Source organism: Pristis pectinata, chromosome 8 (assembly GCF_009764475.1).
Source record: "Pristis pectinata isolate sPriPec2 chromosome 8, sPriPec2.1.pri, whole genome shotgun sequence".
Taxonomy (NCBI): Eukaryota; Metazoa; Chordata; class Chondrichthyes; order Rhinopristiformes; family Pristidae; genus Pristis; species Pristis pectinata.
Window position 1 is genome coordinate 70137192 of NC_067412.1, and position 288358 is coordinate 70425549.

General features: G+C 40.0%; 1 protein-coding gene and 1 long non-coding RNA gene across 9 annotated transcripts; both read right to left on the bottom strand.

Moving 5' to 3' along the window:
• Positions 1-2150: 2150 nt before the first annotated feature.
• On the bottom strand, positions 2151-185294 carry bcorl1 (BCL6 corepressor-like 1). Of its 8 annotated transcripts, none has more exons than XM_052020780.1 (18): positions 185059-185294; positions 132675-132831; positions 92144-92219; positions 91870-92002; positions 85752-85843; positions 84867-84918; positions 74634-74721; positions 62327-65017; positions 50674-50836; positions 42726-42806; positions 41483-41896; positions 36869-37164; positions 35710-35985; positions 29477-29643; positions 22088-22233; positions 16715-16792; positions 12851-12998; positions 2151-9511 (listed from the first exon to the last, which is right to left on the bottom strand). In XM_052020780.1, exons 3-18 carry the CDS (start codon positions 92154-92156, stop codon positions 9217-9219), a joined length of 5133 nt encoding a protein of 1710 aa, XP_051876740.1. In that variant the 5' UTR covers positions 92157-92219; positions 132675-132831; positions 185059-185294; the 3' UTR covers positions 2151-9216. The 8 variants fall into 8 exon arrangements, with proteins under 8 accessions (XP_051876740.1, XP_051876739.1, XP_051876742.1 ...); XM_052020779.1 differs by lacking the exon at positions 92144-92219 and adding an exon at positions 130208-130337 and having other exon boundaries at positions 36869-37152; XM_052020782.1 differs by lacking the exon at positions 92144-92219.
• Positions 185295-253465: 68171 nt separating this feature from the next.
• On the bottom strand, positions 253466-255560 carry LOC127573602 (uncharacterized). Its single transcript, XR_007956788.1, has 2 exons — positions 254810-255560; positions 253466-254181 (listed from the first exon to the last, which is right to left on the bottom strand). It is a non-coding gene; the product is annotated as an uncharacterized LOC127573602 (long non-coding RNA).
• Positions 255561-288358: the final 32798 nt, after the last annotated feature.

Here is a 288358-nt window from a genome sequence, read left to right on the forward strand (position 1 = left end):
CCCTGTGACCACATGGGTTTCCTCTAGGTACTCCAGGTTCCTGCCACATTCCCAAAATATGCAGGCTGGTAGGTTAATTGGCCATTATAAATTGCCTCAAGTGTGTGGCTGAGTGGTAGAATCTGGGTAGAGTTGAGGAGAGAATATAAATGGGTGTAGGATTAGTGTAAGTGGGTGTTTGATGGTTAGCATGGACCCAGTGGGCCGAAGGGTCTGTTTCTGTGTTGTATGACTGGACGTGTGCACATAGTAATAAAGATGGGACTGTTGATCAATATAAAGGAGATGTACCAGTTATAATTCTACCCTGTTAATGAACGTATCTGTCAGGCTTTGTGTAGCCTTTGGTCATGAAATAGTTTGAACCATAACAGCCCCTTCACGCATGAGAACCCCATCCTCCAACCTGGTGAGACTATACATTTGAGATGGCCCCCTCCCAGCTGAATCTCTTCTTTCCTCACCATCTGCGACACTGTGCACCTATTGGGTGGATTTTTATTAGAAGAGTTACAGCCACAATGAATTGAATGGTTTTTTTGTATAGTATGATTCTATGTTTTTTTTTGTTACAAAGATCCCAAACTATTAAGGTTACAATCATAAAATTGTGTTTTCTGGGTACACTGGGAATGCATTGTCGTTGTGCTGACTGATAGCCATGTTTTAGTCACCTGTCCATTTTACCAACTAATATTTATATCACACAAAGCAGCGTGTGGGGATGAAAAAGGCAGAATGTGGGATCGATCAAGGGATGAGAGGAAGAAGGCAGGAAGTTTGAGATGGCTTGTGGACATCAACAAGATTGGGAAGAGTGTGATTTGATGTGGTTGCTAAGGTGAAAAAAGAACCTACCTGGTGGGTGATGGTAACCTGAGGCGCTCCAGCAATAGCCCAGGTAAGGTTGGCTGCATTTTAAGCTTCTGATAAAACCCGGTTCTGTGAGTGAGGCTTATGCACTTCACAGCCCTCCTCTATCTGTACAATTTTGGACAATGACCTGAAATGCAGAAATTCTCCAAGGATTTTATCTAAAAAAGATTATGTTTGACCACTCTATTGACACCAGATTGGAGTTGCCAGGAGAAAGGGAGTGCTGTGCGTCTTTTTGGTCTGCAAGGAAGACATGACAGCAGGCTGCTTCTGGATAAAGAAAGAAGGGTGAGGTTGACTACTCCACTGCTGGTACAGGACATTCTTCTTCTTCTGTATCTCCTCCACCAGGGCCTCCAGAACCACGACCAAGAACCAGCACAAATGCTCATGATTTCTGAGCCATTCTGAAACCTACTTGCATCAGCCCAATTCCACCATAATTTCACAGGAAGAATGCATAAAAACCACATATACACTGCACAAAAACTGCAGCTAATCAATACCTGAGTGTAAAATTTTTTAGTGTCTCCAAGTTCATATTTTAATACTCAGTTATTGGGAGCAAAGTTGCATAGTAAAATCAGACTTGCTAAAATTGGTGTATTTTATGAGCAAATGATGGATTACAAATTCAATTATATAAAAAAAAACTATTTTCCTCAGTGTAGTATGATTGAAAGTGTACTTTAACCAGATCTGGCAAGGTCCAGGCCATGATCTCTGATCCTCTGATGATTAAAGCCCCGCAGTCCACTGATCCCTATCCATCAACCATTCTCTCCCTCAAAAACCTGACTGTCCTGAACCAGCATTCCAAAGGGTCCTGATGGAGACACAGATCCCAGCTCCCCAAATCTTGATCTCAGTTCACCCAACTACACTGCACCACCCAGTTCTTCAGTAACACAAACACTGGTCTGAATCCTTACCTTCCAAATCACCCAGCCCTCACACTCTCTGATACCAAGCCTTGGTCGTGGATAGCACATTTTTCATTAAGAAACATGCAACAGCTGTTCTATTGTACAGGAATAAATTGAAAGTTGAGGGTTGGGGGAAGGAGGTGGGGATGTGGGTAGTGGTCCACAGCTGCTGCAACACCCAACCAGCACAATAAACTCTCTCTCATCATGTCTTAATGAAGTTAGTTGAAGACATGCCCATGTGTCTCGATTACTAAGCTCCAGATACTTGTAATCACTGATATATAGTTGCAAGATTATCAGTTAGTGCCACAGAAGAAAAACATCTGTTAAAACATAAAGCATCACTTTTTTTAATTAAAATTTATGTAAGGATGGGAGGACCAGGCTGGTGCTAAGAAGATACAGAATCAAAGGCAAAAACAGGTTTACATAGTTAAACAACAATTAAAAGTAACAGGAAAATAAATGTGATAACAACAATTCATCCCATTTGCTCAAAATGCAAAAGGAGCCTGTTAGTGAGGGATTCAGCACAAATAATTTTAATCTCGGCTGCCCAACAGGAAGAGCATAGTTATGGTTGGATGCCCATTTTATGGTCCTCCTGACTTTATGCTCTACTGAAATAAACCAGGCAATTTTGATTGAAATTAACCTGAACCTCTTAACTGAATTATCACTAAGGTCTAGATTTCTTACTAATTTCTCCTTATTGGGATTATTTTTTTAAGATAACTAAGTGATGAAGAGACATGCTGGTAGTCACATAGCAGGAAAATGAGGAAGATATAAAAAGTAGATCACCGCAATAAGAATTTGGATTCAACAGTTTGATCAACCTGAATACTGAACTCCAAACTGTAACATGTTGAGCGTCCTCAATCATCAGCACCCTTATAGTTATGACTGTCTGCTTAAGCACTATTGCATGTACTATATACTGAATTATCTATGATTTATGAAGGTTCAAATTAACTTTTCAAAAACCTTATTGATAATGAGGAACAGAGAGAACATGCAATCATAAACAAATCTATCCTTAAACAGAAGAGTGAAGAAGTTATTATACTTGCAGTAAATGCAGTTCTGAATCAAAAGGTATAATCCAAATAAGTTTAATAGTTGATTTCAGATAACTGTATAAATGTGATGTGTGATTCATTCCTGAATCCATCTTCGTTCTTGTAAACAAAACAGCCAGGTCTATTCTCTATGTGCTTCTTAGAAATAAATCTGAAAAAGTCCAGTCTACAGACTTTCATCTAAGTTCCTCATTGCTTATATTACCAACACAATACATTTGTTAAATTTTTAAAATGAAATATGCTGTCAACTAAATAATTTACTTCTTTAACAAAAACTCTGGTGTATATAAACAACAAACGTATAAACATGAAGAATTCAAAAAATCCATCAATGACTGCTTTAATTTTCCAGCAAGACAATGCAGACTTCTTTATATAAACTAAGAGTTAACCAACAGGGTTCCAACTCCTTTTAGCAATATCAAACACTGTACAAAATATACACAGAACAGTCTTATAAACTTCTAAGGATTTGTACATGAAGGTGTAGCCTCATCTGGTTTTAGAAGTTTATGAAAAGCAAAAAACTTCTGATGCTGGAAATCTGAAATTATAAACAAAGTATACTGGAAATACTCAACAGTCAGATAGCATTGGTAGCAAGAGAAACAGAATTAACATTTCACGTTGACTTTTCTTTAAGACTGGGGAAAAGCTGGAAATTAAACATGCTTTGTCAAGTGGGGGAGGATGGAGACAACAAAGAAAATAACATTCCTTGCAATTTAAAAATGTTTGATTTTTGAATCTTCATAGTTCTGATGAAAGATAAATGATCTGAAGTATTAACTCTGTTTCTATCTGCACAGATGCTGCCTGACCTGCTGAGTATTGCGGCATTTTCTGTTTTTATCTATAGTTATAAGTTTACTTTAGGTTACTGCAGCAGTTTCAACAGATAAATATTTCTATCTATACACTACAACAGATTCATCGCAGCGTTGCAGCACCAAAATTCAGCTATCTCACTGGAGATTTTGCAATTAAAAAATATGCCCAGTTAACTAGCAGAATTTGATTTCAACATGGTTAATTGTTTTACTGAACAGAAGTGCCATTTATTTTAAGGAATGCTGGGATATAAAATGAGATTGCAGCAAACCTTGAGCACCCAGATGGCAACAAACACTTAGTCAAATTACTATAAAACTGAGTTACCATGCAGATTTTTGAATTAGTTTTAATCACTGGTAGTGATGAGAGGTAATTCCCTTAATTCAGAATGATCACCTTTACTAGAAAAAAAAATGAAATGTCAATGCTGAATAAACACAGAAAAATGCTAGAGTTGAGCAGTAATGTAACAAGAAGCAGAGAGACAAAAAAAATCTATTGAAGGTCTAAGTTTAAGATGTATTCCTTCATGAGCATTAAGCTAGTGTTTTCCTTTGAGATGCTGATTAGCAGACTAAGCCTTTTCAACATTTTCTACTTGCCAACAATTATGTTTAGGAACAGTTTGTAATATGTGAAGAAGGCACCATCTTGGCTGCTGTATTGAGTTGACGTATGTAATGGTCTTCATTTAAATAAGCCTACTAATTTTGATTTATGAACTCTTAATAATTACCCTTGATATACAAATTTAAAATTCCGGTGGCCTAGAATAGTCTAGAAATATCAATTTCAGCACACAAGTTCTTATTTGGTGTAATAATAAAGCAAGGTGCATTTAGTTTTTTTGCATCATTTATGGGTGACTGAATTAATTCCAATGGAATGCAAGATAGGGATGGGAGAACAGGTGCTGAAAATAGTGGCAAATAAAACTTTGCAAAGATATCTGTGTTTATTACTCAATGATAGTATTGCTTAAAAGTTGATTTGCTGATTAACCCCACATTTTCTGATAGAAACATTTTGATCTGGTAAAGCAAAGATTTGCTTGGAGCTGGGAACACTATTTTTTAACCATTATTCTCATTGCAGATGAAGCTGAATATTAAAGGAATTGTATAAACACACAGATGTTCATTTAATGTCCCAAAAGATTTGTATTTGTAAAGACAAAGCAGAGTACCACAAACAGCAAGTGGTATAAAGGATGAGTTCATCTGATTTAATGATGTTGATTAAGGGTTAAGTACCAGACAGGATATTCACAAAACTTACCTACTCTGCTAAAATGTGGTATAATTATCTTATACCCCTACCTCAAATGTTAATTGTAGCCTCAACTTAAGCTCTCATTTCAAAGTGAGTAAATACAGTTTAGATTAAGTAGACTCATCTTACAGTGGGCATGAATCTAGAGTTTCCAAAGTGAGAGTGTTGCTAATTAGTCAGGCAGATATTTATATTGTTTTTACTGTTGGTAGCAAGCTAACAAACTGGGCAGTACACTTATTTACAAATGGAGCATACCAATACAGTTGAACAAGAAACAGTGCAAGGTTTTGAGATTATTGCCATTAGCTTTTAAGTTACTGTACCAATTTTATATCCTTTGAGTTTTCAATTGTACAATAGGAACCAGAAAATTGCCCGGATTGCACCTCAGGATTAAACAACAAGAATAGTAAGAATAAAACCAAGCTTAGATGCCTGCCATTCTTTAGGCATATCATCATCTGATTTAAAAGAAAACTGTGGTTTGAAGACTTGTTTACTTCTCTAACAGATTTTACTTAGTAATAATAAAAGGAAGGCAACCTGTTTTTGAGCGTTTACATGAATTCTGAAATACACAAATGAACTCAATTAAGCTGGACTCAAAACAAATGCACAAGAAACTTTAATTTTTCTTGTTCCTATATACTTTTATGGAATCACTGGCCTTGGTTCCTCCAAAACAAGTATGCTTTGTAACTAGATATTTATAGTAAACTCAGCTTTAATTCAAGACTAGTTTTAATGTCATATGGGTGAATAGTACCACCAAGTCAAGGGGGAGAAATTAACCATTAAGTCTTATGATCACATAGGTTTTAGGCAAGGAAAGTTCACTGGCAGCACAGCTGTGCTCTTACATAGCTTCACTGGAGGACACAAATCATAACAGCATCAAAGTACTATACAGGGGCATGGTACCAAAGGCATGTTGTAGCCACACAGCACTTGGGCACATAGTCACAAGCTCCAAGACAATTTTTACATATTATCCAGCAGCGAAGCTCATTAGGACTTGGCACTGCATATAAGGAATCAAGACCAACATCAAAAAGGTTTGGAAGGTAGGATGATAATTAGATGAACAGGGATGGAGAAGTTAAAGAGAAGGGAAGGGAGATTAATGTGGAAGCAAGAGAAGGGAAGGGAGGAGGCAAAGTGAAGGACAAGGGGAGAGCAAGAGAATGTAAAGCTGAAGGTGACAGACAAGGGGTGGAGAACCAAAGTCCGAATGAGTTAGGAGTATGAAAGAGGCCTGAATGCTCCTCACTGAGGAAGAGATTCTCTTTAGTATGCTACTCTGATGCAGATTAGGAATATTTCTACAGTATCAATGGACACTTAAGAGGTTATGTTTTGGGCTAGGGACTTCATGGCACACATGCCCCTCAGCACTGGAATTAAAAGCTGAACATTCAATGATTTTTCTCAGTTAGGGAGCAGTAAATGGAAAGAGGATGATTATGATGGTGCTGAATGGGTATGAAAACTTGGAAAGGTGTGATGGTCCACAGTTTGATTTAGGTAGGGCAAGGGCACACTTCTTAGCAATGTGCAAATAGGTAGAGGGTTGACCTTGCAAGGGGACTTGTGGGTGAGCCATCCTGGTTGAAGAGAAGGTATTTCTGCTTATAGTTAACAGAAGATAATGAGAGAATTGGATCTGGAGAGATCCCACACCTGCTAAGGATAATAAAGGCCTGCTGGTATTTCAATGGGAATGGAGGTGGGGTAAGGGTGGAAGACCTAATTTCATACTCTTATTATTTGGGACATGCTGATGATTGGATGGATGCATGTTCTGAGATGCAACAGTTGTGACTGGGGATCATGAGGGAAGAACTGTGGGTTGAATTGCTCTCCATTCATGGCTGAGCAGTTCATCACTTAGAAAGAGGCTGTACATAATGCTGATATTTTACTCATGAAGGAGATGGAGTGAAAAGGTTAAGCACATTGCCACTTATGGCTGAGCTTCAGGCAATGGAAGTTCATTACAACTACAGACGGACTATTCCATTGCATTAGTTGTGGATCACTGCACATAATGAGACAAACTCTCACATCATCACCTGCAGGCACAATGAATGCAATGTTGCAGTCACTTGACATTTTAATATATGACAGAGTACAGAAAAATAAATCAATTCTACCCAGGCATACCTCATCTGGACTGCAGTATTCAAACAGTGCTCTGAGCAGGCAACCAGTTTGATCTCATACCTGTTGAATGACTGAGGGAAGGTGAAGCTTGATGCATCTACATTCACACAAAAACTTCAAATAAAACAATACACCAGGTTCACACGGAGTTGAGTACCAACAATGCAAGGCCCTATCTTTTTAGGTCTGCTACCAACAGTAAAATCAGCAGCCTTACATTACACACTTGACATTTGTATGTCAAGTATCAACAACTGCTGCGGAATTGTCGGGATTATTAACAGCATCGAATCTGGTTTTGCTCTGAATTATAATTACACTGCAACTAATGCGAAATCCAAGCAGACTACCTCATTGGCTTTGTTATGTCTACTAATCAGATCACCAATCAGATTCCTGAGTTTTGCAACAATGCACATTGAATGTGCTTCACATTAACATAAAAACACATGACTCCTTTAAACCTAGATAATTTCTTTGATTTACAATGAAATCTAACCCAATTGAAATGTGATTTTATTGTTGATCTTATTCTAAAATAAACATTTCTTAGGTTCTAGCTCAGTATTTTGGTTTAAATGGCAAAAATGGAATGTTGATTCCCCTACTCGCAAATATAGCCAACGGAGTTTTGAATCAGCTTTGTAGTTCAAAGGAGACAAGCTTCCGTGTCTTTTTTTTAAAAACTTTCTTCTTTTTAAACAAACAGTTAACTTTAATTTGTGTAACTGCAGTAGTACAGAAAGCCAATGATTGGTGCAACTCAACAAGCAGTCAACATAAAGTGCATCGTCTCAGAGAATTGTATAGATTGTAACTTCGGCTGAAAATTATCAGTAACTAACAAAATTTCCAGTGGGCTTTTCAATTTTACCTCAGTGAACAACATGCACCTTGGCATACAATTTCAGTTTTGATCAATTTAACTTTGATTTAAAATTGCTTTAAACTGGAAAATAAAATCTGCTCAAGAAAATATAAACACCCACAAAACATAACTGTGGCAAAAAAAAGTCATAATCCCCACTACAGGGTACAAATATCCAATTTCAAGATACAGCCTGACTTAAAGAAACTATTGATTCCAGTAAGATACTCTCTTGTCATTGCTAAATGCTATATTTAGGAACAATTGTGTGCTCAGTTGCTAAGAACAGAACAATTTTAATTTAGAATGTTGAAAATGTGCCTTTCAGACACTGGTAATTTGGTTCCAATTATGATACAGTGAATTCTTGTTTCTTGATCCCAAAAAAAGCACCAAAGTCATACTTAAAACATCCATTTTGTTCTACTTGTGTACAGCGTTAGATACAAGTACACTAAAAAAAACACATAGTTGTGTTTCTTCAATGCAGAATGGTGCACCACAGTAAAACATTGAACACAAGTTGAAGCTATGTACTCTGCTGAATGCTTAATTTCAGTTTCACTGATCTGCACAGCTCTCAGCTTGAGTCAAGGCCTCTGCCTGAGAGGCATACAGAGCAGGAAGAGAAATTCGAGGTACACTTATTCAGCAGCCATTCTTACCATCTCCTTGCAGCTGGCTTAGAGAACAGTTTCGAAAATATGAATAGGCTACCCCTCCCCTGACCTCTTGGGGGAAAACAGATGTGTGGTACAGAACTGTAGTAGAATTGGGGAGAAAATAAAGCAGTTTTTTTTAATTATCTCTTAAAAGAGGAAATTGTGGGAGCAAGAATAAATAGAACAAGAATCAACTGTACCACTGGTATTACTGATTATTTTTCACGGTTAATGGATCACAAACTTAGGTGCACTTGAACATAATTAGATAGAAAATATTTTTAATGAACCTAGTTAAAATGTTCTAACACTTCCTTTAAACATCCCAGCAAACCTTATACTGTCGCACTTTAAGGTCAGAACTGATCTGTTATTTCTACTATTTGTCAGCATGGCTAGTCTATGCCGGATTTGAGATAACAGAAGTAATTGCTGGCATACTGTACACACCTGTTAGTACCCATTCAATTCATTTCCCATTTATTTGAGGTGGGAAAAGTTTGTCAATCAGTCATGATTTTAGTTCACCTTGTAAATTTAATGACTTTTTCACAGTCTTCAGTTAATAATTCCACCGTAGAACCAATAAGATCCAACAGCTCTGGCACGCACCGTACCAATTCCAGAGACATCCTGCCATCCAGGGAGCAGAACTGAAGATTCCCAAGTTGAAAATGTACCTGGCTTGTGGACACCTGCTTGTAAAATTCTACTTCAGTAATGGTAACAATTTCAAAGTGAGGGTAGCGGGATTGAAAAATCCTGACTGACATTTTCAATCTTCGGAGAACTTCAGATAATACCAACCAATTACAAGGGCTGCACAAACAAGAAAACAATGTTAAGTATAATTCTGCCACAATGCAGGATAACTATATTATATATAACATGAAACTTCACATCTCTTGTCCCCAGAATTATCACAACATTATACATAAAATGATGTACCAATTGCTGATCTTTTAAGTTAAAAAAACAGATCTTGTAGTCATTTTACATTGTATATAGCAACATAACAGATTAATGTAATGGAAGGGAAACTATGGGCTGAGGATATCTAATTTCCTGATACATCTGAAGAGTGGATCAGTGAAGGTTAATTTCATGATGATCACAGACTAATTTAAGAGGATCTTTCAGAAAACACAGAATAATACATTCCTGCGAGAAATAGATATTCCAACAGGAGACACACCACCTGTGGTTAACCAAAAAATTTAAAGACAGGATGAAACTTAAAGACAAAGCATATAATTGTGTAAAGACAGGTTAGGGTTGGAAAAATGGTTATAACATAAAAAATACAGCAAATAATAACTAAAAGATTAACAAGGAAGGAAAAGTTGCAGCATGAGATAAAGCTACCCAGAAATATTAAAAAGGTAGTAGGAGCTTCTATAGTTATTTATAAGGGAGTTAACAAGGTAAGCATCGTTAGTTTCGGAAAATTTTAGAAAAGTGAGTTTTGTGGAAATAATAATGGAAAACAAGAAGATGGCACATGAATAACACGGGAATTTTGCATCAGTATCCACAGTAGAGGATATGAGCAACATCCCAGAAATAGCTATAAGTAGGGGTAGAAGTCAGGAAAATTACAAATCACCAGGGAAGTGGTACAGAGCAACCCATTGGAGCTGCAGTTGACAAGCTTCTGGGCCCTGGTGAACCTCATCCTAGGGTGATAATGAAGTGGCTAGTGAGATAGTCGATGTTATGCTTTTAACTTTACAAAATTCCCTTGATTCAAGGAAGGTCCCTGATCAGAAAATAGCAAATGTAACTCCTTTAGTCAAAAGGGAGGGAGACTACTACTTTCCTTGCAAAAGTAACGTGCTGTGGAACAGGTGAATGTACTGTATTAATATTTCCAGAAGGCATTTGATAAGATGCCACATCAAAGATCATTGTGGAAAATAAAAACTTATGGTATTGGAGGTAAATATTAACATGGCTAGAAAATTAGTTTGTAATGGGAAAGAGAAAGTAGGCATGAATGGTCTTTTTCTGGTTGGCAAGATGTAACAAGCTGTGTGCCACAGGGATCAGCGCTGACCCTCAACTTCTCAGAATTTATATAACTGACTTGGATGAAGGGATTGAAGAAATTGTTGCTACATTCGCTGGGCAAAATGGCCTATTCCTGCACTGATTTTCTATGTTTCTATGTAAATGCACTGGAAGCAACTCAGTGAAGATTTACTATGCCGATAAGTAGGTGGGTTGTCCAAGGAGGAAAGATTGGACATGCTAGGCTTGTTTCCACTGCCATTTAAAAGAGTAAGAGGTGAATTGATTGAAACAAGATCTTAAGGGATCTTGACATGTCTGGTTCTGATAAGGTTATTTCCTCTTATTGGAGAATCTAGAACTCCGAGTCATTTGAAAATAAGAGGTCATCCATTTAAGACAGAAATATGATGTTTTTTTTCTCTCAAGAGGTTGTGAATCTTTAGAACTCTCTTCCTCATGAGGTGGCAGGTATTATTCATACAGCTATCTTTCTTATGCATATGAAAATATATCGATAAAAGAGATGAAAGATTATGAGGGCATGTGGAAAAAGGTAGAGGTATTTGGGTAATGCGCAGATTGAACTATTTGGGGAGGGTGATGAGTCCACGTAACAAGGGGAGAGAGAAGGGATGGAAGAAGTGAACGAAGGGAGAGGAGGACTGGTGGAAGTGGGAAAGGAACACGGGGGGGGGGGGGGGGTTACCCGAAATCGAAAAATTCATTGTTAATACCATAGGGCTGTAGGCTAGCTTAGCGGAATATGAGGTTGTGTTCTTCTGGTTTGTGTTTGGCCTCACTACTGCAGTGGAGAAGGCCAAGGATAGGCAGATCAACTGCCCATTGGGAATTAAAATGACATGCAACTGGAAGATCAAGATAGCAGTTGCAGTCAGAATGCAGGTGCTCTACAAAATGGTCACCTAGTTTATGTTTGGTGTTGCCAATGTACAGTAGGCCACATCGTAAGCACTGAATGTAACAGATTGAGTTTGGGGAGATGCACATGAATCTCTGCTTCACCTGGAAGGGCTGCTTAGGTCCCTGGATGGTGGTGAGGGAGGAGATGTAGGGAAAACTGTTGCACCTTCCATGGATGCAGGGGAAATTGCCAGGGACAGGGAGGTGCAGGTGAGAAGGGATGAGTGGACTAGGAAATCACAGAGAGTGCAGTCCCTGGGGCAATCAGAGGGTGGGGGGGGGGGGAAAACTTGGCTGGTGGTGAGATCCCATGGGAGTTGGCAGAAGTGGCAAAGTACGATATGCTGGATGCAGAGGCTAGAGAGGTGAAAGGAACTCTGTCCCTTTTCTGTCTGGGGAGAGGGGGTTGAGAGCAGTTACAGCTGGTCAACTGGAATGTGGAGTTGCTGTTACAATCAGATTAGCCATGATCTAATTAAATGGTGGATCAAGCTTGAGGGGCAGAGCTTCCTATTCTTGCTGCCAATTCAAATGCTCATATTTATGTTTCCAAATTAGTTTCAATTTCACAGCACAACCAACATATCCAGACTGAAAATGTTGTTTGTCTGATAAGCACATGATCCCTTGAAAGAAAATTAATCAGATGAATAAGAAGCAAAGGAACACTGCCGCTGTTGTGCAATTTTTGCTTGCCATTCACTATAAGCCACCAAGTTAACCAAATGTCTGTTCCACTAACACAAATAAAATGGCAATTTTCCCCCACCCCCTCAAAAGTTTTCAAGAATACTGTGTTATGGCGATAATCGGATTTCTCCCATTCTTGACGTGTTCTTGAGCTCTGATTTTTCCTTGCATGAGTTCATGCAAGTTTGGCCACCTGTCCTACAGACAGGAAGAGAGAGCTAACTTAATGGTGAAGTAGTACCCCAATTTATATCACGCATATCATTTTAACCCATGACCCTAATTAGGCACTTGTGTATGCTAATGCTAGCAGTATGCTAGATTCTGGCAACAACATGTCCAGAAAATTTGTTTTTTTTTTACCTTGAGCCACACGGAGTACAATGATTCCTTGGCCCTCACTTGTTTTATCTCCTTAATACCACTGATGAAATACCAGTGCTTGACCCAAACCACCATAAAATCAGACATTGCCAACAAAATTAAATTCTTCTTATATCCTCTCAATTTGCGGATTTAGAATCCAACTCTTACCCATGAGAAAGGGAAGCTTGTATATTGTAACATGCAAGAAGAGGCTTTTCAGAAAACTCAAATACAAAGTAATTGGTATCCTCATCTTCCTCTTCATCAAGGCCAGGGGGATTTGCCAAAATGTTACAAACGATCTCCTTATCCTGCTCTGAAAAGTTAAAATAGAATCATTACGTCCATCCAATTACATTGAACAATTTTTACATATTAGACTATATAAATATTTTGATTATCTAAGTAGCCTATAGTCATTTCTAACAATATCTAAAGCTAAAACTATGGTCACCTACAATGCTTTTTGACTTTAGCCGTGCCCATCGGTGTTGTCCTCATAGAGAAGTTCAACTGGTGTCAACTGAAGCAGCTGCTAACTCAATGGGCAAATATAAACAATAAATACAGCAAATCCTGGAGATCTGATTAATTAGAAAGGCATATGACTTGAATGTGATTTAAAAGTAAAATCAGAAGAAAATATTTTTCGGCCAGATTGGTCTATGATGTGTAAAATAGTTTGACAGATCCTTTTTGAAACAAAAATCAACAAAAAAGATTTCTAATTAAATTAAAAGCTATTGTGGAGGATAGGAAGTATTTCACTTAATTGAAGAAGGAAGGGACTCAAAAGATGATGTCAAAATGGGGACTGATGTTTTGAAGAAATCCTTGGGGATCAGTACAATGGGCCTCTGCTTTTAAATCCATCAATTACCTTCTATATATTAAAAAGATTAGAGAATAGCTAATTAATGCCACTGCAGCAATGCCAGGGACATTGAGTAGTTCTGTTAGGGTCAGTTCTGATTCAAATATAGACCTGGAAATCACAATCAATTTAACAGAATATATGCAGAAATATAAAAAGGTGCTGAAGTGACATAGGATAAAACAATCTTTATAAATGAACACAGGGTGCACCTCAGGGCTGTATGCTTAGACCCCTGCTCTACATTCTCTATACCTATGACTGTGTGGATAAGCATAGCTCTAACATCATCTACAAATTCGCCAATAACACCATTGTTGTTGTCAGAAGCACGAATGGTGACGAGAAAGTGTAGAGGAGTGAGATAGGTCAGCTGGTTGAGTGGTGTCATAACAACGACCAAGTGCTCAACGTCACCAAAACCAAGGAACTGATTGTGGACTTCAGGAAAGGCAAGTCAGGTGAACACACACCAGTCCTCATTGAAGGGTATGCGGGGAAAAGGGTGGGCAGCTTCAAGTTCTTGGGTGCCAACATCTCGTAGGATCTATCCTGGGCCCAGCACATAGATGCAACCAAGAAGAAGGCATGCCAATGTCTCTACTTTCTTAGAAATTTAAAGAAATTCGGCATGTCATTGAAGATTCTGACAAACTTCTACAGATGTACAGTGGAAAGCATTCTGACTGGTTGCATCATGGGAACTCCAATGCACAGGAATGCAAGAGGCTACAAAGAACGGTGGACTCAGCCAGTTCAATTAGAGGTACAGCTCTCCCCACCATTGAAAATATCTACAAGAGGCAATGTCTCAGGAAGGTAACATCCATCATTAAGGGCCGCCACCATCCTGGCCATGCCCTCTTCTCATTGCTGCCATCAGACAGGAGGTACAGACGCCGGAAGACCCACACCTCAAGGTTCAACAATAGCTTCTTGAACTGACTAGAAAAACCCTAATTCTACTTCAGACTATATTCCCCTCAACATGCACAATGTTGTGTTTATTTTCCTTTACTCTGTCGTGTAAGTTATGTATAATTTATGTTAATTTGTTTATGTAATTCAAGTTGTCATGTTTGTAATGTACTGTGCTGCTACAAAAAGTTAATTATCATGGCATTTATACCCCGGTTATGTATGCCCATGATAATAAACTTGAAACTTAAATGTATTTAGACTACAATTTAACTAAGTACTCTGTGTTCAGTTCTGTGATAATGACAAATCTTTCATTCTAAATATAAAATTTATAAAATATCATAGTAGTTTGCATTTTTCTGTGAAATTATCTTGTTACTGTAACTTAAGAACGTTGGGGAAAGTCAAACTGTAACATGGATGGCACAGGATACCTACAGGAAAAGTACAGACTCAAACCAGAAAAGTTAATTTAAGAAAAACTTGATTTCAGAAACAAAATTTGAAAAAAGATTTGTAAAATGTTTTTGTAAAACACACGAGTGTAACGAGTTAACATTAATGTGATTGAGGAAAAAAAACAGAAGCAGGAGAGACACTAGAATCTTGAGAAAAAACAGGATTAGAACAGCCAAAGGAAAATATATGCCTAGAAATTCTAATGCACAAATTGAGTCATACTTAAATAGCACAGTGGTGGGGAGCCAACAACCATATGGGTCATTGAAGCCCATCTCACCCACCACCTCCTGCAGAAAACTTCCAGTCTTTGCACATTTTCATTGTGTGTGGGATGGGGGAGTAGAGTAAAATCTGGGCAGACTGACCGATTGTGTCTGAAGGGCTGGAAGAATGGTCGGTGTGATGGGAAGAGTGGCATTTTGCCAATGTAGTAGGCCAGAAATCTCAAAGGTGAATGATACCTGCAAGTGCCCAGTCAATCAAGGTGAGCTGGAAATGGCTGCAATTGCAAACTACTCCAGGATAAAATAATTTTCAATCACACAGTACTTCAAAAAAAACATGCAGTCTAAATTCCAGGCTACAATGCCAACAATTCTTCCATTACTATAAAAGCAAAGAAAAAAGATTTCTAGGAAATTTGAGATGAATAAGATAATAAACAGATTCATAAATGACAATTTCCTGGGAGTTTTTGAACCATAGAGAGTACTAATAAAATATGGCTCAACATTAAACATGCTGCACATAGAATGGGACTCTTGGAATTGACAAAACAAAGATTCTAGATCCAATGTTTCCCATGTAAGCAGTTTAAAATCAGATTGCATAAATATATCATACCACCTGCAAAACTAAAAATACACTGGATTAACCCAGCCTAACAATTAACTTTAATTATCATGATCTGCTTATTGGGGAAGACTCAAGCCACCTACGTGACCTTATGTCCACTTTGAATAGCACAATGAATTTTAAATTTGATATTTGAACTTTAAACACCACTACTAGACTCTTATAAAACTACTGCTAAATATTTGAAAAATTACATATTAGAATGATAAATACAATATACCCTAGCATTCCAATCATAAAGAGTAATATTTTGTTTGCTAAAAAAATCAACACATTCCCAGAAAGGCAGTTACATCTAGGGCACTGCGCACATTTGACTAATTGCAGTGTTTCAAATGAAAGTTACTGTCTTCTCTGCCTGGTCTAACCTAGTGCAGGATCTGTGAGTCCAGTGGTGGAGTGCAGACAGGGAATTGCCGGTGGAGCTCAAACTTTGGCATCTCAAATCATGCAGAATTTATGCTTAGAAATGTTAGCAGTTCTGGGTGGAAATAATGCCAAAAAACAACAAAATCTGAACCTATAATCATGTTCAGGAACCACACATTAATATTGACATATCACATAGTGAGGATATACAGGAAGGGATCAGTTAATGTATAAATTTATCCATAAGGACAGGCAACTAGGGATAGAAATTTGACCCAAGTCACTTGTGGAAAACGTGTCATATGGTAGCTTCTGAAATGCCCTTCCACAATTTTTTAAAATAGAACTTCAGAGACAGAATGCAATATGCTGCCACTGCATTTAATTGTTTTTAATCTGGGATCAAATGGATTTTCATCAAACTAACCAATCTTGAAAATTAATTACTTAATTAGTTGAATCCACAAAAGAGCATACTATATGTGATCAACAAAGTAATTGAAATCCTCACCTTTCTTTGTAAGAATATGTAAAAATATTTTTGTACTCACCACATGCAGAACTGCCATAAAATTCCCAACGAAGGGCTGGATCATCCTCACTTCGTCCCCTCAAGTCAGTAAAATATTCTACAATTAATAAAAATATTTTATTGGAAAGCACTAATAAATTTTTGCATCACATTATGTCAATGTCATAATATTTATATGTAATTTACAAAATCCTGAACCTACTAGTATGACCACAATCAGGAATTTACTATTTATAATAGAAGATTCCAAAGGAATAAAGTTCCCATGAGGGTAAAATTCGATCAGAAGACAGTGAATGGCAGCAAATCACGTTTATTTGTGCAGCAGTGTTCATAGTCTTCTCATGTGTTTAACTTTAACTGTTTTTAAAATGCCACTACTAATTACTGTCAATTTGCTCACAGCAGAGTCCCACCAGCAATGATATAAACAAGAAAATAATCTTTGTATCCTTGATGAAGACTGAGGGTGAAACGATAACTAAGATATTGGGAAAACTCTTCCACACATAGCTATAAATCAATTATTGTCACCTAATGGCATCATAGAAACTGCAGAGAGTTGTGGACTCAGCTGAGCACATCACGAAACCAGCCTCCCCTCCATGGACTCTGTCTATACCTCTCGCTACCTTGGTGAAGCAGCCAACATAATCAAAGACCCCACCCACCCAGATCACTCTCTCTTCTCCCCTCTCCCATCAGGCAGAAGATACAGGAGCCTGAGGGCACATACTACCAGGCTCAAGGACAGCTTCTATCCCACTGTGATAAGACTATTGAACGGCATCGACCTTATACGATGAGATGGACTCTTGACCTTACAATCTACCTTGTTATGACTTTGCACCTTATTGTCTACCTGCAATGCACTTCCCTGTAGCTGTGACACTTTACTCTGTATTCTGTTATTGCTTTTACCTTGTACTACCTCAATGCACTGTGTAAAGAATTGATCTGTACAAGCGGTATACAAGGCAAGTTTTTCACTGTACCTCGGTACAAGTGACAATAATAAACCAATACCAATAACCAATTTATCATCTCATCTGAAAGGAAATAGAGACATTGTAGCAAGCTATCTAAGCAAGTTGGATCAGGATTTATTCACTCATGTATTACAATTAATGCAGGTAGTTGTGTATAGCAGAATGTGGGAAGGTATTATTCATCTTTTAGGCTCTCCCAGTTGATATCGGATATAGTGTTTATTGGGAACAATTGAAATTTGGACAGCACCACTTGCTTTGCATTGGGGATTATGATTTTGCGGAATCCTTAGCAGAAGCAATTCTCCATCTTGTTTTTTTAAATCGTCTGTGTGAGCAATGCTACCCACTGAACTGGATATGAGACTATTAATGCTGATGGCTCATCTCCTGATAGCCTTTATTGCCCTCATAATTCTTTTTATTCTAACTGGTCCTCAGGCATTGCCTAATGACCCTTAGGCTTTAGGTCTTTGAGCTGCTCTCACTTTAGCACTGGCTGCTTTCTATTGTTGATAAAGTTATGCAGCACACCATAATGAAGTTTCTGCACCAGGGTGGCATATACTGCAGGGAGGGCCCAGGCTGATGCAGACAATAGAATTTCATCATGAGACCAATAGCATTTCCATTACTATCCTGAAACTTTGATTCCTTTCATTATGACAGTGCTGAACTGATTAAGAGTCCAAACTGATGCAAGCACCCATAAGAGCAGAGGTCAGCTCTTATGCCCCTGGATATTGTTAATGTTGCCAGCAAACATGGATTGACCAGCAGGAGATTCTTCTCATGACCTATAACCAGCTGTTTACTTAGGAAGGGGAAGCACACTCTTGATGAAAAAGTCTGGGTTATTCATCAGAACCATTATGGGTACTGGAGTGGAATCAATTGTGGTCTGCATTCATAGGAAACCAGCAATGGTGGCAAATAGTGGTGTCCAAGACGTCACCTTCTTCTAATATAAATCATGCAAATAAAATCATTCCTTCACACAGAGAGAACCTCAGTAACTTCTCTTGCTGATGCGTGCAACAAGTTAAGAAACAAGGCATAGATTTGCTGCTGCTACTGCCTGGAATGAACCTGTAGCCTTTCACCACTACCTTACCTCCACAAAGAGAGCAGTCCAGGTATGAAACCTCAGAAGGAGGTCTCATAGCTGTGAGGGCAGGTTTTGAAAACCTGGACTTGCAAATACTTTGGTCATAAGGTAGACACAGTGTCTCTGAAGAATGTTTATAAATAGACTCTTCACAGAAGGAGCTTGTTTTTACCTCCTGCTTGAAGTCCCTGATACTTCCCATGTGCCTTGCCATATCTATCCTAAAGCCACCAGTAATGGAGTGCTGCTATTGGTGTCACCATTGAGGCATTCAGTGAATGAGTAGTTTAGCAGCTAAGTGGTGGAAAAAACTCCCTGCTAGTTGTAGCACTCTTCTTGGTCTTTGAAAAGTGTTCAAGCAATATGCAGTGTTTAGACTACATAGGTATGTTTCCTGATTCACCAAAACAAAGTTTTAAATCATGAGAAAAGCAAAAATATAGACGAAGTCCTCAGGGTGCTGCCAAAGGTGCTCACATGAGCAATATGGGCAGAAATGTAAAATGCCTAACATGTGATGTCATTTGGTCAGGCGCAGTAAAATGGATCACTGGTTAAATGTTACAATTATCAGAAATTTTAATCCAGAAATTTTCACTAGCATGATCTACACCAAGAAAAAAATGATTTTGGATTGCATCATGTTTTCATGCTTAAAAAGACAGTGCTACACAATCTAATTTCTACTCTTGAGATTTTTAAATTCTCATCCTTGCTTTCAAAGCTCTTTGTACCATTATACCTTCTTAGCTCTGTAATCTCCTCTAATCATCTGAGATATCTGCACTACTCCAGTGCTATGGTTCAACTTTTGGAATCCCCCAAGTAAAATTTTCTGCTTCTGCTTCCTTCTTCAAAACATTCCTTAAAATCTACTTAATTGGCCAAGCTGTTTGTCATCCATCCTAACATGTGGTTTGGGATCAAATATTATTTAATAGTGCTCTTCAGAATCTTTTGGGATGTTATTACTATGATGAAGGTTTTGTTTAAATATCACTTTTTGTTATTATTCTACAGCCAGACAGTTCCCGAATCTGGGAAAAAAATAAATGCCTAAAATATGGATAACGTAGTGCCACCTTTGTGCACTACACAATTCAATTTCAATATATATTAAAAAAAATTAATCATGAAGGAAAATAATGGATTTATTGTGAATTTCATGAAGTCTGTGATTTTCATTCCAAGTCCTTTGTGCATCTGATGGGCTATTGTACTTTGGAGCTTGGATGGAGATAAGGGTTTGTAAAGCCTGTTTGAACACTACTTTAATTACTCTGGACCAATGTGCACGACCCACAAATAATACAGGTCTTCAGAAAATGGTCTTCAGTACATACACAAGCCCACTTCATCGTTACTTAAGTATTGGCATCACTAGAGTTCACAGATTCGGGGGATTAAGTTGAAGAAAAATCTCTTCTCTCAGAGTGCTGTGAATTTTTGGAATTCTCTACTCCAAGGAATTGTGGATATTCAGTTATTGTGTACATTCAAAACCGACATTGGCAGAAGCTTGAGCATTAGTGAACTAAATAATATGGGGAAATTATGATGAACATGATATAGAAATTCAGCCATGATTTTACTGAATGTGAGAGTGGATTCAAGGGACCTCATACCATGCATGATCTTATGTTCTTATGTACAACTGACTGCATCCAATTAAAGTACATTGAAAGTATCTTTACTTTTAAAGTTTATGGATTTTTTGAAGTTTCCTTTTGTACTCTGTTAGTTCTGAATAAACCAGTTTCACAGAGTTTATCATAAACTAAATTAAACTTTATTTATACAGCATGGTAACAGGCCCTTCCGGCCCAACAAGCCCACGCCGCCAATTACATCCATGTTAACCTACTCACCCGTATGTCTTTCGAATGTGGGAGAAAACCAGAGCACCCGGAGGAAACCCATGCAGTCGTGGGGAGAACATACGAACTCCCCATGACGGGAATTGAACCCGATCACTGGCGCTGTAAGAGCATTACGCTAAATGCTACACTACCGTGCCGCCATTGTCTAGCAGAATTATTTTTTCCCCCAAGAGTTCATAGAGATCTGGGACACACAGATTGCAATAGTACTAAGGCATGTCCCAATATGAAAGGGGTGCCGTTTTCACCCTTTTACGGCCTTCATGCTTTCTAAATAAAAAGCTATTGATAATTTGATTGGAATTTGAATTAGTTTTGATAACCAACTGATACAATATATAAAAAGATTACCATGTAAATAGAGGTAAAGAATTACCATTCATTTTCATTAAACTCTGAGTATTGTAAAATGCTTCAGTCAAGCACTTTTGAAATGCAGTTATTCTTTTGCAGAAACTGTAGTAGCTAATTAATGAATAAGAAAGTCTTACAAGCAGTAGAACTAAGTGGGGAGTTAACTTATTTTGATAGTCTAATTTAGGGGATGGCATTCTTTCATCAAATCAGGCATTGTTTTGCAGTTTTTCTACATAGTGTCACACATTTGAACAGGCAAGACAGGGCCAAAGTTCAATGTCTTGTCTGACAGAGTTCAATGTTTTGTCTGACAGATAGCACCCTGAACAATGCAGTCAGTCCATATTTTTCACTGATTTGCTATCCTCAGATCTGCATACTCATGAGGTCATAAATCCCAGGTCCCATCTCAAATTTTTTTGAACAATTATACCTACATACATGCAGGCATGAGAAACCACTAATTGTCTGCAAAAGTATTGTGTCAAAGGATTCCCAGTTGTGCACTATTTGAAAAGAGAACAGACTTTTTTTTACACCTTGTGATTTTAAGACCAATCACTGTTTGTATCAACACATTCAAATGAAGGAGCTTGTTAGCGAATACCATTTCCTTTCAAGTACTTAAATGTTTTAATGGTTTTACTAATGTGATAATGCTTTAATACCAATACAGGACATACTTGTATTGACTTGGTGTATTGGGTACAAAGGAAAGCTCCTTTTGGTACCTGCTTCTTTTGTTATCCATGACAAGTGCGTGCCTCCTTGGATAATGAGGAATTGGTGTGTAGCACTGGAGAGTAATATGAACTGCCAAACTAGGTATTGGTTTAGGTGCTGGATGTGATTTAACTAAATTAATTGTATATGCGTGCAATCCACTTTTTCCATTTATAAGTACTTTTTTAAAACAATAGTACATTAATAAAAATTAATTTTAATCTGTTCTTTTGATCGCAAATTATCTTTGGATATAGAAAACCAAAGTGTTTTTATCTCTGAGCAAACTAAAGAATTATAATTGTAAGTATTAAATATGTAGTTTATCTACATACCTATAAGAAAATGTTCCATGGGCTCACTATGAGTCATCTTCAGAACTGTCTGACCTGAATAGGTAGCAAGGGTGGGATCTGCACCATATGATAGTAGAACATGGACAACATCCAAGTTATCATTCACAACAGCATCGTGAATAGGTCTAAAGAAGTAACAAAAAAAATGCAGTAAATTGCATTTGAAACCATATTTAATTGGCTACTTTAGCGAAATTAGATAACAGCTAGTTAAATAAAAATCAGAATTATAAAAATCACAATGATAACTGAAGGATTTCTTAAGCATATCAGTAGCACAGTAACAATTATATACCACATTCAGTTGTCTTTTTTGGACAGAAGGCATCCTGAATACACCTGGGTAAAGCCAGTCTGTTGTGAGGTACTGCACAAGAAACATGATTCAATGAGTACTATTCAATAAATGCTGAAATGAACAAATTCAATCTGGCTAATTACTGCCCAATGAGTCAACTAATCATCAGCAAAGTGTGGGAAGGTATTGTCTATGGTGCTATCAAGTGGTGCTGAACAATAATTTGCTCACCGATGTCCACTTTAGGTTTCAACAGGACCACTCACATATCTCATCACAACCTTAGTCCAAACATGGACCAAGGAACTGAATTCCAGATGTGAAGTGAGTATGCCTCAAGAAAGTAGCTGATTGACTGTGACATCAGGAGTTCCAGATCAACAAAAATCAATACACACAGGGGGAAGAAAACTCCAGTGATTGGAGTGATACCTCGTACAAAGGAAGATGATTGTGGATGTTGGAAGTTAAACATTCAGCCCCAGGGCAACACTGCAGAAGTTTCTCTGGGCAGTGCCTTAAGCGCAACCATCTAAAGCTGATCTTCCTCCCATCATAAAATCAGAAGTGGAGATCTTTGTTGATGATCACACAATGTTCAATTCTATTTGCAACTCTTCAGCAAATTTGAATAGCTGTATGTTTGGGCTGGTAAGTAAGTAATATTCACACCATAGAAATACCAGGCAATGACCATTTCGAACAAGAGAGACTAACTACCTACACTTCGCATTATATGCCATTACCATTGCTAAGTCCCCCACTGGAGGTCACCACTGAACAAAAACTCAACTGGACCAAAGGTTGGATATTCTGCACCATGACTCAGTACCTGATACCCCAAAGCCTTTCTATATCTGCAAAGAACACATCAGGAATGTGATGGAACACACCCCGTGCCTGGATGAATGCAGTTCCAACAAGAATCTCAACATCATCCAGGATAAAGCAACCCACTTAATTGGAATCTTATCCACTACCCTAATCATTCATTCTCTACACTACGTGTGCACAGTAGCTGCAATCTGTATCACAGAGCACAGAACAGGTCCTTCAGCCCACAATGCTGTGCCAACATACTAATCGTTCCTACCTACAGAATGCCCATATGCCTCCCATTTTCCTCTCATTCATGTGCCAATCCAAGCCCCTCTTAAAAACCCCACCATGAATTTTTGAATTTGCCTCCACCACCCTATCAGGCAACACATTCCAGACATCCACCACTCTCTGAGTACAAAACTTACCCCTCATGTCTCCTCTGAATTGCTCAATAATGGGAAAAAGATATTGCTTGTCCACCCTACCTATGCCCCTCATAATTTTATACACTTCCAACAGATCACCCCTCAGCCTCCGCCACTCCGGAGAAAAGAGCCCAAGTTGTCCTGCCTCTCCTGATACCACATGCTCTCTAATCCTGGCAGCATCCTAATAAACCTCCTCTGCACCCCCTCTAAAGCCTCGACATCCTTCCTATAGTGAGATGACCAGAATTGCATGCAATATTCTAAATGCGGCCTGAACAGAGTTCTATAGAGATTCGTTATAACTTCTTGACTCCTATACTCAATACCTAGTTAATGAATGCAAGCATTCCATAAGCCTTCTTAACCACCCTAATTACGTGTGTCGCCAATTTCAATGAGCCATGGACTTGCATCCCAAGGTCTTTCTGCTCTTCAACACTGTTAATGGTCTTGCCCTTAAGAGTGTACTGCCTCTTGACATTAGTCCTACCAAGGTGCAACACCTCACATTTATCCGGGTTAAGTGATGTGTAGTTACTTGCCTAGTAAAGTGAAGTATAGTTACTTGCGTAGGCTATTCCAATAGCAATTCCCAAACCTGCAATGTCTACCACAATGAAAGAGAAGAGCAGCCAGCATCTGTAAGTAACATTACCTGCATGTTCCCCTCCAAGTCACCCACCATCTTTAATTAGAAATATACTGCAGATCCTTCATTGTCACTGGATCTATACCCTAGGAGTTCCTAACCAAAAACACCATAGGAGTACCTTCACTAGAAGTAAAGGAGTAGTTCAAGGTGGCAACTTACAACCGCTTTGTCAATGGCGATTAGGTATGGGCAATCAGTGCTGGCCTTCCTAGCAAAATCCACAGATCTTGGAAACATAGATAAGTTTAAAAAAAATGAAAGCTTTCTCTGTGTAACTATGCATTCGCTAGGAAGTGAGCTAAACTTATGTAAACTCAATTACAAAAGATCCTTAAGAGTCATGAGATTGTCAGTACTGGCTGGATTCAAACCCAGGTCCAGCTTAAACCAACTTTGCATTCATCACCTACAGTAGGCTCCCATTGGCTCTACTCCAAGTAACTGATATAATCATAGTGAATTAGAAACATAGAACTTCTTATTTTCTTTTGATGTAGTGATTCTTGAATAAGAATTTTAAATAATTTCTGTACCCACAAAGAACACCATTTTTTTAAAAAAGCATCCCAATTCTCATTTAATAACAAAGTTAATAACCTAATACAGTGGTGCATAAATTGTTTTATGAAGCGAGCCAGATTGACAATCTGAAACATTTCAAGGGTCATTCAGGCAAACAAGTTTCAAACATCCCAACAGATCTTAACATTCAAAACTCTGCCTCTTGGGTAGCATATAAAATCTGGGACAGTTTCAGATAATTTACATTATTTTCATGTAATTGAATGTAATGAAAAACATCTAGTGGTTTAATGGTATTTTCTAATACTTAAAAAAGAATGTTTTATTTAACAGCTGGTAAGGCTGGGGGCATGGCTCAATTGGCTATAAAAGCTCTTCTGGGCGTTGCACCACTCATCGGGAATGGGCTATCTGAAACCATTCTGTGGGTCAGATGCCGTCTGCAGGCCATATGTTGTGCACCACGGATGTAATATTAAGTAGATAATATTGCGAATTGGTGATGAGGTAGAATAGACACTGGCCTTTAACTTATATGATCTGGGTTTAAATCCAATGAAGAATGTTTTCCCTCTCTTTGGGCTGTGGGGAACTTAACTTGAAATGTTTCCAAGTTGTCTGAATCCAGTTCCACCTACAGGGCAAAACAATATATAAATTGGTACAAAACTGGCAAACCCCTAGTATGACCAATGCCAGATACAAGAAGATATCACTATTGAGCCTCTAGAAGTCACAAATGAAATTTACTTTGGGATTTTTGGCCATTTGTCTTTAGAAAGAGTCTTGGTAAAATTTATATTAAGCACAGTGGTCTAGAAAATAAGCAGCATTGTTTCCTTTTTGACTTCAGTTCAGAGGGCAGGAAGCACATGGTCATGACAATCAGTAGTGTGCTGCCTACCACCTTGGTATAGGCAAAAAAAAGTGTCCAGAGGTGAAACGCCAATCGATTATTACTGCTACGCACCCTTCAACCCTCTCTTCTCCTCTCCCAGTGCTGGTCTCTTTAATTCCTAAACCTGGTCTCTCCCCTTGCAAAATGTCTATCACCATTTCTATCCCTTCCACTGTCCCAAACCCAGTTGTCCCACAAAACAGAAGCTTTCATTCCTTTTAGCTGGTAAGCTACTGGATTCTCCTATTTTCTGTCCTTGGTTTGTTGGGTTGATGAAAGTGAAGCCCACAGCTCAAAACTAGATACACACATTTGGCTGCACATTCAGTGCTAGTTTGGCCTCAATTAGTATAGACAAGGATATCAGCAGCACACGAGCTTATGGAGGGATGATGTTAGGCAATGCTGCAGAGGTGCAAATAATGCTGACATACTGTAGATATAAGGTTTGTGTCATGAACCAGCAACAAAAGAAACACACTGAGCATGATTCAGTGTTAAAAAACTATTTTATTAATCACTACTTATGATAATACGTAAAATAAAAGTAAAAATGTTAGTATGTTAGAATTCAAAAATGTTAAACCTTGAACGTTAACCCCAAAACTAAACTCTTCGTGTGTGTGTGAGACCAAGTCCCAAACTCCAAGTTCAGGAATGGTTCTTAAAGTTCAGTTCAGCAAGCCATAAGGTGAAACATGAGCAAGGGCTTCTTCAACAACCACCGTTGTCTGAAGATAAGACGTAGACGTAGAGAAATATAGAGAGAGTAAATACGAAATCCAAATGTTCCACGATGGAACCCAAACGACACTTCAGTGTTTACTCGGTAGTGACTTCCTCACCCTGAAAAGCATCCGAATCGTGGTCGTCCACACACAAATACCTGTTTCCTTCTACAGGTCAGCAACAAAGTGAACCCCACTGGATTACTTCCAACTTCCATACATGGATTTCAGTGGCAGACACAGTTATTGTTTCTCATCCATCGATAGAGAAAACTAGCAGGCTGGTGTCTCTCTCTCTCTCTCTTCTTCAACAACGTCATTACGTCCTTTATCTTCTATTGACGTAAGCACGCCACACACACACACACACATACACACAGACACACACACACACACACACTCTATCTAAAAGGGACATTCACTGAGTCCGTAACATTTGAAACTAATCTCAGGGTCAAGTATAATACCAAAATTGTGAATATTTAGCTCAACCTCAACACAATTCCCAGGGGGAGACATGAAGGTGATGCCCAGGGAACAAAGTCACCAAAGGCCTGTACTCATCCAACCACGTAGACGTCGTGGCCAAGAAAGCTCACCAGCACCTCTACTTCCTCAGGAAGCTAAAGAAATTTGGCATGTCCCCTTTGATACTCACCAATTTTTAGTCAATGCACCATAGAAAGCATCCTATCTGGATGCATCATGGCTTGGTATGGCAACTGCTCTGCCCAGGACCTCAAGAAACTGCAAAGAGTTGTGGACGCAGCCCAGAGCATCACGGAAACCAGCCTCCCCTCCATGGACACTGTCTATACCTCTTGCTGCCTTGGTGAAGCAGCCAGCATAATCAAAAGCCCCACCCACCCCAGTCATTCTCTCTTCTCTCCTCTCCCATCAGACAGGGGATACAGGAGCCTGAGGGAACATACCACCAGGCTCAAGGACAGCTTCTATCCCACGGCAATAAGACTATTGAACGGTTCCCTTATACGATGAGATGGACTCTTGACCTCATAATCTACCTTGTTTGACCTTGCACCTTATTGTCTACCTGCAATGCACTTCCCTGTATGTGTGACACTTTACTCTGTATTGTTATTTTTTTTACTCTGTACTACCTTAATGCATTCTGTACTAACTCAATGTATCTGCACTGTGTAATGAATTGATCTGTACGAACGGTATGCAAGACAAGTTTTTCACTGCACCTCAGTAGAAGTGATAATAATAAACCAATACCAATACCAAGTCTATAGTCTTCCCAACGCTTGGTTGGAGGAAATTTCTGCTCATTTCTACTGGATGTCAAATAAGCAGGTGTTACGGACTCGGTGAAAGTCCCTTTAAGATAGAGTGTGTGTGTGTGGCGTGCTTACGTCAACAGAAGATAAAGGACGTAATGACGTTGTTGAAGAAGTCAGTCGAAGTCGAAGAGAGAGAGAGAGAAAAAGGGAGACACCAGCCTGCTAGTTTCTCTATCGATGGATGAGAAACAATAACTGTGTCTGCCATTGAAATCCATGTATGGAAATTGGAAGTAATCCGGTGGAGTTCACTTTGTTGCTGACCTGTAGAAGGACGACCACGATTCAGATGCTTTTCAGGGTGAGGAAGTCACTACCAAGTCAACACTGAGGTGTCAATTGGGTTCCATCGTGGAACATTTGGACTTCGTAATTACTCTCTCTATGTTCTCTACATCTACGTCTTATCTTCAGACAACGGTGGTTGTTGAAGAAGCCTTTGTTCATGTTTCACCTTATGGCTTGCTGAACTGAACTTTAAGAACCATTCCTGGACTTGGAGTTTGGGACTTTGCCACACACACACGACGAGTTTAGTTTTGGGGTTAATGTTCAAGGTTTAACATTTTTAATTCTAACATACTAACATTTTTACTTTTATTTTACGTATTATCATAAGTAGTGATTAATAAAATAGTTTTTAACACTGAATCATGACTCAGTGTGTTTCTTTTGTTGCTGGTTCGTGACACAGGCTAATAAGTTTGAGACTCTGGAGGATAAAGAAAATTCTGATGAGGTGAAGCTGGATGTCATCAGTGTACATGTGGAAAATGACATGGTTTCTGATGATGTGGCAGATGAACAACATACAGATGAGAAACAGAAAGGGACCCTGGACAGATAATCAAAGAGCTCCAGGAATAACAATGCAGGTGCGAGAAGATAAGCTGTGCCTGGCAGGTCCTTGACTACTAGTGCACAAAAAGGAATGAAACCAGGTTAACAATATCTCATCCAGTTATGTGACAGGAATTGGAGAATGATAGTTGACCATATCAAAGGCTGCAAGCAGGTCAAGAAACACAATAAAAGATAGTTCACCTTTGTCACAATTGCATAGGATGTCATATGTGATTTTGATCAGAGTTCACTTGGTACAGTGGCAAGGGTAAAAACTTGGCGGGAGAGATTCAACCAAGGAGTTCTTGATAAGATGGGGACAAATTTGAAACAATACATTCAACAAGTTTGAATAGGAAAGAAGTTAGAGATAGAACAGAATTGCACAATAGAAAAGTCAATAGTTTTATTTTTAAGAGAGGAATGACTATGGAAGATTTTAAAGGAGACAGAGAAATTAACTGAGAAGGGAGAACAATTAACAACATCAGCTATCAAGGGTGCTGTTAAAGTGAAAAAACACATCTGCATTTACTTAAATTCTTCTATATCACCTATTTTAAGTGCATATGAAAGATAAGCTGTTAGTTCAGATCATAAAGGTATGTTAGTGCTACATCCTGCATTACCCTTTCATGCGATTGGATGCTAAGTAGCATCTGCATTGTCCTGAATACAAGATAAAGGTGGCAGTAATATGTAATAGATGGATTTATAGAAAAAACAAAAAGTGAGGTTTATTCTCTAATTGAATAAGCTATGTTTGAGCTGTGACTGCTTGATATCAATATTGAAAACTGTTTCATTCTCCAACTTGTACCTGTATTCAGCAAAAAATTCACAATGGTAAAACACATATGCCATTCTTACCTGGTACCATCCTGGGCACTGCAGTTTACATCTGCTCCATGCTCCAGGAGCCGTGTGACGATGTCAAGCCAGCCACGTGCAGAAGCTTCATGCAGTGCTGTATAGCCTGCATTATCCCGGTGATTGATATCACACACTTCATTCTCCAAACAGTAGATAACCACATCCTGTACAAAAAAAAGGGAATTTTGAAAAAAAAATCATTTGAATAAAATAGCAGAACAAAATTTGCTGCTGTCTTTACATTTGAATCATATTAGTTTTTAACTTACAACTTCTTCCTTTTTTAAGATGTTCAATTATGTTTATGAGGTAGTTACAGAAGTCCAGGCTGGTTTAAAGAGATATTAATAATTTTGGCTCAGTCATAGATCATGCGCAATGAATGGGAGAACCCTGGAGAGTGTAAGTCACCCCAAGTGTGTAGATGACTGGTTGAATCCAAGGAGAGTTGAGAGAGACCTTGGAGTAAAAGTACATAGTTCTGTGAAAGTGGCAACTTAGGTAGACAGGATGGTGAGGAAGGCATATGACATGCTTGCCTTCAGCGGCCGACATCCTGAGTTGTGATATCATGTTACAGTTGTACGTAATGTTGGTTAGGCTGCACTTGGAGCACTGTGTGCAGTTCTGGTCACCACACAAACGTGATTAAGCTAAAGAGGGTACAGACAAGATTCACAAGGATGTTGCCTGAATTGGAGGGCTCAAGTTATAAGGAGAGATTGGATAGGCTACGTCTATTTTCCCTGAAGCGAAGAAGGCCGAGAGGTGACATGATAAAGGTTTATAAAATTATGAGGGCATAAATGGAGTTGATGGCCAGTGTCTGTTTCCCATGGTAGGGTTGTCTAAAACCAGAGGACATGGGTTTAAGGTGAGAGGGGGGAGGTTTTAAGGGATCTGAATTTAAGAGGAATCTGGTCAGGTACTTGAATGAGCAGAGCATTGAGGGATGTGGAATTAATAAAGGCAAGTGGGATTAGTACAAATAGTCATGATTTGTCTACATCTATGCTGTTAGAAGTGCTGGTGTGCTTCTGAAAATGTACCAGTTTTTTTATATGACATTTTAAACTGGCCTAATCGATCCTCTCTAATGGACAGAACAATCAGAACACCCAACAGAAAGCAAAATATTGAAGTTCTCCTGCTATTCCATATAACATTTATCAAACAATCTTTCAATGGCCATTCAGTCTCCCCACTGAATGTGGGATCTTGCTTAGTAAAACGACATGGTGATGTATTTCATTGACTGTGTTTCAATTTGGGATGTTTTGAGAATTTGAGAGGTGATATGTAAATTATGTTTCTGGGCCTTTTATTTTATTATGATCCATGCCCTTCTCATCTGATACTCACAAACACATCTTGCACTGAAATGGTTTGATGTTGTCATCTCCAAATGGTTTACTTTCCCTGCATTCTAGGATGATAAAGCTACTACTACTCCTACTACTGCCTAAATCATCTACCTTGCATGGATAGCGTATCAAACCCAGATGTTCTGGCATGCAGACAGCCAATTTTATTCACAACAAAAATAAGTAATGGTTTAGTTTCCCCAAACTCTTATCCTCCATTCAGCAACATGGACTTGTCAACAGGTGGATGATGTTCTTCAGTAACATTCATTAAAGTGCAGCAAAAATTCATACAATGTTTCTCAGTAGTTCAAGTGACCAAAACCATCAGAATAATAATAATCATCTGTTCCAAAATGTTCTTATGTCCTTTTTTATTAAACATGCCCACCTTCTTGGGCAATGATCCATCAGCTTTTTCTCCAAAACATTTAGATATTTCTTGAGTTTATTTATGATGCCCAATCCAACACTGTTACCCAATTTCACAATTCTAATTGATTAATGAGAATTACTTTTACCTTCCATCTCAGAAATATTTATATTCTTGAGTAATATGGCCAGAGAAAGTAATTCCAGAAATTTATCTTAAATGGAATAGTTGCTTAATAGCAGGTATACTGCAGATAGCTTTAATAAATCCATTTATCTCTTTCCAATTAGTTAGTGATAACAATTTGTTTTATCAGAGAAAAGCTGATACCTTAAAACATGCAATTGAGAGGAAATCTACAAAGCCAATGATAATAATTCCATAAAGAAAACAATGTACTTAATTTGGATGTGTGAAAATATAAATTTACGTAAAAATTCTACATTACTGAAAGTGGATCAGTTTTAGATTATAAAATGTGTACTGCACATTTGGTTCAGCTTATGTGTTAAAAATCAATGGTCAAGAATGAAGACTTCAAGTAATAAATTCAGCTGTATACATTTAATCTTGCAAATTCAGAATGAACTTCAATTAACATTTGTGCTTCTACAGATTTGACAAAGTGAAAACAAAACACACTATCATTATTTACCTGGTCTGTGTTGATATCATGGTTTGCATTCTGGCAGCAAATGCTATAGAAGTTGCTTTGCGCTTACCACATATATGGGGTCCGACTTATTGAAACTCACTGTTGTTACCATTTTATTTATACCTTTGTTAATTGTACTAAATAAGGCTTTTCTGTCTAAAGATCTCAAGTCCTGGTTGCCTTCATTATTGTTATACTTAGATAGAATTTCATTGGCTCTAATCGGTGGAGCCTAAGGTGGTGAAAGTTGTAATATAAAATGGAAGATATGTTTGTGCTCTTTTTAATTCAATTTAAATGAAAAGTCACTTGGAAAGAAATATCATTCATTTATTGTAATCTCCATCAATTCCATGATTTTTTTGCTGGGTTTTCCATGTGTCTACATTACTAACACAATGAAGAACCCTGGACATACGCAGTGACATCAATGATATGCAACTCCTGCATGGCACATCCAAATTTTTAATAACACGTGGTCCCCCGACAGCATGGAAAACTCATGCAGAAGCAGTTGTTTATTATAGGTGCATTGCATCTTTCAGAATTATTAAAGACGTCCTGACACAGCATGTGAGTATCACTCTTGGGATAAAGTGGTTTCATTTTCCCTGCCATGCTCCAAACAGAACACTATATGGAGAACAAAACAATCTGATGTAGTTCTGACTTGATTACACAGGTGCAGGTCAGGTTAGGAGTTGTTCAGTCAAATTCTGGATCCATGCAAAATGACCCAGACACACCACTGATGCATAGTTTAAAATTATTCACTTTCTAGGAAAGAGGCATTGCTAATAAGGCCAGCATTATTGCCTATCCCTATCGTCTTTCAGAAGGTAGTGATGAATGAACAACTGCAGAACTTCCACGGAAAGCATTCCCACAATACTGTGTAGTGGAGAAGTCCAGGATTCATACCCAGTGACAAGGAAAGAGCAGCAATATATTTCCAAATCAGGATGGAGTGCAGATTGGACAGAACCTGCAGAGTGGAGGTATTTCAATGTGACCAGTGCCCTTGTCCTACTTAATAGTAGAGATTGCAGGTGTGGAGTCTAAGCAACCATTTAGAGTGCACTTTGTAGATGGTACAAACTGTAGCCACAGTGCAAAAGTCGTAAACAGGACAAATGTTGAGGGTAGTGGATGGGATACCAAACAAACTGGCTGCTTTATCCTGAATGGTGTTGAGTTTCTTGACTGTTGGTGGAACTGCAATCCAGGTAAGTGTATCATTCTCCTGACTTGTGCTTTGTAGATGGTTTCATCCCATGATAACTACATTTTCGATTGCATAGCATTGAAATAAACAATGATACATGATCTAATTTCTAGACAGGATAATCCAATGTTAAAAGAGGCAGCAGCATCAGCACTAATAAATAAAACTTTTCCAGTTTTACAGAAAACATGCTGTTGGCAATTGATAATTCAAGTGTTCATATTTGTTAATGAATTTCTCATTGAGTTTTGGAACATAGTTTAGTTTTATGAAAACTACATTCCAAAAGGCATTGCATTTAGTATCCACTCCCTAGTTTCATTCTTTTGTGCATCTTTACTAGAAAAAAATAAATCATAAACTAGCTTTTATTTTGTTTTGGAACACTAATCTGAAATTGCTGTATCCTGTGGCCTAGTTCCAGCTACTACAATTTTCATAAATGCAACAGTGATCCCATGTGGCAGTTCATATGTACTACAACAGTTAAAATGAGTTCACAAGATGCTATGGTGAGAAAGAATTTTAATTTAATCAGATAATCACTATTAATGTCTTCTAAATTATTTTCATTGGTTACTATTCTGCTTATGTGACGGGAACGGTGAAGAAAAAAAACTGCAAAAATTGTTTAGCTGATTAGCAAGAATTTGAATTAATTATTAGTTTCATTACTAAATCTTTACATCTATAAAAAATTAACCTATTCTACCAAACTAATGCTTTAATTTACCATTGTGCCCGATTATATCAAGGGCTCATTACCTAATAGGGTTAAAATATTCTTGGAGGTATCTCCTTCTTGGTTTTTTCCTCACTAGCATTTTAATGCAGTCAACAATTGTAAATAGAACCGGTGTATGCAGCAGTGCATCTTGCTTGCAATGGCAGCTGGTTACTGTCAGGAAATAAGACAGAGTTTCAGCATTTCAATTTTAAAAAGCCAGTGGAAGGAAAAACTGGATAGAGAAGCCTTCAGAATCATTAGGACTCAGCCAGTTGAGAAGGCTTCTCAGTCCTCAAAATTTTTCCATTTTGGAAACTCTGACATTGAGTACTGGTGTTCACTATGGTCAGTTGCAAAGCAAAGCTTCCCATACTGTGCTCAAATCTGCTGCACAATTGAAAATTCTCCAAGGTTATTCTGATTTGCTTTGTGATTCCTCAGAATGGGATTAGCATTTCTTTTTTGGCAAATGTTCCTGGCATAGCAACAGACTCATCTTGAGGATCCATGTTTGCTTGGAACTGGATTCAGACTTTCCTTGTGTAGCATGCTCATACATAGACATTAAACTGTCAACATAACAGTGTTATGTCGACTGATTTGAGTACGGAACGTAAAGCTGAAAAGCCAGTAATTTAATCACTGAAAATGCCAGATATTTAGGAATATACCACTTACTAGGTTGATTAACTTTTCAAACACTAAGGCCGAATTGGACTTCATCCATTTTTTTCTAGAGCATTAAATGCAACTACTTTTTGTTTTAATGCTAAATCAATATTGGCAAATAAAAACAAAATATCTGCTGTTTCAGTTACACATGGGCCGAAGTGAGTCAGTGCTTTTGAAGAGGTATCTCTGTGGCAGCGACACAGTGGAGGTGGCTGAGGGCTGGGGTGCAGGCAAGGGTTGGAAATGAAGAGAGAGAAGGAAATCAAGGTAGTAGGGAAAAAGTAGACCAGAGAAAGATTTAAGAGTTACAGTATGGGAACTGGCCTCCAACTCCACCCCACGCTGTGGCACAGTCTGATCAGACCTTGTGCCGTGATCAGGCTGCTTCAGCGAACATCAGGGCCACAGACTGCAGCATATAGTACACAGACGCTGCAATCTTTGTCAATGCTTCCTGCCTGCATAAGCACAGCACATAGGAAATCAATATAAAGGAGTCAGCAAAGAAACAAATGGAAGTCCCAGTAGGGACCCATTAATTCAAATGGTTACTGTCAGATGTACTACTTGTTCAACAGTGAGCAATGAAGGTTGGGGTTTGTGGCCTTTTGATTCCATTTGTGTCAGTAAGTGAGAAACATGTGCCACATGTGCAGAATACAATGTGGAAATTAGGCGAATTGTTAAGTTTCTGGTCCAATTTCCCAATAGGTGGGATTTCTGCCTGAAATAAGGACAGACACTTCAAAACATAAAAAAACAATTTTTTTGTGATTTTTGTTTTTCTCTCTCTAATCCACTTACTAGATTTTGCTACATGTTGCCGTGAGGCAAGCACTCTACTGGTGTCAGGCATATTTTTGAGACAATGCACATTATAGCAGACTTTATTACAAAGATATAAAAAGTTATTTCACACTCTCTGCCCAAGAGGAATGAGTCAGCAGTAAAATTAAAATTCATATGGTGGAATGGTTGGCTTGTTTCTGCTTTGTCATCATATTTTATTATCTCATTCATCTAGAAATTAGAACTCATCTGTAATTTAGGGAATCAACTTGGCAGAGCATGCACAATGCATTTTTCAATCTGTTAATAACAGAGGTATGTGAAAAGGTAATGCTGAGAGGCGAGGAGAAGTCTGGAAGGTAAAAAAAAAGATATTAACAAACCTAAACACGTCACTTATCAAATTATATTATTAAAGATTTTACCTCATAGCCTAATCGTGCTGCCTTCTGCAGCAGGGTTTCACCAGCATTCTTATTTACTATTAGTTTTCGCGTTTCAGATTGAGACTGCTGTCCTGTGGATGTCTCTGCTTGAGCAGATGGTGACCGTGACCCTGTTGCATGTTTAACAGGAGTAACTGAGGATGTCTTCTTTTTCCAGCGGACTGAATAATCAGGTTTCTTCTTTGGTGATGGGCTCCAATCAGAATCCAGCATTAATGCTAAGCGCTTCAGGGAGCGTTTTTGCTTTACTTTAATCTAATAGAAAACAAACATTTAATAGATCAATTAATGGAGCAAAGAAATGAATTATACTATATAACCTTACCAGTTAACTCAATGTACTCCTTTACATTGCCTTTTTAACTTGGAAATGATGCAGATGGTTATAACTGGGTCGATTGCTGAACCTACACACTGATGATTTTAAATTGGTTCATTTATAATAAACAATATCTCATTTACAATAAGAAAATTATGTGGATTATGATTTTATACAAACAGGCTTAATATTTGAACATCAACATTGCTCAATATCATTTCCATGCTTAAATCTCAAAAGTTTTTGTGCTGATCCGTTAACATATCAAGACTGATGTCCTATTTCATTTTGTTAAAATCAGATGGAGTAGGTAGCTTGAAATCTATGATTTTGCTACAGCCACTCCAGATTAAACTACTTCTAATGCTTTTCTTACTGCCCCTCGACCCTCTGAACTCCACAACTTGCCACTTGCAATTCTGGTGCTGTATCCCATTACACGTCAAATACACCTTTCCATCATCCTGCCCTCTTGAGGCACAGGGCTCCAATTTAAAATAATCATCCCTATTCTTGAATTAGATTGTGGCTTTACACTTCACCATCACTAACATTATGAGCCCTACAAGATTCCAGAATTCTCCATTCCTTTGGCTCTGACCTCTTGCATACTTCCCATTTTCTTCAACCCACCACTGTCTTGGCAGCACTCAATGAAATTCTAACCTTAAACCCCACCAACTCCCATAATTTTCAACAAGCTTTTGATGTACTTTCCTAATATCTCATTTAAAGCATTCTTTTCCTTTAACTAAGGCACAAAACAATGTGGCTACACAGTATTCTAAGTTGTAAATGTAGCGATTATAAATTATTTACCTTGTGCTTTCCTTGATTGTTTGCACCTTCTTCCGATGACAGGGGCCCACTAATATGCTTTGTCTTACATTTTCGTTTTCCTGATGGTTTTTCAGGCTGGTACTCACTTGGAGATTCTTGTATGTGGGACAAATTGAGAGCACCTGGGCTGCAAGGCTCTTTAAGTTTCCGTACACTTCCTGACACAGGAGTGCTGTGCCTGACACTCAGGTTCCAGTCAGTATTAGGCAATGTGGTTGAAGGAGCTAGCCTCTTTCGTGATGAAGTAGGTGGTGTCCATATGCCTAAAAAGAAAACTGCAATATGGTTAACTTGACCAGGCTCCATATCTGCTCTAGATTTTTAAGTTCTTATGAAACTGTATCTACGCTGGAAGTCAAAACACTTTTAGCTAAAATCCACTTTTGGCATCAGTGGAGTATAATCTTTTGTAATATCAGATTGTGCAGTATGATGTTATACTAAAATGCTTGAACAGATCACTTCAGCATTTTTACTTGAATCAGTCAGTGCTTGTAGTTGTTCTCCAACTGACAATTAATGTTGGCAAATATACACACGGCAAGGTATGAGCTGTCAGCACACCACACGATGGGCAACTAAATCATGAACAAATGTCTGAAATTAGTCAGGAGTCAGAGTGATACAGCACAGAAACAGACCATTTGGTCCACCAAGTCTGCACCAACCATCAACCACTCATTTACACTAATCCTACATTAATCCCCTTTTTTTATTCTCACATTCTTCTCCAAATGTCTTTTTCTTCCTTCTTTTAAGAATTAAGAAACAGAAGCAAGAATTGGCTATTTGGCCATTTGAGCCTGCTCTACCATTCAATAACACCACAGCTGATCAAATAATGGCCTCAACACACCTTTACTGCTCTCTCCCTATACCGTTTGGCTCCTTGTGGTTTAGATGTTTGTAAATCTCTGCCTTGAATATATGCAATGACTCCACTTCCACAGTGCTATAGGGTTGAGAACTACAAAAATTCTGATGCTCTGTGAAGAAATTTCTCCTTACTTAAATAGGTGTCCCCTTATTCTGAATCTCTGTCACTAAGGGAAATAACTTCTCAACATTTAACCTGTCAATCTTCTTCAGAATCCTTAGTGCTTCAATAGGATCTCCTCTCATTCTTCATGAGTATAGGCACAATCTGCTCAACCTTTCTTCACTTATCAACCCCTTCATCCCAAGATTCAACTCCCTGAATCTTCACTACACTATCTCCGATGCAAATATATCCTTGTGTAAATATGGAGATAAACATGGTATGCAGTACTATGGTTGCAGTGTCAACAAAGCCTTTAAACTTGCATCAAAACTTCTCTAACTGTATACTTCATGTTTACAATGCAGGGCAACATTCCTTAGCCATCCTAATTATTGCTATACCTGCATGCTATCTTTTAATGTTTCATGTACTGGATCCTCCAGATCCAGCAATATTTTGTACTCTTAATCCCTAAAATGTCTTTTTCATTCTTCTTTCCAACATAGATAACCTCACATTTTCCCACATTCTACTCCATCCGCCAAGTTCTTGCCCACACAATATCTACATCCCTTTGCAGGATCTGTGTGCCTTCCTCACAATTTGCAAACTGACCTACCTTTGTATCATCAGCAAATATGGCTGTAGGAAACTTGATCCAAGTTATTAATAGATTATAGGTAGCTAAAGCCCCAGATTAAAATTGCTGCAGCATCCCATGTTTGCCAAGCAGAAAATAACTTATTTCTCCATACTCTCTGCTTTCAGTTAGTTTGCCACTTCCCTTTCCATGCCAGACATTTTCCCCCAACCTCATGCACTCTTATCTTCTGAAGTAACCATTTATATGGCACCTTACTGAGTGCCTTTGGGATATCCAAATACACATCTATTGTTTTTTTTAATCCACCATATTTATTACATTCTCAAAAAACTCCAGCAAATTTGTCCCTTTCATAAAACTATGTTCACCTCTTCAGAAATGGGAAAGTTTATCAATTTCAGCGAAGAAACAACTTGTATGAGTCAACCCAGTCAAAGCCAACTTAGCATCTGACAGCACCTCGGGTAATTCTGAAGTTGAACCTATTAAAATTAGGGCAACGCAGTGGCAAAGCAGTAGTTTTGTTGACTCGCAGCTCTAGTGATCCAGGTTCAATTCTGAAATTGGGTGCTGCCTGTATGGAATTTGCATGTTCTCCTCAAAACAACATAGGTTTCTACAGGGTGGTTCGGTTTCCTCCCACATCCCAAAGGTGGGCTGGCAGATTAGTTGGTTATTGTAAAGTACCCCCTGATGTAGGTTAGTAGTATAACAATCAAAAGGAGAGTTGATGGTCATGTGAAGGAGATTAAGTTGCAAGGGTACAGGGAAACCAAGAGAGGCGACTGATGGGATTGCTCTGCCTACAGCTGGCATGGACATGATGGCCGAATGGCTCTTTCTGTATCGTGATAAGCAAGTTCCACTGCTCAGGTCAGTGCTGTGGCTAACGGGGAACAGCAGATACTTCTTTTAAAAAAAAGATTTTGTGCATGTTGGTTTGAAGGGTGGGGTGAGTCAAGACGTAATGCACCAAAAGTTCATGAAGATATCTTTCAAAGAGGTTTCCCAAATAAGACACAGCTTATCCTTGTAGCAATGCTTTAGTTTTAATCTTATATTGTTTTGTGCTAACTGTCAACCTTTGTAAGAGTTAGCTCTGGATCTGTGGAATTTGCTTTAGAGGCACCTGATACTTTGTCAGTGGCTGGAAGCCACTAAAATGACCAAATTCCACTGAGTTAAAAAAAACATGTGCCTAGGAAGTGGTTTATGCAGTTTCAAGCTTTTGTCAGCTTCGTGATTCAGGTTCAGCGTAAATAATGGAAAATGGAAGAAATACTGTGAGTTATGCAAAGTCTATCATTTTCCATCCAGGTCCTCCATGTGGTTTTTATGCTAGGACATGGAGGAGGCCAAACATGTGCATAGCCACCAAAGGAAAGAGCACATGCCAATATGCCACTTCTGGAATTTCATCCACTCATGCAGAAACACTTAAGGTTCCTTTCACCATTAAAGTAAGCCCATCTGATCACCTGCAAAGCCATGGATTGCAGTAAAAGGAGGAAGGTTCATAGAACATAGAACAGTACAGCATAGCAACAGGCCCTCTTACCCACGATGCCTGCGCCAAATATGATACCCAATTTATATTAAATCTCTTCTGCCTGCACATGATCCATATCCCTCCATTCCCTGCATGCTCATATGTCTAATAGCCTCTTAAACGCCACCATGGTACCTGCTTCCACCACTACGCCTAGCAGCCTGTTCCAAACACCTACCATTTACTGTGTAAAAAAAAACTTGCCTCGCACATCTCCTTTAAACTTCTTTGTTCTCACTTTAAATGCATGCCCTGGAGTATCTGACATCTATACTTTGAGAAACTTCTATCAGAGCTTTCCCCTGCCTACCACACTCCAGAGAAAACAACCCAAGTTTGTCCTACCTCTCTTTATAGTACATGCCCTCTAATCCAGGCAGCATCCTGGTAAACCTTTCTGTAACGGGGCAACCAGAATTGCACACAAAGCTCCAAATATGGCCTCACCAAAGTTTTATACAGCTGCAACATGACTTCCTTACTTTTATACTCAATGCCCGGACCAATGAAGGGAAGCTTGCCATATACCTTCTTTACCACCTTGTCTATTCGTGTGGCAATTTTCAGTGAGCTATGGACTTGGATCCCAAGATCTCTCTGTATGTCAATGCTGTTAACAGTCCTGCCATTAACTGTATACTTTCTCCTTACATTTGACCTCCCAAAATGCAACACCTCACACTTGCTCAGATGAAACTCCATCTGCCATTTCTCTGCCCATATCTGTAACTGATCTATATCCTGCTGTATCCTTTGATAGCCATTCCATTTACTTGGTTTTCTCTTCGATCCATGGCAATCCCCTTGGTTGCACCCACATTCTATCCCCAGTTTGTGAGCCCCACTGTCCTTCCTTCTCCCAATCTTCTGACCACCCACAATTCACCCTCCAGTGCCCTAACTACAGAGCCTCACACCTTCTGCTGCCATAATTGCCATTGGCCCATCTGTGCTCTGATCCCTCTGGCAACCTTCTGCCCAATCCCTTTCAGAGCCTAGCCCAAAAAAAGTTTTCCAATTGTCAACTTTTTCATGGCAGGCAAAATTGGTCCAAATGCTCATCATTTGTCTAACGGTCCCAAACAGACAAATTTCCAGTCAATAGTCTTTTATCCACTATCATACCATAGATACATATAACAAACCTAAAGTATGGGTCAGTGATGGAAATGGATCCACATTACTCAAACTCTCAAATGCCTGACAGCTTTTTGAGGTAACTTGTGCAATTAAATGAAGCATTTTGCGTGAATGGTATTGGAATGATCCCTGCCATAATCAATTCCCTACTGAGCCAAACAGCAGGATCAGTTGAACTTCAACAATTTTGTGGCTAGAACTATTTCGCAGCAAAGAAACAGCACTTCTTACGACGAGTTTTCGGGAGTCAATTATCAATAAAGAACAGTAAAAGTAAGGTGGCAATGCATACACTTTTTAAAAGACACTGAACTTTACCTGTAGTAACTGTCTTTCTTGTTTGTGAACCGATGCCATCTTGATTTTTCTCCCCTCTGTGTAAAGATACTTCAGAATCTACCTCATTCCGAAACTTTTTTCTATTGCCTCTTGCTTGTGTCTTAATGGTGGGATTTTGTTTATTATTAGCTTTATAATTCCCATCAGTGTCTACGAGGCAACTCAAGTCACGTGGTTCCAAACTATCCTGTTCACTCACTTCAGTAATCAAATTGGCAGTTCTTCCCACCTCACTTTCTTCTTTGGTCTCTTTACCCTCCGTTTTAAATAGCTCTTGACCCGTTGAATTCTTCTTTACATCATCTTCCACTACCTCTTGCATACGCTGACTTTCCCCCAATGAAATGTCTGCCTGATCACAGCTCACATGTACTGATGTACCGCAATGACTCTCTGCAACATAAACATTGAAAGAAATATATAGACATTTTAATTAGCTTGTGACTTGGGAATATCATATCACTGTGATCTGAAGCTGCAAGATTATGTCTAAATTACTTTGCAACTGAAGTAAAATATCCATCTAGTGTAATTTCACCGAACTGTTTTTCATTACCAGCTGCCTCTACAATCTTGCAATCAATTCACAGAGTATGGGGAAAAGCAGGGAAAGATCTAGTCATGTAGTTGGCCTGCGACATCTTAATGGAGATTCTCGAAGCCACCAGACAGCCCCAAATTCCAGATTCTTGGCACTCCTGTCAAAGTGCAAAAGGGCAGGACAGAGTTGCTCGAGTCTGGAATCAGACCTATTAATCAAGTTAAGACCAAGTATAATCTTTAAGGGAAGCAGGGTAACGTTATTTAATAATTTGACTCAGACCTGCAAATGAAATTTAAAAGTTGCACTGGGGGAAAATGCAATGAAGTGGAGGTGGGGACTATAAAATAAGCTTAAGTCTACGGACAGGAAAAAAAGGGAAAGATGACCAAGAAAATATTGGTTTGGGCACATTTAGAAATGAAGGTGACATAGCAACAGATGGGTTGCAGCAGGAATGGAGAAAACACATGACTTGAAAGATGTAGCTATTAATATAATCTAAAAGAAAACTTAAACATAACTTTGCCATCACTGCATAAAATTTTCTTTGTGCTGTAACTTTCAAAATGAAAACAAAGTTGCCTGTCTTATTGTGTTTGTTGAAGTATTCACACATCCATATAAAAATATCAGGAGCATTCTAGTTATTTTTCCTTGGTCGAAGAGAAGTTTACTCACCTGACTGACTACGGGTCCTAGTTTTCAACACCACTGGAATGAAGTCCTTAAAACTATTTTTGCCTTTTTTCAGAGTAAAATCTAGGAAAGTAAACAAAAGACAATAATTTTTACATTTTATGCCATAATTAACTACCTCTGCAGGATTTCTACATTTGAGCAATTTTACAAAGACATCAGCTACCTAAAATTTATTTTTGTCAAAAGAGTACAATTTGGAACAAAATTTCTTTTGATGAGTGGATTAGAATAGTGATTAAACTTTCAAGAGAAAAACATAAGATTAAGCAGTAAAATTATTCATTGGAATTAAAGAACGTAGCTTTTGGTATTTTAAAGATCTCCATGAGGTTCCACCTCAGCCTTCTCTATGCTACAGTAAAAAGCACCACCTGCTTATTATAGCTGATAGTTATAACTTGTGTTTTAATGTCACCTTTGAAAACCTTTTCTGCACCTCCTCTGTTATACCAGTTTTATAACAACACTTCTCATAATTTTGGAATCATTAAAAACTATAGCACAAGAGGAGTGCTCTTCAGAATACGTTTTCTGTGCTTGACAACATAAAGCAAGCAACTTTCACTTATGTCATCAAAGCCAGCTTAACTGAATTCTCAGAACAAGTTAACTGTCTACCTTTTTGGTTGGGCAATAGCAAGGTGTTCTTAACTTTTCAGAGAGCAAAGCAAAAACTGTTTGATCTTAATACAAGCAAGAAAAGGATTCAGCACAGAATGGTAATTTACAGTCAATTTTGTAAAATGCCAGTAAGTTCTGAAAATCTACCTACCTTTTCCTGAATATATTCTGACTGAATATCCACAAGCCTTCTTGGGTACAGAATTTGCAAAGATTTTCTACCTACTAAGCGAAGAATACGTCCTGAATAGCTTACTCCTTATCTTGAGACTGTGGCCCCCTAGTTCTATATATCCCAGCCAGGGGAAACATCATCTCCACATCTATTCTGGCAAACCACAAAACAATTTAGTATGTTTCAAAGAAATCATATTTCATTCTTCCAAAGTCAGACAACATATGACCAGTCTGCTAATCTCTCATAATATGACAAACCCACCATCCCAGAAATCAATTTCATGAACTTTCACTGCATTCTCCTAACCACAAGTACAGTTCCTCCTCAGCTTATGAACACCCGACTTATGTACAGCCCGTATACATGAGCGACCATTTGGGAGACCGGCGGCATGGATTTGCCAGCTGCTGGAAGGCTGCAGGCATCTTCTGCTGCCTGGGAACTTGGTTCATAGCCACATTTCCAACGTGCGAACTGTTTCACAAACAGTTCACAGGAATGGAACTCTGCTATAACCTAGGGATGACCTGTATATCCTTCCATAAGCAGGACAAGACCTGTACAAAATATTCCAGATGCGGTTTCAACAAAACCCTATGTAAGTGAAAAAAAAAGTCTCTATTCTTGTACTCAAATTTTCTTCTAACAAAGGCCATAATACCACCTACCTTTCCTGTTTGATGTATCTATTTGTTAACTTTCAGTGATTTATGATGCAAGAACACTCAGATCTCTCTGAACACCAATATCTTTCAATCTCTCACCATTTAAAAAATACTCTACTTATCTACTTTTTCTACCAAATTGGATGACCTCACATTTTCCCACATTATATTCCATCTACCATGTACTTACCCATTCACTTAATGTGTCTAAATCCCTCTGAAGCCTCTTGCATCCTCTTCACAGGCCATACTGCCACCCAGCTTTGTATCATCAACAAACTTGGATACATTACACAAACAATTTATCCAAATCGCTGATCAGATTGTGAATATTGGGGCCTTCAGCACTGATTCCTGTGGCACTCCATTAGTTACAGTCATCCCACCCGAAAATAACTCATTTCCCACTTTGTTTTCTGTTCCTTCACAAATCCTCAATCCACACCTGTATATCACCCAATACCACGTATTCTAAGTTTGTTTAATAAACTCGTCTGTTACCTTATCTAAAAGCTTCTGAAAGTTCAAGTAAACCACTATAATCATTTCTCATATTTCTATTATTTATTTCCTTAGGATCTGGAAGGAGCCATTCAGCCCATCAAGTTGCCCTTATCTATTCTATGAGCCACAACCAGTTTTGTCTAACACAATTTACCTTTCATAATCCATGATAACATTTTAGTAATTAAATTCATGTTGAAATTATTATTGACTCATTATAGTGTTGGCCCATTCTTGTGATAAGGCAACTCTCTAAACTTCAGCAGTGTAGTGAGTATATTTGTATTGCTCTATCATTTAGACCAAACAGCAAACAACAGACAGCACACTGCTGCCATGCAAAAAATAATTTTCACTGGTGTTATGGGTCTGGAGACTTCAAATGTAAACTTGGTCACAGCAGATTCACAGCCTGTTTATCCCCACTGGTATATTGGCATCAAACACAAAAGAAAAATCAATGAATCTCCTTCCACCCACTCTCAGTTAATGCCCTTGCACATGCTCCATAACCATGCTTTGATGGCTCAGTCTGAGATGCTCTTGTCACTGCTGGCTTATTTAGGGCCAGAGTTGAATGCAGGGATCTTGCAGTGCCATGTGTACTGGGTTACTGCCATGTCTACTGGTAAGTAGACTCACCAACTAAAACAGACTGGCTACAGCTACTTTGGGGAGCACTTGGAAGGCTTTCACAAAGGAAAAATCATTAGGGTAATTAGTTAATATCAAACTAAGTTTCATTTGTTGTTGCTGCTGTTACTTTTATGTTCCAGAAAATCTTCTGTATGATCATTCCAGTCTTAACACTTCATTGGAAAGTGCACATGAAGAGGAAGGCTTCCAAATGATGGTGCATGCATGCTGACCTTTGCCTGTGTAACTTTCATCACTTACTTACTTACTCAATGTGCTTGAAAGCAGACACATCGTGAAGGTAATTTTTTTTTTGCAACTTCCTCTACCACTTTAGGATTACACTTCAACAGAGTAAAGGAACGGATAAAGTGAGTTATCCAGCATTAATGCAAAATAAACTCGGTAGTAATTTGCCAAATACTAAAATTGTATGTTTTTCTATGTATATATCTGTTCTTACCATGCTACATTCTACTAATGGCAGATTCTTACATTACCCTAGGAGAAAGTACATGCTAATCCATTAGTGAATCTTTTTTTAAGGCAATATTTGTATGATGATCCACCAATGAAGGCATTCTGAAGAAATGTGATTAACCACAAATGGAACAGATGAATGGATAGATGCTGACATTATGCTCTGTGCAAATCTTAAGATTTTCAGCTCAGTTAAGGATTAATTCTTCATTTTGTATACTTATGAGGTGGTGAAGCTCTTCAACTGAATGAACAGCCTTCTATGTTGGTTTCACATTCAGACTTTCAATGTGTAATGATTCAGATTCCATCAACTTTTACATCCACTTGACTTAATGTTGCACCCCAATAGTTATTCAAATTGTATGGCCCTGTCAGTGATGTCCATGTCCCAAAAAAACCCCAAACGGATATATAAATAAATAAATAAAGGATTGCAATACAGATGCTGAGCCTATAGTAATTTATTAGAGTCACAGATTTGGTTTTCCAGGCTTGAACAGTTATGAGTTCAGCAATTATACATCTCTCAGTGGAGAATGTTTAATTACAACACCACTCTGTAAAGAGCCTTCCAGGAGCAATGAATGATTTCTCTATGTATACTGAGGAATGAGATAAGCTGCTGCTAATGAAACTCTACCTGGTGCCTCTCAGCAACTGAACCAACAGGACTGATTGGCTGCCTTATCTTTCGACGATTAAAAAAAAAGTTGTAATTCCCTATTTCTTTGCCACTGCATGTAAAGGAGAGTGCTTGAGAACTCAGTGGAAGTTGGTCAGCCATCATGGGCAGCTATATGCATGCCTCTTGGAAGTTTCATTGTAGAGCATGGTTAACTGACGCTGAGATGAAAGATCAACCATGATCTTATTGAATAGCGGAGCTGACATTAGGGGCCAAATGGCTTGATCCAGCTTCTATCATGTTCCTACATTTCAATGTGAGTGGCCGATAATTTTCTCAAAAATGAAAAACATGACCTAATTTCAGCTGCTGAAGCTCAAAATGAATAATACAGAATTGATAACATCGCTCAATAAGCATCATATACAGCAAAAATCTGAAGCATGGCTAGCACATATCACAACCAGAATATGCTGGGTTGAATTTCATGAATTACGTGATTCACACATTAAAGGCTATGCTTCTATGTTTTACAGAGATACAGTGGCATGCAAACATTTGGGAACCGCCTGGTCAAAATTTCTGTTACTGTGAATAGCTAAGTGAGTAAAAAATGACCTGATTTCCAAAAGGCATAAAGTTAAAGATGACACATTTCTTCAATATTTTAAGATTACTTTTTTATTTCCATCTTTTACAGTTTCAAAATAACAAAAAAAGAAAAGGGCCCGAAGCAAAAGTTTGGGCACCCTGCATGGTCAGTACTTAGTAACACCTCCTCTGGCAAGTATCACAGCTTGTAAATGCTTTCCGTAGCCAGCTAAGAGTCTTCCAATTCTTGTTTGGGGGATTTTTGTCCATTCTTCCTTGCAAAAGGCTTCTAGTTCTGTGAGATTCTTGAGCCACCTTGCATGCACTGCTCGTTTGAGGTCTATCCACAGATTTTCAATGATGTTTAGGTTGGGGGACTGTGAGGGCCATGGCAAAACCTTTAGTTTGTGCCTCTTGAGGTAGTCCATTGTGGATTTTGAGGTGTGTTTAGGATCAGTATCCTGTTGTAGAAGCCATCCTCGTTTCACCTTCGGCTTTTTTACAGACGGTGTTATGTTTGCTTCCAGAATTTGCTGGTATTTAATTGAATTCATTCTTCCTTCTACCAGTGAAATGTTCCCTGTGCCACTGGCTGCAACACAAGCCCAAGGCATGATCGATCCACCCCCGTGCTTAACAGTTGGAGAGGTGTTCTTTTCATGAAATTCTGCACCCTTTTTTCTCCAAACATACCTTTGCTCATTGCGGCCAAAGAGTTCTATTTTAACTTCATCAGTCCACAGGACTTGTTTCCAAAATGCATCAGGCTTGTTTAGATGTTCCTTTGCAAACTTCTGATTCTGAATTTTGTGGTGAGGACGCAGGAAAGGTTTTCTTCTGATGACTCTTCCATGAAGGTCATATTTGTGCAGGTGTCACTGCACAGTAGAACAGTGTACCAGCACTCCAAAGTCTGCTAAATCTTCCTGAAGGTCTGCTGCAGTCAAACGGGAGTTTTGATTTGCCTTTCTAGCAATCCAACGAGCAGTTCTCTCGGAAAGTTTTCTTGGTCTTCCAGATCCCAACTTGACCTCCACCATTCCTGTTAATTACATTACGAACTGAGGAAACGGCTACCTGAAAACGCTTTGCTATCTTCTCATAGCCTTCTCCTGCTTTGTGGGCATCATTTATTTTAATTTTCAGAGTGCTAGGCAGCTGCTTAGAGGAGCCCATGGCTGCTGATTGTTGGGACAATGTTTGAGGAGTCAGGGTATTTATAAAGCTTTGAAATTTGCATCACTGGCCTTTCCTAACGATGACTGTGAACAAGCCATAGCCCTAACAAGCTAATGAAGGTCTGAGACCTTGGTAAAAGTTATCTGAGAGCTCAAATTTCTTGGGGTGCCCAAACTTTTGCATGGAGCTCCTTTTCTTTTTCCACTCTAAAATTGTACAAAACAAAAATAATACCGTAATCTTACTTAAAATGTTGAAAAGAACGTTTCATCTTTAACTTTATGACTTTTGGAGATCAGTTCATCTTCTACTCACTTAACTATTCACAGTAACGGAGATTTTGACCAGGGGTGCCCAAACTTTTGCATGCCACTGTAAATATATACAGTTATAATCAAATAGTCCATGAAAATTATGGTCTCTATTCTGCTGAAGGCAAGGAAGCAACATTTAAAAATATTTCAAAGGTGTCCAACAGTTGCAAACTATCAAAAAGGCCATCAGTGCATTCTCAGGGCATGAGAACATAAGAAATAGGAGCTAGAGTAGGTCATCAGACCCCTCAATTTTGCTCTGCCATTGAATAAGATCAGGTCTGTTCCGATCCTGGCCTCTACTTTTCTGTCTGATCCCGTAACTCTGGATTTCACTCTCATCCAAAAAATATCTATTCCAACCTTGAATATATTTGTAACTCAACTTCCATAGCTCTCTTAAATAGAGAATTCCAAAGACTCACAATCGCTTGAAGGAGCAAATTCCTCCACACTCCATCTCAAATTGGTGAACCCTTATCTGAAACAAAGACCCCTAGTTCCAGATTTCCGCATGAGGAGAAATATCTTCACAGCATCTGTCCTGGAAAGGCTTCTCAGAATCAAGTATGTTTCAATAATATCAATTCTCATCCTTCTAATCTCCAATAAGCACAGGCACTGTGCTCAATTATTCTCCACAAGGTCCTTTCATTCCAGGAATCAATCTAGTAAACCTTTCCTGAATTACCTTCAATGGACATATACTGCTTACTAAGCAAATAGACACAAACAGTCTCACCAAATCTTTGTACAATTGTAGCAAGATTTCCCCAGCTTTGTACTCCATTGCCCTTCCAATACAAACAACAATTCCCACTTTCTCAATTAATTGCTGTGCCTGCATGCCAGCTTTCCAAGTTTCATGTACAAGGATACTTCCCTGAGACCCAATTGCCAAGAGCAGCCTGTTCTGCTTCACAAGGCATCTCAGGTATGGAGGGTTTGCTTGGCTGTGCCTCCATATCTGAAGCAGATTGATTGGGATAGGTAGCTACCAAATTCAGGTTCTGGGCTGTATTCAGGACTTCTGGTCCGCCCAAAATATTTTGCAGCTGAGGGTCACTGGTCATTGAAAAGATGCAATTGCACTGGAGAGGGTGCAGAGAAGATTCAACAGGATGTTGACTGGAATGGAGTGGTTCTATCATGAGGAGTCATTGGATAGGCTGGGTGTGCTTTCCTTGGAGCAGAAGAGGCTAAGGGGAAACCTGATAGTGGTTTACAAGATTATGAGAAGCATAGCGAGGATAATTAGTAGGAAACTTTTCTCCCATTGCAAAAGTGTTTGAAACCGAAGGCTATATGTTTAGGGTGAGGGGCAAGAGGTTTAGAGGGGATCAGAGGAAGACTTTTTCCACCTAGAGAGTTATAAACACACTGCCTGAGGGAATGGTGGAGGCAGATACTGTCACAACATTTAAAAGTTACCTAGACAAGCACTTGAATCATGAAGGCATAGAAAGCTATGGCCCAAGTGCTGCTAAAATAGAATTAGTATAGATGGACATTTGATGGTCAGCATGGACGTGATTGACCAATGGGCCTGTTTTGTGGTGTACGACTCAATGATTAGCTAGTAGGAGCAAAGATTTTGGCTGATACTTCTTAAATCTGAGCTATTAATGTCAACTGCAATGTCTTCATCATTGTCCTGAGATCACCTATAAAAGAATAGCTTAAATATATTTCGATCTTTTGGAAATCTTCGAGGAGTTTTCTATTTAGTACATTTTATTTCCATAATGGCTATACATTCCTAAGATAACCACGGTTTTCTTCATCAAAGTGTCTTCAAAATTTTGTAGCATTCTTTGAGAGAATTTTGATCCCAATCACATGACAGAAACTTAGATGATGGAGAACTTATTTACCCAATAAAAACTGCCTGAATCAGTAGTTGGCAATGGCACCCACCTCAACTTGATGGATCCTTTTCTAAATTCAGGTATTAAGTGAACCATGATGGTATTTTAACTGGAATCTGAATGGAAATGCTATTGTGGGCTTCCTGCCAGGCCATACAAATAAAAGAATAAGTAGGCCTCCCATGTTAAAACTAAGGCAATTTCCTATCCTAGGCTCACTTCACTGCTCAAAGGGACATGCAAGTAGTATGGCAATTACATACCAGTTCGACCTCTATCTTGCACTGCTGTCCTGGAAGGGGATTCAGTCTTTGGTGTCCTCAGCCGTCTGCTTCTTCTTTCCCCATCATGTCCTTCAGATGAACAGACATCTTCTTCACTTTCTCTCTGGCTCACTTCGAGACTGCTTGACCGTCTTTTGCTTCCCTGTAATTTACATTCAACTGATGTCATGAATACCTTTTGTCTAACATTCTTCTCAAGTTTGCATCAAGTACATCCATGATTCCAACTCATTTCACATAAAAGCAAAATAATCATTTAACAAATATGAACATATAAAACATGACTGAGGTAGCACTTTCCTCTCTTCTTATCAATGACTGCAGTTCTTGAAATGGATCATATGTCTACTGAAACAGTGACCCTCAGTAGCAGAGTGAATCAACTAAGAACCCTGCCACCTCTTCATCTCTGATTTCTCAACTTTTCTTTCATTTCACATAGTAACAATGGAAAATCATCTCAATCAAGAATTATGTTTTCTCACCTGGTTAGAAAAGCTAAGAATGGTTTAAAAGAATGAGAGTTAGAAATTCATTTGTCCCAAATTGGAGTACTAAGACCAAGTAGCATTTTGCCTTAACTCTAGTTTAGAAGTTCTCAAAGGATCACAATTTTCAATTTTTCCCCAAACATTTCCATTATTTGGAAAGTGGCATACCCTACAAAAGGCTCCCAATAGAAATGTGTGTAGCTGCTGACACTTTCCCTTCTGTTGTGGCTCATGGGCATCAACGCTGACATGGTTTTACACAGAATACAATGCAGAGAAAGGCAAGAGAGAAGGAGAGTCCAAATTTCATGGACTTCTCATGGAGATAATTCACGAAAGGGATGGGGGAAGGGTGCACAGGTTGTTTAGAACAGCCTAATGTGCCTACCAGGAAGTGGCAGTGTAGCCTACCTCCAACAGCAGCACCCCAAGAAATATGGAATAGTGCACCAGAGGGCATCATGACCTCTCCAGCAATGTGAAGGCAAGACCCAAAACTGGTTACTGACATTATTAGTTTGCACATTATGACCACTTGGACACCAGATCTTGGTCCTGTGCACTCCCCAGCACTCCTCCTATCTTGTCACACTTAACTGTCATCAAGCTCCATTCTCACACTCACTATGGCCAGACTGTGACACCCTTTCCTCCTTAACATTCACTGACAAGGGTCTGCAGATCAGGCTCCTAATCTCCGTGGAATACAAGTATCTTATGCTTTTTCCACATCAATTCCTCCTATTTGGAAGTGTCTGTATAAAAGATTTTATGTGTCTGCTCAATACATTCCAAAGGGAATACAAAGGAAGCATTGCCATGATATTTTTGAATCCTTATTACTGCAGAAATAACAGAGAAGAATCACCTTCCCTACCAACTCTCGAGGTCCATGCATAGCAGGAGGAAAAGCCTGAAAATAATCAGCCAGCAGCTGGTTTGGTGGTGAGTTTGGCATTGTAGCTAAATACCAGCACAATGTGAGCAAAACCTAGGATAGAGACATACTTTCATTAAGGCTGACACCTTGCACAAGTGGGCTGCAGTCAGACAGGAGGGAAAGTCATTCTGCTGTGCTGACTTGTCAGGTGACTTCACACAAAAGTACTGCTCCAAAGGACATCACATGCAGAATATAAGAGGGAAGCAATCAGGGGATGGCATGTGGGATGCACCATGAAATACTTGATCCATAGTCCAGTCTGTCAGATCAAATGTACATGACCAGAAGCATCAAGGAATCCATCTGTTATGTCTTGCAAGAGGTTGTGTGGACCCAAAGAAACTATATCTACAATGAAGGTGATATACACTTCTGTGCAAGCCATCAGTGATGGTTGGACAATGGATTAGATTTCTGCTTCCTTGGAAGTGCAGGCTGAAGCCATTCAAAGTCTTCATGTCACTGTGGAATCCCGGACTGATTAGTTCTGCTAACTGTAAGCTAGCTGCAAATAAATTTGTATCCAGGAGAATAGATCCCTGTTCTGCAGCAACAGAGACATCACACTGCAATCAACAGAGCATAGACTGCTGTTTTGCGGAAAGTGCTCATTGCTGAAGGCAGGGATTTGGGGGCTGTCTTAACTGGAATGCGATCTGGGGCTACAGCAAATCCATACCTGCTGTCTACTCAACCCTTATACACTCCCATAGTATTGAGCAGTTTAAAAATCCTAATCTTCCTCTGGATTTCTCCTGCCACCACAAGCTCTCAGGCAATACACTCTTTTTTACCCATAGCCACCTAATCCAGTTAATAGTCACTTCTGGTCAAAAACAGCAGTTGGCCATTTAGGACAAGAGCTCATCAGTGATGTACAGCACAGATGACTGTTTCCCATATCACAGAAAACAGACAGCTTGCCAATAGCAAGGTGACAACCACAGTAGGAGTGATGCAACATGATGACGTAACAGTAAAGGCTACATGGAAGGAAACCACTAGGGTTTAACTATGCAATAAGTTTTGTTTTATTATTTTGTTAAAGTTGCTCTAGAGCAAAGGGCATTTATGTTTAAATATTAATAAGTCATTTTATTTTTAAACATTTTGTTTAAGTTTGAAATTTCACATGCAACAAAGAAATTCTGCATAACAATGAGTGGCCATGCGTTATCCAAAGCATCAGATTCAGTCTTTGCAACTTGTGAAAAGATCACAGGTCCTTGAAACGAAGGTACTAGGGCATTTGCTTTCATCGTAGTAAAAATAAAGCCATTTGTTCTCTTTGAATGTTGCTCTGTGCAAACTGATGGGAAAGGCAATATTATAGAAGAGTGTAGACAATTAACTAAACTCACTGGAAATGCAAGCTTTTATTCACTGGTCCTGAACAAGGAGGCTTCCAATTGATACGGTCATGCATGGTTTGCACTTTAATAACTCAATGTATTAATGTCAAGGTAGACTCAGCCCTTATGGTGGCAGAAGTAAAGATTACTTGAATCTTGATCTTTTTATTTCATTCACAGAAACATACCATGGTGTCTCATATCCCATTGCAGAGTCTCTTACCATGGGAATGAGATCAATGGTCCACAAGTCATCACAATGGCTTCATTGGGAACACAGAACTTCATTAGCAACACATGTCAATGATGGCAATGCATCTACACTGGTAGGGCTCTTCAATGATCATTTTTAAATCGTGCCTTGATGAGTCTAATGTTCTACTTTAATTTCCCTTACCTGATATGATGCATAGAACTTGAGTGACTGGCTTTCAGGTGCAAGCATGAAATCACAATTCTGAAAAAGGAGGCCCATATTGATTGACTCTTCAAAAGTGTAGCGAGTAACCGCAACATGAAAAGGTTCAGCATCTGCCCATTATGCTTAGCATGGTATTTAACCTAACACTGTAAACATATCTTGCTGACTGTCATTTGCAAAGTTGAATCTGGCTACATGAATATTGAGCCAAATGACCGCAAGACTCTAGGTGTCACAGTTAATTGAAATATTTTAGACATGTAATAGAAGGAACCATTTGCCTTCAGGGGATTGATCCTGTTGGTATAGCAATTCCAGTAGGTGCAATGCACCCACCCTGACTTACTTTGAATAGCTACCACAGAGAAAACCATGGTGGAATAACATAACCTTAAGGCAAATCTTTCCATACATTCCCATTATTTCTGGATTTGTCATTGGATACTTGACACAGAGATTTCATGTCTGGCAACAGAGCCTCACATTAGGCAGAATAAATCTTTGTTCTAGCAATGAGCTCTTCATCAGTATTACATCTTTCAGTAGCTTCTGAAAGTGTGATTTGCAGGAGAAGAATGGAATAACGTGGATTCTTTGTTATTGCCAAGGTCTATTAGCAGCAAATAAAAAATATCCATTTTTGAATTTGAGGGGGAGAAAGCTTTGCTAGTTTTACTTCACCATCTATTTAACCAATTACCTCTTGAAGGAAAAATGAAGCACGTCTCCACATCTACAAGTTGTGCATTGCAGATTCCAACCACATGATGAACAAAAAAGATTTTCCTTGTGTCTCTATTAATTCTGTTTCCGTTTCATTTTTATCTGTGACCTCTAGTTCCAGACCTCTCCACCAAAGGGAACAACCTCCCTCTATCTACTGTTTAGACCCCTCATCGTACTTCTATCAAATGTCCCATCAGCTTTCTTTTTCTCTAAAGAAAACAGTCCCAGTGTCTCTAATCTATCCTTGTATCCCTAATCCCAGTAAACACATTCATAATTCTTTCCTGGACCATCTTTAAAGCTTTCACACACTTCCTACAATATGGCGACCAAAACTGAACACAGTATTCCACTGGTCAGACCAGTGTTTATTAAGAGCATGCTTTTGGCTCATGGTTCTACTAATAAAGCTTGGAAAGCATATACCTTTTTAATTGCTTTCCCATCCTGCCCTATTTCTTTCCATGATTTGTGCAAACATAGCCCTGGTCCCTCTGTTCCTACATCCTTTTCAGAACAGGAACCTTCATTCTATCTTGTCTCTCCTCATTCTTCCTATTAAAATGCCTCACCTCACATTTCACGGCATTAAACTTCATGTTATGCATCTGGCCATTCCACCAACCTGTTCATAACCGGCTGCAATTTATCACTACCCTCTTTGTAGTTTTGTTTCATCCACAAATTTAGATTAAACCATAGAACCATATATTGTGGCTTACACCCACAAATCTAGATTAGTAATATAAATCAAAAAATGCAATGACAGCAACATCAATCTCAAGAGAACATTCCTATTTATTCTCTGCCAGTCCAAAAACAGCCCTCTTTTGTCTGTTACTTAGCTACTTACTATCCATGCTTCTGGTCCCTTTTATGCCAAACACTTCATTTTGCTGGTAAGCCAGCATGTGATATCTTATCAAGAGCCTTCTGGAAGTGTACACATCGACTGCATTACTCTCAACTCCCTCTGTAACAAAAAAAACTATTAACAAATCAATCATAATTTGCCTGTAACAAATCTGTGCTGGTTTGCTTTAATTAATCCATTTTCCTCTATTACTCCTGTCTGGGATCCGTGTTTCTAAAAACTTTTTCACAACAAAGTTTAAAATGACTGGCTCATCATTGGCAAGCTTATTCTTACCCCCTTTCTTGAATAAGGGAATAGCATTTCCAATCTCATGTCCTTTGGCACCACTATATCCAAGGTTCACTGGAAAATTATACTCAATGCTACTATGATTTCCTCCCATACATCCCTCAAAATCCTAGGATGCATCTCATCTGGTCCTGGTGATTACCTATTTTAAGTTCTGCCAATTTTTCTAATATTTCCATGCAATCAATTTTTAACATACACAGCATCTCAACTTTCTCCTCTTTCACTATTACTTTGGAAGTAGCTTCTTCCCTGGTGAAGACAGATGTAAAATACTCATTTGGAACCTTAACAGTGCAAATTCCCATTTTTGTCCTTAATGGGCTCCACTCCTTTATGTACTACCATTTTACTATTTATGGTCCTATAGGATACTTCTGAATTCCCAATTATGTGTGCAGCTGATCTTTCTTATGTGCTCTTTTTCTATCCATTTTTAATTTTCACTTCCTCTCTGATTCTTCTGTAATCAGCCATGCTCTGACAGCATGATGGAGAAGGCTTGATGCGATGTCCAGCCTAATCCTACTTTGATTTCTCTTGTACTTTGTTGGAGATGGTCATTGCTTTGCACTGGAATCGTGTGAATGTTATCTGACTGAATGTTTTTATGTTTTATTGCATATAGGTATTGGCTTCTTTCTATGCTTGTGGCTTGCAAATGGAACTGGACACTGCAAACATCACTGGCAAACATTCCCATTCAAATCGTATGGGTCGGGGCACCGGTCCAGATGGCATACCTGGCTGAGTTCAAAAGACCATCTGTGCAGACCAACTGGCTGGGGTATTTATGGACATATCCAACCTCTCGCTTCTACAGTCTGAGGTTCCCACCTGCTTCAAAAGGGCATCTATTGTACCAGTGCCTAAGAAGAGCATGGTGACCAGCCTCAATGACCACCGTCCGGTAGCACTAACATCAACTGTGATTTAGTGCTTCAAAAGGTTGGTTATGTCACAAATCAAATCCTGCCTCAGAGGTGACCTGCATCCACTCCAATTTGAGTACTGTCACAACAGGTCAACAGCAAATGTGATTTCTCTGACTCTTCACTCTGCTCTGGACCATCTGGACAACAGGAACTCATAAGTCAGGCTTCTGTTCATTGTCTACAGCTGGCTTTCAACACAATCATCCCATCCAAACTCATTATCAAGCTTCAAGACCTGGGCCTCTGTACCTCCCTCTGCAACTGGATGCTCAACTTCCACATCAGCAAACCTCAGTGAGGATTGGTAACAACTCTTACCCCTCACTGATCATCAACACCTCAAGGCTGCGTGCTTAGCCCCCTGTTCTACTCTCTATTCACACATGACTGTGTGGCTAAGCACAGCCCCAATGCCATCTTCAAATTTTCCAACAAGACTACTGTTGTTGGACGAATGACAGGTGGCAATGACCCAGCTTACCAGAGCGAGATAGGACACCTGGTTGAGTGGTGCTGCAACAACAACCTCTCGCTCAATGTCAGCAAAACTAAAGAGCTGATTGTTGACTTCAGAAAGGGGAAGGAGGGTGAACATGCACCAGTCTACATTGGGGGTTTGGTGCTGGAGAGAATCAGCAGCTTTAAATTCCTGGGTGTTAACATATCAGATGTCCTGTCCTAGGCCCAGCACATAGATGCAATCATAAGGAAAGCACACCAGCATCTTTACTTTCTTAGGAGGTTAAGGAAGATTGGCTTGTCACCAAACACTAACAAACTTCTACAAATGTACTGTTGAAAGTATCCTGACGGGTTGCATCAAGCTCTGGTATGGCAATTCAAATGCACTGTAACACAAGGAGCTGCAGAAAGTAGTGGATTCTGCCCAATACATCACAGGCACATTCCTCCCTACCACTGGTAGTATCTACAGGAGGCGCTGCCTCAAGAAGTCAACATCTACTGTAGCTTCAAAGATCCCCACCATCCGGACCATGCCATCTTTTCGCAGCTACTATTGGGCAGGAGGTACAGAAGCCTTAAGTCCCACACCACCAGGTTCAAGAACAGCTACTTCCCTTCAACCATTCAGTTCTTGAACCAACCAGCAAAACCTTAAACACTTCAGTTTGGCAACACTATGACCACTTGGATCACTTTGCACTAAAATGGACTTTGTTTTTTTTGTTCTGATTGTGTTCTTTCTTGTAAATATTGTGTATAATTTATGTTTAAGCTATATTTTTCTTGTGAATGCTGCTTATATGATGCTATGCGCCTGTGATGCTGCTGCAAGTAAGTTTTTCATTACACCTGTGCATATATGTACTTGTGCATATGACAATAAACTGGACTTTGACTTTGATATGATGCAATTATGGTATGCTGAAGATAGTGAATCTAGGACACTACTCAATGAAACCCAAACAGAAATTAACTTCCAGTAACTGAATTGATTGACTGCCAACAACCAAAACCACCTTCTCTTTTGCAAACAAGAAATTAACTTGTGGATAGATTTCCCCTTGAATCCTGTTTTGCAACACTTGTTCAAATGCTACCTTTACATCTACAGTCAGTCTCACCTTACCTCAACCAAGGAATTCAATTCTTTTGTCCAAATTTGGACTAAGGTTGCAATGAGGTCAAGAGCCAATGTACCTGGTGAAACCCAGACTGAGCATTAGTGAGCTGGCTATTAGTGAGTGTATGTAATATTACTGAGTGAACGTTGCTAGAATAACACTGTTTATGGCATCCTTCTGCTGATGACAAATAAAATGATTGGGGGACAATTAACCAGATAGGATTTTACCAGCTTTTTAGAAACTGGAGACATTGATGATCTTCTACATCATCAGATGGCTACCACTGTTATAAATGCACTGGAACAGCTTGGCTAGAAGCACAGCCAGTTCAGCATTATGTTATCTAGTCCCGTAGCATCTACAATATGCAATGCTCTCAACTAATTTGCGATATTAAGTAAAGTGAATCAAATTTGGCTTATTCTAGCTTCTTTGATGACCATGACCTCAGGTGGATACAGAGACTATCTACTTTGCAGTTCTTGCTAAAACGTAGCCAGAAGTACAAGGTAGATAAAGTAATTCTGTTTTGTCTTTGGCACTCACACATTGGGCTCACCATTGTTGAGGATGAGATTTTCCTTAAAGCCTCGCACTCTAATTTACCATTTGACTGTCCACTACCATTCAAGACTGCACGTATCAGGACTGCCAAGTTATGCTCTGATCCATTGGTTGTAGGATCATAGCTTCCTATTACATGATGCTTTTGCCATTTAACACTCATATAATCCTGTACTGCAGCATCACCAATTTGGCACTAAGATACCACCATGCTCTTCCATACTCCTCACTGGTCCAGGGTTGAACTTTAACTTGATAGCAATAATAAAAAAGGGAAGAAAGTGTCAGGACATGAGGTTGCAGATTATGAAGAAATGCCCTTCTCCTGTTATTTATGACATCCATGAAGTGCCATGGGCCCTGTTTTGAGCTACATGAGCCAATCAGAATTTATCTCACAATTCTCAACAAAGGAAGTGGCACACAACAGATTCAAGGGTATCCTTAGGTTAACAATGGAACATTGTCTCTAGAAAGACTATATAATGGTCACTCCTGCCAATTGTATCATGCATAGACGCATTAGCAACCTTTCTGAGGGAGAGTTTCAACCCTACTGTTGGCTCACTCAACACCTGCTACAAATCCTGTCCGTCAGCTATGTCAGTAGTTGTGCTACTTTGAAGCCCCTTACTCAAAATAGATTCTGCACTCTTGTTACTCTCAGGGCTTCTAAGTGTTGTGAAGGAGTGCCGATTAGTCAGCAGAAGGAATAGTGATCAGTTAACTGAAGGAGAATGGTGATAGTGGCAGTCAGCAGGAGTTTACTTGCCCATGGTTAACCTGATGCCTTGAGACTTGATGAACTCCAGAATCCACCCAAAGAATGCACAGGGCCATTCCTTTCCTACATTCTACCACTGCACCTCCACTTCTGGTGGATCTGTCCTGCCAGTGGGAAAAGACATATCCAGGGATTGCGATTGAGCAGTATGGCAAATTGGCCAAAATATATGATTCTGTGAATATGAATATGTCAGGCTGTCGCTTGATTAGTCTGTGAAATGGCGAGGTCTTTGCAAAGTCCACACAAATTACTCAGTCTAGTGTTTCATTTAATCCAGATTATTTAATTATCCTAATTTAAATACCCAGCACCCATGTTAGTCTTTGAATTTGTATTACTGAATCATTAGTCCAACACTCTTAATCATCTGTCCAGTAAACTTAACTACTATGGCATTGCTCAATACAAGGATTCGTACCTCAGGTGCAACACTGTAAAGCTCCAAAAATTGTCCAACAAAATATCAGACACCATACCACTATTATATCCATTTCTTATAACAGCCATTATATGGTTTACAAAATTAATGTCATATCTTGAGCAGTTATGTACTGGAAGCCTGGATGAATAATTTCAAGAAGGATCTTTAAAACCAGAAGACAGTGAAGTTTGCCTGGTGTGGATCAGAATCAACTACACCATCAAGCCTCTTATTCCTTAGTTATGTACACAGTTTTAAGACAAACTTGATCAAGAACAGAAAAAGCACAAGTGTAACTATTTTTTCATCATAAAGACAAATGAGCATTTGCTGTTGACAAATGGCTGAGCTCCTACTTCAACTGTGCATTTTCATACACTGCACAAATTCCTTAGTGGAAAGATGCAAGTTCACCTCATCACATGTGACATTAATTAGTTAAAGGAACAATGTTCTTATGTACTTCCCACTCCAGAGTGGATAAAAAGTCTTTTTACAAAATGGGAATTACAAGATTGGGACAAATCTTCCAATGAATGGAGAACTAAGCATTGGTTGCACACCATATGGAGTAAATTCCTTCTTCTAGCAAGCTGCCAAACACAATCACCTGAGGTGAGATAGGCCCTCAGCTGTCTGATGAGGCCTGTGCAGTTCAGGACTTTTCCATTCACATGACCAGACATGCCCTGAAACAGCCTTAACAATCAAAAGTCCATGCCCCAAGTTTGCCAGCCATGCAGGAGTTTTGGAAGTAGGGAAGTTTCCATTATGATGGAAACCATAAGTTCATTTATGGCTGAGATCCTAGGTTACTGAAAGCAATCTTCAATTCAGAAGTTCTTTGGGTCACTGAACTAGAAGCCCCCCATCCTCCATCAGTTTGCAGAATCTCCCTTAGACAGAAACCATCATCTGTCCTAGGATCTTACCAAGAAAGAGAACCCCAACCATTCCCATACTTTTACCGAGGTGGAGACCTACCAGCATTCAGCAGTTCAGATATGCCGATTCATGCAGGCACTTCTGAATTGTCATTAGCATCCTGTCAATTGATGCATAGGCCTGGAGATTCCACCGAGAACTTGAGCTCTATGGAGAGCTCAGTGTCATGGTGGATGCCCTGGTAAATTGAGGTGAGGCTTGCAGAATATAAGCATACAGATATCTATATCCAATTGCCCACCTCCCAATATGAAAAGCAAATGACAGCAACTACAACTGTAACTGGCAGCAGCTTGTCAGTTGATCTGGCCCATAAAGTTTCCAAACTGAAAGAATATTACAATCTTGTCAATAGCAAATTCCCTGTCTGCAAGTTAGCTGTTATCCTAGTGGGTAGGAATGAAATAGAACAATCAAACAATTACTAATACCTTTTACGTGTACAGATGACATACCAAACCTTACCACCTGACCTTGATTATGACCACATTTTATAAAGTAAATTTGACTATCCTAAATGTGATAATGAACTAAGAATAAAATTACTATCAATGCTGTCAAAGGCTTATTTATCCCCTGATACACACTGTAGTTAATTCTTACCACCTGACCTTGATTAACAACTAACATTCTTTTATAACCATGTATTATGTATGATACAGAACTTTGATTTCATCATCTTAAATCACTACTATCACAATCACCACTACCTCGTATTTCTATTGTTCACCTCAAAATACTCTCTCACACAAAGCATGTTTCAATGCACGGACACCCTGTTCAATTTAAAAAGACACAATATGAAAGTTCTTTACAACTATAATCATGTTCATCTAAATCCCAGTGATTAAGCAGGGTCATATATTGTGCTACTGCAGCATTTCGCTTTCAAAACACAGGGTAAATGGATAAAGATTTTAACCATTGTTCAACTTTGGATTTATAGGCAAGATGTTTAACTTACTGAACACTAATATTGTCTGTTATTTAATTGATTTTAAATTCCCAAATCACTCTACACATCTGAAAATAACTTACTATCTAATAAATAGCTGTAGATACACATGTTACAAACGTACATTGCATAAAATTGTTTTATTGGCTAATATAAATTAAAATGAACCAATCATCTTGAAGAGTATTTATATACGTCACTGATCAGAAAAATTCTTCTGAGAAAACAGAGCTAGATCACACAGCTTTGATCGACATTGCTTACTGAACATTATAGTAGTTAAATTGAAAGAAAATTGAACCTAATGCAAGGGAAAAATGTTAAAATTCATAATTTACCTGAATGGTCTGCTCTTCTCGATTTAACCTGTTGGAACTCACAATATCTTCCTTCTTAGTGCATTTGAACTTCTCTCCCACACAGCTAGATGGGTTTGCATTGCACCTAACTGAATTAGGTCCTTTGCATTTAGAAACTGGATTCATCACTGAACCATCCTTTTCTTTGGTAACAGTACGTTTGACTGGTCCAGCAGTACAACGTTCTTTTTCATTACACATACCTTTAGTCATTGATTGATCTGCATCTGTAGATAATATGGAGGATGTTGTACTTCCACTCGCTAACTCCTGTATGGCCACTACCTCTAAATTCCTGTCACTTTGCAATTCTGCAACAGGAAGATCTTTATGATTATGGCTCTGATTAATGAAAGGCTGCTTGCTTAATGGCAAAGAAGTAATTACTCCTTGTATTTCTAGTTCTTTATTATGAACTTTTTCATCATCACCCACACCGCCTGTTGAATTTTTACAACTTTCATTGGCAACTCCTTTATTAGCTTTACCCATTTTGTCCATCTTGATTGTGGAAAGTGTATTCTGTTGATCTTTCTGACCACTTTTATTTTGGTTTTCAGAAGGTAAATGGCTTAAGTCAACTATATTTGCACAATTGGAGGCTGGCTGGTTCAAATCTTTGGAAGGAACTCCTTCCTTACTTATTGCATTTGGGCTGAATGATTTAGGGCTCTCCTTTTTATTTTCAACTGCAAACAGCTCCAAAGCCGTGTTCTGAACTATTGACTCCAAGTTGGACAATGGTGACCCCATTGTCTGCAGCTGGTCTTCCTTCATCTTTTCTGCATGGATTTTATGAGGGGTCCACACAGCCCCTAAATGATGTGGGCTTTGGAACAAAGTATATTCTCCTCTGGAAGATGATACACCATAAGGAATTCCTTGAGTTAGTGATAGTTGTGGTGCTGAACAGCTCCCATTAGTTAATAATGGTGAATGGTGAAACGGAGTTTTATCCTTACCAAGTGATAGATGGTTAACGGGAATGCTACCTCCAATGAGGAACGGAGGAGGGTATGATGCTACTTCACTAGAGGAAGATACAAAACAATTGTGTGAATGATTACTACTTTCCTTTACAATGTGATCTTCATGTGCATCATTTTTGGGCTCCCCATTTTTTTTGCCATTGGGAAGTGCCAACTGGCTGTCTCCTTGGTAAACAATAGAAATTGGTTCTTGCTTAGCAGCACCCTTGGGATCTCCATTAACAATCTGTAACATAGATGCAGGTATAGCGTTAGCCACGCCAACAAAAGTCCGCGGATTTCGGTTCACCGAACTACTGGAACTTTTTACCCATGACACAGTTGGATTCGATGGCTGAAATGTTAAAGGAGCAACTGGTTTCTTTTGCAGAGTAGCCCCATTTCTTATAGTATCAGGAAAAACCATAAACGGAGGTGTTAATCCGAAGCTTCCTTTAATACTGCTGGTATTGTAGCCACTTTGAGGTATTCGTGGGGAAACGCCATCACTTTTAGAGTGCAAAAGAGAAAATGACCTATCCCCTTTAACAGGAGTTAACACCGGCATAGGTGGTGTTTTCCTCAGCTCGGGTAAAGAATTCTGCTTAACCCCTATACCATAACAGCTTGATTTTGCTGACAAATCAAGAGGCAGATCATGGGATCCCTCTGGATATATCTGCTTCTCAAGTTGAGGTGGAGATCTGAATACCATGAATGGAGGTTGTGAGTTTTCTGACAGCCCAAGTGAAGGTTGATGAGTAGGGCTGCGGGCAGCAATTTTGGGTAACTGGCTGTTTGAATTCTTCCGTGACAAAGATAATTCACTGCCCAGGTTGAAAAAAATGTGAGGAGATGGTGATGAAGTATGAGATGGAGAAATTAAAAACTGCTGCTTCTGAGGTGGCTCCGAATGGGCTTTTGTTTTCACAAGAAGGGAGTGAGAATAATCAGCAGCATGTTTGGCTTTAGGTTCTGAAGTCAAGGGTCTGCTGAGAGTCAATGGATGAGAATATGAATGCTGATCAGGTGCGAGATTAGGGCTGCCAGCTTTACTTTGTGAAAATGATGATACAGTCTGCACCCCTGTAACACCTATAGTTGTTGAAAGGGAAAGTGCAATATGAGGATGGCTTAAGCTTGGCGCTGGTAAGTACATCAAACGTGGACCCTGATTAAACACTGGTGAAAAATAAGGTTGACCCACTTTGTGTAAATTCTGAGATGCTGATAAACAAGGTTTGTACAAGTTTAATGAACTCAGTGCATTAAAAGGGTGGTGACCCCCTGATGTAGCACTGTCTAATTGTGGATCAATCCAGGGAATCCCTTTATATGAAGCTTCACTCCCAGAAGTCAATTTTTCTTTTACGGTCTTTCCCGGTTCCCCAGCATTATCCTGAGTGCAAGTGGTTTTTGACTGAGGTTGTTGTGCTTTCCGATTCATACCCACAATCTCCAAATTTTTCATTTTGTTATCTCCATTTTCTGGCATTTCCCCATGCACCAATTTACTTTCCACATTGGCAATCCTGTCAGTCTTTAATTGGGCATCTGAAGTGGTCATGAGGGCGACCTCCTCTTCTTTTGGAACAGATCTTTCAGAGTCATTATCCTTGCAATTTTGAAGTCCCTCCTGCAACAAGTTACTTTCAAGCCCCTCGACTTGTTGGACACCATTGCTCATTCGTTCAGTCACCACCTAAAAGATATGGCAATCAACAGAAATTTCAATAAGACTATTTTTTCATTAAAAACTAGCACTACCTTATATTACTACTGGGTTTTTTAAAATCTATACTTTAATTCATGACTTAATTAAGAACAGTTTTGAAGTTTGAGAGGTAAAACAAAAAGCCTCATTGAGATTCATATATTACTTATACTTTGTGCTTAAGAAGGCTTATTTTCATCCTCCTAAAGGTACCGACTCTTCTGTGTGGTTTAAATATACTTCATCACCCATTGAGTACCTCTGAGGTGCCTATTTCTCATCTTTGAGCCTAGCTCGTAGGCCTTAAAATGAAATTCTTTGGAAACAAGTCTGCCATCACACCCACATTTACTGTCTTTCCATAAATATCTTTAAAACGCAACAGTGGTCTGAACGGAATTACTTTTGCTTGGCCAGTTACCTCAGAGGATATTAATGACTCTGTAATAACTCTCATGCAAGGCCAAGGAAGATTTTAACTCCAGACTGCACCAACATAAACTCTGCTTTCTGCTTGAACTTGGAAGGCTGTGCCAGCTGCCTAATAGGAAGATGCAAGATTTTAAAAAGTGTGAGCTACACTAAGGAAGTCTTCAAGAGTAAGGTACATCGAATGGAGCCTGAAACATCTCACAGTCAAGGATGGGGGCGGAAACTCTCTGCTTGAGGAGATCCGATGTTTCATAGGGTGCCCAGAGGAATATTTGAGCCGCTTGTTACCCTGGATCCATGTCTCCATAATGGAGTGATAGGAAAACCACAAAGACTTCTTCACACAAACCTCAGCTGAGAACTGCATCTCTATGTTATCACTGGAGCCCAATATAAAGGAGTAACCTGCCAGCTAATTGAGGCTTACCTATTTGTCTCCTCAACCCAATAGATTAAATTTCAACCCAGTTGCAGGAAAGATATAGCAGCCTTTTTACTGTCCTTCCAACCAGGCAGAGCTACAATAGTTCATGAAGCGAGAACAACAATATGGAACTGGGTTCTTGTGGAGGTCACTCCAAGCGGGGATACCGACTTCATTTCTCTGCAGAGAGACTGATAAACCATTTTGGTTTCTAGCAGTCGCCATGCTTATATTTTTCTGCTGATAGTTCACAAAATAACACATTTACTGAATCTAGTTTTACAACTTGCCATGATGTGGTTTGTACTCACCTTTTGGTTGCTAATCTAGTGCCATAATTACAAAATACTTCAATCCACTGGGTTAATAACTACATAGGGCAGCACACTTGAGCCAAATCCAATCCTCACTAGATGTCTACATAACTGCAGTTTATAGTGAGAACAAGACCTCCCAGTGTGTATGATTTATCACTGCACTGTTCATGCTAATACCCACTAGGCTATTAAAAGCTCAGGAAAAAGGTTTTCTACAATATACCTTTGAGGCAGAATATAGAACGTCATTGATCTCTATTAAGTAGACCACACATTTTTGAAATGGCACATTAATGGCATTTGTGTGCATGTGTGTTTGTGAAAGTGAGATATTCCCTAAAATCATATTTTGCAGCAAACAATATAAAATTAAAAGTAACATTTATATAAAAACATATTACAAAACAAAAACAGCTGTCTTAGGCATTCTTCAAAACAAAGGTAGACCTGCAATTTGCATATGAGATCCATTTTTTTTAAAAAATGCTTGACATTTAGCTGTAACTTTAATGGAGTAAATTGTCCCAGAGCAATTCATGCAAATGGGATCAATCAAAATTTGACACTGAATCACAAAGTAGTAAGAATAAAATGTATCATAGAGGAGGGAATACAAAAAGGAAATTCCATAATTTAGATCTAGGCTTGTGAAGGCACAGCTGTCAACAATGGAATGATGGAGAATGACAATGCACAAGAGGCCAGAATTGGTGGAAAACAAACAGCTGGTTAGGTTGTCAGGCCACATGAGATTAGGATGGCGTGAACCCATAGAGGTATTTGAACATGAGGGAATTGTAAATTAAAGGCATTTCCAGACGTAAGGACATAAAGTCAATGCGAACAAATGTGATGGGTCAGAGGTAATGGGTAAGTGAGTTCATTTGAGTAAGGATATAGCTGACTGATGAAATTACTGAGCTCAAGTTCCTGGGCAGTAATAGATAGGAAGGCGGCCAGGGGAACATTTGAATAGTCCAGTCCAAGGTTACAAAAGAATGGATAAGGCATAGTGCAGCAGATGAATGCCAATTAGTAACCAAGTTCCCTGGTTTTATTTCTAAAATTTCTCAAATTAGCATAAAAACACTGCAGCTTACCCATTGTTGCACTTCCCCATTCTCTTTTCCATTCTGGCTTTCTTGTATATGCAGAAAGTAGATCTCTATATTCCTTAACAGAACTCATTATTTAGACTGTCTTATTCTGTTACAACAAACTCTCTGTTCAACAACCCTCAGACTCCATCCCCTTCCTCGCTACCAACTTATGCTTAATTTAAATTTTCTCCAATTCAGCCACATAGCATCTTTACTGATATAGTGAAGCCAATATAAAAGTTAAGCCCATCTGCCTAGGGAGCTTTCTTCTGCTTTATAACTTCTCCTAATGGATTAGACAGCTGAAACTCCTAGCTCTGCACCATCTTTCAGGTTACACATTGATCCATCTGGTCTATACCTCACATCATTTCTGCTACTGGGCGTAATTATGGAAAGTATTACCTTTGAAATCTTGCATTTTAATCAAAATGCATTTTACTCCAATTCCATAAATAGTCTCCAAAGTCTCTGTTCTAATTGTTCCACTGTCAGTGAATTCTCTACAATGATTGCTAGTTTTCTTCAACTTTCAGGGTTTTCCATATTTATTATCCTTATTTTAGCAACCATCACATAACTTTCAAACATGTTATCTGACTTGTATGTCTCTTACAAACCAACCCCAACCCCTAACTCCCACCCATTAATCTCGTTACTCAAAGCAAAACCCTTGTTCCATGGCCCTGTGATACTGCTCACAGTTCCCTTCTTTTTGGTCTGCTTTTCAAATGAGATGCAGACTACTGAATTCCTATTAATTTTGTATTGTCACGCAAGTCAATGTCAAGTTGGGGAGACAAAGCCAAGGGCACTATTTAGCCTGTGGAAATAGCAAAATAATAACTGAACAAAGGCAGGGGATGGAAGAAAAGCACAATAACAGAGAGAGCAATGAGAAGCGGAGAAAAGAAATGGAAGCGGCTTGGAGTGGTGAAGCTGAATGAAAGGTGGAAAGATACATGGAAGGACAGAGAAAGAGCAAGAAGGGAAGAGGAGAAGAGAAGGACAGTGAAGGAACAAAGTTGAATACCAGGTAGAAGAGGTGGAAGAAATTTTTGGAGAGAGAAGTCACCATATTTACATATGGGCCACAATATGCTGATCCACACTGACCACCAAATCCATCAGTGCACTCCACCACCAAACTTCATGGGGGATTCAGTGGCAAAGTCCTGTCCTTTCTAAAGCTCCCTAGTATCATGTTGGGCTAGAATTCAAGACCCCCAACAAATTTGGGGGTTGTCAAATCAAAAGCAATGGGGAAGGTGAATTGCCTTTTTTCCCCAATTATTTTTCTTTATTTAATGTTTTAATTATTTATAGGTGTTTTCGGTTACTTTGTGCTTAACTTTTTTAATTACTTACTTCAATTTTAATAGTTTTTAAATGTCTTAGAATATCAGAGATGTTCACAAACTATTGAAAATCCATCTCAGCTTTTACAGCCAGCAAAGCTGGGAACAGAATTTCCAGCTGTCAAAGCTTTTGGGTGGTCTGTCCCCTCTGTAGCCACTCAAATCCTAGAGAACTTGATACTTAAAGCCAACAAAATTGACCTCCTAAATCTAAAAAAAAAGTATAGGTGAGGGTAAGTACAGGTGAGGGGGAATTGCAGGTGGCAATTCCAGGGAGGAACCAAGCCAACAAAATGTGCCAGTAAAACCATTACTGAACTGAAATGTCAACTGTTTCTCCCTTCACAAATGTTGCCTCGTGTACTGAGTATTTTTACTTTTTTGTTTCTGTATTTAAGATACTGAACTACATAGAGCAGTAAGATTATCTATTTGCATTTCTGGCAGAAGTCACACAAAGTTGAATGCTGTTAATCTACATTTATTAATTTTCTATAGATAAATGACTGGTTTAATTCCCGATTTTAAGACATTATTTGTACTGTACATGTAAATAATTGCTGTAATATCTCTCTCCTATTCGCTCTAGCAGATACAGTCCCATTTAGTTTTAACACCAAATTGCTATTCAGCCCAAATTTATGTTTATTACCTATCGGCAAAAGCTGACAGTGACAGCCTCTCACTGTAACATCATTTATTATAAAATACATGATGGGCTTTGGTTCAAATATGAATTGGTACAAAATGAAAATCATGTTATGGGGAAAGGATACTAATTAATACTGATCCAGCATTACTGTTGCAAGCATTACAGACAATAATGCAGCTAAAATGAGAAAACTTGGCACCAGATTAAGCCAAATGGAAATTTCAACATTTACTATAAATTATGCACAGAGGTTACAAGTCTAATTTGAAAAGCGAGTCTTGCCAAAAATTTACAACAAAAGTGGATAGCCTTGAACATAAAAAAAATACAAAAAATATACAACAAAACTCCAATAATCCAGTACCCTCAGGACTTTGGTGGTGCCGAACTAACAGATTTTTCAGACTATTAGATTTTACTTCTACTGATACCCAACACTTTTATTTCACTTTTTTTTACATGTTACATTGTAGTTTTCCAGTGAGTTGCAAGGGAGCATGGGAAACAGAACATCACCAAGTTTAAAGAGACGTCTTGCAGAAACGGCCCGGAGAGACAGAAGAGCAGCGGGTCCCTCACAGGTACGGGCTAACTGATTAAAGAGCTGTGTGTTTCGTGTGTTTTCACGGGCATTTTTTTCTTGCAGAATTAAGAAGGGCCAATAAAAAGGTTATGTAAAACGGAGAGGCCATTGTTGGAGTGGTCCAAGTCAGAGTGGTAAGGCTTTGGCTCAACAGGCTTCGGCGAGAACAGGCAAGAGGCGAGGTAAGTGGGTAAGTTGACTTCTTTTTCCTTGTTACATTCTTTGTAGAATTAGGTGGCATGTCTGCAGGGTTAATGCTTTGTTCAGGGTGTCAGATGTGGGAATCCTGGGAGACTTCCAGCCTCCCCGATGGCCACATCTGAGCCAGGTACGCCGAGGTGCAACTCCTTAGAGACCATGTTAGGGAACTAGGGCTGCAGCTTAATGACCTACGGCTTGTTAGGGAAAGTGAGGAGGTGATAGACAGGAGCTACAGGGAGATAGTCATCCCTAGGCTACAGGAGTCACATAACTGGGTGACTCTCAGGAGAGAGAAGGGAAATGCCCAGATAGTGAAGAGCACCCCTGTGGCCGTTTCCCCTTAGCAATCAGCATATTGTTTTGGATACTGTTGAGGGGGATGACCTGACAGAGGACGGCCACGGTGACCGGGTATCTGACGCTGAGCCTGGCTCTGTTGCGCAGAAGGGAAGGTGGGAGAAGAGGAATGCGGTAGTCATAGGGGATTCCGTAGTGAGGAGAACAGACAGGAGATTCTGTGAGCCTGATGGAGACACCCGTATGGTGTGTTGCCTCCCAGGTGCCACGGTACGGGATGTCTCGGATCGGGTCCAGAATATTCTGAAGGGAGAGGGCGAGCAGCCACAAGTCTTGGTACATATTGGTACTAATGACATAGGTAGAAATAGGGAGGAGGTCCTGAAGAGAGAATACAGGTAGCTAGGAAGGAAGCCGAGAAGCAGGACCTCCAGGGTAGTAATCTCAGGATTGCTGCCTGTACCACATGCTAGCGAGGGCAAGAATAGCAGGATCAGGCAGATGAATGTGTGGCTAAGAGACTGGTGCAGGGGGCAGGGCTTCAGATTCTAGGATCATTGGGATCTCTTCTAGGGGAAGTGTGACCCGTACAAAAAGGACGGGTTACACTTGAACCCTAAGGGAACCAATATCCTAGCAGCCAAGTTTAAAAGAGCTGTTAGGGAGGGTTTAAACTAACTTGGCAGGGGGATGGGAACCGGAGTGATAGGGCTGAGGAAGGGGAAAACAGGAATAAATGATAGTATGCAGTAAAGATGACAGGAAGGACAGGCAGGTGATGGGGCAAATTTGCAGCCAGTGGGATGAGTTGCAGTGCAATAGAGTTGCAGTGCAATCAAAGCAAAAGGTACCAAATACTGGACTTAAAGTATTATACTTAAATGCACGCAGCATAAGAAATAAGGTGGATGATCTTGAAATACAGCTACAGATTGGCAGGTATGATGTTGTGGCCATCACTGAGACATGGCTAAAGGATGGATGTCTTTGGAAGCTGAACGTCCAAGGATACACGGTGTATCGGAAGGATAAGCAGGTAGGCAGAGGAGGTGGGGTGGCTTTGCTGGTAAGAAATAATATTAAATCATTAGAAAGAGATGACATAGGATCAGAAGGTGTAGAATCTTTATGGGCTGAGTTAAGAAATCACGAAGGTAAAAGGACCCTGATGACAGTTATATAAAGGCCTCCAAACAGCTGCTGTGATGTGGACTACAAATTACAACAGGAAATACAAAAGGCTTGTCAGAAGGGCAATGTTATGATAGTCGTAGGGGATTTTAACATGCGAGTGGATTGGGAAAATCAGGTTGGTACTGGATCTCAAGAGAGAGAATTTGTACAATGTCTACGAGATGGCTTTTTAGAACAGCTTGTTGTTGAGCCCACTAGGGGATCAGCTGTACTGGATTGGGTATTGTGTAATGAATCAGAAGTGATTAGAGAGTTTAAGGTGAAGGAACCCTTAGGAGGCAGTGATTACATCATGATTGAGTTCACTTTGAAATCTGGGGAGAAGCTGAAATCCGATGTGTTGGTATTTCAGTGGAGTAAAGGAAATTACAGTGGCATGAGAGAAGAAATGGCCAAAGTTGACTGGAAAGGGACACTAGCGGGATGGACAGCAGAGCAGAAATGGCTGGAGTTTCTAGAAGAAGTGAGGAAAGTACAAGACAGATAAATTCCAAAAAAGAAGAAATTTTCAAATGGAAAAAGGACACAACTGTGGCTGACAAGAGAAGTCAAAGCCAAAGTAAAAGCAAAGGAGAGGGCATACAAGGAAGCAAAAATTAGTGGGAAGATAGAGGATTGAAAGGCTTTTAAAAACTTACAAAAGGCAACTAAGAAGGTCATTAGGAAGGAAAAGATTAACTATGAAAGGAAGCTGGCAAATAATATCAAAGAGGATACTAAAAGCTTTTAAGTATATAAAGAGTAAAAGACAGGCGAGAGTAGATATAGTACTGATAGAAAACGACGCTGGAGAAATTGTAATGGGAGACAAGGAGATGGCAGAGGAACTGAATGAGTATTTTGCATCAGTCTTTACTGAGGAAGACCTCAGCAGTATACCAGACACTCAAGGGTATCAGGGAAGAGAAGTGCGTGCAGTCACAATTACAACAGAGAAGGTACTCAGGAAGCTGAATGGTCTAAGGGTAGATAAATCTCCCGGACCAGATGGAATGCACCTTTGTGTTCTGAAGGAAGTAGCTGTAGAGATTGCAGAGACTTTATTAATGATCTTTCAAGAATCAACAGATTCCGGCATGGTTCCGGAGGACTGGAAAATTCCAAATGTCACTCAGCTATTTAAGAAGGGTGCGAGGCAGCAAAAAGGAAATTATAGACGTGTTAGCCTGACATCGGTGGTTGAGAAGTTGTTGGAGTCAATTGTCAAAGATGAGGTCACGGAGTACCTGGAGGCATAAGACAAGATAGGCTGAACTCAGCATGGTTTCCTTAAAGGAAAATTCTGCCTGACAAACCTATTGCAATTTTTTGAGGAAATTACAAGCAGGCTAGACAAAGGAGAGGCAGTGGATGTTGTGTATTTGGATTTTCAGAAGGCATTTGACAAGGTGCCACACATGAGGCTGCTAAACAAGATAAGAGCCCATGGAATTACAGGAAAGTTACGAGCATGGATAGAGCATTGGCTGATTGGCAGGAAAAGGAGAGTGGGAATAAAGGGATCCCATTCTGGTTGGCTGCCAGTTACCAGTGGTGTTCTGCAGAGGTCCATGTTGGGGCTGCTTTTTACATTGTGCATCAACGATTTGGATTATGGAATAAATTGCTTTGTGGCTAAGTTTGCCAATGATACAAAGATAGGTGGAAGGGCAGGTAGTGTTGAGGAAACGGAGATTCTACAGAGAGACTTGGATAGACTAGGAGAATGGGCAAAGAAGTGGCAAATGAAATACAATGTTGGAAAGTGTATGGTCATGCACTTTGATAGAAGAAATAAACGGACAGACTATTATTTAAATGGGGAGAAAATTCAAAATTCAGAGATGCAAAGGGACTTGGGAGTCCTCATGCAGGATACCCTAAAAGTTAACCAACAGGCGAAGTGGTGAAGAAGGCGAATGCAATGTTGGCATTCATTTCTAGAGGAATAGAATATAAGAGCAGGGATGAGATGTTGAGGCTCTATAAGGCACTGGTATGACCTCACTTGGAGTACTGTGTGCAGTTTTGGGCTCCTTATTTAAGAAAGGATGTGCTGATGTTGGAGAGGGTTCAGAGAAGACGCACTAGAATGATTCCAAGAATGAGAGGGTTAACATATGAGGAACGTTTGATGGCTCTTGGGCTGTACTCCTTGGAGTTCAGAAGAATGAGGGGGGACCTCATAGAAACATTTTGAATGTTAAAAGGCCTGGACAGAGTAGATGTGGCAAAGTTGTTTCCCATGGTAGGGGAGTCTAGTACAAGAGGGCACGACTTCAGGATTGAAGGGCGCCCATTCAGAACAGAGATGCGAAGAAATTTCTTTAGCCAGAGAGTGGTGAATCTGTGGAATTTGTTGCCACAGGCGGCTGTGATTTAAGGCAGAGATTGATAGGTATCTGAGTAGCCTGGGCATCAAAGGTTATGGTGAGAAGGTGGGGGAGTGGGGCTAAATGGGAGAAGGGATCAGCTCATGATAGAATGGCAGAGCAGACTCGATGGGCCGAATGGCTGACTTCTGCTCCTTTGTCTTATGGCCTTATAGACTACGGGAAAGGGTCCTGGTGAATTTAACAGGTGCACTGGAAACCAGGCCTTGGTGAGTTTAAAGGAACCAGGAAGCAGAACACATTGGGTTGAAAGGGAGCATGCAAAATAGAGCCCTGTGAGTTTTTCAGTGAAAACAAAGACATGGTGAAAAATGAACAATACTTGGAAATTAGCCTCACTTCTGGCAGCTCTGAAAATGGCAGACTGGACCAGATCAGACTTGTCCTATTACCGATACTAATAAATGAGTCAGATTGTGGACCAACAGGATTTCCAAATGATCAGATACCAGATTACTGGAGTTTTACTAAAGTAATATAAATATTTAATCAAATAAATAAAGAAAAATTGTAGCAATGTTAAATCCAGATTAGAGTATAAAGTTCAGCCCCATAGGCAATTCTCTCATACAATAATAAAAATACGCTCCCACCTCTCAGATTTAGAATCAAATCAAGGCCAAACAGAACAAAAGCCTTCCACTGTGTTTGGATCAGCTGATAATCTCGCTTACTTCAGTGTGGTTGTTAATACAAGTATCTTCCGTCCCTACAAGCTGTGGAGCACTTTTCCTGGATTCTGCATCTGTGAGTGAAGATCTCCTATTAAAAAGAATGATTAATTATTACTAGTGGATCCCCTGTGACTTTGCTCATAGGTAATCCAAGAGCAAAAGCACAATTTTTGATACTTATTAAGGACCTGCACCAAGGTTTGAGGTGAAGACACAACCTCTATTGTTGCTACCAAAAATGATGCAGTTTGCCTGCAAGTATTCACTGTTAAGTCAACATTATTGAACCCCTATATCTTTGTCACTTTCTAAAACAAAACAAAACTGGCTAGGCTGACAGTTTTGGTCCATGCAAAAGCAGGCACATATACAAATAAGCAATTTAAGACAGGGCTGGTTTTCTTCAAACATGTAGAAAGAACAAATCAGCCAAATCCCATTGACCTCACTCAAACATAAATAGAGGATCTCATTTTCTCAATCATTGCCCTGTCTGGTCTACTTTAATGAATAGGAAACACTAATTGTAGGTCAATTAGTTACCAATGCTCATGAACACTATAAGGAACCAACATCCTATCTGTAGATTCTTTTCCTCTCAAGACTGTTTTAAACTAACGAGCCTCATTGTAACAACCAAGTGTCTTTACTTATTCACGCTGGCAAAACCCCTTTAAAAACTTCCATTAAAATCTCCTCTTAGTATTCTCTTTCCTTCAGAGAATGCTCTAACATTTCAAGTCCTCACTCACAAATGTGGCTTCTTATTCCTACCATCCCAGTAAATCTAATTTGCATGTTCCTTTTATCTGTAACACCTTTGCAAAAACAGTTCCCAGAGCTCTAAACAGGGCACCAACTGTAAACTAACTGATGTTTTATACAAATTTATGATTTGCTCTTCCACTCTTCATTTTCATGTATAAACTCAAAATGCCATTGACCTTCTTTGTGGCCTTATTCAGCAACACTCACCCTGTCAGGAAACAAGTTATTTCACTTGCCTCATCTCTGTTTATTCACATCTTACATTATTTATCTATTTCAATTTTTATTCTTTTTATTCCTATTTTTCTTCCAAAATGTCTCACATCACACAATCATACTGAATTGCATCTTCTGTTTGTTTGTCCAGATCTCAATAGACTATGGGGGAGTGGTGGCAGATGCAACTGGGCAAGGGTCTAGTGGTGAGAAGCATAAAGGAGACAACAGCAAAGGGGAAGAATTGGGAAGCAAGTTAAAATCTTAAATGGGGGACCTACCTGCAAAAAGGATCCAGTCAAAGAACTCCATGGGGATGGACAAGATAAACTAGCTTCCTTTTAATTGCTGTTCAGAGGCCATGTATGTGTAAGATACTTTTAAGCATGTGACATTCAAAAAGGCCATGTCCAAGGGTCACTGTTCTTAAGTGCACTCTACACAAGGAAGACCTGGAAGCAATTTGGTGTTCTGCAAGAACTCCTTTGGAAGTACCTGACTGCATTTTGTTACAGGTTTATATCTTCCTGAAGTCTTTTATAACCTTCCTAGTTAAATGTGCTTCCTAAATAATCTAGATTATCCATGAACAAAAGTGAACCATGTATTGACTCCTATGACTAGTACTTCCAATCTTCCCCAGTCCAAAAAAAACTCACATTAACCATAACTCCTCATTTTCTAATTATCCACCAAATTTAATCAATAGTAATTAATTGAAAATATAATCTGGTAGAAATATTTAAAAAATTGATACTACTGGAAATAGCAGATGATATAATTGTGGTTTCCATTGCCTGGATGGTGGCCTAACTGAAAAAAGTCCACTGTAAAAGCTACTCAGCCCAATGAAACAAATGGACAATCCACTTCCCCAGGTTACTACCCAGACAATGAATTTGAAAATTGTCTCTGATGGCACAGGGGTTGGGTCTTCTTCAAAACTGATCTTTAAAAAGGAACTGATCAAAGGAAATAAGACAACTCATAAAAAGCATGCAAAACTGGCAAGGCAGAGGTGCTCCCACTGGCTGAGGAATTTGGGGGAAAGAAAAATATGCTCTCTCTCATTCCCTTCTCTCCAAAGCATTATTTTTTAATGCTGTTCAGTCATTATTCCTACCATGTAAAAGGGTTTGGACATGAAAGTCTTCAGTGTTGAAGGTCATTGGTTAGTAGTTTGACATGGGCAAATTGCAAAATTCAGTTACAATTTGAATCCAAGCCATGACCACCATTGAAATGGTCATTGTACTTTTCCCTTTGCATATGAACGAAAATAGAGCATATTTGTAAAGTGGACTGAAGCAAGTGGAGGTGCCCAGGGGATGCCGATGCAAGAGCAAGTGGAAGTTGGGACTGGAAAATAGGACCAGGTTAATCATGGAGGTCAGCAAATAAGTGGTGAGGATGTGGTAAATTTCCTTACAATATATTCTATTTGCCATTGCCCTTGCCCATTTACTTATCCTGCCTATAACTCCTTTCAAACATCAGGATTCCTTCATAGCTTATTTACCCATCTAGTTTTGCACTGTCAGAAAACTTGAAAACATAATAAATCAGTCCCATCCATTAGAAATAGCAGAAAGCTCAGATTGATCTTTGCAGTACTCTTAATATTATGTTTATAAAAGTCATCTTTATTACTATTCCAGGTTTTCTGGCTGTTCAGAATCCACTGTCTTTTCACTATCTGTATTAATATATTTTGAATTAACTGGATTGCTCTACAAAAAGCCAGCACTAATTTGAAGGGGTGAATGTCCTCTTTCTGGACTTTGTATGATTTTGCACAAAATTAGAATCATTTTGAAAATCCAAATAAATTTTAAATCTACTGGTTTTATATGACCAACTCCACTAATTATACCTTCTGAAAACTAACTCAGAAAATCACGTGTTTAGGATAAGTTTTAAAATAGTTACGGAAAAAGATAGGACTGACTTGCAAGTTAAAGTCCTAAATTGGGGCCAAGCTAATTTTGATGGCAGTAGAGTGAAGGGCAAGGCTGGCAGGATTAGGGAACCCTGGTTGACAAGATATATTGAGGTTCTGGTCAAGAAAAATGAAGTATACATCAAGTATAGGCAGCATGACCTTATGCCTGGGAGATCATACTTCACAAATTTGATTGCATTTTTTGAAGAGGTGACCAAGGGGGTTGATGAGAGCAGGGCAGTAGATGTTGTCTACATGGACTTTTAGCAAAGTTTTGACAAGGTCCCACATGATAGACTGGTCCAGAAGGTTAGATCACATGGGATCCAGGGTGAGCTAGCCAATTTGATACAAAATTAGCTTGCTGGTGGGGATCAGAGGGTGGTCGTGGAGGGTTGTTTTTCAGATTGAAGGCCTGTGACCAGCAGTGCACCGCAGAGATCGGTGCTGGCTCCACTGCTGTTCGTCATCTATATTAACAATTTGGACGAGAATGTAGTTGGCATGGTTAGTAGGTTTGTGGATGACACTAAAATTGATGGTATAGTGGACATTGAAGGAGGTTATCTAAGCTTACAACCATATCTAGATCAAATGGGGAAGTGGACCAAGGAATGGCAAATGGAATTTAACTCGGACAAGTGCACAAAGTGTCGCAATTTGGTAAGTTAAGCCAGAACAGGATTTAAATGGTAAATGGCAGGGCCCTGGAGAGCAATGTAGAACAGGGAGACTGAGGGGTACAAGTACATAGTTCCCTAAAAGTGGTGACAGAAGTAGATAGGGTGGTAAACAAGGCATGCCTTCGTTGGTCAGAGCATTTACAAGTGTTAGGATATCACATAACAACTGTACGAGGCATTGGTGAGACCACACTTGGAGTATTGCGTGCAGTTCTGTTCGCCTAGCTACAGAAAGGATGTCATTAAGCTGGAAGGGGTGTATTAAAAGATTCTCAAGGACGTTACCGGCACTGGAGACCTTGAGTTATAAGGAGAGACCAGACAAGCTGAGGCTTTATTCCCTGGAGCATAGGAGGCTGAGTGGTGACCTTATATAAGTATATAAACCGACGAGGAGCATGGATAAGGTGAATGGTCATAGTCTTTTTCCAAGGGTATGGGTGTCTAAAACTAGCAAGCATAGATTTAAGGTGAGAGGGGAAAATTGAAAGGCATCCTGAGGGGCAAGTTTTTCCACACAGAGGGTGGTGGACATATGGAACGAGCTGCCAGACGAAGTGGTGGAGGTGGGTACAAATGCAATGGTTAAGACATTTGGACAAAGATAGTAATAGTTTAGAGGCATACAGACCAAATGTAGGCAAATGGAACTAGCTCAGGTTGGCAAGTTGGTCAGCATAGATGGGTTGGGCCAAAGTGTCTGTTTCCATGCCGTATAACTCCATAAGTGCCCTTACTGCTAATAATAGACACAAGCATTTGTTGACATCAGGTCAGCTAGCTTCGAATCTCCAGTTTTTTCTCTCATTCCTTTCATGAATGTCAGGGTTACATTTGCTGTCTTCTAATCCACAAGGACCAAATAAAAGGTCTCATCAGTTCCGTAAGATCAAAACTAATGTATCCATTTTCAATGTATCCTTGGTGCATAGGATTTATCAGCTTTTATGTTGATCAATTTCTTCAGTACTATTTCTTTATTAATACTAATTTTCAGTTTCTCATTCCATTGTGCCCTTGATTCCCCACTAGCTCTAGAATTATTTTGTGTCTTCTAACATGATGGCATCTACAAAGTATTTAAAGTTTGATATTTCCTTATTCTCATTGTAATGTTTCCTTTCTCTGTCTGATTGGAACCTAGTTTATTTTTAGTGACCAATCCACTTTTTTCAATACAACATAGAAGCTTTTACAGTCTGTTTCTATCAATACTACTATTTTACTTATGAAATACTTGGGTTTTCTTCTTACACTTTTGTGAACATTGCAAATGCAGATTTATGCACAGACCTCCATTCCCCATAACTTTATGCCATTATCATACTATGACTAGGAGTTAATTTACCATAAAATTAATGATTACTACCCACTGAAATGTTTTATACTGAATCTCACTAGAACTGGTCCCCTATGCATTTTGAAAGATGTCACATTTGATTCCCACAGAAGCTATGACTTCATAATAAAAGTAAAAAGAACCACAATACATTCAAATTCTGCTTTTAAAAGATTTCAAAAACAAACCAATTAAGTCTTTACTATATTAAATCCTTTTTTAGAAGGTGTGTGTCTGAGGAAATAAGAGTACTGATACTCATTCCACTGCTCCAAACCACAAAACAACTAAAGCTAGTTACATTTTCACTTTGCAATTGGATCTTAAAGTATGTTGTTTGCCCATTCTGAATGACTATTTGCTTTAAATTTTCTATGCCGTACACAGCTTGTAGAGTTGTAATGAGACTATTGCCCATTTGTCACATGGGGAAGGGTATATGTCTTGAGTCTGTCAAGTGATTTGATCGTGGCTTTGAGCTTATGCAATAACCATTTGACATGAACAGTGGAAAAGCAGATCTCAGTAGTAGCCAATGTCATGTTTTCAAGTCATACATAAGTCATAGTATTTAGCACCAAAAATGACTCCAAACCCCTCGCCGCATGTAAAATTTAAAGGAACTATCAATTGCTTGCAGGTTTGTTGTTTACAGTGGGGTTAGACGAGGCGAAATGCTGATTCTCATTACTTTTTCTGAAGTCCAGACAGAGTCATAGCAGAAATAACATTTTTGTCCATTTTTCTAGGCTTCAGACTAATCCTGTTTCTGCCAGACAGGAGTGATGATTTGGTGATTGTTTCCCTCAGTCTTCAGTACTATCGAAAGATAGTAGAGCATAAAAAGTTGTGGGTGCGAGGTGGAAGAGCATTTTCGCAATAGTTATTCCAATTGTTCCTAAACAATTGGAACAATTGGGATGATGGAAGTTTGGTACAGTTACAGAGCAGGGTCAAAAATCACATCAGAAGCAGCAAAGCTCAAGGTAGCATTAATTTCTGTTCCTTATCATCTTCCCCGCTGGTCTAGGAGACATCATAATGCAACATACCACCCAAACATTCTCTACTCAGAGAAAGTTACTTTCATCTCCCCTGCTCTTGAAAGGGAGCAACAGAAAGATAGAGAGCAAGGATTACAAGTTTCAATCTGTAGGTTGCCGCTGATTGTCCAGAAGGGAGTTCACTCTCTGAATGTGCAACAGCACTATGATGATTAATGCCAAAAAGCTAATCAAAAAATGACTAACTGAAAATAAGGCTATCCTTTCACAACCTGGTTCTTGGTTATTATCTGAGGCTCACCCATAAGTGCAGAACATGCTTACATGAGAGCCTTGCCACCATCTGCAATATCATTGCTCAGTCCCCTTCAGTGATCCAAAACAGTGATTTTGCTGCCAAGACCATTCTGGAGGTGCCTTTTAGCAGTCAATGCAACAGTTCTTCAAATCCACAAATGTATGAGGTATGTCTTACAACCTGCTAATAATGTGGGATTAGCCTTTGTCAGTTGCTGTGGAGGAGCAAGAGGAAAAATAACCTAAATGCAGAACTAGATCAAATAGCCAAGGGTTAATTGTGCATGTGATCACAGCATGTTTTCTACCTCAGCTAAAATTTAGCCCCTTTACTAAATAAGTAGGTATTTGACATCCAGATCAAAGAAACCCTTCGTACTTTATAAATTTATTTGAAAAAGATCTATTTTAACTTTAATTTTCTGCCTTTTTAAAGATTTGTTTCTATCACTCTATTTGAATGATTCTGAACCCGATTAAGAAAGTGATAGGCAAAATACATAGACTTTCATAGTAAAAAGATGTACATGATTTAGCAACCTTAAAAAGGTACCAACCAAACAAATTGGTTCTTATTACAACCGATCTTAACAGATTTAAAGCATTTTATTCTAAAATCAACTTCCAACCCAAGAAGGGTATTTGTCTAATTGCTTCTATGTGCCTGACATCCCTGAATTGTACAAAGATAACAAAATTATCTTTATAAAGTAGCTAACAAGGTTGCATCTTCAATTCCTAATGTATTGAGCTGTTCAAAATTTTATATGACAGAATACACTTTGTGTCACAGGATGCTTCCAACATACTGTTCATTTGTCTACTCATAAATCCAAACTTCCAACTCAAATCACAGGATAATTAATCTTAATACAAGTGCTCCTTGATTTCAGAAAGGATTCCGTTTCATTAAGAAAAGTGGCATAATTTGAAAAGGCTGGCCAAAATGCATTGCGGGTTTTTTGGTACAGCATATTCCTATGGGTGGAGAGTGGTGTGCTGTACATTGTAGCTAAAAATAATATGTCAAGGACACGTATCCTAAAAAGTCAAGACTGTTAAAATGAAAATAAATCAAACATCCATAAATTGAGGAATACCTGGAGCTTTTCAATGACAATCACCAGAAGGTTAAGATTAGATGTAATTTTTGTATGAACTAAATGCAGGAATCTTGGAAATGAGGAATAGATGCCACTAACTTTGCACAATAAAGCAGCTGGATGAATACTAATGTAAGAGCAGAAACAGACTCAGAAACTACCGTAAAAATTCAACATGTCAATCAGCATCTGTAGACAGACAGATCTGATGAGACCTAAAATTAACTTGTTTTGTTTTGCTCTTAACATGTTGCCTGATACCTTGTGTTTTTATATCAGTCGATGCTTTATTTTAGACTTTTGGCATGAACAATATTTTGTTTTTATAAGATGACCTTGGGCTAAATATGTCTTCAAGGCAACATTAAACTGCCATTTTTTTATCCCCCAAGGCTAGCTGGTAGTAATATATTCTACTGCACGAGGCCCAAGGCTCATGGAACCAAACATTTGGGCAATGGATTGGGTTGGTCGGGGGGGGGCAAGAGAAGCTGGGTTGGCAAGGGGTAAAGGGACAATCACAATGGCGGGGTGAGTGGCTATGATATATTCCCAAAGGCAAGAATTAATCACAGTGGTAAGAAAGGAGATAATCGCAGCAAGAGAGGAAGAGGGAAAATATAGAAGTGGGGTGGAGGGGTTGAAAGGAATGGCCACCATGGACTCCCAGCAGGTGCCCTGGTAAGGTAATGCACTCTTATTTAAGGCCAAAGTAAACTTCAATCTTCCATTCACAAACCTTAGCTATCAGAACAATACTGTGGAAGTGACACACAAGGGCTAGCAGAGTTGCTCTGCTCTTAATGCACCTGTCTCACAACTCCATCAACCTGGATTTGATTTTGAACATGCAGTGCTGTCTTCTAAGAGTGACAGCATGGGTTTCCTCCAGGTGTTCCAGTTTCCTTCCACATCCCAAAGACATCTGGATACTATTATACCTGCTGTATGTAACTGATGGGAAAATCAGGAGTATGATATTGGGCATGTGAGAGGTATAGGTTGCAGGGAAATAAGAGAGGTGGTGGGATTACTCCAAGAGCCTGCATGGATAGCTATTCTCTATGCCATAAGGAAATATAACACTTGAAAATGGGTGTAAAATGCACATTCACATTGCATGCACAGATGGCCAGGAACAAAAATCTAGAAGTGTGTTTCTGGCTCATAAACACCTGATCACATTAAGCAATTATATTTTTTGATAAAAGTCTATTGCTCTCATATCTTTCTCATAAATAACAAATGCTAGTTGCATAATTAAAATGATAAATTAGGTACAGTTATATAGTAAAGTTACTGGACCACCAATCCAAATGCAGAATAGTGAAGTCTGGATTGAAGATCCAAGAACAAGGGTTAAAAATTCCACCACTGCAGCTGGACAGTTTAAATTCAGTCAATTGAATAATCTGGAATAAAAAGCTAGTACTAGGAAAAGTCGTTAAAAGCACATTTGGTTCTTTCACATTCTTTACGCAAAGAAAGCAGTCATTCTTACCTGGTCTGGCTTGACAAAACAGTTGATTCCTAAGTGCCTCTGAAACAGACCAGCAAGCCATCCAGTTCAAATGGCAGAAATGCCAACCTTGCCAGCTTCTCCCACATCCCATCAATGAATAAAAAATATCCATAAAATTTTCTGCTATTGAAAAGTGTTAATGGCAAGTGCACACTGAACTCAATGTCTGTGGAGGACCTTCTTTTAATACAAGGAATTAATATCTTTACCCTTAATGCAAAATCATTGAAAATGATTTTCCATGCTTATAGAAGAAAACTAATAGATGTACATATTAAATTTTTCTCTTCATTGTTATTTGGCAGGACAGTCAGAAAGATTGCGCATATTTGCCCAATTTTTGTCGGCTTTTTTAATCCTTTAAAACAAAGTATGCAATTGTTTTCCTAAAATAATTTACACAATGACACAGACTAAATATTGGAAATAAAGTATTATGATCAAAATGGCATTTACACAATACAGAAAACAACAGAGATGCTGTAAATTTCATACATCTCTGAAAACTCCAAATTTTACTGTTCTAAACATGCTAGGTAAAATATTTCAAATTTCACAAAATTAAATATTAGTTTAGAAAGAAGCATTTGCATGAGCAAAACTAATATTTCAAACAATTATGAAGGTACCTTGAGAATTTGAGAAAGCATTGTTTAAAAAGCATCACAGATTTTCACACAATGCTTGCTAAATATTCAAATTTATGCAATAAATAAAAGAAATGAGAAAAGAAATAAACATAATTAACTTGGACAATATAGATAGTTGTCCAATTTATATGTTTGAGTTTTTCCACTTCTTTTGAAGCTTAACTACAGATTAGAAGTATTATTATATTCTCTGGTACCTTTTTCTATTGATTACACACCCATGCACCTAAGCAGTCAGTGTCAGCATATTGTTTGAATATAGAAGGCATCCTTCTCCAGGTTCTAGAAGTGCATAGTTTCTATGCAGAACATGAATCAAAAACTGGATTATCCAGTGATTTTCTTTACTCCTTTCAGCCAGTGAGGCTGAAACCAATGATAGTGTCTCAATTACTTTTCTAGCTGTGATCACTTAAATCAGCATTTACTTAGTTTCAAATTTGCTTCTCTCTAATCTGTTTGACTTAGTGCTACGCTGAATATGGTTTCTACACACTAGTATAACCAGGGACCAAATTTCCCCTTTTAAAATTATGCACCCCCATAACCTAAATTGCTTAGCATTTAAAACAGTACACAAGTGCACATGCAGACAGACAAACATAACCGCACCCATCCTCTGGATTACCAAAAACTGTACATCAGAGAATCTATAATCATACTCTATACTATATTTAGCTTGTTATTCATAAAGAAAATTATGTTTCACCTTATGCTATGAGAAGTAACTATTAAGGTGTTTTCCATGCAAAATAGTTCTCCTGTGAAAAGAAAGAATATTTTCATGTAAGTTGCTTAAAATCCTCAGAAAACTTAAATAATATCAAATCCTCCAACATCAGAGAAAACAGCTATCTTCATACAGACCAGTCTTAATGCCTAATATATGCAGCAATACACATGCTGTAATATTATTGAATGCTATAAAAAAAAGTCAATTACTCCCTTCCTTCACTCCTACCATTTTCATGATCTTTGTTTTTGTAAAAAAAAACTAACTACAAATGCTTGTGCTTCTGAAGAATGCCTTCTGGTCTGACTCCATTCCCTAATGTCATCAATTATTACACCCCATTTGTCCAACCAACTTCGATCAAGTTATTTTTTTGTACTTGAACTTTTGAAAGCCAAACATAAAATATCAGTATTTTCATTAACTTGGGCTGATAATAAAGTTTTAACCAACAACTAATACACAAGGTAAATGTTCAACCAGCACTTAACCACCTTCTCTCAAATGACCCACTACTCATGAGTTGTGATGATTTTGTACAAAATCCCAATTTTACTACACAAAAAAATACTTCAGGAAAAAAGACAGCACAGACAGAATCAATGCAACTTACAACCTATAATGAAAAACAGAATGCCACTTAAGTACAGAATCTTTACTGGAACCATTTTTATGATCATCAAACCGGGGTCCAGAAAATAATATCAAAATCAGATTTATCAGAATCAGATTTATTATCACTGACTTATATGACGTGAAATTTGTTGTTTTGCGGCAGCAGTACAGTGCAAAGATATAAAATTACCATAAATTACAAAAATAAATAAACAGTGCAAAAAAAAAGAGGTAGTGTTCACGGACCGTTCAGAAATCTGATGGCGGACGGGAAGAAGCTGTTTCTCAATCTGTGTTGTGTGATTCCATCATCATTTTTATGGAAATGTGCCATTGACCTTGATGCACAAATGAATGTTACAGTCATAATATTATACAGCACGGAAATAGGCCCTTCGTCCCACTAAATCTGTGCCGACCATCGAGCACCCATTTATACTCATCTCATTTTATTCTGCCCACATCCCCATCATTTCCCCAGATTCTATTGCTCACCTACATGTGAGGGGCAATTTGCAGTAACCAATTAACCTACCAACCCCTATGTCTTTGGAATGTGGGTGAAAGTGGAGCAACCAGGGGAAACCCATGTGGTCACAGAGAGGATGTACAAACTCCACACAGACAGCACAGGAGGTCAGGATTGAAGCCGAGTCACTGAAACCATGAAGCAGTAGCTCTACTAGCAGTGCCACCATGGAACGCCTTGAATTTAAACCAGGAGGAAGAAAGGAACTCTCTCAAACATCCTTACCAGCTATTTTAGATATACAATGCAACCAAAATCCTTCAGTCTGCTGGTTGGATTATTTGCTTCCCCAGCAGGCCTGTAACCTTTGCATTCCCACCTGTTCTCCCATTCAAGTACTGACCAGGCCAAAATACACAGAGAGGGCAATAAGCACACTGATCCATGTCAATAATAAAATACAGGGCTGCAAGATCTATCTGCCTGATATATTCTTTACTGCAGTTGTATGGCAGTGCCCTGCTCATTCTCAATGGCCCTACATTTTCTCCTGCCTCTTATTTATCCAGTTTTTCTACCTCAATTCCGAATGGCAAAATATTCCTTGCTCCAATAATCCTCTACATTACAAAATTTCTTTACTGTTTCTCCAATTCCAGATCCAAACTCCAATATTCAAGTAAATGTGCCTGGAAATAGATGAAAACAGACCTGCTGCAGCCCATTCAGGAAGGATCAACCCAACATTGTCATTAAACCTCTACACACAGTCCACTAAACCATGATCTTTCCAACAATATTAGACCATTGTTTCCCAAACAAAGTCGTTGATTCACCCCCTTTGGAGATAATCCTCCCATCTTCCAACCTCAAAAATCCCTTAACCATACATAGTCTACCTCCACCCTCTCAAAGCTTCACAAGCATATCTAAGTTGATCTATTGTCTCAGCCTGTTATGGTCCAATGGAACTCATTTCTTCCCATCTTGACTATTTTCCCTCCCCTTGTACAGTTTGTTCACTCACATCCAGTTTCTATTTTCCTGGCCCGAGCATCTCATTGTCACCAGAGCAAGTCCATTCTCCAGGTGTTCTGGTTTCCTCTCACATACCAAGAACATGCGGGTTGGTAGGTGAATTACTGGATTACACCTCTGGCACATTGATGCAAGGTAGAATCTAGAGGGCTAATGGAAATGTAGGGAGAATTGGTTATAGAGAAAAGGGATTGCTTTGTGAGCCAACATGGTCTTGATGGGCTGAATAGCATCCTGTGTCAAAATATAGGAAGTTCCTCTGCATGAGACCCCACCAAGCAGTCTGAATACCTCCGTTTCTTCCTTGAACAGAAACCCAACCAGTCCCGAACCATCACCTCCCTCCCCTACTTGAACAACTCTTTCAAGTATACACACCTTCGCAACATAAAAGGTGCTCATACATCTGTTGCTTTGTGGATGTGAAACATTCTTTGTTTCAGTGTATTACACAGAACCCTTTCCCTCACCACTTACTCTGGTACATTGATGAACGCACTGCTACTTTCTGCTGTCATGTTAAACACGAAAATTTCACCAACTTTCCTGCCAATTTTCACGTCTCACTTTCACATGGTCTATTTTTTAACTATTCCATTCCCTTCAAGGAACAGGCTCATAATCTAGCTCCTGAATTGGATAGATTGAAATGATATTCCAATCTTCTCAAACCCATGACCTGCCACCAAGAAGAACATGGGTTGCAGGTGCACCATCACCTGCAAGTTCCCCTCCAAGTCAACTTGGAAGTATATCGCCAGTCCTTCATCAGCACCAGGAAAAAATCCTGGAATTACCTACCCAACAGCATTATGGGAGTAGCTTCACCAGAAGGATTGCAGCAATTCAAGAAGATAATGCACTATCCTCTCTTCAAGGCAATTAAAGATGGGCAATAAGTGCTGGGCTTGCCTGCAATGCAAGTTGCTCCTAAAAAAAAGTATCCATTAGAAGCCTACATCTATGGATACAGTCAATCAGGGCTTTCAAAAGGACAGGTACTTGAGAGAAAATAATTTGCAGAGGGGACGTAAGAGACTGACTGGATTGCTCAACAAAAATCTGCAAAGACACATTGAGTTCTTGGAACACAACTGCCCATTTCTTGGCAGTCCAATAACAACCATTTCGCACTATGATCTGTTCTCTAGCTCATGACTACCCACATATCCATGCGGCCACTGCCACTTCAGTCCCTGGTATTCAATTTTACTAACAAGTGCATTATTTCATTCTTTATCAAACATCTTTCAGAAGTTCATATGTGGAACATTAATGGCACAACCCTCATCAGCCCTCACTACCACTACAAAAAAGAACTCCAAAAAGGTTAGCCAAAGATAATGTGCCTTTAATAAATTACTTTTTGCCCTTGATATTGTCTCAAAAATTCACCATCATCAGGTTCATTTATCCCTCTTGTCTATTCTGTACAGAGATGTAACATTTGCATTCCTCTAATCTTCTGGCAACCCCTCCTGTATCTAAGCAGAATTATATGATTATTGGGAGAGTGCTATTTCAACCCTACATTTTAAAGCAACTTTTAGCAAATCTTATCTATACTGGGTATATTTTGAGGACTCCTGTCCTAGGAATGCATCCACTCCTTTATATTTAGAAGGAAATACTTGTAGTTATTAAGTGCCTTTCAAAACACTCAGAACAACCCAATGCACTTTAAGCCCGACTGAAGACTTTTGAAGTGTATCAGTAAAGTAATGCAAGACACATGGCAGCCAATATATGCATAGCAAGCTTACATAATCATGTGACAATAACCTAACAATATACTTTGGTGATGCTGATTAAAAGAGAAATACTAGCCAGAACACCAAAGAAAACTCCCCTACTCTTCAAAATAGTTCACTGGGATACTTTAGCTCTACTTGAAGGAATAACCCATGCAGCAGTAATATCTTCCAATTACAGCATCTCCAATAGTACAGCACTCCCTCAGTACCTTAAATCCATTTGTATTTATTGTAAAAAGGAAAAAAATATCAACAGGACATTTGCAATAATAAATTCAAGTCAATGAAAGATGCCATTGGTGATCCTTAGTTTGTTCACTTTATGTATCAGAATATTACTAAGTGTCAAAATTATCCCCAGCTCACTATTCCACAAAGATCTAAAGTGCAAAAATAACTACCAGATTTCTGCATTGTTTCCAATCCCTCTATGCAACAATCATAAATTTCTTCAGACAATAAAATAAACTATCTGCTCCCAGTGCTGCTTCCCCCATTACTTTTCATTCTAAGCCAAAACGTTCTTCTTATACGCTCTGGTCTTCGCTCTGAATGTGTCTTACTTTAATTTCACTTTCATCTACCCCCAGATCTTTTCCAAAGTGATGAGAACCACTCAAGACCTGCTGCTCTCTCAATTACCAAAATTCCCTTTTTGGTTGCTATTCAAAGGAATACCTCAGACAACGTGTTTCTTATTCAAAACACTGTCACGTCTTCTTCAAAACTCACTCTTTTCCACCTCTATCCAACTTCAAGGTCCTTGAATACATTTTAACTTTTAACTTCCTTGATTCATGTAGATTTTTCCTACTACTCTGAGTTTTCATCTCTCTAATCAGAATTTTACTCAAAACAATTCTAACCACCAACTTTCTCAGTGATTCTGATCCCTTCTCATTGGTCTTCAACATATTTGACTACAACAGCCTCTATCAACATTTCTCACTACCATCCAGTCAGGTGGAACTTCCCTCAATTGGTTTCTCCTCACCAATGTTCACCATAGGTTGATATTCCAAAAGCTCTTCTAGCATTACCTTTGAAGTCCGACAACTTTCCAAGTCATGCTTCTCCACGTCACACCTCCCCATAACATCTCTTTTTCACCTACATCTCACTTGGTGATATTTTCCAGACACTTTCACATGTCTGCCTGATGTCCAGCTCTACTTCCCCATTACCTGTGCATTCTAAAACCCTTGTCTGATATCAGGTTTGACACAAATGCTGCAGTAATGAGTTACACAAGTTCTTTGATGTCAAATTGCTGCTCAAAGCCTCGCAATACAAGATGGCAAGACATTGCACGGTGATATGTCATGTGGGTAGGTTAGAGCAAATCCCATCGACACAACCACTGAAAACAAAATCTAACAGCTGGCTGAGGCAGATACCTGGGCTTTGCCAGTTGTCAAATCTGTCAAACATATTCAGAAACAATCAAAAACTATTTTATCCACTCTCAAATTAATAAAAGTAAGTTGCTTAAAAACACTTAAACAATCAAAAGCATTAAGGAAAACTCAATTATTTCAAAACATGCAACTTACTTCATACTTACCTTTCACCCTTGCAGCACTTCCACTTAATTCAAATGAATGAATTTGTTGTTTCAGCACCAGATCTATTCTGACTCAGGTTTTTGAATATATTCCCCAGAGAAACTGCTGGAGAATTGTGGTACATTTGCACTACATCCTTAGACTCTCCGAGTTCAACTTCGGAGTTCTGTCTGGGAATCACTAGCAAAGCTCTTTGAGCAAGTTTGAATGGGGATCACAAACATGGTGGCACTTGCAAAGATAAATGCAAGCAGTTCTACATAGGAAATATAGGCAGTTCCCAGCAAGTTCCAACCCAAAAATTGCTTTCTGCTGAACCACAGTAAAAAGGAAAAGCCAGCTTCTTTGGCTACCATTGCAAGCTCTAAATATTTTCCACTATCTGCACCAGAATGTCTTAACCATTGTCTCATATGATTCACACCCTTCATTTCCTGTTTAACCTTGATCTGAGTGTTTAACCTCATCATAAGTCGCCACAGTCTACACCATCCTTCACGTGAAGCCATACAGCACAGAAACAGGCCCTTCGAGCAATCGAATCAACATCAGTCACCCATTTACACTAATCCTATTTCTTTTTGCTTTCCTCACATTCTCATCAATTCCCCCAGATTCTGCCATCCACTTGCACACCAGAGGCAATTTATCGTAGCCTATTTACCTACCAACCTGCATGTCTTTGGGATGAGGGAGGAAACCAGAGCACCCAGAGGAGATCCACACAATCAATGGCAATAGAATGTGCTAACTCCACAGAGACAACACCTGGTTCTCTGGTAGCAGCTCTTCTAGAGCATTGTCAGTCACCATTACATAACTCAGTTAACCTGATGCTGAAATCTCCAGTTATCCAGAATTGATTACCCCAGTGCTCTATGGCAAGTTTCCATCCTCTATTCTTCAAAGAGTTCAACCCATCTAAACCTCATTGGTTCATATCTTTTAATACAAGAACCACCCACGACCACCCCTGATTGATGAGACTTAAATTGGCCCTTTGATTCTGAATGTTCTATTTCAAGTTTTCATTCTCATATTTAAATCTATTCATGGATTCTCTGATCTCTATCTGATTGTTTCTAGCATTGTAGGCCATCTACCAGCCCTTCTACCCTCATCAGAACTCTTTCAGATTCTGATATATTGCAATGCATATCCCTTTAATGCACCATCAGCAGATCAAAAGCCTAGGTTTCATCATCTCCATCTTCCTCTCTGAAATCCACCTCTTTGACCTCATTTTGGACACTTCTGATTGCTCCACTAACAATTATTTCTTAGACCTCTGTGTAGTGCCTTGAACTATATCCATTTATAAAACGGTGCAAGTTATAGTGTCTGCTGAGAAAAAATGGATGATTAGTGACAAAAAGACAAATTGTTGGCAAAAGGATTGGGTATATTATGTTCTTTGGCCTTTTTTATGTTCATATATATTATATTTTCCTGCTGCAATTCAGTAGATTTGCACAAACTGTGGATAATTAGGTTCAACCAGATACTGCCTTTATTCATTTCTTTGCAGGATCACTCACCTATCTTCCTTAATGCCACACATCCGTATACAGTCAGTTTGTGTCCAGTCGTGAATGCCGTTGTACAGCGAGGCTGTGGCAAGCATGACAGGTGAAGACCAATTACAGTAGTTCACTCCTTCACTGCTCCAACCTGATTGATAAAAGATAACCATTAATAACCGCACAAGTACTTGTAAAATATTTTTGCTCCAAAAGGCCGATACAAAACACTGCACCACCACTATTCTAAAGTAATTTTTTTTGTTAAAGCAGATGCCAAAATTCTAAATACCTGAAATGACCATGACTTCAGATACTGTAAATCGAAAAATTAAGTGGACTGGACCAGCTATATTATATACAGTCTGCTGAAAAACAAAGAAACGGCAGATGTTGGAAATCTGAGAAAAAAATTTCCTACAAACACTTAGGTCAGGAAGCAGGTCCGATGAAGAGGCTTGGACCCAAAACGTTAACTCTGTTTCTTTTTCCACAGATACTACCTGACCTGTGGAGTATTTCCAGCATTTCTGTTTATATATGCAGTCTGTGATGATAAACACCAAGCTTTCTGGAAAGTTCACCACATGCAAAAATGCTAGGCATATTTAGAGAAAGGGAGAAATCAGTTACCACTCAATTATGAAGGCATTCTGAAGGTCGACACCTGAAAATTTATAATTAGAACTCATATTGGTCTGGAACTACTCTACAAACAAGTTCTCCATTATAATAGAAATAAGAATTTATAAAGATAACTGCCATCAGTACTAATAGATCTTCCTGGTGCTGATCATACTAAATCAAAGGATGTGCCGCTTTGGAGAATTTATAAAGATAACTGCCATCAGTACTAATAGATCTTCCTGGTGCTGATCATACTAAATCAAAGGATTTGATTAGTCTAGGGGATGAAGATAGAGGCTGATCTAGCAATGAAGCAGATGGAATTGAAGAGGATGGAGCTGGATAGTGAGGAGAAGGAGAAAAAGAGGCAGCATGAGTTACAAATGAAGCGTAGGAGTTCGGAATCTGATTCTGATGATGGTTTTTCAGCCAGCAGGGAGGTTCGATTGGTCCCTCCGTTTGAAAAGATCAGGTTGATCAGTATTTCCAACATTTTGAAAAGGTTGCTGAGAGTTCAAACTGGCCAAGGAAAGGATGGGCTCTTATGGTACATCATAATTTTGCATAGCTTCCTGATAAAAAGCATAAAAGGCAAACATTATACTGCCGTATATTCATAATGTACATAGCGCCCAATTAAAGTATAAAACACTGAACAGTGTCATATGCAAAACATTTGAAGACAGTTGGGGAGAAATTAGAGTTACCACGGCTAAACAAATGTAAGAGTGTCAACTGGCTGTTTGTTTTACTCATGTCTCAATCTTCCACCAGAACTGAATGTCAGAAAATTAGTACAGTTCATGGGCAAAGCAAATGATTAGCATGAGCAACCAAGGAAAATTTTCTCCCTAATTTCATGGTGACATATGTAAGTAATACCATAAAACTCTACCAACATTCTGTATTCAAATTGTTACAATAAATAGAAAATATTAGAAGATTCTTGAGTAGTAATTAAACAAATTGTTAACAACAGTAGTGCCAATAATTGTACTCTAAAATTCTGAAAGTTTTTCAAAATGTACTTCCCATAAGTTTGAATGGATTACAGGGCTTTTTATGAATAAAGAGCCAATCAAAACACACCTGTAACTTATGGAACAGTTGATTTGTTGCACTGCTGACCATGCACTCAAGTGTCGAAAAATGGTAAAAAAAAAGTTTCTGAATAGAAATTACTAAATGCTTATATGGAAAAATTGAAATGCAAGGAATATGATGAGAATAAAATGAATGGTGAGTACATAAAGTATACCAGTCAACATCTTCAAAACATAGGATAGCATTCTGTGCAAAGAACCTTCTTTGTTTCTCCTGTGTAATTTTTTAAATTTTTTTAAATTAACTTTTTTAAATTTTATTTACAGCGTGGTAACAGGCCCTTCCGGCCCAACGAGTCCGCGCCGCCCATTTTTTTAAACTCAAATTAACCTACCCGTACGTCTTTTAGAATGTGGGAGGAAACCCACGCAGACACGGGAGAATGTATAAACTCCTTACAGAAAGCGACGGGAATCGAACCCCGATCGCTGGCGCTGTAATAGCGCCGCGCTAACCGCTACGCTACCGTGCCCCAAAATGAAACACTCCTTTCCCCTTTGCTAACTAATCCACTGCACATTTCTTATAGGCTTTGTTTTTAATTCCAATGGAACAAAAGGTTTTCCATTAGGTTTGAATACATATACATTAGGTTTGTTTCCTCGTTATTACTTGCATTTTACTAACAAAAAGGTTAAAACAGATTCTCAAACTAGCAAATACTAGAGACACAAAAGACTACTGGAGCAAAATAACAAACTGCTGGAGGAACTCAACAGGTCAAGCAGCACCAGCATCTACGGCGGTGGGGTGCAGAGAAAAACGTTTCAGGTCAAAACCGTGCATCAGGACTAAGCAAATGCTGTGCTTGGTTAATGCCAGCAAGATATAAATATTTCCTGTCAAAAATAATTTTTAAAAATAAAGGTAAACGTAGCAGCATTCTGAAAATTAAGTCATAGAATTGTGGCTGGCAAAAACTAATATGACAGCTCAAATGCACAAAGGAAAGCAGCTCCTGAGTTTTCACCCGATGAACTTCAAGACCCTGTGAAAAAATTTATAATTATGGACCTTTCCTCTATCAAGTAAATTCTACAGCATCCATTACAGTGTGAATTATACACCTGATAAATCATTTCGATGAGCCAATTTTTCTTTCTCCTGTATCATACATACAATTAAACTGGAAATAGCTGTAAATTTTTAAAAATCACATTGTAAATACAATTTACTATTTTTTCTCTAATATATTCAAAATACAGTTTTCAAACAGGATTTTCCCTCTCTCAGATTATGCATGAGCAATTCAGAGCTCTAGTAATTTATTTCTGACTACCTGTATTTCAGCCATCACGCATGTGATCTAGATCTCAAAATCAGAAGGTATTTGCAACACATAATGGTGGATATTAAAAAAAATTTCACATGGTATACATTTCCACCATGGTAAACCATCAGTAAGATCAGTGATCCCTGAAACAGGACTGTACAGCAGAGTTTCTTATCCTGGGATAATGAAACAAGCATGTTTTTTTTATTCAGCCACTAGGGGGCGGACTTAGGAAAATTAAGTACTTAAAGTTGGAATGAGATGGGTAAATTAGAAAATACGTGAATGGTATTACTTATTGTTTGATAGTCAATGATTATTTCAATAAATGGCTTCAAAGTTGGCTCTGGAATTTGATGAGAAAGATCTACTCTCTCCTGTGACTAACAAGTTAATGAAAAGGAAGAGCAGCATGCATGGCTTCTTCCAAGTCTTTTTTTAAATTTTCTTTTATCAATGTAGTTATTTCACCTGAACTGCTGTGTGCTTTTGATTAAATTAATGCAAGGCCTCGAATGCTGTCTACATGGAGTTTATACATTCTCCCTGTGACCATACAGGTTTCTCGAGGTGCTTTGGTTTCCTCTCACATGCCAAAGACACTCTGGTGATAGATTGTTTAAATTGTCCCAAGCCTGAGTGGGTGACAGGAAAACTGGGGAGAGATTGATGAAGAATACCCGGGGGGAAAATGGGATTAGCATCAACAGGGGCTTCGTGGCCAGCACAAACGAACGGGCCGAAAGGTGTGTTTCTGAGCTGTATGACCGATTCTAACTCAATGATGGCCTACATTACAAAGTTTATTTCCAAACTGCTTCACTTGCTGCAATGTACTCAAGATACTCAGAGAATGTAAAAGATACATGCAGGTTTTTTTTAAAAATAGTTGATTTTGCATGGCACCTTTAATATATTCCAAAGACGTACAGGTTAGGAGGTTATGGACATGGTATGTTGGCGCCGGAAGCGTGGCGACACTTGCGGGCTGCCCCCCAAAAATCACTATGCAAAAGATGTATTTCACTGTCTGTTTCGATGTACATGTGACTAATAAAGATCTTATCTTATATAGAAATGGTGAAGCAGAGAAATTTATTCTATACCTCACCAAATTAGAAGATCACAGGTTCAAACCATTTCTAGACTTGCACATTCTCATAAAACTATGAAGCATGAAAACTTCCCCATCACCCCAAAGATTCTCTTTTCTAATATCCCAAGTGCCCTGATGTAAGCCATTAAACATAATAAGACAAAAATTATGTTAATACCATCCAACTCTAATTACCTCCTGGGCCAACAGCATTTTTTAAAACTATTTTTAAATTATTTCACTCCCCATATACTAAATTCACAGCAATTTAGGTCTGTGCATAGTTGTAAAATACAAAGCCAACAACTATACTTCAAAGACCAAATCAGTTGTGATCTCTTGAGAGCTTCCTAAAGATGCAAATATCATAAACACATTTTTCCCCTTTTAGGTTTGTAAAATTATAGCAGTAAGTTAAAGTTCCAATCCAGCTATTCAAAAAAAAGATTTTTTTGTTTGCATTGTGCTTCAAATATGTCAATTCGTTTGTCTAGTTTGCCAAACCTCCCTAACATCTCGACCGTAATCACTGCACATGCTTCGCTATTTCTAATCGCAGCTTCCTGGGCACCTCTGGGTCTGTTTAGTGAAATGGATCGATGTAAAGCATCTAAAACTAGAGGTGTGCGGAAGACATCGTGTGTTTAGTCGCTGAATAGACGGCCGAAATACTTGCCACCCACCCAGATTCACCGGGCCTCCCACAGGGTCGGTGACTTACTACAGAGTCCTTCTGCCTCGGACATGCCATCACACTGGGCACTCCCTCATGTTACAGAAGGGGAAACTGGGGTTACTCCAAACCTTCAAGTGCCAGCGTTCAGACAAGCCCTAGCCTCCGAGGTTTGCTGATGAACGACCGGTACCCACTGATCTACCCACCCACCATTTAACACTCCACTCCTGCAGCCCGCGACCAGCCCAGGCTGTTTAAATGGCCCTGGTCGCTCGTTATCCGGGGGGGGTGGGGGCTCAGCCAATCAGCGCCGCCCCCGTCCCCTCCCCCCACACCCCCACACCCCCCCCCCCCACCACCACCACCACCACCACCACCACCACCCCGCAGGCTCCGCCCAGCAGCGCGCGAGGGAGCCGCACGAGGCGCAGCCCTCGCGCCGCTAACGGACCGGAGGCGTCGCGACGGCCGAACCGAGGACAGTTCAATACTCGGCACTTGCTGCCCTCGGTGTCCGTGCATGTGGCGGGACGACGCGACAGCCGACGGGTCGCTTCCGTACGCAGGAGCCGCACGGAAAGCTGGCGGCTGACCGCGAACGCAAGGCGGCGAAGGGACAGCGGGCGCAGCGCACGGACAAGCTGGAATATAACGTGCCAAGTGCCGGTGGGCGAAAGGTATTCTGGGCTTTGTAGTTCGCAGTCCCCGCTCTCACCGGAGCGGTTAACGATCAGAAGGGCCAAATGAACTACAACACCCACAGACCAGTCACTGCTCACCAGATTCCCAACGTGTGATAACTGAATTGGTTCCAGCTTTCGGTTTCACTGGGATCGGTGGAAGTCATACGGCAGCTTCCAATCATGGATACAGTTTTGCTTTCATTGAAACTAAAACATGTCAGGCACTGCTCACTGAAAGCTTTTACAAGCAATATTGTTATCATGGCAACATTTTCCCCCAGTGCAGCAACAAGGAGCCCTATTAGATGTTGAAAGGTAGTGGGAATCAAGAGGAGAACTCTCCACTGGACTGGAGTTCCAACAATCAAAAAGAAATGCTTGGTAGCCAATCGGATCAGTCCCAGGGATATAACATGCAACAAAGCAACCTGCTTGACCGACCCCCTTAATCATCTCATTCAACATTCACATTATATCATTTCTTACCAAGACTTCTTCGACTACTTATGAAACTCATACTCTCTACCATGTAGAAGGGCAGAGGCAGTGACAAGTACATCTTCAAGAGAGACAACTTAGATACGAGAACCTATAGTCAATTGTGCATTGTTGCCTTGTCAAAATACAGGACATTCCTACTTATCAATTCGGAAAGTGTACTTCAATACACGAACTGCATCAGTTCAAAATATTCACTACTACCTCCTTTAGGATGATGTTGCATGACAAATAAATACGGGGTTTGGCAGAGATGGCCACTCCCCACAAAAGAATTAGTAAAAAAAAATCCCAATATTCTTGAAATACGATCTACAACATGTCCTACATTTCTTCCTTCAAATTGGCAAAAGATTAATTGAAGATGTATACATAAGACAATTCAGTCAGAAATAAAAACAAGAAACACTGGAAAATCTGAGCAAGTTAGGTCCAAGTCCCACACCTGAAACGTTAAATGTTTCTTTTTTTAAAATAGATGCTGCCTGATTGAGTTTTTCCAGCATCTGCAGTTTTTTTAATCTGATTTTCAGACAATTCAATCAGCTTTGTACAAAAGTATTAGTTAACCAATAAATCATGCTTAATTTACTACCTTGTGCTTAATTTTGCTTGATAAATTTTGCTTAATCTACTACCTTAGATTTCATTTACAATCCAATATATTTCATTATAAAGCAGATCAACGAACAATTGTATCATGCCATATCCTATAACTTTGATCAAATTGTTTTACATTTCTGTATTTACAAATGTTTAAACTAATCTTCTAAATGACAAACATTTCCTAAGGATACATTTCAGCTTACTACAACAGCATTTCCAAGTTCACCTAGTTTCAAAATAAAAACAAACTAACTTTTAAGATACAGACACTTCTAAAATAAATATACATAACATACATAGAGCTAGTGGGTTATCTTTACTAAAAATGTCAATGCTCTAAATAAATTCAATTATTGCACAGACACAATTATGTCAGTATTTAAAAAGACAAAGATGACACTTGGCACTGAAATTCAACATGACACCAACGGAAGGCTATGAGGAGAAACTGTTTAGATGGGATATGATAAGACAATAAATTTGCTAAAAATTTGTAGAACCTGAAAGCTTTTTGCATTTCAAAGTGAGTCATGCTTTGATTTACACTACTTATCCTATAGGAATTAATTTCAGGCAATAATTTTCCAATTCCAATGGATTGGAAAATATTTGTATTACTGTAACACACTTTTATTTCACTTTTTGTTTACATGTTACACAGTTGAATAATGGATTCTCCTGTGAACCCACTGAGTTTAAAGGGAGCTGGAAACAGCCCCAATGAGTTTAAAGGAAACACAGAAAACATACACTGGTGAGTTACAATTTGTAAGTTTCAGATCCAGCCCACATTCCAAACTCTGGTTCTGGCTGCAAACCTACCCACCTTCCCGAGCCAACTCTGACCTCCCACCTGGCCTATATTCCCAATAATAGACGACCTCGCAAGTATGCTGGTCTGCAAATAGGACTGAGTAAGTCAAATGCCGAACCATTAGGATTTTCAAACAATTAAATGCTAGATTTTCAGAGTTTTAAGTGGCACAGTTTCAGAATAGGTGCTTGCCCACTTAAGACAGAGATAAAGAGGAATTTCTTCTCTCAGGAGGTTGTGACACTTGGGAATTCTCCATCTCAAAGAGCTGAGGAGACAGAGTCATTGAATATATTCAAGGTGGAAATTGACAGGTAACATCTACAAGTGGTGTATATATAGAAAGCAGAAAAGTGATGTTTAGGCCAAGATTAGATCAGCCATGATCTTACTGAATGCCAGAAAAGGCTGGAGGGGCAGACTGGCCTACTCCGATTCCTGTTTCTCATGTTATTATGGTTTCATCCAGTTCGTCCTTATGAGCTCACCACTCTCATACTTCTCAACGGCCAGACTTACAGACTAAAGAAAATATTCTTCCAGAATTCCAAAAGTTCTGTTAAGCAATTTTTTTTGTTTCTCACATAGACCATTCCGATGGCCTGAGTTGTCAAGTTGCTATGGAGCAAATATGGTAGTTTAAGCCTCTCCACATCCATCCACCTGAGATTTCCCAGCAGACAGAGAGGAAACATTCATCCAGCTAGATTTGAACCTGGTTTTCAGAAGGGATCTGTTTGTTAAATCACTACTCTCAGCCAGATCTGTCATTGATTCTTTCATTGATTACAGGTTATGGAAGATCTAATCTCTTTTGTTCACACTTGGAAATCAGACTGATCTTAAGGGAAAAAGATAAATGGAATCTCTTTTTTTTGCTCTTTTTATCTATACATTTCTTCTATTCTTTTCTCCCCATCAGAAGATGTGCAGTGACAATTGGTCCACAAAGCATCTCATAATTGGTGCACCTCTGGATAGCTTTGAGAGGCGATTAAGGCACACCTCTGAAAGCTTACCAGTTGTCATAACTTCTGTAATTTTCACAAATCTACCTGGACTTCATTCTCAGCAATCTCTGTGTTGTGGATGCATCCATTCAAGAACAGCATCAGTAGGAGTAAGCACTGCACAGTCATTGTGAAGACAACATCCCACCTTCACACCAAAGGCACCCTCCATTTTCTATGGCACTACCATCATGTTTAATGGGATTAACTCAGAGTAGATCCATCACATAAAATTCCATTGGATGTCCATGTAATAATAGCTGTATGTTGTATGTCCCTTACAAAATTCAATTCCATTTACTTCAATGGAATTGATTTTGAGATAAAGGACTGTAATAGACTCTCATCTTTAGCAGTGGGGAAGTTATTGGAAACCATCATCACGGACAAAATAAATTTTCATTTGGTTTGTTGTGGCTTCGTGAAGTAGAGCCAGTACAGATGTTAAAGGCAAAAATGTCTGACTCCCTTGGTGGAATACATTGAATAACCATAACTATTATCTCAAAGTATTAGATGTTTTTATGGACTCTCACATAGGAGAATTTATAAATGGGTGGAATGGATACACCTCAGTGACAGGAAGCAAGAGTTAAAATAGACTGATGTTTTCCAGACTGGGAGGTAGTTTGCAATGATGTTCCCAAAGGATAAGATGCAGGTCTTTGCAGTTTATTATTAATAATCTCAACTTTGGTGTAAGTAGAAACATTATAGTCTGACTACTAAAGCAAGTTCTACGGTTACTTACAGTGGTAAAATAACACATGGTGCATGTGATGTGAACATTTTTGAGATTATCAATGACTGAAGTATGACTTCAAAACATGATTTTAATGCAAGACTGATTCTTACTTCAGATTCATAGCTCAGAATAATTGTATGCATTTTATGAATCTTCCTAATTATGTGATTATTATGGTTGAATAAATATAATGTTCTCTTTGGCTAAAAACCACTCTCTTCTCTGAAAATTTTTTAAAAATTATCTCAGGAACTGAAGGAAATATTATGAATGTATTGTTCACAAGATTGATAGAATAATGCTCTCACTGCATTGCACAAAGTATGACTATTTCCCAATCTTTGTTTCAGAAAGTACACTACTTGAGGCATTTTGTTAAATTCCCTTTTCTGCGATTTTTCTGTTGCTGCTTATTTTTCTTTATATTTTATTTGCCATTTTCTGACAAGTTCCCACATATAGAAATATGTTAAGATACCCTGAGTCAACAATCCAACCATGACATCACAAAATTCTGCTCAAATGACATCATGAAGGAAGATTGCTGCCCGTAATCCATTGAAGAATAAGACTAAATCCAAATTAAGAATTAAATTTTCACCCTGTTACCAGTATACTGGATATACATTTATTTTTAATTCTGAAGTATTTTTAAAGCACTGGATTGAAAAACCAATCAACTTAGTTTTTTTAGAAAGAGGACCACATTGTTTATCGTTATCAGTAGTAAATGTTCAGACATATGGAAAATTATCCTGTTTCAAATAAATCTGGGTAGGAGATTCATCTATTTAAACTGGAGACACACAAGTTGTTATTGCACTCTGCTTTGTACCCTGCTTCTGATATTCAGTTCCTTTGTCTTAATAGGGAAACACATTTTGAAACAGAGTGCAGTTTGCAACTGCTGCTATGTTGCACATTTAGGTCTAGCAATTAAAGAATGAGGAATTTTTACCACCTGATCTGGTTACAGAAACTGTTGACATGGCACCTAGAGTCCAAAGTTAAGTTTCTTCCTGACTTTGGCTTGAAAGACTAATTAAATTTTTCAAACACAAGTCTTAGCATCAACGGACATTTGATAATTTTGCCTTTACAAGGTTAATGATATGACAAAGCAACTAATAAATTTAACTTTACACTGGCCAAGTGACTACAAAGTAAAACCATAGGGATATGACAAATTGAAATAAAAACCTGGCCACCCAATAGAACCCAAATGTCCAATAGGTTCAATTGGGTCAGTTATTAAACAAAAAGACCTCAGGCTTGGGTCATATTGGCTCCTCATGCATTTATTTATAAAGGTTCCATGTTGTGGGATGCAATAAACCTTGCTGCCTGCAAATAGCCAGGCAAGTGCAGACAGCACTGCCAGCACAAAATCTGGCTGTCTGAACAGAGCCTTATAGAACCCATCCTGCATGTCAGGTTCAGGCCAGTTTTAGTTTTATACTTATCATTTGAAAGGTGAAACAGATTAAAATAGTATCCTGAAGCATTCTCTACTACACCATAATGTGTGCTTTTATTACTTTAATATTAATATTGATAATTTGAGCCATCAAAAGCTCCATCATCAGAAGGGTTTCTTCAGATCATGTGAGAATTTTATTCACTAATTTAAATAAGCACAAGACATTGTGCAACAAGGTTCAAAGGTACTTTTGACATTAACAACTTCGACCCTAAACCAGACAAATTATTTAGATCAGAAGCAATATAAAGAGGATGGTGCCATTTAAGATTACAACTCGGAAGTCTTATGCCGTGTAGCTTTTGTTTTGAACAATCACAAGTACAGGTAACCCCTGTGTAATGGCTATTTGGGTTACAGACATTCGCCCTTAGAGAAATTACAAATCACTGCCCAAAAATTTAAGATACAGAATAAAATTTGCTCCTACAGAATTTATGTGATGAAAAGTAAATAAATAAACAAAAGTTATTTTCCGCCCCCCCAACTCCCATTTCTTAACTTATGTGTAGATGACGTTCCCACCACTGATCCTCCAGTTATCTTTCCTTACCAATATTCAGTAGGGATGCAAATTTGCAGATTCCTTGTATATGAACAGAGTATGTAATCACCAGAAACTTAATAGATCAACATATCTATGCATTACTTCCTGTAGGCGATTCCTATCTTACGGAAAAGCATAATTTGGACTGTTTTTTCGGAATGCACCCCCCCCCCCCCGTCCTTAACATGGGGGTCACCTGTAGCAAGTAATGGATGGATCTTTCAATCTATGGAGTTACTCACATGAGATTACATGCCCTCTGTTCACGTACAAGGAATCTGCAAATCTGCATCCTTGTTAAATATTGGGCAGGAAAGATAACTTGAGGATCAGCGGTGGGAATGTTCTTGAACCATAGTGACTCAAATTGCAACCTATTTTTCCCATACCTGCACCATGGATACCAAATAAACAATGTCCAATTGTGGTTCAGTTTCTGAGTTAACAAGAACAACAGTCATACAACTTGACCAACAATTTTGGTTTGCATTATTGTATACTTCCACAACAGGAAAGGTGCATTATACAGACTGCATGCTTTGTGTAAATGCCAACAATTGCTAAATTCCAACAGAACAATAAAACAAGCCTTACACACTTAACCTAGACAATGGCCAATCTGCCAGAGTAAGCAATGTGAGGTAAGGAGTGGTTGGGGGTAATGGTAGAAGGAGGCTGGGTATGATGTATGGGTGTAGGAGTGCTCAGGATGATTACTAGCTAGTCGGAGAAGTGGTGGGGCAAGGGGAAGGACAGCATCAGGTTGAGCTTTGGTGGCTAAGGAAGGGCAGTGACAAAGTATGCCAGAGAGAGTGCAGTGGGAGATCTACAGCAAGGGATAAGAACATAACTTAAAGAGACCTACTTCTAGTGCCAATCTCCATAGCCTTGCCAAGTCTCCTTTAAGCCATGTTGAGGCAGGCCTCACATACATTGTGAACACTTACTTTTGCATGGGCTGCATACACAAAATTCGTTTAGAACATAGAACACAGAAGAGTACTGGACAGAAGAGTAATGGCCCATAGTCTTGTGCTGAACTAATTAAACTAGTAATTAAAATCCTATTAAATTAGTCCTTTCTGCCTACACAAGCCCATATCCCTTCATTCTCTGCATATTCATTAAGAACCTCTTAAACACCTATATTTGCCACCCCTGGCAGCGCATTCCAGGAACGCACTGCTTTCTCTGCAAAATACTTGCCTCGCACATCTCCTTTGAACTTACCTCCTCTCACCTTAAATGAATGCCCTCTAGTACTAGACAATTCGACCCTGGGAAAAAGATACTGGCTGTCTATTCTCCTTAGGCCCCTCATAATCTTATAAACTTCTATCAGGTCTCCCCTCAGCCTCCACTGCTCCAGAGAAAACAACTCAAGTTTTTCCAACCCCTCCTTATAGCACATTCCCTCTAATCCAGGCAAAGTCCTGGTAAAGCTCTCCTGAACTCTCTCCAAAGCCTCCACATCCTTCCTGTAATAGGGCAACCAGAATTGAATGAAATACTCCAGATGCGGCCTAACCAGAGTTTTATAAAGCTGCAACATAACTTTCTGACTCTTTAACTCAATGCCTTGACTATTAAAGGAAAGCATGCTATACGCCTTCTTTACTGACTTATCAACTTTAGCAGGCACTTTCTGGGGGCTATGGACTTAGGGCCCCAAGATCCCTCTGTACATCAACCCTGTTAAGGGTCCTGCCATTAACTATGTACTGTCCCATTACATTAGATCTCCCAATGTGCAACACCTCACACTTGGCTGGATTAAGCTCCAGCTGCCATTTCTCTACCCATATCTGCAACTAATCTGTATCTCACTGTATCCTTTGGCAATCTTCTACACTATCCACAATACCACTAATCTTTGTATCATCTGTTTTCATGTTTTCATCCAAGTCATTTCTGATATCACAAACAGCAGAGGTCCCAGTACGGATCCCTGTGGAACACCACTAGTGACAGACCTCCAGCCAGAATAAGTCTCATCTATCCATTATCCTATGGGAAAGCCAATTCTAAATCCAAATGCCCAAGTCATCACAGATCCCATGCATCTCAATCTTCTGGATAAGCCTACCATGTGGGACCTTGTCAAACACCTTACTAAAATCCATGTAGACAACATCCTCAACTCCACCCTCATCAAACACCTTAGTCACCTGCTCAAAAAACTCAATCAAGTTAGTAAGACATGACTTGCCCTGCATAAAGCCATGCTGACTGTCCCTAGTTAAGCCATGGCTCTCCAAATGCTCATAAATCCTATCCCTAAGAATCCTCTCCAATAGCTTCCCAACTACTGATGTGAGATTCAGTGGTCTATAGTTACCAGGATTAGCTACTTGCCAGTCCTCTGGGACCTCATTTGTAGCTAGAGAGGACACAAAAGATCTTGGTCAAGGCCCCAGCAATCTCATCCCGTGCCTCCCTCAATAACCTAGAGTATATCCCATCTGGCCTGGGGACATATCCACCTTATTGTTCTTCAAGAGACCCAACACAACCTCTTCCTTGACCTCAAAATGCTCTAGCATATTAGCATCCTCCACACTGATCTCACTATCCTCCACTTCCTGCTCTTTGGTACATACCGACACAAAGTACTCATTTAGAACCTCGCCCAGACCCTCCGTCTCCAAGCATGTTTCCTCCTTTATCCTCGAGTGGACCTACTCTCTCCCTAGTTATCCTCTTGCTCTTAATGTAGAATGCCTCAGGATTCCCTTTAATCCTACTTACCAAGAACTTTTCATGGCCCCTCCTGGCTCTCCCAATTCCCTTCTTGAGTTCTTTTCTAGCTTCTTTATAATCCTCAAGGGCCTCATTTTATTTTAGCTTCCTAAACCTTACATATGCCTCTGTTTTCTTCTTGACTAAATTCACCACCTCTCTTGTAATCCAGGGATCCCTTACCTTTCCATCCTTGTCCTTCCTTCTTACTGGAACATGCCTGTCCTGTACTCTGTACAGTTGGTCCTTAAACACCCTCCAAATGTTTAAATGTGTCATATGTACTTAAGACCCAAAACAATTTCGAATGCTTCTTTAAAGATGTATGATCAATCTGATCACTTTCAGCTCTAAGTTTACCAAATTAAATGTTACTATGCAGCACAAATATGTGCCGTGCTGCATGACAGAATTTCTGACCCACACAATGAAACCACATAAATTATAAGCAAACTTTGATCTTAGGAAGTTGTTTTTTAGAATCTAACAATACTCTCAACATAATAGAAAGAACAAGAGGTTCCATTTTTAGAAGCTAGATTTCTGTTTCAGAGGTTGCTGTATTCTCCTTTCTAATTATGGTACATAAAAAAAAGACTGCAATTGGCCAGCTCAATAGGGTGCTGACTGGGCAAGGGGGAAAAGGAGAGAATAAAGAGATACTGATCTTTTGTTTAATGCTCAAGCAAAAGAAAATATCCTGACATTGGAAATCCGAAAGAAAAACAGAAAATCTTGGAGATATACAGCAGGTCAGGTAGCCTCTAAAGACAGAGAAACAGTTTCAACCTTGTTGATCATCCATTGATATCTATGAGGTTCTATAGCCACTTCTTTAAATAAGTATAGCATTTCCATAACCTGTCTTTCGCGTAAAGGTTTTCTTCGTGTGAAGCTCTACTAGTTTATAGCATATCATAGTAAGGGGCCCATGACAACAGAGGCCTAGAAATACTTCTGGTGTTCTGTGTGTAATGCAATGACATTTTTCCTGGAAATTAGGTCTTGGTCATGATGCACAAATATACAAAGTTCAGAATCAGAATCAGGTTTATTACCACTGACTTACATGTCGTGAAATTTGTTGTTTTGCAGCAGCAGTACAATGTAAAGACATAAAATTACTATAAATTACAAAATAAATAAATAGTGCAAAGGAATAATGAAGTAGTGTTCATAGACTGTTCAGAAGTCTGATGGCCGAGGGGAAAAAGCTGTTCCTAAATCATTGAGTGCAGGTCTTCAGACTCCTGTACCTCCTTCCCGATGGTGGTAACAAGAAGAGGGCATGTCCCAGATGGTGAGGGTCCTTAGTGATGGATGCCACCCTCTTGAGGCACCGCCTCTTGAAGATATCCTGAAGTTTGTTGGCCTAGTACAATTATAACAAAATGCATGCGATGCCTTCATGCACGCAATGCCTTCATGAACATTTTTAAATATGGCACAATTTCTAGGCCAGGATGTACACAAAATAATTTTGTATCAGAATCATTAACAGTGGGCACTTGAAGTAAGAAAATATAATTTGCCAAGGATTAAATAAATGTCACTCACAAGAGTTTGAATAGCTTGGCCAGAGTGTTTCTGTTTCACTGCCTGCTGCACCAGTTCACTAAGGATGCTTGGTCTGCATTTATCTGGAAGTAACCAGCTTCTGCAGTTTCGCCAGATGATCACTTTGCAGGAGATCATTGTGCTTAGGTTTGCTGCAGGCATGATACACTCTGGGTCATCTTTGCTGAACTTCATAGCCATGGCTCATGCTAATGGAGAAACATGAAGGCGGGAATGGATGCCATTTTCATCCTTGTTTGCCCTCAGCTTCACTTCAATTCTTCTTTTATTTCTTAATTAAACGTGGATAAGCAGAAATTGCTCTCTCTTTTGCAGATATGGCAAGAATGCCTCTGTACCTAACAGTAACATGGATATTTCCTTATCCTCATCCTCAAGGACTTCAGCATCCTTCAGTAGTTATTCACTTTCTGAAATACTGGTGTACAAAGATCTCCTCTTGAACAATAAGCCGCACATCTCAAGCAACATTTTCCATGAAGGTATCTCACTGCCGAAATGCTACTGATCAGGTAGACTTTACAGACAAAAAAGGTGTTTTGTATGCCATGATCAGGTTGAAAAACTGTTGTTGCCATGGCAGATTAAGATTAGAATCTGCCTTGTGCCAGGTAAATTCCTCTGCTGTGCAGTCGCAATAGGTACCGTGAAACCCAGCAATGATGTGTGAAATATACAGAACATTAAAAACTTAAGAAAACATCTTGACATCAATGTCCCAGTGGGCACCCTTTCATTCACACCTCCTTGCTGCATGGTTCACTCCTTGTTTTACTAGAAGTTAAAGATTAAGGTCATTGGTTACACATTACTGCTCCAAATCCTTTTGGCGGAGATGAGTGTCACATAGAAAAATAGCAGCAGGAGTATGCCATTCAGCTGTTCAAGCCCACTCTGAAATTCAATACAATCAAGACTGATCCAATACCATATTCCCACTCTCTTCCTATAATCTTGACATCTTTTGTGTCTTGAAATCTATCCCCTGAAATTAAAAACATTCAGTGGCAGCAACTTCCACAGATTTACCACTCTGAATGAAGAAATTTCTCCATCTCAGTCCTAAATTTTGTACTCCATATCCTGAGACTGTGAGCCCTGCTTCCCCTATCCAACATCCCCTGCCCCTCCCCCAAGCCAGAGGAAACATTCACCCAGCATTCAGCCTGTCAATATGTTCTACATTTTAGTAAGATCTCTTCTTATTCTTCTAAACTCTGATGAATACAGGCCTAGTTGACCCAATCTCCCATCATGCAACAATCCCACCACGCCAGGAATCAATCTGGTGAGGCTTTGCTGCACTCCTTATGGCAAGCCTATCCTCTCTTAGATAAGGAGACCAAAACTGCACACAGTACTCCAAGTATGGTTTCACCAAGATATTGTATAATTGTGGTAAGACATCCTTTCGCCTGAACTCAAAACCCGTTGCAATGAAGACCAATATACCTTGACATTTGACATACAGGTAACTATTTGCTACACCTGTATGTTTGCTTTTAGTCACTTCTGAGATCCATTTATACATCAAAGTTTAGCAATCTATCATCACTGAAATAATATTATTCCTGTTTTTCCTACTAAGGTAGACAACTTTAATATTATCAACGCAATACTGCATATGCCAAGTATTTGACCACTCATTCAATGTGTCTAAATTACCTTGAAGCATCTTTGCACCCTCAAACCCACACACAATTTTATGTCATCAGCAAACTTTGAAATATTACATTCAGTTTCCTCATGTGACATATATTGTAAATAGCTAGGTCGCAAACACAGATCCCCGCAGTAACTTACCAGTCATTATCTGTCACTCCAAAAAAGACACATTTATTCGTACTCTGTTTCTTGACTGTCATCCAATTTTCAATCAATGCCAGTACATTACCTCCAATCCTATGTTGCATACATTAACAAAAATGTTAAGTTGACACCAGAGAAATATCAGATGCACCAAGGTGAATCCTGCCTTGATCCAATATTTTGATGAGCAGGATTGCATAGAAATAAAATTTGCTTAAAAGGGCTTTTGTACACAAAATAAAATAGACAAATGTGTCCAATTTCTATGTGAAAATAGAACTACTACACTTGTCGAAGTGCACTTTGTAAAATATTTGAAGAAATGTGGAAGCACAGAAGCATGAAATGAGCCAGTTTATCAAGAATCAAATTATGGCCTACAACAAGAAAACATGCACATCGATTTAAATGCTATTTTAACATTCAGTTCAGATCATCAGACATAAACAAAGATCATGTAACATGCTTCAGCAAGACTGAAGTCTAACAGTGCCACATGTCTCCCATTTGAGAGAAAGCAACAATATCTAGAACTAGTAAGTTCTCAAGGAAACTCCTGTAACCAGAGTAGAAGGGGTAAACAGATCCCTGGTTTAAGATTTTCCAAATTGTAGCAACATTTAAACAGTCCCTAACAATCAACAGTTGAGTTAATATGCAACCTGCTATCCCACCAAGTAGGTTAGATCATCTCCTGCCCTCTTAAGAAATGAGTGCACCCCCTTACATACCATCTATCTCCCTCCAAGCAGGTTTGCAAGGTAATTCCATCCTATTATAGTAAATGGGAAAGGGGAAAGTGGGGTTCAAATAAAAGGAAAACAAGTCAGTTTTGACTGACAGGCCATAATCACATGACACTGGCCTTTGTTCTGACCAAAGTGTTTCATGGATTGGCGGGAAATAGCTGCCCTGTCATAAAAATTAGCTGGGTGGCAGCCATCACCAACCATCAGCCCTTACACACTGTTTAGTTCTTTGTAAGTTTGACAGGGATCTTCTTCATGGAGGGAAGTTCTGGTGAGGGGAGGCCAAAGGTTTTGTAATCAGACCCAAGAGTGAACTAAATAAAAATTATACAGTGGCATGCAAAAGTTTGGGCACCCCTGGTCAAAATTTCTGCTACTGTGAATAGCTAAGCGAATAAAAGATGACCTGATTTCCAAAGGGCATAAAGTTAAAGATGACACATTACTTTAATATTTTAAGCAAGATTACTTTTTTATTTCCACCTTTTACAGTTTCAAAATAACAAAAAAGGAAAAGGTCCTGAAGCAAAGGTTTGGGCACCCTGCATGGTCAGTACTTAGTAACACCCCCTTTGGCAAGTATCACAGCTTGTAAACGCTTTCTGTAGCCAGCTAAGAGTCTTTCAATTCTTGTTTGGGGGATTTTCGCCCATTCTTCCTTGCAAAAGGCTTCTAGTTCTGTGAGATTCTTGGGCCGTCTTGCATGCACTGCTCTTTTGAGATCTATCCACAGATTTTTGATGATGTTTAGGTCGGGGGACTGTGAGGGCCATGGCAAAACTTCCATCTTGTGCCTCTTGAGGTAGTCCATTGTGGATTTTTAGGTGTGTTTAGGATAGTTATCCTGTTATAGAAGCCATCCCCTTTTCATCTTCAGCTTTTTTTTTCCACAGACGGTGTGATGTTTGCTTCCAAAATTTGCTGGTATTTAATTGAATTTATTCTTCCCTCTACCAGTGAAATGTTCCCCATGCCACTAGCTGCAACACAAGCCCAAAGCATGATCGATCCACCCCCATGCTTAACAGTTGGGGAGGTGTTCTTTTCATGAAATTCTGCACCCTTTTTCTTCAAACTTTCCTGCGTCCTCACCACAAAATTCAGCGTCAGAAGTTTGCAAAGGAACATCTTAAATAAGCCTGATGCATTTTGGAAACCTGTGGACTGATGAAGTTAAAATAGAACTTTTTGGCCGCAATGAGCAAAGGCAGTGCATGCAAGACGGCCCAAGAATTTCACAGAACTAGAAGCCTTTTGTAAGGAAAAATGGGCGAAAATCCCCCAAACAAGAATTGAAAGACTCTTAGCTGGCTGCAGAAAGCGTTTACAAACTGTGATACTTGCAAAAGGGTGTGTTAGTAAGTACTGACCATGCAGGGTGCCCAAACTTTTGCTTCGGGCCCTTTTCCTTTTTTGTTATTTTGAAACTGTAGAAGATGGAAATAAAAAAGTAATCTTGCTTAAAATATTAAAGAAATATGTCATCTTTAACTTTATGCCTTTTGGAAATCAGGTCATCTTCTACTCACTTAGCTATTCACAGTAACAGAAATTTTGACCAGGAGTGCCCAAACTTTTGCATGCCACTGTAACTTAATATTCTAGACCTTTTCTGGTCCTAAATCCACTTCCTTACATTTTTCATTTGGTGAGAGAACCATCATTGCCTTTGCTCTCAGTTCTTAGCTTCATACTACAATCAGGCTGCAAAGGCATAGTTTTCAATTGACAGATATTCTTATTACCCACAATTTTAAAAATAACAGTCCATTCCATTTTAACTGTTTTATGACTGGTTTCCACCAAGTAGGCAGCAGTTGAACACCAAGTAAGGTTTGCTTCACAAATTACCATTTGTTTAAACTATTGCCATTGATGTGGAAATAGGCATGAAAACGAGAAGAAAATAGAGGTCATCTGTAATTGTCAGTCCTGTCAGAATGCTCCTCAGTTTCCATCCCGGAAAGGGAATAAATTTGAAATTTGATTTTAAAAATTTGCTATCATTTCATTGAGCCTTTTTAAGCTTTCAAAGAAATAGGCTTCAGCTAATGACCAAATTGTTCAGCCACTGCACTGAAGCTATGGACAGAGATGATAAACTTCGGCAGAGCCCTTGATCCTATCTCAGCTATTTCGCACCCCTTTGCTCCAAAGCTCTCTCCCCCAGTTAGTAAGGATAGAGTTCCTCATTTTCCACAACATCAGCCTCCTCATTCAACAGGTCATCATTCTTTGTAATTTCCACTATCTTTAATGAGATTCCACCACCAGACCAATTTCCTTCCCTGCCTTTTCATCATTCCAAGGGAAGCATGTGCTTTGCGGCTCCCTGGTCGACTCTGCCACCTCTACCAACCACTGCCCTTCTCACAACACTTCCCCATGCAACTGCAGGCAATGCAATGCTGTCATTTTATCTTTTCCTTTCCCACCATCCAGGCACCAAATCAGTCCTTCCAGGTGAAGCACGGATTCACCTGCATTTCCTCCAACCCAACGTAATGCATGCAGCTTCAAGATGTGGTCTGCTCTTCATTGGAGAAACCAAACACAGACTAGATTACCAGTTTGAAGAACACATGCATTCTTTCTTCAGAGACAACCCCAAGTTTCCAATTGCCCATCACTATAATTCTCCACTCCACCCACTCGGAGGACCAGCACCTCATCTTCCACCTGTCCACACTGCAGCCTTCTGGTCTAGTTTTGAATTTAACAATTTCAGGTAACATGCTTTCTCTATTTGCATCAGAACTGAATAGTTCTGCTGGAGGTTATCCATGTTTAATATTGACTCATTTTTCTCCCTTCCAGCAACCATGGCTTGACATGATGGGCATTTCCTACAACTCTATATTTCACAGCTTTTACATGTACCTTTGAGATCTCTCTTTCTCTAACTTTCTTCATTAACTTATAACCAAACAGCTTCACCAACAGCTTATCACTATGGCAACCCTGACCTCATCCTTTGTCCTTTCCAATTCTCCCCAGGCTTTCCAATTTCAAAATCCCTTGGCCTTATGTTTTCCTGTGTACATTCATTTCAGCTCACTCCATTCTCTGTTCTAAGCACTCAGTGGCCAGATACCTGTGGATTTAATTTTGAATACCATCGTTTCAACACCCTCTTCAATTCACATCTTGAATGCAGAATTCAGCATTCAATTTGTTTACAGCTAAGCTTTATTTAGGTTTTAGGAATATAATCTTCTTTTCTCCTGGGGGACTTGACATCCTAGTGTGAATACTTAGCTGCTTCAGATCCCAACTATCTCCCTCTTATTCTTGAGGAAAGATGTTCCAGAGCTGCATGAAGAGTTTGCTAACATTTGAGAGGATAAGGAAATAAGAGATTATATCATGCACAGGTTTGGTAAAGTTGAAGTAAAGCCACACCCATAATACTTGCCTGGCCTGCCTCTTTTGGCTGTAGTTGTATCTGCTGTATGGTTCCAATGTTTTTTTTATTTCAAGTTTTCTGCCTTAACAGCTTTCATTCTTTTTTATCTGTACATTTTTCCCCAATCCTTTTCATCATAGCCACAGCATTTATTTTAAATTCGTGCACACCAACACCATTGTGGCTGTAGTGTTCAAGATCTACAAAATGCACTGCTACAATTCTCCAAAGCTTCTTCAACTGCACCAAACCATAACCTCTACCACTTAGAGAAACAGAAGTACAGGCAAATGATAGTGCCACCACCTGCAAATCTCCCTTCGAGTCACATGCCATCCTGATTTAAAATATATAGACATTCTTTTACCACCATTGGGTGGGGAGTTACACTATTTAGACCCATCAAAACAATGAGTGATTCACCATTGCACAGGTCACAGCAGTTCAAGATAGCTCACTACCAATTTCTCACGAGCTGATAGGTGCAGGCAATAAATTCCAGTCTTGCCAGCAACCCCTACATTTCCAATAATAAATAAATCAAAAATTTATCCATCACACAGCAGTTTTCCTCATTGACAATCATTCAAAGAACTTTATATTGACCATCTAATTCATTAATCTCACTGTGAATTACAAACTTCTACTTATGGTTTATTTACCTCTTCATATCCAACATATCAATCAAGTTTAGTTGCACTTCAGGTTCCAGTTCTGATGAAGACCCTACAGTCATATCTGTTTCCTTTCAATACAGATGCAGACAGATACTTAAAGCATTTGGAGTCTTAATTTTAATTCCATGCAGGAGCAGCAAATATACAAAAGTCGCCAATCTAGGTAGTTCCTGTACCTTGATAAAAAGAACCCATTCAGGACAAATATATGTGCTGAGTTAACTGGTGTGAGCTGGAGTAATTATTACAACACTGCAATTGCTCAACACCCTGAATTATCAATTTTTTTTTAAATCAAATATAGTAGTTATTTCAAAATATTCCACATCCTATTTTCTTAATCCTCTACCATGGTACTGGTAGGGAAGAACACCTCAAATAGAAAACCTTAGGTACCTACATTTCTTTATACAAACCATGAACATGGCCAGTGAGTTTAAGTGTGCAGTGCAGGCTCGTTGGGCCAGAAGGGCCTGTTACCATGCTGTATAATTGAAGTTTTTAGGCAGCACAGTAGCGTAGCGGCTAGTTTAATGCTATTACAGCGCCAGTGATCAGGGTTCAATTCCCACCGCTGTAAGGAGTTTGTACATTCTCCCCGTGACTACATGGGCTTCCTCCGGGTGCTCCTGTTTCCTCCCACATTCCAAAGGCGTACGGGTTAGTAGGTTAACATGGGTGTAATTGGGCGGAGCAGGCTCATTGGGCTGTATAAATACATTAAAAAACTGACTGAATCTAACAACAGAAACCAATATTGAAAACCAGCATGGCTGCAGTCCTACAGCTACATTCCTGACCAATAATAAGTGGTAACCAGAAGGACCCAAAGATCACTTGGAAGAGTTGAATAATAATTTTACCTGAAGCCCCTCTTCATTTCAATCTCAGACCCAACACCCTGAGAAGAGTCCTGTATTTTGAAGAGAGTCTCATCCTGGATCCTGAATGCTTGCTTTGTGTGCCATCAATCCAGGGCAAATGCACTGAGGTCAGCATACCAACCTTTCATTCCATACTAATCAGTCATCCAGCCATTCTTTCCTGATCCATGCCCACCCATCCATCACGCCCCAACAGAAGTATCAGGAAAATCATGAAGCCACAAGGAATGAGTTTCCAATCAAATGTCAATGTTATCACAGCCAAAGTGTTTTTTGTAAGGTATTCACTTGTTGTTATAAACAGTAATGATGTAAATCACCAAATAATCTGTTTTAGTTTTATGACAACCTGATAACTACATGTACAGTCTACAACATTCTGGACAAGGAAGAGGCCAGACACAAATACAATTCCCAAAGCTCACTCATATTTGTCTGATGAATTTTTAAACCACCTTTCTACAAGTGCTGCCCTTTAACAACACAGTGGCTATGTAGCCCAATTCTTTGGGCTATTGATGCTGCTGCTTCTCTTCATTCAATTGTTCTTCCATTCGAAGTACTGAGCCAAAAATGGCACCTTGATAAATGCCCAATTCATAGTGTCCCATTAATCCTGATGACTTGAGCAACATCACTGCAGTTTGTATTCATGTCAGTCGATTACTTTGTCCAATGCCGACAAGCTTTCTGCAGGTGTGGCAATTGGGCAAGACAGTCTCCTGTGCAACTAAAAGTTACTGAGATCAATATTAAGTCATTGTGTTCCTTAACTGAACATCATTCAAGAGGAACCTGCTTCATTCCAGTTAGTGTGTTTCTAACCACAATCAGCTGTGAAGTAGAAATACAAGTTGGCAAATTTCTGATGGCCACAAGGAGTTGTCATGTTTTCCTGCTCTTTAGGTTGGGTTAAAGTCAGGAACTAGCTTGTGAGCACAATATTTGAAAACAAAATTTCTGAACTTTTTTTTTAATATTAAGCTAAAATGTTCAACACCACACCATACCATACTTCTTGAATTTAAAGTAGTGTGATTTTTTTAAAACATCATTACTAAATAAACACATAACCAAAGCACAAATCATTATCACAATGCCAGTCAATTCACTGTTTAATGCAGTAAAACCCACAAAGTTCCTAAATACGTTTGTGGAAATAATGGGACTACACTGACAACTAGTGGCAGTTCCACACAGGAGTGCCAACTAGGTGCAGTGTACTAGTGAGCATGTTTCAGACTTTCATAGCCAAGCAGTACAGAAGGGAAGTACATAACATACTGCCAATCAGATGTAGGCACTCCACCCCAACATCATTAGGCACAGGGGCATTCCATAACATACTAAACCAAGGGGCTGGATACATTTCATATCTAGCCTCTCAGCTTTACCAGCTATAACTGGCAGATCTACCATGCCCTATTCATTTGGATGGAGTTGCTGACTTTCCCTGCTAGGGCACATGAATGGAAGTATTTCTTTTAAACTTTTTGTTTTGAATAATATTTTAATTTACACAATAAATGTAGTTTAAACTAATTGATTTCAACGCTGCTCAATGTTTCTGACATCAGCAACATTTAGAATGAGTGAAAAGGGCCTTCTGACCACACAAACTGTCAGGGCTGTCCACAAATGATGCCATAGCTTCCACTGCAATACAGCCTAGTCATTGTTCGTGGACCACTCCAACTTGCAGAATGACTGCAGCAGCGAGGTTGCTGTATGTTAGGAACCAGACACAAATACAAGTACTTGCATCCCACGAGAAAGGAATGCAAGGTGTGGGCTGGCAATGATTGAGTAATGTGGCAACTGCATCTCTCTCACATCACTGACAAGGACTACCCACTGATCCAATTAAGAATTATTCCACCTGTAATCCTATGGCTCTGTACTGAGTTAACCATGAGAATTTTCTTTGCCTTTTCCCCATTTTAAGAGCATATCTGATGAACTAACTACAATCGACACTGCCATCTATAGGCAAGGGACTGTGTTCGAATGTATATAAAAGCTTTTCCTGCACTTCAATTGCAACTATTTATGTTAACAGTCACACTAAAATCTTTTGTCCAGTCTCCCCTTACTCTTCCTACCAATGATATAAGGGGCTTTGTCATTCTCTCATGGATTTTCACCAGAAAAAAAACACTAGAACAGTTCTAAACTCGTATGTTGCATTGTGAAAAGAAAACCAAATTTTCCTTATTGTGCCTTCAGCCATTCATTGATTTACCAAAGGGGTACAATCCTGGAAAATGTTTCATTAAAGCAAAATTTTGTGCAGTAAAGGCCAGGCAAAGTGCATTTTGGACATTCCTGTACTATTCCCACATGCAGAGAATGATGCATTATTTGTCACAACAAAAAAATATTGTAAACCAAAGATGCACCTCAAAAAGTAAACGGGTTATAGCGAAAATTTGCAGTCGAATGTTTGCAAAATTGTGAAATTACCATATATATTTAGGGAGGCCCCATCCACCATTAGCTCCCTCTATAGGCAGCCGGCTTCTGACGCCAGGCAGGACAATGCATTGTTATTGCAACAGAAAGCATTATAGTTACAGACACAACATGCCACCACGTGGCTCATTACAATTTATGATACTGTTGCACCTTAAGACAAATGAACCTGCAATTATAAACTCCTGTCAACTTGGGCATTGCTGTGCATAGCTGGAAGAGGGCTTAACCTTTCGACCTAGAGGAAAGGAAGCACACAAAGGGCAGTATCAAAGTCAATAAAATATGCTAATCTTGGCAATAAGTATCATCTTATGCCTATTAAACATCGCCTTCAATCCCAGCTCAGAAGAAATTCTGCCACCTAGTAAGCAATTTTGCAGTCCTACTTCAATGTAAATATGTTGATTTGGGCTATTGACACCATCAATTATTCTGCATGGTTAAATAATACCCCCTTCCTGGAACATTGGCTAAGGAAGTTCTACAAACAAATGGGATCACTTTAAAAAGAAGAAACCTTGGAATGTTTGTACACATTTTTTAAATGTAGCATGACACATTGAAAAGGCTGCTAAAAAATTTATTAATAAAGCCAGAGATTTACAAATGCGAGTAAATAATGCTAAATCTTTGGAAGTAGTAAACACTGGTTAGGCCCCAGCCAGAAAATTATAAGTTAACATCCTACTCTAGGCTGACATTTAATGCATTACTGAGGGAGTATCTTTTGGATGAGACTTGTACTGAGCTCCCATCTCCCCTTTCAGGTGAAGATAAAAGATTCTAAGGTACTGATCGAAGAACAGGGAGTTATCCCCAGTGTCCTGGCCAATATTGATCCTGAATCATTTCCATGAAATACAGAATTCTGATGGTAACCAACTTTCCCTTCCCACAAATGCTTCCTAGCCTCCTAGGTACTTCTAGAATATTCTGCTTTTAATCACAAAACACAAAGAAGTTGGTCATTACATCACTACTTGTGGATGTTTCGTGTGCGCAAATTGTCTGCCTAGTTTCTTACACTACGTGGATAAATATATTTTTCAGATAACATGAAATTATACCAGTTTCTTTACCTTGTGTCAAATTTGGATACTGTAGTTTAGGTCAGATAACAAGTCTATAAAGTACAGAAATTTATGAGAATTGTACCAGAGTACCACAGTATCAAATAAAAGATTAGATCAAGATGTTTAAAATTATAAAGGTTTTTCTTGAAGTAAATAAGCTTCCAAAGACAGAAGTATCATTAACTAGAAATGGTAATGAAACAAAGTCCATGCAGGATTTACTTGCATTTGTAATCTCTGCCTTTATTATAAACCGTTTTTAGCAGCCTTTTCAGTGTGTCATGTAACCACTAAAAATGTGTACAAACATCCCCGGGTTTCTTCCTTTTAAAATTACACCATTTGTTTATAGAACTTCGTTAGCCAATATGTTACAGGATAGGGGTATCACCTGACAGTGTAAAATAGTATAATTGAGTTGAATTGAATTGAGAGGCTTACTGCGTACTTATGTACCCAACTTGTGTAACCAACCCATAAAGTACAAGCTGCAAGGTTCAGTGACTTAGTAGCTTCAACTTCTGTAAAATATTTAACATTTATTCCTGAACTGGCCCTGTCAGATTACAGTGAGGAAGATAAAACTCTGAGGAAAATCTTTAGAAATTACGCCAGATTTCCAAATAGAGTAAAATAACTAGTAGGATTTGAGACTTTTTTCCACCTAGATGATGATGAGCTCCAGACCTCCCTGTCTGAAAGCCTGGAAGGACCAAAATTCTCATTTTTTTTAAAAAAAAAGGTACCCTGAAGAGCACTTGATATTTCAAAGATCTATGGAAGGAGTGCTTTTTTAAAAAATTTTTTAAAGATTAATTTAAACAGCTCTTTTCTGGCTTGTACGGAAATAATGAGCTGAAAGGCCCCAATCTGTACCATCATTTTTTAAGATTCTAAAGAAAAAACAAGGTGTAGAAAAAAAAATGGTTGTAGTGTGATTACAAAATCTGTAATGGGGGTGGGGGGGGGGGTTAAATAATATGCAACAACTTTCAAAGGGGCACCAGGTAAAACAGTTGGAAAATTTTCCAATGTATATGAAAAAGGGCAGGTGAATGGGTTTAAATTGGGAAAATGAAAATCAAAGATCCTATGCAATTTCCACCAACTCCAACAAAATTCCAATACCATATTCCCCTCCCCTCCTTTTTTTTAAGCATATCAAAGGGATCACTTCCTTCACGGCTCCCTATCCACTCTTCTGTTCCCACCAACCACTCCCTGTCTTATGCAACACCTGTCCTTTCAGACTTGTGCCCATCCCACCATCCAGGAATCCAGTGTTTCACTTGCAGATTCACTTGAATTTCTTTGAATCTAGAGAAGTGTATTCAGTGTTCACCATATGGTCTCCTCAACACTAGATAAAGTGTAGACTGGGTGATTGTGACTGGGTGATCGCTTTGTGGAGCACCTACATTCAGTCCAAGGTTGTGACCCTGAGCTTCTGGTCATCTGCTACTTTAATTCCCCATCACTCCTACTCTAACCTATCCATCTATGGCCTCCTGTACTGTTACAATGTGGCCCAATGTAAGCTTGAGAAACAACACCTCATTTACTGTCTGGGATTAATGCAGCCTTCTGATTCAGTATTGAATTTTCCAACTTTTAAGTGACTCACTCTTTTTTTTTTGACCATTTCAGCCTGTCATCCATCTACGATTTTTTAAACATTAGTATAGTCTGGACTATTGGGCAGGCCCCACAGCCTTGCTTTAGCAACACAAAACAAACTCAAAGCAGCATTATCTGATTCTAAATGCCATATTAACGTGAGATACAAGAGACTGCAGATGCTGGCATCTAGAGCAAAAAACTGCTGGAGGAACTCAGCAGGTTGAGCAGCATCCATGAACGGAAAGGAACTGTCGATATTTCAGGTCAAGACCCTGAATCAGGATTGAGAGTGGAGAGGGAAGACAGCCGGTACAAAGTAGGATGGGTGAGGCAGGGGCTGGTAAATGATAGCTGAACCAGGGGTCATTTGGTCTCACCCTTACGAAGTTATTCCCTTTGTTCTACCCAACCCTCTCCCACCTTTTCTGCTACTGAAAACTAACTTGTTTTCTCTCTTTCCCAATTTTGACAAAGGGTCATTAGCGTGAAACATGAACTAAGTTTCTCTTTCCAGCTGCCTAACCTATTGAGTGTTTCCAGCATTTTCCGGTTTTATTTGTATTAATTGAGAGAGCTCTTCCGAAGAGCTGCTACAGATATGTTGAGCCAGCTGGCTTCTTTTTGCATTGTATCATTCTGTGATTCTAAGACAATCTCCAGAAGTTTGCTCTGTGTTTACTTCAAAAACTAAATCCTCTTACTTTGATTCTACTGATTTAGCTATGTAGTTCAACATTCTGCTTGTTGATTATTATCCCATAGTAACTGGATTTACCAAACAGTAAGTTCGCTAGCTCCTTGGATCTTTTTTAGCTTTACTATTAGCAATTTTATCTTCAAATGTGCAACATTCACACTTGTCTCGACTGAATTTCATCTAATGCAAGTGATCCTTCTTTAAATGTTAAATAAAAATTACTTTACTAAAAAGAATTTTAAAAACTAAAACCAGTTTGGTACAAAGACTTTCCTTTTACTCCCTGCACTGTCCTTTCAGCTCTAAACTGTTTTTTTTTGCAGCCCAGCCTATTACAATGAAAGACCCACTCTTCGACTTCTAAAGAATCATTCTCATTCAGTTTCTAATGGCCTCAAGACCAGGTACGAAACTATTGACAACCTTACTCAGAGCAAGCATGGATGGTTTGTGAAATGAAAAATATTATACTTGCCAGGTTTTTGTCATCTAGTTATATTTGCAGTTTGCTGCACTGATATGCAAGTATTTTAGAGTAACAATTAATTGGGTGCTATTAGACCTAATGTTAAATTGGAAACTACAGCTCCTGTTTAAGAAAATGGCACAATGTAAAAATAAGATGCTATATTGTGTGGTGTTGATAATGATTTTGCAAATTTAATTCCACTCAATAGGTGATTAGTTTCACCTCAATACCCAACATCTTATCTAATCTATATCTGTCTTAAACTACAACTTGAATTATTCTGGATGTAGACACAAGGTACAAAAGGAGAAGTGTTAAAATTACCAATGCCTTAGATTGAAGACCAAAGTAATTTAATGCATTACTAATTGCAAGAGTTCGATACAAAAAAAAACACTGCAAGTTTGCAATTTTGACATGTACACCAGCATCTATTCAACAAATGCAAATAAAGGCAACTAGTGCCATGATTCAATATATTTGTCTTTTGAAATTTAGGCTGTTAAATGTTTAGAACACAAGAAATAGAATATACTCTATGACTAAACACCCACAGCCTCTGGAGTGGGAAATATCATAGACTTACAATTCTTGGAATAGAGTATATTGTCTTTAGCTCCTCTATAAGCCTGGCTGCCTATCCCCTAGTTCTAGACTCTCCAGCGTCTATCTTACCAATGCAGCTCAAAATCTTATTGGAGGTTGGGTGCCCAACAGAATAAGTGTGAGGAAGAATAAAAATACTTTTAAAAAAGCAAATGAACTTCCCCAAATAGCAGTTAGGCATCAAGAAATGTGCACAAAATTGATCTACTCTCTAAATGTTCTAATGTAATTTTCAACAGTACAGAATCATTTTTTTGTAATTATACGGACAAATTTCCAGCCTTATGTTTCATCCCCTAAAATACAATGAAAAAAGGAAGCCCAACCTGAGCCAAAACAACAATGTTCATTTACTTCAGCAATTCAAAAACTTTCATATTACATGTTGTAGACAACTCAAACAGAGCCCTCTATTGTCAGATTTAAATTTGCAAGGCGATAAGGCAGTGTTAAGTCATACGCACATACTTAGCACACCAACTGTACCAGCAGTTTGTATGTTTATCTCCTGGACTCAGTGTTGTCAATCATCCGATCTCAAACTGTCTTAGTTCAATGAATTGTGAAAACCTTTAGCATTGCTGGCTGTATAGTACAGAAGTAAATCCTACTTTCAAAAGCCCCTTCAAAATTTACCCCTTAGTATTAATACTTTGTGGCTTTAATCACCACTTCAACTTCTCCTTTCCCAGTTTCAGTTGGTGTCTGTCCACAGTTTGCCACATAATCCATTCTGTCAAATGTTGTTATGTGAAAAGTTCAATATAAAAGCAAGTAGTGGCTGTTGATAACTATATTTCAGCATCGCTCATTCCTTGGGACTCATGCTTACTATCAGCCAATCACAGTACGGGTGTGGAAAGATCTGTAGGTCAGGTGCATCATGGTGTTCCAGTTACCCACTAATATGAATGGCCATGATGTAGAAAGTGCATAATTTAACAGTTTGCCAGAGGTGGGAGAGATAGTAAAAGAACAAGGTTTTGTATTTAATGTCTCCTTAAGCATTAGTATCTAACCACTCTCTCATATTCCCACTGAGAATAAATGAGCAAAATACACACACACATGCACGTACTGTTGTCCCACACAATTCAGGATCTAAACTGCCATAACAGTTTAGTTTCCATTCAGACAAATGTAAAGGGCAATCACAGAGATTTCTGTGGCCCAGACCTTCAGGTGATACATGAAATCGTGATAGTGGCATGCAACAATTGGCATTCCTAAAGAGGGACAGGGGTAAAAAAGCTTCTGTTTCCATTTAAAATGCAAATCAGTAGCAGTTGATTTTGAATTACCCAAGTATGAGCAAAGTTCTGCAAACACATTTCAATGCTTATTATTAACAAGGTCAGTATCATGGATATTGACTTTATTTTCCAAATGGAGAACAGTATTAACTATACAGGCAAATGTCATTGAAGTCCAGCTCCTACTTCATGTAAAGTCCAGCCATATCAATGTAACAACAAAATCTCCCAGTAAAGAGCTGCGCTCTTATGGACAACCTGCCCGAACTATGTATTGACTCGGCCTTATTGCTGGAGAGGGTGAAAAATAAATTCTCACTTTTTGATCTTTATCCATTTTTGCTGGGAAAAGTGCATATCTGCACCCTTTTCAGAAGAACAGAATGAAACCCCGATGGGACACAGCGAAGATCAGTCTTTTAACCTATTGATGGGTACATCATGATTTTAACCTGCCTTTAGTTTGTACTCTATTTACCTTTTAAAACTTCCAAAGACTGAAGTACACATTTTGATATTCCTGGTTAATGAAACAGTATTGCAGTGAAATGGGATGTGCTTGAAAAATAGTATGCTAAAACTCCAAGGTTTAAGGAAGACCAGGAGAGAAGGCAGGAGAATGGGGTTGAGGGGGAAAAATAAATCAGCCATGATCGAATGGTGGAGCAAACTCGAAGGGCCAAATGGCCTAATTCTGCTCCCATGTCTTACAGTCTTATGGTAATACCTAGCAAATTTGGCAAAGCATGGGAAAAAGTTATAGAACAAAAAGAACACAAAAATACTCTCTTAATGAAAATTACCATATTTAGCCAGCAAACAATATAAAATACTATTTTGAAGATCAGGAGAGAAACAGAGTTAATATTTCAGGTCAATGAAAGGTCATCAATCCAAAACATTAACTCTGTTACTCTCTCCACAGATGTTACCTGACATGCCGAGTATTTCCAGCACTTACTGTTTTTATTTCAGATGTCCATTGTATTCTGCTTTAGTATAAAAATGTATTTATTTTACCCATGGATAGAAATGAGATATCAGTTTCGGTAGGGCAGAAAATTATAGAACTGTTCAACTAAAGCACAGTTTTACACTGTTTCACCCACTGCTTACAAATCCGTTCTTAGAACATTTAGAAGGGGAAAAAAATGAATTCAGCTGTAAGCAGATTCATGGTGTGTGAAGGACAAAAACAAAAGTTCTTCCTAATAATCCTACTAAAACTGTGCTAGAGAGGTACAATTTAGAACATAGAACATAGAAAAACTACAGCACAATTCAGGCCCTTCGGCCCACAAAGCTGTGCCGAACGTGTCCCTACCCTAGAAATTACTAGGTTTACCCATAGCCCTCTATTTTTCTCAGCTCCATGTACCTATCTAACAGTCCCTTAAAAGACCCTATCGTATCCGCCTCCACCACCGTTGCCGGCAGCCCATTCCACGCACTCACCGCTCTCTGAGTAAAAAACTTATACCTGACATCTCCTCTATATCTACTCCCCAGCACCTTAAACCTATGTCCTCTTGTGGCCACCATTTCAGCCCTGGGGAAAAGCCTCTGACTATCTACCCAATCAATACCTCTCATAATCTTATATACCTCTATCAGGTCCCCCCTCATCCTCTGTCGCTCCAAGGAGAAAAGGCCGAGTTCCCTCAACCTACTTTCATAAGGCATGCTCCGCATTCCAGGCAGCATCCTTGTAAATCTCCTCTGCACCCTTTCGATGGCTTCCACATCCTTCCTGTAGTGAGGCGACCAGAACTGAGCACAATACTCCAAGTAGGGTCTGACCAGGGACCTATATAGCTGCAACAATACCTCTCGGCTCCTAAATTCAATTCCCCGATTGATGAAGGACAATACACCATATGCCTTCTTAACCACAGAGTCAATCTGCGCAGCCGCTTTGAGCGTCCTATGGACTCGGACCCCAAGATCCCTCTGATCCTCCACACTGCCAAGAGTCCTACCTTTAAGACAATATTCTGCCATCATATTTGACCTACCAAAATGAACCACTTCACACTTATCTGGGTTGAACTGCATCTGCCACTTCTCAGCCCAACTTTGCATCCTATCTATGTCCCTCTGTAACCTCTGACAGCCCTCCAAACTATCAACAACACCCCCAACCTTTGTGTCATCCACAAACTTACTAACCCACCCCTCCACTTCCTCATCCAGGTCGTTTATAAAAATCACGAAGAGCAAGGGTCCCAGTACAGATCCCTGAGATACACCACTGGTCACCGACCTCCACACAGAATATGACCTTTCAACAACCACTCTTTGCCTTCTGTGGGCCAGCCAGTTCTGAATCCACACTGCAATGCCCCCTTGGATCCCATGCCTCCTTACTTTCTCAATAAGCCTTGCATGGGGTACCATATCAAACGCTTTGCTGAAATTCATATACACTACATCTACTGCTCTCCCTTCATCGATGTGTTTAGTCACATCCTCAAAAAATTCAATCAGGCTCGTAAGGCAGGACCTGCCCTTGACAAAGCCATGCTGAGGCAAGTACATCTTTTTTAAGTTCCCTTATATTAGATTATGAACTAAAATCTTCCTAGACCAAACCATACATTTGTTGATCTCTGCAGGACTCCGATTGCAAACATCTCATTTTGTAAACTACGAAGTGTCCTTTGTAGTTTTCAGCTCACTTATATTTGGGTATTAAATTCAACCCCTGAAAAATGGTAGCTTAGGGTTAACCAAAGTAATTGCTTTATCAATGACCTTCATTCTGTCATAAAGTCAGAAGTGTGGACGTTTGCTGCTGATCACACAATGTTCAACTCCATTCACAACTCCACAGAAAATGAAGCAGCCCATGCCTGCATGCAACAAGATTTTCAACATCATTGCCATTGCTGAGTCCTCAATGATCCAGATCCTGGAGTGGGCCACCAAAGGCCAGAAACTTAACTACACTACCCATATAAATACTTTGGCTACAAAATCAAGTCAAAGGCTCAATATGCTTTAACAAGTGACTCACTATCTACAAGCACCTGGGTTAAGGGCTGTTGGTACATTGGAACACCACTAATCCCCAATCATGTCATATTTCATATGGAAATATATGAACAGTCATTCATTGCTGGGTGTAGATCCTGGAATTCCCTACCCAACAATGTGTTCATCAGGAGTTCAACAGTTCAAGAAAGCAGCTCAACACAACCTTCTCAACAGCAAATTGAGGTAGGCAATATATGCTGATCCCATCTGCAAAGCACATATGCCAGAAACAAATCAAAAAAAGGTGGTCTTAAAATTTAAAACCCAACCACAATCCAACCATTTACAGGTTCAACGGAGGTATGAAAAAAGATGACAAACACTAGCAGGAGATTATTTAAATATTATGGGGCTGACAGCATCAAATGTAATTTGATTTTTAGATTTAATGCTGGTCCCAAGAATCCCACTAACTGAAATGAAGACAGTTTCAGGGATGAGGATAGAAGAAGCAGGGTTGCTACTCAACACCTCCCCCCACCCCAACCTTGTCCTTTGTCTTCGTTTGTAATGCCCACAATCCAATACATAGAAACCCACCTCTCACCCCAGATCATGAACTTGAACACAATCTACAGACTTTGTACTGGGGCTGCAGCTCTCTCCAAGCAAAGTTGGTCTATCAGATGACTCTCGATTGGGATCGTATGGGGACCTTTGAGTTTCTTGTTTGAAACTCCACCACCCTTGCCTACACAAAATATCCCTTTCAAGGTCAGAACCTGTTTCCAGCACAGAATACCTGGAATCATAACTTCCACAGCAATATCAATAAAAATTTTAAAAAGTAGACTTTGAAAAGTTTCTACATGGAGATCTCAAAATCATATTACAATTCAAAATTTTTCTTTAGGTATAATCAATACCCTAACGCACCGAAGGTACCAAAGTTGATAATGCATCAAGCGGAGGAGGAATGGGAAGACATTAAAACATCTGTTTCATCAAACTGATTAACAACAGAGATCATTTCCATTCCTCCATCTCTTTGCCTGCTCCTATGGCTCTAGCAACAAATAACAACTCCCTAGTATCAGGTCCAGAAACACACAAAAATAGGAGCTAGAATTGGCCACCTGGCCCCTCAACCTGCCTTGACATTCACTATGATCATGGCCGAGTTGCCCCCAGATCTCAACACCTCCTCTATGCCAGTTCTACATAGCTCTCAATTACTCGATCTTTCAAAAATTTATCTATCCCTTTGAATAATTCCAGTGGTCTAGCCTCCACAACCTTTCAGGGTAGAGAATCCCAGAGACTCACCAACCCCTTTGAGAATAAGTTTCCACACACCTCAGTTTTAAATGACTATGTCCCTTGTTAGTAATTCTCCCACAAGTGGAAGCTTGTCGTTGTTACCCTCTCATGTCCCCTTAGGGATCTTATATGTTTCAATGAGATCAGCCCTCATTCTTCTAAACTCCAAAGAATACAGATCCAACTTCTCTAGCTGCTCACATTGGGCAACCCTCTCATCCCAAGAATCAGCCGAGTAAATCTCTTTTGGACTACTTCAAATGCAAGTATATCCCTTTTTTAAAAATAGAGGGAATAAAAATATGCCGAGTATGACACAAGTGGCTTCGCGAATGCCCCAACTGTAATGATACTTTCCTATTTCTAAACCCCAAAACCCTTGGAATAAAAGGACAATATGAATACTACTTGCTGCACCTGTCTGCTAATTTTTTTCTGATTCATGTACAAAAATGCCTGGATCCCTCTGTACTCCCAAAACCCTGCGGAAATGAAAATCTACACAAAATTCTCTTTCTCTTATTCTGTTCCTCCACTCAAATTCTCAGCATATGACACAAGAAATTTCAACTTAAATTTACAAAACAAAACCAAGTTCAGCTTGATTAATCCAACATTTTTGGTTCAAAGGGAAACAAGCATTCTGTATAACTTTTTGAATGAACAGGTTGCCTGGTGTAGTGATAAGTTATGCAGATGAGAGTCTCCAGGTTGATCCCAGTCTTGTTGAAATAGTTGGTCTCTTCCAGGTAGCACTGGAACCTCCAGCTAACTTATCTGACATTATCGATTTTTGTTTCCAATAGTATCATTTTTTCACGTCAGAAAGTGTGGCTTCAAGCACCACTCCGCTATGTACACTGTTAACTGGTGTGAGACTTCCTAGCAGTGCTAAGGGAATGCTTTATTGTCAAAGGAGTCCTCTCAAGCCTCCCAGTTGAAAGACACCATAGCACATTTTAAAGGTATGCAGGAGAGATTCCCCAGTATCCCAGGCAACAATTATCTCTCAACCAATACCACCAAGTACAGATTCTCTTGACATTTATCTCAATGGTGTTCGTGCAACTTTCCTCTGAGCACATTGGCTTCCAAATTGTCCTACATTATAAATGTGACTCCAAAATAAAAGCACATCATTATCTATGAGGCATGAACGGATGCTGTGACATGATGAGATGTGCTATATAAACATGAATCCTTTCTTTTCAAAACTTACTCCGTGCTCCTTTGATGTTCATTCCATACCGGTTCAAAAATTATGCGACATTGTTGCACTTCTTCAAATGGCCAGCGATGTCACTGTTGAGCACAACATTGCTAGCCACAAAATTCATTTTTGCAATCCAGGATCAAAATAGGCTTCACTTTTCAGATAATTGTAAAATTGGGATATCTGAATGTAGAAAAGAAAATCTCCTGAAATGTTGATCTGTCATTCTCCAACTATGAAATGACTGACTGACAACTTTATACGAAAAAGATGTTGTTTACAAAATTCCACCTGTATTCACTGTGTGAGTTCTCCATAAAAACACACAGTCACAGCAAATAGGCACATTCTATTAAGTCATTAGATTCTGATCTGCATCTCTCTTTTCAGGTCAATAATTGAAATCAGTGCACAATAAGTTTATGAGTGTAATTCCCAAAAGAGTCACAATATCATCATTACTACTCTAAACTTACTTATTTTGCTCTTCCCAAATTGCAATTATGCTATTCTACAAACTTTTCCTTCTACCTGCATCCTCACATTGCTGCAGATGAGTATTATTGCAAAAACTCCAACCTTAATACATTCTCTTCAATGAGCTATACACTGGAACAACTTTAACATTCCTTGGGTACCCTTACATCTATAATCCCCAGACTTTGATTTATTTTTTCTTCTCTTTGCACTACTTGTCTTGCTGCTCACTATGCTGTCTTAGTTTGAAAAAAGAATTCTAAACATTGTTGAAAGTATTAACTACATACAGTCTTCATGTGGGTTATTCAGTTATGGATGGGCTATTAAATATTGGAGAAGAGAAAATCTGTTGCAAAACAAGTAAGATGTGAAATATCCATCTTAACAAAGGAATGGGAACATTACGACCAACATATTTTTGCAAGATACGAAATCTAAGCCTCACCATTTCAACACACAGTTATTCAAATAAATATTCAAGTTTAAAAATGAAATCATAAATTTTTCCAGGTATTATCCAAACATAGCAAATTGCTTTAATCTTTCACCCCATGGTTTGAAAGCGTGGACTTAATTTTGCAGCTAATTCCCGAAAATAAGTTCACCTTTGATGATCACAGGTTCTGCTGTACTATAAGAAACCACCTGAAATTGAAGATATATTGCAGAAGTATTCATTATTTCCAAAGGCCGTAACCCAAGTGATAACCTGCTGATGTATCTATCATAAAACAAGCATTACATATAGCTTTCCTAAATACTATTTCCTTTTTTCTTACTGTTCTTTACTATTCCAATGTTGAAAGTGCATCTTAAATAGCATCCATGAAATTCCTTCCAACCAAAAACAACAGATAAATAGCTCAAACTCCTAGATTCTGAAGGCTCCAGAGACTAAATTTATTCTCTGAGCACAGGTAGTGCGCAAGGAAAGGGAGAAACAATTCTGGGCAATTAAGATGTAAAGATGCATTAAAAAGTTGAATACAATAGATCATGCCACTGTATCACACTTCCAGCATGAATAAAAAGTGAATTCCCTCTCTTATCCTGGTTCCACAACTCTTAAATTCACAGACAAATGAGCACCACCCATAAAGTCAAAAATGCTGCCAGTCTTCTCAGACTATTGGAAGTACCACTAGAAATTAACAAAATGTGAAATGATGTCACCTTCACCGACGTACAGCAGACTCGTCTCTGAAGCAAAATGTTTGAGGTTTACAGCCATCTTCAACCAAGCACTGACAAAAGTGTCATCTTTGCCACAACATATTAAACCAAGGTGCACCATGTTCAGGGCCTTGTGAAGGATAGAACAGCAAGAATATTAGCGAGCATAAGTGCTGAGAACATCTCTCTCTCAGCCAACACCGAAAACAAGATAACCATCTATTATCCGAACACGAATTACCTACATACTTTGGTCTGCGTGTCCAATTTATTTTTGATTACGAAACCTTTTTAATGTGTCCCCAGGGCATGGAAGTTGCTCTATGAATGCAAGCCCTTTCTCTATATTGAACTGCAACTATTTCAGATCAGTCACCACCCCACATCATCCTTCAGTTGGAATGCCAGGCTCATCAGCCTATGAACACCAATGTCACACTCCATCCTCTGGTAAGACAGTTGGGAACTAATGAAATACTACCTGTTTTATCCTACTAGATGGTGTATCATGAAGAAATTGCTAAAATATTAGGCTTTTTGAAAATGCTTTTTAAAACTTGCTAATTAAGATTAAACTTGTAAGCCTACAAAGTGAACAATATGTTAATTTATTTTCCAGAATTTTTTCTGAACTTACTGACATATACAAGAACATCCGGGATGTACAAAATTGGTTAATTTATAACACTGTGTTCATGGTCAAATCCAATCATCATAACTTTAATAGAATATAGCCCCAAACGTCTTTATCCAGGGTGTTTCTTGCGTCTAATGATCAGAAACCTGTATTTCTGCTTTAAGACATCAATCTCCCTTTACTGCATTTTGTGACATAGTGCCAGATTGATTTTTAAGAATCAGGGAATATGACAAGAATAACAAAAGAAGCATGCATTGTTTCTTGTTTTGGTTTGCAAACTTCAGCCCAAAAAACAAACTGAGGCTCACATTTATACTGAATGAAGACAAAATACTAGGATGGCTGCAAAAAAAGTCTGACAGCAAATGAAGGATGACAATAAAAAGTTTCAAGCGTGGATTCTTCATCAAAACTTTTTCTGGCAAAGGCTCTCTGTTCAGAATTGTTATCCACGTTTTCTTTTCCAGCTCCCGACTGAGATGCTTTATGTTTGCAACTTTTCTGACTTCTCTGCTGAAAAGACACTTGAAAAGCCCAATATGAGGTGGCGAATATTCAAGTCAGAAACTGCCAACAGCCTTCTTTTCATTTACGCCCTCTCCACTACATCGATTGAACTCGGAGGTGTAGGAAAAGTCCAAAGTAAAAGTGTGGTTACATTAAAAACAACCGAATATGTTCTACTTATGAGAAACAGCCAGGGATGAGTTTGCGGACCTTTTCAATACTTAGTGCCTGGTATTATCTGTCAATTGGCTCTCCCGGTATATGTCGTCATCGGGACCAGAGGACTCAATACAATCCGGTAATTTATTCCCAACTAGCTGATATTCTGTATACAATCCAATCCTTCACTATTTTACTACTCAATGTGCACTTCGCCATCCTGCCTTTGAGCTCACTCACACGCTTCAACCTGTGACCTTGGTGAGCCAGTACAGTAAAACAAAAATGGAAGGTTCCTCTTTGGGGTATGGCGATGTGGGCTGAACAGCCCTGCCCTTTGTACAGTACACTCCCCACAGAAGAGATAACATCGTTCCTGCACGTCAGATCTCATTTGTCCGATCCATTCATTAGACTCTCCCACTCATGCGATTCCGGCCCTCTTAACGCCAACTTTTTATTTAGATTGACAGTATTGATTCGGAGTTTATCTAATCGATGCCCGGGATCGCTGAGATATTCCCCTCCAAATATATTAAATGTAGTGTATGTGTGGGGCGGGGATGGGGGGAGGAAGAGGGGGCGGTTCGGGAGGAAGCAAACGACATTCTCACAACTTTGTATAATCTGAATTTTCCAGCACTGCCTCAAATTATTCTAAACTATGAAGTTGTATAGGTCGTATTTCAGGAAGAAAAAAACATCTGCAGTGTTTTTATTTTCAGGAGGCCGAAGTTGGTCCATGCATTGAAAAATGTGCCAAGTGCTCGGTTGGTATTGAGCAGTCAAACTTGGGATAGTTGCCCTTGTGGCTCCGTGGCTCTGCGGGCGAGCAGGGACATTGATCGCGATCGGGTGTTGCTGGCACAGGCAGGCGGAGTTCGCGATCTGTGTGTGTGTGTGTGTGTATGTGTGGGAGAGGAGGCTGCCTGCCCAGGGATCGCTCGCACTCGCACCCCTGTGCTGCGCTGAGCTCCCGGCCAACTGCGCTGCATGTATTTCCCAGTCTCTCTCTCTCCCTCTCTCCGTCTCCCTGCGATCCCCAAGCCATCAGCAGCAGCAGAAACAAAGCAAGCCCCGATCTCTCCCCCGCCACCACCAGCTCCCCCCCCCCCCCCCTCTTCCCCTCCCCTCCCCTCCTCCCTCCCGGTACAGTCTTACCTTCCGGGCCTATTAGTTACGGAACCTCTCACCGTCCCCTTTGCTCCCGGGCGATCTCGGGGACGGGGAGAAACAGCGGCCAGTTATATCTGTCGGGGGTGATTGGTGAAGAAATTGAGATTTCCCCGGAGTGTCTTTGCGCAGCCACGCCGCCGCCCTGTAACACAATTTCCGTCATCTGTATCAACAACCTCCTCCACCCTTAAAAGGGCTATGTCCCTTCCCTCCCAGACCCTCTATTTACTGTCAGGTCGGCGTTTTGTCATCACTTTTTTTTCCCACAAACCTTGCCCTCGCTACGAGGTAAAGTCCTGGCGACTTGCATTTTTTTTTGTTGCAAAATCTCACCTTGTGGGGTAATCTTTTTTTTAAACTGGAGTGCTTTGACCGAGTGGGGCCCATAAATTGTTAATATACCAAACAATTAATTTTTAAAGTAGCATTCATTAATAGCAGTATTTCAGTAACTAACAAAGAGGCAGACAGAAATCTTACATTTAATGGCCGGTCCGGATATTCTCTCAGCAATAAAATGGTAAACCGGGAGTGACGGTGGAGGGAGAGGTTTGTAGGGGCAGAGGATTCAGCACGGAGGGGCCAGGCAGACACTGTAGTGGCTTCGATCCCGTCCCCGGAGATCAGAAATAGCTCAGGGTGACCAATCTTTTTTAAAATCACACCTTAATCACGAACTTCGGCAGAGAGACTGATAAGTTTTTCAGAGACCCGCACATGGAAAAGAATTCGAAGCAGTGTTCCATGTTTAAGTCCTGAGATATACATCCTCCCCCCGTTAGGAACTTCACTCTTGCTCACTCGCATGCTCGCATTCACCATCTTGTGTCGCACCACACTTAGTTCTGCAGATACGTTACAGACTCTGAGCCACCAGGTGTTCACAGTTCGTGCACCATCCGTGCAACGTTAACATTTTCGTATCATGGGCAATCGGTCACCAATAAAATGCCGGTTCACAACTCACCCATCAAAGTTTGCAACCCGGTGCCGACTAGCAGGTTATCCTATCTTGTTTTGAAAATAATGGTCCAAGGTAGGGCTGAGGAAGGTAACGAGGACCTCGGGAACACTAAGAGTGGAAGACTGTAATGGATCCTCGTGAAATGATGCTATATACACTCTAAAATGTATCTTTTAACTTCTGAATATTTAAGATTAAGTAGAATACAATAATCATATTAGCCTTCTGGCAGAAGATTACCTAGAAATGAACCACAGCGTGTGATGGAACTCTTGCAGTTATGGAGCTGTTTAACTCTTGATGCAGAATAAATACACTCTTTCTGTACAAACCGTCACTGAAGCACAGTTCTTTCCATGCAAAGCACATTGAAGAAGATTTTTCAAATGAACGAGTTCTATAATGGTTTCTTCCATTTGCAAAGAGGTCCGTTTATGTAGTCTGGGTGCAACAGCAGTTTACATTGTACTTCTTGCAATTTAGTATTCACCACTCGACACGAGTTCCCTCTGGAGAGACCAAATGCAAATTTGATCCCCACGTCGAGGAACACCTTTGAATAGTCCGCCTGGCTGCTTTCAGCCTTCCAATCGCCTGTCACTTTAAGACTATACCACTCCCATTCCGACCTTTCTGGGCCTGGTCCTTTACAGTGTTGAAGTGAAATTCAAGGAATTCGCTTCTAATCTTTTGGATTCAACAATGAGTTGATTCATTTGACCTATATACTCCCATTTACACCTTTTCAGCACCACTCTACCTTCTATACCATTATCATTTCCTTTTCCTTGCACCATCATACTTTTTGTCAGTTAATCTCTCCCGCCTTGCACCTAATCACAGGCTACCCTTTGTTCTTTCCTTCCCCCCCCCCCCAAACTTCGTCTGCATCTTAAATTTATTACATCTTCAACTTCTTTCCCATTCTGATAAAAGGTCATCAACGTGAATCATCAACGTGAAACACCAACATTCTCTTCAGGTGCTGTCTGACCTACCGAGTATTTCCATCATTTTCTGATATTTATTTCATGGCAGTAACTGTCAGGTATGACAATTACCAGTTTAAAACCTGTGGACATCTTTGCTAAAACAGCTGCATTTGAACTGCCACTGCTGCTATTTTTCATTCTTCCAGTAAATGCCATTTCACAAGCCTTGTAAGTAAAATTACAGATCAACCTATATGATTTCAATGGCAGAAAATAATGAACAGCTCCCAATTAACACAAGAACAAGAAAATCGGAGCAGGAGTAGGCCACCAGGCTTTAGCCTGCCCTGCCATTCAATATGATCATGGCTGACTTATGCTGGCCCCAACTCTTCTTCTGTGCCAGTTCCCCATAACCCTCAATTCCTTGACCTTTCAAATATTTAGCTGTCTCCATCTTAAATGTATCTAATGATCAGGCCCACCACCCTTGGACACAGAGAATTCCAGAGGTTCAGTACCCTTTGAGGGAAGAAATTTCTACATACTTAGTTTTAAATGACAGGCCCCTTATTTTGCAGCTCTAGTCCCCTTACTTGTGACTCCACCTGCTACAATTCCCTGGTACAACATGATAGGAAGCTCCTTCCTGTCCCTCTAACATGGCTCATCTGTGAACCTTTGCAGATATCTGGCGCCTGCTTCACTCAACCTTCAGTTTTAGCCCGCAGTAGGAAATTTCAGGTTGATATGTGAAAGAAGACAAGAAATGAAATATTATTATTTACATCCATCCAAAGAAATGGATCATAGTGAGAAATAAATATGTTTCCTTCTACAAAAAGAACTCAAAAGCCCAGTCTTATCCTTGTCTGATGTTTTTACAAATATTCCAACAAAGGTTGCAATATTTTAGTTCGGAACTCAGCATTTTTCTTTTCTTAACCAACAAAACAGTGCAGCCACAAGAAAATGGGAGAAGTGGGATTGATGGGATTGCTCTGCTGGGGACCTGGCATAGATCCTTCTGTGTCATAACAAGTAAGTAAACACAGAGATAGTGCAGCATATTGTAATACCCTTACCAATATTACAGAAAATAGGAAACAAAGCACAGAGAGTGAATTAAATCTGAAACTTCCTTGGTCTGTACAGTGACCTTTTGACATTTGATCAGGTATTGGCAAGAGATTCCTGATGTTTTTAATAATCAATTATAGTTCTTCATTTTACTTAACTACTGTCTAAACTGATGAAGTAAGTACTAAAATGGGACAAGGAAAAGAGAGAAGCTGACCAACAATAAGGAAAACTGTATTGGAGAAAGATGGGTGGCATGAGAAAGAAGATGGATAATCAGCAACAACCAGAAAAGTACTGAAGATGAGGACAAATACATATAAAGCATTTTTCTAATATTTATCAATGGCACGTTGGTTTCATGGGTATGGCAGAGTTTATTGTCCATCCTAATTGAACCACTGGTGAAGGTAATTCCACAGTGCTGTGGGATGAAGAGTTTTGGGATGGCACAGTGGTATAGCAGTCACTGCTGCGCCCTCACAGTTCCAGAAATGCAAGTTCAATCCTGAGCCTTGAGGCTGTTTGTGTGGAGTCTGCAAGTTCCTTCCGTGATCACACTGGGTTTCCTCCAGGTGATCCCTACCTCCAGGTGCTCCAGTTTCCTCCCATATCCCAAAGTTGTGCTGGTAAAGTTAAGTGGCTATTGTATATTACCCCTTTGGCAAAAAGAATCAAAGCAAAGTGGATGAGAGATATCAAGTTGTAGATGTACAAGGAAATAAGAACGGGGGAATGGGACAAATGGGATTGCTCTGCTGGGAGTGGATATGCATTCAAAGGACTGAAGGGCCTCTGTCTGCATTGTTATTAGGTATAAGATGAAAGAATAGTGATATATTTCCATTTCCAAATATTGTGTGAATTGGAGGGAACTCCAAGTGACGGTGTTCCCAGGCACAAGCTACCCTTGTCCGTATTTGTGATAGAAAGTACAGGCTTGGGAAGTGCTGTCAAAGTAGCCTTGGTGAGGAACTCATATTTCTCATATGGAGTCTATACCAATCCCCATAACCTATTCTTTCTCATATGCCCCTATTCTCCTCCAATCATCTACATCAGGGGTAGCCTACTAACCAGCACGTCTTTGGGAGGAAATTGGTGCACCCAGAGGAAACCAATGCTGTCACAGGGAGAACATCAAGTTCCACAAAGACAGCACCGCAGGTCAGGGCTGAATCCGGGAGGACTGGGCCACCAGTGCAACCTACTGTGTCACAATGCTTCCAACTGTGGTGGATGGTATTAGCTTTGGAATTGTCTGGAGACACAGCTTACAGATGGGTGAGTAAGGAAAGATGAAAACCATTATGACACCTCACCGATGAAAACTATATGCACTGCAAATCATCCTGAACCACATACATATAAGCAAAGTAATTTGCTAAATTAAAGTAATAAAAGTAGTTGCATGTGTCTCAACCTTGCTCCACTACAGTTTCAGTATGACACCTTATAGGTGAAAACTATATGCATTGGAGGAAGAAAGAAAGTTGCTTCTTCTGTGAAGAGTGAGGGGAAATTAAAGCTAGACAGAAGGTTGGGGTTCACAAAGATAAAAATAGAAGAGATGTGAATGAAAATAGCATGGTCAATGAAAGCAAATCGCAATTCATCAAACAAAGACAAAAAGGCACAGAGAGAGAGATAGAAAAAGTGATTAGTGACACAAAATTGGAGTCATGAGAGATGAGGCAATCAATGAGAAAGAAAGAGGTAGAGAGAAAAACACACAAACAAACACAAAGTTAGAATGACAGGAGAAAAGCTATGAATAGGATGCAGAAAGTGAACTGAAAAGCACCAGAATCAAATTAAAAGAATGAGAAAATATGTTAAGTGGGAGAGCAAACCAAAGGCAGAGAGATGAAAACAAGGGGAATGTGAGAGTGAATGTAAAAAATAAACCAAGGGAGAGAGCAACAGATAGAAGAATCAAAGACAAATGAAAAGTCGAGGGAGGAAAGTAAACAAAGGGGGGAGGAGAGAAAGGAACGCACAACTGCAAATGGACAAAGGTAGAACTGAAGAGAGAAATGTGAGGAGTGTGCCCAGAGGAATGAGGGGTGCACACACCGAGAAGAGCAAAATAAAAGCAGCCGAAGTTGAAGTTAAAGTGAGAGTGAACCATCAGGCAGACAGAATGACAAACAGAAACTTGTATCCTTTTTGGCCCCCCAAGTGCCATCACTGTTCCACTTCTATGTTTCTAATACACTCAGACTTGTCACACTGTTGGTGCTAACATGTTGCGCAGGCATGTCTAATTGGGGTCAGAGGACCAAAGTAGGACGTCAGGAGCAGACCTGAGCTGAATAATTTATGGTACTCTGGAAAATGCACAAAATATTCATTCTAGTTTAAAACATAACATCCGATGTGCAATTAAGATAAATTCCACCAAATAAAAAATTCACATTTAGTACAGTTCAGTGGTGTGGTTAAAAACTTTGCAGAAGAGTAAATTCGAAGTAAAATCTATTTTACACTATTACTGCAAAAGAGTGGCATTGCCCTTTTAAATCCACGATCTGACCCCTTTAAACTTCATTTAAAATGGCCATATCCCTCTTCAAAAGGGAACTTGTCAACTTCACATCATGTCAAATAGCTCTGTTGTCGTTGCTGCTGTAGTGATAAAAAAAATGAATAGTGCAACTTGAATTGGTTGATACCCTTTACTTAATTATTATAAAATATATATTTTTGCATGCTTTAGAAACTTAAAGTTTATCATTAGAAGGCAAACATGCCTTCTATGTTTGGGAAATTTAATTACCATTTTAACTTCATTCAGATTAGTTCTGACATCAAAACACCCTGTAAGTTTGACTTAACAGAAATTATGTCATAAATATTTTTTAATATTTATTAGTGATACCAGTGTGACCCATATTTAATCTTTACATCATACTCAACCACATGCATATAAGCAAAGTGATTAGCCAAATTAAAGTGATAAAAGTAGTTGCATGTGTCTTGCCTTTGCTCCACCATAGTTTCAATATGACACCTTACAGATGAAAACTATATGGACTGGAGGAAGAAAGAAAGTTGCTTCTTTTTTCTACTTTTTGAACAAATGGACTCCTGTTTACTTCAAAAACTGGATCTCATATTGTAATATCAAAACTCATTTGAATGAAGTTAAATAGTTATTAAAGTCTTAGATTTATTGCTGTTTTTCCAATTAAATGAAAACTTGCCCCAAAAGAATTTATAAAATTTTAATGTGCTGTCTGTGCATAACAAAGGGGGCTCCAGTTTGTGCACTCTGTACAAAACATCTATGTTCAAAGTCAAAATCAATCATTAGGAACTAGTTTATTTGTACTGGCCTTCATCCTAGTCATTATTATATAACGTACATAGTTGAGGGCCCAGTACTGATCCCCTTGGCTCTCCATCAGTAACAACAGTGGAACTCTAAGAAATACTATTGCTGGTGATTCTCTGGCTATGATTGGATAGGTAAGTATGGCAACTGCAGTCCTGCTCAACAGAATGGTAGAGATAGTCCTTTGGAGGAGAATAATGTAATCAAATGCATTGAAGCCTGCAGAGAATTTCAGAAGGACATTGAAGGACAGATACCAATATCAAAGTCATCCTTTGAAATGGTAGAAGCTGTCATCCTTTGAAACGGTACTGTGGAATTGTGGGGGTAGTGCTGGGGTGCATGGAGAAGAGGAGGGTTAAGCTCGACAAAGGAATTCAAGCAAAGAGTTCTGAGAAAGATAGTCAGGAATTTGGGAGGTGACAGGACACTTTAAGGATTTTGCAAAAGAAAGGGTGGTTGGAAATGCAATGATAATTTGCAAGGACAGAGGAATCAAGGGCAGCTATTTATGTAGAGGGATGATGATGGTAGATCTGAAGTACCCAATGGCCAATAACTGAAGAGGGAAAACTATTAACAGTATTATCCAACAGGGCAAGGAAGGGAAATTGGGGATCAGCATTTTAATAGAAATAAAAATCAAAAAGCAGAAGATGGTTGTCAAGGAGAAGATAGGTTCAGAGAGTACCTGGGGAGGGATGGGAGAGAACGAGAGGAAAGACCTGAGTTCAGACTTAGGGCTGAAAGACATCATGAAGCAAACTTTGCTAGATGGGCTGGGGAGCAAGAAAGCAACAAAGCCTGCTGATTCGATGGTTTTGTGACACAATAGTCCATGACATCCTCATTCTGAATGCTGGGGAATTGAGGGCAAAGAAGGCAGAGGAGGAAGTTTTGCAATAAAGAAAAGAATTTGGAGGCTATCTTTATGTCCCAGAATGATCCTGGAAATAGTAACAATTTTGGGCAAAGAAAAGCAGGATCCAATTGCACCTCAGGTAGTTCAGCCAGATCTGGCAGTGAATGCCTGTATCTTGAATAACAAACAATTAGCTAAATCTGAATCCCATGGATTTAACGAAATCCAGAGGCAGGATGTGTAGGAATATTGACCAGATGAGAGAGAGTAATCACTTAATTGGGATCAAAGGCATCAACTTTGGTGATACTGTTTGAGCAGCTGGTAAACGCAGAAGGGAGTTTTGGTGAATGAACAGGTAAAAATCAACAGAGGAAATTTTGAAAGTGTGACTTTAACTGTGAGTTATTTTCAGTAAAAAGTAGTTGGGAGAGGGAGGACAGATATAGATGGATGGTGATACAAGAAAATGACCTTCCCTCAATCACCATGAGGGAGCATGATGAACAGAGATGAAAAGAGGACAGAGCAACAGATGATTTAATATTCAGAGTCAGACTGTCATTGTGAGTCTGTGTGGGAAAATACTAACCAGAACAGCAGTTTTATATTACTTGCATTTTTTCAAGTTATCTCTCCTATTTAAAAATAAATCAATTTGAAAGTGCTATTAATGTTTTGAACTCTACAGATGTATTCAAATAAAATGTGAATCAAGTACTGCATTTCAAGAATTACCAGTTATGATTCCATAAATTAGCATGGACTATTTCTTGTGGAAGCCATACTTTACAAGTTATGTTAACTCTTCTCTGCAACGTCATGTCTCAAGTTCTAGAACACACAACATATTCAATGCCGTCACATCACAACATGGTGTGGTGCAACATTCCATAAATAATCCCACAGTTTAGCTGCTCACCTTCTATGACCTTTTTGATGGTCTACAAACTCTGGTGCATCCAAAAGAACATACTAGATGTGTGTAGCAGAGGGTATCGAGAACATTTTCAGCCATTGGCTACCCTCTGCAAATTACAGTTACACCCATGATCCAAAGCTTTTGGTGCAAATGACCAAGTGTTGAACATTTTCCAGTCCAACATGAGCTGCCTCGTTCTCTGTTCGGAGGCTAAGTTGGATGGAGGGGATTGATGGCAAGGATGGGAGGGGAGGTCAGGATGGCAAGCAGTCACAGGTCCCATTAGGTGTCTGCAATGGCTTGGAGAGATGGTGCATCAGAGCCTGGCATTGATGCATGGTGAAGGAGCTTGGACCCTGGTACTAAAGGAATAGTCAGGGGGGCATCAGAGCCAGGCATATGGGAAGGAGGCACATGAAACTCTATATGTGGTTGGGAGCTATTTGCATTATAGCCTAGCACAGATGAATGGTTGGTTTGAGAGGGGGTGATCAAGGGGAGTCCAGCACTATTACATGGAAGAAGAAGTGGATGTGAGTGGGAAAGCAGAAGAATGAATCGAGAGCCTATGGTGTTCTTTTGGTGAAGTGAGGGTGGGCAACATGGAGAAAGGGTGTTTGAGCTGATTGTTAGTGTAATGCTCAATAGATGAAGGTAAGAAATTAACTTACCTAACCAGTGTCCCAAACCACCGCCACACTGAGAAAAGCACGCTGTCCAAAGACTGCCCAGTGATGGTCACCTAGAATAATAGTCATAGCACTGTGCAGTACAGATGTGGGCCCTTCGGCCCATCATGTCCATGATGATCTTTTTGCCCATTAATGTGTTGGGGCCATTGTGATCCAACTTTCCCCTCAATGCTCCAGAAGGAGCACTGCAAAGAGAATGACATCATTCTTAGCACCTGTGATGCAGAAATCACTTCAGAGGTGATAGGGTGACTCACGTCTAGCCTGGTCAAAATTCTGGAAATAGTTATTATGTTGCACTCTGTGATGAACTGATTAAAATAGTGTTATGTAATTGCATTTCCAAGTACAATCTCTTGACAATGAGAGATTAACCCATATCCTGGCACAAACTTGGAACAAGTTTTATCTCTTAATATACATTGATGTGAATTAGCCTGTATTTTATTCACCAATGGATTTCTCACTGATTTAGTGAAGTAACAGTTAAACTTATAGCTTTTCAAATGTGTTTTCTTTTGGAGCAAACTGAACAATTCAGAATTACACTTCTCACATCCACTGCTTTCCATGGAAAGAAAAAGGATGTATTTAAGCAGAAGTATAGAGGTCTGATCACCAGGTTCTGAATGTTGAGTCTTACATTTAAAGGTTACAAATAACTGCTACCAGTTCAATCGCAGCTTGAATGAAGCTGAACAGGCTCTCTTTGTGGTATGTTATAAGATGTAGAATGGCAATATTTTCAGCAGTAGTTATACTATAAATTCTGTATTATTGTGATCTAGTATGCATTTGAAAACCACCAGCATCATTTAATTTGAATAACATTCATGCAAGACAGCTCCAACATAACTACTCAAAATGTTTATACTTTTGGAACAGTAAAACGCCGTATCATATCTACCAGAAAAACATAATCCATTACATTCAATAAAATCTGCAACAAATTACACAATATCAAATCATTAAAATATTTTAGGAAACCCTGGTCTGGATCTCTACTCAGTTGTTACTTGGCTACATGTCAAGCATTGAGCAAAGCTGATACTATAATCTCCCTCAGTACCTCTGAGCTGATAAGGGGAGAAAATCAGTCAAGGTTCACATTGAAGTGTGAAGACAGGAACAGATTCTGTGCTGTTGGTCCTTCTGGTTAAATAGTCTGCCAACAATCATTCTGTAAACTCAGGCGTTAATGATAGTCACTTGCACAAGGTAACTGCCAGCACCTGTGAAGTGGTACCCTGGCAGGAGTCATCTTTCACGGGAAGAGAGAAGGGGAGATAGTTGGAGAATGAAACAATTGTCATTTGACATCTGCAAAGCATATTCAAAGTACTGTATATAGAAGAGTAACCAGATTTAGTCTTACAATGAGAGATACTGAAGCAACTCAGCTGGTTATTGAGAAGGTTCATGATCACCAGCAATACAAGGCTTGGCTGTACTTTGCTTTATACTTTTGATAAAGAAGGAAGCCATTTTGTCCATCAGATCCATCCCAGCTCCCAGGGAGGAAATTCCATTAGCCCCATCACCCCAAAGTATCGCTCTCTCAAATGCCCATCTAATCCCTTTTGATTCTATGTTGCCATCAACCTACACCAAAGGGTAATTTACAGTTGCCAATAAACCTTCCAGCGTGTCTTTGGGGTGTAGGAGGAATTCAGAGCAAACTCACATGGTTACAGAGAGACATGTAAACTCTGCACAAGCAGCACCCAAGATAAAGATCAAGCCCGGGTCCCTGGAGATGCGAGGCAGCAGCACTAACTAGTGTGCCACAGTGCCATGCCAATAATGACAGACATTTCATTCCTGTTATTTAATAACCAATGGGTTTGCCACAAATTTTGATCCTCTTATCTGCAACTCACAGTGAAATATTTAAAAGATTTGCCAAAGTGTAATTTGCTGCACATTTTGTTGAATGGAAATGTAATGGATGATATTCTTCTAGTACATGTGGTTTTATGCAGCAGATGCAATTTAAATGTTTCTTATTGTGGTGAAATATTGAAAAATGAACAACAGTTGCACAGAAGCTGGATTTAATTGAACTAATTTTCTCTAAAAACTACAAATCTATGCATAAAATGGCATTCTGTTTTACATAGATTCAATGGGTAGGAATATTTTTAGCTGACAATTCCATAAAATTTATTTTAGTTTTATTTTTATGCAGCTACACCTTCCAAAAATTATGTTTCTTTACTTATCTTTCAGATGCTATTTGCTTTGAAGATATTTTAGTATTTTTTGGCAATTTTCGTCAAACTTTGCTGAGTTTTAGCATCAAGCTTCATCCTCACCACCTGCCAATCACACAGCTGGTAACTAGGAATGGAGATCAGTTCCCTGTGCTTGGAAGACAACATATTTCACTTGGAATTCTACTCACAATCAAATGTCCTCAAAAACTTAAGAAAGATGTAATTGATAAGCAAAACAGTGTACACCAAGACCAGACACCAAGGCTTTGAATGATTTTAAGTTTATATTGGGTGAAGCATGGGAGGGTGCTCAAGGAAGTATTGGAATAATAGCATCTGGAGATAACAAAAGCATTGATGGGATTCTCATAGGCTGATTAAGGACAGTCAGCAGGACTTTGTGAGGGATAGTCGTGCCTCACGAGCCTGATTGAATTCTTTGAGGATGTGACAAAGCACATTCATGAAGGTAGAGCAGTGGATGTGGTGTATGTGGATTTTAGTAAGGCGTTTGATAAGGTTCCTCATGGAAGGCTTATTCAGAAAGTCAGGAGGCATGGGATCCAGGGAAACTTGACTGTGTGGATTTAGAATTGGCTCGCCCATAGAAGACAGAGATGGAGCGTATTCTGCCTGGAGGTCAGTGACCAGTAGTGTTCGCAGGGATCTGTTCTGGGGCCCCTGCTCTTTGTGATTTTTATAAATGACTTGGATCAGGATGTGGAAGGGTGGGTTAGTAAGTTTGCTGATGATACAAAGGTTGGTGGTGTTGTGGATAGTGTAGAAGATTGCTGTAGATTATAACAGGATATTGATAGAATGCAGACCTGGGCTGAGAAGTGGCAGACGGAGTTCAACCCGGATACGTGTGAAGTGATACACTTCGGGAGATCGAATTCGAAGGCAGAATACAAGGTTAATGGTAGGTCTCTTAGCAGTGTGGAGGAACAGAGGGATCTTGGGGTCCACGTCCATAGATCCCTCAAGGTTGCCACGCAGGTCGATAGGGTTGTTAAGAAGGCATATGGAGTGTTGGCCTTCATTAGTCAGGGTATTGAGTTCAAGAGCCGCAAGGTTAAGTTGCAGCTCTATAGAACTCTGGTCAGACCACACTAGGAGTATTGTGTTCAGGTCTCGTCGCCTCATTATAGAAAGGATGTGGAAGCCTTAGAGACGGTGCAGAGGAGATTTACCAGGATGTTGCCTGGATTGGAGAGCATGTCTTATGAGGATAGGTTGAGAAAACCAGTGCTTTTCTCTTTGGAGAGAAGGAGGATGAGAGGTGACTTGATAGAGGTGTACAAGATGATAAGGGGCATAGATTGAGCGGACAGAGACTTTTTCCCAGTGCGACAATGGCTAACACAAGGGGACATAATTTTAAGGTGACTGGAGGAAGGTATAAGGGGGATGTCAGGGGTAATTTTCTTATTTTACACAGAGAGTGGTGGGTGCATGGAACGCACTGCCGGCAGAGGTTGTGGGGGTAGATACATTAGGGACATTTAAGATAGACACATTAATGATAGAAAACTAGGGGGCTATGTGGGAGGGAAGGGTTTGATAGATCTTAGAGCAGGATAAAATGTCAGCACAACATTGTGGGCCGAAGGGCCTGTACTGTGCTGTAGTGTTCTATGTTCAGCACAGATGAGACGAGGCAGAAGCAGTGATGAACGTTACTGTGCAGATTAAGACAGGTGCTTTTTCTACTGAACAGTTTATGTGGTCAGTTCGGGATCAAATAGGACACCAACTTTACAAGTCTGGTTAAGCCTATGATACTAGGCAGGGAGATGGATGGAATCAGTGTGTAGGGAAATCGAGTTTATTGTGAAGTCTGATGTAAACTGTTCAGTATTCCCAGTATTCAACTGGGGAAAATTCTGGCTCATGTTGGACTCAACAACTGACAAGCAGTTTGATAACACAGAGGCAGTGGAAGTGTTGAGTTGATGGTGAGGTAAAGTTGGATGTTATCACATACACGTTGAACCTAACATTGTTTTTGGAAGATTCCGCTGAGTGGCAAGATTTAACTGCGAAATAGGACAGTGCCAATGATCCATCTTTGGGGTATCCATTGAAGATGATTCCTTGGATAGCAATGAATGCAGCCAAGGATAACTGGGAGCTTAGCAATATGTTGGAAGGTGAATGATATGGTCCATTATGTTAAAGGCTGCAAATAGTTCAGGAAAGATAAGTAGAGGTAATATACCTTGCTTGCAGCTGCACCTCATGTCTTTTTTTATTAGACTGATTCAATATGTGGAAATGGTGGAAATGTGAAGTTGCAGGAATGAAGGGCACATATTTGGGATGCAACAACACAACCAAACACTTCAGTGGGGCAAAGTAGGTTGAAATAGGTATTCAAATTTGCATGAACAGAAGGTCAGGGATTGGTTTATAAAGAATGAGATGATAAAAATAAATTTCAAAAAGGGAACAGTCCATTTGGAGAGGGAACCATTTATAACTTCAGCTTGCATGGGAACCAGGAAGGGAAGCTGGACAGTCAGCAGATCTGTGAGAGCTGGAGGTGAGTCTCATGGGCAGGTTAAAATTGGAGAGAACATTGAGCTGATACTAGAAAACAAACCTTTTGGCTGAGGCAGCTGTAAGGAACCAAGAGAAGTTTGGACATGAAAGTAGGAAGACAAGGGTGAGGCATAGGCAACCAAAAAATGGGGAGAAACAACCCCATGAGAACGTCACACTAGTTGCATGTGAGATTGGAGGATTCTGTGGTAAGTCGAGGGTTCAAGGAGATGGCTGGTTGTGGAGAAAAAATGTTGGGGTTGTCTTTGTATTCCAGAATGATCCTGGAGAAACATAAAAGCACTTAAGGTTTGGATGTAATACTACTAAAATTAAAATGAAAAAGAGATCCAGCAAATTAGGAAATAGTGATGTGATACTTTGCATTTTCTGAAAGCCTTAAAACTGAAAGACAAAGAAAAGTATGAACAAGGTAAAGTGTTCTTCAGTTTTGCTGGAAAAAAATTAGAATAGGAATCTGTGCAATTACTAACAACTGATTAAGTTGCTGTGGGAAGAGGGAGCAGTGTATCTCCACCGAAGAATCTAAAGAGGAAACACTGAGCAGGAATAAATACAGAAACATTGAGAGAACGGTAAAAAAGAATTGTGCAAGAAAAACAGAGGTTGAAAAAGACAGGAGTACAAGAAAGGCATTAAAGTACAAGAAAGAGGTTCCTTCAAAATGAAAGCAGCATTCATTTATAGTATGATGTTCAACGTTGTAAGGAGGGAAACTTGGTGAAATTTTGTACTTGCCTGCTTTAATGTAAAAGGTCATGAGAAGATATTGGTTAATGGCTCAAAAGTAAAGATAGAATGAAGATTTTCTACTGTTAACATAGCAATAACAAATTCTACAAGTTTCATGTCACACAATTCAGATGAATGCCAGCCAAGTGGAATTCCTGAGATCAACAAATACAATTTTATATTTTCTTCATGTGTGCTCCCAACCTATAGTTAATGGTCAAAATGTCACAATGGTGGACAGAATTTTTATGTACTTAATATTTTAAGGCAATATTTTAAATAGTGCATATGCAGCATTTTATTTTCTCACTGTCAACAATGATTTGCTGCTGCAGTGGATAGGAGAAGATTTTCCCTGTTTCCCACTCCAGGATGCAATGCTTAAAGGAGATGCCCCTCAAGTACAATGTAATCATCCAGAAGGACCATACCTGGGTCTTGTAGATGACTGCAATGTCATAATTCTCACAACACGAAAGGAGGTCCTTCAGCCAAATGAGTCTACATTGGCTTTCAGAATAATACTATCAATTCCATTCCCCTACTTATTTCCCTGCAACATATTGTCTCTCACAGCCAGCAACTCCACCTGGATTCCCCTACTACTCGTCTAGAGGACAGTTAATGAAGATTAAGCTTTTAAGATGTCCCAGCAGATGTCTGAAACTGATGTTTAGATATCTTATATATGGAAATTAGGCACCTAACACCCATGGAAGCACTTCATTAAGTAATTTGTTGCTGAGTTGGTTAAGATCGGGAGTTTCCAGTGGCCACCAACTACAAGTAAATCAAATATTATTTTCTTAAAGACATGTTCCTCTGGCATCAGGAGTTGCTGAAGCCTCTTCCAACCCAAATCCTTCCAGCTCACTTCAATCCAGCCCATCTCTCCTCTTAGAACATATCCAAGGCCTGACTAGTGGCCGGAAGGTGATTTATTCATTCCAGTGCATTCTGCCAAGACCTGATCATCAGCAACTTTCACTAAGTCTTATGCTGAGGCCTTAGGACCAATTTCCAATGATCCTCAGTTCAGCCATGCACTTGTTAGTTGTCTCATCTAGTTCTATCTCATGGTCACTGTTAGACAGGAGGAGACAGGACTAAGGTAGCAGGAAACTTGCATCTGAGATCAGCCCACAAACAGCAATGAGTTAAGTGGCTAATTAACATTTTTTCATAAAGTTGTTGGTGTAATCACCAGGAGGCCTCCCTGCACTTTTTCAAATAAGGTACTGAATCTTTTGCATCCATTTGAATAAACAATTCTGATATATCATCAAAAAGTGATTCAGAAAATAGTGCTCCCACTGAGCCAAGTGGACAATGCATAATTCATATTTTGGGCGTCAAACACACTGACAAACTGGATGAAAACTGTGAATCCCAATGCCAGAGGAAACTGGATATTTACCAGGGATTACTTTTTATATCAGATTTATAATACAGTAAAAACATAGAGAAGGGGCGGGAGCAAAATGGAGAACTTGTAGTAGAGGCAAAGGTATGGTTGAAGTACTCAGTGAGCATTTTGTAACCACATAATTTTTAAATTGCTATTTAACCTGGAGGAAAATTGAGGCAGAAGAGCTGAGTCACCAGTGACTTTAACCACCACTAGTAATGCAATCCAATGGCGTGGTTGGGTGCAGATCTCCTTCCAGTGGTGGCACTATTCTGCGGCTGGCTTCCTTCTGAACTTACATCCATGCAACCAACACCCTTGAGTCATTGTCTTTAATATCGATGTCACAGACTGATTGGTTAATGGCAGCAAGTTGGCTTGGTTAAACTAGATCCGAAGCCAGATAACCACACTATGGTGCCTCCTGTGCAACACTTAAAATGCTGCTTTTGGGAGGCATTCAAAGGACCTTCCAGCAATAAAACAATGGCAAGTTGAGGGGCACTGTTGTTGGGTACAAATATAGCATCTCACTCTGTAAAGTATAGAACAGAATCATTAAAACAACCTTACCACCTTGCAAGACTGTTGGAAAGAATGTCTGTGTTGTCATTTCTTCTGCATTATCTATAACAACTAATGTTGCTGCTGCATTCTTATTCTCTGTGATCTGATCTAGAACATATGTAGGAAAATATTCGAAGATTACCAGCTGAAAAGACTTTATAATTACATGGAAAAACAAAAACAAAGGATTAACTGAAATAGAACTTATAAAAATATATTAAAAATGCTTTTCTTTCTTTCCTTTAAATTATGTGTTTTACTAATTTTCGTTTAATGCCTTGTTCAATGGTCCAAAATACCAATGGATGGCACAATAGCACAGCTAGTAGAACTGCTGCCTCACAGCGCCAGACACCCAGGTTTAATCCTGACCTTGGGTGCAACCTGCATGAAGTTTGCACATTCTTCCTGTTGATCGTGTGTTTTCTCCAGGTGCTCTGGTTACCTCCCACATCCCAAAGACGTGTTGCTTGCTAGGTAAATTAGCCACTATAAATTGCCTCCAGTGGTAGAATCTGGGCAGAGTTAATGAGAATGTAAGGAAAATTTTTTAAAAAGGAGTAATATAGGATTAGTGTAAATGGGTGGTTTATTGTTGGTGCAGACTCGGTGTGCTGAAGGGCCTGTTTCTGTGCTGCATCTTTCTATTACTCTATGACCAGTGAGAAGCTCTTCTATCCAAACATTTGTTCCATCAACATTTGACATTTGTCTTGTCAAAACCGACGTGCATGAATTAAACATGTACTATCCAAGATGTAGGACACACACTTTTAGCAGTGGTTGAATGGAAGTGAGAACAGTCCAATTTTCCAGCCTCATTTGCGGAAATTCTTTCAGTGGTAAAAATCCACAGTATGGAAGATCAACCTCAGATCTTGCTTGCCTCCTTTTTGGTTGATTTTAGCAAGGACAACTGAATAAATTCTCAGGCCTAATTTTTTTTCCAGTACTCGGTTATGGAGGAAAAAAATTCCCCATGTTCTTATACAAGTTTGTTTTCAGCAACCTTCTCAAGATCCATAAATACATGATCAGGGTATCATGCAAGTATGGAGTATGGTCTTCACGTTACATACTTCAGTAGAAAAGTATAGAAATATTCAATGTCAAGCATCATATAAGACCAAGCTACCGAAAATTATGGAATCATATAAAAGCAAGGAATCATCAACTTGGTACAGTTCTATAATAATTGTTTCCCCCAAGGGCTCTGACTGACTTGAAGTAACAAGTATAAATCCAGTGTGAAGCTCTTGAGGAGAGTGAGTGCATTTTTGTAATATCAATGTCAAATATGTTTAGAGGGCAGAGGTTTGTTATATGGTCCACAGTTTGATCAGAGTTGCTACAGTCACATTCAGCAGAACTTCTAATAGGCCATTTGTTCATCAACTGACTACTCAGTTGGAAACTGAGTTAGGGTCCTCCATATTTGATAAGTCAAAACCACGCATCTTCATTATTGGATTGAAGATTATATGTTTATTTTGGATGGTAGTTTTATTTCATACTTTCCTCCGAACTGCTGCACTGTCAAGCTCTATAAGTCCTTGAGAACGTGTCCACAAAGCTTTCCAGGAGGCCAAGTGATATTTGTTAAATCTCTATGAATATGAACATCTGGCTAGCTGTTTATGTGTACAATCTCTCTGTGTGTAGTTCTGTCATTGTAACTATCTGCGCAAGCAATATTAACCAGCACTGGTAACCATTGAATGCATATAGATTTCAGATTTTTGGTGACAGCACACATTGAAGGATTTAACTGGACACCCACGCAACTGGCATGAGAACTAGCAGCCCAGACCGGTGGCCTTTGAAGAAGCCTATCCAGAGCCAAGGGGTGGAGTGCTTCCACATTAGCACCCAAGTTTTGCTGAGCTTTCATGTGATGTTCCCCAGACTCTTGATCTTCATAGCTGTTTCTTGCAGATGAATGTGAAAAGTCAAATGCCACACTTCTGAAGGTAAGGGGTGGATCATGTTGCACTATTTTTTCCCCAAAAAGTGACAATGAGATGAACATGTGCTCTGTAGCTCCTAGCAAAATGTTAAAACAAGGAATGTAGCTAGACTTGATCTTAAGACTGCACTGGAAACATGCCTTGATGTTCACGTTGATGACAAGCACTTGGTCAAGGCAGTTCAAAGTTGGCTTGTTCTTGTGATATGCATGCTTTGGTGATTGGACTAATCCTGAAAGTAGTCACTTCAGTAGTTTATAAGTTGTACACAGCAATGAAATTTGCCAGTAGTTTCTGGGATTGCTTCCTAACTTCTCTGGTTTCAGCAGAGCAATAAGCATTACTTCACTTCACTTCAAATTCAAGAAGCTTGGCTCTTCTCCATTGCATTTAAACATAGACTCAGAAGTCACTTTTGTTCAATCAGTCCAAGTCTGTGGAAGATGAGAACCTATTTATGGCTCATCACCACTGCACGGAAACCCATAACAGGAAAATTAACAGCTTACACCATCACAGCAGCGACCAAATGCCCAAGAGCCTCCTGGTCAACGTTAATAATTCCAGAACCACTTGACAACCTTGGGTTTGAAAAGTGTTGGTTATCTCTTCCAGAGAAAACTTGAGGTAGTTACTTGATAAAGTTACTTGATAAAGTTACAACTCTGAAGAGATGGGAGACAGTAAATAGGAACAGACTGTTTCATGTGGCTAAGGGGTATGGAAAATGATACAGGAAAAAGGATAGAAATCAGGAAAAACATTTTACAAAGAGGATTGTGAGACTGAGAAATGCACTTATAGGAGTACTGATTGAAACATAATGGAATTTTAAGAATAGATTAGATAGGGGTTGAAAGGAGAGAAAATAAATTGATATAGGAACAGAATGGGCACATGGGATGAAGAATTCTTCTCATGTGGAAGATAAAAAACAATACAGTCTGGCTGGGCTGAACGGGCTTAATTCTATGTTGTAATTTCCAAGTAATTTCCTTCTTGTTCGAACATTAAAGTGTTTAAAACTGAAACTTATTCTCACCTCACCATTATTTCCCAATTTACGCTTACTTCCTATACATTTCAATCTTGCTGATGTCCTGGACCAAGATGCAGCCCTTCAACAAGTTTCCTCATGAAGACAAGTATATATTTTATTATCTTGGTACAGTGCTTATAATATTAGCTATTAATTAATGGTAGTGTTCTTATTTTTGAGCCGGAAGATTCGAGTTCAAGCCCCCGTCCAAGAGATTGAACAGATTATCCTGGTTGACACTGAAGGAGTGCTACACTATAGGAGGTGCTGCCTTTAAGATGAATTAGCATAACAAGTCTCCGAGTTATAAACGAGTAAGAACACTGATGTTCTCCCAGGGTGCTGACCAATATTTATTTATCAAACAAGACAAGAAAATAGATTACTTGGTCATGACCAGCACTCTTGTGGGACTTTACTGAGCTCAAATTTGGCTGTCATGTATTTTGAAGTGGGCATGGTTCTGAAGAACCTCGTTGGTTTCATTGCAAAGGTTGTGACAAGCACTTTATTTCTTCATATAAACTTCAGTGATTTCATTATCTTCTACCTAAGACACCAAGAATGTACTTTTATAAACCAAACTCTTTGACATTTCAGATCTTTTTGGATTATCCATTCAAACACCAGACTGTCCTATCCAAAACTGATTGGGTGACATCTATAGCTGTGCAATATCCACTCTTTACGCAGCTGTTTATGATCTGATTATATTCCAGTAAATCACCCCTAGACTCCTGGCTTAAGGCTGAAACTACAGCTCACAGGCCTGAACTTTTATCAATTATGTAAAAAAATATAATCACAGAATTGAGGAATCTTCAGATTATACCAGTTCCAGTAAATTTAACTGCCATTTTGGGTTCTTCATAAAAACATTTGTGCAGAAACTCATTACAATTGTTTTAATTTTGTCATCAAATTGGAAGATTTGTAATGGGAGACAAAAACATCAAGGTAATAACATGATGTTCACCAGTCAGAGAAGCAACATAAACAGTGTGAGATGCTTTTAATGTTTCACAATTGATTTTTCCTCCTATTAATCTTTCTTTTGATTTACTTTTCCAAATTAAATGATTGTTAATGCTTTTAACAGTCTTGTAGAAATTTATTTTGGGATAAGTCTGTAACTGTCTTTCCAACAGAACAGATTTCAATCTGTCCACAAAACACACAACACATGTGAAAAACAAATGGCTATTACATGAGGAATACCATACTGCAGCATTGCAGTGAGGAATTTTAGGCTGCGGTGCTACAAAAGGATATTGGTCCACTCCTTGCAATTCTCGGGAGAAAGAAATCCTGACCACAGCCTCACCACCAGAGAGGAGTGAGGGAGTGGATACCAGGCACTCCTGTACACAAAAAGAGAGGAGTTGAAAAGAAAAATCTCCAACAACTAGTTCAACTTAGTGCTGGATGTAATAAAGACTGTCAGCAGTGTATGTATTTAATAGGAACTTAAAGATGAAACAATTGTTAAAAAACAAATCAAACCACCATTCCAAGTACCACACGCATCTGCAAATCTGCAGGTTTAGGCTTAAGCAATTTGTCTATGTTTTCAGCCAATTTTTTAACAAAACATTATCCTTAGTGGATAATATTTGAAAACATTGGTTTTAAGTTTGTATAAGAACAGCCTCAAATCATTTGTAGTCAATGACAAGTGTCAATGCACCGTGATGAAGTTTTGTAAAATATCAGTAGTATCTTCATATAGGATGTCCTGAGAAATGCTGCATTGTTGGAATGCTGTCTTTTGGATTAGATGATAATGCAAGGTCCTTAATTTAATAAACATAATTTAAAAACATTTTTTCTTCATTTTCACATTTATCCTTACAGAGTAACCTAGTTAAGAGTTAGAAGTCTTTTTATCTCTGCTCAATTCCTTCCTCCCCTGACACTTGCTGATCGTGGTGAGCTGCCCCACATTAAGAAAGAGTACTTCACACACCAGCTCACAGAAACAAACTCCACCAGTCTGGTAAATAATGAGCCACTGTCAGACTAACAAATGTTAAAAATATTTTATGCTAGAAAGTAAGCAACAGATGCCAGTAAATCTCAAACATCCCACATAATTCTCAAATGGGGAAATAGGAGGATGGGGAATGGTGTGTGAGGCACTCACAGTAATTTTAGAAAGATGGAAACATATTTACATAGCACCTTCCACAACCATAGGACATCCTTAAGCACTTTCAGCTGATTAAGTACTTTATGTAAAAGTGCAGTAACCAGATTGTGCACCTTAAAATCCCACCAATAGCAATAAGCAGGTAATTTGTTTGAGCAATATCATTTGAAGGATGAATATTGGCTTGGACCCTGGAGAAAACTCCTGTGTTCTTCTTCAATGTTTACATCCCCCTTAAAGGACATTAGAGAGCTTGGGTTATCACCTCATCCAAAACACAACATTCCAAAGAACGCAGCACTTCTCAAGACAACCTAGATTAACATACGACTGATCACTTAGGAGATAAAGCAGTTTATAATATATATATTTCCAGATGACTCAATTGATCAAGATTACAAATCATGAGAGTGGGAGAGGAATTCCTGCAATGGAAACTGTAATGAGCCTGCAATCTGAACACATACCCAATGATGTTGACAAAAGTCATAAAATTGGAGTGTTTTCTTCCTTTGATTATAAGTGATGAGCTACCAGCAATACTTGTGCTACTCATTGGCAGCCTGCTAATTTTAGATGAACTCCATTTAAAGACAGCTTGCACTTAAAGGTAAGTGCACTTTGGCTGCTGTCTTTGGAGTTTGACACAAGAAATAACTAGTCTGGAGGTGGAGAATCAGAAGGGAGCTGTTCTTTCCAGAGAATTCCAAGGCAATTTCCCCATCTCTATCAGACAGTGGTATTGCAACAAGCAAGTGTGAGGAATTACATCAATAATACAAGGGACAGCTGTAAGGAAAGGTGTCTATGTCAGGATTGTTTTCTTTGAAACAGATGAGGCTGAGAGCAACATTAATTGATGTATTTAATATTATGAGACCTAGATATAGTGGATAGGAAGGGAGAATTTCAGTCAGTGTATAGGTCAATCACTAGGAAACACAGAGGAAAGCTGAGGACACATTCTTCACGAGAAGGGTGGTAAGAGTTTGAAACTCAGTAGGTGAAAGGGTGGTGGAAGAATAAACCCTCAAGACGTCTGCAAAGTACTTTGTGCTATAACCTTATACAGTAAAGGTCCAATAATCCAGCACTCTCGAGATTTTGGCAGTGACAGACCAGTGGATTTTCCAGATTATTGGATATTATTCCTACTATTACCCCAACACAAATTTAATTCACTTTTTTCAGATGTTATACATTAGTATTCTAAACTTTCCAATGAATCTGGTGAGTTCAAAGGGAGCCTCAGTGAGATTAAAGAGAACATGGGAAACAGAGTCTCAGTGAGTTTAAAGCAAGTGCAGGAAACTGCATCTGCCAAACCATTGGGATTTCTGAACAATGATATATCAAATTATTGAAGTTTCACGGTGTAAAACTACAGATTAAGATTGGGAATCAGGATTATTCTGCTATTGTCGCTTTATTGAAAACTATTGTCCAAATGCTTTCCTCCTATACCATAAAGCTCTATAATTTTATAAGGCATGCCAGACCCCAGTCTGTCCCCATGGCCATTCAAGTTTTCTTCCCTCAAAAGCCCTTTAATTTTGTTTACAAATTAGTAATCAGCTCTGCTTTCACTGATCTCTTATCCAGCATGTTCCAGGTCATTATCATTTGCTGTGTAAAAAAGTTTTCCCTCACATTCTTGTGGTAACTCTTGCCCAAACCCTTAACTCTGTCCCCCATTTCTTGTTCCATCAGTTTCTGGGAACAGCATTGCTTTATCAACCTTATCTTCATCTGTCATAATCTTCTACACCTTTATCAAATCTCTCTTTGACGTTCAGTGCTCCAAGGACAGAAATTTCCACTTCTCCAACTTAACTTTTGTAGCTAATATCTGTCATCCCTGGAACAATTCTGGAAATCTCACAGGGTCCTTGCTAATTTCAATGTCTTTCAGTCATCGCAGAAGCTCTAGCTTTCAATACCATTCCTTCTCCCTTTCTGAGAATGTCAGTGGCCTGCACAAAAACTCTCTCTTCTTTTAAGGTTTCCCAATGCTCACTTTTTAATCTTTGCTTCCATTCCACCCGTACCAGTTCCCTTTTCAGATTAATAAAACTGGTTCTCTTCCTTTAGAATGTATTTGTCTTTTTCCACAACTATTTAAAATCTCATCATATTCCAATCACTGTTTCCCAAATGCTTTCCTTCTGAAACTTGCTACACTTGCCCCCCCTATTCTATTTCCTAAAATTGGAACCAGTAACACTTATTTTCCACATGGGGCTGGAAATATATTTATCAAGAATGTTCTAATGAAGACATTTCAAGAATTCTTCCACATCCGTCTTTCACATTGTTATTTTCCCACTCCACTGCTGATAATTTCTGTCCACTATTATCATTAAAGTTCTTCCACCTTCCTGCAAATTCCCTACCAATTTGTTATCGACTTCACACTATTTGGCGGACTATAGGTGACCGCCAGAAGCATATCTTCTGTTATATTTTACTTGTTAACAGATCATTTCTGTCTTTTAAACTTTGCCTCTTTCAACTCATTAGATTATTTGTTATGATAATATTGCAAGAATTGTGATGACTTCAGTTTTTCTTTACTTCCTTTCACATTACTGAACCTGCTTTGGCACTGGTGATTATACTGTACAGCTACTAGCTTAAGGCAGCACACATGCTATTAACTCTAGTACTTGGTCGCTGTACTTCTTCAGTCATGATGTCCCAGATTAAGAAAACCTCTCTCCTCTGGCTTCTGGTAGGCAGCAGGATAAATAAGCCACTGAGAGTGAAATTCCTTAACTCTAATTTTAATTAAAAATCATCACAAATAGAAATAGGATTTCCCACTTCATATTTCTGCCTGGAATAATTTTGCATGGTATAGAATAATTCAAATATTCTTTATCACCAGTGACCATGAGGTAGTTGGATTGTCGTAAAACCCAACTAGCTCATTACATTCTTGAGGGTAAGGAAGTATACCTTTCCGCCTGCTCTGGCCTTTATCTGCCTATAATCCCATAACGGGGCTTTTTCTTAACTTCCCTCTGAAATAGACTAGCAAACCAGTAGATTTTATTAAACTTAGCTCCCAGATAGCTGCCACTTTAATTCTCCATCCCATTCTCACTCTGACCTATCTGTGTGGCCTCCTGCACTGTTAGAACAAGGTCCAATACAAGCTTCAGGAACAACACTTCATCGTGTCATTGTCACAGAGAGATAGAGCACAGAAACAGACCCCTTGGTCCCCTGAGTCCACGCTGACCGTCAACCATCCATTTAAACTATTCGTAAAATAATCCTTTTTTTTATTCTCCCCACATTCTCAGCAACTCCCCCCAGATTCTACCACTCACCTGCACACTAGGGGCAATTTAGTGGCCAATTAATCTACCAATCCGCAAGTCTTTAGAATGTGGGAGGGAACCAGAGAACTCGGAGGAAACCCACAGGGAAAACATGCAAAATCTACACAGATAGCACCAGGATCGAACATGGGTGAATGGAGCTGTGATGCAGATGCTCTACCAGTTGTACCACTGTGCCACCCATCTTCTGTATGTGCATGTTACACCCTTCTGGATTCAGTATCAAATTCTCCAACTTTAATTAACTCACCCTTTCTTTCTATCTGTATCACAACTGGCTATTTCTGCTCATCATCCATCAGTGAGTTTCTCCATTTCTCTTTCTATTTGTATAGTCTGGCCTGCTAGGCATGTCCCACAGCCCTGCTATTAGCAATACATAACACACAAAGAAGCATAAATTAATTCTAGCTGCCACATTAACTCATTTGGACTCACCCTAGTAGAGATATTCCCTTTGTTCTATCCATACCTCCTCCACTTTCTCTACGACTGAAAGCTAACTTATTTTCTCTCTGTCAGTTCTAACGAAGAGTCTCAGACCTCAAATGCTGTTTCTCTTTCCACAGGTATTCTGTGACCTGAGTGTTTCCAGCGTTTTCTATTCATATTGTATTAAGTTGGTACTAATTATTCAATAGAAAGACCTATTGCTATCTTCTCGTGCCAACTAAACATGGGCAACAAATACTCACATAATGAGAATTTGTTTTTAAAATCAGGCCCGATTTGCAGAATACACCTGGCTTCAAAAATTTAAAAATATGCAATCCATTGTTTTAAACATGCTGTTGATATGCCCCTTTGTACATGTAGGTTATATCCTCAGTCCTGATGCAGGTTTTCAACCCTAAGTGCCGATAATTCCTTTCCACCTACAGATGCTGCTCGACCCCCTGAGTTCCTCCAGCAGGTTGTTTGTTGCTTGAGGTTATATTCTTATTTGAAGAGCAAATCAAATGCAGTGTTTTATTGTACTACTTTCACTACTTTATTATCCTGGCTGCTGCTGATATTAAAATTACAACTAGCTAAAGTAATTTCATTTCTAGAAGTACTAAGAATTGAAGCAAAATGAATTGAATCACTGAATGTTCTACCTGTAGAGAGTACAGGCCATCCTCAGGTTACCAACCCCTGACTTACAGACACCCATACATGGGTTCCCAAAATATTATTAAATTCAAAAATCTGATGTACATACATACATTCATTCCTATGAACAGCAGAACTAGTTTCCACTCTCTCTACACTTTTAATAATTTTTTTTAATCAATCTTACATGTTCTTGATGCCAATCATTGCAATACTGTGGAAGTATGGTTACCATATCAAGTAATTTTTGTGTATTTTCCAACTAATGGAGAAAATCAACTTAAGGACATCTGTTAAAATGGAATTCATTTGTTACCCGGGGGCAGCCTGTATGTTACACATTTTGACTGACATGCGTTTATTTTATTATTTTTGCTCCTCCCCTCCAATTTCCTTTTCTGCAAGTATTAACCTTTGCTGTGATACAGTTCTACAGGTGATGCCAGTCACCCAAGTGTTCAATCTTCATAAGACCATAAGGCATAGAGCGGAATTAAGCCATTTGGCCCATCGAGTTATATTTGAACACAGTTAGTGAAATAGGCAACACAATTCTGTTTTGATCCAATATCCACTCATAAATCCATAAACCTTCCAGACTGCTGTAAAACCAAATTAGGTCTTTAAAGTCTTAGAGGGAAAGAGATGCATCATGCTTCCCTGGTCTGGCCTATATGCAATTCTAATCCCTTAATGAGGTTGAGCCATGTATCAAATTTTTACTAGGGGTACAAAAGAAAGATCCATTATCACCTTCTTGGCAAACTAGCCATGGGAAATAAATGCCAACCTCAGCAGTAAATCCCACAAAAATGCATAGTTTATAAAATGTCACATCTCAATTTCAGAACACACCTGGCTTCAACAATGAAAGAATATGCAATTTTCTACTGTAAATGTGCTATTCATATGTTCCTCTTATAAACACGGATTATATTCTGTTTTTGAAGAGGAAATCCAGTCCTTTATGCTGTTACTTTCACTGCTTTATATTTATGGCTCATGAAAGTACTGGTTCTGGCTGGGGCAGCAGCCTTCCACCAGCACTTGATAGTAACAGCCTTGCCACTTTCTCAGCAACAGGGCTGATTTTGTGTTCCACTGTGTTTTTGTCAAGTGCTGATGCTTTAAATGTGAGCCCACATAATGAATTTTAGCTTGTTATTCCACTGCTGTTAATTTCAAACCGCTCTCAGAACGGACATCTCCCTAACCATGGAATTCACTTATATCACCCTCACCTTTGAGAAGCTTGGTGGGCTCATTATTTGGCAAATGAACCAAATATCCTTGATTTCTGAATGGCTTAGCACCATACCATTGGATGTAACTAAAAAATCTACTGTCTAAGGTCACATACCTCAAATCAGACGACAATTTTTGTCAGAGGGTCACTTGTTATGAGAAATACAACCATTCTGCCACCTTTTGTCAAAAGGGGAATTTGCCTGCAAGTGAATTGGGAATTTTAGTAGCAAAGAACAATCAATTACCAACCTCAAATCCAGGCAACCAATCCTACCCCCCACCAAACCCTGGCAACTGGACCATGACCCTCCCTCACTCCCCATCAATGCTCCAAATCTTCCTTCGATTCCTCACTGTCGCTTCCAACCCTGTGAAAGAAAAACCTTGAGTGTTTAAGGCATGCAAAGTTGTGAGGCTTGTGCACCACCAAATTTCCCTGGAGCAGGCCCTCGAAGAAAACAGAGACACAAGAGACTGCAGATGCTGGAATCTGAAGCAACACACGAGATGCTGGAGGAACTCAGCAGGTCAGACAGCATCTGTGGAGGGAAATGGACAGTCAACGTTTCAGGTCCCAAAAAGTCAACTGTCCATTTCCCTCCATAGGTGCTGCCTGACCCGCTAAGTTCCTCCAGCATCTTATGTGTTACCTCAAAGAAAATAGCTGGTTTGCTGTGATCCAACTGCTTAACGAGCCTTTGTTACAGTGTCTTCTTCCACCTATCACATGTTGAAATTCAATTTGATCCCATCTCTTTAGTTCACCTGCCTCACCATACATAAACCTCTACAACAGTCGATGATGATTAATATCCCAAAACTCTTTCTTTTTCTCTCTCTCTCCCTCCCTCCCTGCCAAAAAGTTGCTGTCATTCACTTGGAGGAAACGGAGAATGTACCATCTTTAAACAATTTGTTTTAAAATATTGTTCTTCAAGTGGTCATCTTGTTTTGTCACTGTCCCAAAACTAATTATCAATTCCACTTTTTGACATGTGCTTAACAAAGTTTTGGAAATAATTACTGTGAGAAGCAGCAGTTACCAAAAGGGATTCCTTATTCCGTCAGGCATTTTTCACATCACAACTAAACCTGTGCACCCGAGTGAAATTACAATTTTTTTTTCCACAACCTAAAGAATGATCCCATGAGCATATCAAAGAGAAAATATTCGAATTGTACCTTCTGTGGGCAACTATACATACAACTGGAATGCAGAGATCCAAGTCATCTATGACTGACAGCTTTAGAGACCTCCTCTCAATCATTTTGTTTTGAAAATTACTTATTTATCTAGCAGAGTTGATTTTTAGACATAAAATAATGGGGTAGGGCATAGTAAGAAGAGAAAGGAGGTGAAGAATTAAACCCAGCTCAGGAAAGATCAATACACATTCCCCTCTAATGCTGAGTCCACCATCAGAAATGGATGCCCAGAAGTTGGCTTGAGCAACTCCATAGATTTAAGTATTGAGCAGCTCCAAAGACTTATGTGCCATGCACCCCATCTTAAATGAAAAAATCAAATACACTTGGAAATCAGGGACTTCAGGCAAACTGCATCTAGCTGCAAGCAATGCACATCTGAACACCACTTGTATGATTTTCCCCTTTTCGGTGGGATTATGGAAATTTCCACGGATTTTATTTGTACTTGCGCAGATAGTCCATCGTCCTGAACCGGTGAAGCCGCCCTTTGCATGACTTAGAGAAGGTCTGCCTCAGCACGACCCAAGTCCATAGAACCATAGAACCACACAGCACAAAACAGGCCCTTCGGCCCACCGTGTCGTGCCGTCCATCAGACCACCCTCACACTACCTAACCCCTTCCTCCCGCATATCCCTCTATCTCACGTTCCTCCATATTCCTATCCAACAAGCTCTTGCACCTGTTCAATGTATCTGCCTCCACCACCACCCCAGGCAGTGCATTCCATGCACCAACCACTCTTTGGGTGAAAAACCTCCCTCTGACATCTCCCCTGAACCTCCCACCCATAACCTTAAAGCCATGACCTCTCGTCTTGAGCATTGGTGCCCTGGGAAGGAGGCGCTGACTGTCTACTCTATCTATTCCTCTCAATATTTTATATACCTCTATCATGTCTCCACTCATCCTCCTCCTTTCCAGCGAATAAAGCCCTAGCACCTTAAGCCTCTCCTCATATTCAATACCCTCCAATCCAGGCAGCATCCTGGTAAATCTCCTCTGCACCCTCTCCAATGCCTCCACATCCTTCCTATAATGAGGCGACCAGAACTGAACACAGCACTCTAAATGTGGCCTAACTAGAGTTTTGTAAAGCTGCATCATAACCTCGCGGCTCTTAAACTCAATCCCACGACTTTCATATTGGCCTTCTTAACTGCTCTTTCCACCTGTGAGGCAACTTTCAACGAACTGTGAATATGAACCCCCAGATCCCTCTGCTCCTCCACACTGCCAAGTACCTTGCCATTTACCTAGTACTCTGCCCTGGAGTTTGTCCTTCCAAAGTGTACCACCTCACACTTCTCCAGATTGAACTCCATCTGCCACTTGTCAGCCCAGCTCTGCATCCTATCAATATCCCTCTGTAAGCTCCGACAGCCCTCCACACTATCCACAACACCGCCTATCTTAGTGTCGTCCGCAAACTTACTAACCCAGCCCTCCACCCCCTCATCTAAGTCATCTATAAGTATCACAAAAAGTAGAGGTCCCAGAACCGATCCCTGCGGGACACCACTAGTCACTGCCTTCCAATCCGAGGGCACTCCTTCCACCACAACCCTCTGCTTTCTACATGCAAGCCAATTCCTAATCCACACAGCCAAGCTTCCTTGGATCCCTCGGCCTCTGACCTTCTGAAGAAGCCTACCATGAGGAACCTTATCAAATGCCTTACTAAAATCCATGTAAACCACATCCACCACACTGCCCTCATCAATCTTCCTGGTCACCTCCTCAAAGAACTCTATCAGGCTTGTGAGGCAAGATCTTCCCTTCACAAAGCCATGCTGGCTGTCCCTAATCAGTCCATTATTCTCTAGGTGTTCATAAATCCTATCCCTTAGAATCCTTTCTAACAGCTTACCCACCACAGACGTGAGACTCACCGGTCTATAATTCCCTGGCCTATCCCTCTTACCTTTTTTGAACAAGGGGACCACATTCGCAATCCTCCAATCCTCCAGCACCACCCCCGTAGACAACGAGGACTCAAAAGATCCTTACCAGCGGTTCAGCAATCTCCTCCCTAGCCTCTCGAAGCAGCCTGGGGAAAATCCCATCAGGCCCCGGAGATTTATCTGTCTTAATATTATTTAACAACTTCAACACATCCTCCCTCTTGATATCAACAACCTCAAGAACATTACCCCTACCAGCACTCCCTTCCGCATCATCAAGACCCCTCTCCCTGGTGAATACCGAAGAGAAGTACTCATTGAGAACTTCTCCCACTTCCGCCACCTCCAGGCAAATTCTCCCACCTTTGTCCTTAATCAGACCTACCTTCACCCTAGCCATCCTCCTACCCTTCACATACTTGAAAAAGGCCTTGGGATTTTCCTTAACCCTACTAGCCAAAGCCTTTTCATGTCCCCTTCCAGCTCTCCTCAGCCCTTTCTTAAGTTCCTTCCTCACTACCCTATATTCCTCACAGACCCTGTCTGAACCTTGCTGCTTATACCTCACGTATGTTACCTTCTTCTCCCTAACAAGTCGTTCCACCTCTCTCGTCACCCACGGTTCCTTCACCCCGCCATTCCTTCTCTGCCTCACCAGGACATATTTATCCCTAACATCCTGCATAAGATCCTTGAATATCGACCACATCCCCATGGTACATTTTCCTTCAAAAAGGACATCCCAATTTACACTCCCAAGTTCTCTCCTTATAGCCTCGTAGTTCGCCCTTCCCCAATTGAAAAACCTCTTGTCCTCTCTGCACCTGTCCCTGTCCATGACAATTTTAAAGGTTATGGAGCAATGGTCACTGTCCCCCAAATGCTCACCCACCAATAGATCCTTCACCTGTCCCGGTTCATTTCCTAAAACTAGATCTAACATGGCATTCCCTCTAGTCGGCCTGTCAACATACTGCGTCAGGAATCCCTCCTGGACACACTTAACAAATTCTGTCCCATCTAAACCTTTGGCACTAAGCAGGTTCCAGTCTATATTTGGGAAGTTGAAGTCTCCCATTATAACAACCCTGTTATTTCTGCTTCTCTCCAAACACTGCCTGCCAATCTGCTCCTCTATATCTCTACTGCTACCGGGATGCTGGGAATTCTGCAGGCAGCCACTCTTTAACGTATTTATTCAATTCTCCTTTGGAAAACACCCTGAGCCCACCCAGATCCAATCGCCCCTCAAAGCCCAAGTTATTCACACCTGCCCAACCCACGAATCAGGCAATTCAACGTGACACGCTCCCATCTACCAATCTGGTCCACACTATCATGACCACCCATCCACTCCTCCTGATCAATTACCAATATCAGTCCGAGCAACCAATCCTTACCCTGGCAGCTGAACCATGACTCTCCCCACCCACCACCAAATGCACTGAATCTTCTTCCAATTCTTCACCCTCCCCTGATCTTTCTCGTTCTATGAAGGAAAAACCTCAATTGTGCACTACCATATTTCCCAGTGGCAGGCCCTCAAACAAAACAGCTGGTCTGCTGTGATCTGATTGCTTAACATGCCTTTATAGGCATCATTGAATTTCTAGGCTCAATAATTTGTTGGACGCTGACTTAAAAAAGTCTAATCAAGAATATTATTGTTTTTGAAAGAATTAGCCAAATCAGTAAAAGAATCCCAAAACTGAAAAAAAAATGAAAGCAGACTAAGTGATGCAGTTAGTTAGACATTTCATGCCCATTACCTCTAGGACAGACTTAAATCCAGTAGAGACTCATAGGATGATGAAAGATCCCATGTTAACGTGTTTGTCCAGGCCATCTTTTAACATTCAACCAACATCACTAAAAACACACGACCTGGTCATTATCCCTTTGCCAATTGTGAAACCTTGTTGTGCACAAATTAGTGGCTGTGTTTCCCATGTTATAACACTTAAAAAGTACTTCACATACCGTTGAATATTTTCAGACTTTATGGACTTGTAAAAAGTTGTTATACAAATGCAAAATTTTGAATACTTATCAACATCCCGTGGGCCGTGGACATATTTTACTAAATTATCCATAGGTAGCTGACCTTAACTTGTTTTTTCAAACACTGACGGGCAATCTGTGTAAATATATAATTTTCCACTGGGGTACATTAAAGAGTGTTTTGCTCGGTATCTAACTGAGCCAAAGCTAGGCTGTGGGATTTGATGTTGACAAGGGGCCTGACATACAAGATGTGCACAAAATTAATTCTAAACAGATTAGAAATGCACAGCCATTAAGTACCTGAAAAGAAAGGTTATAATTCTGTTCAAAACTCTGGCAGAACTGAAATGTTAACTTACCTTTTCTCTTTCAGGTGCCAAATTGTTCGCTACATATCTTCCGACATTCCAGTGGCATGTGTACTTCAGCTGAAGCACAGGCCTTACAGTAATCAGTTCCTCTAAGTAAAAAATAATTTCAAATTTATTTTTAAAGCTCTGCTTAACTCTGTTACAAAGGTCAGTTTACCCTTATTTCAAAGTGCCATCTTTGATATTTCTTATTTTATTTTTAAGGCAAAAGAGAGTCAAATGACACCAAAGCTCAAGGTGTATTAGCATGACATAATGAATGTTCATGCTCAGAAAATGTTCAGGGAAAGGGGCTTGCTTTTGGCATTTATTAATTCTTTTTGGGAATCTAGAAGGACTAGCCACAAACCACCATTCCCACAATACCAGCCCACACCACCCTCTGCTCTTCCACCATCGCATCACGCTTTGCCTGGCTGGCAGATCCATGTATATGTCAAACCTTCCAGAACTGACAGGCTACAACTAATTATCAGTAAATTAAGGCCCAACCACTAAATAGTGGAGCCTCAAGATTGCGGCCTTCTGCAGGCTATTCAGAATTCAGAATCAGATTTACTGTCACTGACATATGATGTGAAATTTGTTGTTTTGCAGCAGCAGTGGAAAGACATAAAAATCTGTAAATTACAAAAATAAATAGATAGTGCAAAAATAAAGGAATAATGAGGTAGTATTCATGGGTTCAAAGACCATTCAGAAATCTGATGGCTGAGGGAAAGAAGCTGTTCCTGAATCATTGAGTTTGAGTCTTCAGGCTCCTGTACCTCCTCCCAGATGGTAATAACGAGAAGAGGGCATGTCCTGGATGGTGAGCATCCTTAATGATGGGTGCTGCCTTCTTGAGGCATCGCATCTTAAAGATTTCCTCAATGGTGGGGAGGGTTGTGCCCATGATGGAGTCGGCTGAACCGATAACCTTCTGCAGCCTCTTGCAATCCTGTGCATTGGAGGATCCATACCAAGCTGTGATACAATCAGTCAGAATGCTCTCCACCGTACATCTATAGAAATTTATGAGTCTTTGGTGACATACCAAATCTCCTCAAACTTCTAACAAAGTAGAACCGCTGGTGTGCCTTCTTCATGATTGCATCAACACGCTGGGCCCAGATAGATCCTCTGAGATGTTGACGTCCAGGAACTTGAAGCTGCTCACCCTTTCCACTGCTGACCCCTCAATGAGGATTGGTGTGTGTTCCCCCAACTTCCCCTTCCTGAAGTCCACAATCAGTTCCTTGGTCTTACTGACGTTGAGTGCAAGGTTATTGTTGCGACACCACTCAACCAACCGATCTATCTCACTATAAGCCTCCTCATCACCATTCTACCAACAACAGTGGTGTCATTGGTAAATTTATAGATGGTGTTTGAGCTGTGCTTAGCCACACAGTCAAGAGTGCACAAAGACTAGAGCAGTGGGCTAAGCACGCATCCTTGAGGTGCACCTGTGTTGATGTCAGTGAGGAGGAAATGTTACTACCAATCCGCACTGACTGTCATCTCCCTGTAAGGAAGTCAAGCGTCCAGTTGCAGAGAGAGGTACAGAGGCCCAAGTTTTGAAGCTTGGGCATTAGTACTAGGGAATGATGGTGATGAATGCCAAGCTGTAATCGATAAACAATAGTCTGACGTATGTCTTGCAATTGCCTAGGTGCTCCAAAGCAGAGTGGAGAGCCAGTGAGATTGCGTCTCCTGTATACCTGTTGTGGTGGTAGGCGAATTGCAGTGGGTCCAGGTCCTTGCTCAGGCAGGAGTTAATTCTAGCCAGAACCAACCTCTGGAAGCACTTTGTCACAGTGGATGTGAGTGCCACCAGGTGATAGTCATTGTAGCAGCTTACCCTGCTCTTCTTGGGCAGGCTATCAGCACAAACTGCTGGCCTAGCACTCATTTTGAATAATGGAGCAACTTATCAAGTAAGGAATAAAAGTATTTTGTAAACTTCCACCAAGCCAATAAAAAAGCAATTTCTCAGTTTTGATTGAACATGCAATATTTTATTTTAAAGAGGTCCAGTGGGAAAATCTAGAAGAACCAGACTGTCACAATATAAAATAGGATGAGGGATATTGATCTGTGTCATGCATTGTTTAGTTCCCTGTTACAACACCCTTTTTCCCTAACCAAAAACCCATTGACTTTTTTTCTTATTTAGCAAGTTCTTAATAACAGTCCTACGGTTTCCTGTCACTAGCTTGAATTTCCCTGCCTCCCTAGTTCTGCAACTACTGTTGAATTTGAAATTGCATCCAATATTTCATTTTCTAAGCAATTATTTATCATATATATTGCTGTAATATTATGTCTCAACTGCATCCTTTCAAGTTTATCCAAGTTTTTCTAAGTTCTCTAAATTAGGATTGATCTTGGTATAAGTTAGCCAAACACGTCAGATATTTGTACCTTTCACTGAAATAAGCGGAGTACTGCACTTGTCCCACTGTGTATTCTTTTGTTGTGTGTGATATCACAAGTAATAAACTGATTAAGAACTACTATAAATACTTCAGAAATTTCTTCCATTCTATAAATGACCCCCTGCCTGTACTTGGCAAAAATGTGAAACAAATAGATACTTAATCTGAAGTGGCCAACATATATCATAAATTATAGACCAAGTGAAATATGCCAGCATCTTACTTTAACTTAACTTTTTTAGGCAAGAGGCCCCTGGAATCAGATGTGGTTTTTGACCATGCACAATAGTCTCCACTACAGGCTTGACTAAAAAGTTGATATTAGTGTAAGAATAAGAAAAACACTATATATTTTTTAAATGTTATGAGATTGGGTAATGTTGATGTTCAAAGAGACCTAGATATGCTTGTTCACAAGTCACTGGTGGGCAACATGCAGGTGTAGCAAGCAATTATGAAGGCAAATGGTTTGTTAACCTTAATTATGAGAGGATATAAATACAAAAGTAAAGACATTTTACTGCAATTACATGGGGTCTGGGTGAGACTGTAACTGAAGTATTGTTTACACCTTTAGTCTCCTTAACCGAAAAAGAATATTCTTGCCAAAGTAAGAGTGCAACAAAGATTCACTAGATTGATTCCAGGGATGGAGAGTTGCTGTGTGAGGAGAGACTGAGTCGACTGAGACTGTGTTCTCTGTAGCTTAAAAGGAGGAGACCTCACTGAAACTTACAAAATTCTTATGGAACTTGATGTGCAGAGTTTTGCAGGGAGGATGTTTCTCCTGACCAAGGAGTCTAGAACAAGGGGACATATTCTCAGAATATGGAATAGACCAATTAGAAATGAAATAAGGGTAAATTGCTACGCAGAGGTGCTGAATCTTCAGAATTTTCTATCCAAAAGAGTTGTGGAGGCTGAGTCATTGATTCAAAACAGAGATCAATGTATTTCTGAATATTACGGGAACCAATAGATATGGGAATAATGCATGTAAACAGCATGGAGGTAGGAGACCAGCTGTAATCTTAGTGAATGGCAGAGGAGGCTTCAAGGCCAAATGGGCTACACCTCCTCCTATTTTTAATGTCCTTATGTTCCTATATTAAGGAAACCTCATCAAATTCAGATCTGAAATGGAGCAATGGTTCTCACTGTGAACCAGTACTTCAAGGACTCCCATTTGGCTGGACATCACACTGGGAAGTTGCCACTGCTCAAGTAACTCCTGAATATATGTACAGTTACTGTCCATTGCCACATTAAAGAACCGGACTTTGCATCACTTATATGCACAATGCTTGACTATAAGAAGATTTCTATTCCACTGTGCCACAGAAAACTGGTGTGAGTCCCCTGCACTTTGTCATGGTATATTGGTAAATTCGTTTACTATTGTCACATGTACCAAGGTACAGTGAAGAACTTGACTTGTATACCATCGATACAGATGGGCAGGATTCAATCAATGTGCTTCTAGAATGGTTCCCACAAACTAAACCTTGGCAGATAGATTTTGGAATGGTTCCCAAGAATTGGAAGGTGGCAAATGTAACTGCATTTTTTAACAGAAGTGGAAGAAAGAAAACTATAGGCCTAGTTAGCCTGGTATCAGTAGTAGGGAAAATACTAGAATCTATTACCAAGGAAATGGTAACAGAGCACTTGAAAAATATTAATTGGATTGTGCAGTATCAATATTGATTTATGAAAAGAAACCACGTCTGTAAATCTGTTAGAGTTTTTTGAGGTAGTAGATATCAGAAATGATATGGGGAAGCAGTAGATATGGTACATTTGGACTTTAAGAAGACATCTGCCACACAAGAGGCTTTGGGATTAATATATGGTTATGAATTGAGAATTGGTTAATATACAAGAAACTGAGAGCAGGAATAAATGGGTCATTATTGGGTTGGGGAGCTGTGACAAGTGGGTACCACATGGATCAGTACTGGGGCTCCAGATGTTCATATTCTGTAACAATGATTTGGAAGAGAGGACCAAGTGTCATATATCCAAGTTTGTTATCGTTAAGAAGTTGGGTGGCAGTGTGGATTGTGAGCAGGACTGAGGGAAGCTGCAGGGGGATGTAGAAAGGCAAATTGAATGGGTAAGGACAAGGCAGATGGAAGATAATATGGAGAAATCTGAGCTTATCAACTCTGGTCAACCAGAAAACTTAAGTTTTTGTTAAATGGCAAGAGACTGAAAGATGTTGGTGTTCAGAGCGAGTCCTTGTACACAAATCACAGAAGGTTAACATGAAGGTACAGCAAGCAATTCAGGGCAGCACAGTAGCACAGCAGTTAGCGTAACGCTATTACAGAGCCAGCGATTGAGATTCAACTCCCGCCACTGTCTGTAAAGAGTTTGTACATTCTCTCTGTGACTGCTTGGCTTTCCTCCGGGTGCTCCGGTTTCCTCCCACATTCCAAAGACGTACAGGTTAGTAGGTTAACATGGGTGTAATCGGGTGGCGCGGGGTCGTTGGGCCAGAAGGAGCTGTTACCACGCTGTATAAATAAAGTTTTAAAAAGTAGGAAGGCAAACAGTATGTTGTCTTTTTTGCAAGAGTATTTGTGTATAAATCTAAATGTCTTACTGTAATCATACAAGGTCCCAGTGATATCTTACCTGGAATACTGTGCACTTTGGTCTCCCTACCTCAGGAAAGGTATACTTGCAACAGAGAGCAATGAGGTTTCACCAGACAGATTTCTGGGATGGGGGAACAGTCTCACAAAAATTGATTAAGCAGAGTGGACCTACACTGTCTTGAAATTAGAAGTGTGAGTTTATCTCATTAAAACATGTAAAATTCTTAAAGGGGTTTATGTGATAGCTGCAAGAATAATATTTCCCCCCTAGCTGGGACATCATGATCTCAAAATAAGGGGCCAGCCATTCAGGACTGAAATGAGGAGAAATTTCTTCACCCAAAGATAATAGATCTTTGCAATTTGCAAGAGCGCTGTAGATGCCCAGTTACTGACTATAGTCAAGGCAAAGATTGAGTGATGTTTGGGTATTAAGGGGACCAAGGGATATGGCATTAATGCAGGAAAGTGGCTCAGAGGTATAAGGTCAGCCAAGATCTTACTGAATGGCGGATAAGGCATGAGGGGTCAAATGGCCTACCCCCGCTTCTGTGTATGTTCTTATAATCTTATAAGAATTACTAGCCAATTATTCTAAAATTGATCAATTACTTAAACAGATCAATATGTCAAAACATTAAACAGAACTTGTATTGATAATGTGGGTTTGTTTACTTATGAAAGGTTCAACAACTTTACGAGTAGCTCTATTATTTTAAGTGAACCAAAACATTTTTCTACTCTTAAACCTGAACAGAGAAATCTATGCTGACACTTCTCCACAGTACCGAAGGAGTCCAGCACTATTTGTGGCACTATCTTCATATGACATCAGCTGTCTCAGGTGGACATTAAGGACCAATAATACTATTCCAAAAGGTAGGAGAGTCATTCCAAGTGTCCTACCTAATATTTATCCCTCTAATACCACCTGAATAGTGAAATCTGGTCATTATCAAATTGCTGTTTGTGGGAGTTTACTGGGTACAAGGTAGCTGTCATGTTTCCTGCATTTTAACAGTGACTGTATTTCATGAACTACTTCATTATCTATAAAGCACTTTGTGATATCCTGCATTGATAAAAAGCACTAAATAAATGTAAGTCTTTCTTTCCTTCACCTGCCAATCATGCCAAGTCATGCACTCTGGCAAGCAGAACACCTGTGCTCTGACATGCACTAACAGCATTTTAATCCTTCTGTTTCTTTCTGTCAGCCTGTCAGTAAAAGGCAGCACTGGCCATTAAACTGTAGTTCTGCAGATCGGCAGCATCACAATTTGTTTCCAATGCACTGGTCCCTTTTAGCCAATAATGAGCAGGTCATTTAGAGTTCTCACAATAATCCGCAATGGTGCAAGGGAAATAAAGGTCCATTAATTATCATCATTGATGATTTGCTTCCACTCCAGATCCATATGATCTAAGGTGGCTGACATGACCAATGTAACACTCACAGAGTGTGCCACAGCTGGGGCAGAATGGGCTTGATGGGCCAGGTGGTTGAGTAGTTTTGAAGGGTGCTGTGCCCCTTCCCCTATCTGCTCTCAACTTCCAACTGCTACTGATGAAGGAATTTGAGGTTATCAGTGGCACCTTGAATACTTTTTCCACATGAGTGGTAATGTCCAAGGAACTCCCACGTGTTTGTGAAGATGTCACATTTTTTCGAGAAAGCTTCGAAAGCACCCTCAAATCGATTCTTCTGACCAATTGGCAATCTCTTACCGGTGTGGACCTCAGAGTGATATCTGTTTCTGGAGTTTGACATGGGTCTTGTGTATGACATTGCCTGCCCATTGGAGTTGATTGATTGCCAATTATTGCAATTTTACTGAAAACTAAAACATGAAAAATCAGATTTTTGGCAAACTGGGGCTCTTACTGGCCAAAGCTGATGATTCTTACTTGAGGTTATGGATTACTACTTAGGGCAGTATGAGCCTATTCACAAGCAATCTTTAGGCAATGAAACAGCCGTACTGATCTTCCAGATGAACTAAAAGGATGTAGGGACAGTTAAATTAGGGATCATTTCTCTAACAAATGTGTTCAAGTGTTCTTTAAAAAAATGAAGGTACAGCTTAACATCATTTAAAAATAAACAAAAATAATGAATGCTTGCATCTTTAAAGGAATTACTCCCAGTCTCTAATTCACACAAAGCAAAGGTAATGTTGTTCTCTGTGCTTTGGCCTAAATATGAGGCATATTACTGAAATAGTAAAATACAGCTGGTAGCTTGGCACATGGCATCTCAATCTGCGGCTGGTGGCTCTGTAATGAGTAACAGGAAATTTGTAAAATGGCAGATAATTGATATAACCTGACTTAATCCATCACTCCATGTCAGAAGTACCACCAGCCTCACCAATTATATTCATAGATCAGGTAAGTTAGTGGTAGGTTCATTGTGAGGTTTCCCCCCACAATGGAAAACCTGCTGATATTCTACTCAGTTAACATCCCATGCAGAAGTGCCAGACATTATAACTCACACTTACCCAATGTGAAAGAGAGATTTGACCACAGCTTCCAGAGTCCCCATCAAACAAATAATGTGAACTAATGCAGGAGCAATACCACTTATTGCTGGCTTTCTCTTTGCAGGACATGGAACCAGCATATCAGCACAAGACTTAAAGCCCTGGAGCTATTTAAAGGCGCAGTTAACCACCAAGCAGATTTGTATACATTGGGTCAACATTTCTTGTTCTGTAACTATGATGTGCAATCTGCAGGGAGGCAAATGAACCTTTAAGTTCTCCACAGCAGCAATGGTGATGCTAATGAACAACATCAGCAGAGAACAGAGGCTCTGTCTGGGGCGAGGCATCAACAGACCCCAGTAGAAACAGTTGAGCAGGTAGAAGAGACAATTGGTGCAAATAGGAAAATTCCAAACAAAGGCAACATAGTGAAGAAAAAAGTTTAATATTTTTACCAGGTTTGCTTAAGGATCAGACATGCAGTCCAAAAACTACAGTAACTTTCCTTCAACCTATTTACGTTTCTCTTCATTTGTGTCCCTTCCAGCTTTCCATTGACCATGTTTTCTTCACACAACTTTCGTCCTATTGGTGTATGCATTCGGATTACTAACTGACAGCTGTTATTTTTAAATCAGATTCATGACAACTAAAATCAATACCTTCTTCCTGCATTAAAAAAAAGTAAGCAGCCCATAACTACATCCAAATCTCCAATTTCTCACCTTCTCTTGAAAGAATGTTCAAGTCCCGAGCAGGAGGCCGTTGAATGTGACAGATATGACAGATATGGAAAGAAGGTTCAAGTCATTAACATTTTATTTCTCTTTCTTCTCAACTACTGCAGCAATATCACTCCAAGGTAAACATAATCTCAAAACCCCAGTGCATTCTTTCTTCTGAAAATAACATTAACTCTGCTTCTCAGAAACCCATTCTACTTTTTCTTCATATTTCTGTTCTCTGGATATGCCAGATAAAGCATGAATTAGACACTAGTCTCTACCTTACAAACTCCATGGTCATTGTGCTTGGGCAATGCAATTGAGGCAGCATAATTGAACACAAAAAACTAAGTATGAGGCAAAATGGACAACAGGTTGCTAATAGGAGGTTCAAAGTAAGAAGAATCTAAATTCCATATGTCCTGCTTTCAAGAATGTTTCAATTACATACATGCAGTACATAGGGGCTATGTGCTGCACAAATCCATTAGCTATTGAAGTATCTCTATACAAAGCCAAGCATGCACTTTCTAACAGTTCCCTCACCCCACCATAGGCGACAGTGATCCTATAACTAATCACTGTTTAGGCTGCGTCAGGTGGTCATACTTGTCTCTTTTTATGGGCAGTCTGAAAGGTGAATGCTACAGTTTTTGCCCTGTCCATTCTATTGTGCAAGGCTAGTTGGGCAACCATCAATGGGAATGCCAGTTTATAGTTTCAGAAACTGGTTGTTATGCCAGTTCTTTCGAATATCACACAGAAGTAAATGGTAAACATTAGCAATAGAGAGAAAAAAAACAAATGGCAGAGTAACATTTGATTTGGTAGCATCCACATATGTAGATTCCAGTAGCTTTATTTCTACTTAACATAGTTCCAAACAAAATGTATGGTAGTTTTATCGATGCACCATAGAAAGCATCCTATCTGCATGTATCACAGCTTGGTATGGCAACTGCTCTGCCCAGGACCGCAAGAAACTGCAGAGAGTTGTGGACACAGCCCAGCGCATCACGGACACCAGCCTCCCCTCCTTGGACTCTGTCTTTACCTCTCGCTGTCTTGGTGAAGCAGCCAGCATAATCTAGACCCCACCCAACTGGGTCATCCTCTCTTCTCTCCTCTTCCATCAGGTAGAAGATACAGGAGCCTGAGGGCTTGTACCACCAGACTTATGGACAGCTTCTACCCCACTGTGATAAGACTATCGAATGGTTCCCTTATGCGATGAGATGGACTATGACCTCATGAGCTACCTTGTTGTGACCTTACACCTTATTGCACTGCACTTTCTCCGCAGCTGTGAGACTTTACTCTGTACTATTATTGTTTTTACCTGTACTACATCAATGCACTGTACTAACCCAATGTAAATGCACTGTGTAATGAATTGACCTGTACGATCGGTAGGCAAGCCAAGTTTTTCACTGTACCTCATTATAAGTGACAATAATAAACCAATTTCAATCATAAGTGATTGCCAATGAGATCAAAATAATCAAAAATGGCTGGTCAGGTATCTTAACCAGTCACTAAATTTGTGCAAAATGCATCGCCTACAAAACTGAATGTAGATGCAAGGTTACCACTGCTGTCCTGTTAGTTAGCCTTACACAATAGAAAGGGCAGGGCAAAAACTGTAGCATTCAACCTTTCAGACTTGCACGTAAAAAGTGTCAAGTGTGAGCACCTGACACAGCCACCAAACAGTGAGTGGGTATCACTATACACCTGTCTTAACGAAAGGAGAATTGGGAGATGGAAGCTGATTTCTTTGTCAGTGTCAGTACCAGCCTGTTTCCTCTCAGTGTTACCTCAGTAATACACAATCCTGTGTCACTGTTGATGGGATCAAAGTTAAAAAGGGGTCATTTGTGCAAATTTACAATAATGAAACAGCAATGAAACGTGCACCAAATAATGACCTGACAATACCTAAACATTTACCTCATTGACTTGATTTATTCATGAAAGTATACTTTTCTATATCTAGCCAGAATAAAAATGATACTACAGTGCAAAATTTAATTATAAGTTACATCTTCAGATTTTTTTTAGCATTGTTAACCCCTCTAATCTATTAAATGCAATTAAATGTTTTTAACACATGCAATCCTGCTAAGAGACCTCAGTTAAATGTCCTATATTACTGACTTCAGGAAGGGGAAGGAGAGCAAACATGCACCAGTCTGCATTGGTGGATCAGCGGTGGAGAGTCAGCAGCTTTAAATTCCTGGGTGTGAACATATTGGATGACCTGTCTTGGGCCCAGCACATACATGCAATCACAAGGAAGGCGTGCCAGCATCTTTACTTTCTTAGAAGGTTAAGGAGGTTCAGCATGTCACCAAACACTCTAAAAACAAATCTATAGATGTACTGTTGAAAGTATCCTGACTGGTTGCATCATGGTCCAGGTATGGCAATTCCAATGTGCAGGACCATAAAAAGTGCAGAGAGTAGTGGACTTTCAGATATTGACACCAATTTCACTTGATGTGAAACGATTTTCCTGATACAAAGATATTGCCTGCTTTCCAAATGATTGACCACAGCTTTACAGCCAGCTTGTCATTCCAGAAATCTGCAACCCTTCCTCACTTATACATATCCTGATGGCTTATATCATTATTTCCTTTGGCAACAAATGGAGACAAAGATAATTTGAAAGCAAAAAAAAATGCAGATTCATGAAATCCAAAATAAAATTAGAAAACGCTGGAAATGTTCAGAAGGTTAGATAGCATCGCAGAGAAAGAAATAGCGTCAATGTTTCAGGTTGTTGACCCTCCATGAGAACTCCAAAAAAAGTCAGAAATCAAACATTCTTTGTTATGGAGATGGTGGGAGGGGGAATTGTGGAGAGGTCGAAGAGCAAGCCTGTGATCGGGATAAAGTCCAAGAAAGACTCAATGACACAAATAATGCTGAAAGCTTGTTAATTGTTTTATCATCTTTTCTCAGCAAGCAACACCACCACCAATTGGTGTTTGGGATTTGCCTAGCAACCATGTGACTGCACTATTCTCAAGAACAAAGTCACAATCTACCTCATTCTCAGAATGCTTGTCTTAGGATCCTTGCAGGCTGTCTCTGTTGAAATATGTCACAGATGATGCTTTGATGAGGATCCTGATGAAATAAGCCAGGAAGAGGGTGACTGGGATCCCAGTCTGGTTCAATTGGAGGTTTGTTTGGCATAGACCAGAAGGTTGATGTGCCTGACCCTTTAAATTATGTTCAATTTGAACCTTCACTGTAATTAAGAGCTAGTTTTTTCCGTGAGAGAATAGCACCAGCCATGTTTCAGAAACAACTTTTGGACTTTACATTATGATCGAGAAAAATTGGGTGAGCTGGACACAAGGAAAATAGAATTAAAGTACGCAAATTCCTTGCACCAGAAGTCCATTCTTACTCACAACTAGCTCTAACTCATTCAGGAATGTGTACAAGGTTGGTTAATGCTCTGATAAAGCATTAATCTATGCAATATTGCTTTTTTGGTGTTCTTGGGCAAACAGTTTAAAACAACCCGGCATACAAAAACATACTTTGTTTTGAATTCATGGCTAGTTGACTCTCACTTATTTTTTTAAATAATTGATGAAGGAAGTAAAATTCACTTTAGGACCAGTATTGCAGGTTGTCTGAAAATATGGAAATAATTTGAATTTTAACTATTGAAGAAAATGCTTAAATAATAAGTAATAATAATTAATTCCTTTAAAAAATAGCATTTGAAACAAACTCTGGAAACCTAGAATTGAGTATTAAATTGTGTCCTGTGTATTGTTTAAATTTTGGTGACCATTATTAAATGATTTTGCTTTCACTATTATACTTTACCCTTCAAAAAGTACCTGCAATCAATTGCGAGTTACCGAGCTGTTTCTAATGATGGTGTGATTTGTGTTTTCATGTTGCTATGGCGATATGATGGGACATTTTATTTTCCTCCTCCTTATTTTCCCACATTTCCTCCTCATTCTTATGAACATACCGACTCCCTGCTGTTTAGGATTCTACAGGCACTAAATGTCCTCCTGTATACTGTTGCTGTGACTGAACTATAGTAAGTGCCATCAGGCAATTCATTCCCGGGGAGCATCACAATCCATGTCCTGTTCACATTCAATAATTGCACATGTGCACTTCAATCAGCCATCATTGAAAAGAGTAATGTTTTAGGTGTATATTTTGCAAAAAGTGAATCTGTGCGAAACGTGAATTGTGGAATCCACTCACATACCCAGAGTTACCATTAGACATATTTAGCAAACTGGTATCAATATGCCATCGGAGGATAAAAATAATAATTATACTTAAACCAATGCACGTTAATGTTTGACTATGCTGCTTCAGTATTTCTATTACTTTATCATCTCAAATAGCCCCACTTCAATCATATAGTGACAGACATCCAGAATTTCACCCTAACATTACAAAGTGCTAAGTATTTTCTCTAGAAGGATAACATCAGTAAATCTATTGTTGGTTGTATTTCACTGTTCAAATTGACATGACACAGAATTTTCAAATGGATGATAGTACGTTTTTCTGTAGAATTGTGGTAAAAATTATACTGAAAAATGCATAAATGCATGTGTCTGCTGTTTCACAATACTGAAATGTTAATGATGATATTTATCTTTGAACAGGACATTACCAACTTAACATACAGTTGTGCATTTTGGAGAGTGACTCGTGATATGTAACACAACTGATTTTTCCTCAATATGGGACAGGGAGTTTGTATGCTGGTATCACTTATTTAATGAAGACAAAACACTGTTAAGTTATAACATGCATTTCTGCAATAAACTCTATAATGCAGCACCAGCAAAGCAATATCTTCTATATATCATTTATTCCTGCTGACAATATGCAAAAGGTAATTGGAAAACATGTAAGTTTTAAATAATGATGTTATGTTGAACTCTTTTAATAGTTGCTGGGAAGGTACAGGGTGTTAAAGAGCCAAGAAGGCAAGGAAATAACTAATGCTATTTTCCTTCCTATGTCAAAATTGAGGTGGCTGCTTACATTGGATGCCACAATTGGCTTGGACAAACCCGAATTGGGAGAAGTAAAGGTAACTATAAATAGAATGATACTCCTATTTGCTATTCAGTATCGCTCCTGAAAAGATACATTTGAGGGTCCACAATGAGGACTAGATTTTCAAATAACCTACAAATACCTACTTTGAAAGCTCACACTAAATGACTGGATACTTGATGGCATTTGAAACTATATTCAAACAGAAGTCAATACTTAACGTGGGACTGGGGAGATGGTTCACATGCAGAACAGTATTATCTCTCGATGGGAAGAACTTGGAAGGACTGAATGTTGGCAAGACCAAAAGGAGATCAGGAATTCATCCTCATCCATTTGGCAAATTCATCACCTGCAGTATGGTGTATGGTTAAAAATAACACAATTTTCATTTTGCATTGGTATGTAATACTTATTGTAAAATAAACAAATGCACCACATCTTAAGCAAGACCCTTTAACAATGGGTGAAAGAAATTCAGCACAAATCAGTTAGTTTCACAACCTCAATTACAAAAAAAAATACAAGATGTAGGTACATTGAGCAAGGGATGAGGGACTACTTGAAATGTAAAGGGAAGGCAGGAACGAAGTTATATTAGCTTAATTATTCTGCAGCTAGAGCTTATTCATAATAATAATACTCACGCTATATGTTGAGAAAATAATTATAATCTCCTTCACAAAAGGCAACCATCCTGCCAGAGGCACAGAAGCAGAGACCTGGATGTTTTTAAACATACTAGAAAAATACAAGAGCAACCAAAAATAAAATAGGGAGCACTGGCTTAACTTTAATTATGCATTTTATGGTAAAAAAAAACAAGACATCAATATAGTATAGTTGTAAACTGGCTTTATTGAAAGCTAACAGATTATACCTTAAACCACACAGAAGGCCAAAGTTAGCTGATGGAACAACGTATAGGAAGGCCTGAGTGCAATAATGGGCAGAATCTCATAAGAGATTGTATGGGGGAAGGCTGCAAAGGAAACCATTTCTGGTAGCAGACAAACATCCAACACTGATTAAAGTACAATGAAAGACAGGAGCAAAAGTGGACATGCAATGCACTGCTTACAATATTACCCTAATGGTGTTTTAAATATTTTCTATATAGAAAACCTATCATGAAGGCTGTACTTCTAAAGCTCAATAGAAATATCTTGAGCCATGTGACCTATTTTGTATTTCCATTACCATTTTACAGGATTGAAAAGCTGCATGACAAACTTTGCTCTAATGAAAGTCTTTCCTCAATGATGCAATATCTGCATGCCATGTTCTCAAGTATGAAGTTAAGGCTACCATACTGCTAGGGCACTCTGCATCCAACAATGAAGGCCCAAAGCTTAATTATCCCCAGAGGCTAGACACAAACTGATTGTGATCAAATACAGTCCTCCTTTCCATGCTCCAAATAAAGTCTTCTCAATTATAAATGCCAGATCCAGCTCATTCACAACATGCTGTCTTCTGCTCACAGTCAGAATACCACATACTACGTGCTCATACTGCTTTCAAATGATGTGGTAAAGTCACCTCAATGTGGCACGAGGGCAGGGGTATTGTGGTTAAGTGGATATATAATTAGACAGTAATCCAGTCAATGACAGTTATGGTCCTATCCAGGAAGCTTACAATTGAAAGTTTGAAGTGAAATTTAGCAATCTAGTTATAAAAATCATGTATCAGTAAAAATGACAATGAAACTGTCATAAAGATGCAGCGAGACCACTAATATCCTTTGCAAGCATGACGTCAAGATTGGTAACAGCATGAGACTGAACAAGACAAAGAGATGGTAGGAGCCAGTGGCATGAGAGTAGACCCTATGGTGGAGGTTGATATCTTACAGGAGGAAATTTTTGCTCATCCACTGCTTGATGTTGATCAAGCAGTGTAAAGCTTCAGAGACGGTGGAGGAGTCGAGAGAGATGATGATGGGGCAGAGTTGGATTTCTTTCACACGCTAATGGACAATGACACTACCTTTAAATTATGTCAACAATTGATAGCATGTAGAGCCCAAGATAACTCCTTGGAGCTCATCAGAAATAACAGTCCAAGGTGTAAAAATAAGCCAACAATCTGGCTACAATTGGAGAGATAAGAATGAAACAAGGAGAGTGCAGTCCCACCAATCTAGACAATGGAAAAAAAACACTGGAGGAGGTTGATGTGCTCAATTTTATCAAAGGCTGCACATGAGGTGAGAAGGACAAGGAGGGACTGGTTACTTCCATCCTGCCCAGTTAGGGTGTCATTCACATCTTGGATCAGAAAGATTTAGTCATTAGACAGGTAGGAAAGTGATTGGACAGGTTCAATGATGGAATTCTAGAAGAGGTTGACATAGGCTTGGGCTGCAACAGCATCTTCTCTTCAGGTCTGTTTTGTGACGAAACCACAAGAAGGTGGTGAACTCTTAACCAGGCTCCTAACTGAGCCAGTTCAAGGAAGGAGTTTAAAAAGACAGTGCCATGTAAGGCAAAGTGATTTTTGCCCACCAGCAGGCCTGGCATCAGGGAAAAGCATATAAAAGGGAGGCAAACTCTAGTGCAAGCAGGCATTTTGAAAAAGGCTGTTTTGAGGTCAAAGTGCTAAGTTTTAGGTTTAAGTGCAAAGGCTTCGATGAGGGAGGCTTCAGCGAGAAGGCTGAGTGATGTCAAGGTAAGCCAAGTTCCTTTTCTTTTAAACCCAGTAGTAACTTGAGGGGTAGAACTGTCAGTTGGTGGAGTTGTATGCTCCTCCTGTGAAATATGGGAGTATATCCAACTGTGGAGTGCGTCCAGCTACAGCTCCTCTCAGACTGCATGGATCGGTTGGAGCAGCAGTTGGACTCACTGAGGAGCAGGCAGGAGGCAGAAGGTGTTATAGATAAGAACTTCAAGGAAGAGGTCACACTGCAGGTTCAGCCAATGAGTAGGTAGATGACTGCCGGGGAGGCAGGTAGTGCAGGAGTCTGTTGTGGCAATTCCCTTCTTTAACAGGTAAATCACTCTAGATACTTTTGGGGTGGGGGGGGGGAGGGGGGTCTGTCTGAGGAAAGCAGTAGCAGGCAAATAAGTGGCACTACAACTGCCTCCATTGTATGGCAGGGAGGGATGATGTCTGGATGAGCAGTAGTGATAGGGTACTCAATAGTCAGGAGGGCAGAAAGGCATTTCTGTGGCTGCACGTGAGACTCCACGATGGTGTGTGCCTCCCTGGTGCCAGGGTCAAAGATGTCTCGGAGCAGCTACAGAACATTCTGCAAGGGGAGGGGGAGCACCCCACATCCATGCTAGTACCAACAACAAAGGTGAGAAGAGATGGTCTTGCAAAGGCAATTTAGGGTGTTAAGTAGAAAATTGAAAAGTAGGACCTCGAGGTTTGTCATCTCAGGATTACTCCCTGTACCACCTGCTAGTGGGTTTAGAAAAAGGAAGATAGGCCAGATGAAAGCGTGGCTGAACGGCTGGTGCAAGAGAGAAGGCTTCAAGTTTTTAGATCATTGGGATCTCTTCTAGGGGAGGGGTGATAGGTTTGCTAGTGCTACTTGGGAGGGTTTAAACTAATGGGGCAGAGGGTGGGACCCAGAAGGATCTTTGTTGTTTATAATGTATGTAAATGATTGAATGAGAATGTAAGCAGTATGATTGGTAAGTTTGTAGGTGATGCAAAAATTGGTGGAGTAGTAGATAACAAAGAATGTTGTGAAAAGATACAGAGGGACATACATCAGCTGGAAAGCTGGGCAGAGTGCTGGCAGACGGAATTTAATCAAGACAAGTGCAAGGTAAGTGTAATGCTATTACAACACCAGCGACCCGGGTTCAATTCCAGCCGCTGTCTGTAAGGAGTTTGTACGTTCTCCCCGTGACTGCGTGGGCTTCCTCCGGGCGCTCTGGTTTCTTCCCACATTCAAAAAAACGTACAGGTTAGGAAGTTGTGGGCATGCTATGTTGATGGCAGAAGCGTGGCGACACTTGCGGGCTGCCCCCAGAACACCCTACGCAAAAGATGCATTTCACTGTGTGTTTTGATGTACATGTGACTAATGAAGATATCTTATCTTATCTCGATGCACTTTGGGAGGTCAAATTATGTTAGGACCTATAGAGTAAATGGCAGGGACCTTCGGAGCATTGAAGTACACAGAGACCTTGGGGTCCAAGTCCATAGCTCCCTGAAGTGGCAACACAAGTAGATAGGATAGTGAAAAGGACATTTGGTATGCTTGCCTTCATAGGCTGAGGCATGGAGTACAAAGGTTGGGACGTCATGTCACAGTTGTACAAAATGTTAGTCACGCCACACTTGGAGTATTATGTACAGTTCTGGTCGCCACACTACAGAAAGGATATTATAGCATTAGAAAGTGTGTGGAAGAGATTCGCCAGGATGTTGCCTGCAATGGAGAGCTGTAGTTATAAGGAGAGATTGGATAGGCTGGGTTTATTCTCACTAGAATGTAAAAGGGTGAGGGGTGACCTTATGGAAGTTTATAAAATTGAGGGGCATAGCTAGGGTAGAGAGTCAGAATGTTTCCCAGGGCAGGGGAGTCTAGAACTAAAGGGCACAGGTTTATGGAATGAAGGGAGTAACTTAAAAGAGATCTGAGGGGTAAGTTTTCCCACACAGAGGGCGGTAAATATTTGGAATGAGCTACCAGAGGAGGGAGTGGAGACAGACACTATTACAATGTTTAAAAAGGCATTTGGACAGGTACTTGGATAGGAGTAGAGGAATATGGGCCTAATGAGGACAAATGGAATTAGCATAGATAGGCATCACAGTTGGCATGGAGGAGGTGGACCGCAAAGGCCTGTTTCTGTGCTGTACGTTTCTATGATTCATTGCATCCAGGGTAAATGGGATGGGCAATACACACTTGCTTGCCCACCTTGCACAACAACATTTCGTCTACCAGCACCTCACTGGCCAAACAAACTTACCCAGAATAACAGCTTGATATTTTCAATGCAATTATACACCCGGCCCAACAGGCCACGCAGTGTTAAGAGGGCACAGGGTGGGGTCTTCGCTGCGAGGCCGCGCCCTGTTCTCATGAACGAGCACCAGGGTGAATCACCCGAGCCCTGACCCAGCTTCCTCCCTCTCCCTCCCCCGGCGTCTTTAAGCTTCATTTTACTGGGATCGTTCGAGTCGGCGCTGAAACGGGACTTTAATCCAACTTGAAAACTTTCTCAAAATCGAACACAAGTTGCTTGTTGCAACAAGGCCCCGCAGCACACAACATTTAATTATCATTTTAAACGGCTTGTCGTCTGGACGCCGGGGGGGGGGGGGGGGAGTGGAAACGGGGAGGGGGTGGGAGGATGCCGGGTGGGGTGGGGTGGGGTGGACGGGGAGGTGAGGGGTGGGGATCGTTACTAATTTAACTACAATCCCCGGTGTTCAGCATTGAGATACCGCGAATATCGAAGGTAAATGAGTATAAAGGAGAGCCACTCCTTGCACATGTGTTTGTTTCGTGCACCCCTCGATGCGGAATAACAAGCACTCGATGGATATCGGAGTAGTCCGTCACATCCTCCTTCCACACACACTAACTGTGGGCCGAGGGTCATCGCGGATGGACTTTGTGCAAACGGCGCTCGGGGAATCCACAACACACACACAAAAAAAAACCTTTGCAAGCACTCAGATGTCTCATGGTCCTTCTACTCTCCACAATTCACAATATAAAATGCACACGTGAATTCCTGCTTGGGTCGGGGGTCATTTTGTTTGCATTGCCAAAATTCGGAGTGGATATCGGTTCCTGCTTCTCATTCCTCCGCTGGTGAAACATTTCTGCTGGCTTCGAGGTCCCTGGAAACATCCTCAAGGACGAGGGGGAGACTCGGAGTTCTCCAATTTCCCATCCCCAGCCTCGCAGGCAACAGCTCCCTGAACCTGACAGTTTTTATATAATGACTGAGTCCGATATTTCTCATCACTCAGCCCACAGGAGCCCGGTTCCTTCACAAGTGCAAACCCTAATTAAACCGAAATGAGGCACCATGGTGGCCTGAACTATAAACTAACTCGACCTCAACCCGTGACTGAAACCTTCATTGTTTGTTAAATAAATAAGAGCCGCGCACAATATGTGAATAAGTTGCCTTCCCGGAAGTTGGTTTTTTACCCTTTTAAATGTCTTGCTTTAAACTTGTGTTTCGAAATAAGCTAGCCCGATGCTTTCTGTTTATCGAAACCTTTGCATGGTTTTTCCTCGTCTGGGATTTGCAATTATCCTCTCTGTTAAACGCTTGTAAAATAAAAATTAAGAGAGAGCGAGATGCCAGTGAGACTGACATGAAATTGGCGAGATCGCCCCCAGAGCAGAAGCGGAGCGTCTCCTTTTGTTAAGGCTGAGAGGGCGAGGGGTACATGGTGGCACCTCGGCTTCTCGCCACACGCACTGCTCAGCCCCACCGAGCCCGGCCTCTTTATCGTAAAGAAAATACCTGAATTTAATTCGGAGCTGCCGCTTTCTCGTTCCAGCAAGATTCAGGTCCACGTCCGATCCGATCCGAGCCGTTCCGAAGCCGGGCCCCGGAGGTTGTGAAAGTGCGGGTCCCGACGGTGCAAAAGCACCGAGCAGAAGCTAATACAATCGATGTGTATTTTTTCAATGTATATACTGATATCTGAAACGAGGAATGAGTTTACTTTCGCTCCATATCGCTGTCTGCTGCGCACATTTCCACCACTCCTCACTGCAGTCGCGTCCCCAGGGTCCTAGCGCCGCCGCAGCTACTTATTTGCAGGGGCACAGCTAGAAAACTCGCAAGCCCGGTACAAACCACCTTCCCCGTTTCGTGTTCCACTCTAGATGCCCTTCAACAGATTTTTTTTCCCCGAATGGTTTCCTCCTGATAACATCCTGCTGTTGCATTTACGTGTAGTTGCAGCTTTATTTTAGTAGTTTATCCCCAGCTCTCCCTATTGACCCGTACCTGAGTTTTTAAGGCTTCTTCAAGGCATTAGAATAAAACAAAACAGCCTGTGCAGTGAGTTCCGCGTTCTCTGGGGTGCCGGTCAAAGGACATGGACGCAGCAGCTAATGGACATCAAAGAACAGATAACATTGTATGTACGTTACACCAAACTACATCGTACTTCTCAGAGCACATATATCCAGCCTCTGAAACACAACTCACAATGTTCAGTTATGGAGAGGTTGGCTTGCATATTAGCCGAAGGTAACTTGCCTTGCAATTATGCCGGAATCAAGTCTTAAAGAAAATTATTTTGTTTTAGATTCGACCTCCTAACGTCCAAATGACTCTTTAAACCACTGTCACGCCTTTATAACCAGAAAATGTTGCAAGGAAAAAGCGCTGAACCCTTACTAGGTGTAGCCACGTGCTCTCAGAGGTCAATCAAAAGTTTGTTGTCTTCTCCATCTCCATAGCTTCCCATCTTCATCGCCCCATTAGTGTCGTTACCTTTTCCTCAGTCCAAAATTGGACAACAGACAGAGTGGAATTATGGATGAAAAACAGAAAATATTGGAAATACTCAGCAGGTCAGGCAGCATCCCTGGAGAGAGAAAAACAGAGTTAACATTACAGGTCAATTCTGATACAAATTGGAAAGGCTGTTTTGTGTATCTGGATTCCTAACACAGATCTTTGAATATGCAGAGGTATCCTTGTCAGTTGAGATGTGCTCCCATTATAAATAGGTAATCTTACAGAGTCATTTGTCTGCATCAAAAATGTTGAAGCAAACTATGTAATTGTAACTATTGAAAACTGTATTTAAATACCTGCTGTTATCTTTGTGTGTAAAGGACATAAACCTCTGTGTATTTTGAGTTCAGGAACACTGTTCTGAGAAATTCTTCCAGAATACCTGCTTGTTGTGCCAAATAAAAGCCTTTTATATCTACAACTCTGGCCTCAATGTGGCTCATTCAAATTCACAACAATATGAAATAGCTGAATTCATTGTTGAGACCTGAAGGCTGTAACATGCCCTGTTAGAAGATCAGGTGCCCAAAGAGGACAATACGGTTGTTCCCAAACAGGAAACCATGGATGAACCGGGAGATCTACTCCCTAATGAAGCTGAGGACTGCTGCACACAAATCTGGTGATCCTGATCTGTACAAGAAATCTAGATATGACCTTCAGAAAGCTATCAGGGATGCCAAGAGCAATACCGACTCAAAATAGAGTCCCAGACCAGCCGTCAGTTATGGCAGGGCTTACATGTCATAACAGGCTACAAGATGAAGACGGGCTGCATAGTTAACAACAGCGCATCCCTTCCTGATGAACTTAATGCATTCTATGCGCGTCTTGAACAGAAGAGAAGTGGATTGCCACCACCCACCCTGACAGCCTCCAATGCAACTGAACCTGTGATCACCATTGAGGACGTAAGATCAGTCTTCCGGAGAGTGAACATGAGGAAAGCATCTGGCCTAGATGGTGTCCCTGGCCGTGTGCTCAGATCTTGTGCTGATCAGCTGGCAGAAGTATCTGCGGACATATTTAACCTCTCCCTGCTTCAATCTCAGGTTCCCAACTGTTTTAAGAAGACCACTATCATCCCGGTACTGAAGAAAAGTAAGGTAATATGCCTCAATGACTACCGACCAGTGGCTCTGACATCCACCATCATGAAGTGCTTTGAGAGGGTGGTCATGGCACACATCAACTCCAGTCTCCCAGACAATCTTGACCCACTGCAATTCGCCTATCGCCAAAACAGGTCCACAGCGGGTGCCATCTCCCTGGCCCTACATTCAGCTCTGGAGCATCTGGACAGTAAAGACACCTATGTTAGACTATTGTTTATTGACTACAGCTCTACCTTCAATACAATAATCCAGAGCAAACTTGTCACCAAACTCTGAGACCTAGGACTCAACACCTCCCTCTGTAACTGGATCCTTGACTTTCTAACCAACAGACCACAATCAGTGAGGATAGGCAGCAATACCTCCGGCACGATTATTCTCAACACTGGTGCCCCACAAGGCTGTGTCCTCAGCCCTCTACTCTACTCCCTATACACTCATGACTGTGTGGCCAGATTCTGCTCTAACTCCATCTACAAGTTTGCAGATGATACCACCATTGTAGGCCATATCTCAAACAGCAATGAGTCGGAGTACAGGAAGGAGATAAAGAGCTCAGTGGAATGGTGTCATGACAACAACCTTTCCCTCAATGTCAACAAAACAAAAGAGCTGGTCATTGACTTCAGGAAAGGGGGCGGTTCACATGCACCTGTCTACATCAACAGTACTGAGATCGAGAGGGTTGAGAGTTTCAAGTTCCTGGGAGTGAACATCACCAACAGCCTGTCCTGGTCAAATCACGTAGATGCCATGGCCAAGAAAGCTCACCAGCACCTCTACTTCCTCAGGATGCTAAAGAAATTTGGTTTGTCCCCTTTGACTGTCACCAACTTCTATCAATGCACCATAGAAAACATCCTATCTGCATGTATCACGGCTTGGTACTGCAAATGCTCTGCCCACGACCACAAGAAACTGCAGAGAGTTGTGGACACAGTCCAGTGCATCACGGACACCAGCCTCCCCTCCTTGGACTCTTTGGTCTTTACCTCTCGCTGTCTTGGTGAAGCAGCCAGCATAATCAAAGACCCCACCCACCCGGGTCATTCTCTCTTCTCTCGTCTTCCATCAGGTAGAAGATACAGGAGCCTGAGGGCACGTACCACCAGACTTAAGGACAGCTTCTGCCCCACTGTGATAAGACTATTGAACGGTTCCCTTATACAATGAGATGGACTCTGACCTCACAATCTACCTTGTTGTGACCTTACACCTTATTGCACTGCACTTTCTCTGTAGCTGTGACACTTTACTCTGTACTGTTATTGTTTTTACTTGTACTACATCAATGCACTCTGTACTACCTCAATGCCCTCTGTACTAACCTAACGTAACCGCACTGTGTAATGAATTGATCTGTACGATCAGTATGCAAGACAAGTTTTTCACTGTACCTCGGTACAAGTGACAATAGTAAACCAATACTAATACTTTGGCTTTGTTAGAACAAAGACGAAGAAGTGAGAGTGGGAGTGATATGGAGAATTAAAGTGAAGGACAACTGGAAGTTCAGGTTTACCTTAGCAGACTGAACACAGGTATTTTAAAGCAGCCACCAAAACCACACTTGGTTTCTCCAATGTAGAGAAGAGCATATTGTGAGCACCAAACGCAATGCACTAAATTCAAATAAGTATAAATGGATCGCTGCTTCACCGGGAAAAAATGTTGGGTCACTGGATGGTGGGAAGGAAAGAGGCCAAGGGGTGGGTGTTGCATTTCTTCCAGTTGCCTGCGAAGTACAGTGGGAAGACAAGCAGATATCAGTGGAGATGGAAGAGTGAACCAGACAGTTGGAGAGGGAATTTTCTCTGGAGTGTTGAAAGTGGAGGGGAGGGAAAGATGTGCCTGGAGGTGACAACATATTAAAAGTGATGGAAATTATTGAGGTTATTCCAGTGAATGTGGGGGTTGATGGGGTGGAAGGTGAACATAGGGGGACCCTGTCCTAGGTCTGGATGGGAGGAGAGTGGGTGAGAGCAGAACTGCACAACATAGCATGTTGTTGAATGCCCTGTCAACTACTGTGGAGGCAAAACTATGGTTAAGGTAAATGGAAAACATCTCAGAAGCACTGGTTTGGAAGGTGTCATCTTCAGAATATTGATGACAAAGCTGGAGAATCCAGAAGAATAGAATGAAATCCTTACAGGAAGTAGGATTGAGAGGGTGCAGTCAAGACAGTATCAGAAATTTGTGGGCTTGTAATGGACATTGGTCACTAAGCTATCCCCTGAAAAGGTGATTGAGAAAGGGAAAGAAAGACCACAGGACAGTGAGAACATGGTGGAATATAGCAGCAAAGGTGATTGATAACATTTTTGAGCTCTGAATGAAAGCAGCAAGTAACACCAAAATGGTCATTAATACACTGGAAATAAAGATGAGGAAAGGAAACTGAGAATGACTGAGACAAGGAATGTTCCAGGTATCCCACAAAGAGAAAAGGCATAGCTTGGACTCATGTGAGTCCCTAAAGGTATACCTTTTGGTAATGGAGGAAGTGGGTAAAATTATGAGAAGTTGTTCAATGTGAGAACAAGTTCAGCCAGGTGAAGGTGTGAAGTAATGGATGGGGACCAAATGGGCTTCTATTCAAGGAAGAGGCAAAGGGCCCCTGCTGTGGGATGGAGGTGCAGAGGAATTGGTTGTCCACGGTAACAAAGTGAGCCATTTGGGATCATGAAATTGGAAACTATCAAAGTGGCAGAGGGCATCAGAAGTCTTACAGATCTAAGTGGGAAGTGAATGGAGAAGGGCAGAAAGAAATAAGTTTTGTGGGACAAGAGTAGGACGAAATCCAGGTAAATTGAACAGTTTTGAGGGAGAGTGAGTTGGTGCTGTTAGAGAGAGAAGTCAAGAGCATGAGCTGACTTATGACATTAAGTATGGATCTCAGGGATTCAAGAAACATGTTCATGGTTGGAATCCACGTGGACTAAGTCAGAGCCAGACATACACACTATGGAAGGAAGTGTGGCTGTGGCAAGTTTTGGTCAACATCATATCAAAAACAATAAGGAAAGCAGAAGCTATTGACGGTGAACAAGGCATACATCCCTGGAAAAGTAGCAGTGAATTAAATGGTAATTGAAAAGCAAGGTTGGAATTATTATTTGCGTAATGATGTTTGGATGATTAATTAGCACTTATTGCAAACCTGAATGTATCTACATCATAAACTCACAGAAGTAAACATAAACAGTATATTTATTCCAAATATAAGAAAGTAATTTACAGAAGAGCCAATCAAAAGTCAGATTATTAAATCCTGCTCTAACATTTACAATAATAAAAAAGTGGCTATAAGTTGTTTTCAAATTTAAGAACTCTGTGCTTAATTGTAGTTTCCTTTCTCCAAAATAAGTCTGTGCTTTGGAAAAAATCTTGTTGTTCATTTCTCAAATGTGATTCTTCCTTTGTATATCACAACGTGTTAATTTTATGAAGTATAGTAACGGAATATTTGAATTTACTATGAAGGAGTACATAATGCAATTAACCAAAAAGGAGGGAGACATAAATCCTTTATGTATACATGGTGGTGGTCATACAAGTCTGCTGCAATAAAGTTTATGAACAGTTCCTAGGGTGTGAGAGATGATTAATGTTTTTTTCTCTCCCTTCCTCTTCTGAAACCACAAATTCTAGTTAAAATATATAATACAGTAGGTTCATATATCAACATTCCCCCCAGGACATACCATCCACTTGCTTACATGATTTACATTACATCAGTATGACATCAATTTTTCTTTCTCATGCATTCGATGAACAATGTCCAAGAAGTTTTTATTCAGGTCCCACCCTCAGCGTGAATTACACAGTGGCCTTTCCCTACAGAGCCTACAGCAAGCTTCAGTGCATCCCTCAGGACCTTAGAATGTCCCAGTTTGAAGCTTTTGGTCATGAACAGTTTCTTGCGCAGCAAGATCAGTGAGTTTCAGACTGACCAAAGTGCGTCTTTCACTGAGTTGTTAATCTTTGAATGGTAGCTGATGCTTGTCTTAAAATCTCTGCCTGGAAACAACCTGTAGTGCACAGCATCCTGTTTTGACCAGCTGTACAGGATGATACACAAAAAATACCACAACCGTCTTTCTAGATCTTCTTGCCAAACACACATTCCAGAAGGAAATAGATAAGGCCATTGCAGCCGCCACAAGGTGCATTGCTGTGTGTGAAGAATCTGACAGGGAGGATCCAGCTTCAGCAACATTCCCTGCTTGTTCAGTCCTGATGCAGGGTCTCAACCTGAAATGTTGACCTTCCCCCTCCTTCCACAGATGCTGCCTGATTTGCTCAGTTTGTTTTTTGCTCTAGATTACAGCATCTACAGTCTCTTGTATCTCTGATATTTGGATCCTATTTGGTGGTCTGAATTTTCAGTATCAAATACCTTGAGAATCACAAGACTACTTCATTGAACTCAACGCTAAGAGTGTCATTACATTTAAACCATTGTGTTAAAATTAACAAAGCATGTGCATTATCTAGCAAGCTGACAGCTGTCATGGCTTAACTAGCCTTGGACTCAACGCATGCCCAGCCAAACACAGATGTGCTGAACTGGAGCTCGGATGCCTATGTATGTGATCTTTCGTCCTCCTGCTGGACCTGCCATTTAGCCCAGTAGTGACTCACTGACATGCTATGGAGAGGGACAGAATTCACTTATCATCTGGTCTCTCAGCTTTATACTAAGGTTGGCGGGTGTATAACAGTGGCCCCATTCATTTAAATGGGGCTGCCAACCCTATGGAAAAAGGTAAATTCAAGTAAGTGTTGAATTATTTTAATTTAAATTAATTTTATATGAATGCTTTTTAAACTATTTGTAAGTAATATAAGGTATTATTAATTAATTTTTGAACATTATTATTTAAATCTATTCAAATATTTTTAAACATCTTTGACAAAGAACAACCAAAAACCTTTGACTACGCCTTAGTACTGCACCTGAGGCCTAGTTGTCTCTATGAGCTTACTCTGCCCTGTGAGACTCCTCTCAAGTGTGGAGGGTCAGTTATTTCAACCCTATGCATCTGGAAAAGGGAAATCTGGGTAGAGGGGCACCATGGGTAGCAAGTCTGGGCAACTAACTGGCCCAAGGTCCCTCGAGTAATACACATCCATTGCTACCTTCTACAAATAGCTTAAAAGAGAAGAGCCTCTCTGGCTTTTGCTGCCAACACATTTCCCATTTATCTTACGAATTGGAACAATAACAAGAACACCTTCTGGGATTCTCTGAGAATATATTTAATAAAACCACTGCCCAATGTGAAGTCAACCTAGGACAACCCCAAATATGTTTCCTGATCTGGACTGAAATGGTTGAACCCTGCCAAGATTTCAATGTGAGTAAATAATTTTGTGGGACCATAAATACTTACATCTGGATCTCCAATTCACAGCTCCTTTTTCTTATAATTAAGAAATACACAAAAAGATCTGACATATGTTTTGTATTACATGTGATGTTGATCTGTAAACTCATAACAGACTTAATTCATTGAGCTAACCAAATTATTCACCTGCCCTAATATTTTTCTTATTTGTTCCTGGGATGTGAGGAATAATGAGAGAAAAATGTATTGCCTGCTTAAAGTTGCCCTGAGGGTATTAACATTCAAACACAAAACATGGGCTTTAATTCATGTGGTCAGACGAGGCAGCGGTCAAGGTTCCTTTCCATCAAAACTATTAGTAAACCAATTAAGATTTTAAGACAATCCGACAGCTTTTATGCTCATTTTTCAAGATAGTGAATATCATTACTAAATAATAGAGCATTTCTTCCTTGAGAGATAGGGATCCTTCTGGTAAGGTATAGCATAGCCAGCTCCACAAAAACTCCCTCAAATCCACCCTAGAAGATGCAACAACTCTGCCTTGAGATGTGACATGATGTAGAACAGCACAGCACAGGAACAGGCCCTTCGGCACACAATGTCTGTGCTGACCATGGTGCCAATCCAAACTAGTCCAATCTGTCTGCACATGGTTTATATCACTCCATTCCTTGCCTGTTCATGTTTATGTCTAAATACCTCTTAAATGTTAATATTGTATCTATTTCCACACTTCCCCTGGCAGTGTGTTCCAGGCACCTACCACTCTCTCTATAAAAAACCTGCCTCGTAAATCTCCTTTAAACTTTTCCCCTCTTTCCTTAAATCTATGCCCTCTAGTATTTGACATTTACACTCTGGGAAAAAGACTCTGTGACTATCTACCCTACCTATGCCTCTCATAATTTTATACACTTCTATCAAATAGCCCCTCAACCATTGAGTAACAGGAGTGACAGGGTTAACAACATTAATGCATCTTATAAGAACCAGGATGGAAATATCTACAAATCAGTCTCTGAAAGATAAATATCTTCATTATATCTTACATTTTCCCAGAAACAACTGCAAGAAAATACAGAATTTGGTTTTTAATCAAAATTAATTTTAACTAGTTTTCCCCTCATTCTCTCCACTCTCCTTAACCCACAGAATTTTGCTGAGGTAAGGTTTCACAAGTACAGTTCTGGTACTTCACCCAAGAGGCCACTGATCATGTGTGAGCCTAGAGTGTTGGCAGGCTAATCAATCACAGAGGACATCCCAGGTAGGCCTGTTTCTGTCTGCAGCATTACAATTCAAACATCTTCCAGCAAGAGTCACGGGATAGCTGTCAAAAGTCAGAACCCTGGTTGATATTCATCCCTCTCTAACCCCTGACTTTTGAGAGCAATCCTTGTACCCCAGAACTTGCCCCCAGCAAGCTCAACCAACCCAGCACACGCAAGGGATCAAATCAGGGCCCTTTTAATGAGCCTGCTGCCTCCTCTGCCCATATATTGGATCAACAACTTTTTTTTTCTCTATTTCGTTGTCTATTCAGACCTCTTTTATTTGTTCAGAGTTGTTACAAATCTGAACAAATCAAGGTCAGGTTTACAGGAATTCCAGATACCGGTTGCAGCAGATCCCTGCAGTTAAAACCATCATGGTACAAACTCAATAATAATGAAGAAACACTTTAGTCAGGCCTGAGGCATTCTTTGTCTCATGAAAAGTGTAAAGCTACCAGATGAACCAGGAAGGGTAGTAAACCACTAAATTTACATCTGATTTTTACTCAAGGCTGAAGTCAGGTAAATGCAGGATTGGTATCCAATGTTATCATTCATTATTCTCATGTACTATAACCCCTTAGAAAGATCTTGGGATTGAGATAATACCCACAATCATTTGGATGCACTGAATAGCATTAAGGCAATACATTCAGTAGTTATTTTTGTCAAGCCCAAAACCTTGCAAAGTTTCTTATTTGAGTGTCACCGCCACGAATTGTACCATTATGCAATTGCATATATTTACTCCTAAGTAATTTTTCCTACTGTATTAATAATTCTTTTTTGCTTTCCCTGATTTCCAGCTTCAGCAACATCCCAGAACAAGTGGGCTGAAAGTTGAAACCTACAGACCCACCTGGATCAGCAGGTCTGCCAAATGCTATAGAAGAGGGCAAATAGATCAAGTAGCCTCAGGTTACCATTCTGATCATTGATGTAAGGGGATTAAAAGGTAAATGAGACTGCAGTGTATAATTACAAAACCAATTATTAGTGAACATTTTGATAAGAAAGATTATCAATATGTGGCTTTGCAATTAAACATTGAAGGAAAGGATTATAATCATATCCTAAATATTTCAGAAGAAATTTAATGAAATTTACATGAAAATGTTCAAAAATGACCCTTCCTCTTAATTGTGGTAATCAAAAATGCTGGTACACTGAGACAGCATTGGGAAATCCCCTTTGCTCAGTCAGTGAGAAACCATTAGAATGATTTAGGAATCTAGAAAAAATTGACTAAAACAACTGACTTCTATAAAATGGGAGAATTAGTAGATTAGAGGCAAGAGATTTGATGGGCTCAATTGCCTTTTCACAACCTGGACTTCTCTTTTGTTATTCCTTTTGTGCAATTTTTGTGTGGTTTCAGCTGATCTCACACATTTATAGATTCTGATATTGTTAGAGGGAAGCTCATACTGCACAATAGTTCATTCGATAGATGGATCCCAGTGCAGCAGACATTTCAACACAACACTGTTAGTCTTCCCAATTTTATTGCTAAACTCCTCTATTTTTCTCACAGTGGTGACACACACATCTTTAAGAATTGGGATTTTCCAACATTATATTTCTGCTAATTCTTGGGGCAAGTAATATCATCTAGTTCACCAATATGGCAATCAGGAAGCGCATGCTCATAACAAACTGGCAATGCTCTGTCTGCCATATTGGCAAAGACCAAAGAGAGGTCTGGACCCTCTTTGTAATGAAACGTCCACATGTGACCTATCAGCAGTCCTTAAAGGGACAACTGCAGGCCTAACCATAAAGGTATTTAATATACTTACATGAATAAGGAGCCAAGAGGAATAATTATGTTTTTCCCAACTCTGCATTCAAATAACAGGCTGTGCTGGTGGCACCACTCCCCAAAACAGCACTGACTCTATCACCAGTTCCAACCACCAATACCCCAATCACTGCTATCCTCCCTGCTCCAGGTCTCCACCCATCTAATTGCTACTGGCAATTACCATCTTTCCCAACAACGGTGGTTCCTACCCATCCTTCCAGTCACTTCTACCCTCCATTACAGCCATAGCCTCCTTTAGCATGGTGGGGGGCAGGTGGTGTAAAAATCCCAAAGTCTGGGCATTTGCTGCAGTAATGGGCCAAATTATTTTTGTGAGCAATTGCTATTGCCCAAAAAAAATTGATTCAACAGATACCTAGCAGTATCCTCATACCTAGCAGGATCCTCACACTCCCCCTCCAATACCTGTTCATCATAATCAACTGGGTGGTACTGTAGCTGCCGGGTTCCATTTTTCTACATCCAGTTATAACCAGAGAATGAGTTGCAGAGGTTTCTCTTCCCACTCCTGCACCATTACCTCTAATACCCCCCAACAGAAGTACTCTTGCCCCTTTCCCAATTCTTATTTACCTGCTGACCCTCATCAAAATAATTTGAAAATGCAGTTTCCAAATGCATTAAGCTGACAACCATCTGAACCTCACCACCATCTCCTACGGCTCCTCTATTGTCTCAAAATTGTTGTACTTGACCAACATACACATAGGTACATGTGAACAAGGCCTGACCAGTTCCAGTCCAAAATCATTTGTCGTCATTTCAGAATAGTACTTTTTGAAGGAATTCTGAAGACTCAGCGCACAGGGGCAGCACAATGGCACAGCTGGTAGAGCTGCTGTCTCACTGTTGCACTGACCCAGGTGCAATTCTGACTCCCGGTGTGGTCTGTGTAGGGTTTGCACATTCATTCTGTGGTCAGATGGGTTTTCTCTGGATTTACTCCCACATCCCAAAGACATGTAGGCTGATAGTTTAATTGTTTGCAGTAACTTGACCCTAGTTTATAGCTGTGGTAGAATCTGGGGGGAATTAAGAGGATGTAGAGAGAATGGCATTAGTATAAATTAGTGCTTGATGGTCAGTGCAGTCTTGGTGGGCTGAATATGAGTTCATGGTTTTAAATTGCAAGGGAGATGGAGGACAAAAATAAGGAAGTTTTACTGCATCTATATGCAAAACCACAACTGGAGTACTGTGTTCAAATTTAAGTCTCCTTACCAAGGGATAAACCTGCATTAGAGGAATCTCAAAGAAGTTTCATTATGCTGATTCCTGGGATGAAAGAGTTGTGTTATTTGTAAATGTTGAGAAGATCAAGTTATTAGCTTTAGAGTTTAGAAAAATGGGAAATAATATTATTGATATGCATAGATTCTGAGTGGGATTAACAAAGTAAATGCTAAGCGTAGGTTTCCATCATGGTGGAAATCCAGAACCAGGAATAGTTTCAGAATATGATGTCACCCATATAAAACGGAAGTAAGATGAATTTTTTTCTCTCAGAGGGTCATGAATTTTTGGGAATCTCTACCTCAGACAGCTGAGGAAGCTAGTTGTGTAATATATTCAAGGCTGAGATAGGATTTTGGAGTAAAGTGAAGCCCAGAGTTATGGGAACTATAGGGGAGTCTTCTAACTACGAAGTTAGAAGAGTTGAGACCAAGACCCATCAGCCATAACTTGTTCTTAAACAGAGTGGCTTAGTTTCAGGATCTGCCAGGAGAGAGGGATAGATGGAGCCAATAAGTATGGAACAGACTTTCTGAATGAAAAAAAAAACAATGAGCAGTCTCCCCTGCATTTAATTGGACAAAATTTATGCTCGTCTAATGCCAGGGACTTCAACAATAATTTACTTTTGATTGGTTTTAAACGAGCACATTAAACATACATATTTTACACAATACTGCTTAAACATGACTATTGAATCTCCTTAATGATTATTGGGGAGACCCATGGCACTGCCCATGTACCTGCCTACTGCTGCATGTTGGTCAATGTCAACAATTTTGAGACAATGGAGGAGCTGAGAGAGATAGAGGTGAGGTTCAGAAAATTGTTGTCATCATCCACTTGGAAACTCTGATTTCCAATTATTTTGGCAAAAGGTAGCACGTAAATGAGAATTGGGAAAGGGGCAAGAATACCTCTGTGGGGGTAGTAGAGAACACAAGAACAGCAGAAAGTAGGAGCAGGAGTAGGCAATCAGGCCATCAAGCCTGCCCCACCAATTAATGTGATGATTATGGCTGATCTATGCTAGCCTAAACTCCTTTTCTCCGCTATTTCTCCATACTTTTCTATTCCTTGATCTATCAAAAATGTGTCCATCCTCACTTTAATTATTTCTAATGATTCGGCTTCCACCACCCACCGGGTCTGAGAATGCGAGAGATTCACCACCCTCTGTGAGAAGAAAGTTCTACACACTTTAGTTTTAAATGACAGCCCCTTATCTTGTAGTTATGTCCCCTTATACGAAACCCTCCCACTAGTGAAAAAATTCCAACATCTACCCTGTCAAGCCTGCTAGGATTTTAAATGTTTAAATAACGTCACCCTTCATTCTTCTAATCTAAGGATACAGGCCCAAACTATTTCATCTCTTGTAAAAGGACAACCGTCTCATCCCAGGAGTTAGCCTGGTGAATCTCTTTTGTATTGCTTCCAATGTTACTATATCTTTATTTAGGTAAGGGGACCACAAATGTGCACAGTATTCCAGGTGAGGCCTCACCAACACCCTGTACAATTGCAACAAAATCTCCCTATTTTTAAACTTCAACCCCTCTGCAATGAAGGCCAAAATGCCATTTGCTTTCTCAACTATTTGTTGGACCCATCTGCTAACTTTTTGTGTATCATGCACATGAACACCAGCATCCCTCTGTACTTCACTCACTTTCAGTCTCTCTCTATTCAGATAGTAATCTGCCTTTTGATTCATCTTACCAAAATGCATGACCTCGCATTTCCCCACATTAAACTCCACTGGCCAGTCGTTTGCCCACTCACTCAATGTACCTATATCCTTTGCAGAATCACATTATTCATATCACAGCACCCCCCTTCCACCTACTTTTGTATCATCAGAAAATTTGGAAACCTTACATATTGTTCCTTCCTCCAGGTCATTAATGTAAACAGTGAACAACTGCAGGCCAAAAACTGATCCTTGCAGTACACCACTTGTTACCTCCTTCTGGTCTGAAAAGGATCCATTTTATCCAACTCTCTTTTCTGTGAGACAGTCAGTTTTCAATCCATTCCAACACATTTCCTCCAATACCATGGGCTTTTAACTTATGCATTTAACTTGTCAAATGCCTTTTGGAAATCTAAATGCACTACATCTACAGGTTCCCTTCTATCAACTCTCCCTGTCACTTCCTCTAAGAAATTGAGCACATTTGTTAAAGAGGATTTACCTTTCATAAAACCATGTTGACTAGGTTTAATTATGTTAAGATTTCATAAATGATTAGCTATTTCCTCTAGAAGTAACAATCCAGGAGTGGGAAGGAAAGTCACTGTAGCTGATTCTTTCACTATGACTGAATATATAAAAACATAAGAACATAAGAAATTGGAGCAGGAGTAGGCCATCTAGCCCGTTAAGCCTGCTCCGCCATTCAATAAGATCATGGCTGATCTGGCCGTGGACTCAGACCCACCTACCTGCCTTTTCCCCATACCCTTAATTTCCCTACTATGCAAAAATCTATCTAACTGTGTCTTAAATATATTTAATGACATAACCTCTACTGCTTCCCTGAGGAGAGAATTCCACAGCTTCACTACCCTCTGGGAAAAGCAGTTTCTCCTCATCTCCCTCCTAAATCTATTCCCCTGAATCTTGAGGCTATGTCCCCTAGTTCTAGGCTCACCTACCAGTGGAAACAGCTTTTCTGCCTCTATCTTATCTATCCCTTTCATAATTTTATATGTTTCTGTAAGATCCCCTCTCATTCTTCTGAATTCCAGCGAGTATAGTCCCAGTCAACTCAATCTCTCCTCATAGGCTAACCCCCTCATCTCCAGAATCAACCTGATGAACCTCCTCTGCACCGCCTCCAAAGCCAATATATCCTTCCTCAAGTAAGGAGACCAGAAATGCACGCAGTACTCTGTACAGTTGCAGCATAACCTCTCTGTTCTTAAATTCAATCCCTCTGGCAATAAAGGCCAACATTCCATTTGCCTTCTTGATAACCTGTTGCAACTACAAACCAACCTTTTGCGATTCATGCACAAGCACTCCCAAGTCCCTCTGCACACCAGAATGCTGCAATCTTTCACCATTTAAATAATAATCTGATCTTCTATTTTTCCTTCAAAAGTGGATGACCTCTCATTGTACTCCATCCAAAACAGAATCAAGCAACTGCAGTACCACCAAGCTGACAATGATAGACAGATATTGGAGGAAGATTATGAAGGCAACCATATCAAAAGCAGAAAAGGGGTCAAAAATATTTTTCTTATGATCATTGAGCCCATGCTGGTTCTTATAGCCTCTCCCCATGACCTATTGTCTGTCACATACCCATTAACTCTGCCCTGATTTTCTTGCTACTCACCTACACTAAAGGTACTTTATGGTGGCCATTTAACCTACTAACCAGAACATCTTTGGTATGTGGAAAGAAATTGGAGCACCAGGGAAAACCCATGTAGTCACAGGGAGTGCACGCCTTCAACAGAGATGTCACCCACGGTCAGAATCGAAACAGAAAATACTGGAAAATCTGTGGAAAGAGAAACAGTTAATGTTTCAGGTCTGGGACTCTTCTCTTTCTGCAGATGCTGTTTGACCTGCCGAATTCCTTTGGCATTTTCAGGTTTTTATTTTAGATTTCCAGCATCTGCAGTTTTTTTGATTTTCATTTTGAGGTCAGAATTGAACACAGACCACTGTAGCAGCACTAAATGCTAAACCACTATGCATCCCAAGGTAAGAGTGGAGAAGGCAGGGAAAAGGTGTTTAAGAAGACATTTTTCAGTGGAGGACAGGAGCCATGGATTATCTCTGCCAGCCAGGAATATCCTGCGTATTGATTGGTTTTGGAGGACCAGACCCGATTGTGCTTCTTGTAATTCAGCCTGATATGCAGTTCAATAACTAAAGCTGTTGACCAATTTTTCTGTTGGTGTACATGTCTTTTGAATGATAAGGGATGAGGGGAATCGTAGGAGTAACAGTGCTGGTGAGTTGAGCAACAGCTTGAACGGGACCTAGAGCATCACATGGTTATGAGACTGGGCTTGGGCTGATGCAGAAATGTTATGGTGAATGATGAAGCACAGGAATTGATATATTTGCATCTGTACAGACACTAAATTCCCAGCCATACTTCTGGTTGCTCAGGGTGGAGGACCTGGAGTATAAGAAGACAACATGTGAAAATGGCAGGGTAGAAGAATGAATGAAGCCATTTAGCACTTTAAGTGGCTCTCGTGTACTGTTCAGCACTTCATTAAACTGTTGTTGAGGATGGGTGAGAGTTAAAAAAAATGTTAAATACAGTTATTATTATTTCACTAAAATACCATTTTATCAAAATGAATACATCAGTGAAAATTACAATAACCAGCATTAGTGTATGAATACTAACTATATTTGCATGCTAGTATTTCACAAGGTGATTCCTGGACCATGATTACCTTGGAACTATTTCACAACTGATGCATTGCACAAAAACATCTTACATACTTGTATGCCATTGAACTGTTTTACAACAGCAGCATGTGTAGTATTGGCCAATGATAGCTTGGAGAATCTACACTAAGGACCCTGTGGCTCATGTAAAGTAGACCATCAGCTGTATGAGTCCCTTATTAGTGTAGTGTATCTGTAATTGGGGTGACTCATTTGGCTTAAATTAATAAGTCTAGTTTGTACTCTGTGATGTTTAACCTTTGATCTTGACTCTCCATCTTGGAGGGTTTATATCTTTTGTGGCTTTTCCCTCTATTTATTCATTGTGAATGTAGTGAGAACCTGTGGAGCCCCCAAATTAGCCAAATGTTCAAAGAATGATATTCGCTTACATTACCATCCAATACATCTCTCAAAGACGTCCTGAGGTGCTTTACATTTGGTGAAGAGGTGTGAGGTGAAACAACTCCTATTATATAATTAAATGTGGTAGTTAATTGATAATAGCAAGCGGTAATTATATCTCACTGCCATTAATATTTTAAAGAGAAAGAATAAACTGGATTTTGAAAAACTAAACCATTCCTGGAATTAAAGACCAGGGATTGGTTGGTGGTGGAAATAGAAAAACGTCTCTGGTTCAGTGCACAGTATTCTCTGAGATCAGACTGAGGGTCATCGCTAGGATAAGCAGAATCTTCTCTTGTGTTTAACTAATCAATCTGTAACCAATGTAAGAATCAGCTCAATGCCCACAATGCATGTGTTCCTTTCACCTTGACAGACATAAGATTTTCCAGTGTTTACCATGCTAAAGTATTCGTCAGCCACCGGTTACTGTCTTCTCTCCTTAGTCAACTTCCTCTCCATTATGATCACCATGGTTTCATTTCCTTAAACTTACTTTCTCAGCTTTCTCCAATTTTGTCTCTTTTCTTTTGAAGCAGCTGATCCCTGTGGGGATACAGTTTCACATGAGGCAATCTGAGTGGAAGGAGTTGAAGAGTTAATTAAATCCAGAATCTGCAGTTGGGTGACATTGCACATTGTAAAATAAATCTAAGAGCCCCCTCTGCGATTTCCCCATTATGGAATCACAGGATGAAACAGCACAGGAAGAAGCCATTCGGTAATTATAGTATCATACTACTAACTTATTCTCCTCATCAAGCCCCATTTTAACCTCACCTGGGAAACAACTCTGCCAGATATCAATAGTACAGCAGGTATTGCCAGGGATTTATGGACTTAGTGCCATGTGAGTAGCTGGATCAGACTTGGGCGTGATGATCTCCATAGTAAAATTTGAAGAATCATTGTTCAAGCTCAAACATGAAGGGTGGCTGCTTGAGCAAGGTTTTGGACGGTTGCCAAACTACGTCCCCTTTGAAACTGCATCCCAACCAGAATCAACAACCACAAAAGGAGCAAAGGGGAAAAACTTACACATTGCACATGATAACAGATAACATCTTTACTACAATTATTTTTGTGTATGTTCCCACAGCAGCATGAAACACATTCTAAAAAAAGTCATATGATCCCTTAACTCAATTAAATTTATTTTTAAGAGTTTTGTGAGGTAAGCCAGCCTTAATTTCCAGTTTTCACTTAATTTATGATCCAGTTCCTAGAATGCCGATATACTGCCCCTATCATCTCTCATCTACAACAGCGAAACATTGTTTTGGATGAACGCCGGGCCCCTCTCCTTGTGCAGTAAAATGTAAGATGGTAGCTTCACAGCCATTGCTGTTCTTACAGCCTAGAGGATTGGACCAACAGAGTTATGCATTTTAATTCTGGACTACAGCCAAGGCTTGAATTAATGAATGAAAATATATACAAATTTTATATTGAATTAAGGGGTGAAATTCTCACTCTGACTCAATAGCTTTGGAGCACTCGGCTTTGAAGCACCTAGACAACACCAAAACATATGTCAGGCTGCTATTTATCAATTACAGCTTGGTGTTCAACACCATCATCTCCTCAGTACTAATCAACCAGCTTCAAAACCTGAGCCTCTGTACATCCCTTGGCAACTGGATCCTCGACTTCCTTATCAGGAGACGACAGTCAGCGCGGATTGGTAGTAACATTTCCTCCTCACTGACATCAACACAGGTGCACCCCAAGGATGCGTGCTTAGCCCACTGCTCTACTCTCCACACTCATGACTGTGTGGCTAGGTATAGCTCAAACACCATCTATAAATTCGTCGATGACACCACTGTTGTTGGCAGGATCTCAGATGGCGATGAAGAGGCATTAATGATTGAGATAGATCAACTGGTTGAGTGGTGTCGCAACAATAACCTTGCACTCAATGTCAGCAAGACCAAGGAATTCATTGTGGACTTCAGGAAGGGGAGGTCGGGAGAACACACACCAGTATTCATTGAGGGGTCAGCGGTGGAAAGGGTGAGCAGCTTCAAGTTCCTGGCCATCAATGTCTCAGAGGATCTATCCTGGGCCTAACACATTGATGCAATTATGAAGAAGCCATGCCAGCAGCTCTACTTCATCAGGAGTTTGAGGAGATTTGGCATGTCACCAAAGACTCTTGCAAATTTCTATAGATGTACAGTGGAGAGCATTCTGACTGATTGCATCACAGCCTGGTATGGAGGCTCCAATGCACAGGATAAAAAGAGGCTGCAGAGGGTTGTGGACTCAGCCAGCTCCATCATGGGCACAATCCTCCCTGCCATTGATGGGCAGGCACGGTAGTGTATGGGCAGGCATGGTAGTGTAGCAGTTAGCATAATGCTATTACAGCACCAGTGACCCAGGTTTAATTCCAGCTGCTCTCTGTAAGGTGTTTGTACGTTCTCCCTGTATCTGCGTGGATTTTCTCTGGGTGCTCCGGTTTCCTCCCACATTCCAAAGATGTACGGGTTAGGAAGTTGTGGGCATGCTAATGTTGGTGCCGGAAGCGTGGCGACACTTGCGGGCTACCCCCAGAACAGTCTATGCAAAAGATGCATTTCACTGTGTGTTTCAATGTACATGTGACTAATAAAGAGATCTTATCTTCAGGAGGCAGAGCCTCAAGAAGGCGGCATCCATCATTAAGGACCCTCACCACCCGGGACGTGCCCTCTTCACGGTATTACCATCAGGGAAGAGGTACAGGAGCCTGAAGACCTACACTCAGTGATTTAGGAACAGCTTCTTCCCCTCCGCCAGTAGATTTATGAACAGTTCACGAATCCACGAACACCACCTTGTTATTCCTCTTTTGCACCATTTATTTATTTTTGTAATTTATAGTAATTTTTACATCTTGCACTGTACTGCTGCCGCAAAAAAGCCAAATTTTATGACATATGTCAGCGATAATAAACCTGATTCTGATTCTGATAGCTTACTGATCTATATTCCTCACTTGATGCTTCTTTTTTGGTGTAGCAGTTTGAAGTGAAACTTTATGGCTAACTTCCAAGTTGTAATTCAAACAACATCTTTTGGGGGAATTGAGTGAAAGGAAACTGTTCTGCTTAGAAATAATCTTATTGAGCAACAGTTCACATTATTGTCTGTGGTTTGGACACATTTCCACAACTTCATATCAGCCATCCTTCAGCTTCCATTTAGATAACAGGCGGTTGCTGTACCCAGGTGGAGTTTACATGGCAATAGTGGAAGTGGCAGTTACACAAGGTCCATTATTAGGTTCTGATTTTTCATCAACACTCCTAGTCAACACTGTTAAGGGATTAAAAGGAGCTCAGATCATTTAATGATGAATAAGACCTTCTTGATATTGGATTATTTTTAGCACTGATGCAAAGTGATTTTGATGAACATTGAAAAATGAGCAACTTGCTTATCATACATTTCAAGGCAATTACAAATAATAAATTTAAAAATTTGCCAAGAAATAACGATTTAGTAAAGTAGATGCATTGATATGAAACAAACTCTATTGGGAGTATTCTACAGACCCCCCAATAGCAGCAGAGATGCTGAGGAGCAGATCGGGAGGCAGATTTTGGAAAGGTGCAAAAATAACAGGGTTGTTATCATGGGTGATTTCAACTTCCCTATTATTGATTGGCACCTCCTTAGTGTAAAGGGGACAGATGGGACGGAGTTTGTTCGGTGTGTACAGGAAGGATTCCTGACACAGTATATGGACAGGCCGACTAGAGGAGAGGCAATACTGGACCTGGTTCTAGGCAGGTGGGAGAGCATTTTGGAGATAGTGACCATAAATTCTTGACCTTTACTATAGCCTTGGAGAGGGATAGGAGCAGATGATATGGGAAAGTCTTTAACTGGGGAAGTGGCAATTATGATGCTATTAGGCAGGAACTTGGGAGCGTAAATTGGGAACAGATGTTCTTGGGGAAGTGCACAGAGGAAATGTGGAGGTTGTTTGAGGAATACTTGCATGGGGTTCTGAATAAGTTTGTCCCATTGAGGCAGGGTAAGGATGGTAGAGTGAAGGAACCGTGGTTGACGAGATGTAGAATATCTTGTCAAAAGGAAGAAAGAAGCTTACCTGAGGTTTAGAAAGCATAGATCAGAGAGGGCTCTGGAGAGTTACAAGGTAGCCAGGAGGGAGCTTAAGAATGGACTTAAGAGAGCTAGAAGGGGGCATGAGAAGTTCTTGATGAGTAGGATCAAGAAAAACCCCAAGGCGTTCTACATGTATGTGAAGAATAAGAGGATGACTAGAGTGAGGGTAGGACCGATCAGGGATAAAAGAGGAAACATGTGCCTGGAGTCGGAATCGGAAGAAGTAGGGGAGGTCCTTAATAAATACATTGCTTCAGTATTCAACAGAGAAAAGGACCTTGATGTTTGTGAGGATGCTGTATGACAGACTGATATGCTGGGCCATGTCGATGTGAGGAAGGAGGATGTGCTGGAACTATTGAAAAACATTAGGATAGATAATTAAACGGGGCAGGATGGGATATATCCAAGGTTATTAGGGGAAGCTAGGGAAGAGATTGCTGCACTTTTGGCAATGATCTTTGCATCCTCACTGGCCACAGGAGTAGTGCCATATGATTGGAGGGTGGCAAATGTTGTTCCTTTGTTTCAGAAAGGAAGTAGGGATAACCCTGGGAATTACAGACCAGTGAGTCTTACTTTAGCGGTGGGCAAATTACTGGAGAAGATTCTTAGAGATAGGACTTATGGGCATTTAGAGAAGCATAGGCTGATTAGGCTGATAGCATGGATTGTGAGGGGCAGGTTGTGCCTCACGAGCCTGATTGAATTCTTTGAGGATGTGACAAAGCACATTGATGAAGGTGGAGCAGTGGATGTGGTGTACATGGATTTTAGTAAGGCATTTGATAAGGTTCCTCATGGAAGGCTTATTCAGAAAGTCAGGAGGCATGGGATCCAAGGAAATTTGGCTATGTGGATTCAGAATTGGTTTGCCCATAGAAGACAGAGGGTGGTGGTAGGTGGAGCATATTCTGCTTGGAGGTCAGTGACCAGTGGTGTTCCACAGGGATCTGTTCTGGGACCCCTGCTCTTTGTGATTTTTATAAATGACTTGGATGAGGATGTGGAAGGGTGGGTTAGTAAGTTTGCTGATGATACAAAGGTTGGTGGTGTTGCGGATAGTGTAGAAGGTTGCTGTAGATTATAACAGGATATTGATAGAATGCAGGCCTGGGCTGAGAAGTGGCAGATGGAGTTCAACCTAGATAAGTGTGAAGTGATACACTTCGGGAGATCGAATTCGAAGGCAGAATACAAGGTTAATGGCAGGACTCTTAGCAGTGTGGAGGAACAGAGGGATCTTGGGGTCCACGTCCATAGATCCCTCAAGGTTGCCACGCAGGTCGATAGGGTTGTTAAGAAGGCATATGGAGTGTTGGCCTTCATTAGTCAGGGTAGTGAGTTCAAGAGCCGCAAGGTGAAGTTGCAGCTCTATAGAACTCTGGTCAGACCACACTTGGAGTATTGTGTTCAGTTCTGCTCGCCTCATTAGAGAAAGGATGTAGAAGCTTTAGAGAGGGTGCAGAGGAGATTTAGCAGGATGTTGCCTGGATTGGAGAGCGCGTCTTATGAGGATAGTTTGAGCGAGCTAGGGCTTTTCTCTTTGGAGAGAAGGAGGATGAGAGGTGACTTGATAGAGGTGTACAAGATGATAAGGGGCATAGATTGAGTGGACAGTCAGAGACTTTTTCCCAGGGCGACAATGGCTAACACAAGGGGACATAATTTTAAGGTGATTGGAGGAAGGTATAAGGGGGATGTCAGGGGTAAGTTTTTTACACAGAGAGTGGTGGGTACGTGGAATGCACTGCTGGCAGAGGTTGTGGGGGCAGATACATTAGGGACATTTAAGAGACTCTTAGATGGACACATGAATGATAGAAAACTAGGGGGCTATGTGGGAGGGAAAGGTTTGATAGATCTTAGAGCGGGATAAAATGTCGGCACAACATTGTGGGCCAAAGGGCCTGTACTGTGCTGTAGTGTTCTATGTTCAAACTGTTTACTAAGCCAATAGTACTCTAATAATACTTGGGGATATTTTCAGCCTGCCTATGTCTCACATGTGGGCTTTGGCAAACTTGCTGTTTTGTGTGCCTCTGGTTATCCTTTTCTGATGTGTCCAGCGATGGACGTTGGCTGCGCTGGGATTTCCTGCTGTTCCTTCTCCTTTTCTTGTTCTCTCAGCCTGCCTTCTGCCAGTTAGCCTCTGATATCTCTCCCAAAAACCCCTGCCCCTAGCTCCCTTTCCTACTTTAGATCTTCCTTTAAAATTATTTTTCTTATTTTTTTTAGTCACCCCATCTATTACCTCCTTCCTTGGCTCTGTTTGATTTTTTTGTGATTTCACATTGGTGAAACACTTAGGCACATCCTTACATTGAAGACCCTATGTAAATGCACATTGTTGTCATTGATTACTTCGGAAATGCAAATCTTTCTTTCTTGACATACCTCCAGACCCCATCTTTAAATTTCAGAGCACAAAACATGCTTGATTGCTTGAGTTTGTTTTCCTTTGAGCAGAGAAGGCTGAAGTGGGGCTCAATAGAGGTATACAAAAGTTTGAGGTGCATAGATAGAGTGGATAGTGAGAAACATTTTCCCATAACGGAAACGTCTAAAACCAGGGGACGTATGTTTAAAGTGACAAGCAGGTGGGTTACAGATATCTGAGGTGGAGACAGGTATTCTCACAACTTTTAAAAAGTATCTGTTGAGCATTTGAATTGCCAAGGCATAAAAAGGCATGGGCCAAGTGCTGGAAAATGGGATTAGTATAGGTGGGTACTTGATGGTTGGCATGGGCATGATGAGCCAACAGGCCTGTTTCTCTGCTGTATGACTCTATGAAGACATGGTCAGAGATAAGGACTTGTATTGACATATAACTGAGGGACTATGCAAGGCATTTTGACATCATCTCACCCCAAAATTTTTAACTATAAATTTTCATAACCTGAAAAAGGTGTTAAAAATCATGAGTCTGTCATTAGCAGGAAGCAAAAGATCCTGTTGCATTACAGAACAGCAAAGTACTCCCCCGTGCCCTTACCAATGTTCATCCTTCAATATAACCACAACAGATTATCTGATCATTTATTTCATCAGCATGTGTTGAGGCTTGTTGTATGCAAATTGGTATTCTGCGTTCCTAACAACAGCTCAAGGGTAAGGCACTGGTCAGAAGGTTCTTTGGGACAACTTGACGCATGAAAGCAGCTAGTTAAACATAAGTTCTTTCTTTCTAGTGTTTTCTCAAATTTATTTAAAGGCAGATATAGATTGTTTTGTATGAGGACTTTCCCTTGGTTACTTGCCACTACAGGCCTTCCTCCTGTCATCATAATATTTGAGAGAACGTACTGGGGCCAAATTCTGCGCTTCATACACTAGTCAAGGGCAGAATCCCCGTGGGCCTGAGAAATGCTGTTGGGACATATTTGCTTTTCCCAACCAGACTGGAGGTGATTGGATAATTTCCCTGCCAATCAAGCCCTTGTAGTCCTACTGCAAAAAATGACTGAGGATGATTTTATACACATAATTTCTATGTAATTGTCCACTTTTCGCTGCATTTTCTGGAAAATATACCCTGCTGTTGTAGGGAGATGATGCTGTAGATTGTGTCCTAAATTCGGTGTTTCCACTCTTCAAGCAATTTCTATTTTCTGCATAAATTGATTCTTTCTTGCATAAAAGACCTCTGTGAGCCCAGCAATTTGTCCCACTGTGCCTTCGCCTTATGGGCAACACTGTGCTAGCCAATAGTAACTGAACGTTAAAGCTGCAATACATGCAGCGATGAACCAGGACTGAGACAGTTTGATCATAAGTGAGGTGGGTAGGTAAACGGAAAAGGTTAGCATTCGAAGTAAGGATTAAGTAGTCGCATGGGGTGACTCCGCGCGCAGGTCGACACAAACAGAAATTAGCCCGTGTGTGTAATTTCGCAGATGATGTGTTTCTTCACCCTGTGCCAACTAAAGATCATTTGCTTGTTCAGAGGGCCAACCCGGAGCGGGGAGTTACACCGGCAAGCATCCAACTAAACTGTGGGATTAACGGAGATCCCCAGCACAGATCGACAGTTTGGCAAAGCGCATAATGTGGGAAGGATCGTGAGACGGGCCCAGAGAAATCTGTCAAAATACGGAAGATTCAGACACGAACAGCGGAGTGAAGACCAGGTAGAGAGTTAGTTACAGGACCAGCAGCAATTGTTGTGGAGAAGAGGCGATATTCATGGTTTAACATTACACAAACTAGCGAACTCTTTCTCCCCTGCTCTCCCCTTGGTTTCGCCTAAATAGAGTAAGAACCCGTGTGAAATGCACCGCAGCTCCTGGGAGATTCGAGTGGAAAGGCTCGGTCCGACCTCTGTACAGCGAGGTTATAAAGCACACACACACGTACACACAAATCATCTTCCGTTGTACAGAAAAATACAGCTTCTGGCTACTGTGCATATAGTGGAGGGGGGAGGAGCAATGTTAACATCAATATTAAACAGCAGCGTCCCATTGCTGGCCAATGAATATAATGGACACATTTTTCTAGTGCCAGCCGAATCACTGCTATTTTTAACAGCACCCTGAATCCTTCCTCTATTTGGCGGAAGTAAAGCGATATACGAAGCTACACAGGCTGACCGGGACAGAAAAATTCGCGTTAGTGACAGACTTGAAGCGTTCGTCGCAGACGGCTTCAAACCACGGAAGCGGTTGGGGGGGTGGGGGGGGGGGTGCAGAAGTGTAGGCTATATCAGAGAGGGGCGGCAGGACCGAGCGGAATCCTCCCAGACCTTGAGACGGATCCCCATTGCCTCGGTTGTGAGCCAATGAACCCAGCTGAGATCTGACACTGATTCCAGACCTAAATCCAGAAAATCAGTTCAAGAACGCACCCGGTTCTTCTGTAGAAGATATGTTGTGTTTATACCCACTTTTTCGTTGATTTATTTCTGTCAATAAATATCTTTATTGGATTATTTCACAGTCAGCCGATCGTCCAATCCTGCGAATCCAGACACACAGGATATTGACACCTGATCATCTCGATCAGATCTGCGCAACGCCACGGGTTCGTCCCCGACCCCAGGGTCCTAGCGCCGAATAAAATCAATGAACTGTGGTGATCATCTCACGAACCGCGACTCGTCCGGTCATATTCAAATACCCGATTCACAATACTGGAGAATTAAAATATATTTTAGGAGCAAAATTAAATCATTCATTGTTCTTTCAGTACGTATCTCAACACGGAAATTCACGAGTAGTAATCATTAACCGACAAACGGTTACACGAAACATCAACTGTTCTGCCATCAAATTTAGTGCATTTGCATGAATCTCCCTTTTATTAATAATTCGTGATGAGTTATCTTAGCAATTGAGTTAATATTAATATTGTATTTACCGTCCATTGGCCCAGTGAATTTTTACCTATTCCATATCACAAACAACTATGAAACGAATTGTGAAACGATCTTGGCAGAGATTTACTTGCAAACCAAACAGTCCTTTCAGGTGAGACAGAGATTCACCTGCACCTCCAATATCATCCACTGTATTCGGTGCTCCAAGTGTGGCCTCCTCTGCAATTTTAAATTTTAATTTTTTTTAAAAATTTTACTTACAGTGTGGTAACAGGCCCTTCTGGCCCACGAGTCCACGCCACCCATTTTAAACCCAAATTAACCTACCCATACATCTTTGCAATGTGGGAGGAAACTGGAGCACCCGGAGGAAACCCACGCAGACACAGGAGAACGTACAAACTCCTTACAGACAGCGACGGGAATCGAACCCCGATCGCTGGCGCTGTAATAGCGTCGCGCTAACCGCTACGCTACCGTGCTGCCCTTTGGCGAGACCAAACACAGACTAGGTGACCGTTTCCTTGAACACCTACACCTATCTAACCGTGATCTGCATCTCCCCATTGCCAGTCACTTCAACTCCCCCTCCCACTTCATCACTAATATGTCAGTTTTCGGCCTCCTCCACTGCCAGGAAAAGTCCAAACAAAAACTGGAGGAACAATGCCTCATTTTCCGTCTCAGGACCTTAAAGCCTAACAGGATGAACATCGAATTCTCCCACTTTGAGTAAACCCACCACTGCCCCCCCACCTTGCCTCTTCTTCCCTTTCCTAGCCTATCTCTCTTTTTCCTCACCATTTTTTTCTCTCTCTCCTTTTCCTCTCCTCCCCTCCCCCAGTGCTGCCTGCCTCCTTACCTTTGACCCATCCCCCAGTGGATCTGCTCTCCCCTCCTCTCCCGCATCTCCCTATCACTATCTCTTACCAGCATCTACCTATCACCACCTTGTGCCCACCCCACCTCCCCTCTTTTGTCCACCTATCAATGCTCTGTTTCTCCCCCCTATATATTGGGCATCTCCTTTTCCTACCTTCAGTCTGAAGAAGGGTCCTGACCCGAAATGTTGACCATCTGCTTTTCTCCATGGATGCTGCCTGACCTGCTGATTTCCTCCAGCATCTTCTTGTTTTTTCATCTAGATTCCAGCATCTGCAGTCCTTTGTTTCTCTGAGAAACAAATTAGCATTCTGTATGTTGTGATAGTGTTTTTTTGACAAAAGGATACATATTCAAAGAAAACTTCCCAGTACATTAAAGTCTAAGTTTATTATTTCATCTAACAAGCAGCTCCACCAAGAAAACAATCCTTTCTCACTGGTGGCCTGCATTGGTGATGTTTAAGATAATGGAACTCTCACTCAAATGTATCACAAAAAGCCTTTAGGAACTGAAAAATATAACAAAGACTAGTCAGCCTGGATTTGTAAAGGAAGGTCATACTATATCATGCTTACTGAATTTTATAGAAATTGCAGAAGGCATAGATTAGGCTAATACAAGAGACTTTTATACATGGATTTTCAAAAGGCCTTGAACAAAGTAGAATTATAACTGAAGTCAAAATCTTGTTGTATCGAGGTACATGCAGCAGAATGGATAGCAAGATCACTAAAAATGGGGGAGAGAGATTAAAGTTATTGGCTTAGACTGGAAAAGGGTAGGAAACAGCCTCTCACAAGGATTGGTCATATTGTCATCACTGTCATGACTAAAAGTTTGGAATCAGAAGTGCACTTTCAAGATTTGCCTTTGACTCCAAATTCGGTTAGAGTAATAGAGTCATACAGCATGGAAACAGGCCCTTTGGCTCAATTGGTTCATGCCGAACAAGATTTCCATCTAAACTAGTCCCATCTGCCTGATTGTGTGGTTATTACAGAGGAGTGCACCAGAGTACAAGAGGTCATGAATAAGCTTGCAGAATGACATGTAATTGACAAATGAGTTTTAATAGTGCTATTAAAACTATTAATAGTAATACTACTAAAACTATAGTTTATTAGTTTACTATATAGTATATAGTGGCTTCTTGGTTGGAAAAATAAGGAGTCAACATATCCCTTGGAAAACAAGTGTCTAAACAGGATAGAAGGAACAGAGAGGTCTACCACATAATGTTAGCAAATTTAAAGACCATGAGATTAATGGAACACTGGAAGTATGGCTACACAATTGGTTAAGGAATAAGTCATAGAGTGATACAACACAGAAACAGGCCCTTCAGTGTCTGTTTATTTATAGATAGGGTAGATAGAGCCTTTTTCTCAGGGTGGAAAGTTCAAATACTTCAGGGCATAGCTTTAAGGTGAGAGGAGGAAAGTTTAAAGGAGATGTCTAGGCAAGTTTTACACAGAGAGTAGTAGGTCCCTGGAATGTGTTGTCAGTGGAGATGGTAGAAACAGATGAGATAGTGATGTTTAAGAGGCATTTAGACAAACACATGAACAGGCAAGGAATAGAGGGTTATGGACCATATGCAGACATATGGGATTAGTTTAGATTGGCATCATGGTCAGTTCAGACATGGTGGAACAAAGGGCCTGTTCCTGCACTGTACTGTTCTATGTTCTATGTCCATGTCGACCATCAAGTAGCCATCTACTCTAATCCCATTTACCAGGAAAGTGTGTGAAATGATGACCTCAAGATGTTGGTATTAAATCTCTTTTGAAATGTACTAATGATCTCAACTCTGCTTATATGGGGTCTAATTTCAATGTTTGCATATTTTAGGAAACTTTGAAATGCAATTAACAATGAGGGGAATAATAGCAAATTTCAAGGGGGTAACAGTAAACAAGAAAAATAGGCCAACACATACAGCTAAAATTTAATGCAGAAGATTATGAAAGGATACATATTGGCAGGAAGAATGAGGACAGGCAATATGAACTGAATGTTACAATTTTAAAAGGGAAGCAAAAAGAGATTCAGGAGTAGAGGTTCACAATTCTTTGAAAGCGTGAGAACAAGTTGAGTAAGATGTTAAAAAATGGAAAACTTTAGCTTTATTAATGGAGGAATGAAGTTCAAAAGTAAGGAACATATATTAATCTTTTAAAAATGTTGATTAGGCCTCATTTGGCTACAAGCAGTAATTGAGGCAGCACAGATATCTGGAAAGGGAGGTTAGATTAACACATGAGGGTGTAAAGATAGAAAAAGAGATGAAGTCATCTGAAGAAAATTGTAAGGCAATATGTACTGAATACAAACATTGGTAGGGACCTACTAGGTCAATTGTCTTGGTTGTGTGCTTAAATAATGTACATCTATGTAATGCTTTGCAAACTCAAATAGTTAGAGAGCTTAAACGCAATCTTCTATGCCACAGACAAATCCACTACCAACTTTGCCTGGCTGATACTGGTTCCACAAGCTAATTTTACAGTATAGTTTATATATTATTTTTGTGATGTTAGAACTGTAACATTCTGGATAAATTTATAGCAGTGTTTATACTATGGATGCAGTACATTTATGATACCACATTATATTGCACCTTTTACTGCTTATTGTGTTGCAAACAAATATTGAAGATAGGATTGACCACCAGAAGTGTTAAAACATCTAAATATTGGGCATGAGATTTTCAGTTACTAGTCAACCATGTGCCCAAAGGATCATTTTAGCGCAAAAGCATAATCAGTAAGAATCGTCAAGCTGTATAAATCACATGCCAATGGGGATGGCCTGCCCATACTTTAATCTGAGTTTATTTTCCTACTACCACCACTGCAGCTGCTTCAAGTTGCTGATTCTTGTCAGTTATCAACCATATCTTGGTAATGGTAACTGTCTTTGCCAAAGATCACCTGAAAAGGCTGGTCTCACCACAAAAATACTGGGAGTCAATGGTAATGCAAAACAACTACTGTAGAGCCCTCCATCGATCATAAAAATCTTTTACATTTCAAACCAAATCTGATAATGCACTACTCCACCAATGATTCGCAGATACAGAGGTACTGATTACCTCCCTAGCTACAGTTAGACTTTAAAATTCATACTGGTAGAGAGGCTAATGGAAAACTCTTCCTGTTGGAGAACTTACCATGAAGTATTTACAATGAATGAGACTTGTGATGAATCTCTGTGCACGGACTACAAAGCTAGGTGTGGAACCCTGACTTCTCCAGACATGTGAACTGACAGTGAAAGATTGCCTCCAGATTGCACTCCACTTGTACTTCTGTGCTGTTTGAAAATGCCGTTGATAGATTTACTCTCCTCTTTCACTCTCTTTTTTCATTCATTGTTACTAATTTAACACCTTTTATTAACAAATACAGAGGTGCATTAAAGGAGAAATTTTTCTTTGTTCTCAGGATGTGGGTCACATTAGCATGTCCACATTTATTGCCCATCCTAGTTGTCCTGACAACTGTGTAGATTTCTGCAGATCTTAAGAGGGCGTTAAGCATCAGTTATACAATGTGGCATAAGAGTAATGTGTAGGCCAAAGTGGATGGGGGAGGGGCAGGTTGCCTTCCCCTCAGGAAATTAATGCATCATATTTTTATAATAATCTAGGAGCTACCATTATTGTTTTTTCTTATGATAACACCCAAATTATCACATGTATTAAATTCAAATTGCAACTTGCTGTAGTAGTATTTGCAGTTACAATCTCTGAGATTGTTGTCCAGCAAGAATAAAAAGACATCACCATCACAGACTTTATCAGCAAGTGTATAGAGGACTGTGTACCAAAGAGATCAATCTGAGTGTTCCCAAACCGGAAACCATGGATGAACTGGGAGATCCACTCACTACTGAAGTCCAGGACTGTGGCATTCAAATCAGGTAAACCTGACCAATACAAGAAATTGAAACTCGACCTTCATAATGTTATCAAGGATGCCAAGAGACAACACCAGTCCAAAATTGAGTCTCAGACCAGCTGCCAGTTGTGGCAGGGCTAATGTGTTGTAATGGGCTACAAAACGAAGTAGGGCAGCATCGCTGACAATAGCGCATCCCTTCTTGATGAGCTTAATACATTCTATGCATATTTTGAACAGAAGGGGAATGGAATGTCACCACCTGCCCCTACAGCCTTTAATGCACCTGACCCCACAGTCACTGTAGCAGATGTTAGATCGGTCTTCCGGAGAGTGAACCCGTGGAAGGCAACTGGCCTGGATGGTGGCCCCAGCCATGTCCTTAGATCCTGTGTAGATCAGCTGGTGGGGGTATTTGAAGACATTTTTAACCTCTCCCTACTTCAATCTGAGATCCCCACCTGCTTTCAGAAGACCACTATCATCCCAGAACCGAAGAAGAACAAGGTAACGTGCCTTAATGACAACTGTCCGATGGCTCTGATATCCACCATCATGAAATGCTTCAAGAGGCTGGTCACAGCACACATCAAAACCAGCCTTCCAAACAACCTCAGCCCACCGCAATTCACCTATCTCTGAAACAGGTCCACAGTAGATGCCATCTCCCTGGCCCTACACTCACCTCAGGAGCATCTGGACAGTAAAGGTACCTACATTAGACTATTGTTTACTGACTACAGCTCCACCTTCAATACTACAATTCCAAGCAAACTCATCTCCAAACTCCTACACCTGGGACTCAACACCTCTCTTTGCAAATGGATCTTTGACTTTCTGACCAACAGACCATAATCAGTAAGGATAGGCAGCAACACCTCCACCATGATTATCCTCAACACTGGTGCCTCACAAGACTGTGTCCTCCTTTACTCCTTTTACAATCAAGACTATGTGGCCAGATTGTACTCTAACTCTATTTACAAGTTTGCGGGTGACACCACTGTAATGGGCTGAATCTCAAATAATGACGAATCAGAGTACGGGGAGGAGACAGAGAGCCAAGTAGCATGGTGTCATGACAACAACTTTACAACTTTTCCCTCAAAGTCAGCAAAACAAAAGAGCTGGTCATTAACTACAGGAGTTGGGGGGTGGGGGGTGGGGTGGGGGGAGGTGGTAGTTCACACACTACTGTTTTCATTAACGGCACTGAGGTTGAGGGGGTTGAGAGGTTTAAATTCCAAGGAGTGAACATCACTAACAGCCTGTCCTAGTCCAACCATGTAGATGCCATAGCCAACAAAGTGTACCAGCACCTCTATTTCCTAAGGAGGAGAAAGAAATTTGCCAAATCCCTTTTGACCCTCACCAATGTTTATAGATGCACCATAAAAAGCATCCTTTCTATGGAATGATGAAGCAGCTGAGAATGCATATACTGGCATAACACTCTTTAATACCTCAAGTATCTACATATCATAATGCAATGGTTATGTTACTACATGAGTGGATAGATTATATATCATCCAAGCTCAGTTGAATTTCTTGGGTTCAATTCCCATAGAATTCCACCACAGAAAGCATCATGGCTTGGTACGGTAACCACAAGAATCTGCAGAGAGTTGTGGAGACAGCTCAGCACATCACGGAAATCAGCCTTCCCTCCATGGACTCTGTCTACACTTTTCGCTGCCTTGGTAAAGCAGTTAATATAATCAAAGACCCCAGCCACCCTGGACATTCTCCCTTCTCCCCCCTCTCATCGGGCAGAAGATACAAAAGCCTGAAAGCATGTGCCACCAAGCTCAAGGACAGCTTCTATCCTGCAGTTATAAGACTATTGAACAGTCCCCTAGTATGATAAGATGGACTCTTGACCTCACAATCTACCTCATTATGGCCTTGCACCTTATTGTGTGTCTGCACTGCACTTTCTCTGTAACTGTTGTACTTAATTCTGCATTCTGTTATTGTTTTTCCCTTGTACTACCTGAATGCACTGATGTGATAAAATGACCCATATGGATGGCATGCAAAACAAAGTTTTTCACTGTACCTTGGTACATATGATGATAATAAACCAATTTATCAATTTACTAAGATTTATATAATGCCTGTCACAACCTCAGGTCATCCTAAAGCACTTCACGGCTGAAGGACTGTGTAGTAAGGAAAGAAACAGTCAACTTGCCCACAGCCATCTTGTAAATAGCAGCGTAATGTTGATTGAGAAAGAAATATTGGAACAATCACAATCTTCTTTGTTATAGCACTTTTGGATCTGATAGGGAAGAGATTTGTTTAATGCCTTATATAAAATATAGCTTTTCAATATTAAGAACATAACAAATAGAAGGAACAAAACATCATACAGTCCCCTGAAACTGTTTTGCCATTCATTTAGACTCTGTTGATCATTCAGTCCACTTTACCACCTGGTTACCTTAACTCCCATTGCTTTACTGTCCAAAATTCAATTGCTCTCAACTTAGAATGTATTCAATGACTGAGGAGTTATAGTACTCTGAGGTAGAGAATTCCAAGGATTTTCACGTGCGTCAACAATTTTTTCCCTTTCTCAGTCCTAAATAGTCAATCCTTTATCTTGACATTTTGCTCCCTTATTCAAGGATCCACACAAAGAATAGCATCTTGACTGGACACTGTCAATCCCCCTGAGATTCTGGCATGTCTTCACAAGTACAGCATTCTCTTAGCTTAGCACGAAACTATATTTTGTTCCCATGTCTTTTGGGAGTTGAATCCAAGTAGTTCAACTGAGCATGGCTGATACATAATCCATCCACTCCTGCAGTAACATAACCATTGCATTATGATATGCAGATACTTGAGGCATCAAAGAGTGTTATACCAGCATATGCATTCTCAGCTGCTTCATAATTCCATCATGAGATCAGAATTTCACCCTATGGATTTCAGTGGTAGTTATACCTAGCCACTAGGCTATCAAGAGAGTCTGTGAAATTATTCTTGGTGAAAAAAAATAGTGGAACATGTTGACCAATGAGCTGATGGTGCTGAAAATATTCTGTATTCAAGATATGAGCAGTTTGGATTTCAGCATGACTACTCTGCTCCAGACCTCAATCACAGCTTCAGTCCAAGCATGCATCAATAAGCTTAATTCCAGAGATGAGATGAGAGTGACTGCCCTTGACATTCTGCTCTTGACATCAAGTCGGCATTTGACTGAGTGTGGCATCAAGGAGTCGTGATAAACCTGGTAAATGGGCACCAAGGGGAAAACATTCCAATGCTTGGGGTCAAAGAAAGAAAGATGATTGAGGTTGTTGGAAGTCAACCATCACAGCTCCAGGACGTTACTGCAGGAGTTCCTCAGCGTAGTGTCCTGGGCAAAACCAACTTCAGCTGCTTCATCAATGACCTTCCTTCCATCGTAAGTTCAGAAGTGGGGATGTTTGTTGATGACTTCTTAATGTTTGTTTCTATTCACAAGTACTCATCAAATGAAGGAAGCGTTACCTGCAACTTATCAGCCCATGCCTGCATGCAAGCAGGCTGAGGCAACTTTCACCCTTGATATTCAATGGCATTATCATCACTGAGTCCCCCACCATTAACATCTTGTGGGTCACCATTAACCAGAAATTCAACTGGACCAGCCTTATAAATACTGTGGCTACAAGAGCAGTTTGGAGGCTGAGTTCCTTGGAGTGAATAACTTACCTCCTAACAACCCAAAGCCTTTCCACCATCTACAAGACACATGTTAGGAGTGTGTTGGAATACTCTCCTCCTACCTGGATGAGTGAAGCACCAACAACTCTCAAGAAGCTCAATACAATCCAGGAGAAAGCGCTTGATTGGCAGCTATCAGCTACTCTAAACATTCAATCCCTTCACTGTTAGAGCACAATGGCTGCAATGTGTACCATCTACAAAATGCACTTCAGTTACTCTCCTAGGCTACTTCAACAGCACCTCCCAAACACTGGTCATTTCCCCTCTCCACTCTCAGGGTTTCGACCCAAAACATCAACAATTCCTTTCCCACCACAGATGCTGCTCAACCCCCTGAGTTCCTCCAGCAGATTGTTTGTTGCTCTCAAACACACAACCTCTAACACCAAGGGCAGCAAATGCACGGAAACACCACCACCTGCAGGTTCTCCTCCAGGTAACACATTATCCTGATTTTCCAAAGGCAATTAGGGATGGCCTATAAGTGTTGGCCTTGCCAGCAATGCACGGATCACACAAAAAAAGATTTTAAAAAATTAAATCACAAATCAGCAAAAAGTAGATGATACTTTTTGTTAAATTCCAGATTCTGTTTCAAAGAAGGCACTCACATCGTTGCTTTTGCACACAGATAACTGTCCCTTTGTAAGGAGGGACTAATATACATATATGCTAATTTACCTGCAGGTCTACCCATCCCTCCTCAGCATCCCCAAGCATTCTCCCATTCTTACCTGACTATCTGCTCCTTTGATCCTTTCATTTCACTATTAAAGCTGACACCTTCTGGAACCTCAGCCCAAATACTTGAAATTCGCTTCCTAAACCTCTCTTCCTCTTCACCCTTCTTTCTTCCTTTAAGACCTTCCTTAGAACCAGAGAGTGTTGGGTGAGGAGTTCTAAAAAGAAAAATGAGATCTGTTCTTTAATAAACTGGACGAAGTCTAAGTCTTGTAATAGAGAAGGGTTAAATCGCCATTGTCTGACATCAAAGGATACATCTGCTAATTTAATTGATAATTTCAATGGTGCATGATCAGAATTGGCAATTGCATCGTAATTACAGTCCGTAGTAAGCGGGGCTAGTCTAGCATCAATAAAAAAATAATCAATCCTCGAGTAATTATCATAGTAATTATGGTAAACATGAGAAAAGAATGAAAATTCTTTATCATATGGGTGTAGAAATCTCCAAACATCTAAAATTCCGGATTCAACTAAAAAGGAGTTAATAAAGACAGTGGATTTGTTTGGAAGTGCAGGATTTGACACAGATCTATCTATCTAAGGGTTTAGACAGCAGTTGAAATCTTGGTGAGGAGTTCTAGGACTTGGACCTGGCAAGAAAGAAGGAATGCTGATACACTTCCAAGTGATGGTGGTGTGTAAACTGGAGGAGAACCTGCAGCTGGGTGCAAGCTCCTCTTGTCCTTCTTGCTGGAAGAGGTTATGGGTTTGGAAGGTGCTGCTGGAGGGCTTTTTGTCTGTGCGCCAGCTAATACCTTGGTATGTTTTTTGATTGCACCTACATAATATACCATGGGTAGTTCTATTATTAAGGTCCTGTGCAAATGGGTTGTTGATAACTTGTCAAATTTGTTGTCAAATTTGTGAAGGAGTTTGGACTGGTAAACAGGCTGATCGGCCACCTGTTATTAGCATTGGTGCACTACTAGTTGATTTGACAGATGTTCCCTTTTTGGTTGGAAGGGACTAATACTATACATGTTCAGTGCACTGGTCACTTTTGCAGCCGTATTAATAACAAAGCTACAAGAACAAGCCAAAAGCAAATTATAGACATAGGAGAAAACAAGAGTAATGATCTGAAAAACACATTATCCTTGAAGATAATTATCCTTGGTTGCAGGTACCTTCCAGGACCCACTTTATATGGATGACAAGTAAAATAAGTGCATTCCAGACAATGAACATGTGGGATGGGGCAAGAAGCTCAGTAATGTTAGTTTTAAACTCCAAAATGTGGAACTGCTTGCCAGATGCACTGACCCACTGTTCCCATGAGTGTGCTTGGCCACATGCTGATGTGCCTTCATCACTTCAGGAAACCAGAAAAGCATAAGGCCTGTGTACTTATACCCTACTTGTTTGACTTATCATTGCCAATAGACATGATAAAGCACCTTGCCTGTTATAACCAGCTGTTATGTAAACACATTGGGTTAGACTGCAGATGAATGAGACCATCTCTTTGGGTTCTCACGACATCTTCATTTTAAGGTTAACCTTTTTTTGATGAGAAAGGAAGAGTGGAAAGATGGCTGCCGGGAGACACAGACTGGCCTCTTCAGGTCTGCCTCATGAGAGCTTTGCGCTAGGCATTTACTAAACAAATGTAGAGTTACAAAGAAGCTAAAGCTACATCTTCAAAACCCACTGCAGTTACTTGCCTAGACTACGGCAACAGCACCTCACAAACCCGCACTCTCTACACCTAAGAAGGACAAGGGCAACAATCATATGGATACATCAGAACCTGCAGATTCCCCACCAAGTCAGACACCAGACTGACTTTGGATATACAGTATATTGCCATTTCTTCATCATCACTGGGTCTAAATCCTGGAATTCACTGCCCAGTAGGACTGCGGGAGTACCTTCACCAGAAGGTAATTGCCCTTCATCAAGGGCAATTAGGGATGGGCAATAAAGGCAACTGGAAACTATTCAACATGCAGATGGAACCTTAAAGCAGTACCTCAGGCCTCAGAAACATGTTATTGTGTAGTTCTCCAGAGTGCCACAAATAATTTTTCTTTAATACTTGCACCATAAGTCTGTTATGCAAACAAGCTTAATGAAGGTTGAATAATAGGAGTGATGAAGTTCTGGGAAAGTAAGTGAAAGTACAATAAGGCATTAGCTCCCAAATCAGCAAACAGTAAAGGAAGACTGATGCCCTAGAATGAATTTCAAATACCTTTGTTACCTCTGTCATCAGCTATTTCACTGCTATCCTGGCTGGTCTCTCATTTTGCATCATCTATAACCCTGAGCAAATCCAAAACTGCCCACATTCTCACTTGCGTCTGGTCCCATCCACCTGTGTTTGCTGAAGAACATTGGCTCTTGGTGCTGCAGTCCTCAGTTTTACAATCCATACCGTTGCTTTCAAAACCTTCAGTGGTGCTGTTTATTGGTATCTCTGTATAACTCTTCCAGAATACAACCCTCACAATCTCTGAGCTCTTCTGTATCTTTGACTTTTGTCATTTCCCCGTTGGCAGCCATACCTTTGGCTGCCTAGGCCCTAGATCTGAAATTCTCTCCCTAATCATTTGTCATCTTTAAGATTCACCCTAAACCTTCCCCTTCAACCAAATTTCCCATCATTTCTACCAATATTTTCTTAAACAGGTTATGACAGGGTTCCATCCCTGTGAAACTGTTCACAATCCGAACAGTTCGCAAGTCAGAAATGTGGCTGCAAATCAAGTTCTCACATGGCAAAAGATGCCTGCAGCCCTGCAGCAGCCAGCAAATCCATTCCACCGGTCTCCTCAATGCTCGTTCCTACAGTATATACAGGCTGTACCTAAGTTGGGTGTTTGTAAGCTGGGAAGGACATGTACAGTGGCAAATGCTTTTTCATTATGTTTAATGAAGCATTATTGACCTTCTAGAATCTTGTAGCGGGTATATACTTGCAAGTTGTTTTTGTTGTTGTAAGGAAGGCCGATCCACCAAGAATGAACTTAAAGTGTCTTCCAATGAATTCTGGAGCTGTCCCATTTTTCAAAAACTTTAAAATGACCTTTCCAAAGTACCTGCTGTGCTGCTCCTCCGAAACCATCTATTCTTACCTTAAATCATGCTTCTGCTTTATTCTCATCCATGACACACAATTACTCAGCACGTGCTTAAATAAATGCAGTGGATTTATTTGATTAATTGTGTGTTGTGTGGCTGTGATTATTGTATTTTGTGGAGGTGCTTCCCCTTTATCCTATTAGATTCTGTGTCATGTTCAACACCTAACCTATCACAGCTTGGAAATGTTTCTCCTGTGGGAGAAGTACAGTTCCTTGCTTCAATGTTTCTCTGACAACCTGCTGGGTTTCTGGAAATCCTCGACCTTGTTTTATGATTGCCTTACATCCGTTGCAGTCACAGCTACTGCTATCAAACAGCCTTTTCTTGTCTGTTTTCAGAAGCATCCAAAATTATTTGATGGTCAGATAAGTTGTTGGTTTGAGAGTCCTGAACTTGACCTTTGCAGACATTGATCATAATACCAATCTGCCTGAGCACACAACTTTGAACTTCCACTCATGGTGCCTTAATTAATTTCCCAACACTTTGAAGCTGGCCAAGTGCCAAAAACCTGCAATAACTGCTCTATCAGCCATATTCAGGCATGAAGGTTAGAGGCATAAGTTCTATACATCCTGTACTTCCCCCTCCTGACTCCTTTATACCTCTAGTCCCAGTCAGTGACCCTGGAGGTTCTCCATTTCTAAATGATGATCCCTTTGTACTATAGCCCTCATAATGGGAGGCTGTGCTTACATGAGAGTCCCTGGTCACTCCAGCTTTCTAGAGCTCAGGCCTGCATTCATCTAGATCTTGAGAATGCACTTTCAACAAGTTGATAATACAGGCAAAAGCACACTTACTGACCATACCTCATTGTTTTGAGAATGTATTGGTGGACCTTATCCATGAACAACCACAATCTTAATGCAAATACTATTGCAATGATGATTTTGGACAAGAAATTCCAAGACTGTAAACCCCTTTTATCCAGATCACAAAGTCAACTTGAATGATTATCTTCTGTACTTTCCCACTGCATGATTTCTTTTTCGTGCTGCTGTACAAACTTGGCATTGTGGCTGAGTGATGGTAACTCACTAGGACAACTGACATGACATTGTGTTACAAGCCAAGTTCTTGAGAAAGCCTCCATTTTCACCAACATCCACTTCTTTGATATGCCCCCAGCAAATTATGTCAAAGGTGCTTATTCAAACCCAGTCAAAGATTTGAATTGTTCAGGAACATCACAGGCAGCCTTCATTTCATGCTGATTAAATGTTCTCTTGTCTTGAAGTAGAATAGCAAAGAAAGTGGAGAAGTGATAAGATTGTACATGGGCACCGTTTCATAGAGGTACCACAAGGTACAAACTGAAAATGTACCATCCTTGAGCTAAGTTCTTTTAAAAACTGTTGGTGTGCACTTTAATTGCCATAAACAACACCTAATTATAATACAATAAATCCCAAGTGACCCAATCAGGAAAAGCATATTTTTCTGTGCTAATATTACATTATGCATATAATGTGCTTACTACTCACTGGATTAGAAATTATTCTGCCCATAGATAGCTGCACTAAACTGGCATCACAGGGAAGAGACTGCTCCTGTTCATTCTAGTGTGCTTGTGCATGGTTTTCAACCACATTCCAAGTAGAAATGCTTTTGAATATATTCAGTGCACAACATTTTGTTTAGCCTGCTGTTACATGGTAAACACTTATTACTATTTGACTGCCATCCACCAAATACCATTAATCCGTCACTGATTAATGTCAGAGCTCCAGAATTTAAAGGGCACCCAAATGATAATCATACTGCTGCCAAGTCCTTCCTGAGTGAATTTCTGCAAAGGTTCTGACCTAGGTTCAAGTGGGCAAGAAGTTATCAAGGACAGTGACCTCTGTCTCCTGGCTGAGGACGTGCAAAGACAAACACTCCATACAGGAAAATGCCTAGAGCAGAGTCTGGGAGGTGACCAGGGAAATCAGTACCTGAAGCAAATCAACCAGGAACAGGGGGAGAATGCTGCGTAAAGGTCCATAACCTCACCTGTGCAAGTCGAGATTAGAGTTCTGATGCTCCAAGCTGTAGTGAGCAAATAAAGTCCTGCAGTACACACACCTTCACCACTGTTCCACCATATCCATGCGCACAAACACAAAGTAATGATCAATAATAACAATAATACATTGTTTCATCAAAGCTCAATGTAAACTTAAGGAGCAGCTGCTCAACTACACAAATACTGCCTTCTGGACTCAATATCCAGTTCAACAATTTTACATAATGTGCATTTCTAGCACTTTTATTTCAGCTTTCCAGCTTACACACCAGTTTCCTCAGATAATTGTTTTGCATTTACACCTCCTCCAGGATGATCTTTTATTTCGTATCTTATGTCCACCTTCTTTCACTTTGCACTATTATCATTTTGTCATTTAATCTTTCTTGCTTTCCGCCTATTCACATACTTCCCTTTTGTCTCTCCTCTCCTCCTCATTTTTCCGTACCTTGAAATTTTATTTATCTTTAACTTTTACCAGTTTCGATGAAGAGTCATCAACCTGAAATGTTAACTCTTTTTTTCTCTCTCCAGAGATGCTGTCTGGCTACCTGAGTATTTCCAATATTTTCTGGTTTTATATCAGATTTCCTACAACCACAGTACTTTGCTTTTGAATATTGTTACAACGCATGGATAATCACTTTTCCTTTTGTCTTGTGTGATCAAGTTGCAAGAAACCACAAGCTTTTGCAACAATTACTAGGTGGACCATTTCATTTCAAAGAACCATGAAGAGTTATAGATAAGTTCCTTCTCAAGTGATGTATTCAGCATTGTTCAGTACTTGAGAAACATCAGGTGGTGTAGTCCATCATTGTTGGTTAAGCTGTGAATGTCTACTTTTGGTGAGCATGGATACAATGATCAAGAGGCCTCCTGCAGTGCCATGAATTTCTATGATTCTATGATACCATGAAACATTTGGCCCATTGGTAGAATTGCTACTTTAAGAAAGCATACAATGTACAGTGTTCAGGAAGAGTGGCCCATTGCAGGTTAGCAGCACATCTAAAGGCAATCTTTGTTAAGTACGCAAGAGTAATATGACTGAGTGATTGGAAATAAAAATGCTGGAAATCTGAAATAAAACAGAAAATGCAACATATGTGGATAACATAGAGCAAAATTGGTCAATTCTGACACAAATAAAGAAAGCAAACTATCTGAAATTGTTGAATTCATATTGAGTCCAGAAGGCTGCAACATGTCAAGATGTAAGATGAGGTGCTGCTCCTCAAGCTTATGTTGGGCTTTGATGGATAGTGTAAGAGGGTGCAAGACAGACAGGGAGTGGGATGGGGAATTGAAGTAGCAGGAAACTGGAAACTCATGTCACTTCCGTGAGCTGAACGTAGTTGTGCCGCAAAGTGATCCCCTAATCTACGTTTGGTTTCTCCGCTCTAGAGGTGACCACATTTTGAACTAGATTGGAAGGAGTGCTAGTGAATTGCTGCTTCACCTCAAAAGACTGTTGGGGTCTCTGGATGGTGGAAAGGGAAAAAGTGAAAGGATGAGTGTTGTATCTCCTCCGGTTGTATGAGAAAGTGTTGTGAGACAGGGCATGGTTTCTGGGGATAGAAGAGCAGATCAGGGAGTTGCAAAAGGAGCAATCTCTTCAAAATACTGAAAGGGAAGGGGGGGGGTGTTGTTCTGGTGGTGGAATCTTGTTGGAGGTGACAGAAATTGTGAAGTATAATCAGTTGAATGTGGAGACTGGGGGGGTTGGAGAAGTGGAAGTTGAGGACCACAAAACTCTGTCCAGGAGGAGAGGAGATGAGAGCAGAGGTGCAGGAAATAGATGAAATGAGATTAAGGGCTCTATCCACTGTGGTAGAGGGGAAGCCGTGGTTCACATGGAAGGAAGACATTTTGCAGGTACCTGAATGTAGTCTCATCTTTGGAGCAAATGCAATGGATACAGAGGGACTGCAAGAATGGATTATAGTTCTTACAGGAGGCAGAGTGGGAGGAAGTATAGTCGTGTGTTTGGGGTTGTTAGGAATGTTTGTGGTTCGCCCCCCTCCTCCCCCCCCCCCCCGAGACAGAGATGGAGAGATCAAGAAAGGGAAGGGAAGACCTCGTGAAGGTGAGAGTGGGTGGAAATTGTCCACAAACATCCAACTCTTGCAGGTCACGGTTCTTCAAGTACATCAGTGAAGTACAACTAAATTGCAAGTTGTGATGTTTAAATGCATTAGTCTGGGTTCTTGACAGACAACATCCTTAGCTCTTCCACATCATTTTCCAGATGCGTGACTCCCAAGAGGGCCGGGGGTAAAAGCATGATTCTTTGTCTCTTGGAGTATGGGGTCTGCAGGCATAAGCCTTTCATCCCCAGCTCCTGGGAACATTAATCTGTCGTTCACATTACAGATGCTGCTTGATCTGCAGAGAGAACCTCCAGAATTTTCTATTTTTTTCTGAAGCTTCCTTCCCTGTTAACTGTAGTTAGCTGTTGGGCTAGGAGTAGGGAGCAAAGGTGAAGGGGAAACCACATTGGACCCATAAAGTCTTTACCTTCGAGCAGCTTTCCAGTACCTAGCTGATACATGTTTTCCTCCATTATTCAGAAACATTAATACATAAATTAATGCTCTGGACTTCCTTTGTTATTTTAGGATTTAAAGTTCTCTTCATTGTATAAGAGTTGGTTTTCATTAAATTTGTCTGGCCTTTAAAGGATGGTAATACACTCAAGATCAGGTCATTAGTCTTACTGCTCTGTGTACAGTGGCAGTGAGCTTAAGTGTAGCATTAGATATCTAAATGCTCCTCAGTTTCAGAAATGGAAATTGGAATCCAATGATGTAAATATAAACCCAATTTCCCTTCTTAACCAAAAAAGTTGCACACAATGCAGGCTTTGACAAGTTGTACTAAAGATAGAACCAAATAGGCCGGTTGAAGAAAAATGTCGACTTATTTTTGTGAACTGCAGTGGAGCAAAAGTAGGGACACAAGAATTATCTGAGCCTCTGTTGCCTTGTCTCTCCACCCTACATGATGCTCCTTCTCCTCACAACCTAGCTAGAAGGCACCTTTCCGGTCTATGCTTGAGGTCTCAATATGCCAAGGTTCATGAACTTTTCACAACCTCCAAAACTGAATGGGACAGGGCCCCAGAACATTTGCATTATCAGCCCAGTGACTCATGGATCGGTTGCTCAGATGTCAGCCTAGGTAAGGTTATCAACCAAAATCTTCAACATTTTTTTTCTCCGTAGGTGTTTCCTGATCTGACTTTTGCTGACATTTTCTGCTTATGTTTTAACTGAAGAGTCAAACTTCGCTTAACTCAGCAAGATAAAAGTTTCTGCTGCTTTGTTGGATAGGCTAACAGTTGAACAGCAAACTTTACAGCATTACCATAACACAACAAAATCTTAACACAACAAATGTATTTTGCAACAGTTGAAAAGGCTTGGTAGTGCTCAATTAACACTTGGTTAGACACACCAGCATTAATTTTTAAAATTGTAGATCTATATTTCCTGCTTAATTTTAAAACCCTACAAGAATACATGAACGGTCTCAACATTCTACATCAAATTGTGAATTGAACAGAATGCTGGACATGAAGCTGCACAAACTGTGTTGATTCTCCAGTCAGAATCCTCAGGGAAGAAGCCCACAGAGAGGATCTAATACTCCGGCCTTCACATTCTGGACGTACTTCCATGCCAGGAGCGCTGAGTTCCAGAATCAGCCACACTTCTTCCCAGTCACCAGTAAATTTAGCAACATACCTTTGGTGTCTTTGCCCAAGTAATTTAAATCAATTGTAAAATTTGAGTCCCCAGCATTAATCCCTGTGGCACACTATTCATTACATCTTGCCAACCGGAAACAAACCTATTTATACCCACTCTTTATTTCCTGTAGCCAGTCAATCATCTATTCATACCAATATGTTGTCTCCAGCACCATGAGCTTTCATTTTCCACAACAACCTTTGATGGGGCACCTTATCAAATACTTTCTGAGTAAATATAGCCAGTTCTCCTTTACTGACTGCATATGCTTCTTCTATGAAGAACTGTAATAAATTGGTCAAACATGATTTCCCTTTAACAATCCATGTTGACTTTGTCTGATTACCTTTAATTTTTTAAAATATCTTTCTATAATATATTTAATAATTTGCCTATGATTGATGTTACTAACTGACCTATAGTTTCTTGCTTTCTGTCCCCTTCCCTTTTTGAATAAAGGAGTCATATTTGCAATTTTCCAATCTCATGGAATCTTCCCTGGATCTAGGGAATTTTGGAAAAGTTAAACCACTGCATAAACTATTTTGAAAATTAATAAAACTGCTGATGCTGGCAATCTGAAATAAAAAGTGCTGGAAACACTCACCAGATCAGACAGAATCTCTGGAAATGCAGTTGATGTTCAGATCAAACTCTGATGAATGGTTATGGACCTGAAACATTAACTCTGCTTTGCATTCCATAGTTGCTTCTTGAACTACTGAGTGTTTCCAGCATTTTCAATTTTTTTTTTGCATCAATTCCATCACTACCCACTTCTTTTAAGACCCTAGAATGAAGTCTGGCAGGAGCTCATTGCTGCAACCATTTGCTCATTATTGTAATTTTCCTGTGTTCCCTTCCAATTCACAGCTTTTTCTGGAATATTAGTCATATCCTCTATAATGAAGTAAAAAAATACCTATTTAATTCATCTATCATCTCCTAGTTTTCCATGTATAATTCCCCATCCTCACTTTCCAGAGGACCAATGCTCCCTATGTTAACTTTTTTCTAAATATCTATAGAAACTTCTACTAGCTGCTTTTATATTTATGGCCAGCTATAGCTCATGCTTGATTTTTTTCCTTTCTTTTACTATTTTGGTTGTTCATTCCTTTTTTTTATATTCTGTCTAATCTTCTAACCTGTCACCTGTTGTGCACAAATATATGCTTTTTCTTTAAGTCTGATACCTTCCTTAACTTTTTTAGTTAATCACGGATGGTGAGTATTCCACTTGGGATTTTTCTTCTTGACTGGAATGTATCTATTCTGTGTCATTCAGAAAGATCGCCATAAATGTCTGCTTTTCCATCTAGGTGGACTGATCCCTTAACTTAATTTGCCAGCACACTTTAGCCAGCTCTGCTTTTATTGCCACATAGTTACCCTTGTTTTAAGTTTAAAATCATAGCATTGAAGCCATTCTTCTCTCCCTCAAACCAAATATAAAATTCTATCACCTAGGTTGCTTTCACAATAAGGTCATTTATTAATCCTATCTCATTGCACAATACCATATCTAATATAGCCTGCTCTCTGGTTGGCTGAATAGGCTGTTCTAAGAAACAATCAAAAAACATACACTACGAAATCCTCACTTCAACAAGTTACACCATCATCAACCAGAGAACCTTGAGGCTACACCAACAATACAGACAGGTTTCTGCAAAGACTCAGACCAAAAGAAGCGAGACTGAGTGAGTTTGGAAACCTTGTAACAAAAGTGCACTAAATCCAAAAGGTGGACCTCAGCTTCAGCGAATGTCGAATTGTGAGTGCAGATGGAAAAGAAATAACCAGAAAATTAAAAATGTATTTATTTAATTTATTTTATTAAGGGAAGACTGGACTCAGACTGGAAATATTGGAAGATTAGATGCATACATATTTGAAGTGACTGAAGGTGCTTTTCAGTGTTATCAACATTACAAAAGTAGCAAGTAGAAGAGGAAATGAGAAACATATGCAACAGGTCCCTTGTGACCCTTATCCATAAGATTCAAATTGAATTTTAAAATAGAATCTTGCCTACATTCCAGGACCTGTACACAACTGGCAGTAGCAATGTGTTTCAGCAAGCTTGTCTTGTTCCATGTATATGACCAGCTCAGCGTGGGCCTGGCAAGCCAAAGCTTCTTGATGGTCAATACTCATAAATACTTACTACCAAAAAATTACCATACAGGATAAAATGCACCCTAATCTTCCAGGCTATCATGGACCTGATACAACAGTGCATGCCTCATTGTATCTGCAATCTAGATGATATATTGATTGCCACAGCAACAAAGAAAGAGCAGTTCAGAGTGTTCAAAGAGGTTTTACAGAAACACCATAGGCACTAAGTTAAATTGAAGGAGCAGAAGTGCTTTCTTGTTAAAGGAGGTCTTGTATCTTGGCTTAAGGTAGATGAAAATGACCTGTGACTTGTCAGAAAGAAGGTGACAGCAACACTAAACACCCACAGAATAGAAAATATTGCAGAGCTTAGGTCCTTCCTTAGCATGTTGCAATTTTATGCCAACTTCCTGCCAAACCTTGCCACAACATGAACCTCTCTTCACCAGTTAATATGAAAGGATGAACTCTGGTTTTGGAATGGAGATCAACAAAAGGCTTTTGATAAGCATGAGACAAGCCTCAACGATGAGGCATTTTTGATCCACAATAACAAAGGACACTGAGGCTTTCCCGAACTTGCTCCCATTATAGTGTTGGAACTGCCATCACACATGTTATGGATAGGGGTCACTAGTGACCTACAGCTTATGACAAAGAGTGAGAAGAATTATTCTCATGTTAAAAAGGAGGCATTAGCTATCAACGTAACACACTTTCTTAAATTCCTATGAGGATAGCCCTTCACACTTTTAACAGACCACAAATCCTTGCTGGTCGTTTCCAAAATGGCAGTGCCAAGACTATGATGACTGTGACTTTGTAATTTCTCTCCATAACCAATATATTGAGCATCACACATCAAAATGGAATCATTTCCATCATATGGCCTCTCAAAGTTCCCATACAAAGAGGCCACCGTGAATTTTGAGAATAAAATTGGGACACAAGAGAGACTGCCAATGCTGGAATCTGGAGCAAAAAACAAGCTGCTGGAGGAACTCAACAAGTCAAGCAGCACCTGCGGAGGCAAAAGAATAGTCCACGTTTTGGGTCAAGACCCTACATCCATGGGGCCTGTTACTGTGCTGTACAGTTCTATGTTATATGTTCTTTCAGTACTGATGCATTTCCTTCTGCAGTTTTTTTTTTGTTTTGAAAATAAAATCTTTGCACTGAAAGCATTTGATGAAGATTTCCTAGTTACAGAAGAAAAAAATTGAGAAGGCCACTCTCTAAGATCTAATACAAAAATGCTGGAAATACTCAATAGATCTGGTTGAATCTGTGGAGAGACAAACAGAGTTAATGTTTTCGGTCAATAACTCAAGAAGCTGTTGGAAATGAACCAGTGACATTCTGTACCCCAACCAACAGGACTACTGATGAATTGCAGCTGACCTTCACAACCCCTAGGCTGCCAGAATAACTAGTATTAGACAATGACCCACTGTTTCTTTCCAGTCAGTTTGAGAAATTTATGCACAGCAATATTATAAAACACAGACTCACATCTCCATATTAATACTCCTTATCTCGACTTCCTTATCGGGAGACCACAGTCAGTACGAATCGGTAACAACATCTCTTGCTCGCTGACAACACAGGCACACCTTAAGGATGCGCGCTTAGCCCATTGCTCTCCTCTCTCTACACTTATGACCGTGTGGTCAAGCACAGCTCAAACACCATCTATAAGTTTGCCAATGACATTACTGTTGTTGGTAGAATCTCAGATGGCGATGAGGAGGCGTACAGGAGTGAGATAGATCAGTTGATTGAGTGATGTCACAACAACAACCCCACACTCAATGTCAGCAAGACCAAGGAACTGATTGTGGATTTGAGGAAGGGGAAGTCGGGAGAACACACACCAGTCTTCATTGAGGGGTGAGCGGTGGAAAGGGTGAGGAGCTTCAAGTTTCTGGGTACCGACATCTTGGAGGATCTATCCTGGGCCCAATACATTGATGCAATCACGAAGGAGGCACACCAGCAACTTTACTTTGTTAGGAGTTTGAGGAGATTTGGTATGTCACCAAAGAATCTTACAAACTTCTATAGATGTACGGTGAAAAGCATTCTGACTGCTTGCATCACCGCCTGGTACGCAGGCTCCAATGCACAGGATCGCAGGAGACTGCAGAGGGTTATAGACTCAGCCAGCTCCTTCATGGACACAACCCTCCCCACCATCAAGGACGGCTTCAAGAGGTGGTGCCTCAAGAAGACGGCATCCATTATTAAGGACCCTCACCATCCGGGACATGCCCTCTTCTTGTTACTACCATTGGGGAGGAGGTACAGGAGCATGAAGACCCACACTCAGTGATTTAGGAGCAGCTTCTTCCCATCCGCAATCAGATTTCTGAATGGTCCATGAACTCATGAACACTACCTCGTTATTCCTTTTTGTTTGCACTATTTATTTATTTTGTAAATTATACTAGTTTCATGTCTCTGCACTGTACTGCTGCCACAAAACAACAAATTTCACGACATATGTCAGTGATAATGAACCTGATTCTGATTCTGAATTCAGTTGGAATGCAGGAGCAGAATGATTCATTTTGTGAAAGAGGTTCTAAAGAAACAGCTAAGGAACAAGTTAGACAGGTTCATCCTGCAGTGAATTGCAATTTTCCTATTGATGCAAAAGACAAACCCCCTCCACCGCTGGCATGCCTTGGCTGAGATCCTAATGAACTTCTAGCTCGGAAGAAGATTGAGCCTTGTGCAAGCTCAGAGGGGAGAGTGGAGGGAAGTGAAGCCAAAGAAGACACATCCAGACAAGACAGAAAGTAAAATGATTTGAATGGATGACAAGGTGTGAGTGAGTATCTAGACCTCTTCCTGCTTTAAGATAGTTATCTCCTTAACACAGAAACATGGAAAATAGGAGCAAGTGTCTGCTCTTCAGCCCTTCAAGCCTGTTCTAACCTTTAGTACAATTGTTGCTTATTATCTATCTCGATAACAGATTCTCATTCTACTGATGTTAGACTAACCACTCCGTAGTTTTCTGTTATCTTTCTCGATCCTTTTTTCAACACTAGGGTTACATTTGCCCCCGCCCAACCTGCTGAAGCTATATCATAAACTATAGAATTCTGAAAAATGATAACCAATGCAACCTCCTTTAGTACTTCAGGATGTAAATTAGTAGGCCCGGGAATCTATGGTCTTTCAATGCCACGAATTTCTCCAGCACTATTTTCTTCCTAATGCTAATTTCCTTTAGTTCCTCACCTTCCTTTAAGTGAAGTGTCAAGTGGCTGACAGCTCTCTGTGTTGTAATGTTGTTTGGAGAAACTTCCACAGTCAACTTGGAGGAGATATTGGAAATGACAATCATGCTTGTTGGAGCTCCTGAGCCCTGGTAAATCTGTTCAGCTCATTACATTATAGCCACATGGAGAACCCATTTACTACACAGCCAAAATCTCATACTTCACCAAATCCCATGTATCTCATGAGTGTTCTTGTTGACCTGCATTTCCATCTGGTTTCCCAGGTAGAACACTCTCATCTTTATGTCTAAATTTCTCCATGGCATAACTCCTCCTGATCTTTCTAACCACCACCGCTCTACAGTTCATCCTTTATCTCTAACTTCTTGTATGTCATCTCCTCAATTTGTTCTACTGCTGGCAGCCATTTAAGCCTCACACTCCGGAATTCCCTTCAAAAACCCCTCCACTTCCATCCCTCTTTTCACACTCTCTTTAAAACCCTCTTCTTTAACCAAGCTATTGGTCACCTCTTTTAACATTCCCATCTATTGCTTAGATTACTGTCTTTCCTTACTTAACTGTGAAGCACATTAGACATTATTCTATGTTGAAGATGCTATATAAATGGAATTAGTTATTATTTATCAGTGAATATTTCAACAGATACAATGGAGCTGGTAAGATGAGCTTTTTTTTGTTTTTGGCAATAATAGCACATGCTGACCGCCAGTATGTTTTATATAGTTTGATGAAGGGTGACAGCCTCCTGCAAATTTATTGAGTAAAGAATGATAGAATGAAACTGGGTCATTTTATCAAGTGGAGTGTATAATAACACATTGAATGATTGAAAGGTTGGGATTTGATACAGGGGTTCAGGTGGCATCTCAATATAGTCAATGCCTTGAAAGTATTCTGTGATAGCATCATATAAATATTTAACAAGTTGCATCCAAAGTCCTTCTGTTTGTTATTTTAACCTAGTTTTTTCTCACATTTGCTTATGACATTGAAAAAGGCCATTTGACATATCAAGTCTAAGCTGGCTCTTGGAGCAATTACAACAATCCCAATCCCCTACTTATTTCTTTCTAACATATTCTCTCATTCATACCTATTGACAGGGTCATCCTCCTCCACCACCCCCCCCCCACCCCACCCCCAATTCTTCTACCACCCACCAATACTGGGGCCAATTTACAGTGGCCAATTAACCTAACAGCCAGCACATCTTTGAGATGTGGGAGCAAACTGGAGCACCCCCTTTACCAGGATGCAGCCTGAATTAGAGGGCATAAGCTATAAGGAGATGTTGGACAAACTAAGGTTGTTTTTTCTGGAGTGGCAGAGGCTGAGGAGAGACCTGATAGAAGTTTATTGACTAATGAGAGGCATAGATAGAGAAGACAGCTGGTATCTTTTTCCTAGAGCAGAAATGTCTAATACTAGAGGGCATGCATTTCAAATGAAAGGGGGAAAGTTCAAGGGAGATGTACGGGGTAAGATTTTTACAAAGAGAGTAGTGGGTGCCTGGAATGCGCTGCCAGGGGTGATGGTGGAGGCAGATACGATAGTGGTGTTTAAGAAGCTCTTAGGCATATGAATGTGCAGAGAATGATGGATATGGACCTTGTGCAGGTAGATGAGGTATTGGTATTGGTATTGGTTTACTATTGTCACTTGTACCGAGGTACAGTGAAAAACTTGTCTTACAAACCGATCATACAGGTCAATCTATTACAGAGTGCAGTTACATTGAGTTAGTAACTGCACCTGAGATTAGGTGTCATTAGCTTTGTTGGCACAACATCGTGGGCCAAAGGGACAGTTCCTGTGCTGTACTGTTATACACTCTATGTTCACCCATGGGAAGCCCACAAACTTCACACCGGAAGTCAGATTCTAACTGAGATCTCCAAAGTTTTGAAGCAGTTGCACTACCTGAAACACCACTGTTCTGCACTTTATTCTACTACTGAAAGAGCAAATGAAGGAATCTTGATCAACAGTTAAAGATTTGTGCATAATTTGGGACTATCAGATTATCATCTGTCTGACCTTCAATGAAGTGTGAGCCCTGGGCAAAGGCATTACTTCTTGAATTTTTAGGGCATATTTTATGTATCAGAACTGTTCCATGAACATTAAGGATGAGCTATTAATGCCTCGACCAAATGGTTTGTCAGTTCTATTGTGGAATATAGAAACTGGAGTTAACTGGTAGGTCTATGTCAATTTTCTGGGAAAAAGGTGAGTGTTTATGGTGACATCTCAGAACAGCTACTATGGTGTAAAGTATTCAGCACTCAACATGCGTGAACATTTGTTTCCAAGTTAGCAAAGATTTACAAGTCTGCTCCATTTTTTTTAGTACTGCTGTTTGTACAGAATTTAGGTAATTCAAGATATCTTAGCACAGGATCTTTCATGAAAATTTGTACCACTAAAAATTCTGCAAAGATGTGTTATTAATAAGAACTCCCAATAATGACATGCAGGCATTGTAACTAGCATGGAACATACCATTGGGTTCCATATTTATCTGCATCATAAAACACTAATAAACTATCCATTATGGCATTGTCTTTGTCAACTCTTTTCTTTTCAAACGTCAAGACATTACCAGAGGGTATAACTAAGTGTGGTAATGTATGCAAAGATCCAATTTATTTACGATCTATAATTTGTGTTTGTCAAGATCAGCATCAAACAGTTCCAGATCAGATATAACACAGCTAGCCATGGAGTGAATCACTCCACCTTGTCTTCTCTATAATTTGAGAATACCTTTGTGCACGTGATCCCCATGTTCCTGTTACCCCTTTTACAATGTTTTTTTCTAGTTTGCTTATCAGTATCTGTGAATCATTACTGGGAACCACCTGCTGTGATTTGTACACGTCTTCACGTGAGGGGCCAAGGCTGAGACTGCAATTGCTCAGACTAATTGCTCTTGAGATTATTTTTGTTACTCTGATTGGACAGGCAATTATCTTCATGTTTCTTACACATACCTTGATACTTCTAATACTTAGGTTCTCACCCTGAAGGTACCCTCTGAAACCATCTGCATAGTGCATGGTGTTGTTGACCTCACTATTACCTTTACTTGTGGCTGATGGATGCTAGTGGCTTCCTCTCTCAAGAAAAATGCTCAGCTTGGACTCTTGCTGAATTTTCTACTAAATATGGAATAACTTGATATGGGAGTATTCCATGTGAAGGAATACTTCAGTTGCCATTTGCTCCTTTACAATGTTGGATTACATCAGCACACTGAGTAATATCCAGTCCTTTCTCCTGCCTCCACCCACGTCATTGGATTATGGGTGGCTACTTTCAGTGCAATAGACATGATGATCTATCAATATGCTGGCCTGCTCTGATCTGGGCTGTGCACCATTCGATCAGCTTTGTATTCTGTAAAGCAAGCAGAAAATATATTTGCAAGTGAATTACTACATCACAGTAGTTCACTATTGCCTTTTAAAGTAATTGTGTGGTAAAGCATCTTGCTATTGTTACACCCATTCTAGCTGTTCTGCAAACCCAGAGCTTGTATTATGAATTTGGAACATGTCAGCTGGATCCATTCTTCCTCCACTTTCTCAAAAGGAGTGTCTTTAACTGTCACTCTATTGACAGAGGTCTATTTTCATTGTGATGCCCTTCCATTCCAGTGGCACTCTGTTGCTGTACACCATGTTTTGCTGTGAGAATGGTTTGAAAAAGAATTATTAAGCAAGCTCTTTCAGGAGATCTATGTGATGCGGATTTATTTTCCTGAATTACTGTGTCATGCTTGATTCAAATATTACAAGACTTCCTTTCAAAAACAGTGCATCAATATAATGCTAAACATGCCTTCTGATTACACTATTTGAGATAAATTAGATCAGGATTTATGAACACAATGCAGAGTGAATGTTGTAAGGTTTGCAGTTCATTTCCATATTACCTGCTTGGCTATTGTCAAGTCCTGATATAAATTCTATATATCCCACTTGGACTCTGGGATATTTTAGCTCTATCATTTTACTCAGAATATTCGGACCCACTCTTTCAAGATCTGTTTGTTGGAGGAAACCTTTCTTCATTTGAACAATTGTCTACGAAGTATAATTTACCAAAAACTCATTTTTTTAGATATTTACAAATTAGAGATTTTCTTCGATCTTAATTACAATCTTTTCCTTTCAGTCCTGATAAGAATTTATTAGATGTAATTTTTAATTTGGAACCTTTTCAGGATGGCTCAATATCTAATATTTATGACAGATTACTAGGAATGAGTAAGGTGCCACTAGATAAAATTAAAAACGCTTGGATTTGCAGATGTCAATTTCTGAGGAAACTTGGAATGAAATTTTCAAGTTGGTTAATACTTCATCATTATGTGCTCGTCATTCTCTCCTTCAATTTAAAGTGGTCCATGGAGTTCACTTGCCTAAAGATAAATTATCCCGTTTTTACTCTGACATATCTCCTTACTGTGACAAATGCAATAACGGAGTGGCTTCCTTAATTCACATGTTTTGGATGTGTCAGAGTCTTAAAAAATATTGGACAGAGGTCTTTCATACTTTTTCTGTACTTTTCAAAATAAATTTTAAACTTAATCCTTTGACTGCACTATTTGGGATTGTTGGAGAAAAAGATATAACTTTGAAGGCTTCTGATTTCCATATTCTGGCTTTCATTTCTCTTATAACCAGGAGAGCAGTATTGTTTAAATGGAAGGAAGTTACTCCGCCTACTCATGCTCAATGGTTACGGGATGTTATGCCATACTTGAATCTAGAGAAGATTCGCTGTTCGGTTTTTGAACCTAACCTAGACTTTCAAATGCTGTGGGGACCTTTGTTGAATTATTTTCAAAATCTCTGATTTGGGGACTAAAATGCAGATATTGGCTGACACGGTTACATTTTTAAAAGTTTTTCCTTGTTTTTTCCATCTAACAACTTTGGGTTTTGGTAGTGGGAGTAGATTTTTTTTATAATAAAATATTTCAATTTTTTCTTCCTTTATTAACTAACTACTATATGTGATTATTAATTTAGAGTATTGTAATCTAAGTACAATTTAATACAACGTATTCAGTAGTATTTTTATTCTCTTTCTTGGTGCATGTACTCTGTATTTTTTTTCATGGATTCAATAAAAATATTGTAAAGAGAGAATATTCGGACCCAGAGTTAGTTAATGTACTACCCTCTAGTTTAAAATAATTCATCTCATATCTCATGGTAATATTCTTCCTTTAAAGTTTTTCATATGTTACGGACTCAGTGAAAGTCCCTTTAAGATAGAGAGTGTGTGTGTATGTGTGTGTGGGGCGTGCTTACGTCAATAGAAGATAAAGGACGTAATGACGTTGTTGAAGAAGAAGAAGCAGAAGAAGAAGGAGAGAGAGAGAGAGAGAGAGAGAGAGAGAGAGAGAGAAGGGAGAGAGACACCAGCCTGCTTGTTTTCTCTATTGATGGATGAGAAACAATAACTGTGTCTGCCACTGAAATCCATGTATGGAAGTTGGAAGTAATCCGGTGGAGTTCACTTTGTTGCTGACCTGTAGAAGGAAACGGGTATTTGTGTGTGGACGACCACAATTCGGATGCTTTTCGGGGTGAGGAAGTCACTACCGAGTAAACACTGAAGTGTCGTTTGGGTTCCATCGTGGAACATTTGGATTTCGTATTTACTCTCTCTCTATGTTTCTCTACGTCTACGTCTTATCTTCAGACAACGGTGGTTGTTGAAGAAGCCCTTGCTCATGTTTCACCTTATGGCTTGCGGAACTGAACTTTAAGAACCATTCCAGAACTGGGAGTTTTGGACTTTGTCACACACACACACGACGAGTTTAGTTTTGGGGTTAACGTTCGAGGTTTAACATTTTTGAATTCTAACATACTAACATTTTTACTTTTATTTTACGTATTATCATAAGTAGTGATTAATAAAATAGTTTTTAACACTGAATCATGCTGTGTGTTTCTTTTGTTGCTGGTTCGTGACACATATTTCATTTTTATAAACGCCACCTGTCCGTCAAACTAGTCATTCAACCTGAGATTCCTCCTGTTCATCTTGTTCTAAATCTATGAAGTAAGAGGATGAGTTCAGTCAGAAAATGAAGGTTTCTAAACATCCCAAAGAACTAACAACTGCATTCTGATTTCCACATCACACAGCTACAGACTGATACAGACTAGTTACAGACTGCTCAAAAACACTGGTAAATAAGCAGCTTGAGAGAAGGGGATTTGGGCATCAATGTTGATGCCCTGGGTGATTATTGAATTCACAAGGCATGAATCCAATAAGAAGAAACCCAATGCAGCAACTAGTTTAAGTGACAAGTAAAAAGAAACATGTATTTAAATCTTGACTAATGAATTGATCTCCATGGCTATTCTCAGATTCAAAGAAGGTTTAAAAGTAGGGTTTTTACCTGAATAATTAACAATTGTTGGAGTTGGCAAAGTCTATTAATTTTTGGCTTGATTACAGGAGAGCATTATTACAGGCTTTATTACTTTTCCACATTATTACCAATAAACTGTTTAGAAAATTATCGATACAGTAATGTTGTAATATTGTGCAATAGTCTTAATGCATTACCTCAAACTACTTCCAATGTAACCAATACCAGCGACTGACTATAGCCAATTGTGCTTCACCCTAGTCTTACGTAGCTCAAAATCTTCTCTCCAAACACAAGTTTGGAAATGGAAAACCTATAATTATACTGACAGGCATACAATTCAATTGGGCATAGTATGAGAATGTTAACCATCTACTAGACTGAAATTTCAGTGATAATTCTGTACAAACAACATGGAACTACATATGGCTACTACTGCTGGTGCTTTTGAAGGGCCCCACTACAGTAATGGATAATGTTCTGCAGTAGCCATTGCTATGGTAACTGCTAAGATTGTTATAATTTGGTATGAACAGTAATGTAGTCTCTTCCTCCAAGTTCTGCCTATTACCTATTCATTAGATTGTCTTTCACGGGAGACTGATATACATGATGGAGGCTGAGGCTCCCTTTTAATCTGGAATTTATATTTATGCCTTTTAATTGGATTAGAGCCTGCAACCACTGTGACTAACCTAAAACTTAAAACCAAGTGGTATTTTACAGAGTTGAGACTTACACACATGATTTCACTTATATCATTACTTTTATTTTATTCTTTGGAAGACCACATAAGCACTTGTGTAGCAATTCAAAAGACATTGTGTTATAATCCATGCCTCGTAGGGAAATGATCAAATGTGTTAATATGTCACTAGAGATGGTAAACTTCCTCTGTATGTGTGTGTGTTTGTGTGTGTGTGAGAGAGAGAAGCAGTGCGCTCAGTAACTGAGCATGATTAGTTACTATTTTTGTGTGTTAATGCTAGCCTCTGATTTGTGAGAGCACATGGGTGTAAGCAAGCACACCAGACAAAGTGTACATTAAGGATAGAACATATTTGAATTTAAGTCAATCTAAATGTTACCCTATCTAGAAAATACAGAGCGAGCTTTACTCCATGTCTAACTGCAATGATTCATGTTGGGGTACTTGATCAGAGCTTCCCACCTCAAGAAGATAACAGAAAGCTAATCTGCAAGAAAGCAAGAGGAATGCATGTCTTTTTGCAATAATGGAAATTCTATAATGGGAGAATTAAGAGGATTTTAATGGTCATCATAATAACCCGTCGCCCCCTCCCTCCCAACCCCAAGCCCCCCAAGGTAACACCTCCACTACTCTTGGGCTGAATGCACTGGAGATTTGTGGCATCCTCCCCAGCCCATCACTCCACCCTGCTAGAGCCTGGCAACCTAACCCAAGCCCAACTAGTCCTATCAATATGTGTAGGATTTGGGTCAGATTTTAATTTTATACTTGAGCAGACCTATGCTCTCAAACTTCTAGGGAGAACAACCCAGATTAGAGTCATAGAGAGGTACAGCATGGAAATAGGCCCTTCAACCCACCAATCCGTGCTGACCACTGACCACCCAATTACATTAATCCGACGCTAATCCCATATTTCTTTCTCACCATATTCTCATCAACTCCCCCCCAGATTTTATCACTCACCTACACACTAAGGTATAATTTACAGTGGCTCGTTAACCTACCAACCCACATGTCTTTGGGATGTGGAAGGAAACTGGAGCACATGGAGGAAACCCATGTACTAACAGGGAGAATGGGCAATATCAACACCAGCAGCTCCCGTGGTCAGAAGTGAACCCAGGTTTCTGACACAGATGCACCACTGTGCCACAGTGTCCTTTTTGAGTTTAAACTTAAGCAGAAGCTCTTTATCCCTGGAACCACTCAAATAAATTTTTACTACATTCTCTCTAGAACCTTCCCATTCTTCCTAAAGTTAGGACACCAGTATTGGATGCAATACTCCATTTGTGGCCTGTTTTGCACAGGTTCAATGGAACATCCCTCTTGTTTCCTGTTCCTCGATTTAGGAAGCCAAGGATGCTATAACCATCACCAACCATTCTGTCAACCTTGTTATTTTCAAGGATTTATGCACACCTACACAGAGGTGCCTCTGCTCCCACACACCCTTTGTTAATTGGAGATTCTATGGCTGCAAAAGAGACACCAGGATGGTGTGTTGCCTCATGGGTGCCAGGGTCTAGGATGTCTTGGAGCGGCTGCAGAACATTCTCAAGGGGGAGGGTGAGCAGCCAGAGGTCGTGGTACACATTTGCACCAATGACAGAGGTAGAAAGAGGGATGAGGTCCTGCGCAGTGAGTATAGGGAGTTAGGAAAGAGGCTGAAAAGCAGGACCTCAAAGGTAGTAATTTCTGGATTGCTCCCAGTGACATGTGCTAATCAGGGCAAGAATAGAAAGATGGAACAGATGAATGTGTGGCTGAGGAGCTGGTGCAGAAGGCAGGGTTTCAGGTTCTTGGATCATTGGAACCTCTTCTGGGGCAGGGGTGATCTGTTCAAGAGGGACGGGTTGTACCTTAACTGGAGGGGAACCAATATCCTGGCAGGGAGGTTGGTGAGTATTAACTGGGTGGGTTTAAAATAGTTTGGCAGGGAGGATGGGAACCGGAGCACCAGGTCAGAAAGTGGAGGGATTGAGAGGAAGATAGATGTCATTACCAATAAGTCTGTAAGAAAGAAAAAGGCAGGAGCAAGTTAATACACACAATGGGACGGATGGGTCGAAGTGTGTTTATTTTAATGCTAGGAGTATTAAGGGTAAGGGTGATGAACTTAGAGCATGGATCAGTACATGGAACTATGATGTTGTGGCCATTACAGAGACTTGGCTGAGAGAGGGACAGGAATGGATGCTTAATGTTCCAGGGTTTCGATGTCTTAGAAAAGATAGAGAGGGAGGTAAAAAGGAGAGGGGGAGGGGAGTTGCACTATTAATCAGGGGCAATATCACAGTTGCACTCAGAGGGGACATAATGGAGGGTTCATCCACTGAGTCTATATGGGGAGAACTCAAAAATAAGAAAGGTGCAATCACTCTGATGGGATTATACTACAGACCCCCCAGTAGCCACCAGGACATTGAGGAACAGATATGCAAGTAGATTAGGGAAAGGTCTAAAACTAATGGGGTTGTTGTCATAGGTGATTTCAACTTCCCTAATATAGACAGGGACCTCCTTAGTGTGAGAGATTTAGATGGGACAGAATTTGTTAGGTGCATCCAGGAGGGTTTCTGAAATCAATATGTAGATAGTCCAACAAGACGAGGGGCCATACTGGACCTGGTGTTGGGAAATGAGCCTGGTCAGGTGACTAACTTTTCAGTGGGAGAACATTTAGGGAACAGTGACCATAACTCCTTACGTTTTAAGACAGCTATAGATAAGGGTAAGTATGGATCTTGCGGGGGAGTATTAAATTGGAGCAGGGCAAATTACAAGGTATTAGGCAGGAGCTAGAGAGAGTTAATTGAGAACAGCTGTTTTTGGGCAAGTCCACATCTGACATGTAGAGGGAGTTTAAAGATCAACTGTACAGAATAGAGGACAGGTATATTCCAGTCAGAAGGAAGGAGAAGGATGGCAAGGTAATGGAACCTTGGATGACAGGAGAGGTGGTGAACTTAGTCAAGGAGAAAAAAGGAAGCATATGTAAAGTTTAGGAAGCTAAAGTCAAATGGAGCCCTTGAGGATTATAAAGAAGCTAGAAAAGAACTCCAGAAAGGAGTTAGGAGAGCTAGAAGGGGCCATGAAAAGTCGTTGGTAAGTAGGATTAAAGAGAATCCCAAGGCATTCTATACATACATCAAGAGCAAGAGGATAACTAGGGAGAGGGTAGGACTACTCGAGCATAAAGGAGGGAACATATGCTTGGAGGCGGAGGATGTAGGTTAGCTCCTAAGTGAATACTTTGCATCAGTATTTACTAAGGAGAAGGACGTGGAGGATAGGGAGATCAGTGTGGAGCACGCTAATATGCTGGGGCATTTTGAGATAAAGAAAGAGGTTGTGTTGGGTCTCTTGAAGAACATTAAGATGGATAAGTTCCAGGGCTTGATGGGATATACCCCAGGTTATCGAGAGGGGCAAGAGATGAGATTGCTGGGGCTTTGACCAAGATCTTTGGGTCCTCTTTAGCCACAGCTGAGGTCCTGGAGGACTGGAGAGTAGCTAATGTTGTTCCATTATTCAAGAAAGGAAATAGGGATAACCCTGGAAACTATAGACTGCTGAGTCTCACGTCAGTGGTAGGGAAGCAATTGGAGAGGATTCTTAGGGATAGGGCTTATGAGCATTTGGAAAACCATGGCCTAATTAGGGGCAGTCAGCATGGCTTTGTACGGAGCAAGTCACGTCTTACTAACTTGATCGAGTTTTTCAAGGAGGTGACGAAGGCGATTGATGAAGGTAGAACTGTGGATGTTGTCTACATGGATTTTCGTAAGGCATTTGACAAGGTCCCTCATGGGAGGCTCATCCTGAAGATTAAGATGCATGGGATCCACAGTGACTTGGCCGTTTGGATTCAGAATTGGCTTGTTTATAGAAGATAGAGGGTAATGGTTGATAGGACTTATTCTGGCTAGAGGTCCATGACTAGTAGTGTTCCGCAGGGATCTGTACTGGGATCTCTGCTGTTTGTGGTATATGTAAGTGACCTGGATGAAAACATAGATGGGTGGATTCGTAGGTTCGCAGATGATACAAAGATTGGTGGTGTTGTTGATAGTGTAGAAGATTGTCAAATGATACAGTGGGATATAGATTAGTTGCAGATATGGGTGGAGAAATGGCAGATGGAGTTTAATCTGGCCAAATGTGAAGTGTTGCACTTTGGGAGATCAAATATAAAGGGACAGTGCACTGTTAATGGCAGGACTCTTAACAGTGTTGATGTACAGAGGGATCTTGGGGCCCAAGTCCATAGCTCCCTGAAAATGGCTGCATAGTTTGGTAGGGTGGTAAAGAAGGCATATGGCATGCTTGCCTTTATTAGTTGAGGCATTGAGTTCAAGAGTCAGGAAGTTATGTTGCAGCTTTATAAAACTCTAGTTAGGCCACATCTGGAGTATTGCATTCAATTCTGGTTGCCCCGTTATAGGAAGGATGTGAAAGCTTTGGAGAGGGCACAGAAGAGGTTTACCAGGATGCTGCCTGGATTAGAGTGCATGTGCTGTGAGGAGAGGTTAGACAAACTTAGGTTGTTTTGCCTGGAGTGGCAGAGACTGAGGGGAGACCTGACAGAAGTTTATAAAATTATAAGAGGCATAGAGAGCAGACAGTGGGTATCTTTTTCCCAGGGTCAAAATGTCTAATACTAGAGGACATACATTTAAGGTGGGAGGGGGTAAGTTCAAAGGAGATGTGTGAGGCAATTTTTTTTACACAGAAAGTGGTGGGTGCCTGAAATGCGCTGCCAGGGGTGGTGGTGGAGGCAAATATGAAATAGGTGTTTAAGAGGCTCTTAGATAGGCACATGAATGTGCAGAGAATGGAGGGACATGGATATTGTGTGGGCAAAAGGGATTAGTTAAATTAGGCATTTAATTTCTAGTTTAATTAGTTCAGCACAACATCAGAGGCTGAAGGGCCTGCTCCAGTGCTGTTATGTTCTATGTTCTAATTGGTAGAAGGATTGTTGAGGATTATTTTTCACCTAAAGAACAAAAGAGGTCTGAAATACACTGCCTGATGGTTGGTGGAGTCAGAACCTTCAACACATTTAAAAATGATCCAGCTATGCATTTGATGTGCTGTAATTTACAAGGCTGCAGGCTAAAACTGGAAATTAGTATTAGTCTTAATAGCTTTTTCCTGGCCACCAGGTCATTGCTCCAGGAGTTCCTCAAGGCAGTCTTTGGCCAATGATCTCAAGCTGTTTTATCAATGATCTCCATCATAAGGTCAGGAGCAGTGTTGCTTACTGATATTTCTTATCCTTTCAGAAAATGAAGCAGCCCAAGCTGGCATGCAACAAGACCAGAAAACTTTCAGGCACAGACTGATAAGTAGCAAGTCGCATTTGCACAATACAAATGCCAGGCAATGCAAGGCAAGGCACTCTTGGAATTTCATGGACTTACTATCACTGAATCTCATAACATCAACATGCTGAAAATCACCACTGACCAGAAGCTTAACCATTCATATAACTTGCCACGGCTTCAAGAGCATGTAGAAGTTTGGGTATTCTCTGGTGAATGATTCATCATCCTAATCCCCAACTCTTTCCAATCTTTATACAACAAAATTCAAGAGTGTGTGGAATACAGTCCACTTGCCTGATTGAATGCAATCTCGTAACTTTTGTATCTGTTTGAAAATAAATCCAGAGAAAAAGCAGCTTCTCTGACAGGTGTTCAATGCACCTCCCTATATATTCACTCCCTCCACCATTGGTGCGGTATTGCCAGTATGTACTATTTACAAAGCTGGCCAGAGCTTCTTTGACAGCACCACACTTCTACTATCTTCAAGGATAAGGGGACTTCATGCCCAATAGGTCTAATCCTGGAATTCTCCAGGAAGTTCATGTCCATCTTCTCAAGGGCAGTTAGGGAGGGGTACTAAATGTTGGCTTTGACAATAATGCCTCATCCAATGTATGAGTAAATTAAGAGTTTCGCTTTCCATTTCTCAAAGTATTGATTCTTCCAAAGGTATAGTTACTCAGAATTGAGCATGCTTAACAGTGAGTGTCAGTAGATTACAATGTTTTGCAGAGAATTACAATCCAGCTTGATCTTGACCTGCGACAATGTCCACACACACACCTGCTTTTTTTTAACCAGAGGCCACTGGATAGAGATCAGTAGTGGATATTTCATTCAGATTTCCTCTCTAAGCCCACAAATATCTAGGTCAATTATAACAGCAAGCTGATACCTAGATGAGATCAATTGATTCAGCTTACTTTGTTACTTACGACACATCTGAGGCTTAAAGTGATAACATGGTGAGGAGGAAAGAGATCACAAGATAAGGGAGCAGAGGTAGGCCATTCGGCCCATCGAGTCTGCTCCAAAGAAAAGGGAAAAAAAGAAAAAGAGAAATGGGGGGGGGCAATGAAAAAAGAGTTGCATATATATGTTTTTTATATATGTAGAGAGAGAGAGCTGCAAGTAAATATGTATGTACACACAGAATCATACATATTTACTTGCACCTCTATATATAAACATGCATACACTTTCTTCTTTGTTAACTTACTATTGTTTCTAAGAACGTCTTCTGATTCAGTTACCCTGCAAGTGCCTTCCTTTATTGTACTGCATTGACAGTTTACTGAAGAGCAATTAATGCAGATGTTGTGAGATGAGTGGCAGCACTAGCTTCCAAACTGAGTGGTCTTTTGTTCTGCAATGCTCAAGGCTTAGGAACAATGTAGTATTCTGTGGAAGGAGTGAATACATGAAGGAAACTCCAGTGACAATCTGAGGTCATACATCCTATTTCAAAACACTTGGAGCATGCTCTGCAATTAAATGCTGTGGGCTCCACCAAGCAGATCACCCAATCAGTTCCTGTCTTGGCAATTCATTTGATTTAACCAGCATAAAACTTGGCTCTGATGGAAATATAATAATTGTTTAGAAAAAAAAGAACTACACTAAGAGTAAATGGAATCCCAAATAGAGGGCAATATATATATTTACAGCCTCTCACCAAATTGTCATGTTGTTTTACGCAGAAATGAGAGGACAATTCCACAATCTACAACATTCCACCACAAGATAAACAGAAATTTCAGATGTTCTCTTCTGTATATCCTTCCCAAAGGCTCAAAATAGAAAAAGTTCTGCTTGGTGAATTTATTTGCTCATGATTATATCCTCTTCACATCTACCCTAACATTAAGGCCTTTGAATACTCAAAAGTAATAATAATAGACACAAGTTCCATGCTGCAAGCTACTTTTTCATTGTCTCTGCACTGCACTGTTCTTGTGCAGATGACAATAATCTGAACTTGAAGTTCAATTAGACCTTTCATGAGTCGAATTTCACATGGACGGCAAGGGAAGCCCTAATGTCATTTGCACGGTTCCTCGCAGGTGGGTGAATGGACATACAACAGAAGCTCTGGAAATACAAGCCTTCTCAGCCCTGAATGATGTATAACCTGCAGGTTTCTCTGAATAGCAATTTTCATAATTTTTAATTTCTTTACATCAGTAAAACTAAAGGACAAGGAAGTGTTGACATAAAAACAAATGGCATTATGCACAATGGCATCTGTGCATAATGCAGATGCAAATGTTTACACAAATTATGCCATTGTAAACAAAGAAATCAAAATATTAAAGTCTAAAATATATCCTCCCTGCCACTGTGATGCTTTGGTGGAGAAATGTACAATATAGCGTTAGCTGAGATACTGAACTATGATTTTCAGCCACTGTTATCTTAACTAATCTTAGCAAAAGCAGCAAGGACCATGCAAAAGTGATTGGGCTATAAAAAAGAAAAATTAGTCATAGTTCACAGTCTTCATTGTTACCCGTGATTCCTTTGAAAATTACACCAGTGTAATGTTAAAAAATGACTGGCTCCAATGCAATGCACTATGGTCAAATAGTTTATTTTAGTTCACATTGAACCAATCACCTTTGTCACATTCTCTGTCCAGTGGTGTTGCCACATTCTTGTACTCTTAACACTACCTCTCTTGGTATTCTGTTATTGTCACTTTAGTATTTCTTTTTGCACTACTTCAGATTGCACTACAATCATTGCACCATTCTGCTGTTTTGCACTCGTCATTGTATCTATTGCAACAAACACAAAATGCTGGAGGAACTCAGCAGGTCAGGCAGCATCCATGGAGGGAAATGAACAGTCGATGTTTCGGGCTGAGACCCTTCATCAGGACCGGAAAGAAAGAGGGCAGAAGCCAGAATAGAATGGTGGGGGAGGGGGAGGAGCATGAGCAGGCAGGTGATAGGAGAGTCCAGGTGAGGGGGAAGATAGGTAGGTGGGGGGGGGGGGTTAATGGGAAAGATGTGAGAAGTTGGGAGGTGATAGGTAGAAGAGGCAAAGGGCAGAAGAAGATGGAATCTGACAGGAGAGGACAGTAGACCATGGAATAAAGGGTAGGAGGTGGGGAACCAGGAGGAACGTGTGGGTGATGGGCAGATCATGAGGGCAGAGGACGGTCCAGAGAGATAAGGGAAAACAAAGGGGGGGGGGGGAATAGAGGGGAGTGGTTACTGGAAGTTAGAGAAATCGATGTTGATGTTGTCAGGTTGGAGACTACTGAGACAGAACATAAGGTGTTGTTCCTCTAATCTGCAAGTAGCCTCAACTTGGCAGTAGAGGAGGCCGTGGACAGACATATCAGTGTGGGAGTGGGAAGTGGAATTAAAATGGCTGGCCACCAGGAGATCCTGGCTGCTATGGCAGATGGAGCAAAGGTGCTCAATGAAGTTTTCCTCCAATCAGCATTGGGTCTCACCGATGCAGAGGAGGCCATACCAGATGCACCAGATGCAATAAATGACACTGATGGATTCACATGTGAAGCACTGCCTCACCTGGAAGGACTATTTAGGGCCCTGAATGGTGGTGAGGGAGGAGACAGAGGGACAGGTGTAACATTTGGGACGGTTGCAGGGATAAGTACCTGGAAGGGTATCAGTGGGGAGGGATGAATGGACAAAGGTGTCACAGAGAGATCGATCCCTGCAGAAAGCAGAGATGATTGGTGGTGGGATCCCGTTGGAGATGGTGGCAGTTGTGAAGAATGATACATTGCATGCAGAGGCTCATGGGGTCATAGGTGAGGACAAGGGGAACTCTATCCGTTACGTTGGGTGGGGGATATGGTGAGGGCAGATGTGTTGGTAATGGAGGAGATGCGGGTGAGGGCTCCATTTATAGCGGTGCTGAGAAACCCTGTTTTCTGAAAAAAGAGGACATCTTGGATGCCCTCTCTTTTCTTCTGTCCTCTTTCCAGATTCCATCTTCTTCAGCCCTTTGCCTCTTCCACCTATCACCTCCCAGCTTCTCACATCATTCCCACTTGCCCCCTCCCCCACCTAACTACCTTCCCCCCTCACCTGTATTCACCAGTCACCCGCCAGCTCATGCTCCTCCCCGCTCCCCCCATCCTTTTATTCTGGCTTCTGCCCTCTTTCTTCCCAGCCTTGATGAAGGGTCTCAGCCCAATACGTCCACTGTTCATTTCCCTCCATAGATGCTGCCTGACCTGCAGAGTTCCTCCAGCACTTTTTGCGTGTTGCTCCAAATTTCCAGCATGTGCAGTTTCTCTCATGTCTTCATTGTATTTATTGTAGTGGTTGTATTTATTATTAGCATGTATACTATTTATTCTGTGAACTTCATGTGAAGAAGGAATTTCATTGCACCCTGGTGTAAATGACAATAAACTAACTAATCTAATCTAGAATGGCTGCTCAGACATGATTCTAGAGGGTGACCGTTAATGTTAACATCATGCCACAGGAAAGCTCAGCCTCTGCAAAAGAAGAAAGGAGAAAGGGACCCCCAAAAAAACTGCTGAAAAAGTAGTCTGTAGTGTCATAATTCAAATATTCATATCTTTGGGAATGGTTCTTAGTGATTAGTGGCTGGATCTTCATATGAAAAAAGGTGGAAGATTGATTTTGATATTTGTCAGAATTGAAGGGACACAATCCACAAAACAGAATCCAGTCTCACACTCAGATTCCCTGCAAAGTGGTCCCATGGATAATAATGAATTACTACATGTGAAAACATTTCCCAACTCATATTCCACATTTGCACCCAACAGGACTCAAAGCATATGAGGCTGATCAATGGCACAACATGCTTGTATCAGGGAAGTTAGTTAAGTAGATTGATTTTAAAGTCTACTTAGATATTTCATTGCTTTATTATCAGTCATATCCTTCAGCAGAGTTGAGGAACTTTTCCAATTCTGACATTATAATGGATGGAAAGTCATTGATGAAGTAGCTGAACATTACTCTGAGGAACTCTGGCAGTTATCTCCTACGCTGAGGTGACTGACCTCCAACAATCATAGCCATCTTCCATTGGACGAGGTATGATTTCAGCCAATATTGAGTGTTCCCTTATTCACACTCACTTTTACTTGGGCTCCTTGATGCCAAATTCAGTCAAATGCTGCCTTAATGTCAAGGTGAGAAAGAAAGGGTGGAAGGAAGCGGAGCAGGAGGAGTGGCAACCTATCCCTTATTTTTGAAATACAACCTTGATAGTCCTAGGTAATCAGCTGGAGGTTTTCTTGCCCATGAGACCTGGTGCCATGAGACATCCAGAGTCAATCAAGAGACACTCCCAGGGGTACTCTTACAACTGTGCCTCTACTGTTAGTGGGTCTTTACTCCCAGTGGACACAGCATACCAAAGGATTGTGATGGAGGAGTTTGGCAAATGGGTGAAATGGTTGGCTGAATGGTATGACTTGTGAGCATAGCAGGATCATACTATTATATATGAATAGTTTGTAGGATAGTCCTCCCAATTCTCAACTTACACATACATCCTCAGACAGCTGTGATGATGACTCTGTAGGGGTTCATAGTATTGAACAGTATTTGAGGGTTCACAGTTCACATATTGACAGTAATCCTAAATCTGACATTCACTGCTTATTTTTTGAATGGGAAAAGTTTTGAAAGGTATTGGAGTTATTTGTGATGTAACGTGTTAGAGATAATGGCACCCCGTGAATGTACTGTACTTAGATTTCCAAAAGACATTTGATACAATGTCGCATTAAAGGTTATTGTGGAAAATAAAAACTTATGGTGCAACAGGCAAGATGTTGGCATGGTTAGAAGATTGGCTGGTTAATTGGAAACAAAGATTAGGCATAAACAGCTATTTTTCAAGTGGGCAAGATGCAATAAGTGGTGTGCCACAGGGATCAGTACTGGGATCTCAATTTTGTACAATTTATATAAATTACTTAGATAAGGCACTGGCAGTACAGATGTTAAATTTGCTGATGACACAGAGATAGATAGGAAAGTAAGTTGTGAGGTGGATGTGAGTAGGCAACAAAGGGATATAGATAAGTTATGGTAGTGAGCAGTCTGTCAATTGGAAAATGTGAAATTGTCCACTTTAGCAGGGAAAATAAATAGTGAAGAAGACACAAGGAAGATACAAATGATACAGGCAGGTTATGTGAGTAGGTAAAGATTTGACAAAGAGTGCAATGTGGGAAAATGAGAAATTGTCCTCAATGGCAAAAACATTAAGTAAGTATATTTTCTAAATGTTGAGAGATTGCAGAATCTGATAATGCAGAGGGATCTGGGTGTCCTACTGTATGATTCACAAAAGGTTAGTCTGGAGGTACTTGGAGTAATTAAGAAAACTAACAGAATTTTGTCATTTATTGCTCAGGAGATTGAATACAAAAATAGGGAGATTATAGTTCAGTTATATCAGGCGTATTATTTCAGTTGTATGGAGTATTCTCTATAGTATTGATCATATACAAGTAAAAATATGAATGCATTAGATAACTCAGAAAAAGTTTACCGCCTAGAGTGGGGATTTGTCTTCTGAGGAAAAGTTGGACAGGCTCGACTTGTATCTGCTGAAGTTTAGAAGAGTGAGAGGTGACATGACTGAAACCTATAAGATCCTGTGGGGTCCTGTTAAAGTGGGTGTGAAAAGGATGCTTCCTCTGAGGAAATAACCTTGTTGTAGGAGTCATTGTTTCAAAACATGGAGTCATCCACTAAAAGGCAGAGATGAGGCATTTTGTTTTCTTTTAGTAGTCTTCTTTGGAACTTTTCCTCAAAGGGCAATGAAAGCAGAATCTTTGAATATTGTTAGAGGTAGACAGATTCCTAACAAGCAAGGGGGGAGGGTGAAAGATTACTGCGGCTGGACAGGAATACAGAGTTGCGGTTACAGTCAGATCACCCACGATCTTGGTAAATGGTCGAGCAACTTGAAGGGCTGAGTGGTCCTTTCCTTCTCTGTACGTTTGTGATTTTGACATTTTCAAAATCAAAATGTCAATCAATGTACAAATTCACAGACTGACAGTTTACATCGTTCCTAATCCAGTCCGGGTGAAGAAGCGCTGAAAGTACCAAAGAACAAGACATGTTAAAAATAAGGACATAGCAAAATGGGAATAAAATAGAAAGTCAGTGAGAGAATATGGAAGGAATAAAAACTGGCAGGAACATAAAGACACTGAAAGTTTTCTAAAAAAAACTTTTTTTAAAAAAACTCAACGTTCAGATCATTAGTCGGTTAGAAAACTCCCAATCCGGAAGTCTCCACGCAGCCTTTGCTGCTTTCATTATTTCGGGTGGGTGGATAATCCATTTCGGTCCATTAGGGTCAATTGAACGTCGCGGAAGAAGGCCCCTGTATTTGGGCTGTGGCTTCGCTTGCGATATTTCAACCAGAAATGTAACACTGGCAGACGAAAAGGTCTGTGGAATTTTTACTACCATTAAATCAAAGATACTAAAATGACCTGTTTCTTAAATATAATTTTAATTTTGTCTAAGACATACTTTATCCTAACTTAATCTATATTTATTATTTTAAATTTGTCAGTGACCGTAATTAATTTACCTCTCAGCTCCAACTACTGGAGGGCGGTTTTGAGAAGTTTTTCATTGGCTAAAAAGTACTTTAATTGCTAGTTTCTCAGCCAATTAAAAGTCCTCAGAAGACGAAAAGACGACCAGGTTTACCTTTGATGATACTTGAAAGAACAAACATTCCTTTGCTGTTGTGGTGACCTGCTCTGGTCAGTGGTGAGCATGCAGGAACATTGCACCACATCGGTCAATAAAGTCGCGTTGACTGATCGCTGTTTATCAAGCTCTCTGGGGGGAATAACCTTCAGTGGCTGCAGACCCTGGGACGGTCTTGTCGACAAAATTTACAAATGGAAATGTTATGGTGGTACGGAACTGGTCTGCAGGCTGGAGAATTTAGCATTTCCTTTACATCCAATCTGCAAACGTTGGCCTGACCAAGTCAAGGATTTATTGAACTTTGCGGTGGATCGTTGGTCCAATGGGTCTTTATCGCACACGCACCGCCCTTCCAGTCCGAGCAAAACAGGATCTTGCAGACGAGCAGAGTTCAGACGCTACCCGGGGCTGGTTTATCGATAGCATCTTTCCTTTGCCGCTCTGCCATCTGAAATCCCGCGTCCGCTGCAGCCGTGAGATTGTGAGTCCGAGGTTGGACTCTGGGTGAATGTCCAAGAGGGTGCACTCGTTTTCTCTAATCAGCAGTTAAACGTATCCCTAGCTGTGCTTGTTGTTGATAAATGACCCCGAGGAAGAAGTGAAACAGCGCAATCAGATCACGATCACTCACTCACTCACACACACATATGTATATAAAAACGAACACCAATGGAACAAACGCCCGGATTAAAGTGACAGAGCAGCAACTGCAGACGGTCACGGAACTCTCGGGTTTAATTGTTAGCGGAGTCGGTCACCCCAGTTATTATTGCAGGCAATTCAAGAACCTAATGTTCAATTCATTTAAAATTGCTCAACCTATGTTGCATTTGAGCCCAAGTTCCAGAGCTGAAAGACTAGTAACCAATGTAACGAGCCATTCTAGCCTTTCCCTGGTCAATGCTGCTTATTAAAATTGTGGCCAATGTAAAAGAGTAAATTAGTGTTCTGGATTGGGACTAAATGAACAGTAGAATACTAACAGTTAAATCTAGCAGTCAGCAATGTACTCCGGTAACTCCGTGAATTGTTTTTGCAAACATATCCCAAAATCTTGTTTTCATATTAATTTAGGTCTCCAGTAAAGTACCTGTCCATAACATTGACCTCTGCAGAGATGTCACTCATGGGAACTTTCCATGAATATTGTCATTGACGATTTGCGCGCAGTACTCCTCCCACAACAGCACCCTCTGTTGTGAAGGAGCCAACGTCCACTGCCGAGAGGGTGATCAGGACAAGCCAAATTGCGTTGGAGGTATTGCACAGTACTGGCCTCTAACGCCCCCAGGAGATCAGTGCTGCAATGTCAAAGAAAAATGGAGAGGATCACTCCGGGCCTAGGATCACCACTTATACGCGGTTTTTTTCTTGATGTTTCAAATAAAGAATGTTGTAATTATTTTGGTTTTAAATGTTTCAAGCCTACACTTCTATAATTAAATTACTTAATTTGTTCTCTACAAATTACCTCACAGCTTCAGTGACCTAGGTTCAATCCTGATGGCTAGTCCTGTCTCTGAGGAACTTGCACATTTTCCCTGTGACCATGTAGGTTTCTTCCCACATCTCAAAGATGTGTGGGTTGGTAGGTTAATTGGCCACTGTAAACTGGTGTGTAAGTGAGTGATAGGATATGGGGAGTATAGAGGAGCATGTAGGATGAATATAATGGGATTAGTGTTAATGGGTACCTGATGGATGGAGTGGACTTGGTGGGTCAAAGAACTTGTTTCCATGCTGTATGATTCAATGACCTCTATATCTCCTACATTACATTGATTCAGTCCCAGTGACCTAAGTGATATCTTGCTCTACTCTGAGACCTTTTGACACTATATAACCCCATACTATAGCAGCCTAAATTTATGCCTTCCACACCCATTTACCCCCTTCCCCCTCCATGCTTCAATTTCCCCCACCCCATTCCACAAGAAGGTTTTCATTACTGGTACACCATGATATTTCCTGTGAGTAAATATTGATCAATTGTGCATAGTGGATGATTGCTTGAGATTGCAAATTCAAGTAAGCACAAATTATATCGGACCCTGAAATAAAAGTATTTAATCAAAGTTAGCAGCAAATAAGCCCTCCCACCTAACTCTTGCATCTCCCACACTGAACCAGGGCCCCATTCCCCCATAACTGAGCAGTATTCAAAGGAGATCATCCAATTTTCCATAGGTTGCTGGTTTTACCTCTATAGTCTAACTCAACCACCCCAGCTCGTATCCCCAAGCAATGTTTCCCCAAGTATTCCCTCCCACCCCTGTTCTATTTCCTTCCCCTTACCCACCAATTGGCTGAATTTCTCCATCTCCACCTAACCTGAAAGTCTTCTTCAGAAGCTGCCCATAAACATTAAGACCCTTCCATTGTCTATATATAGTTTCCTCTCAATGCAGCCATTTCACCCCGTCTGACTATAGGAATAGATAAATCATGCCAGTTAGGCAGGATGTAACTAGTTGGATGCCTCAAGGATCAATGCTTCAGCCTCAGCAATTTGCAATCAATGTAAGTGATGAAGGGAGAGATTGCAATGCCTCCAAGTTTGTTGTTCTGCAAAAGGTAGGCGCAGAGTAAGCTATGAGTAGAGTACAAAAGGCTACAAAGGATGCAGACAGATTAAATGTGAGGGGATAGAATATAACATGAAGAAATGTGGAATTAATCATCTTGGTGGGAAATTTAGTAAAGCATTTAATGGAATAGGAGGAGAAAGGGAAATTGTTGGCATTCATAGGAACTTGGGTGTCCTTGAACACAGATCATAGAAAATTAACATTGCAGGTAAAAGTGGTGAGGAAAACAAATGGTATGCTGGCCTTTATTACAAAGGGATTGAAGCACTAGAGGAAAGTTATTTTACTGCAATTATATAGGACCTTGGTGAGACCAGATCTAGAATATTGTATTCAGTTTTGGACTTTCTAACCCAAGGAAGAATATATTTGCCTTGGAAAGAGTGTATCAGAGATTCACCAGACTGATAACTTAGTGAGGTGATTGTCACATGAGGAGAGGTTGAGTCATCCAGACATTTTTTCTGAAAGTTTAGAAGAATAAGTGGTGATCTCATGAAACGTAGAATTCTTAAGGAGTCTGTTGGGGTTGATGCTGGGAGGATGATTACGTTGGCTGAGGAATTTAGAAATAGGGGGCACCGTCTCAGTGTAAGGAAGCTACCATTTAGAACTGGGTTGAGGAGGAATTTCTTCACATAAAACATGACAAAGCTTTGGAATTATCTATCCTGCAAGGCAGTGGATGCTTAGTTGTTGAAGAGATTTAAGGCTGGAATCAGTAGGTTTTTAGATACGAGGGGAATCAAGGGAAATGGGATTGAGCAGGAGGGTAAACAATAATCTCATTGAATGGTAGAGCAGGTTGAAACAACTGAATGGCTTCTCCTCATTTCTTGTACACAGTTCTTCATACCCTGATGGTTATGAGTCACACACCTCATTTTCCCCCCATCTCTGTTTATCAATTCCCTCCCCAGTAAAGGTGACTCAAAGTAACAGTGGAAATGTGGCATAAGCATCCAGCTAGATTTAACAATTACCTAACAAAGTATTATCCCATGTTTATTGCTGTAAATCTAAAGAATATTGTGTACTACATGAAAATGATCTTTCCATGTGAGGACTTCATGAAAAATGTAAAGCACAGAATTATAAACTGTTCATGGCCTTTTTAGATCTGTGTCAACCAAGAGGAACAGTGGAGAATCCTTCTCAAATTAGGCTGGCCTCAGATATTCATCTCCATTCTATATCTGCTATGTGATGGTATGCAAACCATATATCTAACCAATGGGTCCTCCACGGACCAAATTCCAATGCAGACTGGGTTCAAGCAAGACTGTGCCATTACTCCAACAGTTTTCTCAGTCTTCCAATATTGAATGTCACCTCCAACAAACTTCCGCTGGATGGAGCTAACCTACAGAACGAACTGGAAATTATTCAACTTTCTTTGCCTCCACTCCAAACCATAATTACAGTTACTGAGCTCAGAATTCAGATGATGCTTGTATTTATGGACATCTAGATGCTGAGCTTCAAGTCTTCATCAATTTGTTTACAGAGGCATGTAAACCACTCAATATACACAAAGTAAAGGTCCTCCACACAATCTGACCTCTGTTACACCTCATCACCTCCCAGCAATAAAGGTTCATGACAACACCCTGGAACACATGAACCATTTCCATATCTTGAGAGCTACTTCTCAGTGAAGATGATGAAATTCACCATAGCCTTCAGTGGGCCAGCACAGCTATTTGGCTATCTGAGGAAAATAATGTTCAAGGATTAAGAGCTTTAAAAACTGTGGTCTAACAGGCAGCAGTGACCTCCACTGGTCTGCATGCTACAAAGCCATGGATCACCTACATCAGGCATCTAAAAACATCAATACTTACTCCACATAGTCTTCCATACCCACTATAAGGATAAGCAAACAAAAATCAGTGCCCTCTCCCTGGCCAACGTCAACATCAAGGATCTTATTAAGATTGTCCGTCTCCAATAGGCAGACACATCATTCATCTGCTAGACTGTTGAAGCAAGCACCTTACCTCAAGATGACAATGGAAACTACTGATTTTCTCAGTCACTTTGGAAATAATGTAACATTCTCACTGACTCATGGCAATCTCTGGCCCATGACTGATCAAAATTGGAGATGGAGCATAAGATCACACAGAAGTCCATCAAAAATGACAGAAGGTCATACCACCTCCCAAAAACCCACCAAACATCTCCTTTCCCACCTGTGACAGTGAGAACTCACCCTCCCACTCCACCAACATCTTCTGTCCCACCCTCCCATCCCACCACACATCTGTGACAGTGAGAAAAATCAAACATCTCCTGTCCCACCGGTGGCAGTGAGTATTGATCCCATATTGTCCCCTTCATTCATCTCAAAATCTGGAAAACTTCAGTTGTAGCAAATCATTCTTGACTGCAACGATTGTCTCAGAAGAATGAGTATTCCATGTATCCCAGAACTAGGAATAGGAAATACAGGTCAAAGGATGAACTATCAGTATAAATACTTCTCATTTTAGTTAAAATGGAACTGCTTTTGCAGAATCAAAGGAGTGACAATATATTTTATTTGAAATAACATCAATAAAAAACGGCTTGAACTATTATTTTTCCATTTTTTTCTGTTCTTGCTGAACCGCGGCATCTTGAATAAAGGTCATCATGAGTACAATGTCAAGTGGCCTTTCTTTATGACTGCCTACACATATCTCTACAGGCTAGCTGACAGTAAAGGGATCACTGCCAAGCCAGTCACATTTTCATCCAACACTCGCATGCACTCATCTTCCAACAGGGATGACAGGACATGAAATCAGGAACACCGGATGATTCCTTTCCTCTCTAGCTAGCCTTGAATACTGAGCCTAATTGGAGCCCCCAACTGAAGGTTAATTAACTCAGTATGGACCGGGAATCTAGCTAATTTATTTTTGAAAAATGGTGAGAAATAAATGAAAATGATATATTTTCTCCATCCCCTTCTCCATGTTTCTACATGTCAGCACACGATACTCTGGCTAGAAGGATAGGTTGACAATATTTCCTCAGGCTTCTACCACAGCTTTGGCTGTGAGGAATTGTGCAAAGAAAACTGTGACTCACCTTATGACTTCCCTCCTCTTCCCATGAGTCATTTTTGTGCTTGACATTTAATTATGTGTTTTATTTGTCAGCGTATTTATGTTTCCTGTTTCTATACAAGAGACAGCTTCACATCCAGGCACTATTGTACTTTGGCAGTTTGCTCTTGTGCAAGTCAACTTGCCTTTACGTGATGTATCTGACTACATCTGGGTGTGAAATTTCATGTGTAGGCTTGGTTTAATCTTGACTGTTAATTTGTGCACTAAATTTCATTCAGTAAGAAGCAAGGAATTCTGGGGGAAAGTATATTGATGCCATCAGTTGTACAATGGCACGCTAAAATGGCCATGCACTTGCAGGAAGGTTGAAGTGAGCACAAAACAGAGGAAGCTGAGATAATAAACCTGTCTGCAATGCTTTTCTGTATCTGGCTGATACAGCTTGGAACATAATAAATGGGAGTAGAAATAGGCCGAATGGCCCCTTGATTTTGGTCCACTGTTCTATAAGTTCATGGTTGGTCTGATCTTGGTCTCAACTCCGCTTTCCCGCTCGCTCCCCAAAACCCTTGGCTCCTTGTTGTTGAAAAATCTGTTTCAGACCTGAATACATTCAATAACTCAATTCTCCACAGCTCTTCGAGGAAGAGAGCTCCAAAGAATCATAACCTTTTAAAAAGGAAGTCCTCATCTTCACTTATAATGAGTGACCCTTTACTCTGAATCTATGCACCCTAATTCCAGATTCTCCTCTTCCCCTCTCTCAGCATTTACACCATAGACCTCCCCAGCATCTAATATGTTTGAATAGATTACTTCTCAATCTTATAGCTGATAGTTAATATAGGCAAACCTGCTTAATTGTTCCTCAAAAGATACCTGCTCAATTGTTCCTCAAACTTAATCACAGGAATCAACCTTGTGAGTTTGTCTGAATTGTCACCAATTCACCTATATCCTTCCTTAAATAAAGACACAAAACTGTACTCTTTACTCTAGTATAATGCTGCAGTTGTAACAAGACTTTTGTATTCCATCTCCTTGTTTTAAAGACCAACATTCTATTTTACTTCCTAAATAGTTGCTATAGCTGCATTCTGTGTCTCATGTGCAAGGTCTCTCAGATCCCTCTGTACAGCTGCATTGTGTACACCTGCATTGCATCTCTCCATTTACACAATATTCTGTTTTTCTATTTTCCCTATCACTTCACTTAAAACCCCATCTGCCAAGTTTTTGCCATTCACTTAACCAATCTGTATCCCCCTGCAGACTCTTCATGTCAGCCTTGCAACCTGCTTTCCTGCCCATCTTTGCATCAGTGGCAAATCTAGTTATAATGTACTTAGCCATCTAAGTCACTAATATAGTTTCTAAATAGATGAAGCTCCAGCACAGATCCTGTGGCATCCCACTAGTTACAGCTTGCCAATTCTTTATCCTTTCAAATATTTCTCTCCAATGTCATGAGCGTTTATCTTGTGTAGTAATCTATTATGTGAAACCTACTGGTTCTCCTTCATCCAATCTGCTAGTTAGAGAACCATAATAACTTCATCAACTAGGGTTCATAATACCATGCTGAAAATGTTTAGTTGCACTGGGATTTTCTAAATATCCTGCTGCTTCTTCCTTAGTAATGGCAGACAGCATTTTCCCAGTGACAGATGTCAGTTTAGCTGTCTTTCATTTTTCTGCTTTCTGTCTCCCTTCTTGGATAGTGGAGTTACATTTGCAAATTTCCAATCAGCTGAGACTTTCCAGAGTTTGGAAAACTTTGGAACATCACAACCAAGCTATGCACTGCAGCCACTTCTTTTAAACCTCTAGGTTGAAGGCCATCAAGTTCAGGGTACTTGTCAAATTTTACTTCCCTTAGTTCGTCTAGTACTTTTTCTATAGAAATAATGAAGGTGCTGTTCCTTTCTCCCTTTGGTCCTCTAGCTTTTACTATTATTGGGATGCTTTTGCTGTTTCCTGCATGAAGACAGACACAACATATTCTAAGTCTCTGCCATTTCCTTACTTCCCATTACGAATATCTCAGTGTCTAACGGACGAACATTTACTTTATTTAATGCCTTCCTTTTTAAAGTTCACTTGACAGTCCCATCTGGGCTGGGACTGATATGGGGACCATCTGGGGAAAATATATAGCAAGTAGCTGGAAAACATAATGAAACATTTTTAAAATAGGAAGGAAAGAGGAGCAAAGACTTGAAGACATCAGTAGTGAGGCAGCCATAGATCTACCTGCCTCAGGCAGAAAAGAAAAAAAATTACCTTCACGTGACATTGGGGTCATCATTTTGTACTTTGATGCAACTTTCAAGAACATTAAGCAAGCCAAAATTCACTGTTTTCTTGTGAAGTAAGTTTGTCTATTTTACTCGGGTGGTCAGCGTTTCAGGAACAGACAATAAAAAAGTTTACTTGAAAAGGAACTTTTTCAAAATTGGCATTTACAGGAGCTCAGTGAATTATAAAGCTGCTAAAGAACTGCTGTATGCAACTAAAGTTAAGCTGCACACTTATAAAATTAAACATTTCCTGATCACACCTCATTATGGCAGGAAGAGCAGGAGAACTCTTTTGCTCCTTCTGAGCAAATGGGCCTGACTTGGGTGAATGAAATATATTCTTTTCTGTATTCAGTATGAGTTCCTGCTATGAGTTAATTCTGTCCCTGGTGCTGCATCACTAAAGCAGTGTGCAGAGCACCCACAGATCTCTTCAGTATTTACCTACGCATATTGCTGCAGGTCACATTTTATTAACGGCAGCAAAGTATTCATTTAATTTTGGTTATGAACCTTACAAGATTAGATTGCCAAACATGCTGTATGTCTGTAAACTCATACGTGTGGGGGAGCACAAAGTCTGCATTCTTTAAATTCTAACATCAGTACATTTTGTTCCTGCCATCAGGAGAGTCTTCATGTAACCATTGGGAACAAAAGAAGACCAGAAGGACACTCCATGCCTCTTGCTTGTTGGTTCCCAATGACAAACAAACCTCCCATTTTCTCTGGAAAGAAGTCTGAACCTACAACCTTTGGACAAGAGGGAATGGTGGCCTCACATAGCCAAAGTTGATATCTAATAACATTTTTAGGAACAAGACCAATAAGCCTATCTTTTCGATGATCAACCTAAATAGATTCTCAGAGTCTTCTGCAGTTCTAGAAATGCATCATTTTGCCAAGAACCCTTACGTATTTTTGGATTCAGTGATATTCCCAGATCAATAAGTTCACAAGTCCAGTATAGTTTTGATGACAAGGTTCCATTTGGTTTCTCTTTTTCACACCACAAGTTTTCAATTTTCAACCCCAATCTTCTTTATACGCTCTCCAAGTAAATACTATTTTATAGTAATTGCTGTGAAATTAAGACTATTTTTATATTTTATAATTCTATGCATTCAAAACAGGAGCAAGACTGCTCAAATGGATTTTGCATGAAACTCACAACCTGGATTAAGAAATTCTTTCATCTCATTAACACAGAACACATATCTCCACGAGTAGCTCTACTGTTTGCAACAGGTGGGATTTAACTACTTAGCTCTGCAAGGGTTTGGCCTGGATGCCAGAATTTCTTATTCGGTTATAATCTACTTCTACTTGAGTGAAGAAATTTACAGTAACTTAATGAAACAGTTGACACTATATCTTCCAAAACCTTCTCACTCTAAATTATGAACTTAATCCCCTGTCCTCATGACCACTCTGGTGTCAATCTGCTGACAGACTGCAGATATATGTGTTATGATGATTAAACAGGCCATTCTTTCCTGACTGCAGTCTTTGTCTTAGTGGTCAGCCTGACATTATATCTGGTGACTGACCAGTTCACTCCTTCCTGACAACTGTGTCTTCATAGCTGAGAAATCATTCTTTTAAGGCCAAACTCTGTGGCCATTATCAGCTGCCTCCACTAGCTTCCTATTTGATCTCCAGCTAAAATTGGTACAACAGGCTTGCAAATCTTATTTGTCAAGTTTCTGGACCACCTGGCTTTTAGTAAGCAAGAATTCTGCTTGAATGATGTTATCCTGCATATCTTTTGTATTAGTATGATTTCAAATATCACGGACCTACTACTGAGGTACATCTCATGTAATAAAATAGACCGGGTAACCCTCTATATCCTTCTGCACTCAGTAGATTTAATTTCTCCTCCTCCTTTGATTATATCATGTTTTATTCTGTTTGTTGTAAGTCAATGATCAGTTGATTTTATAAACCAGAGCATTGTCCTTAACGAAATAGCATTCCCTTTGATGTTTGACCATTACGAAGCAAAGATGTATTAAAGAGAAAAGTTCTGGTTTATCACTATTTTTCAAGGGCTAATGAATGGGTTTGTGAGCATTAACATTTTCGAAAGTTTTCAACTTGAATCCAGACTTAGAGGAATCAAGGTTACTACCTTTCTGAGAAGGTACACGTCTTGTATACAGCTAGCCCACAGAGATTCCAAGAAGGAAACAGGTAGATAAACTTCAACAAATACATGTTAGCTCCTTTAACCTTTCCTGTGGGTCACAGCCTGTTTATGAAAGGTCATTATAGTGCCCTTTGGTTTCTCATGGCATGCTGGGATATTAAGCATGATCAATTTTTATCTGTGAAGGCCACAAAACTGCCTTTAAAATACAGCTGCATGACCCCTTTAATGTAGGCTTAGTAAATTCATTCTTGCTACAGGTTTGTCTACTTTAGTATTGACTAGATTTAAATCTTCCTTTCAGAGATGAAAGAACAATCTTATAAGTTAGTGTTATAACATATAATTGGTCTCTTTTTCCAAGATGTAATGACTTTTTATAGTTTAAGGTCCGTTATTTTTTATTCTTCTCATTGAAAATTAATTCATGTTTTATGAGGCTTGAGAACCTATTGGTAACACTGAAGGAGCAGAATATCAGGGCAGAGTTTCAGCCAGGGCAATATTATATGCAATTTTGCTTTTTGTTCATGCCATTATCTATCCTGGTCTGTTGCCTGAAAAGATAAGTTAACCCATTTCATTTGCAGTGCTGCAAAATCATCACTTCCACCTTCCTTTCTGCTTTCAATTAACTGTGCTTTGAGAGCCATATTTCCATATACCCATACAACAGAGAAGGAGGCATTTTGGCCCATCAAGTCTCTGCTGGATTTCGGAGCAATCCCATCAATCTCATTCCCCATTTTATTTCCCTATAACCAATTTTCTCTCAGATGTCCATCAACACCGCATTAATTTTCCTGCCAACCTATGGGTAATTTACAGTAGCCAATTAACTTACCAACCAGCAAAGCCTTAGGACATGGGAGAAAACCAGAGCTCCTGCGGGAAACCCACAAGTATACAGAGAAAGCTTGCAAACTCCAGGCAGTCAAATCTGGAGGTCAGGATCGAAACTGAGTTGCCAGAGCTGTGAGGATGCAGTTCTACCTGCTGCATCACAGTGCTGCTCCTGTCCTATATAACTTTCTTTCTTTCACTGGTACAATTTCCAGATATGGTTCCTTCCTGTTCCAACCTGTAAGGCGTCTTTTAATTTTTTTCCAAAAATTTCTTTCCTTATCTCCAGTTAATTCTTGCTCAAATGCAGCTCCATAGATAACAGCAGACCTCAGGTACTTTATCCTGGTGACAATACTTTGTCCAAGATCCAAGACATCGAGCAATAAAATAAAACCCAATCCTATCCTCCTCCTTATCCCCAACCTACTTTCAGCACAAATCCTTAAAATGATTAACAACACTCCTTTAAAGGCTGGAAAAGCATTTTTGCATCCTTATAATCAAACCTATCTGTTCCACCACAGACTGGAAATCGCATGGGTATACAACCTGAGCTGATGAGTAGTCCTGAAGCTCACATTTTTATAAGAGCATTCATTCTTTTTTGCTCAGGATTACTTCATCCTTGAATCATTGCTACATAGCTACCCCATTAATACTTATGTATGAGCTGCCTTACCAAATGGAGGATAGAAAATCAGTTATCAGGAACAACTGTGACTTGGGATGGCTTGGTCAAAGGTTGGCCATGTGGAAATACTGCATGTAGCTTTATTTTTCGTTCACTCTTATTTCAACATATATTCCACATTGCAACACATTTTAAACTTACATTTTAAAATGGACAATTGTAATCATTATCTATTTTTTAAAATGCTGACTTACATGGCCTGCTTTGAAAAACTGCCAGCTTCCCAAGTTAATGCCTGTACATGTGGGGTGTGGAATTTGTCCTCATTCATTACTTGTAAACTTCAAGGAGAAAGAACTATTGCCTTGAAATTGGGCTGTGTGGCAAGTAAATAAAATAAATACAGAAAGTGCTGGCCAAGCTATACAATGAAGAGAGAAGAAGAATCAATATTTCTGGTCAATGACCTTGCATTCAAATTGGGACATTTAGAAACAAAAAGTTTTAAGGGAGGAGGAAGGAGGGAACAACATAAAGGATTGTTTTAAGGGAGAATGCAGGAAGGATTAATGTGCAAGGCAAAAGAAGATGGTAATTGGAAAAGTGAAGAAACAGAAGATCAGCCAAAGGGAGGTGTAAATAGGAGCATCAGCATCATTATCTGAAATTGCTGAAGTCATCATTGAGTCAGGACTGCAGCTGGGTGCCCAGTCAAAAGATGGGCTCCTGTTCCTTGAGTTTACTTCACTGGAACAGTATAGGAATCTGAGAACAATGGTCATCTGGGGAGAGGGATAGAGAATTAAAGTGACTGGCAACTGGAACATCGGTGCTACACTTGTGGACTGAACAGAAACATTCTACAAACTATCACCTAATCTATGATAGGCCTCCACAATACAGAGTAGGCTGTATTGTGATCAGTAAATGTAACCTACCAATTTAAATGAAGTGCAAGTTAATCACTATTTCTAATCACTTGAATCAGGCTGGGTCCAGTAACTTACTGAGTTAAATAACTTGAATAAAGTTCTAAGCTAAATAATTGATGGTTGGATTATGGTGAGAGGAAATTTAGAAAGTCAAAGAGAAAGGACAAGGTGATAGTGAAATGGGTAATGACATCATGCAGACATTATGCCGCCAATTAGAGTCAGTACAGGGAAAATGGTAAAAATACAAACTGGAAGGCTTTCTCTGAATGCACCCATATGATTTATAAAATGATAGATGAATCGATGACACAGAAATAAATGGGTAAAATCTAATAGGTATTACAGAGATATGACTGCAAAGTGAACAAGCTTGGAATTAAATATTTAAATGTTTAACTTTTAGAAGAGGTGTGCAAAATGGAAAAGGGGGAAGGATAATAAAGAAAGGGATAAAGGCAGTGGAGAGAAAGGGATCTTAGCTCAGAAAATCAAGAAGCAGGATCAATTTGGGTATAGTGCAGAAACAACAAGGGGCAGATAATATTGGTGGGAGTTGTCTATAGGCTTCTGAACAGGAGTGGTCATGTAGGGCACAGAATAAAACAGAAAACAAGGGACAGGTAACAGGGTAACACAATAACCATGGGGGGTGGGCCTTAATCTACATGTAGACTTGGTCAAACCCAATTAGCAATAATAATGTGGAGAACAAATTCATAGACTGCATAAGAAATGGTTTTCTAGACCAGTATATTGAGCTAACAAGGTACAAGCTGTTTTAAATCCATTATTTTACAATAAAAAGGAGTTAATAATAATAATATGGTAGCTAAGGAAATTTTAGTGAAAATTGTTAATAATATGATAGGAATTTATTTTAAAGATTGAAAGGTATTTGGTTCATCCTGATATCAAGGTATAAATCTGAACAAAGCAAGCTGCAAAGGTGTAAGGCATGAGTTGGCTATTGTGGATTGGGAAACAGCATTAAATGCTATGACTAACATAGGAAGAATTAATATATAGTTGAAAATAAACATACCTCTTTAAGGTTTGAATCCCAATAGAAAAAATAATACCACTGTGGCTAATACAAGAAAATTTAAAATAGTGCTAGATAAAGGAAATGGTTTATAATTTGCTGAAAAGAGCAATAAACCTAAAACTTGGAGGAATTTCAGAATATAGCAAAGGACAATCATGAAATTGATAAAGAAAGGAAAAGTAGAATGCGAGAGTAATCAAGCAAAAAAGTCTATAAAAGCTTCTGTAGATATCCATAAAGGAAAAGAGAAGCAACAGATAGTGTGGGTCCCTTAGAGACTGCAAGAGAAGAAATTAAAGTGGGAAATAAGGAATTAGTAGAGAAATTAAATACATTCCACATGAAACTTCCTTCTTTGTAACACACCAAAATTATCGCTACTCATGCAGAGGGTACTTACATTCAATTTTTCTTTGTTCTTTTCCACCACTAAGTTCAAGTATAATTACACTGTAATCATTCCCAAAATCCTTACAGGCAATCCCTTGGGATCAGGATGACCTACTTCCACTCCAGTTTCTTGGATTCTGGTGTGGTTAATCAGACCATTGTAGGAACCACATATTCTTCCACAGATGCAGAGGTGGTGACCAATGGGGTGAGCAGGTGGGTAATTTGGGACATGGTCTGCTCCATAAGCGACAACTATTGAAACATACTTTACTTGTTAGAAAAAGATACAACATGGCTTCTGTCCTTGATGATGCTAGAAACAGCCTGATCAAAAAAAAGATAACGATTTTAAGAATTCTCTTCCTTACCATTTGCATAATCATTTCTCCAGCCTATATTCTGATAATTGAAGCTGCTCATCATCAGTGCTCTTATGTTTTGTGATATTCCTGACAACTCCAGCTTTAATGCAGTGATAGTCTGGTCAATACTGCCATCCCCTGTCCTATTTTGTCTTCCCTAACTTTCCTGAATTTGAAATAGCAAGGAATATTATGGACCCTAGTTTGAGTCAGATCTACTATTTTCACATTGATAGGACATTCTAGAACCTTTGAACCATCTGTGTGGAAAAGAAATCCATTCCATTGTATTCCATACCTTATATCTAAATCTCAGTGTTCTGGTCTCCAAAGTCACTGGAAACAGTTTGTTTCCATCTATTCAGTCCTATGCCTTTTACTTTTAGCTGCTTCTATCAAAGCAGCCCCATAATCTTTATGTTCTAAAGAAAATAGTTCAAAAATTTTAAGCCTATGTATTTTTATCTTCTCAGATGAGGCTGCCCAATAGTGAATTTAGTGTATACCCCATAATATTAACATCCTTACTTCAACATGAAACTTAGAACTGCACACTGTATTCTGAATGCAGTCTCTCTAAAGTTTATATTGATTCTGCTTCTTTATATCTCAAAATTAATATTCCTCACTCCTTGCTCAAAAACCTCAAATGCCATTAGCTACTTCTGTGGCCACTGCTAATGATCATGACCATCTAAATGCTTCTTTTCTTCCATATGATTCAACTTTCCCCTGTTCAATGTAGAATTAACATTTGGTTTTCTGTCATGCAAATATTCCATCTCACATTGACCGGCTGAATTCTATTTGCTAGTATTTTTATCCACTCTATCAGTATCAGGGATTGCAGCTTCCTTTGATTTTGTTCTTGGACTATATTCACATCTGAAGCAGAAAGTGGTGGATTCAAGCCACTCAAGGGATTTCAGCACATTATCTAAGCTGGTCCTCCATTGCAGTGCTAAGAAAGTGCCGCACTGTCAGTACTGAGGTTTTTCATGTGAGATTAAATACATTCTGTAAATGCAATCCCTTCTAGATGTGGAAGGGAGTCCTAGTCAATATTTACTTTCCAACCAGCACCTAAAACAGATTACCTGAATATTTATCTCATTGTAGTTTGTCAGACTTACTGTAGCTCTGTACAAATTAGTTACACTATTTCCTACATTGCGACAAGCAACAACACTTCATAAGGCACCTTATTGGCTGAAAAGCACTTTTGAGACATACTAACAACATTAAAGGTATTTTAAGATTTCAGGTCTGCCTGCCTCTCTTATTTACTGTTATCTGTGTGTCTTAAAAAAAGTTAAAATATTTCTGATGGCTTTGCTCTTTCATAACCCTCTATGTTTACTCTAAAACCAACAATATAACCTGACACATAGTGACAAGTGCTAATCAACTTGGCTATGATTTTTTACAACCGTACAAAAAACACACAGATTCAATAGACATTATTATAGGTGCCACATCCAGCCACATAAGTAAAATAATGTTACTGATCAGAACATACCTCCTGCTTGTCCATTAGTCATATAAGGCTAATTTTTTGCTGCTGGTTACCTTTGTTTATGTGCAATAAGAACATCTTTATGATATACTGTTATAAAAGTGGCTAACAGAAATAATTAGCGCTAAACCATAAACATATTCTTTAGAAATGCATGATGGATTTTGATGGAAGTACTGAACAGACGCAACGCATTCTGGTCTTTATTGCTATAACACAACAATAACTTAGAAAGCCAATGGTGTGATTCTAGATATAAGGAGTGGAACTAATTGAATAATTCTTTTTCAAAGCTGACACAGCCACAATGGACTGAATGGTCCATAGTGTATCATTCTGTGATCTTATGTTACTTTCAACTGAATGAACCCTAAATACATTTCCTTTCAACTAAGTTCATAAAAAGCAGTTTAGAAAAGCTATTAATTTTCTTTTCCAGATTTGATGAATGTTTTTTGAAATGAAACTTTAACTCTGTGTTTCTCTCTGCACCTTTGCTGCCTGATCTGCTGAGCGTTTACCGCATTTTCTGTTTTATTTCAAACTTTCATCTGCAGTTTTTTTGATTTTCGGTTTAGAAATGATTTATGTGCACCAAAATTTCAAGTCCACATGATGTATAGTAATCCTGAGGACTTTGTTAACTTTTGAGCCTGTGCTCTGGGATTGAGGGTGACCTGCTTCTGGTAAGGGTTCTGGTGTGGCTGAAGGGCCCTACGTGAGATTCACAGACCCTGCCACAAGTGCATCAGGAAGTACTCAACAGTGCAGGTTGGTGGATGACTTGGAATGTTGCGTGTACATTCTGCGCTTATTTTGATGGAATGCATGCTCCCAAAAAAGGGACATAACCTTCTCAGTGCCATCCCAAAAACTCCTCCACCTTACTGGTCCCAGGCCAAGTATCTTCACTATTCAGTGAGGAGGTTACAAAACAGAGACAAAAGAGATTCTGCAGATGCTGGAATCTGGAGCAACATACACAAAATGCTGGAGGAACTCAGCAGGTCAGGCAGCATCTATGAAGGGAAATAAACAGTCGACATATCGGGTTGAGACTCTTCATCAGGACTGGAAAGGAAGAGGGCAGAAGCCAGAATCAAAGCCAGAACCCATTCTGGCTTCTGCCCTCTTTCTTTCCAGTCCTCGACCTGAAACGTCAGTTGTTTATTTTCCTCCATAGATGCTGCCTGACCTGCTGAGTTCCTCCAGCATTTCGTGTGTGCCAGTGAGGAGGTTACATTTTTTCAAGGAGACTTTGAGAAGATCCTTTGCACATTTTCTCTGTCTCATAGCAAACTCTTGCTGTGACAGAGCAGAGTCTTTGTTTTGGGAGACCAGTATGAAACATGCATGTGATATAACTTGCCCACCAGAACAAGCGGAGCATAACTCAAGCCTCAATATTGGGATGTTGTCCTGGAAGAAAACACTAATATTGATTTGCTTGTCCAGTCAGTAGATTTGGAAGATTTTGCAGAAATAGCACTCTTGGTGCATCTTCAGTGCTTTATCAGCTGCAGGTAGCCCATTTCTCTGAAGCCTACAGAAGAGGGATCATTGTTGTCCCATAGACCTTGAGCTTTGGGATCTTGATCTTTAACCACTCTTTTCCTCAGATGGCCCTCAAGATGCAGAATGTGCTCCACATTTTCTGTGGTCTCACCGTAGGCCTTTGTGGGGTAAGGTGTATTGGTGCTATGCAGTGGGATCCAATTGGCAGTGACCTTTTTATGGCTGTTAAGGCCCATTCACTCATAGCCTTCAGTGAATAAGTAACTGATGATTTGGAACTAGGCTCCACCTCTGCTGGTGTATTGGTGGTTGACGACTAAGGTTGGAGTGACCTTAGTTCTGGAGAGGAGGTAACGTTTCTCTTCCGACCTATAGATCAGTTCTACTCCAGAGGGAAGTTTGATGGAGGTGTTACTCTGCATCAGGAACAAAAGGAAAGTGTTCAGTGAAACTCTTGGACTGTAATTGTGGACACAATCACTTGTAAAAGCCCCTATCTGCATTTCAATTCATTCAAATCATAATCAGTTTTATTAAAATCTTTTACTGAATTTGCAAATTCATTAGCCCACACCTGAATCAATTTGCCCCTAGAGCTCCTGTTGGCTAGAACCATACTGTAAGCAGGAGGCAGTGTGCGTGTAATCACTGAGCCATGCAATAGCTTCCTCAGAGGCCATATATATTGCATCACTGAACTTAGACAATAAGCAGCCACTGACAAATGACAAATGTCTGTGTGATGCAAGGACCTCATTGTCAGTGATTGGTTGCACGCAGCTCTTGCCCTATTTGAAACCTGTTGAGCAAGGCCCAACTATGGCATGGTAGTTTGAAGCAAATTGGGCAAATGTTAGGTGAGAAACAAAATAACTGCAGAAGCTGAAAATCCAGAAGGAAAACAGAAAATCCAGGAAATATTCAGCAGATCAGGCTTCATCTGCGGAGAAAGAAACAAAGTTAATGTTTCGGGTTGATGACCCTTTCTCAGAAAGGGAAAATTTTAAAATGCTGCATGGTTAAACTTGCAGAGAAGGGGGAGGGATGGAAAGAACTCAGAATATGTCTGTGCTAGGGGAAGACTAAGAGAAGGCAGATGACACAGATCAATGTCGACAAGGAGCCGGTGCTGAAAGCTTGTTAATGCAAAGTCTGCTACTGGGAATCTGTTTGATGGTGAACAGTTCAGTGATTCGGACAGGAATCAGATTCATTCAAATTGTGTTGGCTCCTCAAGTGAAGGAGTTCTTTAACTTTAATCCCAATATCTTGGTATTTTCCACTGTTCCCAAAACAAAAATGGAATTTCAAACTTTCAGTGTGTTATAGCTAGGGCTTGTATTTTCGGGTTTTTATTTTTGTTTCCATTCTGGGGAAGATTTTTATCTCATTTTTATTAGTGCTCAACAAAGTTGGTTAATTCCAGTTATTGAAAATTTTTAGTGAGAAAAATGCATCAATTTTAGATATCTTCCAGTCTCCAAAAGTGAAACTAAACTGAAATATCACTATTCAAATTCAAATTCATATTAAGTTATTAACATTTAGTTAATTTATTGCTTGTGCCCCAGTACTTTTGGCAAAAATGTTTAAATATTCCTGTGGTCACAATCAGAAGCCCACTTGAACTGGCTACAGAAAGTATCTGAAGTTCCTGGACAAATACCACCAATGTTGTCTCTGTAAAATTCTCCAATTTCATTGGAAGATAGGCTAACCAACATTAGTGTCCCTTCCCAGACCAACATCTCCATATTGAGGCTAGTTATACTCAGTAGGCTACATTGGGCAAGCCACAGTGTTCACATACCTGAAACCAGAGTCCCAAAACAGACATTCTGTTCTGAGCTCTATCATGGGAAGAGATTGTAAAGTGTATTGAGGATAAATTTCAAGGATGTGCTCAAAGTCTCCTTAGCGAAATGCAACATTCCAACTGACTTCATGACTGCTCCAGTGGAGTGGTATTCCAAACTTCAAGCCCATGCATCAGGAGTACACAGGGGTCCTGTGTAAGTGGCAGAAGATGGATCACCTCACAAACTACCCACCTTCCAAGTCCATCAACATCTGTGGAAGTTTGTGCTTGGCCTCATCAGCCATCACAGAACACGCAAAACTGGAGTGGAATTAATTTATCCCTGATCCCATGAGGATGCTTAAGACAGAGGTGAAACAAGTTACCTACACAGTACATTGCACATAAAATTAAAAGATCCTGTCTCAATTTTGATAATTCGACCTATTGAGTCTGTATTGGGTCTTTGTGGAACAACCTAATTGGTCCCAGTTCCTGACTCTTTCCCCATGGCACTGCAAATATCTCATCTTTAAATAGTTATTGAATTCCTTTTTGAAAGCCAGAACTAATCCTACATCCACTGCACTTTAAGGCAATGAATTCCAGATCATAGCTACTAGCTATATAAATATATTTTTCCTCACGTGAAGCTTGGCTCTTTTGCCAAACACTTTAAATTTATGTCTTCAGATCCTTACCACTAACCAGCCATTCCCAACTAGGTTCTGTATTTCTCTATTTTACTTGTAGGACCGCAATGTTCTTCCAGAATCTTGGTTTTGTTGTCATTGGTAAACTGATACCAAAGTAGCTAGGACTTGTCAAAATGGCAAAGTTAATGTACTCAGTGGAGGGGTTCAAACAGCCAAATAGCTGTTTCTGATGCCTAACATTAAAAAAAACCTATAATTAAGGACAGCGTGACTCAGAGAAACTTGAGTTAATTAGAGAGAACCAACATGGAATTGAATGCAAATTATTGACCTGGTGAGGCGGAAGCAGGCAGAGAATAGGAATAATGGGCATGTGCTATGGGTGGAAGCTGTTTGCCAGAAGGATATTTTCTGGGGCATGAACAATAGACAATAAGTGACAAATAACATGACAGAGAGCTACCTATTCAAATACTCCAATAACACACAGATTGTTGGGACAGATAGGTGCATAAAATACAAAGAGATATTGATAGGTTAAATGAATGTCTAAAATTATGACATATGTATTTCAAGGTAGGTGTTATATCGTTCATTCTGGATGCAGATAAAGAGGAGTTACTTATTTTTCAACCATCAGTCCTGATGTGGAGTCTTGACCTGAAACATTAACAATTCCTTTCCCCCGACAGACGCTGCTCGACCTGTTGGGTTCCTCCAGCAGATTGTATTTTGCTTAACTACATTATTTAAATGTTAAGAAGCTGGGAAGATTGGACATCTGAAGAGATTTAGAAGTCAATTTTATAGATCATTTGAAATGTAATAGTTATGTACAAAAATATAATCAAAATGTCATGAATATAAGTCTTAATGTCATACAAATATATAAATAAAAAGGAAGACTATTTGCCAAAGGACATTTAATTACAGCTATACAAATCCCTAATTAGTCTATTCCTGTGTCCATTTGTTTTATTGTGTGCAGTTTTTGGCACCACATCTAAGTATTTAAGAATGCCATACAGCCCTTAAACCTGCTTCATCATTCAATAAGACCATGGATGATCTGATCTATGGTTTCAACTCTATTTTTCTGCATAGTCCTTGATACTCCTTGTGTGGAGAAATATTTCCTAACTTCTCTTCTGAAGGGCATTACGCAGATCTTAATATTATGTCCCCTTGCCCCTAGACTCTCTCATCAGGAAGTTTTCCTCTATCTCTTTCTTTATCCTTGACAAGGACAAAAAGAGATTTCAAGGCATGCAATGTATATTCACCAAAGATTAATGGGGCTCCAATGGTGAGGCAAATAGGAGAGATTGCAAATACTTGTTTGGTATTCTCCAGCATCTAGAAGGTTAACCCTGATGCGTTTTTATTATTTTTAAAGGAAAAGGTGGAGGAAGACCTTCGGATGGGAGAGTCTAGGACATATTAAGAACTGAGTAATTTTATTCAGAGGTTAGGTTAGGAAACATTTCTTTATAAAAAGGCTAATAAATGGTGAAACTCTCTCCCACAAATATCAGTGGAGGTTAAATTAATTAATAATTTTAAATCTGAGATCTATAATTCTTTGCTATGATGGGATTTATAGCAAAGAACTATGGATCTCAGATTTAAATATAAGATTTAAGAGTATAACAAGATTTAGAACCAAGGCTAGGTAGCTGGAGTTTGATTGCAATCAGCCAGAACATCATAGTATAATAAAACAGGCTCAAAATATTGAATCACATACTCTAGTGTCTATGATCCTTAAGTGCATTATATGCATATTGCATAATGTTTGCAGAACTGTAAGGGATGTTGCAAATGCAAACAGGACCCTCAGGCATTTGAATTTTTTTGCTAAATCTAACCATCCTAAATGCTTCAATGTCTGAATTAAATGATAAATATAATTGATTATTGCAATGTTTCAGACAATATGAATTGAGATAATGAATTCATGTTACCACTCTATTTTTTTGTGTTCAAAAAATAAGATCTCCATTGGACAAAAATCCAGAGTGTAACATCTGAGGAGGAGCAGGCCATTTAACCTGTTCTAACCAGTGCCAGGCTGAAGGAAACAAGTTGGCATAACTACCTAAAAATGTTGCATTCACTTGCACCACCACAACTGTAGAATCCCAGGAACTTCAAGGTAGTTTATGGTGAGAGTATGGAAGAAAGTGATTCCAATGTGGAACATATCCACACATTCAGACTTTAGCAATATGTAAAAAATACATTCAACATGATTAACCAACATGTGAATCAAGAATGACCTAAGCAGAATCCAACCTAAGCTGAGTTTGCCGATTTCTCCTTGCTGAATTGGCTACACAAGAACAATGAGACAAAGGCGAATTGATCCATCAAGCTTTCCCACATCTCCCCATCACCTCTGGCCCCCCACAACTTGCATTTGGCAGCCTTGTAATCTTGTGGCAGAAGCAAAAACAGGAAAAAATTCCAGGGCTAAGAAGTGAAAAAATACTCTGGAAATTCCTCTCCAAACACTGTCAAGCTATCGAATGTGGTCCAGAAAATCACATGAACCAAGTGATAGCTAAACCAAAATTGCCTTCAATGTGACATAGGCTCCAGTCCAGTAAAAAATTAGTCCAATTCCCTCTTGAAGGAATACAAGGTACTGGTATTTAGGAATTTGGCACATCAGCTCAAATTCATGTGGGTTTGTTGTAGTTGTAGGTAAGTGATGGGTATTTCTTGATATTTCTTGACACTATGGCAGACCTGGACTCAGATGATGCCTGTCACTGGCATGCAAGTCTTCTATGTTTGGTGACTGAGTCTTTTTAATTGTAAGAAGTAATAATGATTGTGCTATAGATAATGCAGACAAGATAGTTAAAAAAATTTCTTGATAAACAATCAACCTTTTGCTACTGATATCATGCCTGAGTAGACCACAGCAGACTTTGCTGACACAATTCTCTGCACTTTTCAAGGCAGAGGCCTGACATACTGTCAGCGTCATTCAAATGCCTGCTTGTTTTCAGATCTCTCTGTGGCCTTGCCCCTCTCTGTTTCTGAAAACTCCTTCGTGTTCCTCCATTTCTGGGTACTGATTGCTCCAAATGTAATCGATCTACCATTTGTAATCATGTCTTCAGCTGCCAGACCCTGGAGTTCCTGCTCTAAATTTCCTCACATCTCCATCTCTGGTTCCTCCTTTGGGATTTTCTTTGAAACCCACCTTTTTACCAAGGTCTTCAGCCCTAAAAGCTCCTTATCTGGTCCAGTGACCAATTCTGCTTGGTAACATTCCTGTGAAATGTTTTGTTATACTAAGTGTTTGTGTTGACCCTCACCTAGGAATGTTAGTTGATGCCATAATTCCACTTGGGTGTTGAAAATCTTGGCCAGAGCTTTGAGGAGAGCATAGATATTTAATGGGATGTGGGAAAGACTTGCCAGATTTCCACTGAACCAGGCAAGTGCAATGTGTAGTTCAATTGTACACATTTCACTTGGTCCTTTCTGGCCTGATTATGTATTTTGGTGAAATGATAGTCCAAATAAATAAAAGTCTTAAAATAAAATAGATTTATGTACTCTTCCTATATATCTTGATTGCATCTGTGCAAATAACCTGGTTATACTTCCAGTGTTTATTGATATTTTAATATTATGTATACTTATTAGAGCAGCACATATACAGTCGTGGTATCATCAGGAGAATTGACTCTAGGCACTTCCTAATTTATTTAGCATTTCATTTGCAAGGTTGTATCTTAGAAAGTGCACGACATATTCTTTGGAATAGGGGATATCTTGACATGTTGCTGATTGCTTCCCATGAAGTCTCATATGTGTTTCCAGTTGGTGGTGTTGTGGATAGCATAGAAGGTTGCTGTAGATTACAACAGGACATTGATAGGATGCAGACCTGGGCTGAGAAGTTGCAGATGGAGTTCAACCCGGAAAAGTGTGAAGTGATACACGTTGGAAGATCGAATTTGAAGGCAGAATACAACGCTAATGCCAGGATTCTTAGCAGTGTGGAGGAACAGAGGTATCTTGGAGTCCACATCCATAGATCCCTCAAGGTTGCCACGCAGGTCAATAGGGTCGTTAAGAAGGCATATGGTGTATTAGCCTTCATTAGTCGTGGTATTGAGTTCAAGAGCCGCAAGGTGATGTTGCAGCTCTACAGAACTCTGGTTAGACCACACTTGGACTATTGTATTCAGTTCTGCTTGCCTCATTATAGGAAGAATGTGGAAGCTTCAGAGAGGGTGCAGAGGAGATTTACCAGGATGCTGCCTGGATTGGAGAGCATGTCTTATGAGGATAGGCTGAGCGAGCTAGGGCTTTTCTCTTTGGAGAGAGGGAGGATGAGAGGTGACTTGATAGAGGTGTACAAGATGATAAAAGGTATAGATCGAGTGGACAGTCAGAGACTTTTTCCCAGTGCAACAATGGCTAAAACGAGGGGACATAACTTTAAGGTGATTGGAGGAAGGTATAAGGGGGATGTCAGAGGTAAGTTTTTTACACAGAGAGTGGTGGGTGTGTGGAACGCACTGCTGGCAGAGGTTGTGGGGGGGGGGGGGAGGTCGGCACAACATCATGGGCTGAAGGGCCTGTACTGTGCTGTAATGTTCTATGTCTATAAAGTAGGGAATACAGGGTACTAGTGAGATTAGATGTTGAATATTCTGTACAGTTTTGGCCCCTTTATTTAATTGTATATTAATACTGGGAGGCAGTTCAGAGAAGATTCAGTGGGATGATCCTGGTCATGAAGGGATTGTCTTATGAGGAAAGTTTGAACATGCTGGGTCTGCACTCACTGGAGTTTAGGAAAATGAGAAATGATCTTATTGAAGCATATAAGATTCTTATGGTAAATGCTCAGAAGATATTTCCCCACATTGGAGAATCTTGGGCCAGAAGGTACAAGCTCAGAATAAGGAGACACCCATTTAAAATTGAGTTGAGAAAAAAATCAAGTGTTGTCAGTCTTTCAGATTCCTTGTCCTATAAAGCTGTGGACGCTAAATATATTCAAAGCTGAAACAGATAGATTTTTATTCAGTTAGAGAATGCAAGGGTTATGGAGATAAGGCTAGGAAGTGGAGGAGGAAAACTGGATAAGCCATGATCTTATTGTATGTTGGAGCAAATTCGAGGAGCTTAATGGCCTTCTCCTGTTTCTATTTCTAATAGCCTTATGATACTTCAAAGTGGGTGCCACATGGGTGGAAAATGTGAGAAAATCTAATGTTCAATCCACTATTGCAAACCTGCCGGAACTTAGATGTTCCACTACCTATCCTTTAACTACCCTGTGCCATGTTACTGATGGGCAGAAGATAGCCTCGGCAACACACCTGGTTTTCCCTATTTTCTGCGGCTAATTTGACGGTCCGGGACAACCAGGTCTAGGGTGCTGGTAATATCTGAGAACAGTTGCAGAAGGCTTACTAAATAAACCATAAGGATGTAAGGGATTCATCACCTTCTCCTCTGAAGCAATTTCCTTTTGTATGTCTTTTTGGTATCTGTTCACAACCTTACACCCTCTCATCTCTGTAACCTCAAGCCATTCAAATCTTTGAGATTTCTTATTCCTCCAATTTTGACCTCTTGTACAGCCCCAATTTGCTTTTATGCATCATTATATCCAGTCCTTCTGCTGCCTCGGGTCAAAGTTCTGGAATTTCTGCCATAAACCTCTCTCCTTCCTCCTTTAAGAAACTTTAAAATCCAATCTCCGATCAATCTCTTGGTGAAGTCCTAACTTCTCCTTTTATGCTTGGTATCAAATATGGCTGGTGCTTGATACTGACCCTTGTTTTACAATATTAAAGGCACTGTGTAAATACAAATTGTTACTGAGAGACCTTGTACTTTTTTCACAGGTTACTAGCTTGTTTAAGCAATGATAGTATCACTGGGAATGTGCATTTGGTAGAAGGAGGGAATGAAATAAATTAGTCATTAATTGTTACAGTCATTAGGTCAAGATCTTTTTTTCAGCTTGCCATGTTCTAGTTAAGTTCTCTCTCACTAGGACGCACATTAAATTTCCTTCATTCAAATTTTCATTACATTTCATTGCACTTAAATAGAATAAAAACTTCTTTGGAAATTACATTTCCTCTGGACTTCTTCCTCATTTCCTTAGGTGCAATGGTTATAACTTTCCATTCCCAAGGAGCCAATCATATGTATCTTATTTTGTAGCACATGTGGGATTGGTGGTACAGGGTTAATTCTCACTTTAACTGCCCTGTTATGTGGTTAACAGCTTCCTGGTACACATACTTCCCTACTTAAAGGAGTGAAGAACCATTGGAATAAACAGACATGTTTTGTTAATATGGTAGTCACATTGAGGTTATGTAACATTCCACAGTGAAGAATGAGGAAAACTTCAAATACATGAGGCAATGTATCTTCCTAATATCAGCAAATAAGAAAATTCTTTGCCTTCTTAGGTGGTCCCTTGGGGTTGTCACTGACTTGCTTCCACTCCAATTGTGTGAGTTCTGAGCTACCTGATGAGGCCAATGTAAGACTGAAGACTCTACCCACAGATAGGACAGGGAGTGCCCGATGGAACAGGTGGGTCAGTAAGTTTAGAAGTGGTTTGAGTTTTCCTCCATTTACACTGGACTTCTGTAGGCACAGTGTGTAGCGGTTAGTGTAATGCTATTACAGCGCCAGCGACCCAGGTTCAATTCTGGCTGCTGTTTGTAAGGAGTTTGTACATTCTCCCCATGTCTACGTGGGTTTCCTCTGGGTGTTCCGGTTTCCTTCCACATTCTAAAAAGACATATGGGTTAGGAAGTTGTGGGCATGCTATGTTGGCGCCGAAAGCGTGGCGACACTTACGGGCTGCCCCCAGAACATTCTACGCAAAGGATGCATTTCACTGTGTGTTTCGATGTACAGGTGTACATGTGACTAATAAAGATATCTTGTCTTATATTCCTGACACATGGATTTGAGGTTCTCAGTTCCATCATGGTCTGCTTTATTTTCCAAAACTATATTTATTCATTATAGTTATCCACTGTACCAAACATATCCTTGTATTCCCTGACGATACGTCAATGTGTCATAATGTTTCATCTCCAAAAATTCCTTCAGTAAAACATTTGAGACATTATTACACAGGATCCAGCCCCTCAGTGTCCAGTGGCAAGAGAATGCTAAACTTTCCCCACACAGCCTTTGGCAGCTGCGCTGAGTTTCAATGCATGCCTCAGCATGTGCTTCTGCACCTCGGAATGTGTCGATCAGCAGCATACAGTTGCACACAATCCCTTGCAACGGAAGACCAAACTGCGTCTCTTAATAAACTTCCAGTAGGAGTCGATGTTGGTCTCCGTATGTATTCCTGGGAACTGTCTGTAGAGCAGAATCCTGTGTTACCCAGCTGCTTGGAATGAACGTCGTCAAAGACCACTGCAACCTTTTCCAGATCTTCGTGGCAAAGACGCAGTCAACAACGAGATGGATGACCTTCTTATTCACACTGCAACCACCTCAAGTGCAGTGTGCTGTGGTATTGAGACTCTAGCTATGCACGTAGGATCTGATGGGGATGGCCTTTTCCACCACCAAACAAGTAAGCTTCTGATGATGTGACTGTCTGCCTAATGACTTTGACACTTTGCTCAGGGAACCATCCAATGAGATCTACGGTCTCCTCCGCTGACAGGGCTTCAAGGATGTTTCATGCTGACTACTGCATGACTGACTTATGAGCAAAGGTATTCTCCTGCAAGGGACAGATGCTACAGCACAGTCCAAATGAATGGAATGTTCTGTGCCAATGAGGCCAGGCCCAACCTGTGCAATGATAGGGACAGGTGGATCCTCAGCATGTAGTGACACTGGGTGTTTGTGCAGCCAGGCTCTACGCACAGCTTGATGCAGTTACATACAAAGGTGTCCATCAGGGTGAGAACCTATACAACACGTCCCTGCAGACACAATCTATTTTGGATCTCCAGATGAAATGCAAAATGGCTCAGGTGATTACTGCAGCAGAGGAGCTGGGTGTGGGCCACACCCGTCCCACACACAGCATCACTGAGAGCACCTTGCACTTGATGACCAGGTTCTTTTCCACTCCCACATTCCCAATCTCTGTTACACCTTGTCAAATTGCTCCAGCCAGTTCTTACTGAATGCCCCAGCCCTTCTGAACCAGATTCCCAGCATCTTCAAGTCGTCAGACCTGACAGTGAAGGGAACAGGGATCTGTTGGACCATTTGCCAAAGAACATAGTCTCACTCTAAGCTGCAACTGATTCTCCCACGGCCAGTTCAAACCGGTCACTGATGCTGATCAATCAGTGAGTTCAAGCAGAAAGTGGCAATGTCATCAATACAGAGGGAGGCTTTGACCTGACTGTGCCTGCTGCCTGGGATCATCACCCCTTTTATTCCCATGTCTTTCCTGATGGGTTCAGCAAACATTCAATGCAACACACAAGCAAGACAATCAAAAAAAGAGCACAGCCTCGCCTGAGTCTAGATTTATTCAAGAAGCTTTCCATTTCCCACCTGTTAATTTGGATTGTGCTACTGATGTCTGTGCAGAGCAGTTGTCCAATTAAAATTCCCTTCTCAACACCCATTTTGGAGAGCACATCCATCATGTTAGTATGTAATACTCCATCAAAGGCATTCTCTTGGTCCACGATGACTAGGCAGGTGTCTCCCTCCCAATCTGCATCTAAGTGCTTATTTCCCTGATTATCACAGGGCTGGGTATTGCACAGCAGTGGTTCCTGCTCTTCCTTCTGTTTCTGAGACTTCAGTCACAGCAGACACCTGATGGCACTGGAGAGATATCACTAACACTGTCTCTGCGAAATCCTCCAAGCCAACTGGCAAGATAAGTGAATCAATGTTAATTTGCTCTCCCAAGCAACAATTCCAGTCTTAAGGTCCTAATTACAACCCGTTGGACAGACTACCTAGTACACATGCTTCAGACTCCCAAGCAGACACTCTGTTCTAAACTTTTTCATGGGATGGGATCACTAGACCCAACCTAAATGACTTCTGCTCCTGAACCAAGGTTATCTCAAGCTAACATGTGAGTGGAAGAATCTGGAGGGAGTTCATGTAAACATGCAGAGAATGTAGGATCAGTGTAAAAGTGGTGCTTGAAGGTCGGTGGGGACTTGGTGGTTTGAAGGACCTGTTTCCGTGCTGTATCACTCTATGCCTCTCAGTCTTTGAGCTAAGTGGTCAATGCTTAAGTCGCTGGGCACTTGGAGGCCCAACTCCAAATCATCGTTGACTCCTTCGCTGAAGCACACCAGTAAATGGGCCTACACTTAGTATCCGCAAATACGCTGCAGCTCTCCCTGCTATTTAAACAGGTAGACGTTAGACCATGCAGTCACAATATCAGTGGCAGCCTGGGTTTACTGGAGTTCTTGGTTTCTACATGCAGGAGCAGTTTAACTGCAAGGAAACAAGTGTCATTTCGTAAGAGGATATGAAACCTTAGATCAAGTTTTTTTTCCAACATAGACCCTCTAAAAGATTGAGACCTGTATAACGCTGACAGTGCCCGGCTAAAAGGATCCCTGAAGTGACCATATCGCTGCAGAGTTCCAGACGAATGGGACTCCCGATGTGGAAGCAATGGGTTCAAATCTCCAGCCTCATAACTACATTTAGTGGTGTGGCGAGGTCTATCTGCACAGCGATCCCAGTGGTGGTTCGGTGATCCATTCACCCGCCGTTCCTGCACCAAATGTTGAAAAAAATGTTGAAAGCATTGTGAACAGACCGCCGTTTTCTCTCTGCCATATGCGACTGGAATAAAACAGAGTGATTAACTCCTTGAATACTGGTGCACACTTCTTCTATTGACAAGGACAATTCGTTGGGCTTCCGTTCGCAATGGGGCTTCCCGTCCTTGGAGTCGGGAGTGAAACTTCAGACGGGGTTCCCGTTTTTTTTTGATTGCTATCGACTGACCCCTGCTGGAAAGTGCGTGCGTAGGATCGAGCTCAGCTGGTATGCCTCTTCCAGTCAAATAGCTGCCAATATACCATTTTAGGAAAGGAATATCCATTGGTTAAATTACGACCAGTCTACTGATACAGATGGCAGGAGAAATAAATAAGCAGAAAAAAATCCTATTATTGAACTATGGTCAACTTAAAAATGAATATATTCAAATTTATGGTTGAATATGAAATTAAGTAGACTAAGAAAGCCTCCTCCCCTGGAGAATTAAGCATGTGATCTTGGGTGGCACTACAATGCAGTACTGAGGGAATGGTGCAAGGTTAGAGGTGCAGTCTTTCGGAAATGACCTAGACCCTGGCTGTACAGCACTATTATTCAAAGGGGAGCCGGGCAGTCCTCCTGGGCCAGGAAATTCCTCAAGGTGTCTCCCACTTTATTGCCTTTACGCTGTTTGCTTCTGTAATTGTGTAAACAGCAAAGTTACAGCAATGAAGCAGGAACTGCTCTAAGGAAATCTCCAGTCATTGCATCTTGGCCAATATTTATGCCTCAACCATCACTATTGTGATTTCATTGCTGTTTTTGAGGTCTTATAATGTTCAAATTGCATTATTTCCTTTCGTTACATTATATTCGTAGTGAAGTATTTTCAGATGTTCTAAGCTTGTGAAATATGTTTTATAAAGTAATATTCTTTATTTCTTCCTATCTTTCTTTGACTCAGTTTTAACTGGGCTTATTTCAAATTTGTTAATGTCATCTTTTTCTGAATTTTCATACTAAACTGCTCACTAAATCCATAGGGTCTCATGGGGCTTGCAAACATTAAGGTGGTTAGTAGAAAGGGGGTGATTTTCTGTCTTTTACAGCTGCCCGTTCACCATAACTTGAATAGAAAATACACAGAAACACCACAAGAAAAAATGTTAATTCATCGCTTTGCTGGCTCTACAGTAAAGTCACAGTAAATGAAGAGGAAATCAACCCCGGAAGTTCACTGCTTTGCTATTTATACTTCAAAATGTGGCCAGTGTTAGTAGAACCAAACATTTGGCACTGGCTTCACTTTGGAGAAGGAAAATCCTCCTGAGTCAAATTAGAAGTGAGACTTAGTGATGTCTCATGGTGACACTGACAATTGACATATTTTATCACCTCGTTAATTGGGAATTTACGGGGTAACTCTGCAAAACCATTGTTGTTGACTTCCCTCTGACCCAGGCTTCCTCGGGATGTGTCTCTCGATTGGGAATTGAATTGTGGAGTTATGCCTCTGATTTAAGTTTTCACTGCAATATTTCACTTTCCCTCTCTATAATGTCTTTTTTTTCCCATTCTGCCTTTCCTACAAACAATGACTCACACTGTAGTATGATACCGTGAGTATTGCCAGCCAGCCTATACCTTACCTAAACAACAAGTTTCCATCCATGCCAGGCACAGGGAATGTTGGTTAACTTTTACACCATATAACATTCGATCCAGTTCTGTCCTCATTATGCATACACACACAAACACACAGAAATGCACACTCATACGGCACACACACACACACACACACACACACAAACAAAGGCTCACCACAACTGCTGGTGGACTGGGTGAAATATGTTTTCTAAGGCAGCCAACGTGGCCATCAATTCCTCTTTTGATTCTTTTGCTATTTAATTCTGTCAAAAGTTAATTTACAGTAGCCATTTGACCTACCAACACATCCTGGATGTGGAAGGAAACTGGAACGAACACCTATCAGAAACCCTCTCCCCATCTTCACACCCTGCATTGCCCTGTTAAAATGTGCTTGTGCTTCACACCATTATGAATGAGCGATGGGTGAATGAACAGTGGATGAGTGTTCAACTGTGATTGTGGACCTCTTGAGGGGTAGCATAGGCTTGATTGATCAACTGGTTGTTTTGTGCCTATATATCTTAATGCACAGCTCTTGACATTTTATGTTCAACAAGCAAATGTTTTTTTTTGCAGAAGAATAAAAGTTAGATGTCGGTACCTACCTTTGTGTCCATGGGGCTTTGATCCCAACAGAGGGGAAATCTGGGGATTTCATGGCATCAATTAATTGTGTTTAATTCTTTGCCAGCTGCTCACCTCTGCAATCTACTCATCTACATTTAAGAAATAAGGTAATGAAGGGAGTACACTGGTGCGTTTTATATAAAAGAACAGATGGCCGGGAAGATATACGAATATGTACATGACAACCAGTTCAGGACCACATTCACAACACTGTTGCAACCCCTACCATCTGCTAAATAACTGAGATTAAAAATCCAAAGAGTTTACACCCAAACACCAGAAATTATAATGCAAATTATATACCATATAATATGATTTGTACAGTGGAGGTTTTTTTGTGGGAACAGATTAGGTCAACAGGTTTTATAGACTGATATCAATTCTAGTTCTCTTGCAGTAGCACATTAAATTTTGCAGATATACAGGTGGCCCCACCCAATCTGGAAACAATAAATGGCCATCCAGGAAACAACTCCTACTGAAAACGTTTCAGAAGTTCACACCTGCATTGAGAAATGTGCAAAGAAAAAAAATCTGTGAAGACCCAGGTACAGCAGCAAAGAATTAAGTATGGGATCTTTGACAATGAAATAAAATTTATATGAAACATGACTTTATTAATAACTATTCTACATGAGACAAATCAGGAAACATCTATGATGCTAACAATGGGGAAAGTATTGTATATTGTTTTATCATTGCCAGCAACATTAATGTAAGTAAATTAATTGACTTCATCTAGTATACCTGTAGATGTCTCATGAAAGTACATTGTTTATTGTTCAGGCATATAACATTTCACCAGAGATCATAAGAGCCTGCATTAGAGCTAAAGGAAGACTGAAGCTTTAAGTATTAAATACTTACTGCTGAGCTTCTGGAAAAACATAAGGCATGTGAAAGTGTTCACATTCACCATGCGAGAGGAAATGAGAAACTGCTTGTAGAACAAAATTATACCTGTCTAAGCTCCCCAAGAGGCAACACCTATTAATTCCTGCACAATATAGTAATGCCAGCTGTCAGACAGAAGGCAAAAACCAATTGATATTGCACCACAGGTAAGTCAAAGATAACCTTAATGGTACTACAGAGACATAGAACATTACAGCACAATACAGGCCCTTCGGACCACAATGTTGTGCCGACATTTTATCCTGCTCTAAGATTTATCTAACCCTTCCCTCCCACATAGCCCTCCATTTATCTATCATTCATGTGGCTATCTAAGAGTTTCTTAAATGTCCTTAATGTATCTGCCCCCACAACCTCTGCTGGCAGTGCATTCCATGCACCCACCACTCACTGTGTAAAATACTTACCTCTGACATCCCCCTTATATCTTCTTCCAATCACCTTAAAGTTATGTCCCCTCATGTTAGCCATTTTCACCCTGGGAAAAAGCCTCTGACTGTCCACTCGACCTATAACTCTTATCATCTTGTACACCTCTATCAAGTCACCTCTCATTCTCCTTCTCTCCAAAGAGAAAAGCCCTAGCTCACTCAACCTATCCTCATAAGACATGCTCTCCAATCCAGGCAACATCCTGGTAAATCTCCTCTGCACCCTCTCTAAAGCTTCTACATCCTTCCTATAATAAGGTGATCAGAACTGAATACAATACTCAAAGTGTGGTCTAACCAGAGTTCTGCAACATCACCTGGTGGCTCTTGAACTCAATACCCCGACTAATGAAGGCCAACTCATCATATGCCTTCTTAACAACCCTACCAAC

Bases quoted from the DNA above. Each gene is read 5' to 3' on its own strand.
- bcorl1 (XM_052020779.1), bottom strand. From the start codon at position 130,328: ATGGTGCACCTTGGTTTAATATGTTGTGGCAAAGATGACACTTTTGTC. The intron at 92,003-130,207 runs GTGACATCATTT...TTTATCAATCAG, and splicing joins TCTGCTGTACGTCGGTGAAG to GTTGGAGCAGTGAAGGAGTG. The intron at 41,897-42,725 runs GTGAGTAAACTT...TTTATGTTGCAG, and splicing joins TAGGACCCGTAGTCAGTCAG to AGAGTCATTGCGGTACATCA.